The sequence below is a fragment of the Protopterus annectens genome, chromosome 1.part0 (assembly GCF_019279795.1).
Source record: "Protopterus annectens isolate FY-2018-M chromosome 1.part0, PAN1.0, whole genome shotgun sequence".
NCBI lineage: Eukaryota > Metazoa > Chordata > Ceratodontiformes > Protopteridae > Protopterus > Protopterus annectens.
Genome location: NC_056725.1, coordinates 1147766930 through 1148055287, shown reverse-complemented (window position 1 = coordinate 1148055287; position 288358 = coordinate 1147766930).

Sequence of the window (288358 nt, the reverse complement as noted above, 5' to 3'; positions counted from 1 at the left end):
GTCATAGCACCCTTATTATAGCCAATTCTTCAACACATGTAATTCTTGCTGCTGTGGAAAGAGGGAAACCGATGCGTGGACTCTTCACAGACTTTAAAAGAGCTTTCAGATTTGTAGACCACTGTCTGCTCATTCCCAAACTATACATAGTTGCATTTCGTACTAAAAAAATTCACAGGTCAGTCTGGCCACTGGATGTGTGATCTAGGTACCTATCAGGTGATCTATAAGGTTCTATGTTAGGCCTAATCCTTTTCTGTGAGAGAAATATGTATTCACATATATAGTAAAAAGTATTCATATATGTATTAGCATTATGCTTGCTGCATTAGGAGCCTAAACGGGTTAACACATTTATTCTGTTTCAGGCTTGAAAATAATTGCATGTACTTTCTGACTTTGCTTCTTGTCAGCTCAGTGAATGACCTTGTTCATACACTGAGAAACAGATGATTTTGCTAACGTTAGGAAAAGGAACAATACAGTATTCTGAAATGTTACTAGACTTAAGCAAATAACCTTGTTCATACTGCAGCTGTAAATAAGATTATAGGCTGAAATCAGAATATGCTTTATGCTCAAAGCAGGAAAGAATCATTAATTGCAACACTAAAATATGAGTGAATTGTTACAGACCGGCAGTTAGCGAGGCCACGTTGATATCTTAGGAAATTTTCACATGGGAAGTTTATACTTGCTATATCAGCAGAAAAACTTAGTAAACACCTGTCTTAAAACAATGCTAAGAGTTGTATTTTATTATGTCAGCTTAGAGGGCAATAGCTTACAAAACAGTATAATAATGAAGTATTTCCTGTATAATGTCAGACAAACTTCTGAACTGCATTTTTGTCTCCTTGTACAAGAATAAAGGAACCTTAACTGAACCTTGGCTGCATTGATGTTTGATTTTTCCTTTGACAAGTTGGTCCTTCTTTCACCGGAAGCCTCTTGGTTGACCTGGATCAGACAGGCCTAGTGGCTGAAATCCGTACGGAAGAAGTTACCAAAATGGTTCTTCTTATTTGAAAAGACCTCCGACTGAATTGTCGTATAAACAGAGGCTGGCCACTTTCTGATCTGTGGCTGACGAGCAGGTTTCAATCGGACCAGGGTGATCAATTGCTGAGGTTCAGGTAAGGGGATTCTACTTTTTTCTGTTTTAGATCAGGGACTTGATTGTATTTGTTCAGTCAGGATTTTTTATGTAAATCCAGGGACAGAAAAATTGCTATCGTCATAGATCAGGGACTTTTTTCTGTTTTAGATCAGGGACTTGATTGTATTTGTTCAGTCAGGATTTTTTTATGTAAATCCAGGCACAGAAAAATTGCTATCTTGTCATAGATCAGGGAAGCAAAATAAGTAGGCAGGTAGTCTGAAGGGACTATAAAATCTTCATGGTACCACGTTAAAAAACAGGAAGGGTTACGTAACATTCATAAGGTTAGGTCAAAATGGGTAAAAAATGTACAAAACAACCCCAAAATCCGCTGTTAACTGAAGACGCAGAATGCATGCGGTCACAACGTGCCGATAACATTTAATACTACACGAAATGGGTTAATAAATATGAATTTAATGGTAAACTAGAAAAATCCTCAGAAAAAGTTGTCAGACAAATAGTAGATCCAGATTGGCACATGATCAGTGGCAACTGGAATCCCCGTGACGCTGTGCTTAAGCCCCTCCCACATAACAGCGCAGAGTTAGACAACAGAGTAAAGGGTCTAACAGACCGAATTTCTGAAAAATGGAAACCTAGGGCAGACTGGACTTGCATTAATCAATGCATCCAACAAGAATGTGAAACTGTTGATAGGTATTATGCCAGATTAATAGACTGTTTTAATAGCCATTGTGGAATGCAGGCTCCTGAAGACCAGACACAAGATTACCCATATGAGCAGCAGTTAAAGAATGCATTTTTAAAAGGCAGTATTGCACCCATAAGTAGTTTTATTATGAAGCATATGATAGACCATCGTACAAGCAGATTACAGTCACTGCTTGAATATGCTAGGCATGTCAAAAGGCATTTTAATAACAAAAAGAAAAAGAAAGCCCAAGTATTCGCTGTAGATGACAGAGAAGTTTATTTAGTACAGTCCGGAAAGAAGGGCAAAAAAAATGACCAGGGGAAATAAACAATCTGATCAGCAATCAGAGGACTTTGCAGGGGGAAAGAAAAGGGGTGAATGTTTTAAATGCAGTAAAAAGGGACATATGGCAAAGGAGTGCAAGAAAAATAAGAAGGCAGCAATGAAGGATAAGAATAAAGAAGGTGAGGACTGACTATATGGTAGTCAAGAATCACTAGATGGGAATAACAGAGAAAGGACAAAGGAGAATGTGATAGAGAGAGCAGAGAATGTCATAGGAGAAATAGAGGAAGTGCAGGAAGCTACCGATAGTAAAGAAAATGAAATATTAGACTTAGCCTTGTTGAGCTTGGAGCTCTGTTTGGCAGACACGAAACCAGAAGTTACACTCCTGGTAGAGGGTAGGGAAGTCAAGTTTCTGTGCAATTCAGGGGCATCATGAACCCTGGTACACCCCTCCAAACTACCAGAGAAGTCAGAGTCACATGATTACATTTTGGTGAAAGCAGCTAATGGACAGCTGTATCGGGAGCCTCTCTCCCATAATATTGCAATAACAGATCCTGTTTCAGGATTAACCCAGAAAAGCAAAATTGTTGTTTCTGCAAAATGCCCAGTGAACCTTTTGGGCAAAGATCTTATGCAACTATTTGGCATAGCAGTAGTTCCAACCATGCAGGGTATGGAAGCACAACGACAAATAAACACTTTTGCAGTGCAATCGGAGGGTAAAACATTTTATTGGTATAGCCAGGACTTGGTTACGACCGGTCCTGGGGAAATAACTAAAGAGTTAGTGAATGTGGCTATCAGTAAGTTCCCCTCCCTTTGCATTGATGTACAACACCTGTTGCACTGTACTTTGTATTATTGTAATACACCAGGACCTGACAAAGAATATGAGCAAAGATTGTTTAAAAACCATGCAAACAGATTAGTATTGTGTAATCTGTACTAGGACATGAAAGGGAACAGTGTAGTTAGCTGTTCATTGCCCCAGGAGTTCTTTGCACTTTATAAATCAAATCGATTACCACATGTTAGTTTAACTAAAGACAAAGATGTAAAATGGGCAGACCTAAAAAAAAAAAGTCACAAAATGGGAAAAGCAGACAGAATTAAAACTGTCAGAACAAGGAGTACATAGACAAAAATTAAATTGGAGCACACAGACACACCCAGCTGTACACTTGCAGTCAAGTGAGGGCAGCTGAAAAACACTCTTACTAGAAGAGGAAGAAAAAGCTTTATTAGACATACCAGAAACCCTCTGGTCAATAGGGAAATCGGATGTAGGACTTATTCGTACAGCAGGACCAGTTACCATCATGCCAAAATCAGCCTTTAGACCACAGAAAAGGCAATACCCCTTAAGAAAAGATGCAAAAGCAGGTATTAAATCTATCATAGCAGCTTTACTTAAGGAAGGATTACTGGTGGAATCTCCCGATTCACCATGTAACACACCCTTATTTCCAGTTAAAAAAGCAAACGGAAAATGGCGTACAGTCCAGGATTTGTAAGCTGTAAATGATGCAGTAATATCAAGGGCACCTACAGTGCCAGATCCACATACCCTATTAAATGATTTAAAGCCTCAACACAAATATTTGCCTATGGTAGATATTAGCAATGCATTATTTGCAATACCAATGCACACTAACAGCCAGTATTGGTTTGCATTTACATTTCAGGGGAAGCGGTATACATATAAGCGACTACCACAGGGATATTGTAAAAGTCCAACAATATTCTCACAAGAGATGGCAAGTAACTTGGTGGGGTTTACCCCACTAAAAGGTGGTCAGATTTTACTTTATGTTGATAATATCCTGCTGGCAGCCCCTACCCAGCAAGACTGTAAGGAAGACACTATAACATTATTGAAATTCTTAGCCGTTAAAGGACACAAAGTAAGCAAAAACAAATTGCAGCTTTGGAAAAAACAAGTTAAATACCTTGGATATGTAATATCCAAAAAGGGTAGGACATTAGATAAAGACAGAAAAATAGCAATCTTACAAGCACCAAAACCCACAACCAAGAAGAAAATGATGTCCTTTCTTGGTACGACTAATTTTTGTCGGAGCTGGATCCCAAATTATGCTTTGGAATCTGCACTGTTAAACAACCTGATCTTTCAGAAGCCTATGGCTGCACAAAATTTGATATAATGGACACCAGAAGCAAAATTAGTTTTCTGTAAACTGAAACAATTGATAGCATCCTCATTAGTCTTAGGATTACCAAACTATCATAAACGTTTTTTCCAAACTGTAGATTGTAAGCAAGGTTATATGACGTCAGTGTTGACATAACAGCATGGGGACAAGCAACGCCCCATTGCTTACTATTCATCGCAACTGGACCCAGTGGCGCGTTTTTTGCCCCACTGTGTACAAGCAGTAGTTGCTGCCGCAATGGCAGTGCAGGCTTCGGCCTCAGTAGTATTATCTACTGGTAAACCAATTAATCATGCACAGTTTATTTTAGATTTGTTAAAATCAATTCAGTTACCTCAAAAAGTAGCTATTTGTAAATGCATAGCTCATACCAAGCAACAAGATAGGATTTCAAAAGGTAATGCTAGAGCTGACACAGCTGCAAAGTAAGCAGCCTCAGAAGCATTTCTTTTGAACGAGGAATTACAACCTTCTGAGATTTTAAACTTAAAAATGTTAAAAACAATGCAGACACGAGCTGAGAAACAAAAGTGGGAAAGGCAAAAAGCACTCCTCAAGGAAGGACTGCACATCTCCAAAAAGGAAAAACCAATATTGCCATCTAATTTATTTAAATATGCAGCTTTGTTGAGCCATGGGCAATGCCATGTCTCAACAGGGAGGATGGTACAGTTAGTCAACCAGGTATTCACTACATATGGATTTAAAAATTATACTAAAACATCTTTTTGCAGTTTTCTGTTTCAGGTAAAGAGTTGAATCAACCGTTGGAAGCGACAGTAGTCCCAGAAAACTGAATCTGGGTAAAGACTACAAAACGTAAACATTAGAGTTTGCCAAAGTGGGAGGGACCATACCATGTCCTCTTGTCGACACCCACGGCAGTCAAGATTGATGAAAAATCCTCTTGGATCCATTTGATACACTGTAAACTTTGCAAAAACTTTGAGCTAGATAAAAATCTTGCTGTTCCACAAAAAGACTAAACATGACAAAATCTAGAGCAAACAGGAATGCAGAACAACCCCAGAAGTATTGCATGGTTATCCTGTTGATTGTACTGATGACAATAATCTTTTTGCTGTGGCCTATCCATTTTTCGGCCACATCAGCTGAACTGAATAAACATGATGAGCCACCCATAGACTGGCACCCGAACTTTATCAGGCAATTACAAATGTCAGTATCTAAAACCTTGTATCAAAACACTGAAGTTGATAAATTCCTGGAAAATGAAATGCTTTCAGAAGTTTAAACTATATGACTTACCTAACCGCAAATCTCATGTGGAAGAGGTTGGGGGAAGAAATTAACTGTTTATGCTTTTAAAGAGAATAAAAGTGTTAATAGGGGGGAAATGTGAGAGAAATATGTATTCACATATATAGTAAAAAGTATTCATATATGTATTAGCATTATGCTTGCTGCATTAGGAGCCTAAACGGGTTAACACATTTATTCTGCTACAGGATTGAAAATAATTGCATGTACTTTCTGACTTTGCTTCTTGTCAGCTCAGTGAATGACCTTGTTCATACACTGAGAAACAGATGATTTTGCTAACATTAGGAAAAGGAACAATACAGTATTCTGAAATGTTACTAGACTTAAGCAAATAACCTTGTTCATACTGCAGCTGTAAATAAGATTATAGGCTGAAATCAGAATATGCTTTATGCTCAAAGCAGGAAAGAATCACTGATTGCAACACTAAAATATGAGTGAATTGTTACAGACCGGCAGTTAGCGAGGCCACGTTGATATCTTAGGAAATTTTCACATGGAAAGTTTATACTTGCTATATCAGCAGAAAAACTTAGTAAACACCTGTCTTAAAACAATGCTAAGAGTTGTATTTTATTACGTCAGCTTAGAGGGCAATAGCTTACAAAACAGTATAATAATGAAGTATTTCCTGTATAATGTCAGACAAACTTCTGAACTGCATTTTTGTCTCCTTGTACAAAAATAAAGGAACCTTAACTAAACCTTGGCTGCATTGATATTTGATTTTTCCTTTGACATTTTCTCACTTTGTATGAATGATATTACCAACAGTTTCCTATCTTCAACTATTATATTATACGCTGATGACATCTTGATTCTGAGATCTGGACCTACTATGGACAATATAAAGGAGTAGCTGCAAGAGAATGTTAGGTGCCTTTGAGATTATGTAAATAACAAATGTTCTTAAACTCACCTAAGAAGGTATATATATCTTTAACATAAAAAAAAATGAACACCATCAAATTCAGTTATAGTATATGACCATCTGTGAAACAGACTGGAAACTCCACACATTTAAAATTGTGCTTCTTTGGAAGGACCCAGACCTTACATATAGTGAGTACATAGAGCAAATTGCAGACAAAGTAGCTGCACAACTCAAACCATTTTGTATAACCATTTATGCCTAAAATCTATTAAATAAATAACTAGAACTGTACTAATACCTAAACTGAGATATAGATGTAGTGTAAAGTGAATTAGAATGACTATACAAGTAAATATATGAGTGTAAGAGTGCTGCCCCTTTAAAAAATGTATGCCATTGTCCATTTAAATAAAAGTCTGCACCATAATGGACTGTGTGTACTGAGCACTGGGCTGTTGGGTGTGAGATGTTGAAGTGCTGCCATCAGTTAAGCTGTGCTGCCATGATGTTAGTCATAAAATTACCTGTTTACTGAAACCTAAGCAGACTCCTGACATTTTTGAGATGATACTCACAAGAATCAGTCTGTATTTTACAGAACCACCTGACAACAGGCTACCAGTCACTGCACTTAACTGAAATCAAAATACCCAACTTATCTAAATTACAAGAGCAGGTACTGGACTTTAGTTCTACAAGATGAACTCCACTGTCTTACCCTAGAAGTTCAGCAAGTTCCTTGTTCCAGCTTGTACAACCTTCAATTTGTCCACAAACAGATCTACCTCAGAGTGTAAAGTATCCCATATTTGGAAAATATCACATATTACACCACTGCACAAAGGGGGCACCTCTGTAGAACTTAGTAACTATCGACCCATAGCTATACTATCCCCCCATCAAAACTTCTAGAGAATGTTGTCCACATGCAGTTTATGAAGTACCTCTTAGAAAACAAATCACTATCCACTCAGCAACATGGTTTTAGACCCTTCCATAGCACCACCATTGCACTTACATCATTCACTAATACCGTCAATAACCACAGAAACAATGGACTGCTAGTATCTGCAACTCTCTTAGACTTATCTAAAGCCTTTGACAGGGTCAACCATGAAAAACTGCTTCATACACTAACCACCCTAAATCTCAGCTTCTCTACTATTTCTTGGTTTAAGAACTACCTAAATGGTAGGCAACAAGCTGTAAAATGGCAAAATCAGCTTTCTCCCTTACTGCCTGTCTCCCTAGGGATACCCCAAGGCTCCATCCTGGGTCCTCTTCTCTTCACCCTATTTACTAATCAACTACCATCCACCATACCCAAAGCCTCAATAGTCCAATATGCAGATGATACCACCATTATCTGTGCAGCCAACTCCCTTGACTACCTCCTCTCCCTAACACAAGAATGCCTTTCCCTGGCAGAAACATGGATCACTAACCAAAACCTCATTCTAAACCCAGCCAAAACTAAATCACTCCTCTTCAGCCCTCACAGATCTCCACCCTCCTCATCTAACTTTTCAATCTCCTCTCATAACAACACCACCATTACACCCAGCAGTCACGCCAAACTGCTAGGCCTCAAAATTGACAATAGCCTTAAATTTCACATTCATATCTCCCAGACCATAAAAAGAGTCCACAGAAAAATGGGCCTACTCTATTGCAACAATCAGTTTCTCACCAGTCACTCTAAGGTTACCACAGCCAGGACACACCCCCTATCGACCCTACTTTACGCCTCCCCCGTGCTTACCACTCCCCGAAAAACTGAGCTCAACAAACTAGATAGCTGCTACAATAAAATAGCCTGACTTGGCACAGGATCACCTTCTAAAACCCACCATTGTGAAAGTCTAAAAAAACTCAAATGGCTAGAACTCCCCTGACCCTTCAAGTCAACAAATTAGCACTTGCTCACAAAGAACTACATCATCCAGGCAACACACCAGCCCTGCAGCAATTGTTCCAGCCTTACATCACTACCAGATCCCTGAGATCAAGTACTCAACACCTCCTTAAGGTAAAAAACTTTAAAAATGAGGCAGGTAGATCCATTTATAGCCACTTAATTTCTAAAATCTGGAACTCCCTTCCAGCACACATAATAAACAACTCCACCACCCAAAACACACATCCAGAATCACAGATTATGTGCCTATACTACCCCTGGATAGTAACTCATATGTCTCTGTTTCTAGCAACTAGAGTAACAGCTTATCTACTGCTTTTGTAATGTCTGCCTGGGGTAATAGTATCACTGAACACTGTAAAGAAACCTAAAGACATAGTATGTCTCTCATGTGTATAAATGAATTATAAAGTTATCTACTCTATCTTCCTGCTATACTTGCTGTTAAACACCTCTATAACTTGTATATATTAATGTAGCCTGTGAATGTAGGCAAATACTCTCTTTGGTTAACTCACTATCTTGTATGTACTATACTTCTATAAGAAGTATAAAGATTGTGTACTCTATATATTGTTTAATGAACCTTTTGGTTAACATGTCTTTCTCTTGTTAGATTTTACTGCTCTGGAACTTTTCTTCCCGAGCCTCCACTGAAAATGGACATATATCCAGTTGGACTCTCCCGGTTAACAAATGTAAAATAAATAAATAAATAGATAAAATTAACTTCTTCATAATAGATGTTACACCCCCATGAGATATACATTAAATATAAGGATTTCTCCTTATCACCTAAGAATCAGCAGAGAAATATCATTTACTCCTCAAAAGTCATACTTTGTTCTCACCACAAGAAAAAACCTTTAGAAATGTTATACTATCAGGTCTGAATCAGAGATTCAGCTTGATATGTCAAATGCAGGAATGAAGAAATGTGGTGCATGTGCATATTGCTGTTGTCAGGTACGATGTTGGCAACACTGACAACATTGTGTATTTAACTTTAAGGGCAGCGGTGTGTTTTTGTAACCTCAGCTATTATTCTAAAACCTGATTGGATGATTTGAGTAATATGTTTTATTTAAGGCGGATTTATTATTGATTCATTTATCTGATGACATTCCTGACAGAAGGGACGAAAGCTCTTATCATACATTTTAACTTGCATTGATTTTATCCTGATTTTTTTGAAGGGTGTGTTCATGCATTTTAAATTTTGGATTAAACATTTTGGCTTTCACTTTAATTCCTGTGTGTCTCCCAAGCCATATTTTTCATGCTGTCATATTCTAACAGCTAGCAGGAATCAGGTGGATAGACTAAAACTGCCACAGGCAGGAGGATGAAGTCCCTCCCACAAAGTTTTTTTGATATACTACATGCTCCAGAAAGTAGTAAAAGGACTGATGACATCTCACAATTTGAAATTCATTGAGATGTCTTGTAAACATTATCAGCATCTTAACCACAGTACTTCAAGTGAGCTTTCACAAGCAACATCAATGGGTTAGTCTTAGTAGACTCATACTCAATGGGCAAAAACTAAAGAGCTGCTACTTCAGTGTCAAAACCTTAGAGACTGCAAGGCAACTTGTCTTGCCACTCATAACCTGCAGAAGTAGCCACCAGTTGTGAATACCTTGGTTTGGTAGCTTCAAAGAACAGGATACAGCTACAAAGGAGGTAATTGTCACTTGTCTCATGCATTCAAAAGAGACAATGAAGCGATGTATGGGTTCAGGATATTTATTGTACATGAGCATGTCAGGAACTGTAATTAGAACATGTACTTAAGGTAAATGATTCACACATTACTTCAAACACACTCATTTGCATCTCCATTCATGACTGCATTCACTCTGGCTGACTGTACAAAATGGTACTGTTGTCAGTGTGCTCAGTACTTATATGCACGTGCTATCTAGCTACAGTGGCTCAATAGGAACATTACACATAATGATCTACATCCTCTTGCTCTGATTTGTTCAACATGCAAGAGGAGGTTTAAAAGATTAGAGAAAGAGATTTGTTGCATAAGCAATTTGCAAAGAAACAATCGGAGGACATACGTATGGATGCCAAGTATGCAAGAAAGTTTAGCAGGTTTAGGATTTTTTTTTTGGAAGTGTTTGCATAGGTATTTTTATACTCCAAGCTGACACCAAAGAATTTTTAGGTGGCAAATGTTGGAGGTGTGATGGAGAAGAAAGAGATAACCGGGAACATATTTTCTGGGAATGTAATGAGCTGGCATATTTTAAAAAATTCCCTACATAATACTCTGTCAGAAAATATTTTTGTGAACAAATGGGTGTAAGTAAGGAAATGATAATGGGTGTAAGTAAGGAAATGATAATGGGTGTAATTAAGGAAATGATTTTTGAGCTAAAGTACAGGATCTTAATTATCTAGACATAGTAAGGCCTTGTTAAGTTTAATTCTGGTGGCTGCCAAAAAAAAAAAAAAAAGCCGGCGATATTTTACTTGAGGGCCTCACCAGTTCGTTTCGTGCAGAAGTGGGCATGTCACGAATTGATTGACAACCCGGTCTGCATATGTAATTAGCCATCTGGTGAGGCCCTCAAGTAAAATATCGCCGGGTTTTGTTTTTTTTTAATACCAAGATGTGGCTCTTATGTGTCCAGAATCTAGTTGCCGACTGTCCATATTTATGTGTCTCTTCCTCATTTAGTTTCTAGTTTTCTAACAAATCACCAACTTTCGGAAACTTTGCAAGCTTTAGAAAATATATGTTAATGCAAACGTTGTTATTCTGCAAGAGCACTATTTAACATCTGCCCTTGACTTTTGGCATTTGTCCCCTTATTATTGTTGGCTCTGTGGGGTAAATCTAATGGTGCTTTTTCTTGTCAACTGAGTACTTTTTTCTAAGCATTTCTTAGGGATATTGTGGCTTGCTGACTCTAAAATATGTCTACAATTGTCTACCTAATACGTGACAGTTGCAAATGAAGCACATCCTTATCAAGGGAATCTTTATAAATCTGACTACAAAACTGAATTCTGTAACTAAAGTAATGCTTTGGGAAGAGATATTGGTTTGTATCCTGGGTGTACAGTCTGAGCATTATTCTTGATGACATGTTATTACTAAAGTAAACACCAGCTGAAACTACTATAAATCTTAATGTCATCTTCATAATATCATTCAGATTAAACACCTTATTCCATGTTAAGCCATCAAACAGTTGTTCATACACTGATCTCATCACATGCAGATTACTGCGGTAGCCTATATCTGGAAGTCCTAGGGCACTAACCTTGGCTACCTCCACTGTGTTTAGTAGCAAGACTTCTGGCAGGATTGTTTCATTATCATCATATTATGGCAGTGCTCTGGAGTTTGCAAAAACCTGGTTTCACGCATATCCGTGGCTCATTGTACGTTATTTTCTTATGTTATTTGTTATCATGAAAGAAATTATAATATTTTACCTGTCCATACGTTTTTACTTCGTAATTCAACAGATATTACTGTTATTTAGACGTTTGATAAGTTAAGTAGAAAATGTAATATTGTAATATTGGGAATTACTGATGTTGGTAACATTTTACTGTTTTATTTATTGTTATATTACATGTCAGTACGCTTGTTTTCTTTTTTTGACATCCGACAGTACATTCGGAGGGAATGCATATTCATGACTGACATATCACGGGGGTGGGTTTTGGGCGGAGCTTGCTACTGCGCATCTGGTGAGGCCCTCAAGTAAAATATTGCCAAAAAACAATTATAAGAAAATAGAAATCAAAGTCTAAACTAGCGTATCTGAAGTATTGAATATTGTAACAGCAATATTAAGATGTTGCAGCTACAAATGAATTTTTTTGCCACTATTAGGTAAAACATAAGAAATGTATTTTGTCTCAGGACATTTACCATTTTTTGTAGGATACAACTGCTAAAGTAAGGAACAGGTAGTAACCTGAAAAGTGAGGTGTGCAGAGACATACTGTTTTCCAGTAATGTGCCTGCTAGTTTATAAAATACCTTTCTTTTCCTAGACAGCCACTTGTTAAACTCACCACCTATGGCCTATTTGTATGCAAAATCCAAGGGCTGTAACTACTCTGGGAGTGTAAGGCTAGGCTTCTTCAGATCTGCACATATCAATAGCCGAGTAAGTACCTACATACTAAGGAATCTGTCATAAGTCCCCATCGGCCCCAAAAAAAGAGACAAAAACTTTACTTACAAATCTCCTCTTCAGAAACACCTTTTATTATACAAGATGGGTGCTGCATGGAGTTTGGAAAGTGTTGACCCAGACTGCATAGTAATAGAAAAATCTGAATTTAATTAAGCCAGTTATTTTGCCAGCTTCTGATAAGCAATTTCAAAGGATAGAACATTAATTTGATTAGAAATGCCATAATGTTTTCAGTGCCATTCTAGCTTCTGTACTATTCAACTAACTGACATGGAACGTTGCTTGTATTCAAAACAGGCAAAGCATTGTTATGCACATGAAAGCAGAAGCAACTTACTTGGTGTCATATTTCATTGCGAACTGAGTAGTTTGTACATCCATTATTTTTTTATGATGCTAGCCTGTAGTACATCAGAGTGGTCACTTACAATATCATTCCCTGCCACGATTTATATCTGGATACTGCCAGTCTAGTGTTGTATAGTTTCAGAATGATTGTAGTGAACCAACAGAAAGTTAACTGTATTTTAAAAGAAAAGTGCATAGAAAGCAAACTAACTGCACTGGAGCTGTAACAAATAAATAAAATGTGTAAATGCTTGTTTAAAACATAAAAGTGAATCAAGCTGTATTGTACTTGCCTTTTTCAGTGAGATGTAGTATGTAAAGCAAGATGTGGTATACATCTGCATTTGCTATTATAAAAATGTATTGCAAATTATCTTACCCTTCTTTTTAGACTGGACAGATGTGTGTAATATGGTAAAGTCTGTTTGGAAGTTGGTGCACTAGGCCACCTGATGATTTCCTTGTATGGACTGGCATTCAGAATCCCCAACATACAACCTTGAAAACAGGAAAGGCATTCTCTGAATTCAGATTAAAGCCATAGGAAATCCTGTTTGGGCCTGCCCGCTGATTGTGGTCATATAATAATGATTCTTAACAGAATCAAATAAATGCAGTTGCTTCAAAGGCAACATATTCTTGGCACAGAGCTACTACCTGTAAGTACTCTAAACATTCTACCTTTTTTAGCAGTAGCTTCTGTTCTAGATTCAATTAAACATTTTGCTGATAGGGATGACTGCAAGTTGGGGTACAGAGAATAGGCAAGAGGGGGCTGGAATTTACTAGAGAAAACTAAAAAAGAAAGAGAAAGTGGAACAGTAACAAAATGGGATGAGATCAAGAAGACAAAGAAAGAGAAAGTGGAACAGTAATAGAATGGGATGAGATCAAGAAGACAAAGAAAGAGAAAGTGGAACAGTAATAGAATGGGATGAGATCAAGAAGACAAAGAAAGAGAAAGTGGAACAGTAACAGAATGGGATGAGATCAAGAAGACAAAGAAAGAGAAAGTGGAACAGTAATAGAATGGGATGAGATCAAGAAGACAAAGAAAGAGAAAGTGGAACAGTAACAGAATGGGATGAGATCAAGAAGACAAAGAAAGAGAAAGTGGAACAGTAATAGAATGGGATGAGATCAAGAAGACAAAGAAAGAGAAAGTGGAACAGTAATAGAATGGGATGAGATCAAGAAGACATTTGAACTGCAGGCAGGAGACTGTCTTCCCTACCAGGGATTGATATCAAGAGTATAGGCAAAGAGAAAGGGATAGGGGAATCCTAAGTGAAAGACCTGCTCTGGTAGAGTTTTAGTTGAATCTGAAACACCTTAATATGATGTGAAACAACAGAAAAAAATTATAGTCTATAAAAGTGAGTTTTTATTTTGGCAACAAAATGAAGACCACTCATTTGCAGTGAACATAGGTATGATTTGTCCTGCAAAATTATAACCTTCCTTAAAAATGTCCCAATTTTGGGTATCTAAAGAGGTAGCAGTCCTACTCACTTTATGTGATATTATTGAAGTTTAGCTGTAAACTGTTCTTGAATTCATGCATAGCTCCTCAGGCTTTCTTAATTTCATTATTTTCTAAAGTACTTTATAATAAAGTACTATAATAAAAGCTAGTTGGGCTGAGTTGAAAGGTTTAGGTAAAAAATATTCTAAATTGAGTTACATTGCATTACATTTCCTTGATGGTAGAAGGAGACAAAAAAACTAATTTTCTGATTTTTAAGTGCATTCAGCATTGTAAGATCCTTTTTTTTCCCAAATTCTCCCAACTTTTCCTCAAACGTCCCATGTCTATGTGTGTGTGTCCCTCTCACTCTCTCATTCTCTTTCCATCACCTATTCTGGTAATCCACAGGTTCGATACATGTTGTTTTGCAGAACCAAGGAATAGTTTCTGCCTACGGTCTGCTGCATGTACCACCTTCTGTCCTCAATGCCTTTCCTCTTGAGGACAACGTCTTCAAATCTTCCTTGTATGAACTTGTGTATCATCCACATTGCTTCTGGTTTCATGTGAGAAGAGCTTTAGCTCCTCCAGTCTTCTTTCCACTCCATTGCATGTCTCCTTTTCATGGTATTCTTCCGGATGCTATCTAGCAAACTAACATCACTGCCTTTCGCAAGGATAAATCCCAGACCTGACTGCTTCCACTGACTCCTATGCTGGTCTGGTGTTACTGACCACTAGTGATCAAAACTCTTAGATCCTTATCAGGTCACATGGGGTAGAAATGTGAAGCTCTGACTATGGTTCAGGTGACCTGTGTTCTATTAGTGACATTGGTGCTGGAAGGGAACAGATAGAATGGGCTTCAGCAGCCATTGGCTTGCCCCTAGGCTTGTGGTATGGTGATGTCTACCAGTGGGTAGGCAAGATGCCAGAGAAGCTCATGCTTAGGAGGGAAGGATAGCCTGCTGAGCAGGACCTGCCAGCTACCCTTCATCACCACACCACATCACCACACTCTTGCCACTTAGTAAATAGATGGACCATTGGTACATTCCAGGCCACTTACACATCACAGGTAGGAACAAATGGGCCATCAGGCTCATACCCAGTACAGAAATGACAGGCTTTCCTCATCACTGAATGAATGAGTCAATTGTGTGCAGGTAAGGGGGACACCAGGGCTGGGTTTTACAAGGTTAGATAGGGGAGAGAAAAAACTCCTGGATCCTTTTCCTGCTCTATTGTTAGAAGTTGTACTCTACCCAGCTAACACCACACTGGATTTATTCTGCCACAGGTGTCATATTTTGTACTTTTCTGCAATTAACTTCCACTACTACCATTCTGTCTACTTACTAAGTCTTTCTAAATCCCACTTTCGACTCTTGCCCATCCTCCATTACTGCCCTTAAATCTGTATCATCAGTTAAGAGACCGATCTTGTTTACTACCCCCTCAGATGTGTCTAAAATGAACACTGAGCAGTAGGGTATCCAGGACATGCCCCTGCAGAACTTCACTAGTCAATGTCCTTATTGCTTAGATTGTTCCTCTCACCACAATCCTCAGTACTCCATCATTTAACCATGTGGCAATCCAGTTCCATTGTTTTACTTCCACTGCCTATCCCTCCAGCTTTCTTAGTAAACTCCCGTGATGGACAGAGTTAAATGCCATGCTAAAGTCTTGTAAGGCACGTCTACTGGTACTCCCTTGTCTAGTTTTCCTGTAACCCAGTCAAAAAAACAGACCAAGTTTGTTTGACTGCATCTTCTGTGTATTAACCCATGCTGGGTGTTGTCCTGGAAATTGTTGTCCTCTAAGAAAGCCACTAGTCATTCTTTCAGTATTCGTTACATGGTTTCCCTGTAATTGGTGTCTGGCTAAAAAAGTCTGTGGCTTCCTGGATTTTTCTTACTCCCCACATATTAAAGATACCACCCTTTCAAATGTTTCCACCATGGCCAGTGATCTATTGGAAAATGTGGTCAAGGGAAGGGTAAAAATACTGACTAGAGTCTTTAGGTCCCTGGAAGCTATTAAACAAAAGGAAATAAAATGTTGTTGAATGGTTAATTATTTAAAGAAGAGGATGGAAATAAATTAGTTGCTGTGAGCAGTAGGATTGCCAGAATTTAAATACACACTACATAGATGGATTAATGACAAAGTTTAAGGTCCAATCAATATATGAAATCTCCTTGGTACAGGGAAACAGAGGTGTAGCAAGGATGGGGTGAGGGGGCAGCTGCCTCCAATACACGATGCTAGGGGACTTGATTAGCAACACTGGCATTCAGTTTTTAAGTGCTACTTGTGCAGTTGTAGTCAGATCTGAAGAACGTCAGTGTTCCCATTGTAGCATAGTACAGTGCTAGTATTCAGAAATAAATACCAATATTGTATTTGTGAGCAGGGCTGAAGCACTTAGTGTTCTGTGGGCAGTTTTTCACTGTAACAAATGGTTTGATCCAGTTTAAAGAAGAGCCTTTGTGTGTGTGTGTGTGTGTGTGTGTGTGTGTGTGTGTGTGTGTGTGTGTGTGTGTGTGTGTGTGTGTGTGTGTGTGTGTGTGTGTGTGTGTGGTCCACAGCTTACAAAGGGAACTGCACCAAGCACTAGATGAGCTAATCACAGATATGCAGGGACAATTAGATTAACCATGATTATAAAACAATGTCATGGAGATGTTTCCTTGACTTGCTTCTTCAAAGCTTCCCTAAAGTTCTTAAGGTTGTTCATCTGATATCCTACAATAAATTTGCTACAGTTTTCAAGTGCTAACTTAGAGAATGATCTTTCAGCTACTGGTAGTATCTAACTTGGTTTAACAAAGACATTAGCACACCTAAGAATGTCAGCTGAACTTTTATAGTGCAGGAATTGTTTAAGTGTAGAGCAATAATGATCCCTTGGCAGTTTGGAAGTCAGAATATTCGGAAGGAAGAATGTTTTTCCTTCAGCAAGAATCCCATTACATTTGTTTTTTTGTAATACAGTGATGGCCTTTGATGGGTTAAGATGTATAAATCTTAATATTTTATTTTCACTCCTTTGAAAGATATGTATATTATTTATGAAATGTAACGACGCAATTACTGGGATGGAGTATTCTAACCTGGACAGTAGAACACTTACTGCAATATCTTGTCTGAACATCTTTGTTAAAAAGATGGTTACTTTTTTAAGCTGCTTTCAGTTCATACCCTCAAAGACTCTGTGTTTTACATACGTATATGGGTCCCTTTCTCAAACAGACAGTCTGCAGCCCTGTGCTCTTCATCTAGCATGTTAGCAAAACTACTCCAGAATACATTCCATTAATTGAAGGTCACTACCAGAGAAACCAGGCATTCAGGATATCTTAACTTATCATACCAGGAATGGCAGAACCTATGGCTGACACCATTTATTAGACCAGCTTGGCTACTCAGGCTGTGTCCCTGAGAAAAGGCACACCTACGTAGATGTGCATAGTGGTGTCTTACCATGATACGGCATTCCTCTCATTCACAGGCACTCCACAGACATGGCCAGAATTGATTCATAAACAATTATAGCTCCCTTGCCATGACTCAAGAGCTGTGCTTCTTTACATTTTATAACTATAAAGGGATCTAATGCTTGTTCTGAAAGGTATATCCACTTTATAAATGGCATAGGGTTCTGCAATATATTTTTAACGTGTCCCACCTCATGCAATCACATATAGTGCTTATGAGTCCGAGTCGTATTGTATAATTATCAGTGGGCATCCCATGTAATTCAGTGTATGACAGGTATGTCTTTAGAGGCATTGCTTTATTCTTTCCTTCAGCAGAAAACATTACAGGGTAGCGGCCCAAAGGCATCAAAGCCCATACAGTGACAAATGATTATATAGAGTATAGATCCTCGAAAGCAGAACTTCTCCATCTCAGTACGTGGTGGTTCAATAGGAGACCCATCCTTAGTATCCCTTCACTGTCGTGTCACAGCCTTTACTGTGTCACTAATTTTTTAAATCATATCAGTGGCTCTATGTCTGACAAAAAATGTAGCCACTGCCCTGGCCACCAACTGCATTGACATCATTGACCACCTGCCCCCAGACATGATCATGGAAGGGCTTCTCAGCTGAAAGAGGATTTAGGAGCTATGCAGCATGAAGACAGAGGCCCTGGACTATGACCTCATTCTCAGCATCTGAGAATGGATGTTTCTGTGGGCTTGATCAGCCAACTTTTTTTTGGAGCCATAGTCCTGCTGTAATAGAAAAAAATTATATCAGACCAAACAACACACCAGGAGCTGAGAGGTTACATTCTGATTTTTTTCTGGGGAGCAACTGCTCATTATGCAGGCATCATTAATAATCATACCAAACAGTTCTGAATAAATCAGTGCAATCCCTGTAATATCCCTATATGCACATACCCCACAAAAGTATAAAACTTTTGCCTACAGAATTGAACAAGCTGATTTCATATACATAGAAGGACAGTGTTATACAAGTACTATGTAGTTAGAACAGCATAAACACACAATAGCTAATTAATGTAACAGTAACCTACATAAACTGTTACATGTATGAACATCCTAAGAATGCTGCTCAAAACCCATGAAATACAAGTAAAGGATGACTGCAATAATAAATGATTTGTTTGTTAATTTTAAAACACACCTTTGCAAGGTTAGCCAGCAGGCAGAGCAAATAAAAGGATTCAAATATATAAAATTTGAAAGCAGTACTTGTAAAGACCACAACATACCTTCAAATATTTCAGACAGTTCTGCTAAAAGTATCAGAAATCCAACAGTTGTATTCATACCTGTCAACTGTATAGATTTTCACAGAATGTCCAGATTTTTGACTCATATTTTTTATCTCTTTTTCTATAACATTGTGGTTTTCTGGCAAATTAGTGTCAAATTCTTAGAGACTGAAGTTAGAAAATAATGACACACATAGAGTTTCAGACTTCCTGCCCTTCAGAAAATCCACGCTAATGCAAAACCAGTTATTCTATCAACTTTCTAAGTTTGTAAGTTCAATATTTTAAAATTGTTCCTATTTTTGGTCCTTTGTCCCACTTTTATGTATGGGTTTGTCCAGATTTCTTGCTCTAAGAGGTTGAGAGGTATGGTTGTATTGTCAGCAACAGTTTTGTTTGGCAACACTTAGGAAACCAAGTAGTCTTCCCTATTATGATGAAAGTTCCATAGCCCCTAATTCCTGCTTGTTTTATGTAGATTAAAACTCTTGTGTAAACTGAATGTGTTAATTATGTCTCGTCTCATTATAATTCCTGAATAACTCCATCTGCTCAATTTGCTGGGCAGGTAAGCATAGTATTAGTACCTACATGATGACACACCTGAGCAATACAACAGCAAGTACTGGCTAGGTAATACCTTGCAAGTATCTCATTAGCAGTTCTAAATGTTCAATTACTTGTTAATCAGTCCTGCTCATGAGAAGTACACTTACAGAGGATGTGTCAGAGAGAAAAGCCTTACTGAGGAGGTTTAAGTTATATTTCCTGAGTTAAAAGAGAATCTAGATACACACTTTAGTTAACTTTTTGTAAGAAGAATAGATGCCTGTGATGACAAACATGGATGTAACTCATAGAAGATATTAACTTACACAGAAAATTAGAAAAAATGACGCTCATAGCAAAGTGTAATACATTTATGGTACAAAGGTAATACAATAAAGTAATGCACACAAACTGAAATCAGAAACTTTTCTCTTGCAGACAGTTGTTTGTAACCTCCAATTCTTTACCATCCTCACTTCTGAAACGATCACAATCACAGAAGTGTACTGTGACAGGACAAATGACAATTGTGGGCAACACAGGTATAGTGCAGAGTAAATAGAAATGTCAGAAGTACAGTGCTAAGCACATGTGCCTACTCTCTCAAATTTTGTTTGTAAATGTTCATGTGGCAAAGTATGCTCATCATGTTAATGTTTCATTCTAATGCCATTGTTGCAGTGTTTAAATCTGGTGAAGGGACCATCTCTGTAAAAGTGGGGATCCTTACTGCAACCATTTTACTTGTATAAGCCCACAAAGCTGATAAATCATCACACTGATTTATGATTACTTTTTTGGCTTCATCCTTTGCACAGTGGTTGGCATTGTGCATTGGTGCCCCTCAGTGATGCTCTTCGGTTAATGGCAGCTCTTTTCCCATGGAAAAAATGTACAATTTAATTTTGCATGCTCAAAGATTTTGTAGTCAGTTACACAAATGAGACTGTGATATTACAGCTTACTCAGTAGTTTGGACACTATTGAATGCAGAAAATACATGTTATGTAACTTTCATTGTGGCTCAATGTGTTAATGAAGTATATTCTGATTAACAGCACAATCAGTGCAGGGTTTAAATTTACATTAGGGATATTTTACCTTTATGGGCCATAATACGTGTGATCATGTTTTACTGTACTTTAAACTGAACTACACATTCAATTTAACATGTTAATACTGCTATATAATTGTGTACTATGGCTGCTAAACAAGAGAAGCATGATTTGTGTTTCTTGCATTAGTTATACCACTGATTATAGTAAAAGCACACTTCTGTATGTACGCTGTGAAAAAAGTGCCTGTGCAAAACTATGAAGTAACAACATTAGCAAGTTAATGAATTATGAAAAGCTCAGTGAAACATCTTTTAAAATATGTTTGAACATCGTCTGCATGAAAAATAATTTTAATTATCCCAAGTACACATTGTACTGATATAGGCTGTAGAGAACATCACCTCCTGTAAACTGTATGGTCCCTTGCTCAATATATGTTATACCGAAAATACATAATGATATCAAGGAAGTCAGGATTCTAAAATTGTTTCATATTTGAGCAGCAGTTACCATGCAGTACTGTTAGTATGCAGGAATGACTGTAGAGAACTGACGCTTCATGTTCTATGTCAAAAATCAACAAATAAGTATGCATGTGCTAAGATTTTTCCATTGACCGTGCAAATAAGCTTGATTACAGAATGCATCAGTTAGCGCTGAATATATTACAAAAATCAATGCACTGGAAATTTTTCCACAGAAATACATATTTGCCTAAAATTACTTTTCCAGTTAAGGAACACTTCAAAGTGCAAGTCAGAAGGATGTTACAAGTAGGTCTATATCTGGTTCCTCCAAATTGTACAACACAACTTACAAAAAAAAAACTAGTAAACCAGTAAACCACAAGCTAACAAAGTGCAAGCACGTAGCAGTCCCTTTTCACACAACTTACACCACTGCAATTTCATTTCCCCTTTAATGTTAACAGTTAATACACAAAATTCAAAAGTCTGTGTTACTTTTTTGCCATGGGTTCAGTTCCAAGGTGCTATTATTCATAGTTATTAACTTTTTACATGCCACCAAGGCATTGTGTATTACATAAAATTACATAAAGACAACACCAAATGGCAATAACATCATGGACATTTTTATGTCATATTTGATTGTGACAATGTTCTTATTATGAATGCTATCCACCATTGCAGAGTACATGCCCATAGATGGCAATATATCATTTGAAATGTAACTGAGATATCAGTATTAACCAGCAGTTGCTGGAATTACTGTGGATCATTTGTATATACACAAGACTGCACACATGGTCAAGTCTATCTGCCATGTTTGTCATCTAAAGTGGACATTGAAGAAATAATACATACATCATATTCCACTAATTTCTGTACTTTCTGTCAGGCAATTGCAGTTCTCTAGGAAGTCCATCATTCTGCACAGGTTGGTACACCAAGATCTGCATTGGGCACCAATTCCCTGTCATTCTTCCAGAGAGCTTTGAAAAGACATGGCAGGATGTGGTAAGGATAGTGCTCCATTTAGGGTACAGAGGTGCTGTGAGGAAGAGTCTAAGATTTTTGAAGAACCCCTCATTAAATGATACAGCTGAAGACTTCTGTGTGATAACTACATTGATAACTACATTAGTTCATAGAACATGGCTGAGGTTTAACATAACTTAGCCAAGGCTGCCATCAGTGCAACCGGCATCCCATGCATGTATGAACAATAATCAGAAAATAAGTATACATGTGCTAAGATTTTGCCATCAGCCATGCAAATAACCATTATAGTCACTTAAAAATCAAAAGCAGGAGCAGGACCTCCTTCTCTGATGTGAAGAATATTATCAGACTCATAACCCACCTAAACTGTATAAGTATACTGTCCCATAACCAGGCAATACAATAGCATAACTTGTCAACACAAACAGGTGTCAAGTTTTTTGTCTGTTCTGTGTTGCTTTTGCAGAGAATGAAGGAAATAGGAAGGTGCATCAGAACAGACTACACTGACTCAGAAAGGCACGGGGTAAGTATGGCTCAGGGATAACTGATTACCATTTTGCAATGGCAGTGATAAAAATAGACTATTAATTCTCTGGACATCAGTTCATAACTGTTTGATACAGTTATACCAAATACAAATTCCCCATATTTTGAGGAATAGCCCTTGTAACATTGCATTAGTCAATGTTTCAGTAAATGTACACATCTGTGGTTTCAAATCCAAGCAGCAATTACTCCATATAACATAACATTTATTATTATGCAATCAATAACTTAGAATAACATTTTACTCAGCTCTTATATACATTTAATGAATTGCACTGCATAAAGCAGCTGTCCTGTTGTCATAATGTGCAAAATATTGAAGAGATTATGCTTTACTTTCACACACACATATGGCTTCACATTCATATGTAGATGTCACAAATCTAAATATTTATGTGATAATATATGTGGACTGGGATATATTACAATTACATGGCATTTATGATATTTTTCTATGTTGTCTCTTCACCCACGCAATACCGCTTTTATTTTTTTAATTTACTTTTTTTAATTTTCACCAACATGGTGAGCTACACCAGCCACATTGCCTCAGACCACCATCCCTCCACAGGTGGTTGCAGTGGCACTACCACAGGAAGCACAGGCATCCAGCACAGCCTAGGTCATACCCTCACAGCATTATCTCCTCAGTGCCTACACTACCTGTGTCAGGCGGCTCTGCCCTTGATGCTGGTACACTCATACCATACAGAGTAGTGTCAGTGGAGCTGATGACTATTCACCTGACAAGAGCTGACAGGGCTGCTGGAGGAAATCATGGACAGGAGCTTCAGTGTCTACACTGAATGGATGAAAAGAATCTGGAGCAAATTGCCAAATTGCTGCCCCATCCAGCACTGCCTAAGATGTTTGGGGCAGGAGATGATTTTAACAGTTCAGAGGATGAGGACTAAATTCACACTGTATTCATGTTGGACATGGATGCACCTCCAAAGTCCCATACCTATACCCAATCATGATGTCCCCCTACCTCTTGTGTCTATCTCCATCCCTGTCTGTTTTGTATGTCCTGTATGTCTGCACCTGCTACCAAATGTACCATGCTTACCTAACCCTCTTATTCCTAAACTACCTTACACAACATTCCTCTCTCTGCAAAATGAAAAAGGCACCTGTCCCACAAAAAATATGCCCTATACATAGCTCCCCATTTCAAGTGCCTGTGTGTTTGTGACACACTTGATTTGGTCTAGGTGATCACACACTATTAATTTGTTGTCACACACTCTTTATGGTATGTCTATTCAAATTTCTAAAATTATTTGGCTGGTATTCATAGTCTTGGGCTTTGCATTTTCATAGGAGTGATCTGCAAAGAGTGGTACTACACTGATATGCAAATCCTGCACTTTCAACATGAGTACAGAAATGTGGAGTTGTTAAAAACATGCCCCCTATTGCAAAAGCTTAACACGCTTAACCCATAAGTGATATGGGGACAGCTAATATGTTGATAAGAGGCATTCAACATTTGCATAAGTGTAAAATTCATAGACATCAATGTATAAAGAGGTAATCAGCATACTAAGCATGTAAACAGCCATTTTTTTACCATTAAGCTGCAGTATACCAGAAAAATATGGAGATGCAAAGTGAGATCGGTTTAGTAAATGTTTCATTTTGGTGCTTGTGCATACCTGGAGATTTTACCAAAGGGGTTGTATGGGTGAATGTTTCATTTTGGTGCTTGTGACTACCTGGACATATTACTGAAGGGGTCACCTAGGTGAATGTTTCATTTGGTGCTTGTACATAACTGAATATTCTGCTGAAGAAACACTTGGCTGAATGTTTCATTTTACTGCTCCTGCAAACCTGGACTAGTCATAGGTGAGTTTATAGTCAGGCACACTGATGTCCCACTCACCAGGCTAAACAAGGAGAAGGTTACTGTCAGCCTCCTGTCGGGTGCCAGGATCCGCCACATAACCCATGCACTCAGGTCACTCCACAACAAGTACAAATATGGCACTAAATATACAGACCCAACTGATATTACCAACATCCTGGCAGATAGGTTCAGTGCTAACTTTACCCCCCTCTCACCCCCTAAAGGGCCCATCTCTATACTGGAAGAATGCAAAGTTCCTGTAATCACGGCTTCACAGGTAAAAACCACACTCTCCAAGGCCAAGAACACAGCATCCATGGGACCAGACAACATCCCAGGCTGCATTCTACATGAACTACAGAATAAAATGGCACCCCACCTAAGTACCATGTTCAATCATAACATCACCTCAGGCTTTGTGCCCGCTGAATGGTGCACAGTGACAGTTATCCCACTCCACAAGGGGGGAGACACCACGTACCCCGGGAACTACCACCCCATTAGCCTGATGAGCCCAGTCTGCAAGGCCATGGAACATATCATCATGGAACTTATAAACAAAGACATTGGTAATCTCCAAACTCTGGACACCACCCAGATCAGGTTTGTAAAAGGCAGACCATGTCTCCTAAACTTGATAGACTTCTTTGAAGCAGTCACCAAAGTCGTAGACGAGGGTAAGGTGGTTCACACAGCCTATCTAGATCTTGCCAAGGCTTTTGACACCATCCCCCACTTTGGAATTATAGATAAACTCACTAAACTAGGTATAAATCCCTATGTCACAACATGGGTTGCCAACTGGCTCACTGACAGAACCCACACTGTGAAAGTAGCAGACTCCAAATCCGACTTCAGACCAGTGACAAGTGGAGTACCACAGGGTTCAGTCCTGGGTCCTCTCCTGTTTGGTATCTACTTCTCTGAAGTACATACTAACACAGAAGGTCTTTGGCTAACGAAGTTCGCAGATGACTGCAAATTAGGAGCCATAATCGAAACTCATAACGATGTGGACATCCTACAAAAGGGCCTCACTGAGACAGATGCCTGGTGTCAAAGCCATGGCCTCAAGCTCAATGCTAAAAAGTGCACTGTCATCCCCTTTGGTAAAAACTCTGTACCCATGAACTACAACATAGGCGGTAGTATACTTAACACCAAAAGTGTGATAAGAGACCTTGGAACACAGGTGGACAGTAGTTTCTTCTTTGATAATCACATCGCCACAGTGGTCAGGAAATCCTTCTATGTGGCACACCTCATCACAAAAGGTTTCTCATCCAGAAAAAAAGAGGTAATTGTTCCCCTCTACTCATCACTCATTAGACCCATTATACAGTACAATGCCCTTTTTGGTATGTACCTCACAAGACATCTACAACAACTGGAAAGGCCACAGAAATACCTCACAATGAGGATTATCAGCCTCAAACAGATGCACTACACAGACCGTCACAAAAAACTCCAGCTTTACTCCTTCACATATCGCCTACTCAGAGGTGATCTCTGCCTAACATACAAAGCTATGTCAAACCCAGAGCTGTTGGACATGCCCCACTTAAAGAAATTCCAATCCCTCTGAGCTTCACGCTCTAGGGACCTGAACCTTGTCACCACAATAAACAGAACATGCCGGAAGGATAGATTCCTGTCCCAGAGACTTCCCATACTCTGGAATAAACTGCCTATCTATATCAAACAAAGCTCGTCATTAGCACTCTTCAAGAAAAATCTTGATGATTGGATGGGAAATAGGAAATTCACTCTGGGGATCACTTCTGTGGCTCTGCTCGACTGTGGCAAAAGCCAGGATACCTTTTTGGCTGGGCTTGTATAGACCCTAGGGCCGATAGCCTAGTACCTACCTATGAACCTATGAACCTATGGACATATTATCAAAAGGATCACTTGGGTGAATGTTTCATTTTGGTGCTTGTGTATACCTTTAAATATTACTAAAGAGTTAACTTCGATAAATACACTTCATTTTGGTGCTTGTGCGTACCTGAACATTTTATTGAAGGCAGTGCTTGCGTGAATGTTTCATTTTGCCACTTGTGCATATCTCGACATTTTACCAAAGGCATTGCTTGCGTGAATGTTTCATTTTGGTGCTTGTGCAGACCTGGACATATTACTGAAGTAGGTTGCTTAGATAATTGAGGGAGTAGTTGATGATCAGAGAACACCAACAATGTTATAGGCCATTATACTACTGTTGTAATACTCTAGCAATATTTGCAGTTCACTAACAATCCAATGGTGATGCTTCAACTGCCTTTGAGGTGTGCTGTGTATTGTGATCCAGGTATTATGATGTGTTGCACAATGCTGAATTCAGTAGACATTTTCTTTCCAACGTGTTAGTAAATATCCTAAAGAATTGTACTTTGTCATAGTGTGTTAACTCTGCATGTGTGGAAGCAGCAAGTCATACACATATAATACAATGCTTACATAGGTGCACATGCTTTCTACTAAAATCACATAGAATAATTGGAAACAGTACATGCAGCAGTTGTCCTTACATAATAATGACATCAGCCACACTTGTGCTATTGTTACTTTTCCTAGGAGGTAATTTCCATGTGTGGTCTTGCAGTAACACTTTTAATCATGCCCATAGGCATACACTGACATACATACACACACAACACTTGTAAATGAACCAAAACCAGTTGACTTGTGTCTGCCAAGATGTCCATCTTAGCAAATTTTTTCTGACATGTCCCACAGTCCCCATGTACATACATCTCATCTATTATATTTTACAAATCTGTAACAATATTTAGTGCTGCATAATTTTCCATTTATTTTCTGCTCAACATGACAGTTCTGTTTCCAAGGCATATTCTTGTGGATTGCAGTGCATAATGATTTGGATGTGTTCTCTGTCTCATTCCCTGCCCTTCACAACATGTCTGTTACTGCAAAAACTGTTATTGTATTTGCTGTCATTACTTGTATGGGCAGTATGTCCAGGTGTACCTTAATTTTCTCAGTGTATGTGCTTTTCTGTTATTCCTGTATTGGTACTTTGATACATACCATTCATTTAAACTTTTGTTATTTGCACGACTTTTTAAACAGCACATTTTTTTCTTCTGAACATTTACTGACTGTTTTGTCTTTCTTAGTGTACTTGACAATGCCAGTCAAGTTCCCATATGTCCATTACTGTACTCACTGCAATGTACAACTGAATTGACCTTCCTTGTACACTCATTTTGTTAAGCTTCTCCTTACATTTATGAATTGTAATTTGACCTACTTGTTGTTGGCATGGTGCACACTTGATTACAGAACTCGTGTTTGTGTACTCTCCTTTTTTTACATTGTGTGCTCATGTATCTCAGTGTGGCAATGAGCTTGTGTTGTGGGCGTGAGCTGGGGTTGCTTATCATGTAGAAAACCTCTTGCATATTCGATTAGCAATGCTGTCCATCATTCAAACAAGACTGACCATGTTAGTTCCAGAGTGATGTATATGCAACATTACTTAATTCCCAGGATTGTCGCTGATAACAAAACATATCTAAACATAGGGCAAAAAGTAAGAGCTAAAAGTATTTTTGTAGAGTCAAATACACTCTACTAATCAAATAGTCTTACAGGGAGCACTCTACAATCGTGTAATCAAGAAAATAGTCAGTTCCACAAAGCGGGAACATTGCAAAAAAAAGATTATAGCCATATATTTCCCAGATGATCCTGTGGAACCACTATCAGCTATTCAACAGCAGATCAAAGCTCACTAGTGGAAAGTACATTTTTAGGTGTACAGCATCTGTTTATATATATATATATATATATATATATATATATATATATATTTATTTATATGTATATATATATATATATATATATATATATATATATCCATAAAAAAACTGTGGCAAAGTGACCAAGTCTAGTGAAATGAAATAAAGTGAAATAACGGATTTAAGATTTAGTGCTTTCTTCCTAGTTTTATTAGTTATGGAAAAATCTTGGAGCATGCAAAACAAAGTAAAAAAAAAAGTATACCATTATTTTTGCAGGGGAGCAAGCCCCCCCCCCCCTAAAAAGCACCCTGCTATTGATAGATACTGGGTAATGATAAACTGTACCCTGAAGATTTCTTACAAGAATTCACCAAGTTTAATGGATAGATTTTCTAATGTTGAGGTACTGTTGAGTTCGAAAGGAACTTGTAAGGAATTTATTATCTGTAAGTATATATGTATTAGCCCCGATCATGTTCTGACTATGTGAAGGCAGTGGTGTCCTGCCTTAGATGTCCATGCGGTTTATACTACATACGTCAGACTATACAACCTGTTAGGAAACATATATAAAAGTCACAAAAAGTCCTGTTGTCATGCATTTTGAAAACGAGTGAGCCTCTAACAGTGATTTACTAAAGTTTTTATATTATTTAGGTGTAAAAATAGTTTTTACACATTAATACTTCAGAAGTTTTATTGTAGATGGAAGCTTAATTTATATGTAAATGTGAGGCCTTTTCAAAGGGACTTAATAATTAAATCCGGTACCTACGTATTATCGCAACCACATTTTCACGGTTGCAAAATTCATAATGTGTCATAGAAAACAATTTTATTGAGCTGGAAAAGGGTGTAAGCAAGTAAGTACTGCTGTGGCACACACCTTATGAGGCAGGGAGAGGAATAAATGTCAATTTTTCGACTCCTGCTTGGCATGTCTCACTTTCACGGTGAACTCCACTCCGCTGCACCACATGACACATCCTGGCTTGCTGATTACAACCAAAGCAAAGGCAGGTTAATCAGGAATATTCCCTCTGAATGTTCATGGCCAGAGCTTAAGTTTTATTGTATTCATCACTCTTCTTTTAACCGGCTATGTAACTGCTGTTTGGCCCGTATGGGAAACGTGCAAGTTTTAAACTTTTACTTTTCAGAAAGAGTAATTCCTGTTTTCTGCAGTATCGGAATAAAGAATTAGCCACCAATTTTGGTCTCATCTTTGCATTCCTTTGGTCAATCATTAACTGTTCCTGGGTGTGGGTGTGTTGGGGGGATCAACTGACACTTCACATGGTTTACTCTTCAGATTTAAATTTGGGTTAGTAAAGAAATAGTCATCGTTGTGCATATAAGGAATCACATTCTTACTATCAGCAGCAACTGTTAGGAAAGGTTTCGCTACTTGTGTTGAAATTCAAAACGTTTGTAAATATGACAAGAGGCTGCAGTAAATGTCTTTAACTGCATAAAAATAAAATTCACAGTTAAATGAGCATTATTTCATGTGTTTTTGTTAATGTATCTTTCCTAAAAGAAAAGCTTCAAAACAACTTTTGACACTATGCGAAAGTCGCTACCGCGAGAATGTGGTTGCGATAATACGTGAGTACCTTAAATCCTTATGAAGTATTTACTGTGAACCAAGATTCTTCCTTAATTCTGTTGAGGATAGCTGTTTCTGATCAAGCCTTGACTGTATATAAACTGATCTTTACTGATAACGAGCTTTAGAATTAGTAGAAGGCTGACAGCCAAGGCACTAGTGCATTTTGTTTTAATTATTAATGAAAGTTAAGTTTTAAAGCTCCGGCTAACCAAAGGCTGTGCTTAAAAAAGTTTGAGATCAAAAGTTGAGTTGTCTCAGTGGAAAGTGTTTATGAGTATTTACACTGTCAGTCCATTAAGTTGTACTAAAACAGAACAGCTGACACTTGAATGTTGAATACTTTATGTCTCAGTGTCTGTATAATTTTATTGATGAGATTGAAAAAGTGAGTCTACTTTCAAGCTTTTAACTTTTTCTTTCCTTTGGGGAAGGGGAGAGGCAATAACAATTGATATTCAGTATACAGATAACAGTGGTTTACAGACTTACCACAACAATAATATAGACAATAGTGCAATAAATCTGTGTGCATTATAACACTATAAGACCCAGTAATGTGAGGATGTTATGTGCACAGCAATTAAACAGGAATACTACAAGGGAAAGTAAGTAGGCAGTATGACACAAAAGAGTAATATAAGGCATTGACCATATAGAATAGTTTCATAGTTTCATAGTATAGTACTAGGCTATCTGCCCTGGGGCATTTGTAAGCCTAGCCATAGTGATGTGGCATTTGCCACCCCATGAAATGGTACAAAAATGTACAGAATAAATTTAGAATACTGTGTCTAGTAGTGACACAATGAAGGTCCCCTTTTACTGTGCCCCTGTCTAGCAGTGACACAGATGTGACCCCTGGGGTAAACTTATGATCTCCCATCCACTCATCAAGATTTCTCTTGAAGACAGTCAGTGAGGGGCTCTGCCTAATACGAACTGGGATCTTGTTCCAAAGCATGGGAAGCCTCTGGGTTATGAATCTATCCCTCCAGCATGTCCTATTCATACTTGTGCCGAGGTTTAAGTCTTTAGCTCTCATGGTCCTGATGGACTTGTATTATTTGAGGTGGAGCATGTCCATCAGATCCTGATTGGACATGGCCTTGTACGTCAGGCAGAGATCACCTCTGAGCAGGCGGTATGATACTGAATAGAGCTGAAGTTTCTTTAGTCTGGCAGAATAAGACATATGTTGGAGACCCTTGATCCTCTTGGTGAGGTACTTTTGTGGTCTCTCCAGCTGTTGCAAATGCCAGGTGAGGTACATACCAAATGGGGCATTGTACTCAATCATGGGTCTGATGAGGGAGGAATATAGGGGTACAATGACATCCTTGGATCTGGATGTGAATCCCTTCATGATGAGGTGTGCAAGGTAGAATGTTTTTCTAACCACTTTGGCAACGTGGGTATCAAATGAGAGGTCGCTGTCAACTTGGGTCCCTAGGTCTCTGATTACTTTTTCAGTACTCAGTGGGTTGCTGTCTATGTGATAATTTGTGGGTACTTTGTTTTTCCCAAAGGGGATGACTATACATTTTTTGGCATTTAGTTTAAGGCCGTGACTCCGTCACCAGTTGTCCGTTTCTGTGAGGCCTTTTTGTAGGCTGTGTGTGTCTGCTGGTGTATCGACTATGGCACCTAGTTTGCAGTCATCTGCGAACTTTGTCAGCCACAGCCCTCCCGTGTTTGCTTTAACATCTGAGAAATAAATGCCGAACAAGAGGGGTCCCAGGACAGATCCCTGTGGGACACCACTTGTGACTGGCTTTGAGTCTGACATTGCTCCAGTGATTTTAACTTTATGGGTTCTGTCCTTTAGCCAGTTTGCAACCCATCTAGTGACATAAGGGTTTACATTTAAGCTGTTGAGCTTATCTATGATGCCTGAGTGGGGTATTGTGTCGAAGGCCTTAGCCAAGTCCAGGTATGCTGTATGGACTGCTTTGCCCTCGTCAATGGCTCTAGTGACTGTTTCAAAAAAGTCAACCAGGTTTAAAAGGCAGGATCTGCCCTTTACAAAGCCGAACTGGGTGGGGTCAAGTGTCTGTAGGTCCCCTATGTCTCTGTTTATGAGTTCCATAATGATTCTTTCCATAGCTTTGCAGACCAGGCTGGTTAAGCTTATGGGGCGGTAGTTTCCAGGGTCTGTAGAGGCACCCCCCTTGTGGAGTGGGACCACTGTTGCTGTACGCCAGTGTTCAGGTACATATCCCGAAGTAACGCTAAGGTTAAATAGCATTTTTATGTGTGGGTTTAGCTCCTCTTGGAGTTCCCGTAACACGCAACCCGGGATACCGTCAGGTCCCACTGATGCTGTGTTTTTAGCTTTGTTGAGGGCGGTTCTCACTTGGACATCTGAGATGACAGGGAGATTACATTCAGCTGGGATAAGTATTTCTTCTTTTGGGGGTGAAGGAGGGGAGAAATTTGCACTGAACCTGTCAGCCAGGATGTTGGCAATATCTGTGGGTTCAGTGTATTTTTTATTGTTGTGAACCAACTCTGAGCATATCTGAGGGTTTCCGCCCAGGTTTCCAACATAGCTGAAGAAGGCTTTGTGGTTATCTTTAGTGTCCTTAGCGATTTTTCTCTCAAAGTTGGCCTTGGATGTTTTTATGAGAGAACGTAGTTTTCTGCTAATGTTGATCAGAGATGTCTTCCCTTCATGGGATTTTGCTCTGACGTGCAGTAGCTTCCTTCTTTGTTATACAATTTGTTTATGGCTGAGGTCCACCAGACAGGACGCTTACCTTTGGTGGAGAGGGACTTGGATTTGTTTGGGATTGCATGATCCATGCATTCTTGGAGATGTCCATAGAAAGCATTTGTGAAGGATTCGGCATTGTGGGATGTGGTATCCACTGGAACAGTGGGCTTAAAGGATACCATCTCAGTCTTAAGAAGAGTGAAGTCTGCTTTTGAGAAGTTTTTCACTGTGGTCTTTTGTGCTGGGGGTGGAGGTGGGATATGTATATCCAGGGTGATTAGTTTGTGGTCAGATCTCACTAGTGAGGGGTATACTTCCGGTGTGGAGCATTTTGTCCCCATGTTTGTGATGATCAGGTCTAGTATATTATCTCCCCTAGTTGAGAGGTGACTAATTGTTCCAGTGCATTTGAATTTATGAATTCCAGGAACCTTTGGGCTAGGGTATTAGGGCTAGAATAATGTACCCAATCTATGTTTGGGTAGTTGAAGTCTCCCAGTATGATGGTATTTTGTGATACATTCATATCCTCCAATGTCTTCAGGAAGGCTGAGTGGAGTTCTTGAGATTGGGAGGGTGGTCTGTAACATGCTACCAGTTGTATAGCAGTTTTGCCTATGGTTAGTTGCACCTGTATGGTCTCTGATGCTTCATGTGTTGCTACTAACCTGGAGGTGTGGGTGTCCTTGATGAATATGGACACTCCCCCTCCCTTTGTGGTTCGGCCCAGGTTTTGGGGCCGAAAAGCATGATACGAGGTATAGCCTGGTAACACTGGGGTGCTCTCAGGAGCCTTGAACCAGGTTTCAGTTACTGCACAGACGTCGATGTTCTCCATGCTGAGGAGTGCATCAAGTGCCTGCATCTTGAGATTTAGACTTCTGGCGTTGAGCAGCATTACCCTTAGTTTTTTTCCATTATTGTTTTCTAAGGAGGTGGGATTGTCTTTTGAGCCTTGCCTAAAAAAGGCACTATGGGGGTGGCAAGAGCCTTAGCCAATATCCGGAAGCCCAGTGGTGACAGGTGTAAGCCATCCCTTGCGAAGCAGCGTGGCTTGTCCAACATGTCATCCCAGGCAAACAGACATTGGATCCCCTTAGAATGACACCAGTACTTGAGACAATTGTTAAAGCTGATCATCTTGTCTTTGTATTGTGGTATCATTCTTGGTGAGGGCAAGATGCTGCTCAGGGTCAGGGTCATACCAGCCTGGGCTACATAATCGGAGAGCTCCTCTATGTCTCTTTTCATGTAGTCCAGGGAGGTACGTCTCAGGTCATTCACACCAGCATGGACAATGACGGAGTCATATTTGTACTTGCTTTGGAGTGACTTGAGTGTGTATGTTATGTGGCGGATCCTAGCTCCCGATAGACAGCTCACAGTCACCTTCTCCTTGTTCAGCCTGGTCAACGAGACATCAGTGTGTCTGACTATAGAGTCACCTATTACTAGTGTATCAGGCAAGGTGTTTGGCCTTAAGGGCTGTGATTGGTTGACACACTGATTTATTGAAGTATGTGTTGCATGTGTTTTGTTTTGAGGTGGTGGATTTTTGGGTGTCTGCTTTGGGAGCCTCTGTTGTTTTGGTAAGTTTTTTATTAGAGCCTCCGAGTATGTCTTTGTGTTTTTATGTGTTTGTTTTGCAGTTGTGGTAGGTCTATGTGGGACTGGGATTGTTGTGTGTGTGGTTGCCATCTCCTCCTCTCTGGTCATGCCAGCCCTGAGTTGAGAGAGTTCAGCCTCCAGTTTGGCTATATAGTTGCATCTCTCACATGTATTTGTGTTTGTTGGGAGGAGGAGAGGGTTGTCTGTGTACATGAGACAATTGTAGCATTGTCTCAAGATACCCAGATTGACCAGCTGAACTGGAGACGACGCCAGTAATCTACCACTCGACATGCTAGAACAGTATAAGGGAGTGCCGTACCTTTAAGGGAAGTGGATATTCGCAGGGGTGGTAAGTAGATGTAGTGCTTTACTTAGTACGAGAGTGCTTACTTAGTAGAGAAGTATTGAGAACAAGTGCTAGGCTTATAATATAGTATGTAGTCTGGTTATACTAAGAGTAGAGCTTCCTTAAGGGAAAATTTGAAGAGCAGACTTGGCGGAGCCAGAAAAAGTTTAACCTTCTTTAACCAGCGCTGCGCTATGCGCACAACCGTGCAAAGCCATGCAAACGTGGATTTTAAACAGTGAACTACAAAAGAGCTAGAAATGGTCCAAAACAACCAATTACTACAGCTTCTTGTGCTGAGGTCACTTCCTACAGGGACAGGTAGGCTGTTCAAGGCTCCCCACTCCCACTGGTGAGCAAAGAAACTTCCTTCTATCCAAGTAAGGTAATGGACAACACAGGAACTACACCACAGCCCAGAATACAGCAATGCCTGTAAACTGGTCTAAACTAGTCGTGGAAGGCGGGAAAACAAGGATTATTTTTTTGTTTTTTTGAGGGGCAGACATATGTAAGATATGACAGGCTCAGAGAAAGAACAGGGTAAGAGTTAAGTAATGGTAGACCCAAACATCAACTGCATTTGTAGATGTTTAATTCTGATTTGAAGACTTCATTGTTGAAGATATACCTGGGTTTATAGAGGACTTTATTTCAGAGCCTTCCAACAAAACAGCATAGCAAGCCTTGTCAAATTTGACTTTCATAGACTGTACAAGGCAATTCAGCCATGTGGCTATTTACACCTTGACTTAGCCACTATTAAACCTTACTTCCTTTCACATGGAGCAACAGTCATACCAGCTGAATACCCATCCAGTTGTCTAAATCCTTCTTAAAGAAGAGAGTGAGCCACATTGCTTGAACCGGAGAGGAAATTTGTTCCTGAGAAGAGGTAGTCACTGCATGACACATCTGTCTTTCCACCATAATTTGATGATAAAACAGGTTCAGACCTTTGGTTCTAGTGTTCACAGGACTGTTTGATTTGTGAAGAAATAAGAGATCTTGGACTACTGGATTAATAATCACCTGGAAGGCAGGGCACAGATCACCCCTAAGGAGTCTATAGGAAAATGAATACAGGGACAAGGCTTTCAGACTCTCTTGATGGCTCTCATGGCTCAGGTCCTTTAGTCCCATGATATTTTCTGTTAGGAATCTTGGTGGTTTCTCTCTAGCTGCTTGATATGTTTAGTAAGGTACATCCCAAGGGGATCATTATATTCTATGACAGGCCTGATCAGTGCAGAATACAGAGGGGTTAGGACTTCTCTGGAGTAGAGGAAATACCTTTCAGATAGACTATCCTGACCAGTGTTGCAACATGATAATCAAAGGAGAAGGAGTCATTTATCCATGTTCCAAGGTCTCTCACAACATCTTCACTTTGGAGTGGGGTGTTTTCTATATTATATGCTCGGAGGAGTGTTTGCCAAATGCAACTTCATTGCATTTTTTTATTATTTTGTTTTAGCCCATTGTCAGCTCACTGATTATTAACATATGTAATTTTATTTTGCAGCTTCTGCATATCAGAATGAAATTCAAGTATAACACCCATTTTACAATTATCAGCAAACTTGGTTAACCGAAATTCCTGATTTTTGATTTGGAGATCAGAGAAGTATATGCTAAATAACAAAGGTTTTAGCATGGATCCCAGTGGTACCTTGCTGGTTACTTTCATTGTCTCTGAGGCTGCTTCTGCTACCCTCACATTGTGGGTTCTGCTAGCTATCCTTCTAATGACATAGGGATTGATTAGGAGTGCATTTATCTTGTTAATAATGTTGGCATGTGGTATAGCACCAAATGCTTTGGTGTGGTTGAAGTACGCAGTATGAAAAGCATAACCATTAACTGTCTTTATCACAGTACTATGACCCGATGGCATTGAGTTCATGCTGAGCAATTGTCCATGTCATGACATTAGCTATTGCACAGCAATCTGAATAATATAGAAGATTATGGGTAAATTTTAGTTGTAACAGGAGTAAATAGTGATTAAATTTGAGCCAGTGAAGTTAATTTCTAGTTTATAGTTCTGGATTACTAAGAAGAATTTTAAAAAAAGTATTTTGTTTGTGTATTTTTAAATGCAATTATGTGTTCTTCAAGGTAGTTAGGCCACGGTGGTGCAGCGGTTAGCATTATTGCCTCACAGCAAGAGGTTCTCCCGTTCGATTCTCAGCTGGAGCACCTTCTGTGAGGAGTCTGCATGTCCTCCCCGTGGTCATGTGACATAAAAGACATGCAGGTAGGTGCGTGCGTGAATGGGTGTACCTTCCTTGAAGGCTGGGCATCGGGCTGACAACTCGGCACTGTAAAAATCTGCTGACAATCATTAGCGGACTGGAGTTCCGCTGTGGCGACCCCTAACTGTGAAAAGCCAAAAGACATTACTATGTGTTCTTCAAGGCCATTTTCCAGTTCCTTGGCCCTGCATGTTTTTAGGAATCACAAATCACTGATTTAATGAGTTGATTAAGTGCTGACCTATAATCCTTTGATGAAACCTCAATAAGGCTATGGCCCTTTGAAAAGATAAAGTATCATATAAGATCTTAGCCAAAAATCTGTTAGATATCATGAAGACTTGGTTCTAAGACCAGAGCAAACCATCCACATTACAAACCCAAAACAATTTTAGAAACACAGCAAATTCATTACAGGCTGATACAAAAACTCCAGTCTTAACTCACTATGGGACTTAGGGACACACATAGATAGTAATCTAGCCTTTAACCATCACACATCTATAGTAGTAAGGTAATCATTCTATGTTGCACAACTTATAAACAAAGGTATGGTGTCTAACTCTAAGAAAGTCATTCTTCCACTGTATTCAGCATTAATCAGCTGTATTCAGCATTAAGTAGTGGTTCAGGACATTGCATGTGGTAGCTATTTGCTCACTGTGTTTTTTATAATCTTTATAATATATATTTACCATCTCAAAAGTGCTTACTTCTCTCTGTACTCTTCTTTTCTAGACCTAACACCACTCTTAAGTATTCAACTGCGGTACCACCTTTAACATTCCTATAAGAAACGTGCAGTCCGGGTCTGAACTGTCTGCAAACAGCTACAGTTAACTTTGAGTATGTGTCTAACTGTTTGAGCCAATCTTCATTTTCCCCTGGAGAGCACTGTGCTTTGGCTGTAAGCAGCCCCCCACCACCACCACCACACACATCTTCCACTTTCTCTTATTCCCTTCTGTTAGCAAATAGTATCCATAACTTGATCAATACTGTGTGTTTGTTTATTTAAACTATACCACAGTAGCCTACTGATACAAGGTTATCCTGGTTTTCCACCTGAGAAATTAAGACAAGACTTACAGTTTCAGAGCAGTCCTTGGTCAATTGTGATTGTTCTTAACACATACTTGTCTTGCTTTGTGATTGTTTCCAGCCCCTCATACAAGAACCTAACAGGGTCTCTACCCGCTTCGCTCCCCACCCTGCCACCTATTCCCTCCCGCCCCCAGTGGTCCCACCTTTATAGCACTCAAACCCCTCCCATCTTTCCAATAGCCAACCACAGCGCTAACCCAACACTACCTCCTCCATATTCCCTCTACTATCACACCTCCTCAACTGACATGTACAAGCATACCTTTCCTTTGCTCACTGCATGCACTCTCCTTGCATATCTTACATCCTACCAAAGCTCCATCATTCCCCCACTCAACCACTACCACTGTACTACTACTCACACCACCACCCATGTCTCACCCATACTCATCTCCCCCCCACCAGCTCAAGAACCATCCCTATGCACCCCCACATATTCTACCAACTATATTACTCAAACGTAAAGCATCCCTACAACTTAACATAGTAACCCTCCCACCATACCTATTACCCACAGAGAACAATCATAAAATTTCCCTTATAAACAAACACATTCAAAAACTGAGAAAACTAATAATCTCATGCATATCAAAACTATCCCTAAGTGGAGACATCCACCCCAACCCTGGCCCTACCATCTCCAACCCCAATCCTCATAATCAGACTAGAAATCACAACTTCTCCCATATTACAGCCAATAGAAAGCCAAGTGACTTCCTTCTACTAAGCCTAAATATTAGAAGTATATCCAACAAAGTCCATGAACTCCATGCCACCATAGACTTGTACTCCCCAGATATAGTCGTCCTGACAGAAACCTGGCTAAAACCTCACATTACCAGTGAGCAAATACTCCCTACAGGTTACGGCATACTAAGAGTAGACCGCTAAACAAAAAGGAGGTGGTGTAGCTATAATATTTAAACAACATCTAAACATCCAGATCTTAAAATCATCAGCTCCACAAATAGGCAATGAAGAAATAATATATACCAACCTCAAAATTAACCAAAACAAAACCATCAACATAATTGGATGCTACTTCCCACCTGGCCAAAACATCCCTCCACTAGAAAACCTCCTCAGCTGGTCTACCCACCATCTCCCCCAAGAAACTATCATCTTAGGTGATTTCAATATTGACTGGCAATCCTGTTCTGGCAACAATCCAACCCATCATGTACACCTTCATGGCTTCACCCAACTAGTCCAGTCACCAACAAGAATAAATAAAAACTCCAGCAAGCACTCTACCCTGGATTGGATACTAGTCAGTAAGAACCCCCAGTCATATATAACAGGCTGCTTATCAGATAGCCTCAGTGATCACTCCCCAACATTCCTACTCAAAAAATACCTGTACCAAGCTAAACCTGTAATCTATCGTCAAATACGTAAAAATAAACTTTAACCCACTCACATTCATCTCATCCCTCAAAGAATGTAACTGGCATGCTCTGAAGTACCTCAGTCTAGATGACGCAGTTGAATCTTTTAATACTACCTTCCTGAACATCCTTAATTACCATGCCCCCATAAGATTTTCCAGAACCAAAGCACAACCCTCCCCATGGCTACAGAAAACCACTAAGTCAGAAATGAAAAACAGGGATAAAGCCTGGGAGCACTGGCGCAAAACCAAAACCCCCGCAGCTAGACAGAAATTCCTAGAACTATGCAATAGAGTCAAAAAGCTAATAAAATGGGACAAATTCCAATACTACCAGTCTGCCCTAGACTCCTCACAACACAGCCCCAAACAATTGGGGTCCTCCATAAACTCCATCCTCCACCCAGGTAAAGTCAGTACCCCTCCTCCTAACATCCCTCACTCCTCAGAAAATATTGCTACCTCATTCAACACACACTTCACCCAAACCATACTATCACTAGCTAAACAACACAACCCCCCTCCCCTCCAACCCACACCTTCAACTAGTAATCTACCCACTGCCTTCTCTTTTTCTCCTGTACCTACCTCCGACCTAAAAAAACTCTTAACTAAACTTAAACCCACCAAATTAGCAGCAGACAACCTCCCAAGTGAATACCTACAAATCGCAGCTGATGCTCTGGCCTACCCAGTATCCATCTTGATTAACCGATCTCTGTCAGAAAGTTACGTTCCCACATTGTGGAAAGTCTCACATATAATTCCCCTCCACAAAGGCGGACCCTCTGCAGAACTAACCAATTACCGCCCCATAGCTATTCTCTCTCCACTCTCCAAAATACTAGAGAGATGCATACACTCTCAGGTCTCACACTACCTCCTTACTAACAACCTCCTTTCCAGTACTCAGCATGGTTTCCGACCAAACCATAGCACTACCACTGCCTTACTCTCCTTTACAAACACTATCCTTCAGCATAAAAACAATGGCTATCTCTCCTCTGCTACTTTCCTAGACCTATCTAAAGCATTTGACATGGCCCCACACAAACAACTTATCTCTGTCCTCAATAACCTATCCTTCTCACAATCAGTCACCAACTGGTTTCAGAGTTACCTGTCTGACCGCCAACAATCCATTGTATGGCAGAATGACATATCTCCCCAACTACCTGTCTCCATAGGGGTTCCCCAAGGATCCATCCTTGGACCCCTACTTTTCTCTGTTTACACCAATAATCTAGCCTCTGCCACCAAACATGGCACACTCATCCAATACGCAGATAACTCTACCATCATCTGCTCAGCCCAGTCACTACCCAAACTGCAAAAAGTCACACAGGAAGCCTTTTCCTCTGTTGAAACATGGTTATCCGATGCCCAATTAATACTCAACCCAAACAAAACTAAACTACTCATCTTCCAACCCACCAAACATACTCAAAACAACTCTCACTTTAACATCACAGCAAAAGACAACACCACTATATACCCAACTGAACACACCAAATTGCTAGGAGTGGAAATAGACAATAAACTAAAATTTGACATTCACATATCCATGACCATAAAAAAAGTCCTCAAAAAACTATGAGCATTATACAGAAATAAACAATTTCTCACCAAAGCAGCAAAGATTTCAATAGCAAATTCCCACCTTATCTCCACCCTACTTTATGCCTCTCCAGTATATACCAACCTAAAGCAACGTGATCTAAACAAGCTAGAGACCTGCTACAACAAAATCGCAAAATTCGCCACAGGGGCATCCTACCATAGTCACCACTGTCTCTCACTTGCTGAACTGGGCTGGCTTGAACTCCCTCACCTCCTTCAGTGGTATCAACTCTCACTCACCCACAAACTAAACCATCCACTAAATGTCCCATCCCTCCAGAATCTACTCCAACCCTATCGCACCACCAGACCACTAAGATCCAGCAACAAAAATCACTTGCAGATCACTAAAGCCAATAACTCTGCTGGTGAAGCACTATTCTCTTGCACCATAGCCAAATTATGGAACTCACTCCCACCCACAATTACCTCCGTACCATCATGCACCAACTTCAAAACTTTATTAAAAGCGCACCTAAAACATGCTGGCTATGCCCTTGCAACTCCCACTCTAATATCATCCACCCCATCCAACTACTACCTTTCTTTCACCTCCACTAACTACCTTGATGATAGCAAGCTCAGATGCTCATAAGCCTAGTACTTATTATACAGCAGGAACTTCTCATTGTTACATTTGTTAATGCCTGTTATGTACTTCACAGATAAAGATTCTAATTGTCTACTGATGTACTATGTTCTTCATCTGTAAATATGTTGTAAGTAATTTCTATGTTAAATTGTTAATCACTATGTAATCCAATGTAACTACTGTCTGTTTATTTTACTGTGGAGCTTTTCTCCCCGGGCCTCCACTGAAAATGGACCCATGTCCAGTCGGACACTCCCGGTCAACAAATTTAAATAAATAAATAAATAAATAAATAATCAGACCTATCATTGAATACAATGCCCCCTTTGGTATGTACCTAACCAGGCATATCCAACAATTGGAACATCCACAGAGGTTCCTCACTAAAAGAATACAGGGCATAAGTAAAATGTCCTATGCGGACTGCCTCAAGGCCCTACCCCTGTATTCTGTCTCCTACAGGCTTTTGAGAGGAGATCTATGCCTGGGATACGGGACATTGTCAGACCCCACTCTGATGGACCTACTGCATATCCACAAAACAAACAGCACCAGAACTACCCATCCTAAAGGCTTAAACCTTGCCTGTGATATAAATATGGCCTGCTTGAAAGATAGGCATGTATCCCAGAGACTAACCCATCTATGGAACAGGCTCCCCATCCATGTGAAACAGAGTTACTCCCTAACCCAATTCAAGTACAACTTGGACAATTGGATGGAGAACAGGAAATTCATCCCTGGTTTGGCATGTATGTCTCTAGTGGACACAGGTAACCTGAAAATGGTTCATCTCCCAAACCCCTGCTTATGCTTTACAAGGGTATCAGAACTTGTCAGAGATTTGGGATGCATGGCTAGGCTTAAAAAGGGTCTATATTAGATCAGCGAATGCTTAAAAAAGTGAACGCTGATTGATGGAACTTATGTAAGTGAAAGCTTCAAATATCGAAGCAACAGAAACCCAAATTTTTTCTTAGGGAAAGAATTTGGCTGTCCTTTTCTGTTGCTTCGGTATTTTCAGTGCTGTGGTGGAAAGTTACGTGTCAGGTTCAGGTAAGTGTGCGATTGTGTGGATGTGAGTGTTAGGGCGGGTTAGGTGAGTTAGGGTTAGGGCGCGGGTTAGGTATGTGTGCGATTGTGTGGACGTGAGGGTTAGGGTGGGTTAGGTGAGTTAGGGTTAGGGAGAGGGTGAGGTGAGTGTGCGATAGTGACGGACCTTAGGGTTAGGGTTTGGGTTAAGGTAAGTGGATAGTTAGTGGTGTGTGTATAGTTTAATGTAGGGTTAGGTGTCAGCCTAGTAAACACCCATGAGTCTAATACATGTCAACAAACAATGGTCCCCTCAACTGCAACAGATTTCTGTACAAGTTATCTTACCTTCTTCAACTGTTCAATCCTCCCAACTGCTGTCACCATTTTCCTTTACCCCCCCCCCCCCAGTTGTATCTCTCTCCTCTATTTCTGATACATTAAGATAAAAAGTGGTTGAAGATCTTTTACATGAAATCCCACCTGATGCCCCACTGGGACAGCAAATCTACATCCCTGTTTTTTGTCCCTGTATAAGGAGCACCTTTTAGCCCTTGATGTCACATATTCAGTTTAGTCCTAAATCTAAACATCATACTTACAGTCTGGAAAGCTCAAATAATAAAGTGTTACCTAAAACTCAGAGGTCCATATCTTCATCCATCTTCAAGCCCATTTCCTTCTCTTGATCTTAGAACAGTTCCTTGGAAAACTATAATACTCAGAGATGTCCTCCTACATTAAAACAGCCCTCCTCCCATCTAGGCATCAGCATGTATCTGGGCAAGAAGAAGTACAAAGACAGCCATCAAGACTCTTGCTGTTGACATTCTGATCAATATAAACAAAGGTTTTCTCACTAGAGAAGTATTAACTGACCTCACCAACATCTTTCACTTGCACTCTTAGTAGATGGAATCACACAAAGCAATCTAATGATTCAGGAATTTCCTGATCAACATGTCAAATGTACCACTTTATGTATTACATGCCTTATTTAACATGACCTTCTCCAACTTTTCACATGGCTGTACAAAATGGAACTCATACTGGGAAATTATCAACACCACTGATAAAGTCAGATATACAGGAATGAGGTTAGATCCAAAGCTAATCTTTCAATTTCACTTGCAAAAACAGAATTAAAAATAAGTAAACAACTTTTGTTGCCAGAAAATATCCTATTTCCTGTCCCAAAGAACAGTTGTAGGTAAAGGAATTCTATTTGCTCAGCTCAAATGAAGGCTCCATCTCATTGCCATTGCAGCCATACAAAATAAGAGTCATTCTTCCTCACGGTCAACATCCAACCACATCTGCAAGATTTATTGCTCTTGCCTACAGCTCTCAAATGTCCCACATTTTGCAGTACGTCCCTAATTTTACTTTATGTTTTTGCCCTGTAGTTTTTCATATTCATATTCTTCATAACATACATTTTGCTGTAAAACCTGTTGTTTTACTAATTTCTACATTAATTATTAGAGTAATATTCAAAAACTGTCCATGAGTTTGGGCTTTTGTCCCTAACATTTTTTTTTGCTTTTGTCCCTGATTCTTGAGCAAAGAAGTTAAAAGGTATGCTGTCTTTGCAGCAGACCTGGACCATTAACACTGGATGACACCTATACAAGAACTCACACCCCCTCCACTGATATCCATAATCCAACTACAAACACATTCTACTTTCAGCAAGTTATTGAGGCAGGATGTAAATTACTCAAAGGATTGAAACCAAAACAAACCCTAAGATCAGCAGCATTTACCTGGTATTTATAAAACTGGACACAACCCCACCCTTGCTAAGCTGATTGCTGACATTTGTAATCTGTCTCTCACCTTGTGCATCATACTCCCACAATTCAACACTCTGTGATTATCCTTATTCCCAAAAAACATTCTATCAACAGCACAAGTCTCTAGGCCAACATCCATACTCTGTCCGCTAACTTATGCATTTGAAAAGCTAATATATCATCAGATTGTAGAAAACCTCATTAAATATGGCCTACTAACTGATTCACAGCATGGCTTCCACAATGGCCCTATTATGCTTATAGTGACCAGAGTCACATAAAAAAATATTTTCTCCTATGGAAAAAGGGCAGCTAACTGGAGTTATATATTCATAGATCTCAGATGTACCTATGAAATGTTAATTATCACCTATTACTAAATAAAATTCTGAATTTATACTTTGGTCAGAATGCTATGCGAGCCTTTAAAAACTAATTGAATAGTATATCCATTACTTTTCAGCCAAGTGTTGTCATTCTTATAAATAGCTTCTGTTCACTTGGGCCCACTTTATTCTGCCTCTTCATCAATAACATTAACACAATACTTCCCTACAGCAACTTTACCCTCTGCACAGATGCCATAATATTTATCATGATGCGTACATATACAGGACACTTGTGGCCCAACTACAAGATAAAATTCAACGTATTTACTATTGGCTTAATAATAATTTTCTCACTATTAATGTGAATAAAATAGCTGCTATGCTCTTTGGAACTTCTAGAAAATTAGAAAAAACAACCGACACTCATCAAATAATCAAGCCACAAAGCTTGCCCAATAATACAAAAAGCTGTGATTACTACTCAATCTCTTTTTCTCTTGCATTTAAAATTATATAGAAGATATAATCACTAGTGTTAGTATTCTGCAGAAAGCTGACTACATGATTTCTAATCACCTCACCCCCCAAAGATGAAAGAGACACATCAAAAAGATTCTTATACCTGGAGTAGAATACACCCTGCAAATTTCCTGCCTATACTGTATGCCTATCATCCAACACCTACAAACCACTCTTAGCAGAATATGTAAATTCATAAATCTAACCCATGCATAGAACGTCACTGCTTTACTAAGTACCTTTTCATTCCTTATACATCCTTACTCTCCCTTCTTCAATTGCTTTCTTACTGCTATCTAATTCTCTTCCCTGACTTTCTAAATATCACCAAGTAAACCACAGGTACAGCCAGGTAGTTCAAAAATTTAATAGACGAAATTCAAAAATCTACAATGCACGGTAAGTGCTTTCATCCAAATCAGACTTTTGAATTTCATCTATTAAATATTTGAACTACCTGGCGTTACCTGTGGTTTATTTGGTGATTATTCTTGTTCCAGTGAGGTGTGTTTCTATTGATTTTTTAAATATACCATAAGCCTGTTTTACCTCAATTCATATTGCAATTCCTATTTGTATTAAACTAACTACCTTTAATTTTTCTACAAACTGTCGAACATTTCTCTAAATATTAAATGATTGTCATATACCTTGTATTGATTCTTAACTAATGATTTATATTATGCCTAATCTGTTATAATTATTTAAACTGTAGATGTTTTTATTTTATTTTATTTTTGAATATTGTAAAATTATTGTTCTTAAAATGTTTTGTAATAATTTGGAGTTTTTCTCCCCGGGCCTCCACTGAAAATAGGCTTCTACCCAGTTGGACTTTCCTGGTAATCAAATGTCAATAAATAAATAAGTAAAATAAACAACAATACCCCCTTTGGTATGTACCTGACCAGGCATATGCACCAGCTGGAATATGCAATTCATCACCAAAAGGATACAGAGTATACACAACTTATCCTACATGTCTCAAAGCCCTATCCATATACTTACTCAGTCTCCTACAGACTCTTGTGGGATGATCTATTCCTGGCATACAAGGCATCCTTAGATACCATTCCGATAGACCTTCTTCATATCTGCAAAACAAATAGCATCAGAAATACCCAATCTAGGGACTAAAACTTTGCTTGCAACATACATAGGACAGTTTGGAGGGACAGGTATGCATCTCAGAAACTAGCCCTTCTCTGGAACTGGCTTCCCATACCGGTGAATCAGAGTTCTTCCTTGACACAATTCAAGCATAACTTGCATCATTGGCTGGAGAATAAGAAATTCACTTCTGGTCTGGCACCTATGTTCCTTATGGATAGAGGCAGCCTGTAAATGCTTGACCCTTCAAGCCTTAGTCTACATATAGCCCTCAGAATAATATTAAGGTTAAAAAGCTTGTCAGATACATTTGGGATGCATGGCTAGGCTTAAAAAGGCCTCAGTGGTCATTAGCCTAGTATACACCTATGAGCAGAGCCACAGCTGGCTCATCCAGTGCCTGGAGCCATTCCCCAGTCTAAAGCCCTTTAACCTGGTTGAGTAGAAAAAAACATGAAATGCAGGAGCTGATCACTTTGCTTTTCTGAACCTCACCTCTGCCTCTACCCTTCCATAGCTGACAGTAAAAAAAGGAGAAATAAGCTCTTTGCTTTCCTTAAATTGAAGCAAACTGCTTGCTCCATTAATAATTACTTGTTACAGCTTATGCACAAAGAACACATAATGCTAAAGCACTTGAGTTATTGAAAAAAATAGTTTGAACTGGTAGCAAACAGATGATACAGTTTATACTAGGCAAAGAGTGCTACAGATTTGTCTTTAAACTTTTAACTGTAGCAAACTGCTTGCTACATTTGTGGCAAACAATTGCTACAGTTAGATCACACACACAGAGTACTATACCTCAGCTTTGGGGACAGATGCAATGCTGCCATCTAAAAGCCAGTATGCATTATTATTTAAGAGTGATCAGGATTGCCCGATCACACCCTCTAAGAAACCTGGGGTAGCTGCCCCCTTCACCCCACACTAGTTCTGCTAATGCCTATGAGCCTATGAACCTAAAAAAATTGTACTCCAGGGCTGAGTCTGAAAATGACCTATGAAAAACTGTGCTCTACCACTGTCAACATGTTTTAAAGCAATAATAAAAAAAAGAAATAAAAAAGATAAACAGATAAAAAGTTCAAAGACAGGGAATGAGACATCTTCAGCTGCTATTTAGCTGAATGCAGTAAATTGGTTCAATATCTCAGCAGTTAGCCATAAGTCTCCTGCATCCAAACTTTGAATCTTGAACTCTATTTCTCCTTTGCTGTGGAATACTAAAATTTAACTGGGAGCCAGGCTTGTTTATGCAAAACAGTAATGATTGACATAGTTGTATGCAGTCACTAATGTGAGACTGTCATGTTTTTTCCCAGTAGGTCATACTAGCAATGCACCAAAGATCTCCCCTTTTTTTATAATGGAATGGCCTCAGAATTTATATATATATATATATATATATATATATATATATATATATATATATATATATATATATATATATATAAGTACGGGGGGGGGCTACAGATCCCCACACTGTAAGGTGCAACCCTCCCTGCAACTTTCCTGACAAAATGCTGTTTACATTTGCATGCTTTTGCCCATTTGTGATCAAAATTATTTAAAATGAAGGCAAATGTCAACGACTTGTCATGGGGCTCTTCAATTACATGTATATGTCTATATTTATATTAACAATTATTTGCTAGGTTGATTTATCTAACTTTGACATTTTACATTTTTTGTATTTCCTTTGTATTTCCTCTGTTCTCGAGGTGAATTCCTTGACATCCATGTCTCAAACACATAATGAGTTAGTTATGATCAGAAACCTATTCATAATATCATGTTTATGCATAGTTGTGACAGTTTATATGAATATGGTACCACTTTATAGACAATATACAGATTACAACTTTACCTAGTCAGAAATAAACTAAGGCACATGCTTCTTTCTGATGTGGAAACAAGAAAATAATGAGTGCAAAGTGGGTAATACAAAACTAAAGTTACCCTCAAATGATACTGTAGTGGGAATCAGACCTTCTTGACATTATTAGTTTTAAATAACAGATGGTATTATTAAACCACACACACATCAGTCTCACACACACACACATATATTGAATCAATTTCATGCAGCTGTTAATGCTTAAACAATAATTAAGTGACTGCTGTGAGTTACACTTCCTACATACAAATAAGTCACCCTTTCTGTATTGCAGTCTACAAGATCATTAGCTGACTCTGCAGGATGTATGCCAGTAATGTGTCGTCAGACTTCAGTCCCTAAAATCAGAATTAATGCAGTTGTTTTCTCAGGTTACCATATTCTCCTGCAGGCTAGAAAATCCTGCCATGTGTGGGATCTATGCCTTTAGATTTTATTTTTCTACCAAACTCAAATGAACAGTGTTATGAAGGCACATTACTCACCATTCCCTTCCGCAGTAGTGCTGCTAGGTTATTATCTGCTTCTCATGTGTCAGGCTTACCCTGAGTTTAGGCTACAAATATCTTTGATTACATTACTGTGACCTGGGTTACAGAAATCAAGATACAACATCTTAAATTACTGCACTTAACTACAAATATGCCTTAAGGGTACTCAAAGAGAAGGTCTGAAAGAAAGAGGAATGGGTTTTTAAAGCAAAAGAACATTTTTTTTTGCTGTGAATGGCCCTAGGGAAAGGAGTGCTTTCTCCTAAGAGTACTTCGCACATCTTCTGAACACCTTACATTCCTTCCCAGAATAGCTACTGTTTATGTTTGACAACATTAGCATCTTCTTTCCAACCAAATAAACACTGGCTTTTCACTGGTATGCTTATCTTCTGACAATCTAGCAGAATCTGTTTCAGTTCCATTAAACCATGCTGTTTAGGTGATAAATAAAAACAAACAGGCCAGTGGAAACCTCTTTTAGAAGATTACTCCATCAGCATGGGGATAAGCTTACCATGCACTCCTAAAGACATAGCTGGAAGAGGTTAGAAGATTAGTATTGCAGTGTTAACAAGTTGGTGAGGCATTCATTCTTGAAAGGACAGTTATTCAAATTCTTTCAGCCTGAAAGCAGTTGCTCTGACCAGATTTTTTAAAACTCTGATAACATCTGAGAAAGATTCAGTTGCCTGTTTCCAACACACTAGCACAAATCAAGCAACAGCATTACACGGCCTTCTAACATCCCATGTGTTTTTTGTATGTAAAATATGTCAGTGGAAATTCCAGTTTATTAAAAACAAAGTTTCACTTTCATGACTGCCCTTCCTTTGAACTGTAGTTCAGAACGGATGTTCATGAAATTCCCAAGATGAGGATGTAGAATAACATATACAGTTTTCCATGGAGATAGGTGAATGAATAAACAGTACTTTGCATTCTTCCTTATGGGCCTGTCCCATAGTTTAACACAGAGGCATAAGCTTGTTTCCCCATGTCACTTGGGAACACTAATATTAAGTGACTTTCTCAAGGTATACAGAATGTCGATAAATCCTCTAGTAGTCAAGCAATGATTCCAAGAAAACATATTACTCACTGAGCTAACAATTTGTGATAAGCTTGTGTATATGGAAAAAGTACCTATATTAAAATGTGCTTGAAATGTTTTTTTCTAAGAGCCAAAGAGGCAAAAATTTCAGTTGTGCTATTAATGTAAATGTGTCATGCCTGTCAATTGATGTACTGCTGAAATGACTGAGTCACCAATAACCAGATTCCAATCTGCAACCAAGACTAGAATACCATGCCTTCCAATTTCCTTACTATAGTCGCAGCTAAAAGAACCCCAGATACACATACCTCTCAACTGTCCAGATTTTTGCAAAACATCCATATTTTTGCTTTATATTTTAGGTCTGTTCCAAACAAAAAATTGTTTTTCTGGATCTGAGTTTCAGACTTCATACCTTTCAGGAAATTCACGCTTATGCAAAGCTAGTTATTCAATCAACTTTCTACATTTACAAGAGCAATAATTAAAAATTGTCCCTATGCTCATTATTTATGTCTTTGTCCAGATTTCTTGCTCTAAGAGGTTGAGAGGTATGATAGCAGTTCTTTTTGACAACAAACTTTGACTTAATTTTAAGAGGCACCTTTGAAAGATAAAAGTTAAGCAGTATTTTACAGAACAAGTCATTTAGCAGTTAGTGCAGACTCTTCTTACAAGAAACACAGTAGTTCCCAAAAACAAGTCCTTATGGAGGTGCAGCTCTGCCAGTCAGCAGTTAATTAAGCTGAAATCAGGTGAGGCTTTTCACTGCTTTTACACTTGCTTCACTGGTGATACAGTCTGCATAGCAGCTACTTTCTGGTAATGCTTGCCAGTACTTTCTATTACTGCAACTGGACTTTAATTTTACATTAAAGGGGTTTTAAAGACAACTTCCTAAATCACTGCACAGCCTACATTCCCACTCTGCTTTGATAATGTGTGAAGCCCCCAGTGAAGTTAATGAAGCTAGGGAGCCTATGTGCAATGTACCTGGGACCCAGCAAAAGGAACGAAACTTTAGCAATGGAATGCCCAGTAAGGTCATGGTAAAATGATAGGATTGCTTTCCCGGTTTAACTTGGATTGAAATTCAGTGAATGGAATTACTCCAAACCCCAACCTAAAGGTAAAATAAAGTTGTTGATATACACCAACTCTAACAAAATTACCTTAAAAAAATGAATTTTTTCTTGAAGGCAGCCCCCCTCTAAATATACTAAATTTGAGCTCATACAACCGTGCAGGGTAAAGGAAGAAGTTCCCAACCCAAACAACGCTGCAGTCTTGCAACTGATTGCTCATATAATCTTCAAGAGATTGCAGAAAAGGTGACAATAAAACTGAAAGACTGATGCACTGTTTAGTTTCATCATAGTCTAGATTCAAGGACAGCATTGAAAAAAAATATCTTAATACCCAAACTAGAATATGAACTTCAATAAATGCTAGCAACTCCAGTGAAAATAGTCAATTTCTTCAAACAAGTATAAGAAAATGTGTAGAGTCTCTTCATCTGCCATATACAAACCAAGCAGCATTGCCTTAATCAACCATTGCTGGTTGTGCAACCCTTCTTTTATCTACACTAACGTTTAATCTACTACAAAATAGATTTTATTTCCTGCAGATTATAAGGCCATCTTTTTCTTATACTGTACTAAGAAACACAAAAGATTCTGTAAGCTTACAAAATCATAGTTTGTACTAGCTATAGAGGAAAAGAGCTTTAGAGAGGTCATTGCATACACACACACACACACACACACACACACACACACACACACACACACACACACACACACACACACACACACACACACACACACACACACACACACACACACACACACACACACACACACACATCTACAAACATCTACAAAGCACCAAGTACTGACAGCAATTTTTTTTCACCTTGTTTCTTGGACTAGGGCTAAAGTAGCTAGTTATGTATGTCAGATACACAAGTGCAAAAACACGAATTTGAAATATGTTCCCATGTATTTTCTAGGCATGTAGTCCAGGAGACGAGTCCAGATTCCTGTTTGCCCCAAAGTACTGCTTAGTTAAGTTACTTGCTCAAGATCACACAGTAACCAAATAAAGGTGGAAGGATTCAAACTCTCTACCCTTAGAGCAGAGTACAGCTCTTATACAAGTTAGAGCATTAGACCTCTGTGTTAAGTGCCAGACTGTATAGATACAGATCTATGCACGTTCCATGAAACTATGTAAAAATATAAAAAAAAAAACAGCTTATGGTACTGTACACTAAGCACATCTGGTTACCAGTATTTACCTTAATGAAAGAAACTAAATTATTATGATTGGCACGGGCTCCTTATCTCTCCTCTTTCATCAATTACTGAGTCAAAGTTAATTATGCACTGTACTATTAGACCTGCCTTTAATTGTCAGATATGTACATGTATTGGGGTGATCTAGAGTCATAGCTCCTGTGCAGGGTCATATATACCAATACAATATTGTATCAAAGTAATCCTGGAATACCCAGAAGAAAAGCCTGGCCAGATCATATATATGGTAACCTGGAAAGATGCAGGGTATAAAAAATGAAGTAAAATATGTAATAATAATAATCAATCAAACAACTAGTCACCACCTAATGCCTTTTCATATGCATTGGGATGAATGAAAAGCAATGGTATAAACTAAAAGTTAACTATGGTAACACAATTTTTCTGGATTTTTTAATTTTGATAAGTGCACATTTATACTAGATGGATATGAATGCCAAGAATCCCTCTATTTTCTCAAGCAACCACTGAAAAAAACTAAGACTACAGTTTAATATATGTAGTATCAGAGAAATGCCAGTTTCTTATAATGCATCTTTGGCTGCATGGTTGACAGTTGATAGTTGATAGCCCAATCCAAAGTCCAGAAATGCTAGTTTCTTATAATGAGGTTTGGTAACTTGGTCCGTTGTTGATAACCCATTTCATGATGAAAGTAATTAATGAACTAAAACTAAAATCAGAGATATTTATTTCCACGTAGTAATCAAGATTTCTTTCAAATTCAGTTAGACTACTAGCTATTCTTACATAATCAATAGATACCCCTAACTGGTCTTCCCCTCCTGTCACTATAGGGCAAAGCTAGTTTCAGCAACTGGCTTTGCCTGCACATTGCTCAGGATGAGTTTTATCATTTCAGATGATAATTTTCTGACTGTATTGTATTGGAAATTTTATATCCAAAAATTATATAATCTGCCCATACTTCTCAGATGTCCAGAATTTCACAGAATATCCAGATTTTTGCTATACATTTTAGTCTACTCCTCATAAAATTTGAGGTTTTCTTGCAAATTTTTGAGGATTGAAGTTACTAAATAAAAACAGACATTTGTGTTTCAGATTTCATATCCTTCACAAAATACATGCTAATGCAAAATCTGCTATTCTATTAACCTTCTAAGTTTATAAGAGCAATATTTAAAATATATCCCTGATTTGTGGCCTCATTTTGGCTTTGTCCAGACCCTTTTTTAATAAGAAGTTGAAAGGTATGAACCTACTCCCTTTGAATCTATACTTGACAGAGTATATATACAATGGCCTTAAGATGCTTTTGTATTCTAAATCCATTACACTGTAGATTTTCTGGGTAAAATAGCTTTGCACCCACTCTGCCTAAAACAGTATCAGACTAATTTCAAAAGCAAATAATGCTGCTGTATTCAAGTATGGTTTTCTCTAAGGAATTATGTTATAAAACATTTCAGAACTTCTAGACATTATGGTATTAAACATTGTATGAATTACATCATAAACCTTTTGGATAATATAAGATGCATTATTGCTAAAATTGATGTGGCCCTCCATGATATAGCCTAGATCTGTATATTTTATTATTTTACATTTTTTCAATATCTGTTTTTAAAATTAAAAGGCCCATTGACACTAAATAATCTGAAGTGCAAGAATAGTAACTTACTGATATCTGTTGATATTAGATTTGTAGTACAAATCTAATGCTTTATCTGTTGACAAATTATTAGATTTGCACTACATATTCATTTTAGCCAAGGTAATCTAAAAAAGTTCAAAATCTTTCTGGGTTAGTTGTGATAGAACCCAATTTACAGTAATTTACAACTATATATAATAATCACTACCTAATATTTAAATCAAAAAAAGAATATATTAAAAAGGACATAGCCAGTGATTGACCCCTTTGATATAGCATATATAGTCATAGAAGTAGATGACTATCATTTAATTAATTAATTAATTAATTAATTAATTAATTAATTAATTAATTAATTAAACATTTTATCTATAAGCCAGTTATTTAGCCATTTGGACAAATTAAAATGAATATCTAAGAGAAACAGTGCTTTTATAAATAACTTTATAAAAATAATCACAATGCTAATCCAAGATGCAGAGGCCATAAACCATGCAAGCAAAGGACAATGTGAACTAAGCTTTTAAATGAGTTAATAAAAAATCCATTATTAATTATTCAAAATATTTGTTAAAAATATATTTTTTGGCTTATTGGTCAATATTTTGAAAGCAAGATAAACGGCTCCCTATTGAAATGTCTACACTTGAAATGCCGAATGCAGACAAGCTAAGAAAAAGCCCCAAAACATAGGAGAAGAGCGAATTTTGTAAATTGCTCCTTTAAACTTCTTTTCATAGGAGGGTCAAGCCCCCTCCTGCACCCCCCCATGTGGGGACAAGCTCCCACACACCCTGAACTTATATATAGCAACTCTAAAATCACCACACCTCAGAGAAAAGGGAATATTCTGAGAAATGGGATTTCAGACTTAGTATATGTAAATCTAATCTTTCGACCATTCAGTTTCTGTATTTCAGGATTCACTCTAGTGGATCCTTACATTTCAAATGGTTACCAAGATGGACATGTGTCATAGCTATAAGACATGGCTATAGGAGATTCAGCATATTTTGTAATCATTTAGGTCTGAAAAGTGTAATTGAAAGCCTCTGGTATCTCAGAAATTTCTTTATAAATCTGATTGTTATGACATGGGTAATTTATTATACTAGATATCATTTTTTTCTTTTAACATAACTGTAGTTGATCTTACTTTTGCCCTTTATTACTCATATTATTAGTAATTCAAAAATAACTTTATTTATATTGATGGCTGCCTTGAACGAGATGCTACAGAACCTTTCTTGTGTAGCAACACAAGGGTGATTTTTTTTATCATCATCATCATCTTCTTTCAGCTGTTCCCATTAGGGGTCACCACAGCGGATCATCTGTTTCCATTTCTTCCTGTCCTCTGCATCTTGATCTGCCACACCAACCATCTGCATGTCCTCTCTCACCACATCCATAAACCTTATCTTAGGCCTTCATCTTTTCCTGTTACCTAGTAGCTTCATTCTTAGCATCTTTTTCCCAATATACTCAGCATCCCTCCTAAGCACATGTCCAAACCAAAGTAATCTTGCCTCTCTGGCTTTGTCTCCAAACCTTCCAACCTGGGCTGATGCTCTAATATACTTATTCTTAATCCTGTCCACCCTCATCACACCCAGTGCAAATCTTAACATCTTTAACTCTGCCACATCCAGCTCAAAATCCTGCCTTTTTGTCAATGCCACTGTCTCCAACCCATATAACATAGCTGGTCTCACTACCCTCTTGTAGACCTTCCCTTTCACTCTTACTGGTACTCGTCTGTCACAAATCACTCCTGACACTCTTCTCCACCCACTCCATCCTGCCTGTACTCTCTTCTTCACCTGTCTTCCACACTCACCATTACTCTGAACTATTGATCCAAAGTATTTAAACTCATCCACCTTCGCCACCTCTACTCCTTGCATCCTCCCCATTCCTCTATCCTCCCTCTTATTCACACACATATATTCTGTCTTAGTCCTGCTGACCTTCATTCCTCTTCTCTCTAGAGCATATCTCCATCTCTCCAGGGTCTCCTCCACCTGTTCTCTACTCTCACTACAGATCACAATGTCATCTGCAAACATCATAGTCCACGGGGACTCCTGTCTGATCTCGTCTGTCAACCTGGCCATCACCATTGCAAATAAGAAAGGGCTCAGAGCTGATCCTTGATGTAATCTCACCTCCACCTTAAACGAATCCGTCACTCCCACCGCAGACCTCACCGCTGTCACACTACCCTCGTATATATCCTGTACCACTCTTACATACTTCTCTGACACTCCCGACTTCCTCATACAATACCACAACTCCTCTCTAGGCACCCTGTCATATACTTTCTCTAAGTCTACAAAAACACAATGCAACTCCTTCTGACCTTCTCTGTACTTCTCAATCAACAGTCTCAGGGCAAACATTGCATCTGTAGTGCTCTTTCCCAGCATGAAACCATACTGCTGATCACTAATCATCATGTCCCTTCTTAACCTAGCCTCCACTACTCTTTCCCATAATGTCATGCTGTGACTGATCAATTTAATCCCTCTGTAGTTACTACAGCTCTACACATCACCCTTATTCTTAAAAATCGGTACCAAAACACTTTTTCTCCATTCCTCAGGCATCCTCTCGCTTTCCAAGATTTCATTAAACAATCTGGTTAAAAACTCCACTGCCATTTCACCTAAACACCTCCATGCTTCCACAGGTATGTCATCTGGACCAACAGCCTTTCCAGTCTTCATTCTCTTCATAGCTATCCTTACTTCCTCCTTGCTAATCCATTGTACTTTATGATTCACTATCCGCACATCATCCAACCTTGTCTCCCTCTCATTTTTTTCATTCATCAACCCCTCAAAGTACTCTTTTCATCTGCTCAACACACTCTCCTCACTTGTGAGTACGTTTCCCTCATTATCCTTTATCACCTTTATCTGCTGCATGTCTTTCCTAGCTCGGTCCCTCTGTCTAGCCAATCGGTACAGGTCCTTTTCTCCCTCCTTAGTGTCCAACCTTTCATACAACTCTTCATACGCCTTAGCCTTCGCCACCTCTCTCTTTGCCATGCATCTCATCTCCTTATACTCCTGTCTACTTTCTTCATCTCTCTGACAATCCCACTTCTTCTTTGCCAACCTCTTTCTCTGTATACTTTCCTGTACTTCCTCATTCCACCACCAGGTCTCCTTGTCATCCTTCCTCTGTCCAGATGTGATACCAAGCACCTCTCTAGCCGTCTCCCTTACCATCTCTGCTGTAGTTACCCAGCTATTCGGTAATTCTTCACTGCCCCCCAGTGCCTGTTTTAACTCTTCCCTGAACTCCACCTCACAATCACCCCTTTTCAGCTTCCACCGTTTGATCCTTGTCACTGCTCTCACACTTGTCCTCCTCTTCTTGATCACTGTTATCCTACAGACCAACATTCTATGCTGCCTAACTACACTTTCCCCTGTCACCACTTTACAGTCTCCCATCTCCTTCAGACTGGCCCTCCTGCATAGGATATAATCCACCTGTGTGCATCTTCCTCCGCTCTTATATGTCACACTATGCTCCTCCCTCCTCTTAAAATACGTATTCACCACAGCCATCTCCATCCTTTTCGCAAAATCCACTACCATCTGACCTTCTGCATTCCTTTGTTTAACACCATACCTACCCATCACTTCCTCATCCCCTCTGTTTCCTTCACCAACATGCCCATTGAAATCTGCTCCAATCACCACTCTCTCACCATTGTGTACAGTCATCACCACTTCATCCAACTCATTCCAAAATTTTTCTTTCTCGTCCATCACACACCCAACTTGCGGAGCATATGCACTAACAACATTCATCATTACACCATCAATTTCCAGCTTCATAAACATCACTCTATCCGACACTCGTTTCACCTCCAAAACACTCTTAGCATACTGTTCCTTCAGGATAACTGCTATGCCATTTCTCCTCGCATCCACACCATGATAAAACAATTTGAACCCACCTCCGATACACCTAGCCTTACTCCTCTTCCATCTGGTCTCTTGCACACACAAAATACCAACCTTCCTTCTGTCCATCATATCGGATAGCTCTCTCCCTATACCAGTCATACTGCCAACATTCAGAGTTCCGACCCTCACTACCACAGTCCTAGCCTTTCTCCTCCCTTCCTGCCTTCAGCCATGCCTTTCACCTCCTCCCCTGCTTCAGCCAACAGTAGCCCAATTTCTGCCAGCACCCTGTTGGCTAACAGTACTGGTGGCAGTTGTTGTTAACCCAGGCCTCGACTGATCTGGTATGTAAATATTTACTGGTGTCCGCATGAATCATTTGGCCAAGTTTTATGCCGGATGCCCTTCCTGAAGCAACCCTCCCCATTTATCCGGGCTTGGGACCGGCACAAAGAAATGCACTGGCTTGTGCACACACACACACACACACACACATATATATATATATATATATATATATATATATATATATATATATATATATATATATATATATATATATATATATATATATATATATATATATATATATATATATATATATATATATACATATATACACACACACACACACACACACACACACACACACACACACACACACATATAGATATAGATATATAGATATACTTTTTTTCGTATTATAAAATGTATTGCTATTGTTCTACCATTGTGATTTACTGTGTTTCAGAGGCCATTACTTATCCTAACTGTGGATACATGGTAATCAGTAAGATTGTGCATTATGTTATTAAAAATGCTCTGACAGGCCTTAATGAAAAGATCAGTAAGTATATTTTTCCCATTCCAGTTTTATTTTCCCTCTTCAGGAATTATGTTTTGATTTGCACTGCTACATTTTCAGTAGCCACCTAACTAACGTTCCTTACTACTTGTGATACAAACTGGGGATTATGTGCAGTCGAGGTCAGTATTTCTTATCGGTGATAACACAATAATCTACTGCGTATTATTGTCTATATTAGTTCAAAATATATCATATGTGTGTAGTAGGGTCGGAGAAGTAACGTTTTGTTTAAAATTCTTTTTGTTGACAACACATAGCATAAGCATTCATTTAGGTTGCTCCTATAATAGCTCTTTTCATCATTTGATGGGTAAATTAAATCTCTCAACAGTACGATTCCATAGCCTAAGGGTATATTAAGCAGGGTCTCTAGGAATGTTAAGTTTGCTTCATTGTTTTAGAGAAGTGGAACTTGTAAATGTTTGAAGGGAATTTGCCACGTAAGTCCTGCTCTATTCATACTGCATCTAATGGACAGATAGGTAAGGTGTTGCAGAGTTTGAGCTTTTGTTTTTCAACAGAATTATACCTCATACAATGACAGTTTTACAAAAATGCTTTGTGACTTTAAATCTGATAGCCATATCTGGCTTGCTGTTAACAAATTTAAAAGCAGAAATCATCATCATCATCATCATCATCATCGTCATCTTATACAAAGTCATTTATCCTGGTGATAGTCACAGTGGTAGAAATCTAAGGAGGGCAAACCACACTTCCTTCTCTTCATCAACAGATTCCTGCTTCTCTTATGGAATCCTGAGGCAATTGTAGGCAATCTGAGAGATATGATCTCTCCAACAGTATGGGTCTGATCCATGCTCCCTCCCAGGAGTATATGTATGGCACATTTCCCATGGGAAGTTCCCTTGGGGGCATCATCACAAGAAGCCCAAGCCATTTCAACTGACTCCTCTCTAAATAGAGTAGTCACTTTTCCAAAGTCTCAGATTGTTCAAATACTAATTTCATTATAAGTTTGTAAGGGAACTGCATTCCTGCTGTCTGTATCTGAAATTTTATCCTTTTGACCACTAGCCAAAGCTTATAACTATAGGTAAGGGTGGAGACACAAACTGACCACTAAGTTAACAGCTTCATCTTATGACTCAGTTGTCTATTCCTACCACAGTATAGTACGATGCCTGCACTATTGGCCCCACTGCACCAGTCTGCTGGTCAGTCCTCCAGTCCACTGTATGCCCATTCATGAACAAGACCCCAAGACACTAAACTCCACTACATGGAAGAGCTGATACTCCTATACCTGGGGACAGCAATCCACCTTAGTAGAAGATAACCATGACCTGTTATTCGATGCAGCTGGTTCAGACCCACTAGTGAGTTGCTGCAGTACATCTATACCTTGATAATCTCTCATTGAAAACCATATACCCTCCTTTTTTGTGTCTATCTTAACACCTGGAATGCGGATACAACTATAAATCCTCAAATACAAGGAAAATTTGCATGCAGCAGTAACCCTGGTATACTGAAATGTTGTAGCACTTCATATAAATCATTATGGGGTACATAGTCATATGTCTTCTCCAGATCTACAAAACACATGCAGACAGTGGTGCTTAACTTCCATAACCCCCTCGGTGTCCATGCAAAAGAAAAGTATTGATTCACATTTTGCTGGCCAAGGCAGAATACATATTACTGCTCCTGAATCAGAAGCTCAACTTCTAGACAAAGCCTTTTTGCCAGCACCATGACAAATGCCCTTACAGGAAGGTGGAGGACATAGCCGGCCTTAGGCATAGGCCAACTAGGCAGCTGCCTAGGGCACCGCTCTACCAATGGTGCTTTTCCAGTATTTATTTGGTGTAGGTAGATCAGGATGTGGGCACCAGGTGGTGTGGGGGAGACACTGTGGAGCCCTTTTGCCTCGAGTACCAGTTGATCTAAGGCCGGTCCTGGTGGAGGAGTATGATCTTTGAATAATTGAAACATATCCTCCTGTTCCCCTATTTGAAAATCAGATCACTACTCCCATTTAACAATATTGATATTTACTACAACCTTTGACTCAACATTTAAAAGGCATGTTAATCACAACATCACAACAGTGGGTAGCACCTCCAGTATTTCCAGATGAATTTCCTCATCCCCACCAATCTTATCACAGCTGAATTCTGCAACACTGCAGTGATCTCATTTACTAAAATGGATCCACTTTCACCATTTACTTCTGGTAGTCCCTTCTCAAAGAAGACTAGATGATAGCACCCAAGATTCAGGAAATAGTCAATGTTTTCCTTCCACCTCTCAGTAATATCCCAGTTAAGTTAAACACTTCCACTGCCTTGATGGGAACATCCTGGATAATATCCTGCCTCCAGAAAGGCCTGAGTCACTGCATACTTTTCAGAGCCTCTTTGCAGCTACCGTAAAATGATTTCACGTGGCCTCACTAAACATCTTCCACATCCAAGCCTTCACTTTGATGGCTAACTCAGGTGCTGCCTTCCTAAAGTCTCACTACCTATCAGTCAAATCCATTGATCTCCCCTACTATAATTACACAGAAGGCCTCTTTCTTTAACCTAGTAATTTCTTTTACCACAAGTGTCCATCAGCAGGCCATAGAATTATCATTGTGACAATCACCACCCCAACTTTTGACCATAGTTCCTTAATGCTACTGAGGTCCTGAACAGGGTACATAGGTTCATAGGCTCACAGTTACTTACCACACTATTGATCTGTGAGGATCTTAAGAAACCCAGCCTTATATTTCCATGCTAATGTTGTTGGCTGTTTTGTGTTTTGTCTATGAGTAAACCAGAGGTGGACAGAACAAGGGTATGTTGGGACATTTATTTGTTGCATCTATCCATGAGGGACATGGGTTCTAGCCCAAAGGTGATTCTTTGGTTTCCCATTCCTTCCATTCATCCAAATTGCATTTGAACAGAGTAAGAGAAGTAAATTGCTTATGTGGAGTGGAAAACAGTCCCATAGAAACAGTATTCCTTGTGATGCATATCTATTCCTCCAACATATGGATTTATGTTGAAAAAGAGATTGGGATCCCATGAGCTGATGTTCATGCTACCATTGGACTAGTAGATGTGTAATAGGTAAGAAAGGACAAGGTCTATTAAGGCTCTATATGTAAGTCAGAGGTTGATTCTAAGCAGCCTATATGCTAAAGGGGAGAGGGGCAAGGCTTTGAGATGGCCTGCATAGTATTTATAAGTTGCCCTTGATTTTCTTTAGTGAGAATGTACTGCCATCTTTCCCTTTGTGACAAGTGTTTAGACAAGTATGTACAGATAGGGGCATTATATTCGATGATTGCCTAATGAGAGATTAATATGGTGAATTGATTTTTATCCTTTGACCTGGATATCATACCTTTAGATATAAGCTGTGTGATGAAAAAGAACTTCCTTCCTTCCTTACAATAGTGGATACACAGTGACCAAAGGATAGTTTGTTGTCTACCTAGGTTCCCAGATCCCTGACGACAAGATCAACTTTCAGGGGGTGTTGGTGATGTGACACAAGGTAAGTCATGTTTGCTGAAGGATACTGTTATACATTTATTGGCATTTAGTTTTAGCCCATGGTTTTGACATCCACTATTTGTCTGGGAAAGGCCTTCTTGAAGGATCTTGGTATCCTCTGAGAATTTAATAACAGAACCAAGTTTACAGACATCTGCAAATGTGATGAACCATAAACCCTTAGCATCTGCTATGACCTCAGTGAAGTAAATGCCAAAGAAGAGTGACCCAAGGACTGAACCCTGGGGTACACTGCCAGTGACAGGTCTTTTAGAGGATGTTGAACTGCCCACCATAATTTCCTGGGCTCTGTTTGTGAGCCAATTAGCTATCCAATGACTCAATGTGTTACACAGGGATTTACATTTAGCTGGGAGAGTTTATTATAGCCAATTCTGGAACTGTGTCAAATGCCTTCTTAAGCTCTAGCTGTGTGGAGTATACTGATTTATACATTGCTTCAGTAACCTTGTCAAAGTTGACAAGATCTGCCCTTGATGAATCTGAACTGGCTTGTGTCAAGAATTTGTATGTTTGTCCTTATTTATTAATTCCATAATGGTTCTTTCCATAGCCTTACAGATGAGGTTGGTCAGTCTTATGGGTCTATAATTACTTGTGTCCATTGACATGCTGCCTTTGTGCAAGGAGATGACTGTTGCTGTCCTACATTCATCTGGCACAAAGCTTGTTTGGATGCTGACTGGAAGCTTTATCAAACTACCCAGGTATACTGGAGAAGCTCTTCTGGAGGTTGGGGTTAAACCTCACCTCACACAGAAGTTATCTATTAGGCATTCCTAAGACACCTTCACTATACATTTGTGTTTACCAGGTCTGTCCAGTAGTGTCTCCCGGCTGGATACAGCTTATCACCAATGATGATCAGGTGACAGCTTAAAAGTTGTCCCACCATGAGTGTCCAGAATGTATGACCTCAAGGGTGATGACATAACTGTAAAGCTGGTTATTTAACAATAGACCAAGATGCTCTGCAAAATGGTCTGATAAGAGGAAACAAACAGCAATCCAGAAAGCCGCTTATAATATTTCACTTAAAGAATTGGAGAACATTTCTGGAACAGGGATACCAGGACTCAAACCTGGAGTTATACATAGGGTGGTGTTTTCTGGTAGAACATGGTGACCAAGTGAGCCATGCAGGTCAGCCAAGCTCAGTCATGAAACACAATAAAAGGAAACAGCATATGCGTTTACTACCTACAAGGTGAAAGACTGGATCAGCAGGTGCAATGCTAGTCAAGTGGCATTCAGGAGTAGGCTGGATTAAAAAGGACTAAATCCTCACCATGCAAAGTGGACCATGGGATATGAAATGTGGGAGTATGTCAATCTGTCAAAAGTGATTTCAGCAAATGTAAAGAAACCAAAACCAATCTGCCAAAACCACCTTCAACGAAAGTGGAGATTGTTTTTTTTCTCCTCTGTTGTATGACCTTGGAGTTGGTATATCTAATTCTGGGGGTGTGAAGGTGTCCCCCACATGGGGGTGTAGGAGGGCTTGCCCCTTCATAAAAAAATTTGTTTAAATGTTCAGTGAAGGTGGTTTTGATGAACTGGTTTCAGTTTATTCGCACTCGTTGAAACCACCTTCAATGAATTGGCATGAATCCTTGAAAGATCACCTTACTGCTGGCAAATGAGTCAAAACGTGTGGGATGTGAAAGCAAATATCAAAAAGTATGGGCTCTAAAACAGAATTCTGATAAAAATATCAATCTGTGGAATTTTGCACTTGCAGATGTACCTCTCAGCCTCTCAGTGCAAAAAATCTGGACAAGCCAAAAATAATGGGGGGACAAACGCACAAAAATAGGGACATATTTTAAATATTGCTTTTATAAACTTAGGAAGTTGCTAAAATAACGGCTTATGTGTTAGCATGCATTTCCTGAAAGATATGAAGTCTGAAATTCAAATGTCTGTCATTACCTAGTGACTTCAGTTCTTAATGATTTGCGAGAAAATCATAAATTTTATAACGATCAGACCAGAAATGTGAGGCAAAAACCTGGACACTCTACAAAAATCTGGACAGTTTTGAGGTATGTCTGCATATGAGGTCTATGCTGAACCACAGTTGTAGTCCAGAATGGATCACAGCAGAAATATCTGTGAGTTGCTTGGACCTATGCCTTAAATGATGGTCATAGGTAATGGTTCACATATGAGTCGGCATCAAATCATAACTGCATACACAGAGACTGTGCCAGTATGAAAACTTGAAATAGATAGTGAATGCATTAAACCATGTTTGTTACCAGAGACACCTGACATATCAGTAAAAACTGTAGTTGAAGAAATTGTACCTGCATCTCTGGTTAGAGAAGACATATGCTGTCAGAAAACTAATGTTGCTTGCTTGAAGAACCACATGAAATCTTAAAAAGAACAGGAATGAACTCTGGTTACACTAAAAGCCTTGCAGTCTTCCTAGAAATTCTAAGTATAGAAAAGTTACTTGGAAGGCAGAATTATCAGTTAAATTGTCCTATTACATATTAATTAAGTGAATAATTATATTCTAGGAATTTATGTTCTCAGATTTAGGTAGAGTGCTTTGCATAACTAGTTCATGAACGAAAAAAGCCTTCTGGACTGGTCCACCTACCTGCGCATAGAACTATATAAAAACTAAAAGCTAAATATGTAAAGTTTTATGTTTTCAAAGGCTAAGCTATATCTAAATATTCAAGTACTGCAATTATAATTTTCAGGGAGTTTTCAGTATAAGAAATGTGGGGGGTGGGGGTGGTTAGTAAGTGTTACTTGCACACATGACACACACACACACACACACACACACACACACACACACACACACACACACACAAACACACACAGATAAAAACACAGTCATATATATAAATATAGACAGAATAATAGATTTAGCACTACCACCATACCTCTCAACCTCTTAGCACATAAAATCTGGACAAAGTCTCACAGAATGGGGGAACAAAGGCCAAAAAATAGGGACATATTTTAAATATTGCACTTATACACTTAGAAAGTTGCTAGAATAATACAATCTGTCTTAACATGCATTTCTCTGAAGGATATGAAGTCTGAAATACAAATGTGTATCATTATTTAGTGACTTCAGTGTTCAGATCATCCCAGTGATTTGTTAGGAAGGCACAAATTTTATGAGGAACAGATCAAAAATATGAGGCAAAAATCTGGACATTTTGTGAAAATCTGTACAGTTCAGAGGTATTACCTCCAGACAGTATATGTCATACTTCAAACAGATATGATTGCGATTCAGTCTTTTTGGGAACTATTCTGCTCAGGTCTGAATCACATTGTAACATTTATGGGCCATTATGAACCATTAAAGGTATGTAATTTATCATTCCAAGAAATAACACAGGTGTGGCAGTCAACGCTGTTGTCTCGCAACTCCTGGTTTTTAGCTTTGATGTCAAGCTGGGATACCCCTATGTGTAGGTTGCTTGTCCTCCCTTCCTCCGTAAGAATCTTTGTCAAAGTTCTAGTTTCCTCCCACCTCCCAAAAACATGCTGGTGGGTAAACTGCAAATATTCCACATTCCCTATCTGTGTGTGTGTGTGTGTGTGTGTGTGTGTGTGTGTGTGTGTGTGTGTGTGTGTGTGTGTGTGTGTGTGTGTGTGTGTGTGTGTGTGTGATAGGGAGTGTGTATGTGATCTATAATGGGCTGTCACCCCATCTAAAACTGGTTCTACGGGTGGGAGGATGGCATAATGGTTAAGGTGTTTACCTTGGAAATACAAGGTACAGGGTTTGATTCTCACATAGGGTAATTGGCTAGACCTAAAATGGCCCACAAGGGCAGTTAGCCTAGTACTAATCTAGGAATCTATGCCTTATGCCTATTTCTTGCTGGGATAAGGTCTTCCTGTCCTGAATAAGATAAAATGGGAGCATGCACTTAGCAACAAATGAATGAATGCTACAGCAGTAGGCTAACAGTTCCAGATCAGAAAGCTTTGCTTCAGAAAATTTTCCCTCCTGCAACAACTTGTATGTAGGGGCCACCAGAGTTCAGGTTGCTGTAATCATCTGAAAGTGCACTTTGGTGTAGTTATTTCAAAATATGATAAATTGAGGAGACAGAAGTTCATGTAAGAAAGTTTGTGCACTTGAGAACATGTGGGCAGGATAATTTGTGATCTGACAGAGATTTGCATTGTCACTTAGCTCCATCCCAAAGGTCAAGAGCATCAAATGGAAGATTTTACTTTTGAATAATGTGCTATGCTACACTGCTGTTTTCTAATGCTATAGATACAAAACAGTGCTGATACTTCTTCTGGGGGAACAGAATATTTCTGATTCTAGAGTTTCCGGATTAGAGACCAAAGCCTGGATATATGTCATGTATGTGATTTACCAGTGCAAATATCGAATATGCTTTTTGAAGGAAGGAGTGGAGCCTTGTAAAACACCCAAAGAATGATAAGCTCAACTGATAAGCACTGGGATAGAATTATAGCCTGATATTGGCCTGAAGCAGCACTGGTTTATTTTTGTAAAGTTTTTGACAAGAAACACCAGTTCAATTGATATGTCATTTCCTTATTTCTGTATGGCTGGGGTTACCACCTGTCCCACTTTGCGAGGGACAGTCCCTCTTTGGGTGGTTGTGTCTTGACAAAAAATATTAAAAGTGGCAAATGTCCTGAGATTGTAGGGCATAATTATGTCCCATATTTTATGTAATAGTTGCATAAAACAGTTATTCTGTATCTAAAATACCTAACAAGAAATAGAATAAGCAACTAAAATGCTACAAGAAAAAGCTTTTATTTAGGTAAAAAAGTAAGTTCTATCCTTTGTACTGACCGTGGGTATGTGTCTGCCTGCAAAATCTGATGTGTGTCCCAAAAATGTCCCACTTTGGCCATTTGAAAAGATGGCAACCCAATGTGTGGCACAAATGACCTTTGAGAAGAAATAAGTTATCAGCAGACAGGCTCACATGCAATGTTTGATGGTTTCAGTTAAGTAATTTGTTGTTTCTGTGCTTAATTTGAATTGTTTTATAGTACAGGAAACTGAACATATATGTGCATTCCAGGAGTAGTGAATGCAAATGTTCCAGCAATCAAGCAAATGAAAAACATTTTTTGTGTATTTACAATTTTACACTGTAATAACTACTTCCCCTTGTTGGCATTTTTGCCAATTTTCTTATTCTTCTCTTTATGCAAATGATGTCTTCATTCTACTCAGATACCTGTCTTTTCCTGTATCATGCTACTGTCCTCTCCCTTGACATCATCCTTAAGTCTAGATGTTTTCATCCTATATTACCCTATCTTGTTGTCCAACTCATCTATCGACATGGAAGAAATTTGTTTTCCCAGTCTTTTCTTATAATTGTTAAAACTTTTCCACCTTTGCCAAGTTCTTAGAGTCAATCTCACCTTTTACACTTCATAGTCCCATATTACTATTTTTAATGTAGTAACAATCTCACTTTTTTCATTTCATAGACTTGTATTGCTACTTTAATGTAGCCACAATCTCACTTTTTTTATTTTGTAGTCCTGACTTACTATTTTTACTGTAGCCAAGGTATTTGCTCTGTATTCTCCATCTACCTTTCTGTACGCCATTAGATCTGTAAACAAAATGCTAGAAATAACATATGAATTTGTTTGCTTGCCCTTACTTCCATCTGTCTTCCACTCATCTCATATAAACGTACAGTTCACATTTGTTAGCTAGTTCCTTGTGTAATCGCTTCTCGCATTCCTCTACCATATTCCATAACTTGTTAACTCACTTGAAGGTCCAGTGCTTATGTATAATTTCAGTGTACCCCTCACAAGATGTCCAACATTTATTATTCTGTTTTTTCCTTCCCCGTGTAAACTGTTAATTTTATAAAAATGTCTGTGTATTATCCTCCTCTGTTGATTCCATACTTGTGTCAGGGCCTTCAAGAATTCCACCATTTCCAGAGCCTCTTTCCACTACTGTTCATCCCGCTAAACATTTTTTGCCCTCGTGCCCCTCATAGTATGCTTTCCTAAGGCCCACTAACCCCCATTCAATATCTCTATAAGTAACCCTGGCTAAGCCTTCTCCTTTCCAATTCTCCTTTTTCACAGGCCCAATATTTATATTGTCCTTTATGTCCTTTGCTCTACTTTTTCACAATGTCCACTGACTTAAAAAGAATTCCTGCCTACCTACTTTTCCTCTGGTCTCCACAGCTCCTCCCTGTACCACTGACATGTTTATCAGAATGCTCTTGAAACAACATAAATTGAGGATAAGCTCCTAGTCTTTTTGTTTATTTTTGTTTTGTTTTTACATTTGTTAACCAAGTAAGCACACTGTTCACAAATGTCCCTTTTCAGGGCTGACATGGGAGTACTGCCTGGTTAACTGACAATAAAAATCACATGGTAGGCAAACAGAGATGGAAATATTCAAACCCTGTACCCTTGACTACATGATGCTACTCTTTAACACCTCAGAGCTTTAAACCTCTATGCTAACTGCCAGACTTTCCTGAGGTCCTTATTTAGGTGAACTTCTAAATGAATGTGCACAACATGGCATATATCGCACATAACTCTTGTAATCAGTCATTAGCATAGTTAAAGCTATGCATCTGATTTGCTATACTTACATTTTTCTAGTTATAATATATTCCATATTCCAAAACTATAAGATGGCAGTCCTCAAAACTTTTGCTACATCTCTTTCTCATGAGATTTGTTCACTGTTTTTGGTTAGCTCTCTCCACTTGTCAGATTGACCTGGGAGTTAACACACAGGATTAATGCTATGATCTATTAATTATTTTCATCTCAAAGTCTAGCTTTGCCTAATTTTCCTATTTTGTAATACTGTGCAAGTCTCTTGACAATTTTCACAGGTCCCCTCTGAAAAGGAACACTTCTATGCAATGTGTTGATTTATTTAACAAATTCAAAAAAAAAGTATTGCGTGAACACTAGCTTTCTGAATTCCCAGTCATGCACAACTCTTCTCTTATTTTTACACTGCAGACCATTGTCAGATAAAACAACATCAGGTATTCTCTGTCCTGAGAATATATACTTTAATGCACTAATCATACTTTTTGAAATCTGTTAGTTTATTTCAGTGAACTTAAAATAATAATTTACTGATATAAGATACATGTCTTCTTTGAACTGAAGCTAATCTGTACCCACCTAACTCCATGAACGACCCCTTAGTGCATATGTTGCAATTTCTTCCCTTGGAAAGGTTGTTATTGTATGCATTATAGTTAGCATATATCTGCAGTACTTGTTCTTTCTGAATCAACATTCCTAACCAATGTATTTTACCTTTTGCTATTTCTTTGTACTTCACTAAATCCAAATGTTTGTTATGTATCCTCTCAGTCATTTTTCTTCTCAATTGATTGGGAAATGTAATTTTTCAAGTTTGAAATATTATAACTGCACATAGCTTATCACCACCTTGAAAAGAAAATAACAAATGACTTTCCTTACTGTTGATTTTTGCTCAGGAAAGCCTTTCATCCTAGCATTGTTTAGTAACTGCATTTCTAAGTCAGTCGTAGTACACTTCTGGAATTTTTTTCTTTTTTTTTCTTTTAGGTTCATAGGTAGATACTAGGCTATCTGCCCGAGGGCATTTATAAGCCTAGCCAGAGTGTGTCAGCTTTCGTCGCCCCATTGATTAATTAACTGATCCTCTGTCAAGCAGAGCCAATGAAGTGATCCCAGGGGTGTATTTTCTGATTACCCATCCACTCATCAAGGTTTCTCTTGAAGCGTGTTAGTGAGGGGCTCTGCCTGATGTAGTTTGGAATTTTGTTCCAAAGCATGGGGAGTCTCTGTGACAGGAATCTGTCCCTCCAGCGTGTTCTATTTATTGTTGTGGCGAGGTTTAGCTCACAGTGGCTCGCAGTGACTTGGATTTCTTTAGGTGGAGCATGTCCATCAATTCTGAGTTGGACATGGCTTTGTAAGTCAGGCAGAGATCAACTCTGAGTAAGCGATATGCCACTGAGTACAACTGGAGTTTTTTCAGTCGGGCTGCATAAGACATATGTTTGAGGCCAGTAATCCTCTTGGTGAGGTACTTTTGTGGTCTTTCCATCTGTTGGAAGTGTCTTATGAGGTACATCCCAAATGGGGCATTGTACTCTATGATGGGTCTAATGAGTGATGAGTAGAGGGGTACTATAACCTCTTTATTTCTAGAAGTGGACCCTTTAGTAATTAGATGTGCCACATAGAAGGATCTCCTAACTACTTTGGCAATATGATTGTCAAAGGAGAGATACTATCTACCTGAGTCCTCAGATCTCTTATTACCTCTTCTGTATTAAGGGGGCTGCCACCTATGTGGTAATTCATGGGTGTTTTGTTTTTCCCAAACAGGATGACTATGCATTTTTTGGCATTTAGCTTGAGGCCATGACTTTGACACCAGGTGTCCATCTCAGTAAGGCCCTTTTGGAGGATGTCCATGTCAGCTGGAGAGTCAATTATGGCTCCCAGTTTGCAGTCATCAGCGAACTTGGTTAGCCATAGTCCTCCTGTGTTTGCCTGTACTTCTGAGAAGTATATGCTGAACAGTAGGGGTCCCAGGGCCGAGCCTTGCGGGACACCACTTGTGACTGGTTTAGAGTCGGACCTGGAGCCCACTATTCTTACCATGTGAGTTCTGTCTGTAAGCCAGTTGGCAACCCATCTCATGATGTAGGGGTTTATGTTCAGGCTGGTGAGTTTTTCTGTAATACCCGAGTGGGGAATGGTGTCAAAAGCCTTGGCGAGGTCAAGGTAGGCTGTGTGAACCACCTTTCCCTTGTCTATGGCCTTGGTGACTGTCTCGAAGAAGTCAACCAGGTTTAGTGGGCATGATCTGCCCTTAACAAAGCTGAGCTGGGTTTCTGAACTGGCTAGAATTCTCTAACCACCTAGACTACCTCCAACTAACTACAGCTCATAAATTAATATTCTACCCTGAAAAATGCCCAGCCTTAACAAATATCCTTCCTCCATACATCCCAAATAGATCTCTGATATCCAAACATCAAAACTTAGTCTCCATTCACAAACCAAAACGTCCTGCTGGCCAACTACTTCTCTCCTTCTCACTAGGTAAGAAATGGAACTCTCTTCCTCCTTCTCTCAGGACTACACCCAACTCACAATCCTTCAAGACCCAACTATTCCTATATCTATCATCCAAATGGAACTGCTCCTGCTTCCACCCTACATAAATTCTAGTGAATACCCCACCGACTGTTCTACATCGCTTGCATTTCCCTACTATTTTCCTAAAATAGACTTAGCAGTCTTTCTCTGACTATGGAATTTCTTCCTCAATACTATATATTGTAAATACTGTCTATATCTGTACCACCAATGTAAAAAAAAAAAAAAAAAATTTCCCATTGCTACAGACTTTAGTATCATGTTGTTTTGAATTTGGAACTCCTGTAAAAGGTGTTCTCTATTACCTATTAGCTGCATTGTTTGATTTACATCTTATGCATACATTACTGATTGCATGAATTTTATTCTTGTATTTTTCTTTAACATTTTGTAACCTTTAATGAATTTGTATTGCTTACAGAGCTTTTCTCCCCGGGCATCCACTGAAAACGGGCACTTTTAGGCCCAGTGGACTTCCCCGGTAATCAAACTGAAAATAAATAAATAAATAAATAAAATAAATAGGTCAAGTGTTTGGAGGTTCCCAGTGTCTTTGTTAATGAGTTCCATGATGATGCGCTCCATAGCCTTGCAGACCAGGCTAGTCAGGTTTATAGGGCGATAGTTACCAGGGTCAGTTGTGGCCCTTCCTTTGTGGAGAGGAATAACCGTTGCTGTGTACCATTCTATGGGCATGTAGCCTGTGGAGAGGCTGAGGTTGAACAGTGTGTTTAGGTGGGGGGTTAGTTCGTTCTGTAGTTCATGCAAGACGCAGCCTGGGACACCATTTAGTCCCATTGACACTGTGTTTTTTGGCTTTTGAAAGGGCTGTTTTCACCTGTGCGTCTGTGATTTTTGGGACACTACACTTTTCCGGTATTGTTGTGGGCCCTTTTGGAGGTGACGGGGGGCTGAAGTTTGCACTGAATCTATCTGCCAGGATGTTGGCAATATCAGTAGATTCAGTATATTTTGTGCTATTTTGCACTAGTTCAGTGCATATCTGCGAGTTGCCACATAGATTCTTAACATAGCTAAAGAAGGCTCTGTGGTTATCTTTTGAATCCTTGGCTATTTGTCTTTCGAAGTTAGCCTTGGATGATTTCATGAGGGACCTTAGTTTCTTACTGATACTGATCAGGGATGTCTTTCCTTCTTGGGATTTGCTTTTTTTTCTGAACTAGTTTCCTCCTTCTGTTGTATAGCCTGTTTATGGCAGGGGTCCACCAAACTGGTTTCCTTCTCTTAAAGGAGTGAGTTTTGGTTTTGCTATGGATGGCATGATCCATGCATCCTTGTAGGTGCTCATAGAGTGCATTTGTAAAGGCTTCTGCATCTTGGGCAGCATTATTCTTTAGTGTGGGGGCTGTGAAACTTACCACCTCTGTCTTAAGTAAGGTGAAGTTTGCTTTAGAAAAGTTTTTTACTGTGCTTTCCTTAGTTGGGGGTGGTGATGGGGTGTGGACATCCAGAGTGATTAGTTTATGGTTTGATCTAACCGGTGACGGGTTGACCTCCGGTGTGGAACACCTGTCTCCCATGTTGGTGATGACCAGGTCCGATATGTTTTCCCCTCTGGTAGGGGAGTTTATCAGCTGATCCAGGGCATTTGAGTTGATGAATTCCAGGAATCACTGGGCCTGGGAGTTTGTACTTGAGTAGCTTTCCCAATGAATGGTAGGGTAATTGAAATTGCCCAATATCAGGGTATTTGGTAGGACCTTCATGTTTTCCAGTGTCTCCAGAAAGGTGGAGTGGTGGTCCTGGGTCATGGAGGGTGATCTGTAGCAGGCCACAATTTGCATTGCAGATTTGCCTGATGTTAGTTGCACATGGATGATCTCAGAGGTATCGTGCTGTGCCACTAAGCTGGAGGTGTAGGTATCCTTGATGAATATGGATACACCCCCTCCTTTTGTGTTTCGGTCTGTGTTCTGTGGCCGAAATGTGTGGTATGAGTTGTAGCCCGGTAGTGCTGGGGTGCTCTCTGGAGCCTTGAACCAGGTTTCAGTTACTGCACAGATGTCAATGTTCTCCATACTGAGGAGTGCTTCGAGGGCATGCATTTTGAGATTTAAACTCCTGGCACTGAGTAGCATAGCCCTCAGTTTTTTTGCTAATTGGGTTGTTTACGGAGGTGGGTTTGACTTTTGAGCCTTGCCTAAAAAAGGCACTATGGGGGCAGCAAGAGCCTTGGCCAGTATTCGAAAGCCTAGGGGTTACAGGTGCAAGCCGTCTCTTGCAAAGCAATGCGGCTTGTCGAGCATGTCGTCCCAGGCTGACAGACACTGGATCCCCTTTGAATGACACAGAAGCTTAGCCAATTATTGAAATTGATCATTTTTTCTTTATACTGAGGTATCATTCTTGGTGAGGGCAGGATGCTACTCAGGGTCAGGGTCATACCAGCCTGGGCTATGTGATTAGAGAGCTCTTCCATGTCTCTTTTCATGTAGTCCAGGGAGGTACGTCTCAGGTCATTCACACCAACATGAACAATGACTGTGTCATATCTGTACTTGTTCTGGAGTGACCTGAGTGCTTGTGTTATGTGGCAAATTCTGGCTCCCGACAGGCAGCTAACATTAACCTTCTGCTTGTCCAGCCTAGTGAGTGGGACATCAGTGTGCCTGACTATAGAGTCACCTATTACTAGTATGTAAGGTATGTTATTTCGCCTTAAGGGCTGTGATTGTGTGACACACTGATTTTGTGTTTTGTGATTTGTCTGGTTTGTGATGCGAGGTGCAGGTTGTTTGGGACTCTGCTGTGGAGATCTCTGATGCTTTTGCAGGTTTTTATTTAGAGCCTCCGAGTATGATTTTGTGTATTTATGTGTATTTTTTGCCAGTGCTGTTTTAGTAGGTCTGTGTGCAGCTGGAGGTGTACTGCAAGTGTTAACCTTCTCCTCTTGACTGTCTGTTCCAGTCTTGGGTGGAGACAGCTCAGCTTCCAGTTTGGCTGTATAATTGCATGTCTAGCATATGTTAGTGTTTTGTGGTAGGAGGAGAGGGTTGTCTGTGTACATGAGGCAGTTGTAACATTGCCTCAGGATACCTAGATTCACCAGCTGGACTGGAGAGTACACCTGAAATTGCCCTTTGGTCATGCCTGAATTGTAGGGTGAGCTGCTTAGTCACTTGGTTGGTGAGGGGTGAATAAAGAGCCTTGCCCTGCTGGGCAATCAGTGTCAGGGTATATTAGTGCTTGCTATTAGGTCTGAGCAAGTGCTGGGCTGTAGGATGCTTTTTGAGTGCTTAGGTTGAGAGTTAGACTAGTTTCAAGGTAAAAACTGAAGAGGAGGCTTAGTGGTGGTCTTGGTATTAGTAAAATTCACTAAAAATATTTACTTCTTCTTCTAACAGTTTTTCATGCCTCTCCATTTAGCATGTACTACTCAACATATTGGCAATGAGAAGTTTCTTGCCTATTCTGTATATAATTGTATATCATATTACAGAGGGCAAGTTAACAATCCTGCAGTCTCAATGATTCCTGCTGCAAATAGCAAAAAGCCTGGAACCTCCTTCCAAATGAACTCTGCACACTTCCCTCACTATCCTCTTTCAAAAACAAATTGAAAGTATTCCTCAAAACACACTGGTTATGCCCATGCTCTAAACCTGACTAGTCTAAGTGTCTCTATATACTCTACTCTTCCTAACCCATCTACACATTAAAAGCAACTCCTTCCTTTTTTAAACTATGATACTAATTATCTCTTGACTGCCCTGATTGTATTAACATGCCTTTATTATGTCTGTATTCTGCACTGTCAATTTAGATTGTACTTGCATCCTTTGTTATGCCTGTATTCTGCACTGTACATTTTACTGTGATAACCAGTTATACATACTGTTAATAGTTTTTATCTAGCTCATGTATCCTTAGATGTTATTGCGTTAATTTCATTGTCCTAGCTTGGAGCTTAACTCCCAATGGACATGTATCCAGTTGGACTAGCCCGGTAAACAAATGTAAAATAAAAAAATTAAATAAATAAAATAAAAATACTTGATTAACATGCTTTTCAAGGATTTGTGCCCTGTTTCTTCCTGACTTTCCTTTATCAGAGACATATACTTGAACTTTCTCACACCCACACGCTATAGCTAATAATTATGTTTCTGTTTGAGAATAATTCTATTGTGTAATTGTAAATGCTCTTGATCTATAGCCATCTGATAATTATCTTATAGGATCATATACTCAAGACCATTTTGGTTGGTATCCACTTGCAACACAACTGGCTTATTCACATCATGGTATTTTACTGAAGGGGTTCTGTAATTAGATTCTTGAATATTTTGAAGACTTTCTCCTGTTTATTGTTCTGTTCTCATGCTGCATCTTACTCTTAGATAAATGTGGCAAAATACTACATCATTCATACAAACCTCCATATTGCTTGCTTGTACTCAGAATTTAGCATTTGCACAACTGTTATCACATTTTATTTGTCAAGCTACAGTCCCTCATATCGCCCATGTATGTCAGACCAATCACTGCTATTTTATAGTTGCTATTCTTTAATTTGAAATTATGTTATCTAAATCTGTTCAGCAGCTTTATCGGTCTCCTGTCATGTTGTTTTTGTGAATGTCCTCATACTAGTAGTTCATGTATTATATTTACAGATTGCCTTCACATATTCAAATACCTATGCAGCAGCTCCTTGGAATGCATATGGCTCTGATAAAACACTGAAGAGATGACAAGAGAATCTGCACCTTCCTAAGAGTGTATTAACTATGCATAATTTGAAGCAGTATTTATCTGTCTTCATTGGTCAGAGCTCTGGTTTTCATCTAGTACTGAAAAGAATGTACCATCTGAGAGTTTCAAGCCTACTTTTTTCAGCTGTTGGAAATAAATTGTACTCCATCTTTTAAATGCTTTATGTAGATCTTGTGAATTAATATAAATATGAATTTTGTCTTACCTTACAAAACAAACCATATTATTTATCCATTTTGTTGATATGCCTCTGCTTCTAAATGTCACCAAAACTTTCTATTCATTTATCTTGGTCAGGTCTCCTCTCAAAAGCTGCTGGAAACATCAATGGCATAGGATCAGGATGCCTTTGTATATACCATCCTTCTGAAAGATATCCTGAGTCTGTAAATAAATCAGCATAGTCATGCATGATGTCATTGCTCTGTACAGTAATCAAAATGTCTCTGTGACAGTGGTAAATGCTGCCGTATGCATCCAGTCTTTGCTTTCACACTGTACTATCCTAAGTGATATCATTTGAAATTAGGCCTTGTGCTTATTTTTACACTCACATGTCAGTAGCTTACCACCCAATTGCTCCACCTCTTTAGTAAATATTTTAATAATGTAATCACAATTCTTTGCTTGGTGATTTTTTTCTACAGTGTTTCAAAAGTATCTTCATATAAAATATTGTATTTTGTGACTGTGTCTAGTTTAGAATATATACAAGTGCTGACATCACCTTGCTCAATCATCAATTACCAAATCACAAGAACAGAATGCTGATCACTGTTTTGAGAAGGAAAACATTGTCATTAAAAATTCTAGGTATGCAACAACAACTTTCTTTGCTTTGGGAGATTTATGCCGTCCACATTTTGCCATGGAGTTGGTATATATACATTTGGGATGAATGGGTGACTTGCATCCAACATGAGGACTGCAGGGGAGTTGTCCCCTTGCAAAAACATAGTTGGAGTGTTTACTCTTTTGGTCATTTCAGGGATTTGTGTTCAACATTTTGGTTCCTTGGTGTTTTATTAAGTTCAGGTTTCATAGGGGAATCATTTGTCTCAAGTCAACATTTTATCTATAACTTCTCAACATTTTTTGCCAGAGTTTGACTTGCACTCTTGTCTCTGTGCCTCTGATGCAAGTTCAGATTTCACAGCACCAACTCTTCTTTTGGACATATTTACAAAATGGTTACTTCTACTGCAGATTCTACAAAATTAAAGACAAGGCAATGTTTCCTCTCATACTAAATGCAACACTTTTAGATAATGCTTGTATTTCAACCTCCCAGTATACTGTTGTGGTCATCATGGTCCTTTTTCATGTAATATATATGTAAATCTGGTAAAAGAGCTACTACATAAAATCTGCTTTAAGTTCTTACAGTTCCTAAATGAGAAACACGGTGTGTCACCAACAATTCTTCTAATGAAAATATTAAGTTTTAAGCTGATTTCCAACAAAAAAGGAACTTTTCCATGCCATATGTGCACCTGTGGTAAATATATTTTAACTTCAGATGTTTTTTGTACATCCAGTGAATGCAAATAGCATATACTGGATTACTAATAATAATCAGAGATTTTGCTTCTTGTCCCTACAGGCCATTAATGAAAATACAAGAGGATGAGATTTAGTGAATGTTACTGAGACAGCTGAGATGGGCTGGATAGGTAACTTACATGCTGATAAACTACCTGGGCTTAAGGCTGATAAGCTACCTGGGCTTAAAAGCAATCTACCTCTCAAACCAGCCCTAAAGGGTAATAGACTATTGCAATGATTTTGATTTGCTAGTGAAGTTTTTAAATACAGAATAGTTTGCATAGAAGATTTGATCTGATGAAGGATACTGAGTTATCTGAAAGGGCTAATCTTTATGAATGTTTTATTGTATTAAAATTTTAATTCTATGACAGCCGTGGTGGTTGTACTGGTTGCTGCATTTGTTGGATACTTTCTACTACACTGCTTTCCTTTGATAGCCAGCTTCTTGTTGTTTTTTGTTTTATATATACATATATATATATATATATATATATATATATATATATATATTTATATATACACTCACATATAAATATATATATATATATATATATATATATATATATATATATATATACATACATACACACACACACACACACACACACACACACACACATATATATATATATATATATATATATATATATATATATATATATATATATATATATATATATATATATATATATATATGGGTCCCCTTCACATGGTCGACAGTTCATATAATCGACACTCATTTGGTCGACAGTTCATTTGGTCGACAAGCAGATTTGCCCCCTTCCCCTATGTTGTGCAACCCTGGAGTTGATATATATAGTTGGGGGGGTGGGGGGCACATCCCCCCACATTGGGGGGTGTGGGGGGCAAAGCCCCCCACCTAAAATGCTTGTCGATCAAATGAACTGTCGACCAAATAAACTGTCGACCATATGAACTGTCGACCATGTCAGGTAGACCCATATATATATATATATATATATATATATATATATATATATATATATATATATATATATATATATATGACTTTTGGTAAGATCAAATCTCTTTGTCTTAACAGCCTGTCTTTTGCTAAGATCAAATCTCTTTGTCTTAACAGCCTGTCTTTTGTTTCATCATTTATGATACCACATAATATTTTCTTAATGAATCCTATCACTCACCAGCATCACAGGTCTGGTCTCAGTTCTTTAGCTTAGTAATGCAAACACCTGTTGACTATGTAGGACCTTCTGTCCTTGTAAAGAAGAAAAATGAATAAATGGCAACTCTTTCTAAGCTTTCAAAAAATTCTTAATGTCTTATTTATTGTTGATGTATTATCTTTCTCTTCATCAAGAAATCTAAGGGTGTTAAATACCTTCAAGTCTTGTTTTGTAGTGACATAAAGAAATGTAGCATGCAATACCTTTTCAGAATTCTCCACTGTCCTGTTCAGTGAGGTGAAAACTATGAATTTCTTCATCTTCATCTCTCACATTTTCTCTTAAACATCATTATATACAAATAAGTATTAGTAGTTTCAGTTAGAGCATGTTTCTATCATGAATTATATTTCTGTACTTTCAAACACATACATTACTGAGAACAAATAAAATATTCATTTTTACAGACATATTTCCACAATTCTCATGTCACATAACCACTGGATATTTGTGCTTTGTAAGCAAAAGAAATCCTGAGAATAAGCTTCTAGTCACCACTAAGTATTTATCCATAGTGAATGTTTAAAAAGAATGTGTACTATATAACATGCAATACTTATTATCTCATTTAAAGCTGTACACCTCATATGCTACACTATGTCTTCTACCTAGTACCACCATGACTATCAAAAACAATGCTGTTGCCTTTCGGCTTTTCCCAGTTAGGGGTCGCCACAGCGGAACTCCGGTCCACTAATGATTGGCAGTAGATTTTCATGAATGCCTAGGTGCCAGCTCGACATTCAACCTTCAACGAAGGCACGCCCATTTACACATGTTTTTCGAATGCCCTCCCAACCTCAGGGAGGACATGCAGACTCCACACAGAAGGCACTCCCCGCACTCCAGCCGAGAATCGAACAGGAGAACCTCTTGCTGTGAGGCAACAATGCTACCGCTGCACCACCAAAACAATCTAGATGACAAATGGTACCACTATCTGGACCATCTTCAGACTTCTACACTTTCAGGTGGCTTTTCATTTACCATAGTTTAACTTTCATTTTAAAATGCATTGCTTATCTCCATCTTGAAAAAATAGCCTAGCTGCTTAAAATTGTATTTACAATCTTATCTTAATTGAGTCAAAAGCCTTTTCTCAAGCAGCACTTATTTCATTTTATTTCATTCTTCCCCACCCATTCCATAAAACTAATGGCTGCTCCTAGGTTATCTGTAGACAGTGTAACCAAATTTAGCCTTATCTTTGCAGTCCTTGGTAATTCCTTTCCTAATCTGATTACTAGTGTACTTACTAAAATCTTATTATCTGTGTTAATCAATGAAATCAGTGAGAATGATTTAGACTCCATCATCTCTTTCATGTCTTTCAAGAGAACTATTACCCTAGCTTATTTTAAAGATCTTGGAAATTCTGTTCCTTGCACATATACTTATTTGCCAGATTCTCACTTACTTCTTCTCTCACTGTCCTAAATTGTGCACTGTTTTCTGACAGTGCCATCTCAACAGGACTTCTTGTTCCCAACCAATACTGATTAGCTTGTCTTGTGTTTTTTTTTTTTTTGTTTGTTTTTTTTTGTAGTCTTGATCTCTACTGCTATCCATTTATTCATTCATTTTCTAATGACCATTTTTATCTAGGTCAGTTCAGGGATGCATGAGAAATGAAGACATTCCTGACACTCCCTTCTGCAGTGGTTAGAACCACATACAAAAGTCTATCCTTTCTGGTACAATCCTACAGCAGCTGACTGAACCCCATATGGCCCAAGACCTCAGTCAACTCCTACTCCCACTCTGCCTTGGATCTCCTAATCTCCCAATCTGCTCCTGATGGATTGAAATCCTCCATGAGTATCACCATCTTCTTTCTATTTCACTTCTTTTTTCTCCTCCAGTCTCTTTATTTTTTCCCATGCCATTTCTTAGAGACAATGCACTGTATCAGTCCCCCATCTCTTCCTTTCCTTTCCTTTATCTACCTATACTGTCAGGAAACTTGACATAACTTCTAACCCTAGTCACACCCTTGCAGATGTTCTTCCTCCTCCTCTCTGACCATACATCTCATGCTCTGATTCATCTAATTATTACTCTACCCAGTCTGTACTTTCTATGTCATTCTTGAACAACCTATACTCAGACACCTTCATTTTCTATCCTCTGTTATCACTGACCCATACTCTTATGATATCAGCAATGTCTACACCCTTCCTGCATTAAGACTTCCATCTCCCCATTTTCCTACCTAAATGTCTTGGGCTGCAGAATAAGACTACCCCACTATCATTATAGTCACACTTGTTTGTTTTCTCTTATACTCTGCATTTCCTTTTACTTCTTAATAATACCTATACGCTTACCCCCTAATTCTTCTTTCATTCCCCCTTCCATCTCTTCCACTTTAGTTCAAACCCAGCACTAAACATTCTTGTCCTTCTGATTTATGATGAAGCCTGATCTTTGAATAGAGCTGTTCCATTTGCCATGTCTTCCCCTGTCCCCCACCAGTCAAAATCCTTTCTTCCTTGTCCACTGCCACAATCTGTCATTATTCCCCCTAATCCCCTCATTTCTCTGTGTGTTGACTGCAGGTACAGGTAACACTTCTGATCAAACTACCCCCAACCTTATTGCATAGCATTTTTTGCCACCACCTAGGCCCTAAGTGCTACCACCTCAGCTATATTCTCTGACAAATCATTGGGTCCATCTGCCCCATGAATCCTTCTTACTGATCATTCTGGTTACCTTCTCTGACGTATTACTTAGAATAGCACCCAAGCCAGTTTCACTTGAAATCTGTTCTCTCCTTTTCTTGCTTGCATGGGCTACTAGTGTCCTTGTCATTGATTCTTCCATCACAAAAATGTCTCTAGCTTAAGATTAAGTCACCCTCCATTGTTTCCTGTCCTATGTCACTATCCCTCCTATCTGTATTTTATTTCCACCACTCTCAGTCCTTTTCACTACTTATGCTAGTTGCTTCTTCCGCATGGTATGAATGATGTAATCTCTCTTCAACCGTCCTGTCTTCTTACTAGAAGATCTCTCCACTGTTCTGTCTTTCCACTATTCTGTCTCTTCTGCCTTTTGTACTGTCCATCTTGATGAGTGTCCCTCCCTGGCCACTTCCCTCCTGTTCTCCTTCTGACATTGGCTTCACATGGCCATCTTTGGCTCCATCTCCCCATTATCACTTTCCAGTGTTCTTTGCATACATTCTTCCACCCTGGTTTCTGCTTCATTGTCCTCACTTTTGTGGCTGCGTTTCTCACTTTCTCCCTTTACAGTATTCAGTGCCACCCACTTGTCTGTGCTTCTTCAATAACTTCTGCTCATGTCCTCCTCTGTTCTGCCTTTCTCCAATCCCAACATTTTCCACCCCATCCTGTTTGCATGCTTTCTGCTGCATTTTTCTCTTCAATCCCACTATTCTTTTGTACCTGTTTAAACATTTCACTACTACTAGCTTCTATATTCCAATCTAAAGCTATTCTATTCTCTTGCAGACCCCACATCTTCTTCCATCCATAAGCTCTGTGACCCAAACAGCTGTGCTGCATTCAGAATGCCTAACAAGTCCCTCTTCCACTCTTTCTGCCCATCCTGTACTATCCTTTTATGTCATATTCTTGGATTCTCAGCCTTGTTTATTTTACTGTCTTTTTTTCTGCAAATATGTTTTCAGACCTAGATAAGCCTTACAAGTTTTGTCCTTGACCTGATAAGCAAATGCTAGACAAGTGACAAACTTAGAAGTGAAAACTTTAACTTATTTGACCTTATATTTTCTTACTGAGGAATAAAGGATCAGCTATGCCTACCAATATTTTTCTGATAACTTGATTCAAAAGGTCACAGGACTTTCAGATGTAGTCCAACTTTTGGTGTTGGTGATCTCTGCCTGCCTCTGATTTTTGTCTGTGATTTGTCCTAGTTTTGCCTTTTGAACATGTTGCATTTCTTCTCTGATTATTCCATCTTCTCTACTGGCCATGCCACCACTTAAAACATCAGGCTACACTACTAGGAAACCCTCTTCCACTTATTCATTTCTGCTACTATACATACTTGGGTTCTATCCTGTTGTTATCTATGGTGTCCTGTTGGACACAAGCTCTTTCTTCTCAGTGACTAGCTGCTCTATTTTATTCACAAGTGAATTGGTAGAAGACAGTACCTGACTGCCTACCTTCTTCCATGGCATCTGCAATGCATTGCTGCTTCATCTTGCCTACTGGGAGGTAGCCTTCATTTGATGAATCTCAATCTCCAGTCCCCACTAAGGAGCAGCATTTTTGGTTGTCAAACGCATACCACATGGTAATGTAATGAAGGATAGGGGCATTGAAACTGGCATGCCAGGGTGAGGATGGTGAATGTAACTTCATGCGGCTGATATACTCAGAGATGATAGGCGAGTCATGCTGCTTATATGTCATCTGATGCCTGTTTATTTCCTGTCAGCAGATTACTAATGAAACTATCCTACCTGGACCTGGCTAAGGTGTTTGATACAATAACCGACTCAGCTATAGTTGACAACCTTACTGAACTGGGCATAAATCTCTAAATAACTTGGATTTCCAGCTAGCTCACAGGCAGGACTCAGGACATCAAGATTCCTAATATCACCTCCGCTAAGAGACTGGTCACCAGTAGGGTAACTCAGGGCTCCGTGCTGTGACCTTTAAAATTTGGCATCTACTTTTCAGAGGAAAAGGTTAATGTCAAAAGGCTTTGGCTGTCTATGTTCACAAATGGCTGCAGATTGGGAACTATCACAGATTCCCCCATGACACAAACATTTTACAAGAGGTTCTAACACAAAAAAATTAATTGTGTTAAAGTCATGGATTAAAACTCAGTGCCAAGAAATACATTGTAATACCTTAAAATTGTCATCCAAACTAATTACTCCATAGATAAGACACCCTAAGAGGTGACCTGGTTGTAAGGGATATGGGAACATATTTAGACAGCAATCTGGCCTTTGACCAACATGTCGCCAATGTAGTAAGAAAATCATCCTATGTTGTCCAGCTTATAAGTAAGGGCATGTCATCAAGGTCCAAGGAAGTCAAAGTGCCACTTTACTTGTCCCTTATCAGACCCATCATCAAGTATAATGCCCCCCAAGCATGTACCTCACCAGACATATGCAACAGTTGGAATGCCCAGAAAGGTTCCTTACCAGGAGAATCCCGGGTATAAACACATTGTCCTATATGGATCGCCTTAAAGCCCTATCTCTATACTCTATCTCCTACAAGTTACTGGAAGGTGTTCTATGCCTGGCATACAAGGCATCCTTGGATCCAGCTCTGATTGACCTTTTGCACATCTGCCAAATGAACAGCATCAGAATCACTAGAGCCAAGGATTTAAATTTTACTTGTGACATAAATAAGACATGTTGGTGAGACAGATATGTGTTTCAGAGGATCCCTATGTCCTGGAACAGGCTGTCCATCTGTGTGAAGAAGAGTCCATCTCAAACCCTATTTAAGTGTAACCTTGACCAATGGATAGGAAATCAGAAATTCACTCCAGGTCTGACCCTCATGTCCCTGTAGGCAGAGGCAGACAGTAATGCCAAAACTAACATCCCCCCCACACACACACACAAACACACACACACACACACACACACACACACACACACACACACACACACACACACACACACACACACACACACATAACCTCTAGATGCCGCCTAACAAACATACCCCCTCTTAATAAATACCCATGATACATATGGATCCAATTTCATTGGACTGTACAGCTAGGCTTATAAAAGCCCTGGTGGTCATTACCCTAGTATATAATTATGAACCTATGTTGTTTTCTGAAGACATTTTACAATGTGGTATTTTACTTTTTCATCATTATAACATGCAAAGCAAAATGTCACAACTCCACTCAGAAAGGTTTGCTTCACCATATAGTGTGCTTTAATATTGCTGTACAAAATGCTGCTACATTTATTGTCTTTAGAACAAAATGTTAGTTTATATAACTCTGTTCCTTAGAATCTCTGTTATACAAAGTACTCCCATTATCACTATATATGGCACAAACAGTATAAGACAAATAAACACCAAAGCACACCTTTATATTATCCAAGTAATTCAAAGGTCTGGTATCTCAGAATAGTGCTTATTATCTGTTTTCCCCAATCATTATACATTACTAGGCAGAATATCATAGAGGCACTAGAAAGAGTAAATGTCCTACTACTAAGTAACACTGGCAGAGTTTCAAGCCCTCCAAACCCTGAGTACACTGCTGCCTATATGTAATCATTCACACAAACCCTGTATACTCATATTAACAGCTGCATAGAGACAGATGTACCTACCAGGATTAAGCACAGGATCAACTCAAAAAAACAAGCCACCCTGGTGGAATCCCAACATCAAAAGGCGGAAATGTGTGGCAAAAATTAAGAGGTGCAATGCTCAACAAGGTTTAAAATCCCTCATTAACTTAAATAAGTAACTCAGGGGAATAATCAATTCCTCCAAAGACACATCTGAGTTAAAATTAGCCTTGCAGACCAAGAACAATCACAAATCTTTCTAAAGCTATGTCTGTAACCTCAAACATAATACATAGCAATGTACCCAATTAACTGTAAATAGTGCCACCTATACTGAGGAACAAACCTCCTGACCAACAAATTTGGCCCCAGTTTTATCCCCTCTCTCCACCAGATACCCTTCAGGAAATACCCACATCCATAACTCCCCCAAATATCACTAGAGAGCAGGTGCTCAAGAAACCCTCCAAGGCCAAAAGCACTGCATTCCTGGGTCCCAATAATATTCCAGGGTGCCTCCTTAATAGCATGAAACAAGAAGTATCAGTATTAATAGAAACAATATTTAACCACAGCATTTAAACAGACTTTGTGCCAAACAAATGGAGGTCTGAAATGGTTATCCTGACTGACCCATAAGTATGACTAATCTGATATGTAAAGCTGTAGAGAGAGAATGATCATGGATTTCCTAAATGACAACATAGATAACCTACAAGCATTGGACCCAACTCAGTTTGTGTTTGTCAAAGACAGGTCTTGCCTACTCAACCTAGTGAACTCCTTCCAGAAGGTCAACAAAGAAATAGACAAGGGAAAAATACTGCATACTGCCTACCTGTATCCAGACCAAGGCATTTGACAAAACACCCCACACTGATATCTCTCCAAACTAGGTATAAATCCCTATATCACCCACTGTACAGATGGCTGGCTTATAAACAGAACCCAAGAAATTTGAATAGAGAAGTCTTTCTCCATAAAAAGACCAGTTACTATTGGGGTACCTCATGGGTCATGGCTGGGGATTGTTCCTTTTGGCATCTACTTCTCTGAGGTGAGGGATAACACCAAGTGCCTCTGGCTGACCATGTGTCCAGATGATTGCAAATTGGGTGCAGTCATTGAATTCTCTGAAGACACAAATATCCTTCAAGAAGGCCTGACACAGACTAATTACTGGTGCCAGAGTCATGGTCTAAAACTCAGTGCCAAAACGTGAATCATAGTATCTTTCAGAAAGATGGCCACCCCAGCAAACTACTACACTGACAATAAACCATGTAGGAGTACACTCTGTAGTCAAGGATTTGAGGACACATGTAGAAAGAGATTTGGCATTTGATCATCATATCTCTATTGCAGTGAGTAAAGCACTCAAAGTTGCACAACTTCTAAGCAGAGGCATGGTATCTAAACCCAAACATGTTATAATTCCTTTGTACTCTGCTCTCATTAGACCAATCACTGAGCCCCCTTTAGTATGTACCCAACCAGGCATATGCAACAACTTTAGTTTCCTCAGTGATTCCTCAGAAAAATAATACATTGTGTGGAAAACATGTCCTATGCAAATGCCTCCAAACCTTGTCCTTATATTATGTCTCCTACAGACTGCTGAGAGGTGACCTGTGCCTGGACTACAAAACAACTCCCAATCCAGCTTTAATGGACTTACTGCACATATATAAAACCAGTAGCATTAGGAACACACAATCCAGAGACATCATCCTTGCTTACAACATAAATAGGACATGCTGGAGGAACAGGTATGTATCTCAGAGGCTCCCCCTTCTCGGGAACAGGCTTCCCATCTACAAGAAGCAGAGTTCATCCCTGCACTTATTTAAGCAAAACTTGGATCAGTGGATGGAGAACCATAAATATACCCCTGGCTTGGCACCTATGTCTCTATTAGGGAGAAGAAACTTATAAATGCTCAGTCACCATGACCTAATATATGGATTCCAGCGTGTAGCCCGCAGGACAATTCCCTGCGAGCTACATCGCCGAACCCAAATGGCTGCAGCGGCACTTTGCCATAGTGCAATACAGCTGAAAAGCCTAGCCGCTGCAGCTGTAATCTATGTACGGGCAAAGGCAACCGTACCGGATGTGTAACACATTCCTTATTTACATTTAAGGAATGCATTTATCGAAGTATTTATTTATTTTGTTGTTAGTCTGACTAGTCAGGACCTCTAGTCAGGACCCCTTCTGATGATACTTCTAAGAATAAGACTTGTCATGTTTCTAATAATGTTTCCCAATTCTTCTTCTTCTGAACCTGCAACAGTACAATCTCAGTGTTAGACTCTGTAGACATCTTAAAATGCTATACCTTGTTTTGTCACAGCTACACTCCATTAGTTCTATGATGGTAACATTATGTGCCCCGTGTTTAATTAGCATATACTATTTCTTTGGTGCTATCAAGTGCAGTGAAAATGTCACACTTATACTCAAGCTGCAACCAATGTTACAGCTCCAGTCAGTAAAGAATACTAATGCTACTAACAATGTATGTTCAGTTGACAAACTGCAAAACAGAACGTCGTAGCTCCAGTACAAAAATTACTACCATGTTAAATGATGCATTCTGGAATTGTTTTAAATACTGTATGTTTCTTCTACTTTACTATAAAGTGCAAAGCAAAATGTCACAGCTCCTTTCAGAACCCCTCCCTCAACAGGGATTACAAAATACAACTTCCCAGCATACAATAAAACTATCGTGCTAATAATGTGTGTTCAATCTTTTCTTATAATTCAGTGGTGTAGTGTTAAGTGTTGGTCAACACACATATTTTCAAATGTTGCATTTTGCTTTATATCACAGCTCCACTTCAACTGAGCACAATAAAGTATGAATGGCAGTCTCTGCAGACACTCTAAAATGCTGAATCTTGGTATAACCCAGTGGGTGCCCCATGTGTTTATTCAATCCTGTATGCTATTTCTCTTTTCCTGTAAAGTACAGTGCAAAATGGCTCAACATGGGACACCTCCCCAATATCACTGTTTCAGTTAAAGAAGTGCAGTTTGGCTGCTTCAGAATATCACTTGTTACCTCAGAATACTACAGTGTTGTTAACAATAGTGTATTATTTGCTAAAATGCAAAGTAGGATGTCACATCTCCAGCCAGAAAGGTATAGAATGTCTCCCTGTTGTAATGTTGAATATTTGGGTTACTGAGCATCGATGTACAAAAAAAGACCAATAATAGTGGAGAACAACAAATATTGAATGTCATTCCCCCGAATTCACTATCCTTCCATGCAGGACTAGCTTAGTCCTGCATGGAAGCGGACATTTAGGAGCAGAAAGGCAGCACGCCATGCATAGTAATGAAAGTGTGCTGCCTGAGCTGCTAAACGGATGCAGAGTGGGTACGAGTGCAGGGGGCATGTCTGAGAGTAGAGCTCACAGAATATACATGCCCTTGCAATCAAGAACAGCAGCGTAGGAGTAAGAATAAATGAGACCGCTCTTAGGTGTTTGCATACCCCCAGTAACATCCCCCCAAGTGTACAAGAGCAATAGTTACAACATTTAAATATGAAGATTTTTTTATTTTATGAAACAGATCAAATTTAACCGTAGGTGTGTGGGTTTGCCCATCGCTTAGCTACTGTTAATGCAGCTTAAATGGCACAAGAGGATAAAAAGCAAGATATATGCAAATGAAGCAGTACAGCAATAGTGCAGTGGGCAGAGCATTCGCCTTCTGAGCAGTCATTCCCGGTTCGAGTCCCACTCCAGTACAGTCCATTTTCCATGTCAAATCACTATATGATCAATTTATTTTGTTGAATAACCTAAGACATAACATATAATTGTGAGCTGGAGTACTGCATTAAATGCAGATTTGAGGTGTCATTGTCATAATGTTGCAAAGTCCACAGATAATCACAAGTGCCCCATACAGTATATGTACACAGGAATCAGGGATACAAATGGAAGGTAAAATGTGTAATGATCAATAAATCTATAACAGATGCCAAATCCACCACCTGCCCAAGAACCATTAGACATCACTGTCTAAATTAGTGTGGTGGTAAGCGGGTGTAAGCACTAGTAAGCAAGAGTAAGCATAGTTACGCAGCAGTAAGCGAGAGTAAGCATATTTAAGCAGTAGTAAGCAAGTTTAAGCCCGTTTTCAAGAAGGTAAGCAATGTGCACATAGGTTAAGCAATATTGAAGCTAACTCTCTGAAGGCATATTTAACCGGAGGTTAGCATTGCTTACCTTTGCGCAAACCCACTTACAATTGCTTAAAAATGTCTTAAGCACTCTGTATGCATCAGCCACTGTTCTGGCCAGAAACAAAATAAACAGCCTTTGCAGGTCTTGAACCGAGGACTCTGTACACTATAGTCACAGCAGTTAACCACTAAGCCATCACAGCAGTACATAAGATTGAGGTATCACCTAGCAGATCACCATCAGAAATACAAACTGAACATGTGAAAGTAATCTATATACAGTTTTATATTGTATAACCAACTACAGGACATAAATATGTGAACTGAAGTACTGCATTAAGCCCAGATGTGAGGTGTCAATGTAATAAAGTGCTGAAATCCCCTAAAAAACACAAGGACCCCATACAGTGTATGTACATATGAATCATGGATACCAAACACATATATAACATGTAATGAATAATAAATCAATGCCACAATGCAAATATAAATCAACTTAAATATTAAGCAATGCTAAGCATTGCACAGCACAGCTTAGTAGGTATAAGCAATGTGTAGGCCAGCTAACTCAATCTGCCCATTCGTATACCCCTTTAAGCAATGCCAACCTTAGGCAAGCAGGTTTGCCCATAGCTTAGCCTTTTCAAAACTGTCCAATCACTGCAAAATGTGGGAAACCAGCCATATTTAAACCCAGCAGGTGGGAATGCATCTCATAACTGGTTATAGCTTCCCCTTGTAGGCACTATGTCTGGAATGGGAGAGGGTGTGTGCTTTCGGGCACAGCGCTGGGGCATCCAGGAGTCCAGAGTCATGGCAGGACTCCTTGTGAAAGACCATGACATGAGACTGCTGCAGGGGCAGTACCAGGGTTCCCAATACAAAGTGGAAGCCTGGGACCATCTCATCCGTGACTTCACCAGTGCCACTGGCATACCCCAAACTGGTGAGCAGGTCAGGCATCACTATGCTGACCTAAAGCAGCGAAAGGGAGATCTCTTGGATCAGTGGATCCAAGAGGCTAGGAGGACAGGGGAAGTCCCAGCCATGTGTAAGTATCACTGCCATTACCTGTTTAATAATTGCCAGCTCATGTATATTATGGATAGGTATGGCTAAATATTCCTCTTATGTCTTTCACAGTGGCAAGTGAGCGGGCTATGAACCAGGAGGCCCATGAATGTAGATTGGAGCGGTTACAACGAGAGGCAGGTTAGTAATACTCTTGAATGTACTGTCATAGGAAATAAATCTAAAAGTAGTAGTACGTTAATTGCCTGTATAAAACCTGTATTGTTTAAGGCATGTACTGCATACACCAGAGAATATGGCAGGAAGAGTCTCATACAGGTTGTATGTAAATAAAAGCATAATAACCTGACAATTAAGGTCTAACTGCTGGACTGCATGTGTTCACTCTGGTATCATATGGTAATGTAGAGTTGCAATCACTTAATAGTACTGTTGTAGTAAACACTGTTACCCACACTGTGCTACATAGGTAAATTGTGTAGGAATGTTTGTATATGACTGTTGTAATCCCAAGAGGTCAAATAGTACAACTGAGAGAGACAACAAACAACAAAATCCAAATAGCACACTCAACTGCAACGTAAACTGTTGTAGTTTTTGCACACACAGCCATGGTTCAAATCCTGGGAGTGGTAGTAGGCTATATGCAGAATCATACTCTACAAGTGTACAGAAATGTCCAGAATGTCCAGTAAATTGGCCCATAGGTGCTGCCTGTCACTCTGTCCCCCTGGCAAACCAGTGGGATGATCCCAGATGTTTAGGCAGCAAACAAGACATACAACTGATTGTCAGACATCTATAACAACAAACCCGTCACTCTAGCAATGCCCCAAAATGTTATGATAGTAAGTAGCCAAGTATGTCCCATCTCCACCCCCATGTTGTTAAGCTGTGACCAGAGTGTGTACAGTAAAAGTGAGATGTATGTGCATAATACTAATGTGGAAACTGGTAATTTGTGTGGCAACATGTACGTAGTGCTAACAAATATTGCTCTCACAGGTCTGTCAGATACGAACACTGTGCCTATAAATAAAATATTGATATCCTGTACTGGTACTGTTTACTCTGGTATTGTATGGCATTGTTAGTGTTGCAGTTGCTCAGAATAATAAGGTATTACTCATTCCTGTCACCCACACTGTACTACATAATACAACTCCCTGGGAAATCCTGTATAAGACTGTTGTAATTACAAGGTCAGAATGTAAACCCACAGGAGAATTATAAACAGAAATTAGACAAGAGATACACAGCAATACCTATATAGCACATTCAACTGTAATGGACAGTGTCTTAATTTTAGCAGACACAGCCATGGTTTGAATCCTGGGAGTGGTAATAAACTGTATACAGAATCATACCCCACAAGTGTACAGGAATGTACAGAATGTCCAGTTACTTGGCCCATATCTGCTGGCTGTTACCCTGCCCCCTGCCATATCAGTGTACCAATTTCTGACATGTAGGCAGCATGCCATGTCATATAACTGACTGTCAGACCTGTACATATCTGGAAAATGTCAAATAAAACAAACATGTCATTGTACAAGTCACTAAAGGTTTAAGAGGGCAATAGTGGGAATATGCCCCAGTTCACCTGCATGTGGTGAAGACATGCCCAGTGTGTGTGCAAAAAGAGATGGACAGGTACGTGCATAACATCAACCTGGAATCTGGGAGTATGTGTAGAAACAGTGTTAACAAACAATACCTCCACAGGTATACCAGGTAAGAGGTGTATACTGCAGGTAAAACCAGTTCATGTATATAGTTGTTGACAGCCATACCACTGTCCAAACTAAGGCAATAGGGTAGTGTACTAATACTTGTAAGGTACAGATAACAGCACTGACTAGGAAAGTAATGCGAACTACAGGAATATACTAGTTAACCAACATCTTTCTCACCCCCTCGCCACATCTGCAACAATAAACTAAATATACAACTCAATTGGTATGTGCTGACTTAACTCTAATGTTGGGACATATGTCCTATTGTTCGATAATTATCTAAATCTGTTTCTATGTATGTGCTATGTTGAAATACTCCCACATTGGTGGCATGCTGCCATCAATGTACCTGCATGCTGTTGTCATTACCACTGTGCTCCCATATATGCATGTGTTCTGTTTGCTATACAACAGTTCCATATCTGGTGTTTGGGTTAATGGGAATATATATGCATGCTGTTATACCTAATCCTGGAATGTGTTGACTATTACTAATCCACATATGTTGATAAAACCTAAACACCATAGGACATATGGGAATGCGGGTCCCAGCGGACCCACTTGTCCAACCTCAACTGGCCATGGCACTGGGTACCAGCACATCTGGGGCCCAACCTGGGACCTCCTTGTCCGTTGGTCCTGCACCACCTTCGGGTGGAACCACCTCATGGGATGGGGCTTCCCCCCCCCCGGGAGCGGGCATGGACAGGAACCTGTCACCAGGTCCGGGTCGTGGTGCGTAGCAAGCTCCACAGGGAGGTCGGAGATCTGCTATGCCAGCTTGAGGGCCATATGTCGTGACTAGAGGGTTGGCCTGGCTCTCCTACTCAGCCCCCAGCACAGCCACCTTTGGGGCAGTGAAGGTGCAGTGGTGCCTTTCCATGGGTGGGGACCTCAGTCCCACTGTTTCCACTAGGGGGCTCATGGGCTTCCGATTTCCCAACACCCCTCCCCATCAAGGTGTTTGCCCCACACATGTGTCATATACCACCCCTGTATGCATCTTGTCTTGTCTATTAACCTACCCAACCTACCTCCCCAAATATACCTACTATCCCTCCCCAACATTCCACTCTCACCTGAAAAAAAGGGCAATCTGCCCCCCCCAAAAAAATCTCTCCCCATACATAGCTGTCCATTTCGCACACATACCCACTGGACACATGTAATCTGGTCTAATTGACTTAACAACATATTATTGTTGTCCAAATCTATCTCCATATTCAGTGTATATGCACAGCTGTTGCTGTAGAAGAAATGGGCAGCTATGGACCTTCCCTACACCCTTCCTGCACAGCCCTAACTATTTTCCCTACAGTCTTTCCCTCTTTGTGCCCCTTTTTCACCACTTTACTATCAACCATTTTTCATTTCTTTTAAAGAAATTAGCATGGGGGTAAGCGGGAGTAAGCACTTTTAAGCATTAGGAAGTGGGTTTAAGCCTGTTTGCACAGGGGTAAGCAATGCTTACACAGGTTAATTAATTTCGAAGCTAACTGAGTATATGAAACTGTAAGCGTAAGTTAGCAGTGCTTACCTCTGCGCAAACCCGCACAAATCCACTTACAACTGCTTAAACGTGCCTTAATCACTCTGTATCCAACGGCCCTTGTTCTGCCAAGCAGCAAAATAAACAGCCTCTGCAAGGCTCGAACCAAGGACCCTACACACCATAGCCAAAGAGATTTACCATCAAGCCTTGTCAGAAATAAATAACCCTGATGTTTTTACAAACATATCATCCAGCACAGGCATTCAACAGCACAGGAAATGTATTTAAACATGTAGATGTGTGTGTGTGTGTGTGTGTGTGTGTGTGTGTGTGTGTGTGTGTGTGTGTGTGTGTGTGTGTGTGTGTGTGTATATATATATATATATATATATATATATATATATATATATATATACACATATGCATACATCTATAGATATATATGTCTACATATATATATATATATATATATATATATATATATATGTAAGCATATATCTTCTTCTTTCGGCTGCTCCCATCAGAGGATGCCACAGCAGATCAACTGTTTCCATTTCTTCCTGTCCTCTGCATCTTGCCCTGTTGCACCAACCACCTGCATGTCCTCTCTCACCACATCCATAAACCTTATCTTAGGCCTTCCTCTTTTCCTGTTACCTGGGAGCTTCATCCTTAACATCTTTTTCCCAATATACTCTGCATCTCTCCTCAGCACATGTCCAAACCAACGTAATCTTGCCTCTCTGGCTTTGTCTCCAAACCTTCCAACCTGGGCTGACCCTCTAATATACTTATTCCTAATCCTGTCCATCCTCATCACACCCAATGCAAATCTTAACATCTTCAACTCTGCCACATCAAGCTCTGACTCCTGCCTTTTTGTCAATGCCACTGTCTCCAACCCATATAACATAGCTGGTCTCACTACCCTCTTGTAGACCTTCCCTTTCACTCTTACTGGTACTCATCTGTCACAAATCACTCCTAACACTCTTCTCCACCCACTCCATCCTGCCTGTACTCTCTTCTTCACCTCTCTTCCACACTCACCATTACTCTGAACTGTTGATCCCAAGTATTTAACCTCATCCACCTTCACCACCTCTACTCCCTGCATCCTCACCATTCTTCTATCCTCCCTCTCATTCACACACATATATTCTGTCTTAGTCCTGCTGACCTTCATTCCTCTTCTCACTAGAGTATATCTCCACCTCTCCAGGGTCTCCTCCACCTGTTCCCTACTCTCACTGCAGATCACAATGTTATCTGCAAACATCATAGTCCATGGGGACTCCTGTCTGATCTCGTCTGTCAACCTGTCCATCACCATTACAAATAAGAAAGGGCTCAGAGCTGAACCTTGATGTAATCCCACCTCCACCTTAAACGCATCTGTCACTCCCACTGCAGACCTCACCGCTGTCACACTACCCTTGTACATATCCTGTACCACTCTTACATACTTCTCTGACACTCCTGACTTCCTCATACAATACCACAACTCCTCTCTAGGCACCCTGTCATATGCTTTCTCTAAATCCACAAAGACACAATGCAACTCCTTCTGACATTCTCTGTACTTCTCCATCAACACTCTCAAAGCAAACATCGCATCTGTAGTGCTCTTTCCTGGCATGAAACCATACTGCTGATCACTAATCATCACCTCCCTTCTTAACCTAGCTTCCACTACTCTTTGCCATAACTTCATGCTGTGACTGATCAATTTAATCCCTCTGTAGTTACTACAGCTCTGCACATCACCCTTATTCTTAAAAAATTGGTACCAAAACACTTTTTCTCCATTCCTCAGGCATCCTCTCACTTTCCAAGATTTCATTAAACAATCTAGTTAAAAACTCCACTGCCATTTCACCTAAGCACCTCCATGCTTCCACAGGTATGTCATCTGGACCAACAGCCTTTCCATTCTTCATCCTTTTCATAGCTATCCTTACTTTCTCCTTGCTAATCCACTGCACTTCATCTTTCACTATCCGCACATCATCCAACCTTCTCTCCCTCTTCATTCATCAACCTGTCAAAGTACTCTTTCCATCTGCTCAACACACTCTCCTCACCTGTGAGTATGTTTCCCTCATTATCCTTTATCACCTTTACCTGCTCCACATCATTACTAGCTTGGTCCCTCTGTCTAGCCAATCGGTGCAGGTCCTTTTCTCACTCCTTAGTGTCCAACCTTTTATACAACTCATCATATGCCTTATCCTTAGCCTTCACCACCTCTCTCTTTGCCATGCACGTCATCTCCTTATACTCTTGTCTACTTTCTTCATCTCTCTGACAATCCCACTTCTTCTTCACCAACCTCTTTCTCTGTATACTCTCCTGCACTTCTTCATTCCACCACCAGGTCTCCTTGTCCTCCTTCCTCTTTCCAGATGTCACACCAAGCACCTTTCTAGCCATCTCTTTTACTAGCTCTGCTGTAGTTACCCAGCTATTCGGTAACTCTTCACTGCCACCCAGTGCCTGTCTTAACTCTTCCCTGAACATCACCTCACAATTAACATTTTTCAATTTCCACCATTTGATCCTTGGTGCTGCCCTCACACTCATCCTCCTCTTCTTGATCGCCAATGTCATCCTACAAACCACCATCCTATGCTGCCTAGCTACACTTTCCCCTGCCACCACTTTACAGTCTCCAATCTCCTTCAGACTGGCCCTTCTACACAAGATATAATCCACCTGTGTGCATCTTCCTCCACTCTTGTATGTCACCCTATGCTCCTCCCTCTTGTTAAAATACATATTCAACACAGCCATGTCCATCCTTTTCGCAAAATCCACTACCATCTGACCTTCTGCATTCCTTTGCTTAACAACAAACCTACCCATCACTTCCTCATCCCCTCTGTTCCCTTCACCAATATGCCCATTAAAATCTGCTCCAATCACCAGTCTTTCACCCTTGGGTACAGTCATCACCACTTCATCCAACTCACTCCAAAAGTTTTCTTTCTCATCCATCACACACCCAACTTGTGGAGCATAGGCACTGACAACATTCATCATTACACCATCAATTTCCAGCTTCATAAACATCACTCTATCTGACACTCTTTTCACCTCCAAAACACTCTTAGCATACTGTTCCTTCAGGATAATGCCTACGCCATTTCTTCTCCCATCCACACCATGATAAAACAGTTTAAACCCACCTCCGATACACCTAGCCTTGCTCCCCTTCCATCTGGCCTCTTGCACACACAATAGACCAACCTTCCTTTGGTCCATCATATCAGCTAACTCTCTCCCTATACCAGTCTTACTGCCAACATTCAAAGTTATGACCCTCACTATCACAGCCCTAGCCTTTACCTGCCTTTGGCCATGCCTTCCGCCTCTTCTCCTCCTTCGGCCAACAGTAGCCCAATTTCCACCAGCACACTGTTGGCCAACAGTACTGGTGGAGGTCGTTGTTAACCCGGGCCTCAACCGATCCGGTGTGTATATGTGTATTTTTATGCCGGATGCCCTTCCTGATGCAACCCTCCACATTTATCCGGGCTTATATATATATATATATATATATATATATATATATATATATATATATATATATATATGTATATACAGATATATATCTGTAGATATAAAAGAGAACATAACAAATACATATATGACCACAGGCACCGTTAATGGGGGTGAGGGGGCCCAAGCTACATGCGTCTTGTATGTATTGATATTACCCCCCCACAGCCAAACAGGTCTGTCCTGCAATACAATGCCAACTGTTCCAAGTTCCATAACCAGGACCCGACACAACATGGGCACAAGATGTTAACAGTAATCCATCCCACCTGTATGATGTCAGGCTGGTATCAATAACATATCATGCAGAACAGTCTGGCTACCATAAGGAATGTACAATGTGGAAGCAATAAACATTCCTAAGATACATATACGCACACACATATATGCAGATACATATATATATATATATATATATATATATATATATATATATATATATATATATATATATATATATATATATATATATATATATACTGATATATGTAACTACACATACACACAGAGATATGTATAGGAAGATACATATTTAGAGGGTGCACACCATATGGAACAGCCAGTACGACTAGAGTTGCCACCTTACCAACTGCACACTGTACGAGCCACCCATACAAAAGACAATTGTTGCCTGAAACATATACCCACAGAGAGGTCAAAGGATATAACACCACACACAGGTTTGCATACATGAGAAAGATTTATTTGTGTACTATTACAGTTGTATATGGCATGTCATATAGCTGTTTAGACTGAAATACATATAAACAGACTAATGCAACTCTCAAACAGATCAATTAATACAGTATTCTGGAAAGCAAAACATATGTTGCTGTCCAGGCCAAGGCCTTTAAGTAGTACAACAGTAAAGACAGTCTGGGCCACAGGATAACAATCAATCAACAGTAAGTAATGCAGATGTATAGTCCAGCAGCCTCTATCTACACTCTTTACACAATTCCTAAGGGGGTAAAGTCTTCAGCTGACACAATGGGATGTATCTGTTAAATAACAAGGCATAACAGAAACCATCACAATCACACTGACAAACAGAACAGTCTGCATGGCAGGAAGCAGTAGACCTGTACTTAATGCAGCTTACCCCTGATACACCTCACCTGTTGTAAAAGCCTAGGTTAGTTATGGTGAATCTCCCCCATAGCCTGACATACAGGGGCATATACCACTGTTACATACACTGACCTCTGGAGTGCATAAGGGCACACATGTATTGTGCAGATAAAGCCCACACATATATGGACCCAACCCTAAAATATGTGTGGGGGCCACAACAGCAGTGGAATGATGGCAGGAATGGCAAGATGACAAACACACACATATATGCACTACATAACAACCCCTGACAGCATGTCATATGGAGAAAACCTGGTAGGTAGGTGGAGGACAGAGGCTGGAACACAGGCCCATATGTGAAATAGTGTTGTCATACACTAAGCAAGTTGCTGGTGTTACAAGATAGTCTTTAACATACCCTTAGTCAGGAGTATGAAGTTAGAAACACAAATGGATGTAGGCATGTACTGATAGAACTCAACACACACACTGCCAGTGATATATCTGACACAAGACCTGTGTGGTGGACAGGCAAAACATAATAGGCACACCTCTGGCCATCAAGTGGATAGGCACACAGTTGAGAGCTATGCAGACAGAATGCAGTCCATGTTAAACTAATATATACACACAAACCCTGTAACACTGGTGCTATACAATGCATACAACAACACTACTCACACTCTGTAGTTCTGGAACCTCATACAAATATGTATCTGACCTGAGTGTGCAAGATCTCTTGTAAGAGGTATTACTACCTGCTGTCTGTAACACTGCTGCCCACACACAGGAAGGATGTCCACCATACAGGAAAGGTAAAGGAACCACACCCACATGATGTAAGGATTTATAGTAGTGGGTTGCCATGAAAGTGGTAATTAGAAGTACTACACAACATGCTGCATGCAGGTAGCAAGTGGAGGACACTGATTGGTGCAGAGGCCATCACCTGATCATGTGAATCACCTACAAAAGCCATGCTGCAATCTATTCCATGCAGCTCAATCCATTTACTGGAGAGAGAGAGAGAGAGAGAGAGAGAGAGAGAGAGAGAGAGAGAGAGAGAGAGAAACAGAAAACAGATCCAGAACCAAAACCAAAACCAAACCAAAAACAGAAACAAAGGAAGCAGACTAAGGCCATAGCCAAGGAGAAAAAAAACCTCCTACAAGGACACCATCCACAACAGACCTCATTCCCACAACAGGTATGTGAAGTATATATGCGTGTAACTGACTGTAGTACTTGGTCCATAATACTAGGGTAGATGATGAGGAATGATATATATGTGCCACCAGGTGTTGATGTGGTAATGATGTTCAGCTGAACAACTGCTATGGACATTAGAATCTGTCCCTGTGGGTAGTGGGCCATACCTATCACCTGTGCAGAGCAGCACCGACTGACAAGATGTAAGCCAACATAGTGTGTGTTGTGTAATGGAAAGGATGTATATTACTGTGGCCAATAGCTGGTGGTGGAAGTAATGTCATAATGATGGACAGTTGGGTTCCAGAGCCCACCACATGCAGGACACTCAGGTTAACATGCATTCTAGCATGCTGAAATGCCATAGGTGTGTAATAGGCTTACCTGCAACCTGGCCCTATATATACCCTCCTAATATTAGTCTGTGTTCATATGTGGCACCTGTCTGTGTTGTAGCAAGGCAGGACAGTGCAGCTGTGCAGGAAGGAGAGTTAGAGATTGTGGACCTGACATCTGAATATATCATATATATATATCTTCATATATGTCTACAGATATACAGATACCGATATGTCAGACATATATATAAACACATATATACAATATAATATATATCTACACGCACACACACACACACACACACACACACACACACACACACACACATATATATATATATATATATATATATATATATATATATATATATATATATGTATGTATGTCTACATATATACAAACACACACACACACACATATATGAGAATAGCACTCATAGCAATACACATAGATATAGACAGCTGTAAGTGTGTACAACATGGATGGGTATGTCACATGTAAACCCCTTGTTGGGACCATATTGCCCTTGTCTGCGAAGTAGAGAATGGGAATATGGGGAGGGTCTATATTAGAACATTGAAGTTTCAAAACTTCGAATGTTCTAATATCGAACCCTATACAGTGAAAACTGAAAATATCGAAGCAACAGAAAACCAAATTTTTTCCTAGGGAAAGAATTCGGTTGTCTGTTTCTGTTGCTTCGGTATTTTCAGCGCTGTGGTGGAAAGTTATGGGTCAGGTTCAGGTAAGTGTGCGATTGAGTGCGGGTTATGTTTGTTAGGGTGCAGGTTAGGTATGTGTGCGATTGTGTGGATGTAAGGGTTAGGGTGGGTTAGGTTAGTTAGGGTTAGGGCGTGGGTTAGGTATATGTGCGATTGTGTGGATGTGAGGATTAGGGCAGGTTAGGTGAGTTAGGGTTAGGGCGCGGGTCAGGTAAATGTGCGATTGTGTGGACGTGAGGGTTAGGGCAGGGTAGGTGAGTTAGGGCATGGGTGAGGTGAGTGTGCGATAGTGACGGACCTTAGGGTTAGAGTTTGGGTTAAGGTAAGTGGATAGTTAGTGGTGTGTGTATAGTTTAGTGTAGGGTTAGGTTTAAGATTTTAGGTGTCTGTGTGTGGATTGCTGTTTGTTTGGTGTGCTTGTGTTGTGTGTGTATGTGTTTTGGAACAGCAAATTGTTTCCCTAGTAAAAAAAATTTGCTGTTCTGTATGTTCGATGTTTTCAGCTTTCGCTGAATAGGAGTCATATTAGAACATTCAAAGTTTTGAAACTTCGATGTTCTAATATAGACCCTATGGGGAAGGATAGCAGGTATATTTGTGAAGCTGGTTCAGGTTGGTAGATATAGAGGATAGCCTACAGGGGTGGTATATGACACATGTTGTAGGTAAACACCCTGGATGGTGTGTGTGTGGTCTGTGATGTGGAAGCCCATTGGGCCCCCATATGGAAACAATGGGAACAAGGCCCCCACCCATTGCTACTCACAACAGCAGTCAATGGCCCTGAAGGTGCCTGGTCTGGAGGCTGAGCAGGAGGAGCATGTGGACCCAGTGAATGTGTACTGGGTGCCTCAAGGTGCTGTAGCACATCCCACAAGTGTCTGTGGAGCCCCCTATGGAACAGACACTGGACCTGACCTCAGATGACAGGATCATGTCTGTGTGTGCCCCCAGGGAGGGGGACAACATCCCCTGAGGTGGTTTCACCTGAAGGTAGTTCTGGACCAGTAGATGAGGAGGCCCCAGGGTGGGTCCCACATATGATGTGGCCTGGTAACATGGCCAGATGAAGTTGGAGAGGTGGTTCTGCTGGCAACTATTCCCTAAACATGCTATTGTGTCACTGTTATAGAACATATGTGGGTAGCAATAGTCTACACAATCCCAGAACATGTCCAAAAGCATACATAGATATCCACAATAACACAGAATGACAGATGTGCAGCAATCACATAGCAAACATACCTCATGCATATATGAAACCATAGTGGCCCTGACAATGGCATGCAGGTGAAATAGTCCGCAACAGGCCAGAAATTATAGTGTCCACACAGGAAACATGCCTACAAAAACATAGCACAAAGTGTGGTACAATACAATATATGTCCCAACGGTAGGTAAGATGTAGCCATACCTACTGAGTTGTGTGAACAGTTTGTTGTCGCTGATATGGTGGGGGGTTGACAGAGATGTGTATTAAGAACTATGGTAACCTTGCTGTATGAGTTGCTCAGACCTGTTTCCATCTTTATGTGACAAAGTTCGCAGATGACTGCAAACTAGGCGCCATAGTCGATACACCAGCAGACACACACATCCTACAAAAAGGCCTCATTGAAACGGACAACTGGTGCCATAGTCAGGGCCTTAAACTAAATGCCAAAAAATGTATAGTCATCCCTTTTGGAAAAAACAAAGTACCCACAAATTATCACATAGACAGCAACCCACTGAGTACGGAAAAAGTAATCAGAGACCTAGGAACCCAAGTAGACAGCGACCTCTCATTTGACACCCACGTTGCCAAAGTGGTTAGAAAAACATTCTACCTTGCACACCTCATCATGAAGGGATTCACATCCAGATCCAAGGATGTCATTGTACCCCTATATTCCTCCCTCATCAGACCCATGATTGAGTACAATGCCCCATTTGGTATGTACCTCACCCGGCATTTGCAACAGCTGGAGAGACCACAAAAGTACCTCACCAAAAGGATCAAGGGTCTCCAACATATGTCTTATTCTGCCAGACTAAAGAAACTTCAGCTCTATTCAGTAGCATACCGCCTGCTCAGAGGTGATCTCTGCCTGACGTACAAGGCCATGTCCAATCAGGATCTGATGGACATGCTCCACCTCAAAAAATACAAATCCATCAGGACCACGAGAGCTAAAGACTTAAACCTCGGCACAAGTATGAATAGGACATGCTGGAGGATAGATTCATAACCCAGAGGCTTCCCATGCTTTGGAACAGGATCCCAGTTCGTATTAGGCAGAGCCCCTCACTGACTCTCTTCAAGAGAAATCTTGATGAGTGGATGGGAGATCGTAAGTTTACCCCAGGGGTCACATCTGTGTCACTGCTAGACAGGGGCACAGTAAACTAATTCTATTATATAAGGGGACCTTCATTGTGTCACTACTAGACAGAGGCACAGTATTCTAGATTTATTCTGTACATTTTTGTACCATTTCATGGGGTGGCAAAAGCCACATCACTATGGCTAGGCTTACAAATACCCCAGGGCAGATAGCCTAGTACTATACTATGAAACTATGAAACTATGTCTTTCAGGCAAGATGTCTCACGGCCATCTACCCGCGTATTCAGCATCAGAAAATGAGGTTGTGTTGAACCACCTAATACAGCACTATCCTGTTCTGTTCAGCAGGGCCACCCATGGGCAGCAGTAGCGGACCACCCTGTGGAATGATCTAGTCCACAGGGTCAATGATGTCAGCCTGCATAACCCCAGTTATGAGCATCATTGTTCTGACCTGCTTCGCAATGCCCGTCGGCGTGCTGCTGCAGTCCACGGGGATCACCTCACAATGGGGGGGGGTCATGCCATCCATCTCCCCTGACATGTGTTCAGGAGCTCCTCGCCAGCCTTGTGCCCGCCCGCACACCCAACAACTGGCAAAGACCATTGTGGAGGTGAGTGCTACCCATACACCGGTTGAGGAGTGTGCAGGTAAGGCCACAGGGCACATCAGTAGACCACTGTTGCATATGCATCTGCATCTGTACAGGTAGATCATGCATATGTGAGATGTCATATATATAGTTTGTTGCTGCGTAGTAGTAATAAACAGATGTGCATAAGCGGTAGTATTCTGGACTTCTACTGTTGATGCACTGTAATGCTGCACCCACCCTGTAGCAATGTCACAGCTGTGGCCACTGACATTGCATCTCTCACATTCTTATGTAGGTCCCTCTGGCATACCACCAAGGCAGCAGCCTGTAGCTGGTGGGTATGGTTTATGTTGATGCTTGCCAATACACTGGGCATATAATGGCTATGCTTTATTCCATGCACACATCTAACACACCTACCCATAATGCATGCCGTACATGTTCACGTATTGTTGCTGTTAAATGCACTGCATCACAGTGGTGACCATGATGGGGTATCGGAAGGGTATGTCAGACACCTGCAAGATAACTAACATCCTGTCATTGTGAAATGTGTCAACAGGGATGAACATAATGGTGGAACACATGGCCAACAGTAGGGACATGTGTGAAACATCACTCTTATAAAGTGCAGCCACAGTGAATATACCAGTATTACAATGGCAACTGTTACAGATCTACACTATGGCATAACATAATGCTGTGGTTCACATTATTAGCTGGGATTAGGCTGTAACACTTGGCGTTCAGTGTATGGGACACTGCAAACTGACACACATGTGTAGGCTGTACTTGTCAAGCATCTTCAAAAAGGCTGAAGGTGGGGAGGGTGTGTCAGCATGACACACCAGTGCACTGTAGCAGGGATCCTAAGGATGCTAAGAATGGTTGTATCTGCACACAGTCAGGTTCAGGAACTGTGGCAGATGTATCCCTACCCCCACAGCAATAGTGACGGCAGTGTGTGAACATCAAGGAATGTGCACATGACTAGACCTTACAATCATGCAGAGTTGGGGGACATGTGTAGGGCAGACTAACCATACACTGGCAAATGTAGTTGGCCCATGCTAGTATACCCCTGCCAGGAATAGTGACTGCTGTAGTACACATAACAATAGGTGCAACAAACCATCATGACCTTATGGTCATGCACACATATGCACCCACAGAGTCTATGCACTGGGGCCAGCATCTGCACACCTAACACATTTCTTAGACACTGTATGTGAATGTACAGGACATATAGGTTCATAGGTTTATAGGTAGGCACTAGGCTATTGGCCCTAGGGCCTATAAAAGCCTAGCCAAAAAGGTACCCTGGCTTTCGCCACCTAAGAAAATTATTTTCCTGTGTCCCTGTCGAGCAGAGCCACAGAGGTGATCCCCAGGGTGAATTTCCTATTTCCCATCCGATCATCAAGATTTTTCTTGAAGAGTGCTAATGAGGAGCTTTGTTTGATATAGATAGCTAGTTTGTTCCAGAGTATGGGAAGTTTCTGGGACAGGAATGTATCCCTCCAGCATGTTCTGTTTATTGTGTTGACAAGGTTTAGGACCCTACAGCGTGTAGCTCGGAGGGATTGGGGTAGAGCATGTACAGCAGCTCTGGGTTTGCCATAGCTTTGTATGTTAGGCAGAGATCGCCTCTAAGTAGGCGATATACGATGGAGTAAAGCTGGAGTTTTTTTAGACGGTCTGCGTAGGGCATCTGTTTGAGACTGGTAATCCTCTTTGTGAGGTATTTCTGCGGCCTTTCCAGTTGTTGTAGATGTCTTGTGAGGTACATACCAAAAGGGGTGTTGTACTCTATAATGGGTCTAATGAGTGATGAGTAGAGGGGAACAATGACCTATTTTTTCCTAGATGAGAAACCTTTTGTGATGAGGTGTGCCACGTAGAAGGATTTCCTGACTACTGTGGTGATGTGATTATCAAAGGAGTGACTACTGTCCACCTGTGTTCCAAGGTCTCTTATCACACTTTTGGTGTTAAGTAGATTACCACCTATGTGGTAGCTAATGGGTACAGAGTTCTTACCAAAGGGGATGACAATGCACTTTTGGCATTGAGCTTGAGGCCATGGCCTTGACACCAGGCATCTGTCTCAGTGAGGTCCTTTTGTAGGATGTCCACATCACTAGGAGTTTCAGTTATGGCTCCTAGTTTGCAGTCACCTGTGAACTTCGTTAGCCAAAGATCTTCTGTGTTAGCCTGTACTTCAGAAAAGTAGATACCAAACAGGGGAGGACCCAGGACTGAACCCTGTGGTACTCCACTTGTCACTGGTCTGAAGTCGAATTTGGAGTCTGCTACTTTCACAGTGTGGGTTCTGTCAGTGAGCCAGTTGGCAACCCATCTTGTGACATAGGAATTTATACCTAGTTTAGTGAGTTTATCTATAATTTCAGAGTGGGGGATGGTGTCAAAAGCCTTGACGAGATCTAGATAGGCTGTGTGAACCACCTTACCCTCATCTACGACTTTGGTGACTGCTTCAAAGAAGTCAGTCAGGTTTAGGAGACATAATCTGCCTTTTACAAATCCAAACTGGGTGGGGTGCAGAGTTTGGAGATTACCAATGTCTTTGTTTATAAGTTCCATGATGATACGTTCCATGGCCTTGCAGACCAGGCTCATTAGGCTAATGGGGCAGTAGTTCCCAGGGTCAATGTTGGCTCCCCCTTTGTGGAGTGGGATAACTGTCACTGTGCGCCATTCAGTGAGCAAAAAGCCTGAGGTGAGGCTATGATTGAACATGGTGCTTAGGTGGGGTGCCAGTTCATTCTATACTTCATATAGAAAGCAGCCTGGGATGTTTTCAGGTCCCATGGATGCTGTGTTCTTGGATTTGGAGAGTGTGTTTTTTACCTGTGCAGCCATGATTACAGGAACTTTGCATTCTTCTGGTATAGAGATGGGCCCTTTAGGGGGTGAGGGGGGGTAAAGTTAGCACTGAACCTATCTGCCAGAATGCTGGCAATATCAGTTGGTTCTGTATATTTAGTGCCATTGTGCTGTAACTCAGAGCAGATCTGAGTGTTGCCATTGGGATTCTCGACATAGCTATAGAATGCTTTGTGGTTGTCTTTAGAATCAGTGGTGATTTTGTTTTCATAACTAGCTTTGGAGAATTTTATGAGGGATCTCAGCTTCTTACTGAGGCTGACCAGGGAGTTCCTCCAGTTATGGGATTTTACTCTTTTTTGCAACAGTTTCTTTTTTCATAGTTCATAGTTCATAGTTCATAGGTTGATACTAGGCTATCTGCCCTAGGGCATTTATAATCCTAGCCAGAGTGTGTTTGGCTTTCGCCACCCTTTTAGATTAGTTGACTGTGCCTCTGTATAGTAGGTCACAGAAGATAGCCCTTTTCAGGTTAGTTTACTGTGCCTCTGTCTAGTAGGGACACAGAAGAGATCCCAGGGGTAAACCTACGATCTCCCATCCACTTGTCAAGATTTCTCTTGAAGAGGGTCATTGAGGGATTCTGCCTAACATGGATTGGGATTTTGTTCCAGAGTGAGGGGAGCCTCTGGGATATGAATCTGTCCCTCCAGCATGTCCTATTTATTTCTGTGCTGAGGTTTAAGTCCCTGGAGCATGTAGCTCTAAGTGATTTGGATTTCCTGAGGTGGAGCATGTCCATTAATTCTGGGTTGGACATGGCTTTATACGTCAGGCACAGTTCGCCTCTGAGTAGGTGGTAAGCAACTGAGTAGAGCTGGAGTTTCTTTAGCCTAACTGCGTAGGGCATCTGTTTGAGTCCCTTGATCCTCTTGGTGAGGTACTTTTGGGGTCTTTCCAGTTGCTGCAGGTGTCAGGTAAGGTACATCCCAAATGGGGCATTGTATTCAATTATGGGCCTGATGAGTGATGAGTAGAGAGGCACAATGACCTCTCTTGATCTAGATGTGAACCCTTTCATGATAAGGTGGGCTATATAGAAGGTCTTTCTAACCACTTTGGCAATGTGATTGTCAAAGGAGAGATTGCTATCTACTTGGGTCCCTAAATCCCTAATTACTTCTTCCGTACTTAATGGATTACCACCTATGTGGTAATTTGTGGGCACTTTGTTTTTCCCAAAGGGGATGACTATGCACTTTTGGCATTTAGCTTTAGGCCATGGCTCTGGCACCAGTTATCCATCTCTGTGAGACCCTTTTGGAGGATGCTTGTGTCAGTCGGCGAGTCGATTATGGCACCCAGTTTGCAGTCATCTGCGAACTTGGTCAGCCATAGTCCTCCCATGTTAGCCTGTACCTCAGAGAAATATATACCAAACAAGAGAGGTCCCAGGACTGAGCCTTGTGGGATGCCACTTGTAACTGGTTTAGAGTCTGACATGGCACCTGCAATTCTGACCATGTGGGTTCTATCCCTGAGCCAGTTTGCAACCCATCTTATGACACAGGGGTTGATATTTAAGCTGGTGAGCTTATTTATGATGCCCAAGTGGGGTATTGTGTCGAAGGCTTTTGTGAGGTCCATGTAGGCTGTGTGGACTACCTTCCCTTCATCTGTGGCCTTGGTGACTGTTTCAAAGAAGTCAACCAGGTTCAAGAGGCAAGATCTGCCCTTAACAAAGCCAAATTGGGTAGGATCCAGTGTTTGGAGGTTCCCAATGTCTTTATTTATGGGTTTCATGATGATACGCTCCATAGCTTTGCAGACCAGGCTAGTCAGGCTTATAGGGCGATAGTTTCCGGGGTCCGTTGTGGCATCACCTTTGTGGAGTGGGACCACTGTTGCTGTACGCCATTCCTTGGGTGCATATCCTGTAGTAAGGCTGAGATTGAACAGTGACTTTATGTGAGGGTTCAGTTCTTCTTGGAGTTCATGTAAGATGCAGCCCGGGACACCGTCCGGTCCCATTGATGCTGTGTTTTTTGCTTTGGAGAGGGCAGCTCTCACCTGTGCATCTGTGATGTCAGGGAGGCTACACGCTGTTGGGATAGACATTTGCTCTTTTGTGGGGGAAGGGGGAGAGAAGTTTGCACTGAACCTGTCTGCCAGGATGTTGGCAATGTCTGTGGGTTCAGTGTATTTTTTGTCATTTTGAACTAACTCAGAGCATATCTGGGAGTTGCCACCCAGGTTCCTGACATAACTAAAGAAGGCCTTGAGATTATCTTTAGCATCTTGTGCAATTTTTCTTTCGAAGCTGGCCTTAGATGATTTTATGAGGGATCATAGTTTCTTGCTAGTACTGATCAGAGATGCCTTCCCTTTTTTGGGATTTTGCTCTATCATGTAGTAGCTTCCTCCTTCTGTTGTATAGCTTATTTATGGCTGGGGTCCACCAGACAGGTCTCCTGCCTTTGGAGGAATGGGTCTTGGTTTTATTTGGGATAGCACGATCCGTGCATTCCTGTAGGTGTCCATAGAAAGCGTTTGTAAAGGATTCTGCGGTTTGGGCTATATTTTCCACTGGCCTGGGGGCTTTGAAGGATTCCACCTTGGTTTTGAGAAGTGTGAAGTTTGCTTTTGAGAAGTTCTTCACCATGGTTTCCTTGGCTGGAGGTGGGGACGAAATATGGATGTCCAGTGAGATTAATTTATGGTCAGATCTTACCAATGAGGGGTATACCTCTGGTATGGAACATAGAGTCCCCATGTTGGTGATGATCAGGTCCAATAAGTTTTCCCCTCTTGTGGGAGTGGTGACCAGTTGTTCCATAGCATTTGAGTTTATAAATTCTAGGAACCATTGGGCGAGGGTGTTGGGGCTTGAGTAGTGCTCCCAGTCTATGTTTGGGTAGTTGAAGTCACCCAATATAATGGTGTTTTCTGTTGTAGAGTTTGTTTATGGCAGGGGACCACCAGATTGGCTTCCTTTTTTGGAGGATAGCATCTTGATTCTGTTAGGGACAGCACGATCCATGCACTCTTGTAAGTGCTTATAAAGTGCATTTGTGTAGGATTCAGCAGTTGTACCTCTATTGTCCGTCTGCATGGGTTTTGTGAAGTTTGCCACTTCTGTCTTAAGAAGCATGAAGTTGGCTTTGGAGAAATTTTTTACAGTGGTTTCCCTAATGAGGGGGAGTGGAGGCGGGATGTAGATGCCTAGGCTGATTAGCTTGTGGTCGGATCTGACCAACAAGGAATTGACCTATGGTGTGGAACTCTGGTCACCCATGCTGGTAATGACCAGGTCTAGGATATTGCTGCCCCTGGTGGGGGTGTGAATAAGTTGATCCAAGGTGTTGAAATTTATGAATTCCAGAAAAAGTTGAGCAAAAGAGTTGGTACATGAGTAGTTTTTCCAGTTAATGGTAGGGTAGTTGAAATCATCCATTATTAGGGTGTTGGGCTGTACCATAATATTTTCCAGTGTATCAAGAAATGAGGAGTGGGAATCCTGGGGCATGGTGGGGGATCTGTAGCAAGTTACAATTTGGATTTCAGTCTTGCCCAGAGTTAGTTGCACTTAGATAATCTTGGATGCATTATGCTGAGCAACTAGCCTAAAGGTGTGGATATCCTTAATGAATATGGACACGCCTCCACCTTTAATGTTTCGGTCCTAGTTAGGTGGCCTAAAAGGTGTGGTATGAATTATAGCCTGGTAATGCATAGTTGCTCTCTGGAGCCTTGAACCAGGTCTCTGTCACTGCACAGATGTCGATGTTCTCCATTTTAAGGAGTGCCTCGAGTGAATGCATTTTGAGGTTTAGACTTCTAGCATTGAGTAGCATTACCATCAGATTTTGCTTGCTTGTACCTGTTACCCATTCTGGGTGATGGCAGGATGCTACTCAGGGCTATAGTCATATCTGCCTGGGCTACAAAATCGGAGAGAGCTCCTCCGTGTCTCTTTTCATGTAGTCCAGGGAGGTACGCCTCAGGTCTTTCATACCAAAATGGATAATGACAGAGTCATATTTGTACTTGTTGTGGAGTGACCTGAGTGCATGCATTATGTGGCAAATCCTGGCAACTGACAGGCAGCTGACAGTAACTTTCTGCTTGTTTAGCCTGGTGAGTGGAACATCAGTGTGTCTGACTATAGAGTCACCTATGGTTAAAGTGTTGGGTATGTTGTTATGCCTTATGGGCTGTGGTTGAGTGGCACATTGAGTTTGTGGGCTATGTGTCATTTGGGTTGTGTTGGGGGAGTGAGGTTGCATGCCTTTCTGCTTTGGAGGTCTCTGTTGCTTGAGCAGATTTTTATTGAGACCCTCCGCGAATGCAGGTGTGTGTTTTGTGTTGCTATGTGTGTGTTTTGGTGGTGTAGGTCTTGAGGAACTATGTGATGAGTGTGGCGTGATGCAAGTATTGACCTTTTCCTCTTGACTGTCTAGTCCAGTCTTGGGTGAAGACAGCTTTGCTTCCAGTTTGGCTATATAAGTGCATCTCTCACAGGTTGTAGTGTTGGGTGTTAGGAGGAGAGGGTTGTCTTTGTACATGAGGCAATTGCTGCATTGCCCCAAGATGCCCAGATTCACCAGGTAGACAGGAGAAAACACTGGGAGCTGACCCTTAGACATGACTGGATAGGTGCTTATTTATTAAATACTAAAAACTGTTTTCCTCTAGACAAGTGAAGAAAGTTGAGTGCTGTAGTAATTTGTAGCTTATTTAGTGCTTACAACAAATTCTGAATAAGTGCTGTGCTCAAAAAACAGATTTGAGTGCTAAAACTAAAAAAACGGCTAGTTCTAAGGGAAAATTTGAAGAGCAGACTTTATGGTGCCAGGAATAGTTTAACCCTAGCTAAGCAGCGATGCATAAAGTGTATTTTTTTAATATAAAAGTAGCAAATGAGCAAACTGATTTAAACAGATTAACAGATAAAAAGCTAAAAACTGAGCCCCATTCCAGCAGTCTTCGATCAGACCAGTTCTAACTGTACACTCCTGCCACTAGGGTGCAGGGGAACCTTCTCTAAAAATAGATGGTCTGGATTAGTGCTCACGTTATACAAACAAAGCTACATTCAGCAGGTGTGAATTTAGTCTATGCTACAGCAAACAAGGTGTACCAATTTCAGAAAGAAACTGTTCAAATAAGCAGGCACATTAAGCCTTTAACTATAAACTCCCAGCTCAGAAGGGCAGAATCTACCCTCTCCTCCCACAAGAGTGCAGACCACACCTTCTTAATGTAAAATAACTGACCCAAAGCCCAAGTGCTTAAACCAGAACTAATACACTCTTAGAATAACAGACACTGACCTTCAATCAGCAACTCCCAACTTAGAAGGATGCAAACTACCTGTCCTGCCACAACAGTGCAGACCACAAACCTTCTTAATGTAAAACAACTGGTCTGAAGCCCAAGTGCTTCAACCAAAGGCTTAGAATAACAGTTACAATTTAATCAGGCTACTAACAAGCAGTAATAAATGCAGCAGTATAAATGCAATAAAGTAGGAAGAAACACAAATACAATGAAAGCAGATGAATAAAGTGCAATTTTTTATATAACAATAGAAAATGAGCAAACTGATTTAAACAAATTACCCCATTAACCAGTAAAAAAGCTCAAAATTGAGCCCTGGTCCAGCAGTCTTCAATCAGACAAGTTCTAACTGCACACTCCTGCCACTAGGGTGCAGGGGAACCTTCTCCAAAAAAGATGGCCTGGATTAGTGCTCAAGTTATACAAACAAAGCTAAATTCAGCATGCCTGAATCTAGTCTATGCTACAGCAAACAAGGCGCATCAATTTCAGAAAGAAACAGTTCAAATAAGCAGGCACAGTAATCCTTTAACCAGAAATTCCCAGCTCAGAAGGGCAGAATCTAACCCCTCCTCCAACAAGAGTGCAGACCAAAAACCTTCTTAATGTAAAATAACTGGCCTGAAGGCCAAGTGCTTAAACCAGAACTAATACACTTTTAGAATAACAGACACTGAGCCTTCAATCAGCAATTCCCAATTTAGAAGGATGTAAGCTACCTGTCCTGCCACAACACTGCAGACCAGAAACCTTCCTAATGTAAAAAACTGGTCTGAAGCCCAAGTGCTTAAACCAAAAGGCTTAGAATAACAGTTACAATTTAATCAGGCTACTACCAAGCAGTAATAAATGCAGCAGAATAAGTACAATACACAGTAATACACATTCAGCAATGGTTTGTACACCTGTGAGTTTTGGTTCACAGTACATGGCAGGGTGCAGAACAGGTGCACAGCAATACTGTGTACATGGGAGCAGTGTTTTGGCATCACCTACTAACACAGCCCATGCATCACACACATGTATACTGTTGCTAGCATGGATTGACTATAGCTGCACTGCATGCTGAGTACCATATGTTATGTATGTTGACAGATGGGTAATGGGAGGACTGTGTGTACTATCTTTGTGCAACCTAACCTGTGTGTGTGTGTGTGTGTGTGTGTGTGTGTGTGTGTGTGTGTGTGTGTGTGTGTATGTGTGTGTGCGCACACTGGTCATCATGCACACATGTGTGTGTGAGTGTGTGTGTGTGTGTGTGTGGGGGGGGTATTTTGCCTGTAAGTGCAATCTGGTGGAGTGGAGGGAGTTGAGGCATGTAGGATGTGTGTGGGGTGTCCATGTATGCACATGTGTGATTGTGTTGTGTTGTTCATACGTCAGTACTTCCCTTTGGGATCGTGCTGTACATGCACATGGACTGACACATGAGACACCAGGAATACTTGTCTGATATGTAATCACAGGACATCTGATAGCATAATAAGGTCTGTAGCATGGAACATGCATTGGAGGGAAAGTAGATACCAGGTATACCCTTAATATTGCAGTCAGCAGAGAGGTGAACGACAACCCACATATGCAGCACTACAGATGCATTAGGGAATTACTAGACAACACCAGGGAGTGTATCCATATATTACAGTTGTCACATGATAGGTTGATTGAGCAGTAGATCTGGCATGTACTGAGCAATACTTACACATGACACCCCAGTGCGTGACATTATGGAGTGAACATAGTAGACCCTAACATATAGGAGCCATTCCCACGATATCCAGACATACACAGGGTGAACACTGAATGCCAGCAGTGAGGCCATGTAAAACCTACTCCACTCAGGACAAGGAGGTAATGGAGTAACAAATCTTGTGTTGTGATCACTCATCTAGGGATTTAGAGGAATGATACGTTAATGAGTGGTATTGAGTGTATGTTACCAAGTGTGATGCAGGATGGGGAACTTATGTGAATAAATGTGGGACTGTCTGTAAAATCAGAGACAGGTAGGTATTAAGGTGGAATGTGTGTGTGTGTGTGTGTGTGTGTGTGTGTGTGTGTGTGTGTGTGTGTGTGTGTGTGTGTGTGTGTGTGTGTGTGTACTATTATGCAATGCTGTACAGGTCTTAAAGTGCGTTTCTTGTTTTCCCCCACAGGTGGCGAGGTGGGCCAGGGTCCCTCCTGCATGTAATCTGATGTTGGTGTCCATACAGACACCGAAGATGATGATAGTACTGTTGAGGCACAGGCGGGGTTGTCAGGGGCCGAAACTGCTTCATTGTTTGACATCCCCCTCTTAGCCACCCCATCCACGCACACAAATACAGTGACTATACATACCCCATCACCAGTGGCCATAGCAAAGGGACAGTTGGCGGTTGGTGGCAGTGCACAGGAGAGTGTGGTATCTATGCCTACTGTGTCTGGTCACAGCAGGTATAGTCAGATGTCCGGTAGGGCACCACATAGGCAGATGTACCGGGTGCTCGTGGTAGAGCCACTGGTCATCATGCCCCTGGCAGAAGTGCCACAACTGATACCACCAGGTGCATGTTTCAGACTGTCATGGGTGCACAGGCATGTATGGAACTGTACACCAGACAGTGCCTGAGGCTGCAGAGGGTTGCTCTCACATCTGCAACCGACAACTTCCATGAACTGTCTGGTGCCCTCTGTGATTATACCAAGGTCATGGATAAATGGTTGGGTGAGATGGTGGGCCTCATCGACCGTGGTTTGTCCATGCTTGAAAATTTGGTGGTAGTGTGGCGATGGCCGTATGGACATAGGCCAGCAACACCAACAGCTGGCAGTCAACGTGGATGTGCTGGGACACCAAGGCACTCCCATATTGTGAGTACCAGCCCCAGCACTGCAGGGGGGGCGCTGTCCACACCGCACCACAGCAAGCCATGTGCACATGGCCCTAGACAGTACTAGGAGGAACCTGGTTTCAGCGGACATCTGTCATCATCAGGGGAGAGTAACACATCGATGCCTATACCATGGACCCCCTGGCAGGCACAGTCCATGTGTCCATGGCCTGAGGTGGTGAACTGCACACCCTGCCAGGTACGATCTGCAGCTGTCCAAAAAACACCTATATAGGAGAGCCACATGGCAGAACTGTGTGCTTGCATACCCACACACTATACGGACACACCTAGGGCAACCCCATACCTACACACACCACATCACCACGCCCAGTTCAACTAATTACACCCCTCACCCACACACATGGTGTCAAATGTATGGCCCACCCTCAGTCTCTGGCAAACCAACAACACACCCTGTGCATATGATGATACCTGTGCCACATCCCTATCATCCATAACATCGATGCAGGGACAGGCTAATATAGTTCTGATGCACATGGTGACTGTACTACAGTGTACCAATGTACTGCAGTGTAACATGTTGTCAGGAGTAATGCTTAATGCATACATGTCAGGTAGTGTAGCTGTCCAGCAATGATGCATTATAGCTATTAGTAACACTGGTTGATTGTGGTCCCCATAATGTTATCCATTTGTGTCATAGGTGTACATGCCTCAGCAGAAGGATGGTCTGCAGTCATATTACACAAGGGGTGTGGCACTGTGGTGACATCATGGCTGTGACATATCTGGGGTACAGCTGAACACATGTCACAGGTTTGTATAACAGTTATCACCTTTTCCACATGGACAGGTGATCCGCTGGGACATGTATAATCAGCAACCTGATGTAGATCCATCCACATACATGCACACTCTTACTTGGCAACACTGGGACTAGTCCCCTACCTAGATATGTAGGGCTACTGAAGTGTGTGGCTTTCATTGCACACACCACACAGTGTTTAGGGTGAGGTGTGTTCCAGGTTACATGTTACATGCAGAACATCCCCAGACATGTACAGTATGGTAATGGGGGATGTAATGGTTGTCTATGGACAATACATATTGTGACATACCATCATATACACATTAACAGACACATAAAAGGCAGACAGACATCTGAGAGACCTGGGCCTATTGGTGCTAACTAACTTGTCAGTGTGTCCAGTGTGTTACAGGTAGGCTGCACACAGCACATACATAACTGGGCTGGATTGTGGTATCAGTTACCTGTAAGGTTGATGGTGACAGTCGTCACCATAAAGTGGTTCATGGGACATATACCGGGTGTACCATGGTGTAATGAAAGTGTACACAGCACCCACATCCCACAGTGGATATTGTACTCACTGGAACCCATGATGACACTCTGACATACCCACCATCACACATTGCCCACGACTGTGATACAACCCATTGTATATCCCAACATTGATACTACAGGGATATGCATATAATGCACATGCCACAGGCATAGTAAGGTGTTGCATTGTCATGTCTCACCTATTGGCAGCCACAACACTATCCATACTACTGTGTGGCAATCCATATTGTAATAGGAGTATGTGGCCTCGCAATGCTGTACGCTATAGATATACAGACATGCACACATACTCACACTTGCCAGAACTCAATGGGTATCCCATGACTATTGACCCATTTGTACAACACTGTTGTGCTGGTACTGCAAGGCTCATGTAACCATTAGGGGGAGGAGCGTAACGGGGTACATGTAATGTCCAATACAGCAGCAGCCACATCTTACTATGGCAATGGATTTTGCAATGGTTGTGAAGGCCCTCATGGTATTCCCAACTATAGGTGTACTAACACACAGACACTGCTATCCTCAGTAATGCACATGTACACATGTGTCAGTACTGGGGTGCATCGCTGCAGGTGGTCATAGGTGTATACCTGGCTATTGTCCATGGACAGATGGGTAGTGTAGGGGATGAGTGTACAGTGGTATCATGCTGCCTGCCATGTGCCAACAGGCAATCTATCGACAGACACCACTGTGGTGACCCTGAAGGTGAGAGTGACATGCATCAGCCAATCCTCTGGGTGCCTCCTGCAAATGGCCACTGAGGTGATCCAGTTGATATGTATGCAACATGTATTACAACACATAGTTAGTGTCTGTGATGGAGACCTGTACCCAAGCATGTTGTATTGACTGTGGTAGTGTAGTGGAGGTACCCGTGACATGTGGTGCGTACAGAGTGTTGTCTCCTATATGTGCCAGTTATAACACAGCTTGGCAGACATGTCAGTTTCAGTCAAGCATAGGTTGCCTGTACATATCCAAGCTGGATTCCTGCCTTCTGTACATCTGTACAGGGACTGACAGACATCAGCTTAGCAAGTAGCTATGCAGTAGGATGAATGTGTCGACAGAAAGATGTTTGACAACAATATGTATGCCATTACTACATATTGGAAACCCTCACTGACATATGCTGTACAGACAGTAGTCTACAGTTACATTCTACATGTCAGATCATTATTCAGTAGGAGATAGATACTGTGACACAGCTCACACACCAGGAACATGACAGTGACAGTGAGGCCTCAGAGTCCAGCTATGCCTGCAGGTGTGCTTGTTGTCTGTACTACATTTAGCACTCTACTCTTAACTGGGAAAGCACTGTCAACAGTAGTACCGCCATGATACACTACATGCCAGTGTGACAGCATGTAACCTAGGTTACTACCCTTGTATGTAACACATTCACATGGATAACAGTAGTACAGGTCTTATATACCTGTGTGTCCCAGACATGACACTCACACCCCTTGCTATTTTAATGACAGCACATAGACACATGTATTGTACTTAGCATTACATACACTTATTACAGATGTCATTACCCTGCTAAGTTATCAGGCTGGGGTGTGAGCACTGGTTACCAGGGCTGAGCCATACTTAGCAGGTGTCAGCATTGCTGCAGTTTAACAGCTAAGCAGATTTGCACACTGGTAAGCAAAGCCTACACGGTGCAAGCGCCCATACATTTAACCATAGCTTAACACCACTTAGCTCTGTATCCAGCAGCCCTTGTCCTGCAAAACAACAAAATAAACATCCCTTGCAGGTATTGAACCCAGGACCCTGTACACTATAGTCACAACAGTTAACCACTACGTCATGACAGCTGTGAAGGCAGTTGTTTTTCAAATATATCTGTCTCTACACATATTGAATAGTATTGAACAATTGCTTTGACTTCCACAATTGTGTAGTACTTGTTATTGATATTACTGTTGCATCACATATGTTGTTATATCTACATATACACATATCAGATACGTACGGTGAGCTACATCTGGGAAGGTATACACAACCGTGATGTTTACACATGACAGGGATATGGATATATACATATCTTAATATATGTCTACATGCACATACACACACACACACACACACATATATATATATATATATATATATATATATATATATATATATATATATGTATGCACATCCTATGTTTACAGATATACCTATTTATTTTGATATATATGTAAATATCCATAACTATATGTGCATAAGTATCTATATATCTGCAAATGTGTAGACATGCATTGCTGCGTATATGTATATGAGTGTTTATATGTATAAATATATATATATATATATATATATATATATATATATAATATTTGTAGTTATGTATATGTGTATATATCTATATATATATATATATATATATATATATATATATATATATATACACACACGTATATATTTACCATATGTCCAGAACATGGAGTGGAGTCCTACCTCAGCATCTATAGTCCCAACCTCTTAGTGCAAGGGGATGTCATGTATGTATTGCAGGTATATATGTAGACTGTTACTACTGTAACAGGGGTTGTCTTAATAGACATGTTGTGTGTGGGAGGTCACATCTGCTTTTGACATGTGTGCCATTGGCTACTGACAGACATCCTAAGGACATCATAGTACAGTACCACTTCTAGCACAGTAATGATCCTGTGGACTACAGCAGAGATATGACCAATATATGTGGACAGTCTGGCACTCTGTGGTCAGTCCAGAGGTGTACACAAATCCCCTTCATGCGAGACATGTGGACCACGCCTCACAATGTGGATGTAAATAGCCATGTAGATGGGTGTATCACATAAATACTGGACTACATATGCCCACACAGTTTATGCATTCACACATGCCAGTCTGTCCTGGCACATAATGCCTGGTGGTGCAGAGGTCACATGGCCACATGCTATCTAGTAGTTAGTGACATACATCTGTACAGAAGCCTACTACTTTGTCAGAAATGCACATCAGTTATGGTGGCCTGGCAGCAGTATGTCTTGCAAATAACTGAACATAACAGCACACTGGGTAATTACGGGCCTATATCAAAATTCCAAAGAGGGAAAATGCCAAATGTGAAAATGTCGAACCTTAAATATCAAATGGTGAAAATAGCGAAGCCCCGAAGCATCGAAATCTTACTAAGGGCAAGATTTCGGTGGGCCGTTCCGTGGCTTTATTATTTCCTCCACTGTGGTGCGAGAGGTATGGACCTTAGGGTTATGGTGCGGGTTAAGGTAAGTGGATAGTTAGTAATGTATGTATCGTGTAGTGTAGGGTTGTGTTTTGTTAACTGTATGTGTGTGTAATAATTAGTTTGTGTATAAATTCGTAGGGTATGTGTGCGATAGTTATAGACCTTAGGGTTAGGGTGCGGGTTAAGGTAAGTGGATAGTTAGTAATGTATGTGTGGTTTAGTGTGGGGGTGGGTTTTGTTAACTTTATGTGTGTGGTTTATTTATTTTGGTGTGTTTGGGTTGTGTGTATGTTTCTCGGAACAGCAAATTTTTTCCCTGGGAAATATTCGCTATTCTGAGCATTCAATGTTTTCAATATTCGAAATTCCAAGTTGGAACATATGGTGTTCGACATTTTGGAATTTCGAATATATGATCTAGACCCGTAATTACACTAGGCTGCTAGGCATATCACAAAGCACTGTGCAAACTACAGGCAGACTGCCACAACACTGGACTACATTTTGTATGGGGGAATACACATGTACCTGCAATTATAGCAGGCTCTACACACATGTCACAGCACAGAGTAACAGACACCTGTGAGATAGTGCATACCCACAACCAATGTGAACACAGCCACAGCCACATATGGTACGCAAGCTTAATATGACACTATATGGACTGTCTGATACACACCACCTTCATATGTGCCACTCACACACTATCCCTACATACACTGGGTCATGACACAGTGTGGTCCGATGCCTGTCTGTGGTATGGGACATGTGTGTGTCTGGCCCTACAGACATGTGAGCCAATAAGGTACCATACACTGGAGCAGCATGTAACATCAGATATAACAGGACCAAGAACAATGTCATCTACCACAGTCTGTGCACAGCCCAAGGTACGTATGCGCAATACACATACTGTCGACAGTCACCATAAGTACACAGACCCCAGTACTGTACAAACAACCACATAATGCCCAAGTTTTGTCCTCAGAAACAACCCCTACTATACATAACATGTCTACCAGTCTGATATCTGACTGGCTTGTTATCAGGTATGATGTCAATATATAATGGTGTACAGAACATATGCACCTCTTTCTGCATGACACATGTACAAAGGTTGACAGACTTATGGCTGGAGCTACAGACACTGGCCCAATATTGGCATGTTGCTGTGATAACCTCATACATTTACTGTCGTACCAGGGTTTGTTGTGACATATGTCTTATGAAAAATATGAAGTCAGTAACTCTTGTGGCTGTCACCATGTACTGACTGCAATCCTCATACTATGCTTCTGCAGTTCTCAGGTAGATGTTCTGTGAGTAACACAAGAAACAAAAGGCTCCACACACTGCCCAGTCTGCAGATAACCCTACAGATGGGAGCTTCCTCAAACACATAACACTGTCATGACAGGTATTACAGCATGTAGACCAGCCATATCCACACCCACCCTGTTAAACCAACATTACTCAAAATGCTGAAGAGCACATCCCCCTCCTGTCTGTTGGCCTGTTTCCACAGTGTATGTTGTTAGAGGTAAATCCCAATACCATCTGTGATGCTGTTTGCCAAACACCAAATTTAGGTCCTGCTGACAGTGAATGAAAAGGCCCAACACCAACATGATGTTCCTAGATATTGGAGTGTGTTTCCATGCAGTTGGCTATGGGAAGGTTACCACAGCTGTTCCACATGCAATCAGCTAAAAGGGGACTGCAATTCATGCAGAGGCCATCAGCTAATCATGAGTATCACTGACAAAACACAAGCTGCTGCCTAAGCAAAGCAGGTGTACTTCTCCACATCCACCAGAGAGGGAGTGAGAGAGACAAACAGAGACAAAGTAAGTCAGGGAGGGGATAGGAGAGTAAAATCTAAGCATGTTTGTGTCACACACCTATGAGTACGAGGTTTCAAATCCCTGACTGACTTATGTATTGCTATCACATGTCTATGCAGTTGTTGCATGCACCACATAGCTTACATGCTGGGGAGCTGCCCAAAGATAAATCTGATGGTGAATGACATCTGCAACAGTGATATAGTAGGGATAAGGTAGGTGTAGTACACATGCCTGTCCACATGAACAGATGTCAACATCAACACAGCTACACTCTCTCAGGGACTCACACACATTGACTTGACAGGGTCAGGAATAGACTTCCTAACTAGCTAGTTTGCCACAATATATTAATGTGCAGGTATCACATGCACCACAGGGGTTATCCAAATGTTATATGGGAAAAGGGTATGTGAAGGTGTCTGACATCAGACAGCATGTTTCAGTAGGCCAATGGGAGTTGTAGTGAGTGTGAATGTGGTTGAAAGCATCATACTGCACACACACAGACACAGGGTACCAGTACTGACATGCATGGTTGTATTGCTTCATGGGTGTGTAGTGGTTGACTGTGCCAGAAGTCTGTACAAGGCTAGGTGAAGGGTATACTTTGGCATCAGGCCACATGACAATGGTGTGCAGTGTGGCTCAGGGGTGTAGTGTATGGATTGGCCCACACAGGTGGGTATTGTATTCACCATCCAGTCATCTGGGTTACTATTGTGTGTGGCTAGTGCTGTGCAATGCTTGCCATGTATGTGTTCTATAGTCCATGACATGACGGTGTCTGGGATGTGCACACATCCCACATGCATATTCAGTGATATGTGGAACTGTACCTGGGGTGTCTGGCCAATGTTGTGTACACAGATTGTTATCATCAGATGTGCCAGTCCTGGTCTCATGTGGTGGGAACTGGTAATGGACACCAGATTGACCCTGCACCTACATTGATAGCATGATACAGGTATTCCCTGGTGTCAGTGGCATCTATCCATACATGGTATGTGTTTAAGGCATGGTTGTCCTTTGTGGGTCACATTTGATAGCACCACAGTTGTTGCAGGTGTCCAGTGGAGAACATAGTGAAGGCGCGCTGTCTGCAATTATGTGCCTATTGTAGTGATGGGACAGGGTGCCATGCCCTCTGTTGTCCACTGCAATCACACCACGGTTACTATCTGTGGGCAATATGCAGGGTACTACCAACAAAGGGGTTGTTGTCTAGGCAAGTGTGTTTGTGTATGAGACATGGGTTGAGAGTGTTCTCTGGGTAATACAAGGGTTGCTTAATTTGTTTGCCAGGCCATGATGTCACATGTAGGGCTATGGATTGGCTCCCCAGCCTCTCGGCTATTTGACATCTGTTATCCTTGTAAGGTGGACATTGTGACATATAATAGGCCCACCATATAAGAAATTTGCAAAACCCGCTTCACAATGAGTCCAGTTGTCACACACTCACTGCTACCTCCACACATGATACGAATGACAAACACAGATGCACACAGTTACCATGTCTGGGATTAGAACTCCTACCTAAGTAGTTTATCACACTACAGCATTACACAGTTATAGGACGTGCCATAGAGATTACCAGACTACTCCTTCCCCAAAGGTGTATTTAGCTGGGAATGACATCAGCAGGCTTGCCAAAGAAGGGCAATAGAGGATGTAGTGACTTTGAATGGCCTCAAAAGCATTGCTCCCAACACAGACAAACAAACACACACACAAACACATGAACATCCACACTTGCCATGTCTAGGAATAGAACCCCTACTCAACTACTATATCACACTACAGCATTACGCTGTTATAGGATGCACCATGGAGATTACTGGACTACTCCTTCCCCAAAGGTGAATGACCTCAAAAGCATTTATCCAACAGAGACAAACACACAAACATCCACATGTGCAAAGTTTGGGAATAGAACCCTTACCAAACTACTATAGCACACTACAGCATTATGCTGTTATAGGATGCACCACAGAGATTTCTGGACTACTCCTTCCCCAAGGGTGTATTTCACTGAGAATGACATCATCAGGCTTGCCAAAGAAGGGCAATGGAGGATGTAGTGACTGTGAATGGTCTCAAAAGCATTGCTCCCTACACAGACAAACAAACACACACACCAACATCCATACTTTCCATGTCTGGGAATAGAGACCTACCGAACTATTATATCACACTACAGCATTACTCTGTTATAGGATGCACCATGGAGATTACTGGACTCTTCCTTCCCCAAAGATGAATTTCACTGGGAATGACATCAGCAGGCTTGCCAAAAAAGGGCAATGGAGGATGTAGGGACTGTGAATGGCCTCAAAAACATTGTTCCCTACACAGACAAACAAACACAGCCACGCTTGCCATGTCTCAGAATAGAACTCCTACCTAACTAGTTTATTACATTACAGCATTACACAGTTATAGGATGCACCACAGAGATCACTGGTCTACTCCTTCTCCAAAGGTGTATGTCAAAGTGAATGACATCAGCAGGCTTGCCAAAGTATGGCATTTGAATTGTAGTGAGTGTGACTAGCCTAAAAAGCATTGCTCCCTACACAGACAGACACACACACAGATGCTATGTCTGGGATTAGAACTCCTACCCAACTAGTTTATCACACTACAGCATTACACAGTTATACGACACACCACAGAGATTACTGGACTACTTTTTCCCCAAAGGTGTATGTCAAAATGAATGACATCAGCAGGCTTGCCAAATTAGAGCATTTGAATTGTAGTTGGTGTAACTAGCCTAAAAAGCATTGCTTCCTACACAAACACACACAGTTGCTATGTCTGGGATTAGAACTCCTACCTAACTAGTTTATCACACTACAGCATTGCGCAGTTATAGGGTGCGCCACAGAGATTACTGGGCTACGTCTTCCCCAAAGGTGTATTTCAAAGTGAATGACATCAGCAGGCTTGCCTACATAAGGCATTTGAACTGTAATGAGTGTGACTTGCCTAAAAAGCATTGATCCCCTACACAGACACATACACACACACACACACACACACACACACACACACACACACACACACACACACACACACACACACACACACTTGCCACATTTGGGATTAGAACTCCTACCTAATTAGTATATCACATTATAGCATTATGCAGTTATAGGACACACCACAGAGATCACTGGGCTATCCTTTCCCCAAAGGTGTATTTTCACAGTGACTGACATCAGCAGGCTTGCCATAGTAGGGCTATGGGAGGGCAGTGTGTGTGCATGGGCCATAACCCTTTCATCTAGAGGTAGGCACACCACACTCAGGCACACACAGGTTTATATTCTGCAGGTATGTGTATACAACTGCTAGATGACTACTGCCTTGTACAATCATGTTGCACAGTTAGCACTAGCACCACAGAGTCTCTAATGCTGAGGGATACCAGTGGCTAATTTCTACGGTAAGTGACATTTACACATCATGTGGTTGTAGCCATTTGGCTGTATGCTGGGTGGGACAGGCCTCATGATGGAAGGCTCTTTGTCACTGTCACTCTCTTCCACACATCTATGTATGTGTACTTTTGGCATATTATAGTGTGATGTCCTTGGATATAAGTGTGTATTCCTATCCAATGTGTGTGCAAAGCATGACTGCTGCATACTGAGGAGTGTATGCACTAACATCTGTCAGATATGTATGGTCCACTGTTGTTACCAGACATGGGCTTAATTTCTTTAAGTGTGTGAGCATGCCCAGTATGACCTTTCAGTATTTTGTTGTCTGACATTGCCTTCATTTCTCTAAGTGTGGGAGTATGCCCAGTATGCCCTTCTGTATTGAATGTGTGGATCCATTCCAGGTAGATTGTACTCCATTGCAGACTTTTGTGTTCTACACCTACAGCTAACAAACTGTTTCTGCAGGATATCTGTAGATCAGTTGGCAATATGGGGTCAAACTGGGCAAGGGATAGTGGGTACTGCATGTAATTGTGTCTGTGCTGCTTCTGCTACATGGTCCTGGTGTTAACAGAGATATTCAGACATGTGTAGTGTTATACGCTGTGATGTTCTATGTCCTCAAGTACTGTCAGATAGACATTTTTGCTCACAGTGATGTCCTGGGGAACACAAGGTGAATACAGCTGTGTCCAGTATTGTGGTGAAATGCCTACATATTCCTGCAAACTAATACCATGCTGGAGGGGGAGCTGTAAACACTTGCTGCTGGGGTCTGTGTAACTGGTTCAGCACCTTGGTACAGTGGTGGCAGAGGATCCCATACTTGTACATCCATCAACGTGACAGTATGGCCTTATCTTGCTGTGGCAATACCTCACAGCTGTTCAGACTCACACAGGTTACCCAGAGGCAGGGGTCATAAGTCAGGACATTACTCCTATTGTGGTGTATGGGCAGGTTTGCATCTACCCACTTTTGTGTTTGCAGCCAGGGATAGTATGAGCACATGGCTGTGTTTCAGACTTTGCACATTCCATGCTGCCCATGCTCCCAGCCCCCCTATTCTTCTATCCTTTTCCATACATTATGCAAACATTCTCTGATACTTTCCCTATAGTTGTCACAGCAGTGTATTGGTGTTGTGTTGGTCCACAGTTCATGCAGTGGGACATGGTGGACATGTTACTGTGGTTTGTCCACATGGCCTTGCATATGGGTTCTGTGGACTGTGTTATGTTGTTATATGGGAGATTCCATGACATAACATACATTGGCAGTATGAATGAGACACAAGCCTTTGGCAGAGGACTGTAGGCCATTGATTAGTGTTGCAGGCCAGCTGTAGCAGACCATTGCATTATGTCAGTCCTACAGTACCAGACTGTTATACAGTATATTCCTCTGGGGTGACAGGGTAGGTGTGCTAGGTGTTCATACCAATACTTTCTGTCAGTATTGCTCAGGTGGTGTGGATGCTGGCAGAGTGCTGCTTACAGCTAGGGACACACCTGCATGGGACACCTGCACTGCATGCTGCATTCCTTCGCTGTTGCCATACACAGGTGGGGATCATATTGTACCCATCCCCAACAGCAGGGATAAAACCGGAGAGGTACCTGTGGGTAGTGATTGGGTGAGCTGGGTGCATGTGTGCTATGGACACTACTTGCATCTGACTCCCAGATATGCATGGGGCATTCCACTTATGCTGGCTTGTGCAGGGATATCAGCTGTTTCTCAATGCATTATTCCTATGACCTTTGTGATCTGTGAGTGTTTGGACAGATGACATTGGTATTCCCTACTACAAGCCCAGATAATGTGATGCAAACCTGTATGTACAATTCCAAGGGTGTGTCCATTTCATGGTGACACATTATACAGTGTTTGTCTGGGGTACTTTCCCCTGTGTACTGCTTGTATATCTGGCCGAACAGTCATGCCATGTCCATCTTTGAGATGGTGACACATATTACCTCCATACATTTACAATGGCTTACTGCTAGAATGTGTTATACTGGGGAGCATTGTGTTTGGCACTGCAGTTGTGAAAACTTGGCCCTGTCATCAGCAGTACTGGGCAATGGCCACCAGGTCAAACCTCACCATGCATACATACTGACCACTCTCACACAATATGAAACAGACACCAACCTAACACATGCATACATGCATATTGTACAAATGCTACAATCGATCCTGCTACCTTGGCCACCTCAGGTCATCTGTGCTCTGTGCTCCACTGGTATTATACCTGCATATACATGTTACTACACTTCTACATTGGATTGGAGGGGGGCACACCTGACTGTTACTACATTTCTACATAGGACTGGGGAGGGGGCACATCTGACTGTTACAACATGTCTATATTGGATTGGGGGGGGGGCACACCAGACTGTTACTACATTTCTACATGGGATTGGGGGCACACCTGACTGTTTCTACATTTCTACATAGGATTGGGAGAGGGCACACCTGACTGTTTCTACATTTCTACATAGGGTTGGGGGGCACACCTAACTGTTTCTGCATTTCTACATAGGATTGGGGGGCACAGCTGACTGTTTCTACATTTCTACATAGGATTGGGGGGGCACACCTGACTGTTACAACATGTCTACATCGGATTGGGGGGGCACACCAGACTGTTACTACATTTCTACATAGGATTAGGGGGGGGGGCACACCTGACACTTGTACACATTTGCTATGACTGTACTGGTATGTCAGGTACTCCATTTCATTCTGTATTCTAACCTATCATGCTTACTAGCGGTATATCAGTATACTACATGTCATAAGTTTGATTGGCTTACATGTCAGTTTCTGACTTCTTACCCCACTTCCTGACCTGATGTAGTCTGGCTGTGTAGGTCTGGGGGGTGGTTACCCATAGGCATCATTCAGAGGCCTTAGCACAGCCTTTGTTTGTGTTTGTCTACACTTGTCCTGCTGGCTGAGACTGTTGTTGGGTATGTGAACCTCCCTGACTGGCATGTGTGTGTCATATGGACACACATGTGGCCAAGCACATTTTCTGCAGTGGGTTTTGTCACCATGTTTAGTACTGGCTACTGTGGTGACACCAGTATTTGTTACAGAACTCATGCTGCCACTATAGGTGTCTACTATCTGCTGGCATCCCATTCAGCCACCCAATTCCCTTGCATGCACACATCCATACCATAGATGCAAGTAACAACACATACTACTCCATTCAGCAATTGGTAAGGAGAGTGACTTACCTTGTGGGCGTGCCACTATTGAGGATGGTACTGGAGGGCTACCTATGTCAGATGCACATAGTATACTCCCTATACATGGCTGAGCACAAGTAGTGTCATGTTTGACATCCCTTTTACTGTATGTGCGAGTCAGAGAGAGGTGTCATTCTCTGGGTCCCTACTGTGTCAGTGTATGTGCTATGCATTGCCTCTTTGCCAAGGCCAGGGCATACTGGGCATGCCTCCTTCTGCCTACTGGGGTAGGCTCAGGTTGTTCCTCCTCTGAGTCACTCTGTGCCTGTGCAGGCCTTGGCAATGGTGGGGGGCTGTGTGGCCCTGTCCCTTGCTGTTCCTGCTGCAGCTGTTTCCACAGGATCATATTGTGTAGCATGGCACATACGATGACAATTTGAGTAGATGTAGCTGGTGAGTAATGCAAGGGTCCACCGGATGTGTCCAGGCACCAGAACCATGACTTGAGCATCCCAAGCACATGCTCTATTATAATTCTAGTCTGTGTGTGTGCCTCATTATGGAGTTCTTGTTTGGGTGTGTGTACATTTCTGATGGGTGTCATCAGCCACGGCTCCAGCACGTAACCAGCATCCCCCACTAGATGACTGTAAGGGATGTCCCCATTGGCAAATCTCTGGTACAGCTGTGTCAGTTGCCAGATGTGGGAATCGTGATAGCTTCCAGGGCAGCCAACACACACATTCATTATAATGCCCTGGGCATTGCACACAACCTGGCAATTGATGGAGGGAAAGCCCTTGCGGTTGATGTAGACCCTACCCTGCTCACCGGGTGGTGCTTTGATGCATATGTGCGTGCAGTCTATAGCATCCACTACCTCAGGGTATTCTGCTATTTGGTGGAAGAGATGCATATTGCTGTCCAATGCCTCACGGGTGTTGGGGAAATATACATGCTGACCGGCATGTGCTGACATGGCATCCAGGAATTGGTGGAGTACCCTGGATGCTGATGCCTGTGAGATCCCCATGATATCCCCATTTGGCCTTTGGAAGGTACCCATGGCTAGTATTCTTAGGCCTACACATACCTTGATATCCACTGGGATGGGTTCCCCTTTGTTATTTCTGTGTGTCAGGCATGTCCAGCACAGCTCAACAATTTGCTGTAGGAAGTCCCTGTCCACCCTATAGTGCTCCACTATCTCCAGCTCATGTAGCCCCTGGTAGGTTACCCTGGGTCTGTACACTCTTCTCCATCTTCTCACTGTAGGTTGGTCGTCAGCATTCTCATCCTCACCACCCTCAGCCTCTTCAACATGTTGATGTATGATAGCTACTGCAGCCCCTATCATTTTGTTGTTTTTGTTTGTTAAAATTTACCTGCTTGTATACACCGTTGGTGTAGAGTATGTGGGAAAAACCAGAGAGAAAGGTGTTTGCATAGTTTATAGTAGTGTTCTGGGCTGGCTGGTCTGCTGCCTGTGTAATTGGCTGATTCTGATACATTTCACCTGTCAGCTATTCTAGTTCTCCTTGATTACCTTCCCACTGTTCTTTTTCCTTCCCATTGCCTTCCTGTTTAAGCCTGGGGGCACGTCGCATAAACACAGTGCTCACATGTGTGCAGAGCTGCCATTTCCTGGTTTACTTTTTATTTTTTTCCTTTAAAACCCGGTGCAAGGCGCGTACACCTGCTTAGGCAATGTAAAGAGTGCTAGGCAGCCTCAGACGCACCCCCTTGCTTAGCTCTGCTAAGCTAAGGGCAAACCCGAGCCACAGGGCTCCAATCCACTTACAGTATGCCTGACACACACCCCTATGATGTCAGCTAACTCCTAGGCTTGCACCAAGCTATTCCTGCACTTACACTGTTGGGTGCTGACTAGCATTGAGGGGAATTCTGGGATTTGGGTGCTGACTAGCATTGAGGGGAATTCTGGGATTCAGTATCATTCCCCTCATTTGCATAGGATTGCCTGCTGATGCATAGTTACAGGCCCCACACTGAGCCTCCCCCCTTAGCAACCACTATTCACTGCCCATGTTGTCTTCTGCCTGTCATTGAGTATAATGGCAAAATAGTGATTTTTGGTTAGAATGCTTAATTCAGGTTATTTTCTTTTTATTTTTCACCCGATCCCATTTGCACGCCACTGCCCTATGCTTAAACAGCCAAAATCGGCTAAAAAAAATAAAAAGTTTTTTTTTTACTGTTTTCCATGCCAATGGCCATTGGCATGCATTACATGTCATATACACCCTTTATTCAGAGCTGTCATGGCTCCGTTTTGAAGTTTTCAGAAATGTACTCTGTTATTAACCAAGTACATTTCTGCAGATTACACTAGTCCTGCATGGCCGGCTGCCAGCTTCCTGGATCACAAATTCACCTCATTTTCATGGTTTTCACCTGCAAATAGGGTATTTTGCATACAAGAGCTGCGTCCGTGCAGGAATAGTTCAGGAGCACTCGTGCATGTCCCTGCAGCTTATTCCTGGATCGCACGGTGGATATATTGCCTCCTGGAGCTCCTGCACTGTTCCTACACACCGTACAGGGCTTGCTGAATCCGTAAAGCTGAAAACCAAAAATGGCAAAAGTGCATAAGCACAAATTTGAATATCTCGAATCCGCGCTTATGCAGTGCAGCAACGGGAAGTGTTTGGCTGGGATGTGTTACGGAAGTGAAGGTAAGTGAGTGTATGTGAGTGTTTTTGTAAGTTGTGCATGTGGGTTAGGGTAGGGAGGTGAAAGTATGAGTGTGAGTGTTGGATGTGTTTGTGTGATGTGTGTGTGTGTGTGTGTGTGTGTGTGTGTGTGTGTGTGTGTGTGTGTGTGTGTGTGTGTGTGTGGGCAAGGGAGTGTGTAATGTGTGCGTGTGAGTAATCCATTACTTTACTGTTAGTGCGATCTTGGAGTTGGTATATATAAGTAGGGGGGTGTGGGGAGTGCAGCCCCCCACATGGGGGGTGCAGGGGGGCTTGCCCCCCTGCGTATATGTAGTGTAGGATTGTGTAGTTTGTGTGTTGTGGGTTGAGTGGTGTGCGTGTTGTGTGGTGTATGGTTTGTGTATGTTTGGGATTTTATTTTTCGTGATTGTGTGTTTCGGGATTGCGGGCCGTTCGACTTTATAGTTTTGAGATACTGAAGTTCGAGTTTATAAAGGGGAACCATATATATATATATATATATATATATATATATATATATATATATATATATATACATACACACACACACACACACACACACACATATATATGTATATATATATATATATATATATATATATATATATATATATATACCAACTTCAAGATACCTCAGAGAAAAGGAATATTCCAAGAAATGGTAATCTTGGACTTATGTAAGTCTGGATTTTCAGTCATTTGTGCACCACATTATGGAACTTAAGATTGCTGAATGTTCATTTCTGAAATTATTTAAAAATGCTGTATACCACTTTTGTGTTACTATGAAGTTCAGTGCAAATTGTTGTATTTCCAGTGCTAAATTTTGTTCATCACGCATTTGATAATACTATACTTTGCTTTGTTTTTGCAGCTGTATGCCGACAGCACTATGTCACTAATTATGTATGCCTGGCAGTTTTGTTTTTTCTTAATACTGTATGTTACTTCTATGTTGTCATAAAGAGCTATTAAAAATTATTTATTTATTTATTGCATTTGATTGCTGTGAAAGTCCAACTGAGTAGCATAGCCCCTTTTCAGCTAGTGGGGAAAAGCTCTTTTAAAGAAATAGTACTGTACTAACAAATATAGGACAGTATGTGTAGTATATATTCATATTACATAGAAACACAGAAGGACAAATTTTATACATACATAGTAGCTTTGAAGCTTCAATGATAAGATTATTCTAATACATTAGGTAATGACAATTAGGTTCACCACAGAGTTATTTCTAGTTATTTCTAGTTATAATGCTGATAAACAGTGATGAATACAGACCTGAAAATGTGATTTTCAGCATGTTTCGAGACATTTTATACCTTGAACTATGAAAATGAGAATTTTTAGTAGATGAGAATTAAAGTTGTATTGTGAAATGGGAGAGCAGAAGAGAAAGAAAATTCAGAGGTAGATTGTGGATTAATTAAGACAAAAAGTGAAGCAGAGTTACCTCCCAGTTTTTTGGAGTATGTTGTATTAGCCTGGAGATGGCCTGGGGATGGCATAATCAAGATCATTTTATGCAACTATAGTATCTACCACAACACAGTTTCCAGTCAAAGCAGTATTGCATATTCACATCAGAACACTCTCTACTATTACTGACTAATGCTAAATTGCTAGATTTCCAACAAGCCAACATGTGGCATTGACAAATGCTTGTTGTTTTTGTGGTTACAGTCAGTAACACTCAGCAAGATTGCCATGCTTGCTTACATTTGTATTTTATTCCTCCATTGCTTCCTGACATTGCTGGGACATGATTGGAAGCCTCATGTGCTCCTTAATGAATATTCTGGATTATAGTGGACAGAAATGTGTTCATGATCCTGCATATTGTAGCCTGAGACACTCCAAGTGTGTCTTTTCTGGGTCCACTTCACATGACTGAATCTCAAAATACTGAATTCCATTTGACTGAGACCACAATACCTAATTTTCAAAATACTGAAAACTCATTTGACTGAATCTCATTATACTGAAATCTTACAATCCTGAATTTCAAAATACAGTAGATAATCGCTTATCTGAACTAATTAGGACCAAGGGTAGTTCAGATAACCAAACTGTTTGGATCATCAAACATACATTGAACCGGATAAAAAACATCTAAAGTCTTGTTTTTTCTGCACTCAGGGAATACACTTTTCAACCATTCAGGAAGTGTAGTGGACAATAAAGACTATTTTTCACACACAAGCAGGCTACAAGTTCAAAACAACATGCACAAGCTAATACGTATAACGTTTACATTTTCAGACTTTATGATTTTTCCTACCCAAAAACTTTGGAAGACTGGGTTCGGATAATTGACATTTCTGATAATCAACGTTCAGATAATCGACTTGCTACTGTACTGAATTTTAAGCCATAGATGTATTGTGTGTTTCCCTTCACCTGTGACTTGCTTCTGATAAAAAACATTATTGTAACTTAAAGTGCTGACTGTCAGAATACCGATAGTAGTGTAGAAAATAGTGTTGTAATGTTTCTCAATGTGGGTATGTCTCTTTACATTTTTATAGAAAGTATCTAAAGTAATATGGTGGATGTTTCGTGTGCTCCCGGCAGTAGTGGCAGTGTGCACACTACTGTAAGGTAAGTAAAAGGTATATGCCCTTTTCCCCACTGTAGTGCAATCCTGGAGTTAGTATATATGTAGTTGGGGGGTGGGGTACAGCCCCCCACATTGGGGGGGGTGGGGCTATAATTTGGTTTTATATCATCCAGTTTCTGTTAAGAGGGTAAATCAGTAGTTTTTAAGTTTTGGAAAGAGTTAGTCATCAGTGTTGTAAGTGTGCATGTCTATGGCTTAAAATTCAGTATTTTGAAATTCAGGATTGTAAGCTTTCAGTATAATGAGATTCAGTCAAATGAGTTTTCAGTATTTTGACAATTAGGTATTATGGTCTCAGACAAATGAAAATCAGTATTTTGAGATTCAGTCATGTGAAGTGGACTCGTCTTTTGTGCATCTTTGAGTATCTTACTGCCTACAGCTGACAGGCCTATGATATTGCAGACAAGCCACATGCTCCTTTTGGTGATACACACCTCACATGTCACATATAGTGATCAGAATATTCCCATCTACCCTGTATCAGTCCAATATTTCCTTGTCAGTTAATGTACAGAGGATTTGCCTGAGCCATAAATATCAGGATTATCAGTGCTAACATCCAGTGAGTGTACATTTTAATACGGTAACAACAAACCTCTTCATTTCTATTTTTCTATAATTGTGTGCTCTAATATTTCATAAAGGGTTTTGCATGGTCAGAGGTCAATCACAGACTAATTGTTTTTCACAGGATTATGGATCACAAAATGCATGGTAACAGTCTCATTATCATTTCACTAAACTTGTTCAGTAACAGTAAATTAGCTTTCCTTAAACTGGCAGATTTTTTTTATTATATGAAAACTCAGTGCATAGTCATACTACAACTAAAGAAATCTGATGCTTATCATCTGGTATTTTAGTGATTCCTCCTCTGTCTAAGCAAACAAGCATTAAGCAAGTTAGATAAAATTGAATTCTGTAGTGTACTAATTTAAATAATGATATTACTATATGTAAAATCTATTCAATGATTTACATATATTTGATTTCAAGACAGTATCTCCTGTTAAATTCTAAAATGTACTAATTAATTAGGTCTCAGATAGTTTAAAATTTTCTTTCAGTTGTTCACTTCTTAAAATGTGCATATTTACAGATTAATGCTGAAAATAACTTTGTCATTTTTGTGGACTGAAACACAAGACATAATATCAGAAACCTTTACAGTTTATCACTGCTTCAAAATATATCATGATTAAATGATTATTTATGATTTTATGTATCAGAGGCTCTAGTAACAATTCTCTGCAGTCTTTAGAAATACTACTATTCAGTAACAGAAGATTTACCAACATAGATCCTTGGGTAAAATGAGACAGCTTCTTTCATGTTTCATATTGTCAGTATAGGCATTGTCATGAGTCATGCCCTGATTCATGTATGTCCTCGCAGAGAGTAGGATGCAGGTCTGCTTTCTCACAGTGACTGGTGTCAAACTACATTCCAGGGGACACTTTCTCTATGCAGCAGGACTGGAAGCTGAGCTCCAGTCAAATGAAACCACCACTGATCTCTTGTTTTGACAGAGTCCTTCGTGTGTAAGCATAGCTATAAGATCTTTTCTGAATCTCTCTTGGTGCCTCATGAAGCCTTTTACGAACATTGAAATAATTTGAGCAGCCCTGCCTAGACAATTAAAGTAGTTGTTATGCCATTCCAGCATGATTCACATGTTCAAAAGAAAGCTGCAAGCAGCCATGTCACTGAAGAATGGTCTGTCTATGCAGGGAAAGTTATGACTTATCTTAGGAATGCATGAGCGTGTTACTTTACAAGGGAATCACAATCTTCGAAACATCAGGGACATAAATCTATACACTGATCTTCAATCATGTTAACACAGAATGGAGAACATTTTAAATGCAAATTGTGCTGCAAATGTGCATCACATTAACATTTGTCAAATGAAAGTTTTAGGCCTTGCACTAAACAAAAAAAAATGCTTCTTCACAGGGTTACAAACCACCTCTTTGTTTTGTTGATATCTATTTGTAATACTAAATGTGTGTTTTTTATTAGGCTTTGTTTAGATGTTAAAGTGCATTCACTGTTCTGAAACTTAAATGTGTTTATGTAATCTGCTTGTTTTTATAAGTTTTAAAGATCCCCAGTTACCTTTAAAGCTAAAATAAATAATGTGTTTTTTTCAGTTTTATAGATGATCTAACAAGTATCTGAATCCCCAGCTTTCCATCTGTTGCCAAATCTATATGCCATCTGTTATAAATCCAGCCAGTCAACCTCAGTTCAGCTTAAAAACTTTACATCTACATCTCAGTTTTATATACCATAAATGAAGGAGCCTGGCTACAGAACATGTGATACAATACATTTGTTCACAAAGTCTGAACCATAAAACACTACAGAAATGAGAAGTTCCACAATACTTTCAAAACAACAGCATTACCTTTCTTTCATTAGCTGATATGTTTTAAAATATTTAGTGCTTGAAGGCCTGTATTGCATTATGGTAGGAACTGTACAAAAAGCACGATATCAGTGATACAAAGAGAGAGGGAGAGAGAGAGAGAGAGAGAGAGAGATGTTCATCATTGTGACAACTGCTAAATGATATGCACATACTGTGTGTGTGTGTGTGTGTGTGTGTGTGTGTGTGTGTGTGTGTGTGTGTGTGTGTGTGTGTGTGCGCGCATGCTTGTGTGTGTGGGTGCATGTGCACGCGTGTGTGCGCATGAGTGTGTGTATGCAAGTGTGCATGTGCGCATGTGTGTGTGCCTACTGATTATTGATAAAATGAGAAAATATTTATACATAAGTCAAAGTAAAGCATAGATTATAAAAATAACATACACTAGCCGCAATCTTCTCAACAAGTAAAAACATCAAGAAACACTAAATTGCCAATTTTTTTTGACAATTTAGTGATTTTTTGGACATTTTATTTACCTGTTAAGAAAATTACAGCTGTGTTTGTTATTTTTGTAAGTTAGTCTTGATGTTCTGACCATCTTTGGCCTACTGTTGTCTTTTGTTAATGTTAATATGATATCAAAACTACTGACATTTTTTCATAAGATATCATGTCGTGATGTCACAGATAGAACCTGTTATAAGATACACAGCCCAGACTCAGTACTGAAAGGAGCTATTTATTTGCAAGAAATATTCCCACTTTCACAAAATAATATGTTTGAAAATCTGGCAAAAATAAAGGGTTGAATGATTTGTGGACAGTATGCATAACTGGGTGATTCAAGTACAGTGGAACAGTTATAACTGTTCCTATAGGATGTATTTCACGTACTCCATGTCTTCTAAACTCACAAAATGTAACAAAAAGCCAAAATTAAAATGAAGAAAAATGCACAGTGTGCAATGATCAGTGATCAATATTGTACTTCACTAAATGAGCAATTAAAATGAGGGGATATATAATGTAACTAAAAAACGATTAAGCAAAGCTACCAAAAAACAGAAGCCACCTTGAAAGGCAACTGAAAATAAATAGAGTTCAATCAAGTTTTCCAGCTATACATGCCACAAATGTGGGTTAATAAAGTAAATTATAAAGGGGAAATATCACTTTTACTTCACATAATGAGATAGAAAAGATTAGCAGTAGATAATACTTTCAGATAGATATTCATTAGGAAAGACAGAAGGAGTGCCATAGTCTAACTCTTATTAAAATTCAAAGAAGAATGCTAGATATGAAAGTTAATATGGCATGATCACATGCTGGCTAACATACTAGACTGGTTATCCAAGACTATGTTATCGAGCAGTAGTACCCCCAGAACCATTTAAGTAAAGTATTTTATGTCGGGCAACCCCCACTTGCAAGGATAACCCCTTGCACAGTTCTCTAATGTTGCTGTCTCAAAGTTTGCAAAAATTCTAAAAAAATGAGAATCCATTGCCAATGAAGCCTTATTCATTCTGCCACTCTCTACCAAATGGGCTTCAGCAGAACTCTTTGAAAAATTCAGCAAAATGCATGAAAAGTACATTTTTATTTTTAAGCAGAATTTCAGAACTACTTAATAATATGTGGTTGAGTTCAGGAACTGGACAGTACCTTTATGACTAAGAATAGTTGTTATGGAGCAGATTGTCTATGGAATAAAATTGGAATGCAGTGCAGCATAAGGGGGTTCTGTACTCCTGAGTGTACGAGCCATCAGATGAGATGTTAAACTACGGCTCCATATGATTGAGTTGGTTTTAGATCAGATGGCACAAATCAAAAAGAATAGTGGAAGTTCCACAATGCCCTGCACAAATTTCTCCTAGTTGGTATGAAAGCAACCTCACGTCTTCCTGAAAAGAGACCATTAGCCTAGTGGAACTAACCCAGACAAAAAAGTGTAAACAAATAAATTGCTTAAAAATGCTTAGTCCAAGGTATGAAATTGTGTGTACTTTCTAAGAAGTAACTTCTACAGCAAAGCCTTGTTAATGTTAATGAAATCTATAAAACCTAAATCACTTTACAAAAATGTTTATTATGATAGACTAAATCACTTTACAAAAATGTGTAATCACACAGTTCAATAAAAGAACAAATACATAATTTTTGTAATACTAAAAATATGTAGATGGGGAAAACCAACAAGTTTGTGTTTATTATAGTTCTAAAGGATTCTGATGGCATTATTAAAATGCATGGTTAAGGGAAAACAGCTGAGCTTAAATTGAACTCTCAGGCACAAGCGAATACAATGCATTTTAGCATATTTGGATGCTTGCAGGAAAAATGGAATTGCAAGGCTCTGACATTTAAATATATGTGCAGGACAACGTGTACAAGTTTAGAACAATGTAAACTCTCTAAAATGCAAAGTGATAAAATACCAATCTTATGTATGTGTGTATGAAGATAACAAGCAGGAAGATTATCTAATCATTATCTGTGAAAGATAAACATGATGTTCAAGTATTCAAGAGGAGACTGTAGCAAAGTATGGGTACAGATTTCTTGAAATTTGAGGTATAAGACTACTTTCTAATGGTAGAGTTATATTAAAAGTGTATGAATATGCATTGCTGTCAGAATTCTGTGAGGGACATTTTACATCTGAAATCAATATTTCCATGTCATGGCATCACACAATGGCAATTTTGAAATAATGGTCCCCCAGCTGTTATCTACAAAATGTCCAAAATCTTCAGGAAATAGACTTTTGAATTTGTGGCATTTAACAGAAGATGCTGCAATCAAATGGCATAGTGGGAAGGAGAGGGGAGGAGAAGAATTCTTACAAGATCCTGTTGGACTTGAGAAATATACAAACGAATGAGTGTCTCCAGTATGACCACTGATGAGAAGATTCAATACAAAATTAGCATCGATGCCCAAATTACAAACACCAAAGGTAGCACAAAAATGTATATTAAGAACTGATCGACTGACAAGAGCAGCAGAGGCAGTAAGAGAAAACTGAATGAGAAGAACTAAAAATGCTATCAGTTATGCAACAGGATCAGATGTGGATTTCAGAGATGGTCAACAGAAGCACAGATCAACTCATATCATATGTAGACATAGCTAAAGATGGAGAGAGGTGCTGTAGAAACAACAGATCACTTAAAAAGCAGTTGAGGTAGATGAGCAGCAGAGTTCTACTGTGACAATCCAGATGATTATCCAAAGCTGAAAAGAACAAAGAAAAAGAATGGCACAAGGAAAGCGTCAAAAAAAGTCACTACACAGACTGCCATTTGTGAAAATAATTCAAACAATGCAATATGTGACACCTTACAGGTAAGTATAACTCAAACAGTCAGAGCTATCAGAAGATCTTCAGACACAATGACACTAAATATTGAACTGAAAAGTTTGTAATTGTTCAGCCTGTTTATTCTAGTTAACAATGCTGGTTAAGGGGTCTAGGCATAATGTATTATAAGCCAAAGGGCTTAACTAAGTAAAGAGAGATTTCAGGGTATTATATTATTGAAAAACATGAGCACATTAACGTTAATACTACATTCTAAGCAGAAAAATACTCATGCTGTAAACCATTACCAACACCAAGCACAGTGATGCAAACAATAGTCATATACTAACAGCCTGAGTCCCTCAAAGCTACACTACAGCTTTACCAAAGAACTGCAACAAATAACAGCTTATACATTTTGTATACCAGTGATTCATTTTACTATTTAAACCACTAGCTAAAAACTTCTGTTGAGAACAGATACAACAAAGGAAAATATAAATTCATTTTATTATTACATTCTTTTAATGATTATATAAGGTCTGCAAGGTGAACTGCTTTTAAGGTCAACACTGGCATATTGGTCGTAGGAGTCCAACCATTTCAGATATCCAAAATGGGAGCTTTTCCTACACTTTTTAATAAGTGCCAAGGAGTCTTTTGCATCCACCTGAGCTACCACCAATTCATGCAGATGGGTCTCAGTTTAATATCTCATCTGAAAGACCTTGTAAGGCAAAACATACTCTCATCCAATGCAATACATCATTTTCACATTATTATTAAGAGTTATAATATTGGGGGCGGCCACGGTGGTGCAGTGGTTAACACTGCCACCTCACAGCAAGAGGTTCTCCAGTTCAATCCTCAGCTGGGGTGCCTTCTGTGCAGAGTCTGCATGTCCTCCCTGTGGTTGCGTGAGTTTCCTCTGGTTGCTCTGGTTTCCTCTAACATCCCAAAGACATGCTGTAGGTGGATTGGACACTCTAAATTGGCCCTAGGCATGAGTGTGTACCTTCTGTGGAAGGTTGGGTGTTGGGCTGGCAACTCAACACTGTAAAACTCCACTGCCAATTATGAGTGGATGGGTGATCCGCTGTGGCAACCCCTAACCAGGAAAACCTGAAAGAAGAAGATTAAGAGTTATAATATTGTTATATTTCTTGTTAAGAAGTTTTGGTCATACTGTCATAGCGTTCTGCATTACTTTGGGGAAGTCAGAAAATATATTTTTCATCTGTAATATCAGCACATTTGTTATTTTTCATTTTCAGGCAAAACATTCCAAAGCAGAATGATATTATAAAGTTACAACAGGAAGTAGCCTTTAAAGCCATGCTGCTTTGAGGAAATGGAAGCTACCAAAATGAAAGGCAGGTCTGCAGAATGGGAGCAGAACACCTCATGATTTTCTTGCTCATCAGTAGAAGTAATTTATTGAAATTTGATCTGTTTTTCAAAACTGGGGAAACTTTGGCATTATATTTAGCAAACGGTGGGGTAAAGTGCATCAACTGGAGTGCAGGGAGGCACAGTACCCCTGCAAAACATTTAATTTTACAACTTTGGAAGGCAATGCTGTTTTTGAAGTGTGAGGGTACAGCAAAATCTCTTAAGTATCATAGGATCATAAGAAGTTACTAGGCTATTGGCCCTCTGACCTTTACAAGCCTAGCCAAGAATTTAACCCATGTTCCAACAAGTCAGCACACTATGCCACTGTCCAGCAGGGACACAGTTGGAATCCCAAGGGTTTATTTTCTGTTCACCATCCAGTTATCCAGGTTGTGCTTAAAAAGGGTTAATGAGATAGTCTGCTTGACTTGGAGGGGGAGTTTATTTCACAAAAGGGGGAGTCTCTGGGACACAAATCTGTCCTGCCAACAAGTCCTATTGATGCCACAGACCAGGTTGAGGTTGCTTGAGCAGGTTACTCGAGTGGAGCTTGACTTGCGGATATGCATTAGTCCCATCAGGGCGGAGTCTGAGATTGCTTTTTATGCCAGACAGAGGTCACCTCTGAGGAGTCTGTAGGAGTCTGATTAGAGGAACAGGGCCTTTAGCCTATCTGTGTAGGGTAGATGTTTGAGGCCCTGGATTCTCCTGGTGAGGAACCTCTGTGGTCTCTCCAGCTGCTGCATGTGCTTTGTGAGGTACATGGCGTAAGGGGTATTGTACTCAACAATGGGTCTTATAAGGGAAGATTACAGGGAGGTTATGACCAACTTGTCCCTGGATGAGATGCCCTTACTAATGAGATGGGCGATGTAGAACGCTTTCCATAGAGTGGAGGCAATATAGTGGTCAAAAGTCAGTTTGCTATCACCCTGGGTGCCCAAGTCTCTCATGACTGATTGCATGCTTAGGACCTTATTATCAATGTGATAATTTGTGGGGACATCACTCTTCCCAAAGGGGATGATGATGCATTTTTTGGAATTCAGTTTGAGGCCATGTTTCAGGCACCAATCATTTGTTTGGGTGAGACCCTCTTGAAGGATGTCCACATCACTAAGGGAACTGATGACAGCACCTAGCTTCCAGTCATCTGCAAACTTGGTCAGCCATATCCCACTGGTTTTGACCTGCACCTCAGAAATGTATATCCCAAACAGCTCAGGCCCCAAGACCAATCCCTGGGGTACACCACTCTTTACGGGTCTACTGCTTGAGGTGGCTTCCCCTATTTTGACTAGTTGGATTCTGTCAGTGAGTCAGTTTGCAACACATCTGGTAACATATGGATTGATGTCTAGTTGAGAAAGTTTATGTATTTCAACTGAATGGGTAATAGTATCAAAGGCTCTGGCCAGGTCAAGGTAGGCAGTGTGCACCATCTTCCCCTTGTCCATGGCCTTGCGGACCATCCAAAAGAAGTCGGCCAAATTTAACAGGCATGACCACCCCTTGACGAAACCAAATTGTGTGGAATCGAGTTTCTGGAGGTTGCCAGTGTCCTTGTTAATGAGGTCCATGATAATCTGCTCCATGGCCTTGCAGATCAGGCTAGTTAGGCTGATGGGTCTATAATTTCCTGGATCTGTGGATGCTATACCCAAAATTCCAAAGACATGCATCTGGAGCATTTCTCCCCGGGCCTCAGCTGAAAACAGGCTCTGTGGAACCTAGTCAGACATTCCCGTCAACAAATGTTAAATAAATAAATAAATAAATAAATATACCTTTGTGCAAAGGGATGATAGTGGCTGTCCTTCACTCAGCTGGGATGAAGCTGGTATTCAGGCTTTGGTTGAATAGGGTGCCTAATGGTGCTGCAAGTTCCTGCCTCATTTCATGTAGGATGCAGCCTGGGATGATATCGGGTCCCATGCAGACTGTATTTTTTGGATTTTAGAGGGCAGTGATGACTTGCTCCCTAGAGATAAGAGGAGAGGGGCAGGTACTAGGGATGTCCTGTTTTACTGATGAGGGGGACAGAGGGGTGAAGTTTTCGCTGAACCTGTCTGCCAGCAGGTTGGCTATATCTTCAGCATTTGTGTATGTAGTGACCTTGACCACCATTTCTGAGCAGATGTGGGTGCTTCCCTTGAGATTGCGGACATATGTGAAAAAGACCTTATGATTGTCTTTAGTAGATGTGGTCAGTTTGGACTCAAAATTTGTTTTGGAGGATTTCACTAGTGCTCTTATTTGCTTGTTCAGGCTAAGGAGAGATTGCTTACAGTTAGGCACCTGCTCCTTCTTGGTCCTGGACAGCATTTTTATCCTTTTATTATAGAGTTTATTTATTGCAGATGTCCACCTGTCCTGTCAAGTATTCCTGATACCATGCAGCTATATAAATGCTCATATAGTACTTTGGTGTAGGTTTGGACATATGTGCCAGTTCCTATGGAGGGGGAGGGGGCTGTAAAGCAGTTTATACCTTCCCTAAGGAAGTTGTAATCAGCTTTGGAGAATTATTTTTTTACCCTAGCTGGGGGGGGTCGGGGGGGGAGATGGTGACTTTGAAAGTGACCACTTTTTGGACTGCTTTTACCAGGTATGATGACACTGTAGGGATGCTGCAGTGGCTACACATGTTGGTTAATACCAAGTCTAAGATATTTTCACCTCTTGTGGGGGTGTCGACCAACTGGTCCAAGACATTTGCATTGACAAAATCAAGGAATCTCTGGGCATTTGTGTTTTGGCATGAGCATTTCTTCCAATCTATGGTTGGATAGCTAAAGTTGCCCAGGATGAGTGTGAAGGGTTGAATCGTGATAGATTCAAAGAGGTCCAGATAGGTGGAGTGGGCATCTTGAGTCAAAGTTGGAGGCCTATAACTAGCTATGATTTGAATAGGATCTTGTCAGTTGTTAACTGCACCTGGAATTTTCCTTGTGCATTATACTGTTGACCAGCTTGGAGGTGTGTATGTCTTTTATATATATTAAAACCCCACCTCCTTTTGCTTTGCTGCCCATGGTTTGGGGTCTGACTGTAAGGATGAGTAACCTGGTATGGCTGGGTTGCTCTCTGCAGCTTTGAACTATGTTTCTGTGACTGCACAATTGTCAGCATCTTCCAGGGTTAAGAATGCTTGCAATGAGTACAGTTTCATGTTTAGACTCCTAGCGTTTAGTAGCATGACCTTTAGTTTAAATTTTGATGAAATTTTCATGTTGGTAGTTTTCACCTCATGGCATTTCCTAAAAAAGGCACTACTGGGGAGGCAAGAGCCTTTGCCAGGAGCCTGAAGCCCAAGGAAGACAGATGCAGGCCATCTCTGGCAAAGCATTGTGGTTTGTCAACCATGTCATCCCAGGCTGTCAGGTACTGGATCCCCTTTGAATGACACTAGAAACTAACTCAATTGTTAAAGTCAATCATATTCTGTTTGTATTGAGGACTCATTCTGGGTGATGGTAGAATGCTGCTTAAGGCTAGGAACATACCTGTCTGGCACCCGACAAACAACTAACCATGACTTTCTTCTTATCCAACCTGGTGAGGGGTTCATCTGTCTATCTCAAAACGGACTCTTCTATGACTAATATGTCTGGTTTATGTTTAGGCCTTAGTGGTTGTGAGACACAGATGTGTGGACTATGTGTGGTGTATGGTGTGGTGGGCAGTGGATTTCATGTGTGTTTTTGCCTCAGAGGTCTCTTCTGTTTGGGTATGTTTTTGTTGAGGATCTCTGCATATGTAGGGGTGTGTTGTGTAGGTGTGGGTGGTGTTTGAGGTGTGATGTTCATGTTGACAGCCTTCTTAATGTGAGATATACTGACTTGTGGGGGAGAGAGCAATGACACTAGGTACTTGATGTAATTGCATCTCTCACAATTTGTGTTCCTAGGTTGTAGTAGTAGAGGGTTGTCCATGTACATGAGACAGTTGCTACACTGTCTCAGGATGCCCATGTCAATCAGACCGGCCAGAGAAAATGTAGGAAATTGTCCATCCATACTTGTCAGAAACTGAGGGCAAAAGTTAAAGGGTGGAAGGTCTAAGAGTAGTACTACTAGGTGATCACACAAGTACTACTAAGGGAAAATTTGTAACTGGAATACCTCACAAAGGGATAAAAGCAGTGCAGCTACAGATCTGGATGCAGTAAACCTGTATCAGACTATGCTACTCAATTTAAGGGTTAAGAAAACAGTAAAAAACTCAAAGAAGCACAGATTAACCACTTACAGTCAAAAGAACAGAACTCACTGTATGAAAAAATACAGCTAAACAGTAACAAAATGCAATAAAATGCAGTTAAACAGCAATGAATTGCAGTAGATAGCAATTAAATATAGTTAGTTAATCAGTAAATTGCTTTAAAACAGTAGCTCACAATCACAACAGTAAAAGACAACTCAAATAAAGCAACAATTGAGTAGAATACTGACATCAGTTTAATAAGGCTACTGACAAGCAGTAATAAATGCAGCAAACTAAATGCAGTTGAACTCCTAAGCACTAGCAGCAAAATAAAGTAGGAAGAGGCACAGTTTTTTTTAGTAGAAAGTGAATAGACAAAAGATAATTCAAGGTTGAGAAGCTAAAGGGGTGGGCCTTCACAACGTATCTCACTCTCCACAGTAGAATGAGCTGATGTAATGGGACTGGGGGGGTGTCCAATATCAAATTTATACTAGAAGTGGGCAACTCAAAGCCACCAAGATTTAATACCACAACAGCACCTGGGTGGCTGGGTCATATACACAATATCAGAACAGAGGTAAGGACTGAATTCACTAAGTCTAAAAAACAGTTGCACAGTTTAAACAGATATGCAGCAAATGTTTTTAGTAAAACAGAAGTGCAGAAAACAGTTGAAAATAAGCAATTATCTTTTTCCAATCTCACAGCAAAGCAATGGCAGAAGGCCTATCTCACTGCAGCTTTGAGCAAACAAGTACAAACTCGTTTAACACTGGCTATTTAAGGCAGAGAAACTGAAACCAGCCAAATTATCCAATCAAAAAAAAAACACTGCCTTGCAGTAATGCCTCTAGCTAAACCAGACCAGACTGACTTCCCCCTCCCACAAAGAAACAGCTAGGCCTCTCTAGACAAAAGATTTCACTACAAGCTCCAAAGGTCACAAACAGCTCTATGCTGGTGTTTTTCAAGTACAGCAAAAGTAAAAAGAACAGATAAACAAAAAGGAGACGAAGATCAGAACAGAGGTAAAAACTGAATTCATTAAGTCTAAAAAAACAGTTGCAATGTTTAAACAGATATGCAGCAAATGTCTTTAGTAAAAAACATGCTCCCCAAGGTATCTCATTAGCAGCTAATAACATAACCCGTAAATTGTAGTGCAGCGAGTAACAGATGACTAGTTTTACTCACATCACCAGCATTGACTTATTTTGTATTTTATGTAGTTAATGCTGCTTCGTTCGGCTTTTCCTGGTTAGGGATCGCCACAGCGGAACGCCGGTCCGCTAATGATTGGTAGTTGATTTTTACGTGCCGAGTTACCAGCCCTGACGCACAACCTTCAATGAAGGTACGCCCATTTACGCATGTCTCCATGCAGAAGACGCTCTAACTGAGAATCGAACCGGACAGTGTCTTACTGTGAGGCGACAATGCTACCGCAGCACACTGATTGTATAAAAATTCCCCTGTTCCTGCCCTATTACCTTCTATATGTAGTAACTATAAATGAGAGTTGTGATTGAATTTAATGATCTTTTTTTATAAGTCCAGGAAAGTATCTAGTATTGTTCAGCAGGCATCATATTCTAGGACTTCTTTTTCATGCAGTTAGGCAATTTATAATCTTCTGAACTACAAGCTAATGACTGTTATACACCATGTCTAAAAAATAGTACTTAAATCAGTTTATTGGATTGGCTAAATGGAGTCCTTTTTAGTGGTGGAAAACTACAATTACTCAGCAAAAAGACGTATTCAGGTGATAACTGAAACTGTTCTAACCTGCTGCTTACATTTAGATGTCAAGCAAGGCTGTCAAAACAAATTTAAGAAAAAAAAAACATCTCCAGTTCCAGACTGAAAACAGCTTTCATGTAAAAGCATGATATGTTATTATTATTTAGAAAAATGAAGCCGCATCACTTAGTGGTATAACAATATCAGAAGCACGAACTACAAATCTGCCCTTTTAACTGTGATTGGATTTGTATACAAAGAACTGTGCACATGTTCATTATGTAGAGACAACATCATGGAAAAAGAGGACCATTATGCAATGGTATTATTTAATAAAAGTGTGAACTATCTTTTCTAAATGACAAGGATCATAGGAGGTCACTATTCTATTGGCCCTAAGGCCTCTACAAGCCTAGCCATGTTATTCCCTTGTTCCCTTATGGATCAAGATATATAGTCTATGTTTGCACATGACTCTAAGATCAGCACTGGCTGCCCCTGACTAAGAAGGACATAGGTGAAACATCTCAACCTCTTAGAGCAAGAAATCTGGACATAGCCATAAATAAAAGTGGGACAAAGGCCCAAAAATAGGGACAATTTTTAAATACTGCTCTTGCAAACTTAGAAAGTTGATAGAATAACAGGTTTTGTATTAGCATGAATTTTATGAAGGGTATGAAGTCTGAAACTCAAATGCCTATCATTATTTTCTAACTTCAATCTTTAATGATTTGCAACTAATTTGCCAGAAAATCACAATTTTATGAAAAATGGACCAAAACTATGAACCAAAAATCTGGACATTCTGCAAAAATCTGTACAGTTGAGAGGTATGCCTGGTGTAAATTTATGGTTTCCCATCAAATTGTCCAGGTTACGCTTAAATAGGTTAATTGAGGAGCTCTGTTTTACATGAACTGGCAGTTTGTTCCAGAGGAGTGACAGCCTCTGGGAGACATATCTGTCTCTCCAGCATGTCCTGTTAATATCGCAGGCCAGATTAAGATACTTAGAGTGAATGAATCTTGTCCTATTGGATTTGCGGATGTGCAGCAGCTTCATCAAGGCAGAGTCTGAGACTGCTCTGCAGGCCAGGCACAAGTCACCTCTAAGCACCCTATATGATACTGAGTAAAGTGATAATGCCTTCAATCTGTCCGTGTAGGTCATGTGTTGTAGGTTCTGAATTTTCTTGGTGAGAAACCTCTGAGGTCTCTCCAGTTGCTGCAGCTGTCTGGTGAGGTACATAGAGTAGTGTGCATTGCACTATATTACTGGTCTGATGAGAGCCTGGTACAGCGGAGTTATAACCTCCATAGCTTTGGATGTTATATCCTTGCTTATTGGGTGGGCAACATATAAGGCCTTTCTTACTACTGTGGACACCTAATGATCAAACTTAAGGCTGCTATCAACGTGTATTCCTAAATCTCTCACCACTGGGTTTGAACTTAGGGGGATATCATTAATGTTGTAATTAGCAGGAGGTTCTCCTTTGCCAAAGGTAATGACAATGCATTTTTTTTGTGTTTCGTTTAAGTCCATGGCTTTGACACCAATCATTTGTCTGTGTAAGCCCATTTTGTAGTATGTTGACATATTTGGGGGATTCCATGATTGCACCCAGTATGCAGAGTAAACTTGGTAAGCCATAGGCCATCTATTTTCGCCTGGACTTCTAAAAAATAGATACCAAACAGTAGGGGTAAAGCACAGATCCCTGTAAAACACCACTGGTAACAGGTCTGCTAGTAAAGTTAGCATCCCCCAATTTTGGCTCTATGTGTTCTGTTTGTGAGCCAGTTGGCAGCTCATCTAGTGATGTAAGAGTTAATCTCCATTTTTTTTTTTAATTTCTCCAAATCTTTTGGCTTTCTAATACCATGACAGGAATGGACCCCATTCCTAAGTCAAAGTACAATTAAAGTTCATGAAATTAGTATTATTTCAATCTTTGATGTCAGCCAAAAGTGCATTTCTCAGCACCCGCAATGTGCCCAGTAATGACTCCTTCTGCAATACATATGGGGTTACATGGATTGGTAGCATATCTAAATACAATTGCAGATTCTTTTTTATAAGACCCGTTACACCTACTACTATTGCAACTGTCTGGGTCTCTTCCTTCCACCTTGCTCTCATTTCTGCCTGCAAATCCTGATATTTTATGACTTTCTTTCTCTCTGTATGCAAGGCACTGTAGTCACTGGGTGTGGAGATTTCAATGAACAATACTACTCTTGTCTTCTTTTCTTGGACCACTATATCTGGTTTTCTAGCATCTGTCTTTTGAACTGTTGGTAATAGGTGATCCCATGTGATATAGACTTCTTCATTTTCTATGATGCTTTGTGGCTCATGTTTTCAGTGTTTTTCAGCCACTTCAGTACCATAATGTTTGCACAATCCCCATTGCAACAGTCTTGCTACATTATTATGGCTTTCAGTATACAGTCCTTCTGCCATTAGTATGTTGCAACCAGCAACGAGGTGTGCGACTGTTTGCAATTCGGTTTTACAAAACCTACATTTGTCTGTTTCTCCCCATGTTCAATGGAGTTTGACTTTGTAAACCAACATGTGCGCAGTCCACTATCTTGGGCTGCCAATATTAACCTTTCAACTTTTGGTTTGAATTCACCTCTCCTTAACAATTCCTGCATTCATTCCTGATGAACATGAAGGTCTTCCAGAAGTTTCCAGTACTTGCAACTATATTTATGCTTTTTCAATATTTCTTGCCTTCTCATCTGGTCCTTCACCTTATATTCTTTCTTTTGTTTTTTGGCACATTCAGTTGCTGCCTGATTTTTATCTACTTTTGGTTTGATTTCCATTCCTGCTTAATTATCTGCTAAATTAAGCAGAGAAGTCATCTTAGATTTATTCTCCTCATGTTTCAAAACTTTCACTACATTTGGGTCTTGTGAGGTCAGCAGATATGTGTGGAGTCCCACAATTGCAGAGCTATACATGTAATCAATTTCAAGGAGGCCCATCCCTCCTTTGGAATGAGGAGTATATAATCTTGGTATACACTGATTTTTATAAATCATTTGGTGAGCATGAAGCATTTTTCTTATTTTCCTATTTAATTTATCCAACATGTTTTGGGGCCAGTCAATCACTCCAAAACTGTAAGTTAAAACAGGAAGAGCAAACTGGTCTATAGCTTGGTTTTTGCTACTAGATGTCACCGCTGTTTTAAGACTTCATTTAAGTCTTCTAAAGTATTTCTTGCTAAGTTTTATTCACATTTGTTCATATTTTATGGTTGATCCTTCATCTCCCAAATATTTATATACTCCCTCTTGCTCAAGTTCTTTTATATCACATCCTTGTCCCAAACTAATGTTTTCCTGGTGGTGCAGTTTTCCTGCTTTAAAGGTTGCTTTTGCACACTTATCAAGACCAAATGGCATTCTTATATCATCTCAAAAAGTGTTGACAATCTGCAACTGTGCTTTCAGATCTCATCTGTTGAGTTATACAGTTTTAAATCATCAACAAAGAGAAGATGAGAACTCTTTACACTTTTTTTTTTGTTTTTAGAAGCCAAACTGTAGCCATGGCCCAAGCTGTTAAGTAAACAACTTAATGGGTTAATGGCAAGGCAGAATAGCAACGGTAGCAGAGAGGCACCCTGGAATATGCCCCTTGGAATTTTTATCCCTGGCATAATAATCCTTTATCATGGCTTAATTGCAAAATGATCTCTCACTGTTTCATTGTCACTGTAATGTAGTCAATCAGTGTAGGGTGTATCTTATACATTTTTAAGCACTCTTTTATCCATGAATGTGGGATACTATCAAATGCTTTTTTATAGTCAATCCATACCATACTTAAATTCTTCCCCCTTTTACAGTTCTCCAGTATGACTTTATTTAACAACAAATGATTCTTTGTTCCATATGACTCTCTTTTATTGCCCTTTTGTTCTACTGGCATACTTGAGTTTTCTACTAAATGATTATAAACCCTGTTAGCATCAATTTGTGTGTATAGTTTATACATTGTCGGAAGGCAAATTTTTGGTCTATAATTTTTAGGGTAGTTTGCAGTTCACTCTTAAGTAGGAGCATTGTTTTGCCTGTTGTTAGCCGGGTTGGTGTCTGTTCAGGGTGCGCATATAAATAGTTCTTACTCATGGCTAAATCCTAGTGCAAAGATGTTAATACTTTTAATCAAAAGTTAGGTGCTGCATTTGGGCCTGGGATTTTCCAATTAGAGGCTTTTCTTAACTTTGTTTCAATCTCTCTGGCTGTTACGTCATCCCATTTCATTTCCTGCACCATTAAACTTCTTATTCTTTTTTTTACTTCTTCTATCCATTTAGCATCTTTGTTATGTTCCACAGGATCTTCATAGATACTTCTCCAAAATTTATCTACTTCCTCTTTTTTTGGTGGTCTTTCAATTCCTTTTACTTTATTTCACAATTCTCTGTAAAACATTTTTGGGTCATCAATAAATTGCTTATTTTGTACTTTTCCTTTATATTTATCTGTGTATCTTCTAAGTTTTTCCACCTGTGCTGAAATTTTTAGTTTGTTATTTACGATAGTTCATAAATGATCCTGGTCTGTTCTAATAGCTTAAATTGCTTTTATCATGTCTATCTTTCTAAGTATTGTTGTTGATCTATTTCCTCTTCTATAGTCTTCTAAGAGTGATACTTCTTGTCTTAATTGCTTTATAGTTTTCTTTATTCGATACTTCCATGATGGTATTCAATTTCTCCCCTTCCTTTCCCTCACTATCCTGTGTTCTTGTGGTAGAACTTTATCAGTTATTAATTTAGCTGCACAGTAATATATCCTGTTTAATTTTGTTATATCACATGGATCCCTATGGACAGTCCTAATTACTGCATTCCTTGTTTTATCAGACTTCTGACTTTTTGGGTTTTACTGACCTTCTGCAGTCTATTTCTATCATTGATCTTAATATATATCTATCCATGTTTATTAAATCAAGCAACTTTTCTCTTAGCTCATTTTCTTCCAAACTGAGGGCACATCCCTTTTTTCCATTTCCTGTGGGCATTGTATAGAAAGTTCTATAGCATCTTCCTGTGACACCTTCTCTTCAATTTCATCCTGTGCCATCTGTTGCTCTGTGATATGGGAACTCACTGGCCTATCACTCCTCAACATTGACTGCATCGGACTTTCCACAGTTTCCTGTTCCTTTCCTTGCTGTCTAGCTTCAGGTGAATGTTTGTACTGGTTTCCTGCGGAAGGCTCCAAAATATCATGATATGGCACCTGACCAATTGCTTCCTGTTCCACTGGTTTCCCCTTAATTTGGATATCCACTGCTCTATCTTGTTGTGGTGCTTTCTGCATTCGATTTTTTACACTGAATCCTTCACTTTGGAGGTACTCCATAACCTCAGTTTCTATTTCTTAAACTTCTCCATTACTAATTTCCTTTTCTACTTTTCCTCTGTGTCTTCTTATTTTTTGTATTGTAAAGTTTTCCATTCTGGATTCCTTTGCCTGTATTTCTCTTCGAATGTCTTTGACACTGCTCTTTTTGTATTGGTTAGTTTTGTTTTCTCCTTTGCATAAATATTACACCATATTAAATCTTTTTCTTTCCCACGTCCATATTTCTTCTTCAGATGTTTCCTGATCTTACTGTTTCTCCTTACGCTGGGGGCTGACTCCATCATACTGTGATGTAACCTGTACTAGACTTTCTACACCAAATCCTTCACTTCACAGGCACTCGATAACTTCAGCTACTATTTTTTTAACTTCTACTTTATTAATCTTTTCTATATTCCATCAACCACCTGCTGGGTGAGTTTCTCGTTGTTGCAGATAAGGCTGGTTAGGCTTATGGGTCTATAGTTCCCGGAGTTAGTTGAGGGACCCGCTTTGTGCAAGAACATTTCGGTTGCTGTTTTTTACTCAGCTGAGGCAAAGCCAGTGCTTAGAATGAGATTGAAGACCATGCTCAGTGGTTCCACTAACTTCTGTTTTAGACCATTTAATAGGCAGCCTGTGATGTTGGCCGGTCCCATAGAGGCTTTGTTTTTGGCCTTGGATAGTGCAGCTATGACCTGATCTCTGAACATACTAGCAGAGGACTGGTGACAGGTATGTTATGAGGTATGACTGGTGGGGACAGGGGGATGAAGTTTTCACCAAACCTGTCAGCTACCAGATTGGTGATTTCCTCAAGTTTATTATAAGTGGTACCATCCACAGCTAGTTCGGCACAAAGCTGGGCCTTCTCTTTTAGATTTTGGATGTAGCTAAAGAATGCTTGGTGATTTACCTTAGATATGGATATTAATTTAGTTTCGTAATTAACTTTAGAGGACCTTACAAGATGTCTAACCTGCTTGTTTATGGATTGGAGGGAGTTCTTCCTTTGCTGGGACCGTTCCCTCTTGTTTTTTAATAGCAGTTTCTTTCTCTTATTGTATAACCTATTTATGCTGGAAGTCCACAAGAATCGCTTATTTTTTTGTGAGGATCTTGATTTGATCCATTCCAGTAAGTCTGAGTCTATACATTTATATACAGTAGAGAGTCAATTATCCAAACTAATTGGGACATATGGTAGTTCTGATAATGAAACTGTTCAGATAATCAAACATATAATTGAACTGAATAAAAACAATCTAAAAATGTTTTTAATTAACATTAAACAAGAAAAATAAAACAAATATACTGTAAGTGCAAAATAGTATGGTATATTACTGTAGTACAAGCTCAAAAAGCAGTCACAAGTGAATACGTATAACATTTACATATTCAAACTTTATGATTATTCCTACCTGAAAATGTTGGAAGGCTGCGTTCAGATAATTGACATTTCGGATAATCGACTCTCTATTGTAGGGGCCTATACAGGACATTTGTGTACACCTCAGTATAGGGGTCATTGCTGTCAGTGTTGGCATCAGGTCTGAAACTATTGTTGCCATCATTCAATAGGCTATAGTTTGCTCTGAAAAAAATTTTTAACCTTTTTGCTCCTGAAGGTGAGTCAGGTATGATCGTTATTTTGAACTGATTCATGGCTTTACCAGATTGGGCCCCACACATGGGGTGGTGCAGTGATCCCCCATATAGCTGAGCTGAGCACTATGTCAAGGATGTTAGAGGCCCTTGTGGGGGTGCTTACTATCTGCTCTGAAGCATTTATATTAAAAAAGTCCAGGAACTTTTGGGCGAGGGCATTTGTGTTCATATATGGCACTCAATTGATGGAAGGATAGTTAACGTCACCCATGACCAGGGTATTTGGCTGTACTGAGAGTGACTGAAGAAGGTCCAAGTAGGCTGTGTGGCTTTCTTGGTTAATGGTGGGGGACCTATAGCTAACAATGATGTGGAGGGATGTCTTTCCTACAGTTTGCTAGACTTTGAGTAACTCTAAGGAATCATATTGTTTAACCATTCGAGAGGTGTACATGCCTTTAATGAACATGGATACACCTCCTCCCTTGTTTTTTTTCAAGTTCATTGTGTGGTCTAAATGTGTGGAAGGCATTGTAGCCCTGGATGCCTGAGGCCTTGAACCATGTCTCTGTGACTGCACAGACATCAGCATTTTCCAGGGTGAGAAGTGCTTCAAGTGAGTGCAGTTTTTGATTTAGACACCTAGCATTAAGCAGCATAACCATAAGTTTGTTTCTGGAGAATATTTTTACATTGGGAATTTTGTTCTTGTGACATTGCCTAAAAAAGGCACTATGGGGGAGGCAAGCACCTTTGCTAGCATCCCAAAGCCTAGAGGTAAGAGGTGAAGGCCATCTCTGGAAAAGCAGCGTGGTCTGCCTTTTTTGTTTGTATTGTAGCATCATCCTGGGTGAAGGAAGAATGCTGTTTAGGGCTAGGGACATACCTCCATGGGACACATAATCTGAAAGCTCCATCATATCTCTCTTTATATAGTCCACTGAGGTACATCTCAAGTCATTCAATCCAACATGGTCTATAACAGAGTCATAACAGTACTTGTTGTTGAGAGATTTGAGTGCATTTGTGGTTTGGTGGATCCTGGCTTGAGACAGGCAGCTGACTATGACCTTCTCCTTGTCCAGCCTAGTGAGTGGGACATCTGTGTGTCTCACTATGGAATCGCCTATGACCAAGACCTTTGGTTTAGATATGTTTTGCCTTAGGGGCTTATTGGGTGAGACACTGATGCGTGTGTTATTATTTGTAGTGGGTGCTGTTAAGACTGTATTATGAGCAAAAGGTTTGTGTTTGGGAGGTCTTTCCTCTTTTGGTATATTTCTAGTGAGTACCTCCATGTATGTGGATTTATGCGTTGTATGCTTGGTATGTTGGGGGGTGGAGTGTGGATGCTGACAACCTGCTTGGTATTTGGTTTGTTGTTACATGAGAGAGAGAGAGAGAGAGAGAGAGACCATTGATTCCAGATTCATAGAATAGATAGATATCTCACATATTGTATTTGCATGTTTTAGAAGTAGTAGGTTGTATACATGAGGCAGTTGCTACATTGCCTCAGGATGCCCATGTCAATCAGACTGACTAGAGAAATGGTGCGAAACTGACTTTCCATTATGCTGGGTGTATTCTGTAATATGTAGTGGAGGGTGGGTTAGATGGACTAGGCTCTTGTAGAGCTAGTAAAATCAGCTAATTTATGGGAGGTTTAGGGGTTTAAACCTGCACCGGCGCCTCAAAAAGTGCAGCTGGGTTGTTCTCTGGCCTGCAGTGCACAACTAAGTTGTGTGCCAACAAGCAAAGAAGCTTAGGAGAGTTCCTTAGCAGTTATCTAGGGGAAATTTGATTTTTTAAGCATTTGCATCTATACACAGCAGTGCTAACCCTTGTTGCATGATGCACAGCTATGCCACAAGGGTGCAGGAGGGCCTTCTTAATGTAAGATTGCTAGCTTTAGTACTCAAAAATGCCAAACAGTCTAGCTTCAGCAAGTCTGAATCTAGCCTTTGCAATAAATTGCTCAAGTACTGTAAACAGGCAGTGTTGAAAACACATTCACACACAATAAAAACAGTTTAAAGAAGGCGGCAAAACAGTTGCCAACAATTTAAAAGTGTAAACACGGTTATAATAATACTTATTTTTCAGTAGAATTCACAGGATGCCTTGGATTTCATTTAAAACTGACTTTACATCTCTGGCTAAAGAGGCCAAACTCTAAGCAGCTCTGGTAAATTGAGCACATACCTCAGTAGATGCTGTGTTTAAATATCACCTAAGTAAAACAGTTTTCAAACAATCCAACCAATAGGAAAGCCCAAGACTGAGCCTTCTGCCACAAGGGTACGGGAGGACCCTATTAATGTAAGATGGCTGGCTTTAGTGCTCAGGAAATGCTAAACAGTCTAGATTCAGCAAGTCTGAATCTAGCCTGTGCACAGTGGAGTGCACTGCTAATAATCAGTACCCTACAATGGGTGATGCAGTATTTAACAACTCTCAGTGAAAGTTCCAGACTAGAGTATTGCCCTCATGGGTAAACCACACTGGTCTTGAATAAATCCTACTTCATCCACAGATGTGTAATTACTAGTAGCAAATCAAATTTGCTGTCAGCACAGAATTAAGCTTACAAAAAACTTAGAGGACAATTAAAATGTACTGAATCCAAATTTGAGCTAAATTTGGCCTCCTAGGCCAAGGACAACTATGAGGCATTCTTTATGTCTGCAACCTGAAAGGCAATACACAATTGTGTGCAGAGCTCATTGTTAATGGAGCCAAAGTAACAGCTATAAATAAATGCATTCTGAGGGTCATGCTGCTCAATGCTAGATTTCTAAATATCAAGATGCACTCACTCGAAACACTCCTCAAAATGGAGAACATCGACATTTGTGCTGTAACAGAGACCTGGTTTAAAGGGGAAGAAAGCACCACTGTGCTACAAAGCTATAACTCATTTCTCACTTTTCAGCCCCGAAACATGGACCGAAGTTCTAAAGGTGGTGGTGTCTCCATACTCATAAAGGATATGCACACCTCGAGAACAGTAGCCCAGCATAATGCATCTGAGATACTTCAGGTACAACTAACACTGGGTAAGACTGCGATCCAGGTCATAGCCTGCTATAGGTCCCCATCCATATCCCTAGACTCTCAATCCACATTCCTAAGCACCCTGGAATCTATCAAGATCCAACCCAACACTTTCATACTAGGAGACTTCAACTACCCCTCATCAACTGGGAAAACTACTCAAGCACCAATGCACTGGCCCAATGCTTCCTGGAATTCATCAATTCCAATGCCTTGGACCAGCTCATTCTTACCCCCACTAGAGGAAACAATATCCTTAACCTGGTTATTACTACCATGGGCAACCATTTCTCTATACCAATAGTCAATTCCTCCCTGGTTAGATCTGACCACAAACTAATCACCATAGAAATCCACATCTCACTCACACCCCCCGCAAAGGTATCCACCATGAAAAACATCTCCAAAGCTGACTTTGGATTCCTAACAACACTGGTGGCTAACTTCACAGCACCCATGCCAATGGAAAATAGATGCATGACTGCCAAATCATACACCAATGCACTGTACAAACATGTACATAAATGCATGGAACTAGCCATACCCAACAGAACCAAGACACGCTCCTCCAAAAAAGGAAGCCAGTCTGGTGTTCCACTGCCATTAATAAACTCTGCAACAGAAGGAAGAAACTGTTGCAGAAAAAGGTGAAGTCTCATGACTGGAAAAACTCCCTTATTAGCCTCAACAAAAAGTTGAGATCCCTCATCAAAACCTCCAAAGCCAGCTATGAAGGCAGAATTGTGGCACACACTAAAAACAACCACAAAGCCTTCTTTAGTTATACCAGGAATCTCCATGGAAATACCCAGATTTACTCTGAGTTACTGCACAATGGTACGTCCTATACTGAGCCAACAGATATTGCCAACATACTGGCTGACAGATTCAGTGCTAACTTTACCCCCCCGAAAGGACCAATCTCAATACCTGAAAAATGCCAGGCAGCCTGCATTACTGCAGAACAGGTTAAAGCTGCATTGTCTAAGGCCAGGAATACAGCTTCCATGGGACTTGACAATATCCCTGGCTGTGTTCTACATGAATTACAAAGTGAACTGGCACCACATCTGTGTGCTCTGTTCACTCACAACCTTACCTCAGGCTTTGTCCCTACCAAATGGATCACTGCTACAGTCATCCCTCTCCATAAAGGAGGAGCAACTACAGACCCTGGAAATTATTGCCCAATTAGCCTGATGAGTCTGATATGTAAGGCTATGGAGTGCATCATCATGGACTTAATTAACAAGGATATAAGGAATCTCCAAACTCTAGATCCCATGCAATTTGGTTTTATGAAAGGTAGATCATGCCTGCTCAACCTGGTTGACTTCTTTGAGTCAGTCACCAGAGCGGTGGATGAAGGTAAGGCAGTTCATGCAGTCTACCTCAATCTGGCCAAGGCTTTTGATACCATTCCTCACTCAGGAATTATTGCTAAACTCACCAAACTAGGCATCAACCGCTATATCCTTAGGTGGGTTGCAAATTGGCTCACAGACAGAGCACACAGTATGAAAGTAGTGGACTCCAAGTCAGACTGCTGACTAGTCACGAGTGGAGTCTCACAGGGATTGGTCCTGGGTCCTCTCTTGTTTGGCATCTATTTCTCAGAAGTCCAGGCCAACATGGAGGGACTCTGGCTAACCAAATTCACAGATGACTGCAAGCTGTGAACCATTATTAACTCCCCAATGGATGCAGACATCCTACAGAAAGGCCTCACTGTGACCAATGACTGCTGTTGAAACCATGGCCTTAAGTTTAATGCCAAAAAAATGCATCATCATCCCCTTTGGAAAAAACTCAGTTCCCACTAATTACTACACTGATGGGAGCCCACTGAACACTGAAGCATTATAAGAGATCTGGGGACACAGGTTGACAGCAACCTCTCCTTTGACCACCACATTGCCACTGTGATCAGAAAGTCCTTCTATGTGGCACATCTCATTAGCAAGGGTTTTGCATCCAGGAAGAAAGAGGTCATAATTTCTCTCTACTCTTCCCTCATTAGACCAGTCATAGAGTATAATGCCCCATTTGACATGTACCTCACTAGACATCTGCAACAGCTGGAGAGGCCACTAAAGTACCTCACGAAGAGGATCCTAGGCCTTAAACACATGTTCTACACAGACAGACTCAAAAAACTCTAACTATTCTCTGTCTCATATCATCTACTAAGAAGCGATGTCTGCTTGACTTACACAGCCATGTCTGACCCAGCTCTATTAGAAACTCTACATCTAAAGAAATCCCAATCCCTCCACACCACACACTCCAGAGACTTCAAACAGATTACCACAATCAACACAACATACTGGAGGGACAGGTTCATAACCCAGAGACTGCCCATGCTCTGGAATAGACTTCCCATACATGTCAAGCACAGCACCTCACTAGCCCTCTTCAAGAGAAATCTTGATGAGTGGATAGGAAATAGAAAGTTCACCCTGGGGATCACTCCAGTGGTTCTACTTGATAGAGGCACTGGGAACTAATGATGGGTGGCACAATGCCAGGGCACTTCTATGGGCTAGGCTTGTAAAGGCCACAAAGCTATTAGCCTAGTGCACACCTATGAACCTAGGAACCTATACTGAGCCAGAAGCTATAGCAAACCTACTGGCCAACAAATTTATCTCCAGCTTTATCCCTCTTTCCCCCCAATCTCCTCTCAGGAAATACCATCAGATACAACCCCCCCCTACTGTCACTAGGGATGAGATCCTCAATACTCTGTCTAAGGCCAAGAACACAGCATTGATGGGGCCGTACAATATCCCAGGATGCCTTCTAAACAGCATGAAACAAGACCTATCAGGATTTGTGGAATTGCTTTTTAACCATAACCTCCGAACAGGCTTCACACCTCACAAACAGAGAACAGCAACAGTTATCCATTTGCACAAAGGTGGGTGAGCTACAGACCCTTAAGTCTGTCTAGTCTTATATGCAAAGTCACAGAAATAATTATCATGGAAATTATCAATGATGACATAGGAATCCCTACACAATTTGGTTTAATCAAGGGCAGGACATGGCTACTCAACCTGGTGGACTTCTTAGAGAAGCTCACCAAAGCAATAGATGAGGCCAAATTAGTTCACACCATCTGCTTAGACCTTGCCAAGCAATTTGACATAATATCCAACTTGGGCATTGTTGATATACTTGCGGGGTTAGTTATAAACCCTTATGTAACCCAATGGATAGCCAGCTGTTTCCAAATCAACATAGACTACTGGCTAGGATAAGAAGAATGATCCATTTCCTTTCACAAAGGAATGGTCTAGAATGAATTTGAGAAACTCAAGACAGATCAGACAATTGGATCTGCTGAAGTAAACCCTCAACTTCAATACTTCATTAAGAATTCACAGAACTGTTCTTGCCACTGACTTTAAAACAACTTACTGAAGGAAGGTAAGGTTCTTTATGACTGTAGGAAGGCAGATGTGATTCCCTTTACAACAGTAGGAATAAAACAAATACTGATTGTGGAGAAATTAGACACTGACATATATGCTAGCATGTCTGGCTGAGTTTTTGTACATAATTTCAGATTAACCTGTGTGGTATATGCCAGCATGATTAACTATTATGTTGTAAATAGGTTCTTACATTTTGATTTATGATCTCTTTGTACAGAATGTTTTAAAGACTTGAACAGTGTCCTTTTATATTTCTAACTGCACATGTTTGTGAAGAAAGATTCTAAAGGCAAACTGTCTCAGATTCAGCTGATCTGCAAATTATATCATCAGAATTTTGACAGTTGCTATGCGTTACTGTCAAGCCAAAAGGCAGGAAGGAACTTTAGTGAACAGCTGTTGGTTGATTTTCAAAATATGAATTGAAAATTAGAACTGGAACAGTTATGACAATTAGGCTAGTTTATAAAAGAGCCTGCCAAAGACAGTTGATAAAAGAGCCTGCCAAAGACAGTTGTCAGTTGTCAGTTACAGTTGAAATCGTCACTTAGCCAGTTGTGAGTTATTCACAGATGTGCTGTGCAGTGGATACCCAAAAGGACTCACCAAGAACTGTAAGCCTGCCTTTGCTCTGTTGTAGTAGTTTAGTTTAGTTTAATTTAGTTTAGTTTAGTTTAGTTTAGTTTAGTTTAGTTTAGTTTAGTTTAGATCAGGGACGGTGCTCTTTAGTCAGATAGGAAAATTATAATTAATCAGTTAGAGTTTTCCTGAATGTTGGATTTCTGTCATTCAGTATTGATTTTATTTTTCTGGGGATTGAGTTCTGTTTGTTTATTGGCAATTACTGTTTTATACTTTTCATCATTTTGTTCATTATTAAATATTTTCTATTAACTTACATTGTGGCTGGTCAGTCAGTGTTTTCTTTAGTGATTTGAAAGTCCTTATACCTGCCTTGATAACTTTCCGGTCCACTCTGAAATCCTGGCTGCTTAGGTCATTTGCTATCATTTGTTTTAATATCTAATTTTAACAATTGGACACGCCTTTAAAAGGGCATGAAGACACTCTGGTTGGTGGCAGCATTACCAATTTATTTTGGGGAAGGAACACAGCTGGAAATTTGTGTCAGGCTTTCCCAGAAATGTTTGGATGTGTGAGATTTAATTTATTTAAGTGTGAATGTATCAGAGGTCTTAAACTGGGGTAGACACATTGCTCTGAATTGTGTAATAATGAGTTATATTAGGGGTGGGCAGAAGTATACAGTCCAGTCCCGGGTTATAGAGCATGTTCCTGTTGTGCTCTTAGGAGAAAATTGTGGAATATTACTCCTGTTTAAGTGACAGTCTCACATTGTTGTCAGTAGTGAGGATTGAAGCTCTTTAGTTACTGACCCAGGAAAGTGAGAGACCTCACATTATTTGGTGATAGTTCAGTAGGATATTGTGTGGATGTCACGCTGATATTTACTGCCTTTCACTGTTATCCTCAATTTCAAAAGAAAAGGAGAAATATGCATGACTCACGTTCCACATATGTCTGACCAATTATGCCTAAATAATTGCAGTTAGCCATCAGTCATGAGTACTTGCTGCAAAACTGGTTAAATTTCCCTAAACTCTTCTTCCCATTGGCTAGGAAGGTCATAGTGGTGCCTCTTCAGGTCATTACCTCCTTGGCAAGGCAGTGCCATGCATACAGTTTGTACTGGAGGACCCTTGAAAGAGTTCTCCAGCAGGTGCTCCTAGTGGTCCCTATGGAGGAAGTACAGAAAGATCGTTGTTTCTTTCTTGCACCATCCAGCAGCCCTTCCACAATCAGTGGCCTCAGAATTCACCGCACTTCAAAGGTTGCAGTCTTAAGGGAAATGGTAGCAAAATCTCATATACATTGACAGGCAGCAGGGTAAATTAACAGTGCCCAGCACTAGTAATAAACATGCATACATGCATAGTGTAGTAAAATAGACAGAGTATGGCAGTACAAAACTTATAACACCAAAAAGCTGCCTCAGTTATCCAATGAATGAAAGCATATAGTTTTAAATAAAGTGATTTCTTTTGGATGACTAAGGCTTTTTGTGGTGTTAAATGCATAGTGTGACAGAGTGGTGTTTGAGATGTGAAAACCTGTTGGTTTACTTATATGAACTCTGTATAATCCATTTCCCTGTCCAAAGTAACACAATAACACCCACAGGGGACACAAAGCTGATTGTATTAATACAGACACAGCCCCACCAGAGTCATTGACCTGACAACTTTGTGGTCAATTATGCATGTTCACAGTCAGGTTAAGTTTCATTTAACAGTTTTGATTTATTATGCACTGTATAAAAATGTGAATTTCACAGATAATTAACCTCAATTGCCTTATTAGCATAATTTACTTGCTACAATCTCCAACTCTGCATAATAATAAAACAGCTGTTGCTATTGTAGCAATTATTAAGCAATAAGATAATAGACTGACTGGGAGATTTCTCTGAAATATAGAAGAGGTTGCAACACCTGTGGTAGTGAGTTATATGGCAGTAATTGTGTCTGTCATGTATTGCATATATCCACACTTGCCATGTTGTGGGGGCATGTTTTAAGAATACTAAACTGGAATAGTAATGTGTGATGCAACTCAGGTGTTGTACCTAACATATTCAGGAATGGTTTGCTGTGCACAATGGCCATGGTGTTAGTGTAAATGCATTGAGTTTGAGCTTTATTGGGAGGCAAAACATAGCAACATGCTGCCAAGTATGTCGGTGTCACATGTTGTGTAGCAATGCCTAAGGGAGTTAGACAGGGTACAGGTGCAGACAGCAGTAGCCATCTACATGCATGCTGGAGGCCATTCATTGTGACAAATGATAAAGCAAAGGAAATGGATCAGGTGTAGCATAGTTTGTGCTCACTTCGGACATAGAAGTGGAAGACCATAACATTTATTTATTTATTTATTTGTTTGCAGTTTGTTAACTGGGAAAGTTTATTGAGCCGAGATGAGACCTTTTCAATGGAGGCCCAGGGAGAAAAGCTCCATGTACAAACATAAAAAGCAAAAATCAACAGAATTTAATACAATAGTAAATGCCAAAATCAAGCAGAAGTAATACAAAAATTAATACAATATTAAATACCAAAATCATGCAGAAGTAGTACAAAAATTAACAAATCAAAAAAAATCATCAGAAGTTGATACAAGGTGTTATACAATTCAAAAGTAACAGAGATGTATCAGTTTAATAATGCCAGTAGAATGTGTATTTGTGTAATTAGTAATATTAGTGGCTTCTGAACCAATTTGGGGGATGAGCAATTTGAATGAATATGGGATAAAAAAAAATGTCTACATATATGGATGCTGCAGAGATCAGAGGTCAGTCGCTAACCATAACTGTATGTTGCCATTAACAAATCTGGAGAAGTTCTTCCAGACAGAGCATTTCATCTTCCAGCAGCCTATCTGTATACATGGTCGGCAAATTCTCTAGAATGACAAAATCAGTTGGGCCTTCCATGGTCATGTAGAGCAGGATGTTGTTGTCTTGAATGCCAGGGCATTTGGTGGTCAAAATAGATCTGCACTACAAGTGCACCATAGGGTGCATGACTGAGGGATAGCCACAGTTGGGGGATTCAGACCACCCTAACAGACATAGAGGAGTTCCTGGCATCTTTGTCTGGGTAAAAGACCATTCTCTCATACCCAATGGAGGATGGGCCATTGGTACAGAACTTCACCCCCTACCACCACAGGTGTCTGTGGGTAATGTCTCAGGTGGGTATGCCCATATATACATATAATGTAGAGCAATATGCTACAACCTTGCACTTTCATATGTTGAATGCAGTCATATCATCCTTAAAGGCACTTCAAGGCTCCATTGGCCATGACATTCTGCACAGGTAATGTAGGGATACATTCTTTACATGCCACACTATTGGGCAGCTGTTGCAGCACTGGGGACCCGGATTGTCAGCAAGTAGCATTGATACACAAGAGTGCATATGTCTGCTTTCACAGGTGATTCAGTGTATGAGTCCTCCACCATGGGTATGGACATGTTTGATGTCAGGGAATCATCTGAACCTGACAATGATTGGAGCCAAAATGCAGCCAAAGTGCCACTGTCAGCCACTGGTAATGCTGTGGCCACATTACCTACCCCCCCCCCTTCCACAGACACAGCTCCACTGTATGTGCAATCCACCCAAGAGTCCTAGGTATCAAAAGAAGGGCAGGAATTTGTCAATAAAGCAGCACAAGGTGCACCCACATGCTCTGTCATGGGATAATAGAAGGGGGCAGCATGTTGATAATTGACAACATGGATCCCCACCTCAAATCTGAGTTGAGCGTCTCAAGGGCTGGTCAGTTAAGAATGTGCAAGGCAGTCATCCAGGCACAGACTGATTCCACTGCATCCTCAGCAGAGCTGACTGGTGTAGAGCATGGGCTGAGAGACAACCTCAGAGAGGATATGGCACACATAAGCAACATGTTTTGTGTGATAGTTTTTTTTTTTTTTTTGCTTGACATGAAGCTAGTAATAATGTCAGTATGAGTACTGAAGAGCAAGATGGAGTCTAGCAGTGTTCCTAGACATTTCTGTGCATATACTTGAAAAAGCAGGTTGTCATGTTGGTCATACAGTAGAGGTTGAGCATTACACAGTCTTTGTGGGTTCCAAAGACAATGGTTTTCGTTTTAAAGCAGTTAGCTATCAAGTGTTGGCTGAGAACCAGTCACAAATAAGGAGAAAGTCTTGTTGTTAAGTGTTTGTAGGATATATATGTTATCTCAGGAATATAAAAGAAAGAGGCCATATGCATAACATAATATGCTTATTAAGTGAAGGCCAGAAAAGAACAGTCAAGTACAGATCCCTGGGGAACAGCAGGTAAAAAAGATCTTTAGGATCAGAGGGTTTCACTGAGCTTTACTTGGATGTTCCATTATATATGTTTGCATATATATATATATATATACACACACACACACACACACACACACATATATATATATATATATATATATATATATATATATATATATATATATATATATATATATATATATATATATATATATATTTATATATATAGACAACTTGAGAACAACACTGGAAACTTACTCAATAACTGACCATTTTTGACTGTTAGGCTTATTATTTACTCAGTAACTGACCATCTCTAGGTTTGAGCATTATTATTATTTATTCAGTAACTGACCATGTTTGGGTGAGAGCCTTAATATTTCTTTTCTCAGTGAAAGACAGGGATGATGGACTGGGTCAGCATACTTAAGTAACACATTATCTACATAAATGAAAGTATGCAAATGATATGTATACATTTAAATTACTGTTAATATATAGTTATGGGTAATTTTTTGCAGGGAACATGCCTCTAACACCTGTCATGTAGTGGTTATACCATCACAGCCCCCTTTCTAACACGTTCTAACTCCAAAGGTCCCACATCTATAAAAAACAAGAGAAAAATAATATGGCTTTTTAAACCACAACCCACAAACTTCTGTTTTTTTCCTGCTGCTTCAAACTCATTGTCATAGTATGTAGCTAGCACCGTAACAAGGAGGTCCAAGTAAACCAAGAGTAACCAACAGTCTTCAGCCACAATTGCTTGCTCCACCACACTGGCAAAAAAACAATAAGGCGATAATCCAAAACCACTTTATTGGAAAACAACAGATGACCCAGGTTTCGTTCTATGACGAACTTCATCAGATAACCAACATCCAACATCTCATTCCTTAAATACATTTAACCCACCCACTAATTACATCAATTAACTAAAATTATTCAATAATATAATTATTCCGTTTAAAAACACAGTATACCATTGTATGCATATAAAATAAATAACTTGAATACAAAATACTAAAAACACATCCTATAACTTATAAATATATATAGTATATATGATATAATATAAACTGTACAGTTGAACAAGGAATAATATAATCACATTTCATATTACCATAGGTAAAAAATATATTAAATCTAACATATAATGAAGTTGCATAGTATTGTATAAAGTAATACAATATGATGTTGTTAGTGAAAACACATAATATTAGCATAAACATAAATTTGAATCATGAATATGTATGTATATACTGCTATATAAATTATGTATAGAGATATATATAAAACAAACCTTATATGTATATATATGTGTGTACATATATCTATACACAAAAATTTATATTATAAAGGTTGTACATATAAAATAGAAACATTAAATATATGAAATGTATATGTGTATAAGTTGAAATTATAAGTGTATATTATGTATGTTGTGTGCACAATAATTTCACCAAAATAATATTTCCATAACTATAAACTGTATTGTGCATAATAAACTCATTATGTGGCCACAATTTACCTGCCTTTGACCATGATACTTTTCAAAATGGGCTTTATGGTACAACACTCGTTAAGCCCTGGAATGTTACATGCATCTAAAGCTAACTGCCATTTTAATTCACATATGTCCAAATCTAAAGGAATAACCCTACCTTGTACATCAAAACTAACATTTCGTATAATACAGAACTTAAATTTGTGTCCGGCATTGCCCATTATATGCCTAGCAAGTGCATTAGTTGTTTTAAGATTTCGAATATCAGATAAATGCTCTCTTACTCTATCCCTAAAATGTCGGGAAGTCTTACCGACGTAAAATGAGTCACAATCCTGGCACAAAGCCAGGTATACAACATTAGATGTATAGCAATTATAATGTCCCTTTAAATTAATACTATAACCATTGACAACAATATTTTCTCCAGTACAATAGATGTGTGAACATATACTGCATCGTCCACACTTAAAATTTCCTATCTGTCTACATGTAGTTATATTTTTGGAACCATCACCTCTCTCAAAACTATTTTTAAATGATGCATCCTTCTTATAAACAAATTTAACATCGCCCTTAAACAAGTGTCCTACTTTTTTATCCTTACTGATTATGTCCCAATTCCTCAGAATAATATCCCTAATAATCTGAAAACAATCATTGTATACTGATATATATAAGGGAATACTACTCATCTTGCCTTCTTCACAATGAAGATTGGTATTAATCAGATCCAGACCTATAGATGTTAATATAGCCTGATAAAATCCTACTCTTCTCTTGTAAGACACCTCATTTAGTATTTTGGCGCATAATTGTTCAGGATACCCTCTATTCTGAAACATATTGGACATAAACTTTAATTTATCCACAAAATCATCATCATTGCTAACCATTCTGGCAGCCCTGACCATCTGCCCTTTAACAATTGCTTTTTTCTGATGGTCAGGGTGCCAGCTGGTGTAATGCAAATAAGCATTTGAAAAAGTTGATTTCCTATGAATATTAGATGTAACTTTACCACAATTCTTATCAAAGGTTAACCTCACATCCAAATATGTTATTTCTTTCTCACTTATTTCATGGGTAAACTTCAAAAACCTCACCGTATTGTTAATATACCCAATAAATGATTCCAACATATCCTTTCTCTCATCCCATACAATAAATATGTCGTCAAGGTATCTTGTATATAGTTTAATATGCTCAAAATACTCAGTTTTAAAGATGTACTGAACTTCCCAGTAACTCATAATCAAGTTAGCGTAAATGGGGGCACAAGATGCCCCCATTGCCACTCCATTTATCTGCTGATAATAATTGCCCTCATAATGTATATAATTATTCATTAATACTAATTCCATAAGGTTCACCAACATGTTTATCTTGTCCTGATCAAATAACTTAGTTTCATATAGTTGCTCCTCCAGCCAAATGAGGCCGATATCTTGGGGAATTGTGGTAAACAAATTACATACATCGACTGTGATGAATGAATCTCCCTCCTTCATATTTAACTCCTTGATTTTTACCAAAAAATCCCAAGAGTCTTTACTAATGTAGGGAAACTTAGTCAAACATTTCTTGAGGTGGTAATCTAAAAACTGACCAACAAAACACGTCTTATTTCTCTTACCATCGACTATAGGACGAAATTGCAAGTTATCCAGGCCTTTATGAATTTTAGGTATGCCAAATATACCGCTAATTACTGGATATTCATTATTCATATAATTATATTCATCTTCTGTTATCTCTCCTTTATGTAGCATATTTTTGAGTGTTAAGTCTATCTTGGCATACGCTATGTTTATTTCATTAAGACTTACTTCCTTATAAGAGTCTCCTTGCAACATGCTGATCATGTAAGAAATATAATCCTGTGTACTGGTCACAACCACCCCATTACCCTTGTCGGGTTTCATAATCCTAATGCTTGACTCATTACTTATACTATTAAATATCTCGTATTCCTCTTTGGACATATTATAATGCATTAAATTTTTATAAGTCCTATAAAATTTCCTCATTTCATTCTCACTTAGTCTTTCAAAAATAGCTATTTGGTCATTCATTGGTGGATTGAATGCACTTGCTCTTTTCGGTGCCCTGTCTTTCTGTCTATATAAGTTTTCGTCATCAGGACACATGTTGAACCAAGTTTTTAAATTTATGTAGCTAACCATAATGTAGGTGTCACATGCCACATTTATGAATAGCAGGAGGAGTTCCCCAGTGTTTCCCCACTTGATGAGTTCTTTATGGGAGGAATGCTGATTTGAAACTGGTAAATTTGGCAATTCAGCATTTCAAAATATACTGTTCAGCAACCAAAACTGATTCAACCACATTTAGGGTCAAGTATTGTACACCTACATTTATAACACTATCAGTCTGATAGTATGTGATGTTCAGCCCTCTCCAACATATTTATTGTATGTGGTGTCCAATCCTCCCCAACATATTAATCATATTTGATGTCCAGCCCTCCCCCAACATATTTATTGTATATGGTGTCTAGCCCTCTCCAACATATTTATTGAATGTGGTATCCAGCCCTCCCCATCATATTTATTGTATGTGGTGTCCAACCCTCCCCAACATATTTATTGTATGTGGTGTCCAGCCCTCCCCAACATATTTATTGTATGTGGTGTCCAGTCCTCCCCAACCTATTTATTGTATGTGGTGTCCAGCCCTCTCCAACCCTCCCCAACATATTTATTATATGTGGTGTCCAGCCTTCCCCAACATATTTATTGTATGTGGTCTACCCCAACATATTTATTGTATGTGGTGGCCAGCCCTCCCAAACATATTTATTGTATGTGGTGTCCAACCCTCCCCAACATATTTATTGCATGTGGTGTCCAGCCGTCTCCAACATAGTTATTGTATGTGGTGTCCAGCCCTCCCAAACATATTTATTGTATGTGGTGTCCAACCCTCCCCAACATATTTATTGTATGTGGTGTCCAGTCCTCCCCAACATATTTATTGTATGTGGTATCCAGCACTCCCCAACATATTTATTGTGTGCAGTGTCCAGCCTTCCTCAACATATTTATTGTATGTGGCCTTCCCCAACATATTTATTGTATGCTGTGTCCAGCCCTCTCCAACATATTTACTGTATGTGGTATCCAACCCTCCCCAACCTATTTATTGTATGTGGTGTCCAGCCCTCTCCATCCCTCCCCAACATATTTATTATATGTGGTGTCCAGCCTTCCCCAACATATTTATTGTATGTGGTCTACCCCAACATATTTATTGTATGTGGTGTCCAGCCCTCCCAAACATATTTATTGTATGTGGTGTCCAGCCCTCCCCAACATATTTATTGTATGCAGTGTCCAGCCCTCTCCAACATATTTACTGTATGTGGTATCCAACCCTCCCCAACATATTTATTGTATGTGGTATCCAGCCCTCCCCAACCTATTTATTGTATGTGGTGTCCAGCCCTCCCCATCATATTTATTGCATGTGGTGTCCAACCCTCCCCAACATATTTATTGTATGTGGTGTCGAGCCCTTCCCAACATATTTATTGCATGTGGTGTCCAACCCTCCCCAGCATATTCATTGTATGTGGTGTCCAGCCCTCCCCAACATATTTATTGTAAGTGGTGTCCAGCCCTCCCCAACATATTTATTGTATATGGTGTCCAGTCCCCCCATCATATTTATTGTATGTGGTGTCCAACCCTCCCCAACATATTTATTGTATGTGGTGTCCAGCCCTCCCCAACATATTTATTGTATGTGGTATCCAGCACTCCTCAACATATATATTTTGTGCGGTGTCCAGCCTTCCCCAACATATTTATTTCTATGTGGTCTTCCCCAACATATTTATTGTATGTGGTGTCCAGCCCTCCCAAACATATTTATTGTATGTGGTGTCCAGCCCTCCCCAACATATTTATTGTATGCGGTGTCCAGCCCTCTCCAACATATTTACTGCATGTGGTATCCAACCCTCCCCAACATATTTATTGTATGTGGTGTCAAGCCTTCCCCAACATATTTATTGTATGTGGTCTTCCCCAACATATTTATTGTATGTGGTGTCCAGCCCTCCCAAACATATTTATTGCATGTGGTGTCCAGCCCTTCCCAACATATTTATTGTATGCGGTGTCCAGCCCTCTCCAACATATTTACTGTATGCGGTATCCAACCCTCCCCAACATATTTATTGTATGTGGTATCCAGCCTGCCCCAACCTATTTATTGTATGTGGTGTCCAGCCCTCCCCATCATATTTATTGTATGTGGTGTCCAACCCTCCCCAATATATTTATTGCATGTGGTGTCCAGCCCTCCCCAACATATTTTTTGCATGTGGTGTCCAACCCTCCCCAGCATATTTATTGTATGTGGTGTCCAGCCCTCCCTAACATATTTATTGTATGTGGTGTCCAGCCCTCCCCAACATATTTATTGTATGTGGTGTCCAGCCCTCCCCAACATATTTATTGTATGTGGTGTCCAGCCTTCCCCAACACATTTATTGTATGTGGTGTCCAGCCCTCTCCAACATATTTAATGTATGTGATGTCCAGCCTTCCCCAACATATTTATTGCTACCTATATGGCTGCCTGACTTTGAGTGCTCTTGTCCGTTTTCGCAAACTAATAACAGAGTGCACCCAGTATTACTAAGCAATAAGATGTCTCTGGAGTACTGAACCTTGACAAAATGCCTGACACTAGTTATTCATGCACCAGATGTAAACATCATGGACACTCCAATGATGTTTTCAATAATTTTCATGACTATTCCTTCAACGCTTTGTACAAGATGAATCTACTGAATCCACTAAACATTTAATAACATGAAAATAGATGACAGGCAACAAACTGAGAAATAATATCCAAATCAAAAAGCAGGATGGTTTGAAGCAAAACCATAGTACTGATAGAAAAACTGTTAGCAAATATACACATGCAAACTGGTTTTGGTCACTGGCGTTATCAGTGCAGTACAAAGACCTGCAACCTATCTGACTCTATCACAGCTAATTAAAGTCATAGTACCTATTAAACATAGTGTTAAAATAGTGTAAAAGAGTTAAAAAAACACAAAATATCAAACAATAACAACAAACTTAATAGTATAAATGAATCCTGAAACCACATGAAAGATTTCTTATGGGCAGTGTCAAAAAATAATATTAGTGATAAAACCAAATGTTTAAAGCTAACACATTATAGAAACTCGGAGGAATAAATCTATAACCATGATAATTACATCAAATAGCCTACCACTATTCATTTAATCCAGGTTTGTACATTGCCCCTAAATTAATAATCCAGAGTCTCTCTTTCTTATCCAATATTCTGTGTTTAGATATCTTAGGCAAATTAGCACCCATTACAGTATCAGTGTCAACAAAAATAAAATGTTCAAGGTGGTACTTATATAAAGCACTTCTAGAATGTTTGCAATTGATGTCACTGAAATGAACCACAATGCTGTGTTTAAAAGGTATAGAAGTTTGACTTACATAGAATGCCCCACATTGGCACACTGCCATATATATAATCCACTCAGTGGTTCATGTAATAGGATATCTAATACCAAAAACTTTAGACATGTTGATAGAAGTGAAAGACTTACTACTAGAAACTACTGTACAATAAGCACAGTTGCTACCATGTGTACTACCATGTGGCAACTTAGTTCTAAACTTAAAGCTGTCCATAATGCCTTTCTTAAAACCAGATAGATATTGACCTATACTTTTCTATAACCAAAATTGCAACAATTGTCCAAACACTGCTCAAAAAAGAGGTGAGTTGTGAGAAGGTGCCAGTGTTTATTAATAACTTGACATTTTAAACTAATTGGTGCCATTAGTCTTTCTTAATCTTGGTATGGGCGGATAGGAGGTAGAGCTATAATTTCTAATACATGGATGTAATAATTCATCTCTTGATGTATTTGAAGCTATAGTTTGTGCATTTTTGTAAACTAATAGAGTGAAATAATATCCCTTCCTGATTTTATATATATATATATATATATATATATATATATATATATATATATATATATATATATATATATATATATTGTTCCCATTCAGAAGCCTGAAACATCATAAGCCTGAAAATCAAAATCCTGAAACCAAAAGCCTGAAAATTCAGAATCCTGAAAACTCAAAATCCTGAAAGCCCAAAATCCTGAAAGACCAAAATCCTGAAACTCAAAATCCTGAAAACACAAATAATGCTAATATGTCACTATAAAGACACTAATATCTACCAACTGACCCTGACCCTAACCCTAACCCTAAGGTCCGTCACTATCGCACACTCACCTGACCCGCGCTCTAAACCTAACTCACTTAAACCGCCCCTAACCCCAATATTTGTCACTATTGCATACATGCCTAACCTGCGCCCTAACCCTAAGTCACTTAACCACCCCTAACCCTAAAATAAAACCAACCGCACACTTACCTGACCCCAACGCATGACCTAACACCACAGGGCTAACAATAGCAAAGCCACAATGACATCAGTATGTCTATTTTGTGTTTTCAGGATTTTGAGTTTCAGGATTTTGGTCTTTCAGGATTTTGGGCTTTCAGGATTTTGAGTTTTCAGGATTCTGAATTTTCAGGCTTTTGGTTTCAGGATTTTGATTTTTCAGGCTTATGATGTTTCAGGCTTCTGAATGGGAACCATATATATATATATATATATATATATAAATTCTGTATGATCTCACTGTGATTGTGTTGCCCAGATAGATTAAGTCTATAATGTATGGCACCACCTACAGATCTGCAGACCTATGGAAAGTCCACACAGTGGTATAATATTCTTAGGGGTACCATGAATATTGTGAACTCTCCCATGCGCTGCAACATGCAGGTGAGGTCTGTATCCAGTATTCTAGAGTAAGTGAATCAGATCTGCCTGCAGCATTGCCACAAAAATGCTGAAATGTCTCTGTTATTAGGATACTGTATATCCAGTAAGATGGGCCACTGTGCTGCTGGGAAGGGTTATGTCTTGCATAGAGGGAGCTACTCCACTCTGTAGTGATTAAGCAGTCTCTGACCATGTAAACTGACAAATGTCTGTCTTGCTCAGAAGAACATCATGTTCTGTGGACTGGGAAGGCTTAAAGCTCTAGTAACTACCACATAATTTCTCTACAGCACTAATAATCAAGTCATATTAAATATTGCATGATTCGCAATCCTACATTTTCCCATGCACTAATTAAAATTAGTACAAACTATATGTTCCAGGATTTGTATATTTAGAATATCTGTAAATGGGGACCGTGCTTATGATATTGCATTTCATAATGTCCGCCTTTCATTTACATTCTTCAAGTACATCACTTTGCAATCCATTAATCAATAATAAGTCCTTTGCATGCCATACATCTCCTGTTCCTGAAGCATGGTTTCTGCAATATTACACCAGAACGTCTTTGCAAGTCCAAGTAAGGGTACATAAAAAAACTTAGTAAGTGTCAATACCACAAGGAATGTAATTTGAACAGAAAATTCCTCTATGCAAAATCATCAGGATGTCTTCTATCTGGAAATTAAAAGATCAAGGGATTTGTGCTAAATTTTACCCAATATGGGCATCACATTTGTGTGCAGTAGTACAACATCCTTGTTAAGTTCTTGTCACTTCTACATGGAATATTAAAGCCATCGGAAGAAACAGCACCCTTCAAATTCCAAAAAGGTTGCTATATTCTCTAATGCATATTCACATCCCGTGTTCATGTGCAGTTATATTATCTTGTATAGCGGTGTCATTTTGCCATTTTTCACTTTCATTATTTTGTAACTTTGCTTTCATTTCTTTATTTTTTCAAAGACACAGGTTTGCCTATCTTTGTTTGCAAACTAGAATAATGGCTTTATTAGACACAGCACCTAAAATATAGGATTTTTAATTTATCTTAACATACTTGGGAGTTTATGAAAGGTTTCTATATAATGAAATTACTTCTCTCCAAAATATGTATATTAACTATCATTTTTTTCCATAAAAAAAGGAAATGACAACACTGGCCAAGGGAAATAAAATGTAAGGCAAAGGAAGCCAAAGTGAAAAAATGAAGACTGTGTCATAATAACAAACATGCTTGTTCTCTGTGTTATAAACTACAACAATGAAAGTTTGTTGTCAGGTCTCTTTATCTTTCTTCCATTGCTTTAAGTAGCCTTTAAACAATGTTCTTTTTGAGCTGAAGAATTTGAAATGAAGATTTTTTTTTTATCGATGACACTGATGCCCTTTGAGCAAGGTTAGGTGAAGGTAGGCTACAAAGGACACTGGGATCTTTGTGATGACAATAGGGAAAGGCTAAGGTTTAAAGAAAGAAAAGTGCTGAAGGATTGATGCCAGGCAGTAGATAGAAAGCTTGAAAGAGGTGTGGCGAGTACTAAGGAAGATGAAGGAGTCCTGAAAATCATTGTTATTTCAAGAGATGACACTGATAGACTTAAAGCAGTGGGCAGAACATGGCCATTGGCCTTTGACCCTGTGTTGCAGTGGTGTTAAGTTTCAAAAGCAGTCTTAAAGTATCTAAGTCTCTCATCAAAAAGTTAATTTCCAGTGCTAAATCTGTCAGATAGATAATCACAAACTAGAAGTCACAGCTGAAAAATGCTGAAAATTCTGAGCGACTTCATAACAAAGAGTTTATATTTATTATTATAGACAGCATATGTCAACATTGTGGGGTCATCCTGTGTCCCAGAACTGAAAGACAAACTGTTATCTGCATTCTTCTCTTCCTAATAGTTTTCTTCATTACAGTCATTAACTTAAAAGTAGAACATGTGCATTGTATTTCATTCATGTTCAAATGGACAAATGTCACTGCATGCATTTACGAACAAAGCTTCTTCTATGGTCCACACCAGCAGGTCTTACATGGCTAAAACAGATAGGTGGCAAGTGACCATGCCCTTTGCAAATGCGGATAGTTAATTTGTTCAAAGGGAACTGAATATATCAAGTTTCATTTTGCAAAGAATCATTTAAATGCAACCACAGTAATCTATGCCAAGGGATGTATCAGTGTGACAAGCTCACCTAAATCTCAAAGAGAAGAGAAGAGCTCTCCACCTCAGGGGGTCTCAGAAGGCACTTTCTTATGTCAGTTGTGTCTCGTCATTAATGTTCTCATAGAAAATGCCTTTTTAAGAAGTAGGTATATTTGTCTTGCAAAATCTGTCAGTGGTATAAGTCCTTTCTTCCAGTGAGACTCTATAAAAATGCATTCCTTTTCAGTTTCAGTAAGTAATGTACTCCTACAAAAAATGTTTTTTAACTGCCGCAGCTTTAACTTCCTACGTTCCACTCATTCATCTGTAGTCTAGTGACATAATACCTGCATTGCTCTTAAACTTAAGGTTTGACTCCCTCAGCCAAATTGTGTGATTCTGAACAAGTCACTTAATCAGACACCAGTCCCAGGCTGAATCTGAAAAAGGTCCATGGAGATCAGTGCTCTACCCTAGAAAATAAGTACAAATAAAGCAAAAATAAAATAGATTAACTTGAGCATTTCTCTGGATTTCTTTGTACAAACATGGATGCTGCTAAACCAGCAGCCCAGTATCACAAAATCATAAAGGAAAACTAGTTCTCTCCTGTCAGCCTCTACTGACCTACTGGCTAAGATGCTTTTCAATCACCATTGCTTTTCCTCAGCCCTCTCTACTGCTACATTCCCTCCTGCAGTCCTGAATATCAGCCTTCAGTAAATGGGTCCCCTAAATTGTTGTGTGTAAAAGTCTTCATGCTGGCTGTCATCATGAGCCTGGTAGAAAGGTGGAGTGTGTTGAGGTGCACATCTGCAGAACGTCATCTTTGCTAGCTGTAAACCATAGGACTGAGAAGGTATATTCTTATGCCAACAGTGTATGACCATCAATGCCCTCAGAGGTCAACTCCTTATTACAATGATGAACATGTTTTCATACCAGCTATGCACTGATTTATTGGACAAAATCCAATTTGTAGTCTAAGATATTAGCATATGTCAGAATGTCGTTTCATTGTACCCTGGGTCCTGCACACACTTCAGAACATTCTGTAAAATCACTTCCTTCCTCCTAAGCTCTTACATTATGCCATTTTTTTCTTGTTGGAAGCAGTCCAACCTTCATTCCAATAATGGATACTAAGGCACAATCTTCCTCTGTTCATCACTCCTTCAACCAAGCCTGACCTGTCACTGATCTTAGTTCAAAGGTGCAAACAGATGTTTTGCATCCATGTCAGGCGGTCACCATCTAACTGTTTCATCTGCTTTAGTTGTTGCTTACATAAGCAAGTAGAGTTACTTAGTATCTTGCTAACTTTCTTATTTGAAACTAGACAATGTGTTTTTAATGATACAGAAAAGCAGAAGTCATGCTCAGGGATAACCCAATGGGATCCAGAGAGATAACCGAGGTTTTCTGAATCTTAATGTTCCAACCATATCTGAAGGCTTTCACTGGCAGACATAACTAAATATTCACACAGGACATTCCATGGTCCTGATTCCCTTTGAATGAAAGTTAAAAGAACCCTGTGTCTCCTGCCATAGTTAACGTAACAGTTTACCCTTACTAAATATATATTTTTCACCAAATGCAAGGAAAGGAGATTTTTGTCACCCACTCATGATGGCGTAGTGAGCTAGTTTAGTTGTATTCTCCCATATATGAGATCCTGTGGTGAGTATAGGTCCAGGGATTGGAGTCTGTGTAGACAGTAAACTGGACATCCACCACTCTGTCATCATTATAACATGGTGCTGGGCACTGCTCTAAAACATGTTGTCATTTTTCACGCTTCTGTGCCAGAAATGGATACAGTAGTCAACATGAGGGTAAACCAAAAACTCATACATACACAAAAAGACTTCCTCTTTTCTGATCTATAACACATTTGTAAATATAAGTCATAGCTGCCATAGTGGCAGCCTGGCACTAATCATAGTCAGTAAGACTCTCAGAGGATACACTTCTCATGCTGGTGATAGTGACTAAAAATGGATGTGGCTGCACTGACCTAGAGGAGAGGCACTGCATTTGTGAGAATACCTCTCAACTGTCCAGAATTTTGCAGAGTGTCCAGATTTTTGCCTCATATTTTTGGTCTGCCTCTCATAAAAATATAGTTTTCTACTGAGAACTAAGCATCCCATTTTAGATCAGTGTTCATTTGTTGTGTTGCTAATGTTTGCTGGTGTGGGACTAAGCAAATGATTTACAGGACCATGGACCCAATGCTAGTTGGTATGGCAAGCTCCCAAGTAAGATGAGCCTCTCCATTGTGTCATTTACTTTAGTTCACTGTGAGAACCAGAAATTATAGACACCAGTGAAAACCATCATCCATCTTCACACATTAGCACTGTTTTCCTGAATTCAAAATAAGCATGTATATGGCTCTGTACTGAATAATACACAAATATTAATTATACTAGTTTTTGTAAATCCCTTCTCACTTTTCGTTCCTCCACAGGTCTACTGCTATCATCTTGATTGTAGGGTGTGCAATGCCTGTATTACATACCTCAGTGAAGAAACACACATACACACACACACACACGCACACACACACACACGAACACATACATACATACGCGAACATGGGCACACACATGCACAACTGCACACATATACACATAAACACACACACGCACATGCACACGCACACACACACACACACACACACACACACACACACACACACACACACACACACACACACACACACACACACACACACACATACACACACACACACTCTCTCTCTCTCTCTCTCTCTCTCTCTCTCTCTATTAAACATGGCACTTGTAGTACCAAATTTCTGACTACAGAACTGAGTCCTCAGTTCCAAGACACACTCTGGTGTCTAATGTAAAATTCTCCATTACCTAAAATAAAAAATATAATTTTCCCCTTGATGTCAAAAATAATCATAATGCCAGTCAACTCTGTGGTATAGAGAAATAAGGTCCTGACTGTGCTGCAGGCAACCTGAGTTCAAAGACTCAGGTGCCTGCAGAATCAGGCCAGGTTTCTGGTTTGCCAATTCTGAGGGGAAGGAGGTCATTCTGGTTCATCATATCAGTGCCACCTAACATTAGCATAAGGTTTTCATCCAGTGGAGTTCTGAAATGGCTGTCCTTGTGCTACCATTCTGTATTTTGCTAAGTAGCCAAGAGGAAACTAACATGCAGAGGCAATATTCCTCTCAGGAGGTGGTAAATGTGGACTCAGAGGAACTTCTTTTAGTGTTGATCCCATGTGGAGAGACTAGGCCTGCCCCTAGAACCAGCAAGCTGCCCCCCCCCCACCACATATTCTTGCCACTGAATAGAGGACTGTTGGGTGTTCCTAGGCAGAAACAAATGGGCCATAAGGCTCTCACCTATCCTAAGAATACCCAGATCCCATTCTGTTAGAACAAATGGGCCAAATGGGCAAAGGTAGAGGAATATCTTCAGTCTTTATTTTAACAACAATAAAACAAGATCTACCATTATATAACAAAAAAAGATAATACCAGTTTAATACAAAAGTACAATCTTATAAGGGAGTCACAATAATTATAATACATAGGATTGATTTCTAAAAAAGCTGTAATGAAATAAGAGATACATTTTGTATTAATATATTCAAAAAGCTAAGTAATTTAATTGAGAAATGGAATAACCAGTTATATACTTTTAAGAGAGATTGCAATGTTAAAGCATTACAGTAAGGTTCTCTGGAATTTTTATGGTATCATAGAAAACCTAGGATATCTTATGAAAGTAAAGTAATGGTGTTTGGTACCTCCCCTAAATGGCAGAAAGACTGCCAATCACTTCTTATCCATGACCATCTTGGCAACCCCATAGATCAGGTCATCTCCTTCAAATACCTTTGTATGTGGCTTCATCTCACATGCACTTTCACCTTCACCTAGAATAAATATGGACGGAAATTAATCCCCTCCTATTTTGGTCCTATAAAATTTCCCTGTTTTTTCTCTAGACAAACCAGGAATGCCAATGGCAAATGCATTCTACTAGCCCATTTTGAATATGTATTTCCACTCATTACAGCAGCATCTAAGAAAAACTCTTCCACCAACCAAACTATAAACCACTCTCTATGCTGTTTCATTACCCCCTCTAAAAATAAGCATCATTATATCACACTTCTCTACCTGTCCAACAATGTGCCAACCTGCTTCTTAGATCCCAACTGTACAAGCTCCTCAAAGAACAATCCTGTTCCTCCCTTGCCTGCAACCTCTTCAGATGATCCAAAGTTACAATTTAAGAGGTCTTAACCACTCTGATCCACTTCTTTAATGTTTCAGAACTGGACATCATTGCACTAACCATGCCTTCTCTATCCTACACCCCAGAATCTGCGAATACTTCCCTACTAATCATACAGACCTCACATTGTACCCATCATTTTATGCTCAGCTTAAAGATAATCAAAAATCTGAGTAAATTTGCAAATGCTTTCCCTCTAATCACATCATCTAATCCCCGACTCTCCCCTTCACTAGTCAGGCACCTTTATCTTTCTCACATTATTTACCTACACTAATATTTGACATCAGGTCCACACTGTATATATTGTATACAGTTAACTTCTGTGTGAGTTTACTTTTGCTATCTTTTACACTTTGTGTTTCATCTCTTTACTATTTACCTCTCTTCTTCTTCTCCTTCTTCTTCTTCTCTCCTTACTCTAACCATCCCTTTGTATTGACCTATGTACTGTGGACTTTTATTATTATTATTGTTATTGTTATTGATTCACTTCTATCTTCACACAACATTTTGTTTGTATTTATAATACTTCTTGTTAGCTTGCTTGTCCACTGTCATTTATATTTGTCGGGTCTGAGACTGAAATAGGTCCATTTGGATTAGTGCTCTACCCTGGTCACTGAATTTAATAAATAAATATTAGAACATGGGATAAGGGCTCAATTAAACTGCCTGATCTAGAAACATATGTACATGCTACTGTTATTAAAGTAACAGTTCATTAGCTAGATGATTACATAGCAAACTGTAAGGACCTACAGTTGTCACTTATTAATCTAAACAGAATGAAGATCAGCCCTTCTGTAATGGTAATCTCTGAAACTAAAATGTGACTGATAATATGCAATAACTTTCAATACAATGTATATGTACTGTAAAATACACATTACATAAATGTAATAATAATACAAAATATTTGTATATAGTCGTATTGAACTTAAGAATTGGTAACATTTTCTTATACCCATTTGCAAAATTAAACATTTTTAATAAGCTCAAAAATAAAAAGATTAATGGAATGGAATGGAACAAAATAATTTTATACGATGGCAGAATTTATTTTCAGGGCACAACCCTAAAATATCTGAAGAATGTCTTACTTATTACAAAAGAACAAAATATGTTTAGCAGAGATGAAATTATATTGTTAGAAAGTTTACCCAAACTAATAGAATATATGCTTCAAGTTACATATATGAAAAAAAAATCAAGCTATACTCTGAGAAATATAGATTATCATACCTTATAAGAGAGAAATTAAATGATAAACCCTAGAAGTATATATTTCAGCGTGGGTATAAAAACACGTCAGTGAATAATAGATTTTTAATGTTAAAATCTGTAAGGAAATATTCAATATCTCAGTACTGGAAGATTTGCACATGGAAATGCTTATAAAGGACAAATCACACCCCTAAAAAATTGCAAAAATTAATGGAGACCACAAAATTGAGTGTTGGAGATCAAAACTAGAGATTAAAGTTGATTGGGAAGCATGTCACATATGAATGAATGAATGTGACTTCTTAAGGAATATTGCGGAAAGATTATCAAAAGATGTACTATGGTCAGACAAATTTGCAAGCTGACCAAAATCATGTACTATCACAAGGAAGATCATTACAAGAAAGTGGAAAGTAAATCATTCTCCTCAATTTACTGATTTCCTGCAACTGTTAGAACTAATTATAGTCAAAGAACTGACATATTTGGAAAATAAGAATATCAACAAAACAATAAATTCCGAGATATGGTTTAAAATACAATGTTTAATAGAGAAAGTGGACTTAAACAGCAATTCATAGTCTTTAATAAGAAGATAATCATTTGCAACTTTGTTAGACTATCAAAAGAAAAACTATATTGTACACATATATAAACAACAGACAGTAGTTGAAAATATAATATATACTTTATAAAAATCATTATTTTAGAAATTTTAGAAAACAAATGTTCAATAAAATATAAAAGATTTATAAAATATTTAAAAACTGAAATGGATATTAATGAAATGTGTTGCATTTGTATGAAAATTAAATGGAAAAATCATTTGAAATGTAATTTCCATTAAAATTGCTCACTCCATGCACATTCTGAAGTTCCTTGTTGCATTTATATTTATTCATATTTACTTGAGCTCTTTCTACAGAAAAAAAAACATTAGACACTCCTCTATCTGCTAAAATTGTTTCCTCATTTATAACTTAAGATATACTGTGTATTCACCAGGTCACTTTCTGTTATTGCACAGTATAATAAACAGTGTATTATTTCTACATAAAAAGTTTTGCTACCTTCTCCTTGTACAAAAATACTATGAATTTTGCATATCTTTAGTTGTGTACAACTTCTTCTTCTTTTTCTTTCGGCTGTTCCCATTATGGGTCCCCACAGTGGATCATCTGTTTCCATTTCTTCATGTCCTCTGCATCTTTTTCTATCACACCAACCACCTGCATGTCTTCTTTCACTACATCCATAAACTTTAACTTAGGCCTTCCTCTTTTCCTCTTACCTGGCAGCTTCATCCTCAGCATCCTTTTCCCAATATATCGAGCATCCCTCCTCAGCACATGTCCAACCAATGTAATCTCACCTCTCTGGCTTTGTCTCCAAACCGTCCAACCTGGGCTGACCCTCTAATATACTTATTCCTAATCCTGTCCATCCTTGTCACACCCAGTGCAAATCTTAACATCTTTAACTCTGCCACATCCAGCTCTGACTCCTGTCTTTTTGTCAGTGCCACCGTCTCCAACCCATACAACATAGCTGGTCTCACTACTCTCTTGTAGACCTTTCCTTTCACTCTTACTGGTACCCGTCTGTCACAAATCACTTCTGACACTCTTCTCCGCCCATTCCACCCTGCCTGTACTCTCTTCTTCACCTCTCTTCCACACTCACCATTACTCTGAACTGCTGATCCCAAGTACTTAAACTCATCCACCTTCGCCAACTCTACTCCCTGCATCCTCACCGTTCCTCTATCCTCCCTCTCATTCACACACATATATTCTGTCTTAGCCCTGCTGACCTTCATTCCTCTCCTCTCTAGTGCATATCTCCACCTCTCCAGGGTCTCTTCAACCTGCTCCCTACTCTCACAATGTCATCTGCAAACATCATAGTCTAAGGGGACTACGGTCTAATCTCGTCTGTCAACCTGTCTATCATCATTGCAAATAAGAAACTATTCTTATTAATTTATTCAACAATTACTAACCTTGCATGCAACCTATTGCTTAGGTGTATTTACCAAAATATTTTCATTTAAGTATGAAATTACTATACTGCTGAATGTAACATTCATAACTGCCCATCCTTTATGCCTATCAACAAAACATTTATTTCTGCTGATTTTAAACAATTAACTTACAAACCATGAGAAAACAGTTTAAACTTTTGGTTTCTGATTGGTTTAGGTACTGAAATACTTTGCCCATGCATGACAGTATTGGTTTGTTGGTTTGTTGGTCTTTCGGCTTTTCCCAGTTAGGGGTCGCCACAGCTGAACTGTGGTCCGCTAATGATTGGCAGTAGATTTTCATGAACACCGAGGTGCCAGCTCAATGTTCAACCTTCAACAGAAGCATGCCCATTTACGCACATCTTTCGAATGCCCATCCAACCACGGGGAGGACATGCAGACTCCACACAAAAGGCACTCCCCGCACTCCAGCTGAGAATCGAACGGGATAACCTCTTGCTGTGAGGCAACAATGCTACCGCTGCACCACAGTATTGGTAAAAGTACAAATATGTATATAAGATGCATTTTTTTAGAATACACAAGAGTATTAATGATTTTTTAGATTATTCAAGAGCATGGATGAGTATATATTTCAGGTATATAAAATATAGCAGATTCTTGAAAATGTGGTTAAATTACATACTTTATGTGATAACTGCTAAAAACATAGTTAAAGAACAATGAATGGAAACCAGTTCTGTCAGGGTATACATTTTCTACTGGAACAGACATTCCAAAAACAAATCAGTCGGAGGTGTTATGATAGGGATTAAAGATTGTTATGAAACCAGTGATTATTACATGTTCAATGATAACACCAATACTATAGATTGTTTAACTGTGACAATAAATGTAACCCTGGAACATATAACAATTGTTAGACTGTATAGACCTCTAAAGCCAAGTTCTGATGACCTAGAGCAATTCATATACATTTGCATGAAACACAGGAGAGAAGAATAATAGTGGCTGGGTCTTAAATTTACCAGAAACAGACTAGAATAGCATTGATTCAACAGCATTATTAACAACATTATTTACAACATATGTTCAGGTTCAACAATTGCTTCAGATTATAAAAAGGCCTACCAGGGAACAGAACATACTAGACATTGTTTGTGTTTGTAAAGAAATTATTGTTATATCATGTAAAGGTTTACCACCATTGATATGCAGTGATCATTGAGTTATAAAGGTTAATTTGTCACTAAAAACTAAAATCTAAACCAATGCACAGAATATTAATAACAAATTATATGGAAGCAGTATAGTCACTATGTAAAACTAATTGGAGAAATGCATTCACTAAAAAAATTGCAGAAGGAGTGTGAAAAGTTTTGAAAGAGAAATTGAATGAAAAATAAAAAAAAATGCTTAACATCAGGTTCTAGGTGCACACAATTTCAGAAGGCTGTATTTCTATAAGAACAAGATACTTGATTAAGGTGGGAGACACAAAATATAAGAAATGGAAAACTGGCCAAACTACAACTTTGAAACTGAAATAAACAAGCTGAACAGACAAATTAAACATTGTGTGAGACAAGATCAAGAAAATTTTGAAGAGCATTTATATAACGATATTGAGCATGATAGGAAACCATTTTATAGAAACAAAAGATGTGGTAGAACTTAAAGACATACAAATTGATAAACTGTGTGTAAATTCTAAAATTTATTCTCAGACACAAAAGATTATAGATGTGTTTACAAAATCTTATGAAAAGCAGTTTGGCTCCACAAAGGGGATAATAAATTGTCCTAGTGATAGTCAGATAACCTCAGATACTGAAATCAAATTAGATAATATTGAAAAGAAATACACAAACTGGATGCAACCAAAGCACAGTTGAGATAAAAATAGTAACTATGTCCTAAGAACACTTCAGCATGTTATTTACTAGGTTGTATAAATATGAGAAGATTCCTCAAGATTGGAGACGTGTATTTGCTAACCCTGCCTTTAAGGTAAAGGTGAGCAGGACAAATCTAGATCATACAGACCCATAACTTTACTTTCATGTTGTGGAAAAATAATGGAGATAGTTATATTTGATAAATTATTGTCAGAATTGGAAAGGTTAGGTCTTGAAGCCATATATCAGCATGCATATGTTGAAAATAGATCTATTACCACCTTTAACATAATGCGCTGTCGGTAACAATATAATAACAGCTATGAATGAAAAAATTGTGCTGTGATGTAAGTTATATAGATTTAACTTCAGCATTTGATAGGAAGTGATCAATAAATTAGAACAGCTAGGTATTGATGTACTCTTGATAAGATGGATAGCTGAATGGCTTACAAATAAGACATGGCAAGTATCATACAAGAATTTACATGTGAAATTCAAGGTTAAAGTTAGGGTGTCCCACCGGGCTCTGTCCTAGCCCATACATGTTTATATTGTATCTTTCAGATCTAGCTTTTTCATCAGAGGTGTTCTACAGTCTGTATGCAGAATACTTGAAAATGAGTAAACTGATTACATGTGTTACAGCTAGAGCATTCCTGCAAGACAACCTGACCAAATTGACCATTTGGACAAAGGAGAATATTATACTGATAAATACATAAAAAACTAAACATATAAGGTTTAGGAGACATAAACTGAAAGGTGAATATTTAATACAGCACATAGTGATTGAAAATGTACTTCATTTAAGGACCTGGGTATATGGGTAGATCTATCTTTGAGTTTTTCTAATCACATTAACCAGCTGGTTAATGACAGTTATAGAACAATAGGTTCAATAAAAAGATTTACAAAGTCTAGGAAATCAGAAATGATCAGAAATGATGAAATCGTTGTTTGTTAGTTGCATTAAACCCAAACTACAGCATGGAATAACAATATGGAGACCTTATAAGAAAACGAGCATGAGTGAACTGGAAAGAGTACAGCGAAATATACAAAGGACATCAATGAATGTAAAAATTTAAGTTATTATGAAAGAATAAAATATTTGAACTTGTCCAGTGTCTCATACAGATATTTAAAAGGAATGCTTATTCATGTATATAGGGCATTTAGAGACAACTACCTCTCAGAATGTTTGGGGTTATCAAAAAGTAGTAGAGAATTGTCAGACAATCTATGCAGAACATTCTATAGGAATAAGTCATGTGCTAAGTAGTTTTTGAGAGAGTAGCTGATGCATGCAACAGACTACCAAATTACATTAAAACAAGCAATAGTTTAGATATTTTTAAAAACAGCCTGGACACTTATTATGGGAACAACTATTTTTGGATACTGGCCGGCTGGAAGGGCATTATTGCCCATGTTTGAAATATTTCTATGTATGTATGTAAATACCAACCTGTTTAGCTAAGAATTAATGAACTCTAGTAGTCTGACAAAAATATATTTATGTGACACAAACACATAAATGCTACATGCTACAACACATGCAATCATTTTGTCTTCTCTTTTTTTGCATGTAGATTTCGTCCTTTATTTTTTCTGTGAGACATATAGTTCTTACCTAAGTCACTATGATGGATAACATAGAAATTCAGATATTTTGCTTATAGATTCCTTCTTGCCTATAATTAAAAGCAATAGAGTCAGTAATCTACTCTGTCTAAAGATGTTTACAAAGGAGTTGAAGCTGAAGGTTTGAAAGTGTGGAGGTGACATTTGCAATGGACAGCAATATCCGCTATTCTGGACTATCTGGACTATCTGGACTGGAGGAGTGTTATTAGCAGTCAGCAAGTCCTATAATCCCTCTGGATCATCTCTCTCAACCTCTTAGTGCAAGAAATCTGGGCAAGCTTAAAATGATGTGGGGGTACAAAGGTAAAAATTAGGGACGGATTTTAAATGTTGTTCTTATAAACTTAGAAAGTTGCTAGAATAATGGGAATTCTGTTAGCATGCATATTCTGAAGAATATGAAGTCTAAAACTCAGATGCATGTCTTTATTTAGTGATTTTAATCTACAGTAATTTGCTAGAAAGCCACAGATTTTATGACAAGCAGCCCAAAAATATGAGGCAAAAATCTGGACATTTTTCAAAAACTAGACAGTTGAGAGGTATGCTGGAGTGTGACCATAATCACTTGCTCTTGCCGTTTTATCCAAGTATTTTAAGATGCCAACCACAAGACAAACACAGGCTAAGAGGGCTTATGGCTTGATAGTCACATTAAGGATATGGGAGAAAAAAGTCAGACTTTCGATGCTATATTAGAAAGTACAATATTCTGAGTCAGCTTAAGAAAGCATAAAAATATACTGATTCTGATAATAAAGAGAAAGAACTGTGTAAACTAATATACAACAAACAAGCCCAAAATTAAGTAAGGTATCAGTTATAACATGCCTGTTTTATAAAAGGTTAATCCACTTGCCTTTTCTAACTGTGATTACCATGTTCAGAAGTTACTTCAAAGGGCAGATGTGCAGCCCTGTAATGCTGATATAGAAACAAATGCATTTCAGTTCCTTTTATGACTCATAATGTCTTTGCCAAGACATTTACAAGTAATGAGCCGTCAGGACCACCCTTCCTCATCTGAGTAATTTATTCCAGAGACCTTCATCATTCTGTGTCTCCCAAGCAAACAGGGCTAAAATTCCCACCTTAGAATTAATAGGGTGTACTGGTGCCATGTGCTGTATGGAGAATGCATCATCTTAGACTAGCCACCTTCCCGGGAGCTGTAGTAATGCAGTTATTCCAATGGTGAGTAGTACCAGCAATCATACCTTAGTTTGCTGTGACATCAATCTTGCTTACAAGGAAAGACAGTGGAATAGGTAAGATATTTCTACACAAGACATTTACTTATGTAAAACAAAAGGAGGAAACGTAAATCAAGAACAAGACAGCGTTAAGATGTTTTCAGCAAATACTGAGCAAAGAAAAGTCTTGAAAGCTTTGGATGGGATTACTGATTTGCTTTTTAACATTTTCTGCTATCAATGAGAATGACATAGATATTTTGAATAAAGGTTTTTGTTTTGTGCCACTTTTTATGTATTATCTCAATTAGCTAATGATTAAAAAAAATTTCCAGACAACTTCATTTGAAATAACATTTCCACAAAAGAACATTTTACACCCTAATATTGACGTTTCTAGTTTTAAGTTTAGAAAAAATGCTTTCTTGAAGATAGTGCTAAAGCAACCTCCGAGATGGCTGCACACTGATTAACAACTTAACTTCAGCTCTTCCAGTATGAAAACAGAAACTGAGGAAAAGGAAAGCCATTGAAACTGTTTTGGGAGAGTAAAATTCTGTTACTGGCTAGTAAGTACATTGCCTGTATGACAAAAAAGATTCAGAAAACCTGAACGAAATCAACCAAAAAAATGTGAAGAGAAAATACTGTCTACGAAGGATTCTGCAGCTATCCAGCAAAATGCAGTTCAAGCTTTACATTTCAAAAGATGATATTAAGTAATTTAGAGGAAAAAAAATAAATCAAATGTACTCATAGGTAATAAATATGAATGAAACACTGAAGGAATATATCAAGTCAAATAACAAAAGGCTGGAGAAAATGGAAGAAGTTTTAACTAGCTGTTCAGATGAACTGATAAAACTGCAAGAATTGGAGAATGAAATGAAGAAAAAGCTGCCCAAGTATGAAGCTTCACACAAAGAACTATTTCAAATAATCCTGTTCGGAGCTTTTCTCCCCAGGCCTCTACTGAAAATGGACATATATCCAGATAGACTAGCCCGGTCAACAAATGTAAAAGAAAATAAAATGTAAAAATAAATGAAAAATAGTAAAGTAGGAAGACAGAGCACACAAAGAAAACCTGAGATGTTCTGCTGTACCAAAGAAAGTAGAAGGAATAGACTGTATTCATTTTATGAAAGCACAAACAATTGATTTGTTAATTGAAAGCAGTTAAGACCAATATTATTAAAGATGTAATCATGCCAGCAGAAAAAGTTCATCTTTAGAAAACTGTGGAAGAAGAGAAAAGTATTAAAAATTGGAGACAGCAGAGTGTTTGTGGAAAAGATCATAGGTTTGTTGAAGGTTACCAGGCTAATAACCATAGAGCCCTTACAAGCCTAGTTATATTTACCCAAACTTGTCCCAGTTGTCAGTGGTTAGGTGAGTGAAGTTCTCGGAGCTAAGGGTCTATGGTAGATCATACCGACTTCCTCTGTCCAGGAGGGACATGGGCACCAAGAGTGAATTTGGAGTCACCCATCAATTGATCTAGGTTGCATTTTAAGAGAGTCAGGAAGGGGCTCTGTTTCATGTGAATCTGAAGCCTGTTCCATAGAGGTGACAGTCTCTGGGAGATGTATCTATATCTCCAACATGACCTGTTCAAGTCAGAGGCTAGGTTAAGATCTCTGGAGTGAGTGACCCTCCTGCAGTTTGATTTACAAATGTGCAACATTTCCATTAGGACTGGGTCAGAGACTGCTCTGTAAGCCAGGCACATGTCACCCCTTAGCAACCTGTATGAGACAGAATACAGTGACAGTGCTTTCAGTCTTTCCACATAAGACTTGTTTTGTGCACCCTGTAATTTCTTGGTGAGAAACCTTTGTGGTCTCTACAATGTCTGCAGTTGTCTGGTGAGGTACATGCAAAAGGGAGTGTTATACTCAGTTATTGGTCTGGTGAGGGCTGAGTATAATGGAATTATAGCATCCTTAGATCTAGATGTGATTCCTTTACTTATAAGATGTGCCACACAGAAGGCATTCCTTACTACAGTGGATACAAGGTGGTCAAAGTTCAGATTGCTATCAACCTGAGTACCCAGATCATGTACCAGTAGTTCGACACTTAGGGCGGGGGGGTGCTGCCTTTAATGTAATTAGCAGAGATGTCAGCTTTTCCAAAGGAAATACTAATGGAGTTTTTGTATTTGGCTTTAATCCATGACTTTGGCACCAATCATTTGTCTGTATTAATTATGTCTGCAGTATATTAGCATCATTGGTGGGACTGAATGATTGCTCCCAATTTGCAATCATCTGCGAACTTGGTCAGCCACAGGCTATCTAAGTTTGCTTGGACTTCTGAGAAATAAATTGGAAACAGTAAGGGGCCCAGCACAGAGCCCTGTGGTACACCACTGGCCACTGGTCTTGTGCTAGAGGTGAAGTCACCCACTTCTACAGTATGTGTCCTGTTGGTGTGCCAGTTGGCTACCCATCTGGTAATGTAGAGGTTAATTCCCAATTGGGAGAGTTTCTCTATAATACCTGAGTGGGGGATTGTGTCAAATGCCTTGGCTATGTCAAGATAGGTGGTATCCAATGCCATTCCCTCATCCGGGGCCTGGGTGACTTTCTTGAAGACGTCAACCATGTTTAACAACCATGATCCATGTTTAACAAATCTGAATTGGGATGGGTCCAGAGTTTGGAGATTACCTATTTTCTTGTTAATAAGGTCCATAATGATATGTTTTTCCATGGCCTTGCAGATGAGGCTAGTCAAGCTTATGGGCCTATAATTCCCAGAGTTGGTTGATGGTCCCCCTTTGTGCAGAGGGATTACTGTTGCTGTCCGCCATTCCACCAGAACACAGCCAGTTTTCAGACTGCAGTTAAACAAGGACCCAAGTGGGTCTAATAGATGATGTTTCAAGTTGTTCGAAAGGCAACCTGGTATGTTGTATGGTCCTTTTGAAGCTGTGTTCTTGGCCTTGGAGAGCACCGAGATGACCTGCTCTCTTGAAATAATAGGCTGAGGAATGGTGGCTGATATACTTTGAGGATGGCTGGAGCAGATGGGAGATGAAATTTGCACCAAATTTGTCAGCTAGTAGTTTGGCTATTACCTTAGGTTGCGTATGGGTGGTGCCATCCATAACCAATTCAAAGCATAGATTTCAGATGTAGTTAAAGAATGCCTTATGATTATCTTTAGGTAGGGAGGCTATTCTTGCTTCATAATTAGCTTTGGAAAACTTGACAAGCTCTCCAGTTTGAGCTATTTAATGTTTGAATGAAATAATTGAGTAGATCATAAGTCATGTATAATGTTTGCAACTGAGAGTGTGTCAGTATGGTTTGTGATATAACATGCTTACAACTAGGATTGTGTCAGTGTTTTCGTTTATATAAATGTATGACTGCATATGTCGTAAGTGATGGTTTAATACAGATGTTTCTTGTTTAAAAAAAGGGGCAGGGATTGAATAATTTATGCAATGGTGCTTAGTTTATATGATATATAGCAATATATGTCAAGTATAATGTTTGTTAATGTAAATTTGTTAATACAGTTTGATTACTTTTGTATAAATGTAAGTTTGCCTGTGTCACAAGTGATAATTCAATAAACGTGTTTAAAAAAAAAGATCTCCAATTTGTTTGTTTAAGCTAGAGAGGGATTTCTTCCTCTGCTGAGCCAGTTCCCTCTTGTTCTTAGACATTAGTTTCTTTCTCTTGTTGCATAGCCTGCTTATATTAGGGGTCCACCAGGGTGGCTTGTTTTTACAGCAAGACCTGGTTTTAATCCATTCAGGTACAGCTGAATCTATAACTGCTTAAATGGTTATACAGGGCATTGGTGCACACCTCTGCATAGGAGTCCATGTTATCTGCATTCAAGGTGGCTTTGGAACTTCTTATACAATCATTTAGTAGGAGGCAATTTGTCTTATAAAAATTTTTATGCATTTTTTAGCTTGATGAGGTATCTGGTCTTACAATTACATTGAATGAGACGGATTTACTAGAGAGGACATCACATGGGGGAGGGTGCAATGCTCTCCCATGTTAGTGAGGACATTTCAGCCTCTTGTGGGTGTGCTGATTAGCTGTTCCAGAGCATTTGCATTGACAAAGTCCAAAAACCTCTGAGCCAGCATGTTTATGGTCATGTATGTTTCCCTGTCAATGGTAAGATAATTAAAATCACCCAGGTGTTGGGCTGCATAGCAAGTAACTCCAGTAAGTCCAGGTATGCGTTATGCTTTTCCTGTTTTATGGTGGGGGACCTATAGCTAGCTATGATGTGGTAGGGGGATTTGCCTGTAGTTAATCGGACATGGAGTAGCTCAAAAAAGTCATATGGTTTGACCAGTCTCGAGGTGTACTTATCCTTAATGAAGATAGATACACCTCCTCCATTGGTTCTTTCATGCTCAGCGTGTGGTCTGAATGTATGGAAGGCTCTGTAGCCCTGCATGGCTGGGGTGCTTTCTGTGTCTTTGAACCATGTCTCAGTGACTGCATAGATTTCAACATCTTCCAAAGTGAGGAGTGCTTCCAGAGAGTGCAGTTTCTTGTTTAGACTCCTAACTTTTTGCAGCAGTACTTTGAGTTTATCTATAAAATATTTTGTTATATTGGGAGGTTGGTTATTTAGACACTGCCTAAAAAAGGCACAATAGGGGTGGCTAATGTCTTTGCCAGTATCTGATAGCCTAAAGGAGACAAGCGCAGACCACCTCTGGCAAAGCAGTGTGGCCTGTAGAACATGTCTTCCCATGCTGACAGATATTGAATCCCCTTGGACTGTCACCAGAAGTTAAGCCAATTGTTAAAGTCAGTCATTTTTTGTTTGTATTATGGCATCATCCTTGGAGAAGGTAGAATGCGGCTTAAGGCTGAGAGCTCAGTCATGTCTCTCTTCATATAGTCCAATAAGGTACATCTCAAGTTATTCACCTTGACATAGACTGTGATGGAGTCATACCGATACTTGTGGTTGAGTGACTTGAGTGCTTGAGTGACTTGATGGATCCTGCCACCTGACATGCAGCTAAGTGTAACTCACTCCTTATCCAGCCCAGTGAGAGGAATATCTGTGTGTCTCATAATGGAGTCACCTGTGACCAGTACATTAGATTTTGTGGTGTTACTCCTTATGGGTTTATTTGTCAAGACACAGGTGTATGTGTTATTATGTGTTGTGGTTGCTTTTTGCATTGTTATGTATGTAAGTGGCTTCCATTTGGGACTGAGGCATCTGATCTTTTAGTAAGTTACTAGTGAGTACTTCTGCATATGTGGGTTTATGTGTCGTGTCCTTATTTAGTGTTGGAAGTGTGTTTGTGCTGACACACTGTTTTGCATTCAATTGGCCATTATGTGAGAGTCTTGCCTCCAATTTCATAGTGTAACTGCATCTCTCACATAAAGTATTTGTTTATTTCAGGAGTAAGTGGTTGTCAGTATACATGAAACAGTTGCTACATTGCCTCAGGATGCCCATGTCTATCAGGCTGGCCAGAGAGATGATGGGAAACTGCCCGTCCATGATAGCAAACACTTGCTGTATGTTTTATTAGGGAAGGGAATGGGTTAATATGACAGGAATATGCTGGTAATGCTGAGACTACAAGAGGGACCTATACTTCGTGTAGGCTAAGATTGGTTAATAAAGCAACACTGCTCAGTGTGCAATTGAGTTGCTCCTAGAACAGCAGAAAAGATTGGGTTTCACTGACAGCTGTTTAAGGAAACTGAGCTTCTAGGCACTGCACAAAGAGCAGCACCATGCAAATGCAAGGCTTAAATATGAGCAAAGAAAATCAAGTTTTAAGCTAACTACCAATCAGGAAAGAACACAATATGCCTTCCACCAGCAAACCCCAACTCAGACAAGTTAGATCAGCACACTTTTGCCACATATAGAAAATACCTTCTTAATGTAGAACAGCTGATTTGGAGCCTAAGTGTACGAAGACCACACAAACAGCCCTACAAATAACAGATACAATGTAATACAGTGCAATTAACTACTTAAAACAGCAGCAGGCAAAACATTTTTTATCCCAGCAGTCAGGGAATATTGAAAAACAGGTGTGAGATGCAAGCTGCTGTATCCAGCTCTCTTCAGATTATTTTTCCTGGGGGAATCAAATACATCACCTCCACTCCTTCGATACCCCAAAGATCACTTGGTATACAAAAACAAGAACACAATCACTGATACGTTTGATGGAACTCTTTTAATTCTGGTACCTCGGCCTTCGCCTTCTCCTGGAATACATTTTACAAAGTCAAACACCACCCCTTTTATATTATATCTAATTACATTGTTAGTGCACCAACCTTTATTCAATAATTTAATTAACTTGAATTGTTAACCCAACCATATAATTGCATCTAAGAAAAATTTTTTTGACCATTAGGAAACAAGGTTTTATAATTAAGAATAAACCTAGATTCCATTTGTAACAATCTTTCACGAAATACAGTTTCATTTCCAAATACATTAGGCCTACCCAACACACAAAATACAAATCCCTCTGGGACCCCCTTATGTTCTTCACAAAAATGTTTCGCTACAGGGCTTTCCATTCTTTTATGTTTTATATCACCTAAATGTTCAAGAATCCTAAGCTTCACCTTTCTTGTTGTTTGACCTATGTACCACTTCTGTTTCACACATCCACATCCTATGATATATACCACCCCTGTGGAGTTGCAGTCATAATATTCAAGGGCCCTATACATGACATCATTGATTTTAATACCATCCAAACTTTTGACCCGACTACAAATCTTGCAACTTCCACATCTAAATGTTCCCTTTCTAATATTCTTTCTAAATGTACTGATGTTTCTGAAATTCAATATTTCCTTTAAATTTGGATACCTACTATATGAAAAGGTAACTCTTGATGGAAAAAGTTTTCCTATTTTGTCATCTCCACTGATAATGGGCCAAAATCTCGTCACTGCCTCCCTTATTATGTCAGAAAATTGTGAGTATCTGGTGACAAAAAACATATTATCATCAGACCTCACTTCCCCTGGATCTGCGAAACAAGAATCCAAATTTTCATTCATTTCATTCTGAAACTTTCTCCTTGTTTCAGATGACTTCCCAAGGCCTAGCTCACCTTCTACCCTGCCTCTGGCCAATCTAATATTTTCTTCAGAATATCCCCTTCCTTTGAGTCTTTCTTCAACCTTATTAAATTCACCAAAAATCCTTTTGCTATCTGAAGTGTTTATTCCAATACGTTTAAATTCACCAAATGGTAAGGCCTTAAGCAGATAATCACTATGCATACTAGATGCATGTAAAAAATTCTCAGCTGCTGTCTTCTTCTGAAATGGTTTATATTGTATTTTATTGTCTAAACTCAAATAAATCTCCACATCCAAGTACTGGATGCTTTTTCCCCCAATAGTGTAGGTGAAATCTAACCCCCAAGGATTTTCTTTGATCCCTGAGACAAATTTCCCAAAATCTTCTGGATTACCCCTACATAAGAACAACAAATCATCAATAAATCTCACATATTTTACTACCTTGTTCTTATAAAATTCTGAGGGATAAATGAAACAATTCTCGAAATGGGCCATAAACAAAATCGCATATGAGGGCGCAAATGCTGCCCCCATAGCTGTGCCCTCCTTTTGCAAAAAATGTCTCCCTTCAAATTCAAAACAATTATGAGTTAGACAAAAATCCAACAAACTGAGAATAAAATAAGTTTTGGGTCCATCCCCCAACATTTTTTCCACTGCTTTTAAACCTTGATGTCTATTAATGCTAGTGTATAGAGATTTTACATCCACACTAGTCCAATAAAAGTCATGTTCCCATTTGATGTCTCTTACTTTCATACACACTTCATTAGTATTTTTTACATGTGACTGTACCCTTTCCAAATAACACTTTAACAAGGAATCCAAGAATATTCCAACATTTTGCAAATAGCCTCCTTTGCCCGAAACAATGGGACATCCCGGTGGGTTCCTAATGTCCTTATGTGTTTTGGGAATAATGAAAAATCTAGCAATCTTGGGATTTTTTACATACAATTTTCTAACATCAGCAGATGACAGGAAACCTAGCCTCTCTCCTCTTTCCAGTAGTTCCAATAATTGTGAATTATATTCCTTAAGCAAATTGGAAGACAATTCTATATATGTGTTTGTATCCATCAATAAATCCAAGGCTATAGAGTTGTATTTGTCCCACGATAGAATCACCCAGTTCCCTCCCTTATCAGCCTGGGTGAACACATACTGATTATTTGCATTCTTTAAATCTAATAAAGCCTTCCACTCATTCCTACTTAAATTATATTTTTTCTTCCTTCTACAAAATTTTTTATGTTCCTCTTCCACGGTTTTTAACAGTGTTTTTTCAAACACATTAATAACCATACTTCTCTTGGGTGGCATGAATTCACTTTTATATGGTACTTTAGGAACTATCAGTCTTCCATAACCAGTGTTAAATGCAAAACTCACTACATTTTCACACACTTCTTCTTGTGCATAAATGTCTACCAATTCATTTTCATGTAATGTCATATTCAATAGAGAATTGTCTAAACAATCTAAATTTTCAGGATCATTGTCATTCTCTTCCATATTAACAACATTATAAATGCTATCATTGTTAGAAAAAAACTCTCTTAAATGTAACTTCCTGCAAAACTCCCTAATTTCTAAAGAAACATCAGCCAAAGAAGGGAAACATACTGGTACAAATTTTGTGCCTTTAAACAACACTTGTTTTGCGCACTCGGAAATATTAAAATCCGAGATATTCAAAATGTTATAACTCTCACCTTCACAAATGTCTGTATAAGAAATTATATTGGGTCCACAATCGGGCTGCAACTTGCCCACATTCACACAGTCTGGGTTTGAAACGCTTCTTTCACACTCAATTGCTCTTGCCAAGTTGTCATCTTCTTCTCCCCTTGTTTTGAAAGCGGCGCCCTCTTCCCTTCTGCTGTACCGACGACTGATCCGAACTGCCCACTGCTCCATTTGCTTCTGCTGGTATCTCCTGTTCTGCATTCAAACTCTCAAACAAAATGCTTTTCCTGCTGCTGGATTCATCTGCTGAGGACGCTGAAGTATCTCCGATACCAGATCTCGACCCACTTCTGACGTCACGAAAAGCGCCTCGCTTCCTCTTAAAGCTATACTGCCAAGAAAACAGCTTGCCTGTATCATAGTCTCTAACATCACGGAGGTATTTCCTTTTTTTATGTGAAATTACATCCGCTTCAATTTTAGAGACCCTGTTTTTGATTTCAATAAGATTTTTGTTGAATACAGCCACAGTACTCTCATCAATAAGTCTTTCTTGTAAATGGAGAATGGAGGCACGAGCTTTCTGCAAAGTTCTTTCATTTCTTTTTGCCAGCACACTTAACCAACCTAGTGTGCATTTTAAAGATATGTCTTTCCATTCTGAGGACAAATCGGCCTCGTCCTCAGAGAATACAAAAGCAGGCAACCGCTCAACTCTCAAACCCCTAGGCGTAATGTTGGAGCTAATGTATTTTTCAAGCAACTTTAAGTCATAAAAAGTTGTAACTTCCTTTACCATGGCTCTCTCAAGTTCCACATACTTCTCCAAAAAATCAATGGCAACACTTTCCCATGGATCATTGGTTGCCATCTTTTCTTCCCTTTCTTTCCACATAGATGCCAAATTAACCGGTTGAGTTGACTGTACACCCAGCGAGGTGACAGTAATGGTGTTCACAGACATGTCAACTCTGAATACAACACCTCCACTCCTTTGATACCCCAAAGATCACTTGGTATACAAAAACAAGAACACAATCACTGGTACGTTTGATGGAACTCTTTTAATTCTGGTACCTCGGCCTTCGCCTTCTCCTGGAATACATTTTACAAAGTCAAACACCACCCCTTTTATATTATATCTAATTACATTGTTAGTGCACCAACCTTTATTCAATAATTTAATTAACTTGAATTGTTAACCCAACCATATAATTGCATCTAAGAAAAATTTTTTTGACTTCACTTGCTTTCCTGATTTCTGACTTCATTAAATATCAAATATATATGAACATTTTTATACAAATGTGTTTACATTCTTGTACATAGCCTTTTATGTTTTTAAATAAATACTTTTGTATGAATAATATTAATAAATCATTACATTTACAGATGTTGTTATTTTGTTATTAAAACAAATATTATTATTACAAAATTCACACTACATATATTTAGCACTAAATTCTTTCTGTAACATTCATTATTTCTGAGAGATATATGGAAACATTAGATTTAAATTTCCATGTTCATTCCATTAGGAAACAAGGTTTTATAATTAAGAATAAACCTAGATTCCATTTGTAACAATCTTTCACGAAATACAGTTTCATTTCCAAATACATTAGGCCTACCCAACACACAAAATACAAATCCCTCTGGGACCCCCTTATGTTCTTCACAAAAATGTTTCGCTACAGGGCTTTCCATTCTTTTATGTTTTATATCACCTAAATGTTCAAGAATCCTAAGCTTCACCTTTCTTGTTGTTTGACCTATGTACCACTTCTGTTTCACACATCCACATCCTATGATATATACCACCCCTGTGGAGTTGCAGTCATAATATTCAAGGGCCCTATACATGACATCATTGATTTTAATACCATCCAAACTTTTGACCCGACTACAAATCTTGCAACTTCCACATCTAAATGTTCCCTTTCTAATATTCTTTCTAAATGTACTGATGTTTCTGAAATTCAATATTTCCTTTAAATTTGGATACCTACTATATGAAAAGGTAACTCTTGATGGAAAAAGTTTTCCTATTTTGTCATCTCCACTGATAATGGGCCAAAATCTCGTCACTGCCTCCCTTATTATGTCAGAAAATTGTGAGTATCTGGTGACAAAAAACATATTATCACCAGACCTAACTTCCCCTGGATCTGCGAAACAAGAATCCAAATTTTCATTCATTTCATTCTGAAACTTTCTCCTTGTTTCAGATGACAATGACGTTAAACGTATTGGAATAAACACTTCAGATAGCAAAAGGATTTTTGGTGAATTTAATAAGGTTGAAGAAAGACTCAAAGGAAGGGGATATTCTGAAGAAAATATTAGATTGGCCAGAGGCAGGGTAGAAGGTGAGCTAGGCCTTGGGAAGTCATCTGAAACAAGGAGAAAGTTTCAGAATGAAATGAATGAAAATTTGGATTCTTGTTTCGCAGATCCAGGGGAAGTGAGGTCTGGTGATAATATGTTTTTTGTCACCAGATACTCACAATTTTCTGACATAATAAGGGAGGCAGTGACGAGATTTTGGCCCATTATCAGTGGGGATGACAAAATAGGAAAACTTTTTCCATCAAGAGTTACCTTTTCATATAGTAGGTATCCAAATTTAAAGGAAATATTGAATTTCAGAAACATCAGTACATTTAGAAAGAATATTAGAAAGGGAACATTTAGATGTGGTGATTTGTAGTCGGGTCAAAAGTTTGGATGGTATTAAAATCAATGATGTCATGTATAGGGCCCTTGAATATTATGACTGCAACTCCACAGGGGTGGTATATATCATAGGATGTGGATGTGTGAAACAGAAGTGGTACATAGGTCAAACAACAAGAAAGGTGAAGCTTAGGATTCTTGAACATTTAGGTGATATAAAACATAAAAGAATGGAAAGCCCTGTAGCGAAACATTTTTGTGAAGAACATAAGGGGGTCCCAGAGGGATTTGTATTTTGTGTGTTGGGTAGGCCTAATGTATTTGGAAATGAAACTGTCTTTCGTGAAAGATTGTTACAAATGGAATCTAGGTTTATTCTTAATTATAAAACCTTGTTTCCTAATGGAATGAACATGGAAATTTAAATCTAATGTTTCCATATATCTCTCAGAAATAATGAATGTTACAGAAAGAATTTAGTGCTAAATATATGTAGTGTGAATTTTGTAATAATAATATTTGTTTTAATAACAAAATAACAACATCTATAAATGTAATGATTTATTAATATTATTCATACTAAAGTATTTATTTAAAAACATAAAAGGCTATGTACAAGAATGTAAACACATTTGTATAAAAATGTTCATATATATTTGATATTTAATGAAGTCAGAAATCAGGAAAGCAAGTGAAGTCAAAAAAATTTTACTTAGATGCAATTATATGGTTGGGTTAACAATTCAAGTTAATTAAATTATTGAATAAAGGTTGGTGCACTAACAATGTAATTAGATATAATATAAAAGGGGTGGTGTTTGACTTTGTAAAATGTATTCCAGGAGAAGGCGAAGGCCGAGGTACCAGAATTAAAAGAGTTCCATCAAACGTATCAGTGATTGTGTTCTTGTTTTTGTATACCAAGGAATCAAATACATCTCTGATGGAAAACAGGATAAGGAGTAAACAAAATGTTTATCCAACTAAAAGTAAGCCAGCAAGCAGAAAGGAACTCTGTTTTTCATTCTTCTGACAGTAAAGATCAAGGAGAGACTTTGCAAGTAAACCCCTTTTACAATATTCCAAAGGAAAATGCTTGAGAGACAAACAAAAAAGCACAGGATTTGACTAGAAGAGGCAGAAGCACCTTGGACCTGAGCCAGACTAGTGTTGGGAGATGGAGATGAACAGGGAGAAGACTGTCAGCACTGAAATTTATTGAATACCTGGAAGAGTATAAAGCATTAAAAACATTTGTGAAATATAGTTTTGCAGGAAAAAGTGTCTAAAAAAGACTGCACTTTTGTTTACTTTGTTAACCTTGTGGGTGGACTGTAAAACATACCCTGCTTTGTCTTCAATGTTTAAAGGGCAATATAAGGGGAAAAGGAATTGTAAGTAAAACATTTTTGTTCTAATTAGTATTTGTATAAAACATTTCATGATTTGCACAGCATGTTGTATACAGTAAAGCAGTTTTGTGTAGTGTGTAGTCAGGGTATGTTAAATGTGTGGGAGTCTTTTCAGTGACTGCTGTATGGCTTAAAGATATTAAAGTAAACAAGAACTTTTTCAGTTGTAAGAACACAGGCTGTTCCATTATAACAATAGAAGAAAGGCTGGACAAAATAAAGTTTAATGTTAATATGCTGTGATCTTGGGCTGCTGGGGTGGGAGTGAGGTGTAAAATTGTACGGATTATATTATATGTAGAATTAAAATATTTACTGTGATTTTTTACAAGTGTGAATGCTAGTTTAATGCCTTTGGCTTAAGCTATAAATAAGTGCCTTTCTTAAGAAAGTAGCCTTTAAAAATAAGACAGAATTATGAAAGCCATAAAAACGCCAAGTTTCTTATATGTGTAAAAATATTAGCTTTTTTTTCCATTAGCAAATGTTCAGTGGGAGTCGAGAAGTCTGCAGCTAAAGGCAGTTGTACATTCTGTTCTGAGTGAAAATGACAAAGATGCATTGCTGATTACTTTTCAATGGAGATAAACTGACTGCAGGTGCAAGCAATTAAGCCTGAGTGTTATGAGTATTTTTTCCCAATGGAAATCCAAAAAATAAAGATACAATGGCAAGCAGTTCAGTGAAAAGTAAAGTTTCAAATTATGGGAAGATAATAAGAGATAGCAGTGTCCCTAGCAGCCTTAATACTTTAATGCATTTAATAGAACAGTGTGTCATTTAGTTTTATTTGAAGATAGACTTTGGACTTTTTCTTAGGGCTGAAGAGCAATATTTTCTAAAGGCCTACAAGAAATTTTTCACCTGGGAGGGAAATACAGATAAGAAAAGAACAGACAGCAATCAGTGTAAGTGAAAACACAGGCTGTAGGATCCTTTTTAGCATGGGCAACTTTAATTTTAGGTTAGGTAATACCTGTGGGTGCACTGTCAATTTGGGGCAATTGTTTCTATCTGGAGAGTTAAATTTAATTGTTTGAAGATGTACATAGTTTTGTGTGCTTGCTGTAAGTTAACAGAGGATGGGGTGTTTTGAAAATGTATTTTTTTTTTGTTTGAGGGAAGTATTAAAACAAAAAGACTTGAAAATATGACATAAGTACAAATGGGAAGAAACAACTATATAGACTATCAGTCTGCAGAACATTAGTGTGCACATGTAACACAAAAGTTGGAAATACACATTCAGAAATAAAACTGTCATGTATAATAGGTGCAAACAATATATTTTTATCATGATGGATATTCTATCCATATTATCTTGGAACATAAACGGTCTTACAGGTATAGACAAAAAGGGAAGAACATTGAATTATACTAAGAAGTGCAAATGGCAATGCTGAAGGAGACACGTTAGGAAAGAAATCAGCATCTGAATTTAAAAAAGAAAGGATTCCAGGATAGATATTCAGCTAAATATCAGAGACAAAGGAAAATGGGAGTAATTATACTAATTGATAGATGTATTCCAATAGTGATAGAAGAGGGGAAATAGACAATAATGGTAGATTTGTAGTAGTAAGGGACTATTGACAAGGAGGAGGATTATGCTGGCTTGCATTTATATTTCACCAAAAACTGCTATTATGCAGCTTATGAAACTTTTGTGAGAAACAATCTTTCCTCTATAAGCTTTCTACTTATAGGTGGGGACTTCAACAGGATTTGCAATAGCAAGGATGTATCAGGACACCTGGAAGGGAAACTATAACAAGAGAGAGTAGGTTTTTGAAGAAATGTATGAAAATGTTTGGTATATGGAAGATGTGAATTCAGTAGTATGAATGTGTACAGAATTTATATATTGTTCCCCAGGTTACAATAGCTGGACTAGACTAGACAGAAATTATATTTCACAGGAACATTTGCATATAATTGAAAGTTTCAACACACATCCAATAACTATTTCAGATCTCGCGGCAATTAAAACTAATATAAAGATACAGGGCAATTAAGTAAAAATGAGTCACTGGTGCTTTCCCACCTACCTCTTAAAAAGAGAGAAATTTAAAGAATAGGTAGTGGAAATTATTTGATATTTATTAGGGAAGATAGAAATATATTCAGAAGTTATATCTAGTGAGATGGATAAAAAGAAAATGGAGTTTAAAAACAGAGTAGGAATAAAAGAGAAGGAAATATTGTTAAGAAGTAATAGAAATTACTCAGAGGGCCTGTCAAAGGTTGAAGCATTGCAGAATAAGTGAAATCTCACAGAACAAGAAGATACAGATACATATTGCTAAAGAGAAAATAAGGCAGTATCTGGATAATATGCATGTGTTTAGAAAATGTGGGAATAAGCAAGTAGTTTAATAACTCCAGAGCACAAAACTTTTAGCACAGGAATTTAGGCAGCAGAGAGTAGAAACAGTTACAGTTATTGCCAAACATAGGGAGCCTATAACAAGAAATATAACCAGAGATCCTGTAGAGGTTTTAGAGATATTTCAGAAAGTTTATGAAAATTGTATACAACAGAGAAATGTGGAAATTAAAAAGGAGCACAAATTGAAATATTTATGGAAGGCTTAATTATGCCAAGGTTAGATCTAGATGAGACTCAACAATTAACTGTTAATATAGGATGGGATGAGATAAAAATGGTGATGTATAATCACTTATCTGGAAAGTCTCCAGGAATAGATCATACCCCTGAAGAACATTTGAAGTTAGGTGGGAAGAAAGTGATAAAGATTTGGAAGATTTTGTTTAACAGTATTTTAAAAGGAGGGGATACACTAACATCTTTGAAGAAAGCTGTGGTGGCTATATTACCTAAGGATGGTAAAAACCCATAAGACCAAGCTTCATAAGGACCCATTTCAATACTAAACCATAATTATAAAGTGTTTTAGTCTATGCTACCTAAAAGAATAGCAACACTGTTGCCTAAATTGATAGACATGGATGAATCTGGTATTGTAGAGAGGAGGCAAGTGTTTGACAAAATTGACAGAATAATGATGATCCAGAAGGAAGCAGAATGTTACAAAATACTGCTGTTGTATGTGGGACTTTGTTGCATAAAAAGCATTCCAAAGAGTTATCTGGAATTTTATGTGTGCGGCAATGCAAGTATTTACATTCCCTGATGTAAGGTTAATTAGGGGGGTATATGAAGGCTCAGAAGCAAGAATTTAAGTTGGAAAGTTCCTGTCTGATGAGTTGTTTTTGGTTAACCAGGCAGGGGTGCCTTTTTACCTTTGTTATTTGCTTTATATTTACAGATTTTGGCAAAGGAAATAAGGGATTCAGAAATGCAAGAATATAATTGATATGGTATCAAGAAAATCTGGCTTTATTTGCAGAAGATATTATTTTTTGCCTAATAAATCCAGAAACATACATCTCAGTATTGTGGAGCATTTTGAGACAGTTTCATGTCTTTTCTGGATATAAAAATAACGATAATAAAACAAACGCTATAGCCATAAATTATATGTCCATATATTGAATTGATTCTGCAATACCCTTGTTTATGGGGAAACTATGAGATGGATTACTTAGGAGCATGGGTTAAAAGGTTATAGCATCTAAGGCTATGTGGGATAATAAAAGATAATACAAATACTGAAAAATTGGAAGCTCTTGCTTATGGATATGGATAGTAAGATACAATCAGTGAAATGTTTTAGTCCTTTAATTTTATATATGGGTTAGGTATATTTTTATAAACCAGAGGAGAAGATTTGGACAATAGCTACTAAAGAGTTGAAGGAATTTGTCCTTGAGTGGAAAAGGACAAGAGTTAAGTGGGATATGTTGATCCTTCCAATAGAACAAGGTGGTTTAGGTTTATCTGATTTGAAGGAATATTTTATAGCTACACCGTTAAGGCTCTTATACATAACACAAGCAGGAAGCTACAATTTAAAGTGGAAAAGGGAGGATGATGAGGTGGGGAAAGTTTAGGAAATAAAGAGATAGTGGGATTTTGGATGCAGATCCTTAAGGAAAATAATAACCATACAGAATGTTATATTCGTAAAGTAACAGAAAGTATTCTAAGAATTAAGCCAACCTGAGAATGGAGAAAGGAAATTTTGCCAATAGGGATGATTGTAGGTAAGGATACAGAAAACAGGCAAGAGAGGGATGGAATTTACTGGAGAAACCTGACAAATGAACCAAGATACTGGGAACAAAAAAACAGAGAGGGAAAGGTAAAAGAGTGGGATAAGGCCAAGAAGATGTTTGGACTGCAAACTAGAGAATGTCTTCCATACCAGAAATTGATATCAGAATATAGGCAAAGAGAAAGGGATTGGGAAATATTAAGTGAAAGACCTGTTCTAGTGGGGGTTTTACTCGAATCTAGGACATAAGCTGCTGTTAAAAAAAGGGATAATAAGTAGGGCATATAAAATATTGCATGATAACTATAAGAATCAATCACAGGAGGTTAGGGAAGATTGGGAAGAGAAACTGGAAATGCAGTTTGCATGAGAACAATGGGAAGATGTATGTGTGGCTCCCAAGTATGCAACAAAGTCCAGAATGTTTAGGATCTTTGATTGGAAGTATTTTCATAGGTATTTTTATACCCAAAGCAGACTTCAAAGAATTTTTCCTCAGGAAGATAGCAAATGTTGGAGTTGTAATGGGAAGAAAGAGGTAACTGGGAACATGTGTTTTGGGAGTGTAATCAGATGGCAGATTTTAAATATTCCCTACATAGTACTCTGTCAGAAATATTGTGTGAGCAAATGTAACTAAGGACATTATTTTTTAAGCTGGGACACAAGAACTGAATTCCCTAGACATAGTAAAGCCTTATTAAGTTTAATTCTGATGGCAACCAAAAAAGCAATTAGTATGAAAATGGAAATCAAAGTCTAAACTGTATTTGAAGTACTCAGTTTATTTATTTATTGTATTTATTTGAAGTTTGTTTACCAGGATGGTCCATTGGGCCGAATGAGCCCATTTTCAATGGAGTCCTGGGGAGAAAAGCTCCATAGATACAATATATAAAATATATAAAATAACAGTTTGTTAAAGTACAAGAAGAATACATATAAGCCAAAGTAAATGTTAATACAATTAGAAGACAAAGCACAACAATGTGTAACAATTCATAGGAGTTTATCATTTTTATAGTTTCATAGTTTCATAGTTTAGTACTAGGCTATCTGCCCTGGGGCATTTATAAGCCTAGCCATAGTGATGTGGCTTTTGCCACCCCATGTAATGGTACAAAAGTGTACAGAATAGATTTAGAATACTGTGCCTCTGTCTAGTAGTGACACAGTGAAGACCCCCTTACATAATAGAATTAGTTTACTGTGCCTCTGTCTAGTAGTGACACAGAGATGACCCCCGGGGTAAACCTACGATCTCCCATCCACTCGTCAAGATTTCTCTTGAAGAGAGTCAGTGAGGGGCTTTGCCTAACATGAACTGGGATTTTGTTCCAGAGTATGGGAAGCCTCTGAGTTATGAATATGTCCCTCCAGCATGTCCTATTCATATTTGTGCTGAGGTTTAAATCTTTAGCTCTCGTGGTTCTGATGGATTTGGATTTTTTGAGGTGGAGCATGTCCATCAATTCCTGATTGGAAATGGCCTTGTACGTCAGGCACAGATCACCTCTGAGTAGGCGGTATGCTACTGAATAGAGCGGGAGTTTCTTTAGTCTGGCAGCATATGACATATGTTGGAGACCCTTGATCCTCTTGGTGATACTTTTGGGGTCTCTCCAGCTGTTGCAAGTGCCGGGTGAGGTACATACCAAATGGGGCATTGTACTCAATCATGGGCCTGATAAGGGAGGAGAATAGGGGTACAATGACCTTCTTTGATCTGGATGTGAATCCCTTCATGATAAGGTGGGCAAGGTAGAAAGTCTTTCTAACTACTTTGGCAACGTGGGTGTCAAATGAGAGGTCACTATCGACTTGGGTCCCCAGGTCTCTGATTACTTTTTCCATACTCAGTGGGTCACTATAGCAATAACCCACGCCTGGGTGTGGGTAATGCGGGATTTAACCACGGTTGGCGTGGTTTGGTCCCGAGGGCTTCGCCCTCGGGACCAAACAAAGACAACCGTGGTTAAATCCCACATTACCCACACCCAGAAGTGGGTTATTGCTATTATACAATGACATTATTTAAGAAAATAAATAATTACTTTTCTTAAATAATGGCATTGTATAATGCCTCTTTGCTGCCCTTCCGCAGCTGTCTGGTATTCCGCAGCAGTTCTGATGTACTGCGCATGCCTACGCAGTACATCAGCGCTGTGGGCAAAAGCAACGGAGAACGCAAGATCTCCGTTGCTTTTTACTGTTTCGCTATGTTAAATGGGTTTAACATAGCGAGACAGCTTTAAAATAAGCAACAGAGATCTCCGTTACTTATTTTAAAGATGTCTCGCTATGTTAAACCCATTTAATATAGCGAGACAGGTTTAAAGCAACGGAGATCGCAAGATCTCCGTTGCTTTTTACACACTGTGTCACTATGCTAAAGGAGTTTAACATAGCGAGACAGCTTTAAAAAAAGCAACGGAGATATGCATTGCTTTTTTTAAACCTGTGTCGCTATGTTAAACTCTTTTAACATAGCGAGACAGTGTTTTATACTAACGGAAAAAGTCCGGGCGACTGGACCTTTTTCCGTTAGTATATTGAGGGATTTACAATGGGCACGCTGGTTGGGCTGGCCAATCAGCGTGCACGTTTTAGAGGAAGAATTGTATAATGTCTATGTGATAATTTGTGGGTACTTTGTTTTTCCCAAAGGGGATGACTATACATTTTTTGGCATTTAGTTTAAGGCCATGACTCCGACACCAGTTGTCTGTTTCAGTGAGGCCTTTCTGTAGGATGTATGTGTCAGCCGGTGTATCGACTATGGCGCCTAGTTTGCAGTCATCTGCGAACTTTGTCAGCCACAACCCTCCCATGTTTGCTTTCACATCTGAGAAATAAATGCTGAACAAGAGGGGTCCCAGGACAGAGCCCTGTGGGACACCATTTGTGACTGGCTTTGAGTCTGACATGGCTCCAGCGATTTTGACTTTATGTGTTCTATCCTTTAGCCAGTTTGCAACCCATCTTGTGACATATGGATTTACATTTAAGCTGTTGTGCTTGTCTATGATGCCTGAGTGGGGTATTGTGTCGAAAGCTTTAACCAAGTCCAGGTAGGCTGTATGGACTGCGTTGCCCGCGTCAATGGCTCTAGTGACTGTTTCGAAAAAGTCAACCAGGTTCAAAAGGCAGGATCTGCCCTTTACAAAGCCGAACTGGGTGGGATCAAGTGTCTGTAGGTCCCCAATGTCTCTGTTTATGAGTTCCATAATGATTCTTTCCAAGGTTTTGCAGACCAGGCTGGTTAAGCTTATGGGGCGGTAGTTACCAGGGTCTGTAGAGATGCCTCCTTTGTGGAGTGGGACCACTGTTGCTGTACGCCAGTGTTCAGGTACATATCCTGTAGTAAGGCTAAGGTTAAATAGCATTTTTATGTGCGGGTTTAGCTCCTCTTGGAGTTCACGTAGCACGCAACCCGGGATACCGTCAGGTCCCATTGATGCTGTGTTTTTAGCTTTGCTGAGGGCGGTTCTCACCTGGACATCTGAGATGACAGGGAGGTTACATTCAGCTGGGATAAGTATTTCTTCTTTTGGGGGTGAGGGAGAGGAGAAATTTGCACTGAACCTGTCTGCCAGAATGTTGGCAATATCTGTGGGTTTAGTGTATTTTTTGTCATTGTGAACTAACTCTGAGCATATCTGAGGGTTTCCGCCCAGGTTTCTAACATAGCAGAAGAAGACATTAGTGTCCATAGCGATTTTTCTCTCAAAGTTGGCCTTGGATGTTTTTATGAGAGAACGTAGCTTTCTACTAGTGCTGATCAGAGATGCCTTCTCTTTATGGGATTTTGCTCTGTCGTGCAGTAGCTTCCTTCTTTTGTTATACAATTTGTTTATGGCTGGGGTCCACCAGACAGGACGCCTGCCCTTGGTGGAGAGGGTCTTGGTTTTATTTGGGATTGCATGATCCATGCATTCTTGGAGATGTCCGTAGAAAGCATTTGTGAAGGATTCAGCATTGTGGGATGTGGTTTCCACTGGCCCAGTGGGTTTAAAGGATACCATCTCAGTCTTAAGAAGTGTAAAGTTGGCTTTTGAGAAGTTTTTCACTGTAGTCTTTTGTGTTGGGGGTGGAGGTGGGATATGTATATCCAGGGTGATTATTTTGTGGTCAGATCTCACTAGTGAGGGGTATACTTCCGGTGTGGAGCACTTTGTCCCCATGTTTGTGATGATCAGGTCTAGTATATTATCTCCCCTTGTGGGAGAGGTGACTAGCTGTTCCATTGCATTTGAATTTATGAATTAAAGGAACCTTTGGGCTAGGGTGTTAGGGCTAGAATAATGCACCCAGTCTGTGTTAGGGTAGTTGAAGTCTCCCAATATGATGGTGTTTGGTGAGACATTCATATCCTCTAATGTCTTTAGGAAGGCTGAATGGGGTTCCTGAGATTGGGAGGGTGGTCTGTAACATGCTACCAGCTGTATAGCAGTTTTGCCTACGGTTAGTTGCACCTGGATGGTCTCTGATGCTTCATGTGTTGCCACTAACCTGGAGGTGTGGGTGTCCTTGATGAATATGGACACTCCCCCTCCCTTTTTGGTTTAGCCCGAGTTTTGGGGCCGAAAAGCATGATACGAGGTATAGCCTGGTAGCGCTGGGGTGCTCTCAGGAGCATTGAACCAGGTTTCAGTTACTGCACAGACATCAATGTTCTCCATACTGAGGAGTGCTTCGAGAGCCTGCATCTTGAGATTTAGACTTCTGGCGTTGAGCAGCATTACCCTTAATTTTTTTCCGTTTTTGTTTTCTAAGGAGGTGGGTTTGTCTTTTGAGCCTTGCCTAAAAAAGGCACTATGGGGGTGGCAAGAGCCTTAGCCAATATCCGGAAGCCCAGTGGTGACAGATGCAAGCCGTCCCTTGCGAAGCAGTGTGGCTTGTCCAGCATGTCATCCCAAGCAGATAGACATTGGATCCCCCTAGAATGACACCAGTAATTGAGCCAATTATTAAAGCTGATCATCTTGTCTTTGTATTGTGGCATCATTCTTATTGAGGGCAAGATGCTGCTCAGGGTCAGGGTCATACCAGCCTGGGCTACATAATCAGAGAGCTCCTCTATGTCTCTTTTCATGTAGTCCAGGGAGGTATGTCTCAGGTCATTCACGCCGGCATGGACAATGACGGAGTCATATTTGTACTTGCTTTGGAGTGACCTGAGTGCATGTGTTATATGGTGGATCCTAGCTCCCGATAGGCAGCTCACCGTTACCCTCTCCTTGTTCAGCCTGGTAAGCGGAACGTCAGTGTGTCTGACTATAGAGTCACCTATTACTAGTGTATCAGGCATGGTGTTTGGCCTTAAGGGCTGTGATTGTTTGACACACTGATTTATTGAAGTATGAGTTGCATGTGTTATGTTTTGAGGTGGTGGATTTTGGGGTGTCTGCTTTGAGAGCCTCTGTTGTTTTGGTAAGTTTTTTGTTAGAGCCTCCGAGTATGTCTTTGTGTTATTATGTGTTTGGTTTGCAGTTGTGGTAGGTTTATGTGGGACTGGGTTTGCTGTGTGTGTGGTTACCTTCTCCTCCTGTCTGGTCTTGCCAGTCCTGAGTTGAGAGAGTTCAGCCTCCAGTTTGGCTATATAGTTGCATCTCTCACATGTATTTGTGTTTGTTGGGAGGTGGAGAGGGTTGTCTGTGTACATGAGACAATTGTAGCATTGTCTCAGGATTCCCAGATTAACCAGCTGAACCGGAGAGGATGCTAGTAATCTACCACTCGACATGCTAGAATATTATAAGGGAGTGCTGTGCCTTTAAGGGAAGTGGGTACTCACAGAGGTGGTAGGTGGATGTAGTGCTTACTTTAGTTTGAGAGTGCTTACTTAGAAGAGAGGTTTTGAGAACAAGTGCTAGGCTTATAATAAAGCGAGTAGACTGATTATTATAAGAGTAGAGCTTTCTTAAAGGAAAATTTGAAGAGCAGACTTGGCGGAGCCAGAAAAAGTTTAACCTTGTTTAACCAGCGCTGCGCTATGCTGTCAGCATAAAGCAGCAAACACGGATTTTAAACAGGGAACTTCAAAAGAGCTAGAAATGGTCCAAAACAACTAATTACTACAAGCTCTTGTGCTGAGGTCACTCCTTCAGGGACAGATAGGCTGCTCAAGGCTCCCCACTCCCACTGGTGAGCAAAGAAACTTTCTTCTATCCAAGTAAGGCAATGGACAACACAGGAACTACACCACAGCCCAGAATACAGCAAAGCCTGTATACTGGTCTAAACTAGTCGAGGAGAGGTGGGAAAACAAGGATATTTTTTGTGTTTTTTTTGTTTTTGAGATAGAAAGCACACAGAAATGCAGTAAACAGTAATACATCAGTTACACAGGCTAGCACACTTTAGTGGGCAGCCTCAACAGTTAAATTTAACAAACAAACAAACTTTCGACCAATTTTCGACCAAATGTAACTTTAAGTGCAGATAATATATAATGCAACAAACAGCTAAAAAAACAGTTTAAACTAGTTCAAAGTAAGCAAGAGAATGTATTTTAGGTAAAAAGCAGCAAAAAATACTTAAATCAGGAAAGTAGTCGCTTTTCTCAGTTCTCTTCTGCTAGGACCACTCTGCAGGACCACGAGGAGCTGTTTCTGAGTAGTATAGTGAGAAAAAAACGCTCAGAGGAGGATTTTAAACAGGGAACTTCAAAAGAGCTAGAAATGGTCCAAAACAACCAATTACTACAAGCTCTTGTGCTGAGGTCACTCCTTCAGGGACAGATAGGCTGCTCAAGGCTCCCCACTCCCACTGGTGAGCAAAGAAACTTCCTTCTATCCAAGTAAGGCAATAAACAACACAGGAACTACACCACAGCCCAGAATACAGCAAAGCCTGCATTCTGGTCTAAACTAGTCGAGGAGAGGCGGGAAAACAAGGATATTTTTTTTGTTGTTTTTGAGATAGAAAGCACACAGAAATGCAGTAAACAGTAATAAATCAGTTACACAGGCTAGCACACTTTAGTGGGCAGCCTCAACAGTTAAATTTAACAAACAAACAAACAAACTTTCGACCAATTTTCGACCAAATGTAACTTTAAGTGCAGATAATATATAATGCAACAAACAGCTAAAAAAAACAGTTTAAGCTTGTTCAAAGTAAGCAAGAGAAGGTATTTTAGGTAAAAAACAGCAAAAAATACTTAAATCAGGAAAGTAGTCGCTTTTCTCAGTTCTCTGCTGCTAGGACCACTCTGCAGGACCACGAGGAGCTTAGTCTCTATAATCGCTAAAATAGATGTTAAATCAAAGACAATAGTGAGTAGGTATATACAAATGAATTAAACATAAGCAGTTATTTACAATATGTATGTTCCCATAGGGGAGATGTGATTGTAGGCTAAGGGGGTAAGGTAGTAGTTGGGGATGTTATGCAGGATGGGAACATGAGCATTCCCAGAGAGATGTTAAGTGTGAGTGGAGGAGAGTTTTAAAGGTGGGGAGGCTGCAGGTGCTGCGAATATGAGGTGGGAGGGAGTTCCTGGCGTGGGCTAGGGAAAAAGAGAGGAAGAGTTTGCCTGCTGGACGGGCAGGTTTGTGGAGTTCAATCAGGTTTTGAGTGTTGGTTCTTAGGGGTCTGCTAGGTAGGTGCATAGTGAAGGTTGAGGCAAGGGAGGAGCAGAGGGAGGGCTTGAAAATGAGCTTATGAGCATAGGTTAGCTGAGTGTAGATAAGGTAGTTGGGAAGCTCTAGCTAATTTAGTTTGTGGAGGGCGATACAGTGATGGGAAGAGGATCTGTGCCCAGTGGTGAATTTGGCAATTTTATTATAGCAGGAGGAGAGTTTTGTTTAAATAGAGGATTGTAGATTGGTTAGGAGTGGGGCACCATAAAGGAGAGAAGGGATGAGGTATGTGGTAGAGAGGAGGAATCTAGTGGATGGGGTGAGGAAGCGAATATGTCGATAGAACATACCAAGTTTCTGGTGTGTTTTTTTAATGTTTGTTTGTATATGGGTATCATATTTAAGCTGATTATCGATGAGAGCTCCTAACAGTTTAGCACTGGAAACAATTTCAAAGGAAGTGTTGTTGTGACTGGTTATGAAGAATGAATTTATGTCGATAGTTATGCTTTTGGATGGGGTGAATATCATGAGTTTGGTTTTTGATGGACTGAGAGCTAGATGGTTATCTAGCATCCATTGTTTGGTGGTTGAGAAGGCATCTTGGGTTAGTTTTATAAGGGCGGGAATGGAGTTAGCAGCACAGATAATTGTTGAATCATCTGCATTTTGGATGATTTTAGCATTAGGGATAGTGTTGTGGAAGTCATTAATGAAAATGTTGAAAAGTAAGGGACCTAATATAGAACCCTGGGGTACACCAGTGACAGTGTTGAGGAATGAGGAAGTGGATTTCTTCCATTTGACAGATTGCTGCCTGTTGGAAAGGTAACTGGTAAATCAGTTGATAGAAGTGGGTGAAAGGTGTAGATTAGAGAGTTTGGTCAGAAGGAGGGAGCGGGAGATGGTATTGAAAGCCTTAGAAAGGTCTAGGAGGAGGGTGGAAACAATACAGCTGGAGTCTCGGGCTTTATTCACTGTTTTAAGGAAGGAGAGTAGTGCTGTAGTAGTGCTGTGACCAGATCTGAATCCATGTTGTGTTGGGGTTAGTAGGTGACTGTCGATGAGGTAGGGTAATAATTGTATGTGGATACATTTTTCAAGTAGTTTAGAGATGAGAGATAAGATGGCGATAGGTCTAAAGTTGGAGATGTTATTATTGTTTCAACCTTTGTGGATGGGAATAATGTAGGCTTTTTTCTAAATTTGGGGTACATAGCCTTCTTGGATTGACCAGTTTATAAGAATACAGATGGGGAAGGCAATGGCTTCAGCAGCTGTCTTTAGGAAGAAGGAAGGGATATTATCAGGGGCATTAGAGCATGGTTTTAATTTTAGAAGGAGTTTTTTTATAGTTGATACAGGTATGGGTTTGAGAGAGAAGAGAGGAAGGTGGGAGGTGGAAGTACCTGAGGAGGGGGGGATAGTGGGAATTGTAGCTGGATGAGTGGAGTTATTTGTGAAGGATGATGTTAATTTGGATATGGAGTCGATGAAAAAGTCGTTAAATTGGGAGGCTAGGTCGGTATCAGAAGCATTATGTTCAGGGTGTGGATATTCCTTTCTGCCGGGGTTGAAGATGGAGGAGATACTATCCCAGAATTTTTTTGGGTTAGTCTTGTGATTGTTTTGGAGGGTGATATAGTAAAATTTGCGGTCGGAAGTGATGAGTTTTTTTTAACTCTGTTAGGGAGTATTTTGTATTCATTTAGGGTGGCTGGGGTTTTGTTTTTATAGTGGTTCTTCAAGGCTTTATCACGGAGGCGCATGACAGCTAAGGTATCTTTGGTTAGCCAGGGGATGGTTTTGCTCCTAATTCTTTTAGTTCTCAGGGGGGCCAAGGTGTCTAATCAGTTTAGAAATGTTGTATTAAAATAAGTGACAGCTTCATCTAGAGGAAGAGGATTCAGAGGACTCCAGTTGAATTGTTTAAGTAAGTCAGAGAAGGTGTTGGGGTTGAAGTTTTTTAAGGAGCGTATAGAGATGGTGGTATGTGGCAGCTGTAGGGAGGGAGAGTGACGGTGAGCGAAAGTAGGAAAGTGGTCATTGAAAGAGTCAGGGAGGGTACCACTAGTGGAGATAAGGTGTGGGTGTGATACTAGAATCCAGTCTACGGTGCTTCCAGAGGAATAGTCCTTTGATGGCCTGGTTATAGAGTTGATGAGCTGATGGAAGTTGTAGAGGTTTATATTTAGGGGGTTTGTGGGGCATTGGACAGGGGACCAGTTAATATTAACGTCGCCTAGGATAAAAGTCTCATTTGTAATATTGGTGGAGAGCCAAGAGAGTATGTCTTCAAGAGTAGGTATATTGTCACCAGGAGGGATGTAGAGGGAGGCTAAGCATATGGTTTTATGCTTGTTTAGGTGGAGTAGGGCTAGAAGTAATTCAGCACTGGCAAATTGGGAAATAGGCTTAGAATATGAAGTAACTGAAAGGGAAGTGGAATAGAGTAGAGCAACTTCGCCTCCTTTTTTATGGGTTTTGTCTTTCCTGATGATATTATAGTTGAGGGGAGTTATTTCAGAATCTTTTATGGAGGGTTTTAGCCATGTTTCAGAGATTGACAATATGCCAGGATGGTTATGGAAAAGCCAGACATGAAGGTTGGGGATTTTGTTACATATACTTTGAGCATTTAATGCTGAGAAGGAGGGTTTTTTTACAGATGAAGGGTTGGAAGAGGGGTTGGTTGATGAGTTGATGGGAGACGGAACAGGGTTGGGGTGTATGTCACCAGAGGGAAGGGTGATGATAAGTTGGTGAAGATGAAAATAGGGGTGATTGGAATGTTTTGTGTATAGTTTGAGGGTGTATGTTTTGTATAAGTAGTGCTAGGTAGGGTTAGAGTAGTAAACTTGTCGGTGGGAAATACTTTGAAGGGGAAGAGTAGGGAGAGGTTGCAGAAGTATAGATGAGGGCTTATGAAGGTAGAAGAGTGTTGGTGTTGATTAGGGATTGAACTGGTTGTATGAAAGTGGGGGGAGTGAATAGTGTTAAAGGGTTTGGTGGTGTAGGTTAGATAGGATAAACTAAGTAGTAGTAGTAGATGGGTTACAAGTGAGGATGGTTTTGTCAGCATTGCTGTAGTTTAGGGTTTTAGTTGGGATGAGTGATTGATGTGAATGGAGTATGGTATGGCTGTGAAAGGGTTAGGCTAGATGTTATGAGGTGGTAGGGGGTGGAGCTGAGGAGTAAGGGGTGGGGAAAGATTGAAGCTAATTGGATTGGGTGTGGTTAGTGGGGCTTAAATGTAGAAGTAGTGTGGGCAAGTGGAAAGTGGGGGCAGGGTAGGGGAGCGGAGTGAGCCCGCAGGCCAAGAAAGGAAGACCAAAGACGTGGGCTATGAAAAACAATCAGTAAGGGTAGGAGTAGAAACACAAGGTAACTAGCCACAGGTGATACGGGCAAGGCAGTGAGTCAATGGTGTAATGAAAACATAGAATTCCCAGGGTTGAAGAGGTAGCATAGGCAGCTGGAGGTTTAATTAAAAAGTACTGAGCTTAATGAAGATTGAAGTAGAAGTCAGTTAATGGATGGATGCTGCCACCTGCTGAAAAAGTGGCTAATTACAGATATTTGGAGCAGCACTGGGAGGAAAGGAAGGGATGAGTCTATGGATCCAAGAGAGGCTGGGTCGGTGCTGGGCTGCTGGCTAGCGCACGCCGCGTCAAAAACATCAACCAGTGGCACAAAATGACTATGCAGTATGGTACATACACTTGTTTGATTTTTTGGTTCTTGTGGGGAGGCAGGACAGTTTTCCAATGCACCGCCTGATCCCTGTGATGGTTCTTACAGGTAGGGAACCAGGGTACTATGTAGCACAAGTAGGATGTCTAGGGTAGCTTGAACGTATTAATAGCAAGCTGTAAAAGGAAAAGAAAGGTATTATTACTACTATGATGGCAGAGAAAACAGCCATTGAGAGGGAAAGGACTGCAATGGGGTAGTATAGTTTATGCAGTATGGGGTAGCCTAGGGGTGGTATGTAGTGAGGGTGTGAGTTTGTAGGAAGTGTAGAGTATGGGAAGACTGGGGGGGATAAGGATAATTACATTAAATTAATTAGGAACAGAAGGAACTTCAGTACCGCAGTACATTACACTTGGACTATAAACAGTGTTTTGCATTAAACAAAATAAAGCAGTACTGAGTAATACATAAATACCAAATGATTGCATTTAAATACAGAGTAGGGCAGCATTCATACTTCAGTAAAATATGTACATTGCACTATACAGGTTAACCAACAGTTTAGGACATAAACTCTGCGTGAGGAAGCAGTTACAGTTGTAATAAACACAGTCTGTCAGATATAGGCAAAAATAGAACAAACAAACTGCTCATAAATCCTATCCTCTCACTTAATAATTATAGCACTCTGAGTTTATGCATTGACATACCACAGCATGAAAAGTTCAAACTAGTGGGGCACGTTAATTCATATCTAAGCAGGTTGAGCATTTCAAGAGAAAAGCAGCTGTGACACTTACAAATGAGGCAGGAATATGTGGTAACAATTTAAAAAAATGTCCAATCTCAGTATAACGTATAGGACCTTAAACTAGTCTATTTGCTTGCAATAGAATGGGTTCAGTGCATACATTATAATGGGCAGACAACCTTTTGTATCAGGGAAATACCTCAGATATAGCAGAACAAGTAAAATAGCCACTTTGAGGCTTCAACTTATCTAAAACTGGTAAGCTTTGTCGCCAAAATGCTGGTTGAGCATTTCCAGTTTAGTGTTTCATATAGAAAGCAGTTGCATTGCTCCAAGTGAGGCGGGGAATGTGGCACAACAATTAAAAAGAAAAATAAAGGAGGCTACTAAAATGATATTATGCAGGCTGATCTTGGGAACGCTTTGATAATTGTTGAAGAGATGTGGTTCAGGGCTAAGTAAAGAACGCCGACAAACAGTCAGTGTATGCAGCAGTTCTACACAGCTGTAGCTAAGCGGCATACATATTAGGGGCTAAACACATTACAATGACTGAATGCAGCTAACTAAATATAGAGATACACATTGGGAACGTTCAGCAAACTGCTGATGGGATATGTGTCAGGGCTGAGTTAAAAAGGCCAGACAAACAGACAAATATATACAATAGCTCTACAAAGCTGTAGCTGAGCAGCAAACATACATAGGGCATAAACACAGTACAATAACGAGATACAGTCAAAAAACACTCACCCACGAATGGAGCCAGCAACTGAAGACACTACCTGTACTGGAAGGGGCCAGAGGATGATTTAATAATGGCGCCTAGCTCTACTGGCGTCACTATATAGTTTCAAGGGTGGGAAGAAGACAAGAAGAAGGGAAGAGGGACAAGGCAAGGGAGACAGAGGGGAGAAAGTTGAGTGGGGGGAGGGGACAGGTACAATCAAGTTAGACCAGAAAGAGCCAATAAAGGAAGACCAAAGACATGGGCTATGAAAAACAATCAGTAAGGGTAGGAGTAGAAACACAAGGTAAGTAGCCACAGGGGATAGAGGCAGGGCATTGAGTCAAGGGTGGAATGAAAACATAGAATTCACAGAGGTGAAGAGGTAGAATAGGCAGTTGGTATTTTTATTATAAAAGAAATAAAATATTATAAAATAAATAAAAGAACTGTTAGAGGGATCTTTACAAAAGGGAAGGAGCAAATTAATTAGAAGTAAATGAAAATTGTGGGAACAATACATGCATAATAACGTTCAGGAAGAGGAGGAGTGAAGTTGAAGGAAGGTAGGAATTTGGCAATGTATGTAATGTTAGTGTGATGATAATTACAAAGAAAAAAGATATGTGATGTGTAATGTATGTAAATGGGAAAATGTTAATATGCTTTGTTTTCTTTTCTGTTAATTTATGTTACCTGTGTCTTAAGTGATAATTTAATAAGGGTGTTAAAAAAAAGAAAAAGTACTTTCTCCCCACCTTAGCACCCCATAGTAAAATGTTTGAAATTCAGGTGTTTGAAAAGGTAGTTAATTAACACCACACTATATTTAAAAATTTTCATAATATTTTTTTATGAACAGCATAAAGTACTAAACACCATCAGCATAAATTCTAGTATTAGTTTGAGTACTGCACATAAAAGGGGAGAAACAGTGATTTCAGACCATAATATCTATGAGAGGGAGGTCTTAACACAACTTTCTGATGTTTATTTTTATTCTGTGTTCCCTTATGATCCTACAAGTGGTTTTAAGACACAGATGTTGCTCGTCCTATGTTATGAATCAAGACGAACAGATGGGGTACTTTGTTTATATGCTTTATTATATAGAAACACATCAGGATGGATAGCAGCAACATAAAATATAAACAAACTGATTAACTGACAGACCATTACATATATGCACACTTACATCTCTACAGCTCTCTACAAAATGGCAGTCTGGCTCGCATGTGCTCAGTATTTATAAACATGTACAAGCCCATGGAAAGCTTCTTAAAGGTATACATACATGCTGATCTACATCCTCCCTCTTTAGTGATTTGACCACAATAAAATGACATCTGAAAAGGACATGCAATTATACAGACACTGAGAAATAAACACAACGTTCATGTCCACGTTACCGTGTATCTGGAACATGGTCTGGAAATGTGACCTGATCTAATGATATAGCAATTAGGATTGGGTTTAGCAACAGGAACAGTCATTGGTGAACAATCTGTTTCAGGAGTTTCAAGAATCTTCTCAGGAACTGGGATATTTGCTGGAATGCCCTCTAGAACTGGAACACTGGATAACTCCCTCTGAGATCTTGAGTCTTTTTCACCGACAAGGTGCTACAATACAGGCTCGGACACCAGTACTAAATGTTTCTGATTCCACTAAAATTCAACTCCTTGTGATTCCACAATGCACTATCTCGGCTCTGGGCATACACTTTTCACAACTCCAATCTGATCAAAACTTTTGGATGTCTGTATCCTCACTATCTCCCCTTCTTGTAATGGATTGAGAAGTTTGCCGGACTTATCATAATAGAACTTCTGGGACAAACACCTTTTCATAAGTTGAGCACTCACTGCTTTGTTGTTCTTAGCACAGAGAACCAACAGATTGCTACTAACTGGTAGTGTGGTTCTGGTTTGTCTCGACAAAAGCCTTTGTGCAGGTGAACCAAGATGTTTACCACAAGGAATATTTCTGAGATTCAGCAGATTCAGAAAAACATTGCTATTGTCTCATATTGACTTCTCCAATACCTGTTTCACACTTTGAACTGCACGTTCTGCCAAGCCATTTGACTGTGAGTACTCAGGGCTACTCATAACATGAATAAAGTCCCACTCGTCAGCAAATCTCTTGAACTGCTGGCTTGTAAACTATGTACCATTGTCAGAAATTACTTTGTGCAGACTACCATGAACTGCAAAATGATGCTTCAACTTAGTAATGACAGTACTGGATGCTAGATCAGGAAGTAGGCCAGTCTTGATCCAATTTGATTAAGAGTCTACTAACACCAAGTAATTTTGACCATTCCACTCGAAGATATCAGTGGCTACTGTCGACCAAGGTAGTTCAGGAATCTGGTTTAGCTGAAGTGCTTCTTTTTGTTGATGTGGCTTAGTACTATTACATACAGAACAAGATGAAAGTACTCTCTCAATGTCCTTTGACATAAAAGGCCACAATACTAGTCCTCTGGCCCTTCTTTTGGTAGAATCAGTCCCTGGGTGGCCATGACTTCAAAATCAAGTTTTTCATTTTCATGCTGTGCTGTGGTATTTCTGGGCGATCTGGATAGAGTATCAACACGATAAAGAAGTTTGCCTTTTGTGTAGGCAAGATTGAAATTGTACTTTTGCAATTTTAACATCATACACTGCAATCTGGCAGGAGCTGTATGCATAAACTTTCTCAAAATAGTGACCAGAAGTTGGTGATTAATTTCAGTTTGAATTGGGTAGCCATAAGTATAATCATGGAACTTCGAACATGCAAACACAGTTGCCAAGAGCTCTTTCTCAATCTGCGCATACTGCATCTTGGTCTGGGTTAGAGTTCTGGATTCTATCCTCTTGAAGAATGACTGCACCAAGATCAAACTTCAAAGCATCACAAGAAAGAGTAACTGGTTTGTGAGCATCATAGTATCTCAGAGTTGGTGGACTGGCAGTTCTCTGTTTCAGGACATCAAATGCTCTTTGGTGTTGTTCTGGCCAGGACTAGGATACTTTTTTGGGTGTCAACTCACTCAGCAGTGCTAAAAGTTGCCTCAGGTTTTGAATGATCTTGCCTAGATAGTTAACCATGCCAAGAAAATGTTGTGAGGCTTGAACATTGTCTGGAGCTGGCATCTCAAGAATAGCAGTTTGCTTGAAAGGATCTGGTCATAAGCCTGAACTGGAAAACAAGTCACCAAAATAAATAACTTCTCACAGCCTGAGCTTGCACTTATGAGGATTCAGCCGAAGATTCACTTCACATGTTCTTTCCAGAACTTTCTTGAGGTTTCTATCATGCTCAGCTTCACCATTACATCCTACCTAACATCTACTACAATAACACATGGATAGCCAGAAAAAAATTGTTCCATTGCACACTGGAAGACTTCAATGGCAGAATGTATCCCAAATGCCATTCTCAAAAATCTGTACCTGCCAAAAGGAGTACTGAAAGTGGTCAGCAATGAGGATTTTCAGTCAAGCAAAATTTGCCAAAATGAACTCTGCATCCAAAACAGAAAAAAAAGGTGGCATTTGGCATAAGAACAGTGACTTGATTGACTGTACGCATTGGAATGTGAGGTCTTTTCAGTGTTTTGTTCAAATCTCTTGGAAGAATACATATTCTGATATCACCTGAGCTTATCTTATGAGCCACCACCATGGAAGATACCCATTCTGTTGGTTTGTCAACTGGACAAATCACACCTTGCTGCACCATTTTGTCTAGCTCAGCCTTGACTCTGTTCTGCATAGCTACTGGAACTTTCTGGGCTGGTCTGACAACTGGGCTGACTTCAGGGTGTAACTTCATGGAGTACATAACTGGGAGTTTGCCTAGTTTGTGTTTGAAAAGATCGGCATAGGTAGAGAAAATAGACTGGGCAAAATTAGAACAGTGGTCTTTTAAGCTTACATGGTGACTTCCTTATTAAATGAAAGCAGTCCCATTTTCAGACCATCTATGAGGCCAAATAATGACTGTATGTGTCTTTTGACTACATAAAATTGCAAGTCATAGCTCTTCCCAGCAGTGTAACATGAAAGCACTACTGAACCTTCAGTGTGAATTCCTTCACCACTACAAGCAACAAGCTTCACACATTTGCCAAATCAAGCGTCTCACCAGCACATACTCTATCAAATGTTTCTGCTGACATAACATTGCACTTTCAACCTGTGTCACCTTTGAGCTCTATGGGTCTTCCATTTATTCTAACAGTACACAATACTTCATTCTTTGCCCATAAATCTACTGCACTGAGTGTTTCATTAAGCACAGACATACCATCAACATAAAAAGGAGGGTCATAGCTTTCATCAACTTGTCTCTTTGAATGTTTTCCTTCAATAAAAGAATGAACCTCTTTTGATTTACAAAATATTTGGAAATGATTCCACTTTTTACATCTGTGGCATTGTTGACTGAAAGCTAAGCACTTTTCTCTTGTAGACACATGATTACCACCGCAATTATGACAGTTGACTATAAGACTAGGTGAGGGTGCATGCTTTGAGTTTGCTGACTCACCCTTGTGCTTCACTGAGACTGTGCATGCTCTGGAATTTATTTTATTTTATTTTATTTTACATTTGTTGACCGGGCTAGTCTAACTGGATACATGTCCATTTTCAGTAGAGGCCCGGGGAGAAAAGCTCCATAGAGGGTAGTTATGACAAAAAACAACAGGAGATCAGAATACAAAGTATTACATTCAAAGTCAAATGAGAATTTGCTAGAAAGCTGTGGGGTTTACTAGGGAGCTGCTGCAGATCCTGCAACACTCACATGTGCTTGGGCCTGTTTCTTTTAACCATGTGCTGCATACTATCAACGTTAGCACTAGAAGATACTGGAAGCATGCATTTCTCATTTGTAAGCATATTTGTGTGCTTTTCTGTGTGCCCATATATCTGACAAATCTCAATGGCCTTATTCAAAGTTAAATCACTGTCACAAAGCAAAATCTTTCTCACAGCATCATTTTTAATTTTAATTTTATTTTTATTTTCATTTTACATTTGTTTACCGGGAAAGTCCGACTGGACACAGGTCCATTTTCAGCAGAGGCCTGGGGAGAAAAGCTACAATAAAGTACATTACAGTGGTATCAGATTAACAAGCTATAATTACAAAATACACAAATTTTCTATTAACTAGTATTGACATTATAAATATAGCAGAAGTTCATTTTACAGTGTTTAATACAGTGAGTATCAAAACATGATACGTGTAGAAAAACATTGGTTAATGAAAACATGCTTCAATCTTTTGAGTTATCACTTTGGAGAGATATTTGTTCTAACCTGGGGGGGGGGGTAACATGGACATAGCCAGTCTTTTGTGTAGTGGGCTTTGAGGAGTTTTTTGAACTGGTGAGTAGAGGTTATTTGATCTGGGAGGGACTTCCAGCTTTTGGCTATGGAGCAGGCAAAGAGGGATTTGCCAGTCTCATTTTTGTGTTTAGTGATGCTTATTTGGTTACGGTGTGCAGATCTAAGTTTTCTAGCTGGGGTGTAAGGCAGAATCAGTTGTCTGAGGGCAGGAGTTTTCTCAGGCAGATAGTAGAGTTTATGTGCAACTATAAGTTGGTTTAGTAGGAGTAGTTGAGGGAACTCTGGCCAGTTGAGTTGTTTGAGGGCTATACAGTGATGATACCTGTTTTTGGCTTCAGTGGCAAACTTTAATACCACACACAAGCCTGTTTTTTATCAACTCATCCCTTAAATCACCATATCTGCAGGTTTTAGCTTTGTTTCTCAAGTTAGTTATATATGCTGCAAAAGTTTCACCAGGCTTTTGATCCCTTGTGTAAAATAAGTGCCTTTCCATTGTAATATTCATTTGGGGTTACAAATTTCTCTAAATTTAAATTTTAAGCACTCAAGGTCTTCCCTTGCTTCAGCCGGTACCACTATATGATGGTTCTCCCCCTCTCCTGCAAACACAGTGGGTCCATACACAAATGAATGCTGTCTTTCTATGGCTTCTGAACCAGCTAAATTAAGCACAATAAATGCCTTTGTACGGTCATCTTTGTCAGAAAATGCAGCTTGTATGAAAACATCATACTCTTGCTCAAACACTCTCCAGTTCTCTGCAATATTATTATCAAATACATGTTGAGATGGTCTGTGAAAGCCTTCTGTCATGCCAACAAATTATAGTAAAACACAGTGCAATCCTGGCCCATTTTCCAGGCCTGCAAAGCTAGAATTCATGGTTTTGGAGAGGGTATTTATGATCTGTTTAGAGCTAGTTGCAAGTTCCAAACCCATAGAGCTAGTACTTTTTTTTCTTTTTAATGAGGAGAGAGAGGGAGAGTATTTAAGACCTATTCAGAGGTACTTGCAGGAGTGGCAGAGATGGAGCAGTAAGGGTGACAAGTAGGGAATGGATTTATCTGTGAGTATATTGATAATGTACTAAGAGCTGGAACAGGTGGTACCATTTGAGTTCAGTCCCATGCACTGACTGCTACTTCTGAGACTTCTAACATTGTTAAAGAAGGCTTTATGAACACCTCAGAAAGCAATATTCAATTTGAAACTAGCCTTGCAAGTTTTGATCCTGTGCCAGAGTTGTTCAAGACTTTTTTGAGTTCATTTGTACAATGGGATATGAGTTTATTTCTTAGTGCCGTATGTTTTTTCTTCAATTGATTGCTGTTATATTTGTCATCATGCTTGTGGTGGATGAGAAAAGATATTTAAATGAAGGAATCAAAGTGGAAATAAAAGTCAGTGGGATATGTTACAGGGGGTGGGGGACATTTTAAAGAGTGCTAGCAGGTTTACATTGATATAATCCTTGTATGTACACTTGTAATAAGGTCTTAGGTATAAATATTGGCATGATGGTCAGAAAAATGGAGCAGACTGGTATTATTACTGATGACAACAAGGTCAAGCAGACCGAATCTTCTGGCAGCAGAGGATACTAGGGTGCTCAACAGAGTTGGCCTTTATAAAGTTAAAGAATGGCTGTGCATCTGTGTTGTTTGCAGTGTATCTTACCAGATGATGGGCAGGTAATTTAAAATCATGAGAATGATTACATTAGGTTCTACAGTTAAAGACTCTAATTTGTTAACTAGGTGCCGTGGGCAGTGGGCAGTGGGAAAAGGGATGGGGCTCTATAGTTAGCAGTGATGTGGTAACTGGACATATTTACTTACACTAGACTATCCAGGAGTTCAATATAATGTCTTGTGTGTATTGTGGATAGGTATGAGTATGTTGCTGAAGTCTGTGCCAACTGGGGCATTGCCTAGGTAGCTTAAGAAGGGAATTTTGTAGTATCTCAGCACATGTGGGTATAGTGTTTGTGTCAGATTGCAGTGATGTGGGAGTATTCTGCTTGCTGACCACCACAGTGAGTGACATAAGGGCATCCAGTTTGGTTGTGTACTTATACCTCTCAAGTGGATTCCGGATCATACGGCAATAAGGGATTGTCAATGACCACAAGGAGGTTTCTACATTGCTTCAAGTTGTCTAGTGATACCATTATGGCAACAGATGAAGTAAGGACAGACTGTGGTCCCATGGTGACAGAGGTTCAGAATGTAAACAATAACAGCAGAATACAACAGTAATATTAAAGATAAGAAAGTGCTTTACCATAGGTAAACAGCAATCAGTATACAAATGCAGATGTTTAGACAACAACTAGTAAAGCAGTACAGGATAAAGCCACTATACAGAGTCAGTATATATCATCAGCATACAGTGTTATAGTGCAGCATATAGCAAACAGCTAAAACTAGCTTGCTATCAGCTACAGCAATTGGCTAAAGCAGTCTGCTATCAATTTCACAAGGTATTAATAAAAGTAATCTCCTTGCACAGGCACTCTTTGTAGATGGATGAAACTAGTCTGGTATCATTTTGGCAAGGTAAAAGAGAGCCCCCAGAGATGGGCAGTCTATGTAGTAGTAAGGGAGTAAAACAAAAGTGGTAAGCCAAACATGCAAATGACTAACGTTTAATTCCAGTGATGGGAACTGAAGTGTAGTTGGCAAAGTAAAGACAAAAAATAAAATAAAAATAAAAATCAGTCCCTCGAACAGGCACTCAGTGTATTTAAACTGGAAGAGAACAACAGTGTTTATTTCAGTGATAAAAATTATCAAATGTACATTCAACAGAAGAGCAGTGCAGATTTCAGTGACACACACAACTGAAGTACAGACAATTGCAGTGCAGTCAGCAAAAGACCAGTGCTAATTTCAGTGACGTAAACAAAGTGCAGACAATAAATTAATAAACAGACAATAATGTTCACAATATGTAGGAGGGCAATAGTATGAACCTCTGTGGAGCTAGGTTATTAAAGTGCAACAATCAGGTGAACAATCAGCAGATAACAATTTCCACTATATATAAATAAGACAACAGTACTAAATTTGTATGGAACAAGCTTTTTAAATGTAACTAATCAGATTAAGTAGCATGACAAGTCACACTCTCTGTGATTTTAACTTATTTGTTTGTAATCAGTCATAAAAACAGCAGTAGACTATGGGTTTCACCAGAATAGAGCATGCCATCAAATACAGACTTGTGATGTAAGCATAGAATTTCGACTGTAAATATTAAATAGAGCTTAGTAATTCAGGATGTAAGTTAAATGAAGTGGTGCATAGCTCACCTATGTTTGCAGAATCACAGAAAAGGGTTACTGGAGTGGAAAAGATGTGCAATTGCAGACAGTAGCACTGTAAGTGGCACAGCTAGGTTGATATACGATGAAAAGGCACTAGGCCAACGTCTTCTTCTGTGAGCCCAAGGTGATATAGCAGTATGCACCTCAGCCAAAAATGTCTCCAAGTCATGCTAAACAGCTCATGTCAGTGTAAAGCTAAGCAAGGTAGCTCATTGTACAGCAAAACCAGTCAGTCGCAGAAACCACAGGAAACCTTCGTCTAGTAAAACAACAGCCAGCAACTATATTCACCATCCCTCCAGGGCAAAGTCACAACAAAGATCTAAGGAGTTTCACTCCAAGGTGCAAATTAAAAGCTAGTTTGATTCCAGATAAAAAAAACAGTAAGTTGGCTTTATTTCTTAGGTTCAAGATGATGTAGCAATGTGCACTTCAGCCAGAAATGAGTGAGTGTTACACCTCTGGTATTTTATCATGCATCCAATAGCTAATGGCAATTAAATAACCTGCTCATATTGCATTTAATAGCTGTACTGAAGTTCAGGAGAACAACTGTGCCATGTCTGCATGGTGGTTTGCAGACATGTGTCTGGAGAGAATAGGGCATTGATAATGTTCTGCCTTCTCAAGAATGTTGACATCCACCTGTGTGGACCACTGAGGGGTTAAGCTCATTGTATCAGTGTGTCTGAGGATCTGCCTACTGAGGTTCTCTGGCTAATAGATGAATGTGACTCATGATTTTGTGGCCTGAGTCAGAGATGGCCAGATGACCTGTTTTGTTGTGGAAGAAGGTAGCAGCAGAGTTACCGCTTGGGTTCAGGAAGTCTAATGGTCCTAACAGTGCTGCACAGTTATACGTTCACAAGTTCATAGGTGTGTACTAGGCTAATGATCACTGGGGCCTTTTTAAGCCTGGCCATGCATCCCAAATCTCTGACAAGTTCTAGAATTCTTGATAAGTGTAAGCAGGGGCTTTGGAGATGACAAAGTTACAAGCAGGGACCTGAGAGACGAAACCTTTACAGGCTGCCCATGTTCATTAGAGACACTGGTGCAAAACCAGATATGAATTTCTTTTCCTTTTCCCATACAATTTTCCAAGTTATACCTGAAGTGGGTTAAGGAGGAACTCTGCTTCTCATGAATGGAGAGCCTTTTCTAGAGATGGGGTAGTCTCTGGGATACATAACTCTCTCTCTCCAGCAGATCCTATTGATATCACAAGCAAGGTTTAAGCCTTTAGAATGGGTAATTCTACTGTTGTTTGTTTTGAGGATATGCAGGAGTTCCATCAAAGTGGAGTCTGACAATGCTGTCTAGGCCAGGTATAGCTCTCCCCTCAACAGCCTGTGAGATACAGAATACAGGGGGGATAAGGCCTTGAAGTGGTCTGTAAAGGGCATGATACTTATGCCCTGCATTATTTTAGTGAGAAACCTCTATGGACATTCTAATTGTTGGATGTGCATGGTTAGGGAGGTATTGTACTCAATGATATGTCTGATGAATGCCAAATACATTGGAACAATGACCTCCTTGGGCCAAGATAACATACCTTTGTTTATAAGATGCACAGCATAGAATGATTTCCTTATAGCTGTAGACACATGATGATCAAAGGCTAGATTACTGTCTATGTGTGTCCTCAAGTCCCTGACTACTGGGTCGACTCTTAGAGGTGTGTTGTCAATATGATAGCTATCAGGGATGGATAACTCCGCAAAGGATGCTGTTAGGCATTTCTTGGCATTTAGTTTTAGTCCATGGCTCTGACATGTCAACCCTTCCTGGTAAAAATTAGTGATGGTGAGGGATTCTATGACTGCTCCCAATTTGCAACCATCTGCAAATTTGGTTAGCCAGAGGCCCTAGACATTGGCCTTGATTTCAGAGAAGTAGATGCCAAAAAGGAATGGTCCCAGAACTGATCCCTGATGGAGTCCTCCTGTGACTGGGCTCTTTGCAGCCTAATTGCCCTGTATAATTATTTGGTACCCTTTCCTATTTACTCTCACCTCCCTAGGTCTGCAATCTCAGTTTGCATAAGCACCTATGTTTCTCTGATACTGCTTTTTGTATATGCTCACTTCACTATAGATTTAGAGGTTTTGGATGTTTTATGTGTACTGCATATGGCAGGTAGTGCTACAGACCTGTATGTGTCATATACTTCATTTATTTTGTTTTTCTTTGCATGCACATGTTGATGTACACAGTTTCATTGCCCTTATTTTAGATGCCCACTTAGCTTTGTTTTACCTGGATCTACACATGTGGACATTTTCAAATATATGTTCTTTGTGCTCTACAAATAGATAGATCTGTGGAGGACACACAAAAAAAAAAAATATATATATATATATATGGGTCTACTTTAGATCAATGAATTTACCTTTCACCGAAACTCAAAAATGTGAGACGACTTCAACAAAAGTTCATTTCAGAGAAGCCTTGGATCACTGATACAGTGTTACTAGGTAAAGAACCACTGGTCATCAGGGTCAACTTTGACCTTTTCCCCAGTGTAGTGTGATCTCAGAGTTGGTATATTTAGCTAGGGAGGGTGTGGGGGCAATGCCCACCACTTGCATGGGTTTAAAATTGCTCCCTTTAGTTCTTTTCTCATGGTGGTCTCCTTGATGTACACAGGGCACAGCTTCATTGTCCTTATTTTAGATGCCCACTCAGCTTTGTTTTACCTGGTTCTACATGTGTTGACATTTTCAAATATATGTTCATTGCGCTCTACAAATAGCTAGATCTGTGTTGGGGCTACAAAGTTATACAGTGAGGAGGATGCAAAAAAAAAAAATAAATATATATATATATATATATATATATATATATATATATATATATATATATATTTATATGGTTTACTATCATATGTCCAAGTGTAAATTAGTTGGAAGATGATGTGGCTGACGCGTTTGCACGGAACACAGATGACTGAACAATAAAATTGTCGAATGGTGTTTTTTATGGACATCGAATCGACATTTTCGAACAGCCATAGTCAAAACAGGAAAGACCGAGTAGTATGTCTTCAAATCTGCTCAACATTCTACAACAGTTTTTGCAGGGGGGGCAAAACCCTCTGCACCCCCATACCTCCCACATATATATACAAACTCTGAGATCGCACTACACTGAGGAAAGGGTACATTTCCAGATCCCCACTATAGTGCGATCTGCACTACATTGTCGAACCTTGCTATAGTGAATGTTTGCTATTGTAAGGTTCGACAATGCAATAATCGCAATTCCGATTCTGCTACCCGAGTTTCGCACATTGGTTGATCGCACATAGTGCGATCGACAATGTGATAGTAAACCTATATATATATGTATATATATATATATATATATATATATATATATATGGTTTACCTTCAAAATGTTGAATGCTAAATGGTTGAAAATGACTTGGTTAAATGCACTATACTGAATGATCAAAATGTTGAAATAAAATTAATCTAAACTCAAAATGTCGAACTTATCAAATTTGCCCATTTCTGTACTGTACTGCGATATCGGAGTTGGTATATTTAAGTAGGGGGGGTGTGGGGGCACAAACCCCCCACATGGGGGGTGCAGGGTGGTGTAGTCCCCCTGCAAAATAGTAGAGGTGATCTCATTGCTTTTTCAATTAAATGATTTTAGACATTTTGATCATTCAATGTTTTGGGTTTAGATGTTATTTTTCAACCAAATGAACATTAGACATTATGGCATTCGACATTTTGAAGGTAAACCTATATATATATATATATATATATATATATATATATATATATATATATATATATATATATATATATATATATATATATACATATATATATATATATATATATATATATATATATATATATATATATATGGGTCCACTTTAGTTCAAAGAATTTACCTTTCACCGAAACTCAAAACTGCGAGATGACTTCAACAAAAGTCCATTTCTACGAAGCCTTGGATCACTGAGACAGTGTTACAGGGTAAAAAAAAAAACACTTGGCCACCAGGGTCAACTTTGTCCTTTTCCCCAGTGTAGTGCAATCTCAGAGTTGATATATTTAGTTAGGGGGATGGGGGCAAAGACCCCCACTTGCATGGATTTAAATTCTTTCCCTGTAGTTCTTTTCACCTGATGACCAAGTGTCAGTAATCTGAGGCTTCTTAGAAATGGACTTTCGTTGAAGTCGTCTCGCAGTTTTGAGTTTCTGTGAAAGGTAAATTTGTTGAGCTAAAGTAGACCCATATATATATATATATAGAGAGAGAGAGAGAGAGAGAGAGAGTACAGAAATGAGAAGAGTTTTTGCCCAGACTGGACAAATGGTCAAACATGGCAGCTTAAATTCGGTATAAAAAAGGGCAGAGTAGCACCAGTAAAAGAAGGGTAACGGAATGTGGGCTTACTCATCACTGTACTGGACTTTCTGATTCATCTCAGGTATGTGGCATTATAAAATGCAGACTGCTGACTTCAGGTACGTTAGTGATGCATGCAAATCAGCATAAAAGAAAAGGAAGTGCCACAAGAGAAGCAGCAGAGACAGTAATACCACATAATGAAAACTGCAGAAGGCAAACAGTATGCAAGTTATTGACAAAAAATACAAAAGCCACAGAAAAGCCCACTGCCTGAAGCTGAAATAGCTGGTGAAGCAGATGAATCAAGGTCCTACATAGTTTGTAGGGAAGATTGTAAGTTGTGCAGAAGCCATAGGCATCTGTACAAGGCAAGTACACTGAAGTCAAAGTTCCATGAAGAATAGTAACCAGAGTGATCATAAGTAACCTCTTGTGAGGAAACAGAGAAAGTCATAGCTGTAATAGCGGACAGTGCAGAGAGAGAGAGAGAGAGAGAGACTCTTATGTTCTGCTCCACATGAAACAGTAGCGCAGCAATAACTGTCTTAAAAGAAAGACTAGATGTCCAATATAGATAGACCTGTGAAAGCTTCGGATTATGACTACACTATACTAACCTTTCTAGAATTGAAGAGTAGGTTGATGCAATGGTTAAGGTGCTTACCTCATAGACACAAGGTACAGGGTTTAATTCTTAGCTTTGAAATCATAATTGACTAGGCTTAAAATGGCTAATACAGGCAGCTAGCCATATACTTACCTGTAAACTGAAAATTTGCATTGTTAAAATGTGTCATTTTTTGTAAATATTCCATGACATGTTTATTGTAACACAAAGGTTGTTTAAAGTGATCAATGTTTATAGATATATAGATCCTTTAAAAAAGGAGTATGAGTATATAGCTTTCATGTTAATAAGCTAACTAAAGTAATTTGCATGTCATGTGATACACTGGTGTTTTTAGTTAAATTGTGTGGAATATAGACTTCATGGAGGGTAAGCAACAACGCCTTTGTGTACTATTTATTAAGCCTTCTGACATTGCAATCCCATTAAAAAAAAGGAAGTCCCTCTTTGTTTGGGACCTCCACCTACGGGCACTGCTGCTTCTATTAGAGCTCTTACTCCTGCCAGATCTTTTGTTGAATGTTTCAGAACTCATTTAAATTGCAAGAAATCACTGTATTCACTGCGCTTATTTTTTAAATGGAAGAGATTCTTCATTAACATAGAAAGTAGCACTTTATACCTCAATCATTTCACTTGAAGCACCTGTACAACTTTAGTCTCAGTTATTTCGTTGTCAAGGTGTCTGTTATGCCATAAAAGTACATCACCCTTATGTGGAGGACAGACATGTGACCTAGCACCAGTTTTTCAAGCATTTCCATAAAGGAGTTCAGCAGCTTCACTCACACCCAAAAGCATTTTTCTCTTTCTTTCATTCTGATGGTCATGATTCACATACATTAATCTCTTAGAAGCTTTTTTTGTAACTATTACATTTGCTCATAGGATGGGCAGCCACGGTGGTGCAGTGGTTAGTGTTGCCACCTCACAGCAAGAGGTTCTCCAGTTCAATCCTCGGCTGGGATGCCTTCTGTGCAGAGTCTGCATGTCCTCCCTGTGGTCACGTGGGTGTGCTCCGGTTTCCTCCCAAATACATGCTGTAGGTGGATTGGACACTCTAAATTGACCCTAGGTGTGAGTGGCTGTGTGTGTGTGCCCTCTGTGGAAAGTTGGGTGCTGGGCTGGCAACTCAACACCATAAAACTCCACTCCCAATCATGAGCGGACAGGTGATCTGCTGTGGCGACCCCTAACCGGGAAAAGCCGAAAGAAGAAGACTTTTGCTCATAGGATTTCTGAGCTTTGTTTGGAGAATTATTTGGTCTTTCACAAAGGTCAGATGTTCCTTAGGAATAACTTACTTTTCTTCCCAAAACTGTCTCAAATATGTCCTGAAATTGATCAGTTTAACTCCTTGTTCTGTATAATGAGGGGGCCATAGGTTAAGGAAGATGGACCATTTATTTGCCTCCTTTGCCTCCTGGAATAGAATACTTTGCATGTCTGAGTGACCCTATCCAATTACTGTATGGCTGACCATCCACTGGGAAATGAACCTTTCCAATGCACTCCACCAGTGAGTCTGCTTCCATTGCTTGTTTAAAGAGACAGTGTCTATTTTTGTCATCTGGACAGCAGCCATTTTGTCACTGGTACATACTTTTTCCAAGCCTTATTGTTTGGACCATAATTCCAGCAGTCATGCATCTCAATGCTTCAGGAATCAGCTTTCCCCTAGAATCATAAGAATCATTGGACTCATGGAAAGTTCAAGGCTACTGAGTCTTGTGACACCTTACCAGCTCCTATCCTAGACACCTTACCAGCTCCTATCCTAGTCTGTACTTCTCCTCACATGGAAGTCTAGGCCAGTGAACCCCAAGATGAATTTATGAATACCCATCCAATTATCCATGTCCTGTTTGAAGGAACACAGTGCATCACACCTATTTATCTTCTGGGGAAGTCTATTTCAAAGGTGAGGGAGATGCTGAGTAACAAAGCTTTCTCTCCACCTTGTTTTATTGATCCTGAGATAGTATAAAACCACTTTCCATTCAGATGAAGAACTTGGCCTTTAGACTTTAAAATTGAGGGCATTAGCTCTTTAATTCATCTGACCTTACCTATACTTACCTTTAAACCTTCTGCCACTGGCCTCCAAGGGAGGTTTAATTTACACTGTTTTGGACTCTTGCTAACAATCACCCTTTGCACTGAGCTTTCATCAGATGATGTTGGAGAAGGCTGTCTACAATGGCTGCTTATTTGCCTCCATATTCTCCACTGGGTTAAGATGGCTTCTTCTTCCAGCATTTGTTGACATATTTTCCTGTGAGTTATACGAGTACATAATTGCAAGTTGTTGCTTTAGTCCTGTCTTTACATTGTGCTCACTTAGTGTATGAGGTTGAGCTACGTACAGGGATAGATACACCCTCCTAGCCTCCCACATGATACCACAATGTGTGCCAACAGAAGGTGTGCATGTGCCCCCTAAGCACAAACACTACAAATTTGTTTAGAATTGTGCTGACCTGGAGAAATCAGAAAGATAAACTCTCACTGTGTAACAGCTGTTATACTGAGTGAATATGCACTATTTTTGTTTAGTTTATCTGTTGAATTACCAAAATATAATCAAGGTCTAAAACACCATTCAGGCACATGATTAAAGTGTACTGTTGTGATGCCTATTAGGCAACAAAATGTATCTTTATATATATCATAACAGAGTGGAAGTTGTAGAACATGGATTTTTTGTTTGTTTGTTTTGTTCCTGTGTGCTCCTGTAACCTTCATAGTTCTTGCCCAGTGTGCCGCTTCCTTTCCTTCTGTCAAAATTTCTTCCAGGTAATGTGCCAAAATATTTGAAAATACATGCACTTGTGGAAGCTGAGAGAAATACCCTCCTGAGTAACCAAGGTCAAAGTTGAGATACCTTTACAAACACTTTCTTTTCTAGATGCTGAAGGAAGCTACTTCAGAGCAGACCAGAGAGTTATGATGGAAATACACTGAAAGAACAATAAAGTCTGCTAATAGTCCCAACAAGTCATAGCAGACTGGTCAAAATGTCTACTAAATGCTTCTAAGCTGCAGCTTCCAACAAATTATTCATTTTAGTAATATTCTAACAATATTCTTTCATAAAAAAATGGGATACTGCAGTTCTTGTGGATCTTGTATGTCATTATAAATAGAATATGCAGCTTGGAGTTTTATATTCTGATCAGCAGACAAAAGCTGAACTATCATCAAGTGTAGTCTAACAAAAGTTATATTGTTCAGTAGGTTCAAGTAAGATACAAGATGTTAACATTTTCCTGGATTTTTATAGAACAGAAACAATTGTCTTGTTTGTTCCAGAGAAAAGTATTTATTGAAATACAGTGAGGGTGTCAAGATGTTTAAGACAAAAAAGGCAGTATTAAGGAAAACAATCTGTTTGTTTTTTTTTTTCCAAATCTTTGACACGTCTGATCATCCTTTCACAGGAATTGTTTACCAAGGCAATGCAGAAGGATGTGGCCTTTCAGTAACCCTCATTTTGTGACAGTATGACAACATAACGGATTCTGATGCTAAAATAACCCTTTAGGACAGGTAAAAAAGGAAACTGCTATGGCTCTCACAGCTCATTAGCCAGGATACCCATAACTAATCAAAGCTGCTTACAAAGATAATGTGAAGTGAACTGAGACAAGTCTATTTAGGTGTAACATTTCTCCTTGTGGTGACTGTTCCACATACAGCAACAACAGCACAAAGATGGATGGTGGTAGAATTACTGCGTATAACACTGTTAGTAAAGCTTTTGTGGCAACACAGGCCAGAGGCAGAAGAAAACTGATACGATGTGTTTTATACACATAAACACGCCCAAACTTAAAAACAAATCTGAATACACATACACACCCTGATGCTAGCTTAACCGACAATGTTTTGTTTTTATTTTGAAGAACTAAAGATCCTGAGTTTTTCTAGTGAGACCACCTGGTTAACAAAAGCAGAAGAAACATAAATCAGCATAGCCCATTAATCCAAGTAATGGCTTGCTGACAGAGTTAGCACCCTTAATGCAGTCGACTGCCTACTAATTTTCTCCTTGTTACAGCAACCCAGTACCAGGTATCCACACTTGACTCTACCGTTTCATGACACAGATATAAGCAGTCATCCCCACTCATTTATGTGGTATAGTTTTGTAACCAATGCTATCATCCTCAGATGTGTCCAGTTTATTGACCATCCAAAATACAGTAATTTAGTCATTTTGTCGATTTACGTTTTGTTGACTGAGCTATGTCCGTTAGGCTTATAGCCTGTTTTCAGGGGTGACCCAAGGTGGCTCACGTACAGACTGGGGGGAATTTTGGCATGACAGTGGGGAAACGCTCTTATTCATTTTACTAAGTGTTATGACCAGCTATAACCTCAGTTTAATACCTCATCTGAAGGCCAGAAGCTCAAGAGTATTGCATTGCCGAGCAATGCAGTATAATCAGATGAATGGTCTAGTCCAAGTGATCATTTTCAGCCCCATCAAAGGCTAAAATTACGAAATGTAAAATGCAAGTATATAGTAGTACTGTCTACAGTATTGTTACATAAGATTATCTTATTAATACTTCAAACAGGTAGAAATCAGGATTTATACACATTAAAGAGTATATATTTGACTGAAAAAATAAGCAGTTAGCATTGTAATATATCCTACATAAAATACACAGTAATCACTGTTCTGATATATACCTAAAACATGCAGGATACAAATTATAATGCTTAGTACATTTTAAACTGTGAAGAGAAAACCTTACTAATGAAAAGCAGAAACTCATCTATTTCTCTGTCCTTGGAGGAAGTCTGTCAGGTAAGCATGTCATTTATTCTTCCTGTGACATTTTGCAACTTTTGAATATAAAATTCACTTCATTGTTCTTCAGGATAGATAAAATGAAACAAATTAAACAATTATAGTTTACATAGCTAAGAAACCAATTTTAGTTTTGCAAGGATTGGATCTGTTATTCTTTTAATAGCAGGTTTACACACTGTTACTTATGACCTTTGGTTTAATTATCTGAAAACTCAGCTCATATGCCTGTTTTCCTGTTTGAAAAGCACTGAAAGTGTGTTTACTTTCTAAAATCCTCCGGTAGGGAATAAATCGCAAGGACAGTGTGATAAGCACAAATCCTCACCCATGTCATAAATTTAATACATGGACACATCTTGCAACTGTGAAGCCCCCAGGTAGAAAGTTAAATCTCTTCATTGGGTAATCAGATTGGTGTGGTCAGTAGTTAATGGATAACACATAGCATACAAAATTAGAGAAGTCAAACCTTCATAATTCTAAGTCACCTAGGCAACTGAGTACACAAAATATGTGTACACTGTTTTAATGACATGAGTTATAGTGTTTGAGTATTTTATTTATTTATTCATTAACTGGTCAAGATTGCTGATCCCAAAGGGCCCTTTACAGCTATGACCTACGTGAAAGCAGAAGACTAATTCTATTTTCGAGCAGAAAACAAATGCTACTAAGGCTACAGTACATGCATGCATACAAAGTGTGGCCACTATAGTAAGAGTGTTTATGTAGTGATTAAAACACTTAAGCATAGGAACTAGAAGAAGTGAGTTAAGTCCTGAAATACTGTGAAGTAAACTTTCCTTCTAGATACATTTTTAGATGGTTAGTGAAAAACTGTTGGCCAGTAACAGTTCATTCTATTGTCTCAGACCCTGTACACAGAAGCATTTGCTACTTAGTCTGGAGTTGAGAAGAAGGAATACACAGTGGGTATGGGATACAGGCAGGTAAAGAGATCTTGTAGAATGAACGAAAAAAGGTACCAGGTCCTCAGCGAAAGTCCACCAAAAGTTTAATGAGCAGCAGGTTAACACAGTAGCGAAAACAAGGCAACACAGTGACAGAAAACAGTAACAGCAATATGTAACTAATGCAACCTTTGCTGAGGAACTGTGTTTACCTGCTGCTCATTAAACTTTTGGTGGACCTTCGCTGAGGACCTGGTACCTTTTTTTGTTTATTTGTATTGTTTGGTACCTGCCTTGGATTTTGATCTTGTAGAATGAATCATGTAAAAGTTGCAAAAAAAAAAACTACGCATCTACACATGAGAAAGGCAGGGAAACTAGGAAAAAAGTCTGCTAGTTTTCAGGGTACCACAAGGTGTAGAATGCAGTAAACTGGTAGATGAAGGTCCACATTGGGAGCACATGCTTGTTATACCTCAGACCACTAGCAGTTGCAGGTAGTTAGTAACTTGTCAGCACTTCAGATGTGGTCCATTGGACAGTATACTTTACAGGCCCTGAAAACAAAAAGATAAATCTTTTCCCATTACAAATACGCCTGTTAGTATGCATCCACAGATGTATGGTACTATACATTATGTTGGATATTGTCTACAACATGTGCAGGAGCAGTCCATCTCTTACCAGGGCTGAAACCGAACATGTTCTACTACATGGCTTTGGACACGCCTGGTGACTGAAACATCAAACATTCACTTCCGCCCATGTTCTGCCCGTGAAATGTCACCACATTGCATGGGATGTATATGTAATATCTTTGCCTCTTGTTAAACAAATAATCTATCTGTATATTATCTTGCCTATCTGTCCAGCCATTCATAATAAAAAACTTTGTTGGTAACATAGTGGCAAAGCACAGCAATAAGCATCCTGCGCTACCATAATCTGCCTTCAGCTGCATTCCTGAGGGAGGGACATCGTCTGTGTTACATCCCTTTTCCCTTTTGTGTAACATCTTTGAACTTCCTGAAGTAGTAGACTCGAGGAACAAGTATTCTCAGCTTCTTTTTACCTTCTGCATAATTCTGATTTCCTGCAGACATTCAGCACAGTAGAGGGTAGTTATGCATACACATGAACCTGCCCATCACCTAGTTGACTACTACCAAAATGGCCAAGTATGGAAGATGTTCATGAACTCTCATGTAGTTCATGCAATGGCCACTTGACCATGGTGTGTGTACTCCATGGTGAGAAATACCACAGGAAAACATAATGCAACCAAGGCAGAATGTGAGAAACAAGAGTTTCAAAATAGTGGAATGGGTAATGTGCATAGAGTGGAACTCAGTGACAAGCATTTTGTTTATAAATATATGCAGAGAAGCTTTTGGGATGCTGAGAGATATATGAACCCTTATAGTGTGAAAACAAGAAAGAGGCAGGAGTGAAGAGTATGTATTCAGCCTCTGGGACAAATGCTTCCTTACCTAAGGAGGTAAAAGAGGGACTGAACCTGAACAGACAGGATTTATTGGAGAGATTATTGTCATTTCTAGAGAATTCAAGAGGGGAATAATATAAAGTATTAGGTCTGGCCAGATTCCCACGTTTAAATTTTGCAAGGGAGAACACAGAACTGCCAGTCTGAGGTGTTCATTTTCAGTTTCTGCACTGTTTTAAGAATCACAGCTTTTAAATAATGCTGTCTTTCAGCTAAGAAAAGACAAAGGGTAAATCAGAATTCAGTTGGAGTCAGTGAGATCTGACAGACTCGTTTGATCTGACACAGCATAATGAACAGCATGACGTTTGTAGTTTAGTGTTGTCTAAAGACAGAAAATTCTGGAAACCAATTATTATGACAGGATCAGGGATTTAGGCTCAGGTGCACCACAATGCTGTGATTCAAGAAAGGATAAGAAGTGTGATGTCAGGGCTTAGAAGATGTAATTGGAAAAATGGTTAAGAAACAGAAAAGAGTGTCTTTCTGGAGACCACACTTTGGTAGGACAAAAAAGGACAATAATGGAAATAAGGTCAAGGACTTTCTAGAATTCAAATGACACAACAACTGTCTGTCCTACAGAAAATATGGCAGGCGAATGACAGAGCTGCAGTGCTTGTGCTCAATGTTTATCTGTAATCACGTGTTGGAAAGAGCAGCACTAATTTGTGTGATACTGCAGTTGAGTCAAAACTGTGAATTCCAGCAATTCAACCTGTAGAGGAGTTAGAAAGGTTAGAAGTTAGTAATATATATTTTTGCTTGCCACCAATAAAGAAGGATATGACAATTGTTTCACAGAAATCTGTCATAATTCCACTGGAAAGGGGCTGTTTAAATTCACATGCCCAATTATTACATTATCATATCTGTAGGTTTTACTGAAACATGATTGAAGTTCATCTTCTCCAAACCAGATATGGATATGAAGTTTGAATATTAGTTTATCAGGTTAAGTAGGTGTAGAAAATGGCGCTTTTAGATAAGTGAGATGGGAAAGGTGCCATGGCAGGTATAGAGATGAGTGACGTATTAGGGGAAAAAATAAATCACTAAAAAGATTACTTAAGTGCAGGGGGCTTCTAAAAATCAGTGTATGTGTATTTACAGGTGTTGCTGCTCTCTCAGCAGAAAAATATGGCTGGTTTCAGACTATGCCTTTTTTCAGTAATGAGTATCACCTCTAAAGATCTATGTAATACCACTGGGCCTAGCATCAATTACGTCTTAATTCCTGATGAAAAGCTCAGATTAGTCAAAAAACTCAGGTAGCTGTACAGTAAAAATCTATGCTAGTCTAATAACAAACACATCACATTTGTGTTAAAGCATCTTACACACCTCTCAACCTCTTAGAGCAAGAAATCTGGAAAAAGCTCAAAATAATGAGGGGGGGGGGACAAAGGCCAGATTTTAAATATTGCTCTTACAAACTTAAAAAAAATATGAGAATAACAGGATTTGTGTTGGCATGTATTTTTTTGCAGTATATGAAGTCTGAAACTCAAATGTATGTTATTATTTAGTGACTGCAATCCTCAGTGATTTGCCAGAAAAAAACACAAATTTTACAATGAACATACAAGAAATATGAGGGAAAATCTGGACAGTTGAGAGGAATGGTGTTTTATCACTGGTTCACCACGACAATTTTTTTTATTAACTGCTTCCTGTTACTATGAAATAAAAGAGATGTGAAGAAATAATCTATACAATGGGGTTTCATTGGGCTTCAACTAATCTATTCATTATACTGCACTGCCATCTAGTGACTGATATAGCACTGAATTTTGAAAAATGCTTTTATTCTGAAATTTCATGTTGTGTTTCTAAATCTCACTTAATCTTCACCCACTAAAATGGGTTATAATAATCTGCTTCATCAAGGTTTAATTTTAATATAGGTGTTAGTGTTTTCCGTATTATGAAGTGAATGGTTATATGGCTTAAGAAACCTTTGTGCTTCAGTTAATGCAAAGAGCATGCTCCGAATTCCTGTCCTGAAAAATAATAACATAAACCAAGAAGCGTAATATCTTTCAGAGGGGCTTTCAAGTCGAGATCCTATGGTACCCATTTCCAAGAAGTGCTCTCATAGAATGTTCTTCCCAGAAAGAAAGCTTCAGTTACACATAATAAAACTCCTGGCAAGCCTGTCATCATATTTTCAAGGTGCCTTCTGTTCTGCAAACTATTAGGATTTATTTCTTTATTTTAGAAGCTGCGATATTTTCCAGGATCTATTAAAAAAAATGCACCATATGTGCCAGTTGAAACCATCTGTTTATGTAAGATGACAGATATATGTATAAACAAAAATTTATATTAAAATATCTATACTTGCTATTTATTAACTGACAGTCCCAGTTGTGAGGGGGCAGCTTACAAGTACAGACCTACCAGAAATCCTACAGACTTAAGATTTACTGACAAAAAGTACACAGTAAATACAATTTCCACAAACATGGAAATGCACAGGGAGTATTATGAGACTGAAGAAAGCTCCATGCCAATAGCAAGTAAGGAACAGATGAACAAATTCATGTGTACAATGTTTATACACTGTCAGCTCTACTTTAATCTTTGGCCCACGATAGAGTAAAAACAAGTGTAACAGTACAGTGTCCATAGTTTTTCAGTGAATATAGATGTGGGCTCGAGAGACTGGTGTATACAATGAATATAAAATATATCACCAACAAACTTCATGTTATATTTGATAAATGCAAGAAAATTCCAAATATACAAAGCATATCCAAAAAAAAAACCCTAGAAGAGATATCAGAGTATCAGAGAAGTGTTACAAATTATATATAGTTAGCTATTAAAAGAGGTTTAGTGTATTAAACATAAAGCAGAAGAAAGTACAGTCAAGTAAGGTATGTGCCATAACAGAAGGTCATTGATGATGGCCATTGAAACAGTAAATAATAATATTTGGGTTTACCACTTTCTCTGTCCCAGTTTCCAGTTGAGGACATGGAATTTAGAGCCAAACTGAGAAAGTTAATCTAGCCATGGATTATGTCCTGTCATTTTAAAACTCTCTTTCCCTGCTACCAGTCAATAACCTATAGAATTGTAATAAAGCCATTATTCCTGGGCAAAGGGCCCACATATATATGCACACACACACACACACACACACACACACACACACACACACACACACACACACACACACACACACACATGCACATATTGGAAGACTGTGAAGATTTAGTGGTCAAATTTGGGACTGAAAAAAGTTGACAATAAAAAAGTAAATAAATACCATTTATAAATTATGTACCAATACATGGTGTGGTTCAGCAATACCCATATTTATGGAGATATGATAAAATTAAGTATAAAGGAATATGGGTTAAAAAGGATTCTGTTATGGCAGCTAAGGATTTGTGAGAAGAGACTAAATAAAAGGTAATACAAAAACTGAGAACCTGAAAGCTCTTGATTATGGACAAGCTACAGTACAATCAGTGGAAATGTAGTCTCTTTAGTTTTATATATGAGTCAGGTATATTTTTATCAACCAGATGAGAAGCGGTGGGCAATTGTTAATAAACAGGTGAAGGAATTTATCTGGGAGAGGAAGAGGGCATGAGTTAAGTGGGTTAATTTGATCATTCCAATAGAACAAGGTGATTTAGGATTACCTGATTTGAAGGGATATTTCAGAGATACACAGTTAAGGCTCAAATACATAACAGAAGCAGAAAGCTATCATTTGAAGTGGAAAAGGGATGATGATGAAATTGGGGAGGGTTCAAGAAATAAGGAGAAAGTGAGATTTTGGATACAGATGCTTAAGGCGAATAATAACAACCATGCAGAATGTTATATTCATAAAGTGGTAGAACGTATTCTAAGAGGCAAAGTAACACAAGAATGGAGAAAGGAGATTTTGCCAGTAGGGATGAATGCAAGTAGGGGTACAGATAATAGGCAAAAGGGGGCTGTAATTTACTGGAGAAAACTGGGAAAGGACCCAAGTTATTGAGAGCAAATAACTAGAGGTAAAGTTAATACTGGAGAATGAAGCCAAGAAGATGTTTGGACTGCAGGCTAGAGACTGTTTTCCTTACCAGGGTTTGTTATCAGAATAGAGGCAAAGAGAAAAGGTTAGGGGAATCTTAAGTGAAAGACCAGCACTGGTAGAATATTTAGTAGAATCTAGAGCAGAAGCTGCTGTTAAAAAGGGGATAATTAGTTGGGCATATAAAATATTGCATGATAACTATAAAAATCAATAAGAGGACTTAGAAAACATTGAGAAGAGAGACTGAAAAAAAGAATTGACAAGGTGACAATGGGAAGACATATGTATGGCTCCCAAGTATGCAACAAAGTACAGAAGGTTTAGGATCTTTGCTTGGAAGTGTTTGTATAGGTATTTTTATATCTCAAACAAACTTCAAAAACATTTTCCTTAGGTAAATAGCAAATGTTGAGGGTGTGATGGGGAAGAAAGAGGCAACTGAGAGCATATGTTTTGGGAGTCTAATTAGCTGTCAGATTTTAAAAATTCCCTTAAAAAATTGCACTTTATTCATCTGCTCTTACTGTATTTGTGTTTCTTCCTACTTTATTACATTCATTTGTTTTTGCCTCTTCTTGAAAGTACTAAATTGCCCTTATTCTGCTGCATTTATTACTACTTGGTAGCAGCCTGATTAAACTGTAACTGTTATTCTAAGCCTTTTGGTTTAAGCACCTGGGCTTCACACCAGTTATTTTACATTAAGAAGGTTTGTGGTCTGCAGTGTTGTGGCAGGACAGGTAGCTTACATCCTTCTAAGTTGGGAATTGCTGATTGAAGGATCAGTGTTTGTTATTCTAAAAGTGTATTAGTTCTGGTTTAAGCACTTGGGCTTCAGCCAGTTATTTTATATTAAGAAGGTTTGTAGTCAGCACTCTTGTGGGAGGAGAGGCTATATTCTGCCCTTATGAGCTGGGAATTTCTGGTTAAAGGCTTATTGTGCCTTCTTATTGGAACCATTTCTTTCTGAAATTGGTGTGCCTTATTTGCTGTAGCATAGACTAGATTCAGGCCTGCTGAATCTAGCTTTGTTTGTATAACTTGAGCACTGATCCAGGCCATCTTTTTTGGAGAAGGTTCCCCTGCACCCTAGTGGCAAGAGTGTGCAGTTAGAACATGTCTGATTAAAGACTGCAGGAACAGGGCTCAGTTTTCAGCTTTTTACTGGTTAAGTGGGTAATTTGTTTAAATCAGTTTGCTCATTTTCTATTGTTATATAAAAATAGATAAATAAATAAATATTGCCCTTTATTCATCTGCTTTTACTGTATTTGTGTTTCTTCCTACTTTATTACTTTATTTTGCTTTTGCTGCCTGTTCTTAAAAGTACTTAATTCCATTTATTCTGGTGCATTTATTACTGCTTGTTAGTAGCCTGATTAAATTGGAACTGTTATTCTAAGCCTTTGGTTTACGCACTTGGGCCTCAGACCAATTGTTTTGCATTAAGAAGGTGTGGTCTGCACTCTTGTGGGAGGACAGGGTAGATTCTGCCCTTCTGAGCTGGGAGATTCTGGTTAGTGGCTTATTGTGCCTGGTTATTTGAACTGTTTCTTTCTGAAATTGGTACACCTTGTTTGCTGTAGCATAGATTAGATTTAGACCTGCTGAATCTAGCTTTGTTTGTATAACTTGAGCACTAATTCAGGCCATCTTTTTTTGGAGAAGATTCCCCTGCACCCTAGTGGCAGGAGTGTGCAGTTAGAACTTGTCTGATCAAAGACTGCTGGAACGGGGCTCAGTTTTTAGCTCTTATTGGTCAATTGGTTAATTTGTTTAAATCAGTTTGCTCAGTTGCTACTGTTAAAAAAAAAATACACTTTATGCATCGCCGCTTAGTTAGGGTTAAACTATTCCTGGTGCCATACAATCTGCTCTTCAAATTTTCCCTTAGAACTAGTCAGTTTTTTAGTTTTAGCACTCAAATCTGTTTCTTTGAGCTCAACACTTGTTCAGAACTCATAAGCACTAAATAAGCTACTAATTACTACAGCACTCAACTTCCTCACTTATCTAGAAGAAAAGACTTTTTAGTACGTAACAAATAAGCACCTATCCAGGCATGTCTAACCGTCAGTTCCCAGTGTTTTCTCCTGTCTACCTGATGAATCTGGGCATCTTGGGGCAATACAGCAATTGCCTCATGCACACAGACAACCCTCTCCTCCTACCACCCAACACTACAACCTGTGAGAGATGCACTTATAGAGCCAAACTGGAAGCATAGCTGTCTTCAGCCAAGACTGGACCAGACAGTCAAGAGGAGAAGGTAAACACTTGCACCACACCACACTCATCACATAGTCCCTCAAACCTACTCCACCAAAATCCACACATAGAAACACAAAAACATTTGCAGAGGCTCTCAATAATAATTTCCTCAAGTAACAGAGACTTCCAAAGCAGAAACGCAAGCAATCTCCACCCCCCAACACAACCCAAATGACACATAGCCCACAGACTCAATGTGCCAATCAACCACAGCCCATAAGGCAAAACAACATACCCAACACACTAGTAATAGGTGACTCTATAGTCAGGCACACTGATGCCCCACTCACTAGGCTAAACAAGGAGAAGGTTACTGTCAGCTGCCTGTCGGTTGCCAGGATCCGTCACATAACCCACACACTCAGGTCACTCCACAACAAGTACAAATATGAATTGTCCATGTTGGTGTGAATGACCTGAGACTACATGAAAAGAAACATGGAAGAGCTCTCCAATCTTGTAGCCCAGACAGGTATGACCTTAGCCCTGAGTAGCATCCTGCCATCGCCCAGAATGATACCACAGTACAAGGACAACATGATTGACTTCAACAATTGGCTAAGCTTCTGGTGTCATTCTAAGGGGATCCAATATCTGTCTGCCTGGGATGACATGATCGACAGACCATGATGCTTAGCCAGAGATGGCCTGCACCTGCCGCCCTTGGGAATCCGGATACTGGCTAAGGCTCTTGCCACCCCTATAGTGCCTTTTTTAGGCAAACTTCAAAGGACAAAACCACCATCGTAACAGATACAAGCATGCAAAATCTGAAGGTAATGCTACTCAATGCTAGAAGTCTAAACCTCAAAATGCACTCACTAGAGGCACTCCTTAAAATGGAGAATATCATCATCTGTGTAGTGTCAGAGACCTGGTTCAAGGCTCCAGAGAACACTCCTGCATTACCATACTATAATTCATACCACACCTTTCGGCCACCTAACCTGTTGTGAAACACTAAAGGTGGAGGCATGTCCATATTCATTAAGGAAAACAACATCTCCAGGCCAGTTGCTCCGCATAATGCATCCGAAATTATCCAAGTGCAGCTAACTCTGGGCAAGACTGCAATCCAGATTGTAGCTTGCTACAGATCCCCTACCATGCCCCATGATTCACACTACTCATTTCTTGATACACTGGAAAATATTAGGCCACAACCCAACACCCTAATAATGGGTGATTTCAACTACCCCACCATTAACTGGGAAAACTACTCATGTACCAACGCTTTTGCTTAATGTTTTCTAGAATTCGTAAATTCCAATACCTTGGATCAACTTATCCACACCCCCACCAGCGGCAGCAATATCCTAGACCTGGTCTTTACCAACATGGGTGACCAGTGTTCCATACCAAAGGTCAATTCCTTGTTGGTCAAATCCAACCACAAGCTAATCACCCTAGACATCCACATCCCACCCCCACCCCCCATTAGGGAAACTACCGTAAAAAATTCTCCAAAACCAACTTCATGCTTCTTAAGACAGAAATGGCAAACTTCACGACACCCATGCAATGGACAATAGAGGTATGACTGCTGAATTCTACACAATTGCACTTTATAAGCACTTACACAAGTGGATCGTGCTATCCTTAACAGAACCAAGATGCCATCCTCCAAAAAAATGAAGCCAATCTGGTGGTCCCCTGCCATAAACAAACTCTACAACAGAAGAAAGAAACTGTCGCAAAAAAGACAAAAATCCCATAATTGGAGGAACTCCCTGGTCAGCCTCAGTAAGAAGCTGAGATCCCTCATAAAATCCTCCAAAGCTAGTTATGAAAACAAAATCACCACTGATTCTAAAGACAACCACAAAGCATTCTATAGCTATGTCAAGAATTTGAATGGCAACACTCAGATCTGCTCTGAGTTACAGCACAATGGCACTAAATATACAAAACCAACTGATATTGCCAACATCCTGGCAGATAGATTCAGTGCTAACTTTGCCCCCCTCTCACCCCCTAAAAGGCCCATTTCTATACCTGAAGTATGCAAAATTCCTGTAATCACGGCTGCACATGTAAAAACCCCACTCTCCAAAGCCAAGGACACAGCATCCATGGGACCTGACAACATCCTAGGCTACGTTCTACATGGACTACAGAACGAACTGGCACCCCACCTACGTACCATGTTCAATCATAGCCTCAGCTCAGGCTTTGAGCCCACTGAATGGTGCACAGCAACAGTTATCCCACTCCACAAAGGGGGATCCACCACAGACCCCAGGAACTACTGCCCCCTGTGCCTGACGAGCCTGGTCTGCAAGGCCATGGAATGTATCATCATGGAACTTATAAACAAAGACATTGGTAATCTCCAAACTCTGAACCCCACCCAGTTCGGATTTGTAAAAGACATATCATGTCTCCTAAATCTGATAAACTTCGTTGAAGCAGTCACCAAAGCCGTAGACGAGGGTAACGTGGTTCACACAGCCTATATAGATCTCGCCAAGGCTTTCAACACCATCCCCCACTCTAGAAGTATAGATAAACTCACTAAACTAGGTATAAATCCCTATGTCACAAGATGGGTCGTCAACTGGCTCACTGACAGAATCCACACTGTGAAAGTAGCAGACTCCAAATCTGACTTCAGACCAGTGACAAGTGGAGTACCACAAGGTTCAGTCCTGGGTCCTCTCCTGTTTGGCATCTACTTCTCTGAAGTACAGGCTAACACAGAAGGTCTTTGGCCAATAAAGTTCATAGATGACTGCAAACTAGGAGCCATAATCAAAACTCCTAATGATGTGGAGATCCTACAAAAGGGCTTCACTGAGACAGATGCCTGGTGTCAAAGCCATGGCCTCAAGCTCAATGCCAAAAAGTGCATTGTCATCCCCTTTGGTAAAAACTCTGTACCCATGAACTACCACATAGGTGGTAGTAAACTTAACACCAAAAGTGTGGTAAGAGACCTTGGGACACAGGTGGACAGTAGTCTCGCCTTTGATAATCACATTGCCACAGTAGTCAGAAAATCCTTCTACGTGCCACACCTTATCACAAAAGGTTTCTCATATAGGAAAAAAGAGGTCATTGTTCCCCTGTACTTGTCACTCATTAGAGCCATTATAGAGTACAACGCCCCTTTTGGTATGTACCTCACAAGATATCTACAACAACTGGAAAGGCCGCAGAAATACCTCACAAAGAGGATTACCGGCCTCAAACAGATGCATATGCAGACCATCTCAAAAATCTCCAGCTTTACACCGTCACATATCGCCTACTCAGAGGCGATCTCTGCCTAACATACAAAGCTATGTCAAACCCAGAGCTGTTGGACATGCTCCACTTAAAGAAATCCCAACCCCTCCGAGCTACACGCTCTAGGGACCTAAACCGTGTCACCACAATAAAAAGAACATGCCTAGAGGGATAGATTCCTGTCACAGAGACTTCCCATACTCTGGAAAAAACTACCTATCTATATCAAACAAAGCTCCTCATTAGCACTCTTCAAGAAAAATCTTGATGATTGGATGGGAAATAGGAAATTTACCCCGGGGATCACCTCTGTGGCTCTGCTCAACAGGGACACAGGAAAATCATTTTCTTGGGTGGCGAAAGCCAGGGTACCTTTTTGGCTGGGCTTGTATAGGCCCTAGGGCCAATAGCCTAGTACCTACCTATGAAATATTGGGTGAGCAAATGGTTGTAATTAAAGACATTTTTTTTTGTTTTTAGCTGGGAGACGGGATCTGAATTGCCTAGACATAAGGCCTTATTAATTTAAATTTTGATGACTGCCAAAAAAAAAAAAGAAATGACTAAAAAAATGAATTGATAATTTAATAAAGGTGTTTAAAAAAACTTTCCTAGTTCAGCTTTAATGTCTTCAGGGGTGCAAATTGCTTTTTTTACTATGACCACACACCCCTTCTTCCTATGAAAATGCTGTAGACACATTCTGCGTTTTATACTGTGAGGCACTGCTGTCCTTTAAACATTTACTGGTGTAATGAGTTTCCAAAATTTCTGAGTAATCTTTCTTAGTATCTCTACATGTTCTGTCTAAAGTGTCCTGTTTCCAGATGTTGGCCTTAACATATTGTCTACTTTTGTTAGTAAATTTACTACACTGTGTTCAGAAAAAAAAAACTGCTGATGGTGAAATTATTTTTACCGTGTCTATTATAAGTACTTTTTAGTACACTCACTACACTTTGGGGTTTGAATTACAGACTTTGAAACACATATTTCTTGCTGCCTATTAAAAGTTTTCATTTTGATACAAGGATTATAGCATTTAATCCTGGCATTCACTTGTTTGACCCCACATATGCTGCGCTGCACAACTGATGGATCCAAGTGTCTAAAACCTCTAGACCATTCAGGTCAATCTGTTTTTCTCAAATCTGTTGCTCTATCCAAAGTACAGTGTGAATGTTTGTGTCTTTTTCATTACTAGACTTCTTGTTACTTACAGTTTTTATTTCTGTCCACTGCATAATACCAAACTATTACTCACGTTGAATTCTTCTGTCTTCTGATCCTCGACTCTGTCATTCTGATTCTGAGTTGCTGCTCTGGGGAATATGTTAGCCTGACTATATAGGTATATGCCTTTTCTGTAGTTTGGTCAATACATGTAAGCCTATTTAGAACCCTGCAGGGCTCTTTCACTGCAGGCTTGCTTACACTATGCACCAAGTCACTTTGTAAATCAAAGTACGGGCAATAAGTAGGAAGCTACTGTTCAGTTTCTTTCACTACAGCTTCAGCCATGTTTTCCCTTGAATTATTTTCCCACTCGGCCTTGACATGATTTCACCAGCTTACATCAAGGTCAACTATGCCTGGAGTTTCCTTAAGGTCAGCCAGTCAAGTAGCCTAGGGCACTTTCTCCCCACCTACTAATACAGGTATGAGGGTCTCAGTGTCTAACTCTTTCCCTAGAAAAGGCAACAAATACCACTATCCCTTAGTGTTAGTTGCTGTCTCTACCCATTTCTTTTTTATTCCCTTTCTTTATGAGCTTGATGCACAGAGCCTCTTCTTTTTGCTTAGAGCTGCCAAAATTTCTATCAACAGGAATATCATTAGGGTCTGTTCCAGGTTATCTTGACTTTCCATGTGCACTACCTTCTACTTTTCCTCTTCTTTATGTGGTTCGCATTCTGTCTCAAAAGTGACTGCACAGATTCCTTTTGCTTCTCTGGAGTGCTCTCTCCTTGTTACAGTATGACTGAGAACCACCCGCTAAACTTCTTTCCTTCTCCAGGTTGTTTTTCTTTTGTAAAGGGTACCTCAGAATACAATTCACCTTCATTTTTACTTTTCATCAATTAAAAGTGCACCATACCTGACCTGGCAGTAGATCTTTTCTCTTCTCTTCTCTTCTCTTCTCTTCTCTTCTCTTCTCTTCTCTTGTCTTCTTTTCCAGCCATCCTTTCAGTAGCACATTTTAAAGATTTGTAGTTCAAAGTCACATTCATTATAATAAATAAAGTCATAAAGTTTGTCAACTCCAGTAAATAAGTCAGTATATTGACTAAAATATTAAATAACACATGAAAAACAAGTTTCCCTACTTTTTTCAACTTCTATATTTGAAAATGCTTTGGCTGTCCCCATTTGCTGCATTCCATACTAAGTGCTGGACATGGCTTCTTATCATGCTAAACGCCATACTTTGGACTAAATGGTAAATCCTGAACTGCACACTTTTCATTTTTAACTATGACAGCAGATGCATGCATAATGGTAATCTTCTTTCTGCCATCCTGTTGAAGCATTTCTCCCACTGCTCATTATGTAACCAAGGAGCCTCAGTCCTCACTACTAGCACCAGTCGGGGACATACATTGGGAGGATGAAAAGTACACACATCTTATTTCCAGATGCAGCTGTCTGCATCAAATGCAATATCCCTTAAGTGCACACAGAGAGCACAGTCAGTCTGGGGCTGGTTTCTCCTTCTTTCTCCAGATCCCAGTAAGACTCCCCACTGGCACAGCTATAGAGCTGAGTTCTGAGCTGAGTGGCCAAGCAAAGACCTCCAGCACCCTCTCTGTCCAACCAGTACTTTGTGCCCTGCCCAAGTAGCTGACATACACACACTTTGGAGTTTGATTTATACACACACACACATACACACACACACACACACACACACACACACACACACACACACACACACACACACACGCACACACACACACACCTAGGAATGGCTGGAACAAGTTACTAGCTATGCCCCCTTCTGCCCAGACTGCAAGGTAGTTATCAGTGCCAACAGCCAACTTGTTATCAGCTACTTTAAGGCCTTTAGCAAAGGGTGTCCAATCTTACTGTGTAATGTTACTGTTAAAACAAAGATAGTTTAACCAAGAGCAAGGCTATTAGGAGTGGCCTATACAGTGTCACCAAATAAATATGCAAGTACTCTCAGAACTTAAATATGTCTCACAAAGATCAGTCACAATGAAATGTTTAAATATATTTAATAATAAATAATAAAAGAACAAGACAGTACTAAATATATATATGTACAGTGATGTTGTTGTTATCTTTTCGGCTTTTCCCGGTTAGGGGTCGCCACAGCGGAACTCCAGTCCGCTAATTATTGGCAGTAGATTTTGATGAACGCCGAGGTGCCAGCTCGACGTTCAACCTTCAATGAAGGCACGCCCATTTACGCATGTCTTTCGAATGCCCACCCAACCATGGGGAGGACATGCAATCTCCACACAGAAAGCACTCCCCGCACTCCAGCTGAGAATTGAACGGGAGAACCTCTTGCTGTTAGGGTGATGTCAGAGTTCAAAATCACAGGAAATATTTAAAAGTGCATTGCAGGACAGTTTCAAAAAAATAAAAGTATATATCTAAGCTAAGCTTTGCTATATTCCTGACTATATCTAAAAGAATGAAACTGTACTCTAGTACACATACTTCAGAGAATACAAGGCAGATGTGGTGAGTGGGTCTTAATGCTGTCAGATCAAAGACAAAATATAGAATACTCAGTCTCTCTCTCAGAGCTTTCTTGAATTAATATCTCAAATATTATTGCTGGGATAGCTTGCAGGATGACATCACTTCTTGTCATCTGTCTCTATCCCAGGTAAAACCCCCACTGATACAGCTGGTAGCATTTAGCATCTACCTGTGAAAATACATAGGCAAGGCTTTTTTTAGATCTAAGGCAGATCCAGGAAGTCATAAAACAATAAAAAACGCCCAAGACAATACAGTGAACCTCTAGTTCTAGACATTGTGTCTGTTACTGCACTGAAACTGAAAGATAACATCCTTTTATTACGTGGCTAGAAAGTAATTTAATTTCAGCTATTTTTTTAAGTTAACATCTTGTGTTCCAATTTCCATTGTTAAAATATATATATCTAAACAGTTACAATAGTGCAGGTACATTTCTGTTCTAATCCAGCAGGGCACACTGTGGTTATATTTTTAAGCTCAGTAAAATGCCTCTTCAGCACACATGTCTGTACAAACCATCTTATATGACATATAGATCTAATACATTTGTAACACAAGTATATGAATCATGTTGATATTCACAATGACATAGAATTATTTACAAAATTCCAAATAGCTGGGCTGGCAGTGTTTCCTTTCATAATAGACTCTAACAAAAAATTGCTTCTAACATAATCATTTTAATGCTGCTTTAAAAAGTATTTCTCAGCACTGAATCACACAGATCAGTTAATTTGCAGTATTTAGTTCTCTGACTTAATTCAGTTGCATATGTGTCCACAATTTCCAGTGAACCCTGGTTTATAATGAAAAATAAATGTCAAATACATGGCAAGTTTTTTTTAGGCTCACAGTACTGCTGTAAAGTGCCTTTAATGACAATCAATCAGACTGCACTTGTTTAGTAAATATGTTAACTACATTGGGTCTATGTTCAGCTACTGAAAACAATAACATTGCAGTGAGTTGTGGAGTCATTTCTATTCAAGAGTAGCAGGACAGGGCCTGATCTGGAGTGATGTGATGCACATTTCCACCCATATTTTGCTGTAGCATTATGTTATTCATGGCTGAATCCATTTAATGCAGTGAGTTGTAGAGTAACAACCACCTGGTTAACTGGCTAGCATTTTAGATACCTGGGTATTAGTAATAATGAACTCTTCCTTTCAAAAGCAATGTGGGTACAGCCAATGTATATCTTTGATTTTCATGCAGGGTACAATGACAAATATAAACGGAAAATAACAAAACAAAAAAGCAGCAAACAAGGACATTATTGAAAAGAAATGCATTGAAAGGCCATAGTCAGCCAATATCACAAACAAAACCAACCAAGGTGGGGGGAGCTGCGCCTCTCCCCCTAACTATATATATGAAACCTGAGATCACACTACAATGGGGAATAGGGCAGATTTAAAAGGTTTCCCTTCATTATCTTCCTGTTTCTCTCTCCCACCTATTTCATACTTCTAACTCATTCCTTTTTCTCTTGCTTTGTACCTGTATATCCATACTCCTTTGCTTCTAGCCCCACACTACTATATTTCTATACTCTTGCTCTTAACCCACATACTTCTGCATCCTTCTTTCCTGCTCACAACTGACTTCTATTTACTTTGCCATATCTACTGTCACATCATCACACTTTATCTCTTCTACTATCACTTTCTTCCATGTGATATTGTTCATCCTATGTATTACCTTTTCTCTCTAGCAGACTAAGACCTTTGTTGTTAGTTAACGTGCTTATAGTTAATGTAAATTATCTCTGTTACATTTATGCTTTTTACACTTACTTTGTAAGCAAATTTTCTATGTATTAACATTGTTTCATTTGTATTTAATTGTTCTCTTGTATGTAATATTGTGGAGCTTTTCTCCCTGGGCCTCCACTGAAAATGGGCTCTTCATAGGCTCAGTGGACCTTCCCGGTCAACAAATGCAATAAATAAAATAAATAAATAATTCTTACCATATGTATCATGTTACTTCCTGGTTATTGGCCAACTATGGCCATTCGATGAATTTATTTTGATTGCTGTCCTTGTTTGCTGTTTTTTGTTTCACTCTTTTCAGTTCAAGTTTTAGCTTTTCACATTTTATTGTTTTCAGAGGCCAAACATGGACCCAACTGCATTATCCTCAGCCAGGTGAAGAGAAGTTGCAACTTACTCTTCCTTAATCTTTTTGGGTAACCTTCAAGCAGTGCTGTAATGGTCAAATTTCTGAACTTATTTCTTCCAACCTGCAATGTGGGTGGAATGAGGGGTAAGACAAATATGATGAGAACTCATTCAGCTGTACTTAAATGAAATTGGTGGATACTGTTAGAAGTCCGGGATTTTCAGATGCATGTGAAAGAGCTGGGACTACTTCATCTGAATTATGCTCATTCTTGCTTCATTGTTTGAGCTGTGGCTTTGTTTCATAAAAATAGTTTTTGTTTTGCTTTTTAATTAAATTTTCTCATTTTTTATTTGATAATGATATGCAATAACACCAACATGTGCCATTTCCATTTGTAGATTTAATTTCATTAATTTGAATACTTATTATGTTCGAAGATACAATTACTTGTAATAAAACTGCTACCAGTGGTCGAGTGATCATTTTCAAGTTTTTGTTGCATTTTAGTATCTATATTCTGCTAGAACTAGCAACACATTTCTTTATGATTTTTTTCCCAATGCATTTCACTCTTTCAACTTAATCATGTCCAGTATTCAGTAGGGATTGCAGGAAGTGGTGACAACTTAACTGTTTTTCTGAAGTATGCAAGTCAAGAAAAAGAAGGAAAATGTTTGCCTGGTGTTTGATGAAAATAAACAAATCCTTGTGTAGTTACTGACTTCAATACTTTCCTGAAGAGGAAGAGGGTAATGTCACCTTCCAGTCCATACAGCCACCAACTGTCAGTGTCATTAAGTGTTGAATTCTGCAAGGAATATTACAGTCCCATTTCCAACATCAAGTACTCCTCAGCTTCACAGCTTCATGGATTAACGTAATGGCAACGTTATAATCCAAGATGGGCCATCTCCTTTACTATCATTTCAGCTATTGAACAAGCAATACAGAATCATGAGACACAATGTGCTATATATCACACTTATAAGAAATCTGATTTCCTGGAGTAACACACCTCTCCTTCTTATTATATAATTTTTTCCCATAAAATTACTATGCTAAATTTTTACAAATTGTTACAACTACTGGTATTAGATCTTTTAGAAGAAATGGAAAAGAACTGGGCAGCCACGGTAGAGATATTCAATATCATGAACAGATGTCTGTGTCAAGGCCTCTTCTTATGAAATCAGTAAAGAATGAATTTCACCTCACTACAGAATAAACACAGCTTTAAGATTGCAAGCTTAAGAAAGAACCTTTTGCTTTAGACACTGAGACTGTAAACAGAAACATCTGGTTGCTAATCTTAAGATATACATTCAAACATCGAATCATGTATTAACTTATTGATTCTAATAAGGCAGAACATTCAGTGTTCCATTATTCAGTAAAGTCAGAATTACATAACAACACAGGAATTATGCAGTGATTTTTATATGGATGAGTTCACTGGGTCCAGTGCCGTACAGGGCGAAATAAAGAAGTGCTACAAAATAATGTATAAAAAGAAAAGTTCACAAACCAGCTCATTCCACAATCTCTTTCATATCATGCGTGTTCCTAAAATTTGATCAATATTCTCCCCTCAAAATATTACAACTCATTCATTTCAGATATCACACTTAACACAAACTAGATCATGAACTAGAATTACTTTATTATTGTCACCATTACATAATTTAACAACTCTCTTGTAACAAAAAAAATAGAATTCTTCTTTAGGATTTTATACAACTCACAGTAAATTGTGGTGACATACATTGAAACCCAAGCTCACTTATAGCCAGTATCAGGCTAACATTCCTTGCATCCTCTCCATGGATCAACAGCAGCTGCATGCCTCGACTCAGAGTCACATATCTGGCATCCTAGTTTTGGCAGAACTGGGGCTTAAACCTAATATCACTGAGGAAGTAATGATGCATTCCTGTTGTAATATATTTAGTTATGACAGATGTCTTAGAGGTGCAGGTAGGGTAGCTATTCTCTGTGAAGGTTTGTCACCTGTTCCTTAGACTCAGCACAAACGCTATTGATAAGTAATAAAGAAGCACCAATAGCACTAAGAACAAACGTTAGAAATGAGTATATAAAACTAGGATGCCTATGTATATCATCAAAAGTTGCCACATGCAACTGTTGAAGCATGGCACAGTGGCTTTCCAACAGCACCAAGACAGTAGATGTAAACCTGAACCAGATGAACAAACCAGATCTATTCTCACACCCCAGAACAAACATTTACGGTCAAGTATAACTTTTAACATTAACAGTAGAATAAATAAACTGGCTGGCAGACATCTCTAGTTAACTAGATTTTAATATCTTTACCAAGGAGTATAAAACCAAAACGTACCATGTCAGATACCATTAGCAAATATATACTTACATACATTAGTTAGACATCAAGTAAAATGCATCACATTTCAACCACCAATGAAATGAGAAACTGCAGGCATTTCTGACTAGACATCTATGAATATCTCTTACAAACAGCAAACTGGTTATCACTGTCAAATAGCACTTTTATAAGTGAAGCACATATGCACTTCAGTGACAACATCCCAACATTTATTGAAACAATAGCATCATTAAGAGCATTTTACATTAAAAATCATACCTAATCATGAGGTAAGAAAAGTTATGACTAGCAGGGACTTGCTATAGAAATCTTATAGTCAGAATCTCTTGCATCTTTTCAGCTACACACAGCAGTACAAAATCACTAAAAAATCACCTCTATAATTGCAGACAGAATCTTTCAACAACATTTAACAAAAGTCTTCTTCAAGCCACACATCATTCGGGGCAGGCCTAAAACATCTCTTAAACAAAACCCCATATCCATTCCTCACATACCTGATCATCTGCCAGCTGAAGAATTCTCAGACTATTCCAAGAACATAATCATTCATAATAACTAATATCCTGACAAGTGGATTGGGGTCATTCAGTCCATACAGCGTATATGCATCTAGTCAAGGCCTTTGACACTGTACCCCACACTGGCATTATAAATAAGCTAAAAAATCTCGAGTTTAATCATTACGTGGTTAGATGTCTTGCACACTGGCTGTAAGGTAAAACTCACATAATTAAATTGGCAGGTGCCACTTCAGAAAGTAAGAAGGCAACTAGAGGAATACCCCAAGGCTCAGTTCTGGGACCCTTCCTTTTCTTGTCTCCATACTGTAAACCTGGGCCCATGGCTAACTAAAAAAAATGACAGTAAAGAGGTGTTGTCATTTATTTCCCCTCCGGATATAAAACTGTATACATGGATAACAGGTTTAAACTGAATGCAAAAAAGGTGCAGTGTTGTCACATTTGTTAGACACCCTATATGTACAATTTACAGTATAGCCTGCATCTCACTACAAACAGGCATGGTAGTCAGAAACCTGGGCACCTGGTTCAACAACTCCCTCTCCCTTGGCCAACATTTAGCAATAGCAGTCAGGAAATCCTTCTGCCCTACCCAACCAATTTCTAAAGGCATCTCATCCAAGTCAAAAGAAGTTATTATCCCTCTGTCCTCAGCTCTAACTGACCAGTTATACAATATTATGCTCCTTTAAGCTTGTACTTAGCAAGATATATTGTAGAACTAGAAAGGTTCCAAAGGTTCCTAACTAAAAATAAAAAAAATATTGCTTTCAAAATCTTTAGCACCCAAGTCAGACTTGAAGCTCTATCCCTACACTCTGTCTTTTACAGACTCTGAGGAGATGTATATCTTGCATTCTGTGACGTCAAATACCTATGAAAATGCATTTAATATGCATGGCTGAGGTGACAGAGTCAAGTGGAAGGCTTGTAACTGCACACCACATGGGACACTTCAGTCCCATTACAATATCCAACAAATTTGCCTGAAAATACCTAAATACCTACCAAAAGTGGATGTACATGTGAATAATGGATACGCCAGCAAGCCACCAGAAATACAGCCAGCCATCAACAGTAAATATGTACTATGAGTGTGCATGGAGCTTTGCCTTTGGGATCTCTCTGTGACAGATGTCCCACGTATGACCTTAAAACTAAATATAATACTATCCAGGTCTCATGACATCCAGAACATGGGCAAAATACATTAGTGTCAGTTGATTGTTTTTCAAACCTCTTCCCTTCACCTCAGATGATCCATACGTTTCCTTAAAAAAGACTTTCAGCACAGGCACTGCCTCTACTTTTTCAAATTATATAACTGCAAGAATTATGCTGACATGGTAAATTGAGAGAGAGAGAATGGCTATTTCGTTTAGTACTTTCTAACTGTAAGCTTTAATAGTGGGTATTAAAGGGAAGTCACCAAAAGGCCATAAGAAAACTTCATGATGTTGTCTGCAGAAAACGTATCAACCTGCAGTACCTGCACCATGAAGGCACAGATATGTTATAAGCAGTGACATATCATAATGGGTGAACTTCCATCTCAGATCCTGAGTCAGCGACAAGGAGTATTGAGCTTGGATAACCAGGTTCAGACTGCTGCAACTCACTGCATTGCAATTAGTCATTGTGCCAGTGATTTTATCTTGGAGGTTTAAACAGTCAAGTACAGAAACTGCCAGACAGAAGGAAATTAGATTTTTTATCTGGACCAGTATTGCACATACTTTAAAAAGTACCATGTTATTGGTTAATATTCACTAAAACTAAACTGTCAGAACTAATATTCTAATTGTTGTTCACTACCTGGTTAACTGGCTAGCATTTTAGATACCTGGTTATTAGTAATAATTAACTCTTCTCTTTCAAAAGCAATATGGGTGCAGCCAATGTATCTCTTCTAAACAATTCTTTGATTTTCATGTAGGGTACAATGTACCAATATAAAGGCTTGTGCAGTTACCGCAAATTCTTTTTTCTACCAAACATATTTTAGGATATCATGGCCATTGTCCCTCTGCACCTAAAGTTATGAACACTTGAGAAATGGTATACAACATGCCCAGAAGTAATACATTACTGAATAGTATGATACAACTGTGCATTAGTTACCTGTCCAGAGTATAAATTAGGACAGCAGTGGATACTTTAGGAAGCCGGGAGATGACCCTCCATGGGTATCATAATATACATTTCTCAGATGTGTCACTTCTTTAAAGAGGAAGACAAAAACAAGAGTAATGGTTTTATCATGGTTTAATGAAAATTTGTTTTAAAAATTGAATTTACCAAATCTATTTCTTTGAAAATATTTTCTCTAACAGCAGTGCATGACAGTAAGCTGTATTATTTCTTCAGGGAAGCACTTATCACAGTGCTAGCCAGGACTGATTGCAAGCAGCTCTGAGAGTGCCAAATCGTATGGCAGAACATTTATTTCTATTTGTAGGTATTCACACATTAAAAGAGTTTATTTCTGAGATAAAGCTCATTATGTAAACTAAGTCTGGTAAATGTCATATTTTTTATAGTTTTAAGTAAGACAGCTTATTTCTAGGAGTGTTAAACACTTTCATTCATAGATGAAGGATGGGTAATATTAACCAGCTAGTCCACTGCTGTCAATCTGTTTGCTCAAATTCAGGCAGCCTTTCAAAGCCCCAACCCAAGTATTAGTGTCCCTCCTGAGTGACAATGTTCTTTTTTCCGTACTTGCAACACTGCAGCCAGTAACAACTCAGCATCACCCACAAAGTACAGTTTACACAACAGCCGGTATTATTAAGGAATACTTGTGAAACATATATTTTGTACATGTTGATCCCTTTTTTTGGATTGTTCTGGCTTCACCATAGTCCTTAACAGGATAAAGATGGTGTTAGAAGCTACATTTTTGATTGCCATGATGAAAGTTTGACCTTTCAGGGTGTTTGCCCTTTTTCCATGATTAAATTACTATGAAGCTAGTTTATTTAACTAAGAGGGGGCAGGTTGACGTCAGGGTGGTCTTCCCTCTTCAAAAACACTTTACAAAGATTGTTGATTTTTTTTAATTTATTTTATTGTTTTAATTCCTGCAAGATAATTTTTGATTGTTTTGTTTTCTGGATTTCTATTTTATCTGTGCATAGTTAGGGATTCATCACTTGTAGTTTCTTGGTTTTGATACAATACATATTTGGTTTTGATATAATACACATCTCAAGGACTTTATCTGATCTTCCCATCTTAAGCAAACACAAATAAAAGTGCAAATATCCAAAAAACATTACCAGCTGGAGTACAAAGAAGAAAGATAATTAGTTTATTTCTCCCTAGCACATCAGCAAAAGCCTTTAAAGGCAGTAAACCAAAGAACCATCACATACACTTCATTTACATCCATTTTAACCAATGAAATTCATTATTCTAAACTCAATTAAATAAATTCTGAAAGGAAGACAAAATATATTCAATAATAAAAACATCAAAATTCAACCTCAATTAAATATTTTCGTAATAAACTTAACCAATCAGCATTCAAATGTAATCTATTTGGTTGCAATGCATTATACTTCAAGATTAACTGTGTTTCGGGTCAATTTAATAAACTATACTTTTTGCCATTCTAGGTGTTTTTATCTGTCCTAATACCACAAAATGGACACTTTCCACTCGGCCCTCATAGGTTCATAGGTTCATACTAGGCTATCTGCCCTAGGGCATTTATAAGTCTAGACAGAATGTGTTTGGCTTTCGCCACCCATTTTAAATTTATTTTGCCATGCCCTTTTTTGAGGTTAGTATACTGTGCCTCTGTCTAACAGTGACACAGAAGTGATACCCGGGGTAAACCTACGATCTCCCATCCACTCATCAAGATTCCACTTGAAGAGAGTCAATGAGGGACTCTGCCTAACCTGGACTGGGATTTTATTTCAGAGTGAAGGGAGCCTCTGGGTTATGAATCTGTCCCTCCAGCATGTCCTATTTATTTTAGTGCTGATGTTCAAGTCTCTCGAGCGCATAGCTCGATGGGATTTGGATTTTCTGAGGTGCAGCATGTCCATTAATTCCAGGTTGGACATGGCTTTATACGTCAGGCACAGATCGCCTCTGAACAGGTGGTATGCCACTGAGTAGAGCTGGAGTTTCTTTAACTGGGCAGCATATTGCCTCTGTTTGAGCCCTTTGATCCTCTTGGTGAGGTACTTTTGGGGTCTTTCCAGTTGCTGCAGGTGTCTGGTAAGGTACATCCCAAAAGGGGCATTGTACTCAATTATGGGCCTGATGAGGGATGAGTAAAGAGGCACGATGACCTCCCCTGATCTAGATGTGAATCCCTTCATGATTAGGTGGGCTATATAAAATGTTTTTCTAACCACTTTGGCCACTGGGTTGTCAAATGAGAGATTGCTGTCAACTTGGGTCCCCAGGTCCCTAATTACTTCTTCTGTACTTAATGGATTACCACCTATGTGGTAATTTGTGGGCACTTTGTTTTTGCCAAAGGGGATGACTATACACTTTTTGGCATTTAGCTTGAGGTCATGGCTCTGGCACCAGTTGTCTGTTTCTATGAGGCCCTTTTGGAGGATGCTTGTATCGGCTGGAGAGTCGATTATGGCACCCAGTTTGCAGTCATCTGTGAACTTGGTCAGCCACAGTCCTGTGTTGGCCTGTACCTCCGAGAAATATATACCGAACAAGAGAGGTCCCAGGACTGAGCCTTGTGGGACACCACTTGTAACTGGTTTGGAGTCTGACATGGCTGCAGCAATTCTAACCATGTGGGTTCTGTCCTTGAGCCAGTTTGCAATCCATCTAGTGACATAGGGGTTTATATTTAAGCTGGTGAGCTTATCTATAATGCCTGAGTGGGGTATTGTATCAAAGGCTTTTGCGAGGTCCAGGTAGGCTGTGTGGACCACCTTCCCCTCGTCAATGGCCTTGGTGACTGTTTCAAAGAAATCAACCAGGTTTAAGAGGTAGGATCTGCCCTTAACAAAGCCAAACTGGGTAGGATCCAGTGTCTGTAGGTCCCCAATATCTTTATTTATGAGGTCCATGATTATCCTTTCCATAGCTTTGCAGACCAAGCTAGTCAGGCTTATGGGGTGATAGTTTCCAGGATCCATTGAGGAACCACCTTTGTGGAAAGGGACCACTGTTGCTGTACACCACTCTCTGGGTGCATATCCTGTAGTAAGGCTGAGATTGAACAGTAGTTTTATGTTTGGGTTTAGCTCTTCTTGGAGTTCATGTAGGAAGCAGCCCGGGACACCATCTGGTCCCATTGATGCTGTGTTTTTTGCTTTGGAGAGGGCGGCTCTTACCTGAGCATCTGAGATGTCAGGGGGGCAGCACTCTGCTGGGATAGATATTTGCCCTTTTGGTGGGGAGGGGGGGGGGAGTTTGCGCTGAACCTGTCAGCTAAGATGTTGGCAATGTCTGTGGGTTTGGTGTATTTTTTGCCATTTTGGACTAATTCTGAGCATATCTGGGAATTACCACCCAGGTTCCTAACATATCCTTAGTGTCCTGTGCAATTTTTCTCTCGAAGCTGGCCTTAGACAATTTTATGAGTGCCAGTAGTTTTTTGCTAATACTGATCAGTGATGCCTTCCCGTTTTAGGATTTTGCTCTATCATTTAGTAGCTTCCTCCTTTTGTTTATGGCTGGGGTCCACCATGTACTTCATATACATGAAGAACTACACTGTTAACTGGATGATCTCCTTTACCATCTTTTATATGCTCTTAGATCCAAAACTTAATTGTTCATCTAAATTGCCCAACATGCCCACTTTGCAGAAGCACAATCACATCTAATTCTATAAACAACCATAGTACTTAGAGTCCAAAGAATAAAGCCACCAAATCCAAAGACAAATGGATTGCACAGCAAAAACGTAAAGAAACTTCCAAACACAAGTGTAATCCAACAGACTGCCAGGGTGATAAAATACCATTTTACAATTAAACCAGTTTTTTATCGCCATTTTACAATTAAACCAGTTTTTATCACCCTGGTCGTGTGTTGGATTGCACTTGTGTTTGAAACCGTAGTACTTAAACAAGCAAATGTCTGACAAAAAACTAAGTTCCTGCCAACTAATTTTTACCATTTTTTGTTTTAAAACCTAACCTACATACACTGCATTTCCACAGGGAAACATTCCTGATATAAAGGAAAACATTTTTAGCCTACTTGCAGTCATTTTAAATAGCCTTTCATTAACATTAAGAAGCCTTCTCTATGAAAATGTTGGGAAAATAGGCAAATGTTCTGTCAAAAAGGGTCAGAAAAAAGAATTTTTCAATGTTCTTAATTATTTTAAAATTATATTAAAACCTGCTATCTAAGGCACAGCATGGCTTTAGACCCTCCCATAGCACCACCACTGCACTACTGTCTTTCACTAATACTGTCAACCACTAAAGAAACACGGGTCTTTTCATATCTTCCATAGTCTTAGAACTATCTAAAGCTTTTGACATGGTTAACCATGATATGCTTCTCAAAAGTCTATCAACCCTAAACATCAGCCCCTCTTCTATCTCCTGGTTCAGCAGCTACTTATCAGACCAACAGCAAGCTGTCCTATGGCAAAACCAATTGCCCCTTCTGTTACCAGTATCCTTAGGTGTCCTTCAAGGTTCCATCCTTGGCCATTTGCTTTTCTCTCTTTTTACCAAACAGTTCCATACTCTCTGCCTCAGTAGTACAATATGCTGATGACACCACCCTTATATGTGCCGCTCACACAATAAAAGAACTGCATACCATAACCCAAATAACTTTACTTTAGCTGAAACATGGTATACTAACACCAAACTCATTCTTAATCCCAGAAAAGCAAAACTTATTCTGTTCAGCCCAGGTATGCCCCCCCCCCCCCTCCAGACAACAACTTTTGCATCACTTACAAAGATAATATCCAGATCAGTCCAAGCTCACACACTAAACTGCTAGGTGTAGAAATTGACAACAACCTTAGATTTGACATCCACATAGCTCAAACCATCAAAATAAATAAAAAGCTTGGCCTCCTATACAGGAACAAACATTTTATCTCTAGACATACCAATGTCACAATAGCAAGGACTCATCTTTGGTCCATTCTCCTCTATGCCTCCCCAGTCCTGACTAACCTCTGCCAGGCCGATTTAAACAAAATGGAATCTTGCTACAACAAGATTGCCAAGTTTGCTACTGAAGCTTCATACAGATCCCATCACTGTCTGTCTTTAAAGCAGCTTAACTGGCTTGAGCTCCCACAACTTTTGCTACTCAGTCAATTGTCAGTAGCACACAAGTTATACTATCTTCCTGACAAAATCCCTGCTCTCCAGGATCTGCTTCAACCCTATACTACTGCTAGACCCTTAAGATCTACTAACCAGAACCTCGTAAATGTCAACAAATATAAGAATTATGATGGTAAGTCTTTCTTTGGTTGCACTATTGCAAGAGCCTGGAACGCACTACCTAGCCAGATAACTTCTAATAACTCTACTATACAGTTTAAAAAGCTCCTGAAAACCCACCATTCTAACAACTGGCTATGCTCCTGTTACTTCCCAGGGTAAGACATAAACAATGTATAAAAGGATAAAAATTAGAGTACTGGTAACTTATTCCAGCTCTCTGGTAAAACTGATATTTAGATCATTCCTTAAAATATGTCATCACTGTAGAAATTTTAGTATAGGCCAAGGACCTATTCATCAGATAGTCAACAAACACTATATGTGGTCAGTAGCAATTACCAATGCATGTTTTTATCCCAAAATTATAATGTTTAATGTTTGCCTCTACTGCACTGAACTTTTTATTGTTACCTTCATTATTTTTTTGAATTTGTTTATTTTATTGTGTATGTAATTTTTTATTTTGTGTTTAATTTATCTTATGTAATGTAACTTGGAACGTTTCTCCCCGGTCCTCCGCTGAAAGGGGACCTGTGTCCAGTCGTACTTTGCCGATTAACAAATGTAAAATAAATAAATAAATAAAATAAATATTAATAAAATATCTTGAAAAAATAGCAAATTTAGCAAAATAATAAAATGTATTTACTGTCTGATTTTGTTGTGTAAGATTATACACTATCCCATCTTCTGAACCAGATCTTTTTCAGGATACTGTTGGTGGAACCTTCAAATAGTTATTCTTTCGCACTTTGCAAAAGAGACTAACTATAACCTATTTATCTCAATCTCCTAATTCCTGAAATGCTATCCATCTGCCTCCTTCTCTTAGTATTCTACATACTCTGGTATATTCACAAACATGAAAGACTGGGTTAGATGAAAAGGATGGACACTCTTTGTATGTAAAAAACTATTGGCTGCTCTAGGTTTTCTACATTGCTTTGTAGCTATACCTTGACAATTTTGCTCTACAATAAAAATATCCAAAAAAAAACTTAATTTTTGCATATAGCATGGGTGAACATTATCCCCCAATCATTTAAAGATACTACCTGCACAATATTCACAGCTGAATGTTGTTCACCCTGACATAAGAAAAGCAAATAATCTATATAGCATTAATTTAAAATAACATTTGACTGGAAAACCTCTTGCATACAGTCATAAATATATTTGCATATGAAGGGGCAAAAGAAGCCCTCATAGCTGTGCCTCGCAGTTGCTAAAACAAATCTCTAGCAAAAAAAAAACACATTTTGCATCAGGCAGAAATGTAAAAAAAAGACAAAACAAATGAAGAATACATACCTTCACCTAAATAACTTTGTACTGCCTTTGCATTTATGTGGGCATATACTTGTACATAAATCTTTTACATCCATAATTAACTAAAACTAATGTTCTTTCCATTCTATACTTTTAACCTGTTCCACTACCTTTGCTTTATACAGTAATCAGACATATATTCATACTTTTGCAATACTCTAATTGCGAACTTGCATTATCTAAATGATCTCCAAGCCCTGATATGTATATGTATATTTCATTCAGGCAGTAAGTGCTGTTGCACAATCGTTAATGCCTGTGATAGCTTCAGAGATGTGTCTCTTCAGCATATCATTAGCTTGCCATTGTCCATTAGTTTCTTCACGTCACCTGTGGATATATTCCTTATTAATCCCCCCTCCTAAAACAAGGATCTTTTCCCATATCTTCACTTTCAACCACCCCGTATTTTTTTTCTTATCACGGTCAATAATTATGGAGAACTTCACCTCTTCCCAGCTCTCATCTTCCCTAAACTCCTGTGGTATGTTCAACAAACAATAGCATAGCTTTAGGGTGTGACACAGACTATTACTGCCACAATATTCCTCACTAACACCTTACAATTCACTATATAGATAACAGCAAAGTAGCAAGAGATAGTTAGTTAGTTAGTTAGTTAGTTAGTTAGTTAGTTAGTTAGTTAGTTAGTTAGTTAGTTAGTTAGTTAGTTAGTCAGTCAGTCAGTCAGTCAGTCAGTCAGTTAGTTAGTTAGTTAGTTAGTTAGTTTATGAACTGTGCAGGATCAACCTAATGGCTCCCCATCCTGCATCCAAATAACACATTCATTTCTCCATGGGGATGAAAGCCCACCAGCCTATTGATTTCTCATTGAAGGTGAGATTTGAGTGTTAGGGGTGGGCCAGTTTACATTTCCTGAAGATTGTCTTACTCCTTCCTCTGTGGCAGCCATGTAGGAACCCCAATAGCTGCTGCAAGGGGTACAAGCGTGCTTCCTCACATGTACAACATCCTAGCCAAGTGGCTCACTTCTTGCAGATGAGTTCACTGGTTTACTGTATACTACAGGTGTCATCACTGCACTCAGATAAGCTGCCTCCCTTCCACCAGGATGGGTGGACCAGCATTTGCTGCTCATTCATATTTTCTCTACTCCCCCATCTGATCCATCCAGAGCCTTTGCTAATAGTCAAACACAGGTCATCTGGCATGCAGTCAGGCCTTTATCCCCTCAGCACCATGAAGTCAGGTCAGAGTTGTTTTTGTTAATCTGTGAAAAGCCTTTGACTCAGCACAGTACCTCAGAGTGTTATTGGAACTGTCTTGCTATGGTCATTCTTCGATCTCATTTAAATGGAAAAGGGCTAAGTGTTTGGTCAGTGTCACTGGGCCTGAATAAAAACTTCTGTCAGATAGACAAGTGCACCTGACATTTCACCAAGATTGTGTCACATGACCACTTTTATAGGTTTATTCTAGTTTTAATTTCTCCAAGTCTTTTGGGTTTCTAATACCATGACTGGAATGGATGTCATTCCTAAGTCAAAGTATAATTAAAGTTCATGAAATTAGTATTGTTTTCACAGCACCAGCAATGTGCTCAGAACTGACTCCTTCTGCAATTCATGTATTGGTAGCAAATCTAAATACAAATTCAATTTTTTTTATGAGACCCATTGCTCTTGCTACTATTGAAAGTGGCTGGATATCCTTCATTCACATTGCCCTCGTTTCTACCTGCAAATCCTTATATTTTATGACTTTGTGTCTACCTGTACACAAGACTCTGTAATCACTGGGTGTAGCAATTTTAATGACTATGTTTGTCTTCTTTTAATGCACTATTACATCTGGTTTTCCCGCATCTATTTTTTGAACTGTTGGTAAAAGCTGATCCCATATGATATAAACATCATAATTCTCTACAGTGCCTTGTGGCTCATGTTTCCAATGCTTCTCAGCTACTTCAGTATGGTAATATTTGCACAATGCCCAACGCAACAGTCTTACCACATTATTATGCCTTTCAGTATGCAGGCCCTCTGCCATTAGTGTATCACACCCAGCAACAATACGTATGACTGTTTCTAGTCCTGTTTTACAGAACCTGCTTTTTTCTGTTTCTCCCACATGTTCAAAGGACTTTGGAAACCAACTTGAATGTAGTCCACAGTCCTGGGCTGCCAATGTTATCCTTTCATCTTTTGGTTTAAATTCACCTTTCCTTAACCATTCCTGGGTCAAATTCTGATCAACATGAGCTTGTTCCAGGAGTTTTCTGTACTTGCAACTATATTTATGCCTTTTCCAACTTTTCGTACCTTCTCATCTGATCCTTCACCTTATATTCTTTTTTTAGTTTTTTGGCACATTCAGTTGCTGCCTGTTTTTTTGTACTTCAATTTTGATTTCTCTTCCTGCTTGACATCGATATGCTTCTGCTAAACTAAGCGAGGAAGTCACTTTAGACTTGTTCTCCTCTTGTTTTAAAACTTTCACTATGTTTGGATCTGGTGAAGTCAGCAGATATGTATGTATGTAGTCCTGTGACTGCAGCTCTATGCATGTAATTACTTCTGAGGAGCCCATACCTCCTTCAGAACGAGGAATATATAATCTTAGGTATACACTTATTTTTATTAAACATTTGATAACAGGAAGCATTTTTCTTGTTTTCCTGTCCAATTGATCCAATACCTTTTAGGGCCAGTCAATCACACCAAAACTGTAAGCTAGAACAGGAAGAGCAAATATTTTTTTTTACTTCTTTTTGTTTCTTTTACTTCTTCTTTTATCCATTCAGCATCTTTGTTATGCTCCACAGGGTCTTCATAGATATTTCTCCAAAATATGTCTATTTCTTCTGCTTTTTGGTGGTGTTTCTATTCTTTTGTTTTGTTTCCAATTCTCTGTAGAACATTTTTGGGTCATCAATGAATTGCTTATTTTGTACTTTTCCTTTATATTTATCTCCATATATCCTAAGTTTTTCTGCCTGTGCTGATATCTTTAGTTTATTATTTGAAATAGTGTATGATAGATCTTGATCTGTTCTGATACTGAAAGTTGCTTTCATCACGTCTATCTTTCTAAGCATTTTCTCTGATCTGTTCCCTCTTCTATACTCTTCAAACAGTGATACTTCTTGTCTTAAATGCTTTATTGTTTTCTCTGTTCGATATTTCCATGACGGCATTTGATTTCTCCCCTGCTTTGACCTTAGTATCCTATGTTTATCTGTTATTAATTTAGCTGCACAGTAATATACCCTATTTACTTCTGTTATATCACATGAATTTCTGTGAACAGTCTTGATTACTGTGTTCATTTGTGTAATCAGACTTCAAACATTTGGGGTATTACTGACTTTCTGTAGTGCCTTCTGTGTGGAGTCTGCATGTCCTCCCTGCGGTTGGGTGGGCGTTCAAAAGACATGTGTAAATGGGCGTGCCTTCATTGAAGGTTGAACGTCGAGCTGGCACCTCGGCGTTCGTGAAAATCTACTGCCAATCATTAGCGGACCGGAGTTCCGCTGTGGCGACCCCTAACTAGGAAAAGCCGAAAGACAACAACTGACTTTCTGTAATCTATTTCTTTCATCAGGCTTAATATATGTATCCTTCTCTATTAAATCGACTCTTCCCTTACATCATTTTCTTCTAAACTGAGGGCACAGTTTTTGTTCTCTGTTTCCTGCCATTCTACAGAAAGTTCCAGAACATCTTGCTACAGCTGCATCCTCCTTCATCCATTGTTCTTTCATATAGGAACTCACTGGCCTATCACTCCACAACATTGACTGCTTTAGAGTTGCCAGTGTTTCTTGCTCCTTCCATTGCTGTGCAACTCCAACTGAACTTTTGTATTGGTTTCCTACTGAAGGCTCCAGAGTATATTCATGTGGTAAGTGATCACATGCATCCTGCTCCACCTGTTTTTCCTTAATTTGAGGACTCACTGTTCCAGTATGCTGTGACATTACCAGATTTGGATATTCTACACTAAATCCTTCACTTCACAGGTATTTCATAACATCAGTTTCTATTAATTTAACTTCTCCATTACTAATTTTCTTTTCTACTTTCCCCTTTGTTTTCTTATTTTTTTGTATTGTGAAATTTTCCATATCCAGATGTATTTGCCCATATTTCTCTTCAAATATCTTTGGTGCTGCTTTTTTTGTACTGATTAGCTTTTCTTTCTTCTTTGCATAAATATTGCACCATATTAAATCTCTTTTATCCCGATGTCCATATTTCTTCTTCAGATGTCTCCCACTCCATCAGTCTCTGCTTCCTCATGGGAGTCACTGTTCCAGCATGCTGTGACATAACCTGTGTTTCTACTCTAAATCTTTCACTTTGCAGGTATTCCATAACTTTAGCTTCTATTTGTTTAATTTCTACTTTACAAATCTTCTGTTCTACATTCCCCCGTAGTGATCTTATGTTTGTATTGCAAAATGTTCTATATCTGGGTTTCTTTGCCTGCATTTTTTTCAAATATCTTTGGAGCTGCTTTTTTATATTGACTAATTTGGCTTTCTTCTTTTCATAAATATTGCACTATATTAGATATCTCTTTCTTTCCCATGTCCATGTTTCTTTTTTATACCTTCAAAAATCTCTAGTTTTTTTTTTTATATATTTTTGCCCTTTCTCAGTCACTTCTTTTTCCAAACTGCCCAAGGTTTCTTTGACTATTTAATGTTTTTTTCATGAATCTGATCTATTAATGAGCACACATTTGCATTTGACAGTTTTTCTTGTGCAAGTATTTTTCTTTCCTCTAATTTCTCTCTTAATCTTTTTGAATATCTTCTATCTGGAACTTCTGGGCTTCTTGCATGATAGCAACAATATATAATGTCTTTCTTATTTTCCATAGTCCACTCTATCATCTTTATGCTTTTGGCATGTCCATTTTTGTGGACCACTACTTCCTTCTACAATGGGGGGGGGCATCCTCCCCTGAGCCTGGTCTTGCCACATTGTAAGAATGTTTCCGTGCTTTGAGGATTCTACGCTGTCAATTTTTCAGTCCTGGCACCAATATGCATACCAGAATCGGGTACCTTTTTTATCCTGGGACTTGTGTACCCAGCTACCTTTTTATTTTTTTCACCTACTTCTGTCCATGATATATGCTGTATACAATACAGTCGATATATCAGTGTCATCTCGGTGAGATTTTGTAAAAACAGAGTCCACCTCATGAAGATACTTACCATGACCTCAAGATGAATAAAATTTTAGTAATACTACTCTCCTTTGCTTACTGATTTTATATTATCTCCATTTGGACCCCTCTCCCCATTCAGACCTTTATAATTTTATAAATTTTGTCGGAATTTCTTTAACTAGCATTTCAGCATTTCATCTACTTTTTGAACTAACAATAAGGTCATCTGGTCTTCTTAAAGTTCCCTCTCCAATATTATTAACACACTATCCAATAATCTTGACAAGAGTGATGCTTAGTTCAATATATGTGGCTTCTACCCAAGCTGTCTTTGAAGCTCACCCTTACTCTGTATATTCCTGTGGGCCTGTGTGCAGCAGCTGCTGCAGTTGTATACATGCATAAGCCTTCCTCTACCACTAGTCTGGGGTATCACTGGAGTACCCCACTATACAGAGAATAGCATATCACTGGCATCGATTCTATTCCATTCCCTTCACAAACCTATCATATTGAGTATACTTATGGCAACCCACTGTTTGTAACTAGTAACTTATTGTTCCCAGTAGTCACAGTCTGCAGCTTAGTCTGTTATTGCCATAAGTGTCACCATATCCTGAAAATGAGCAGATGGCAGAGGTTGAACAACTTCAGCACTCAAGGCCCAACGTGTCCGCCATTTGTCTCTGGAAGGTCCTGTAGCTATTATAGCAAATGCTTCACATACCTTGGGGTCGACCAGTATAGCAAATCTATTTGTGGATAATGCTTGTCAGCCAATGCCCATAATATGTCTCTGTCCACTCAAACATGGTCTGCCATCCGCTCACCAGTTAGCTGCTAGCAGCTGATATGCTGCCAGTATTATTTTTATTTTTATTTCCGCCACATCCGCCCACGTCATGCTACTCGGTGAGATGCAGCGGTGCTTATAGACAATAGATGCTGCTGCAGGAGCACTGCTGCTGCTGTTCCTGGCATCTTTGCTTGTTTCATCTCTGCAAAATCACATGTGTTTTTGCTCTTACACTGATGAACGACTTGCTGCATACCTGCTGCTCCCCACATCGATGACCTGTGACCTGTCTTCAGAGGGCCTCATTTGCATCTCATTATGCACTAGACTGCACAACTCCATTTGTATGTCATTATAAGGTCATTTGCACATGCCTGTTCCCTGTGTTGTCTTCCTCACTGCAAAGTAACACTACTGAGTACTGTTTATCACAAAATGCCTGTGCATAGCCACTAGCCACACACCAACTTCCTGCACACCACCATTCACCCAATGAGCACTGTCTACAGTTTTACAAATCATTACTTAGTAAACAATACCAAATGTAAGTTAAGTTGCCATTTTAACAGAAGCAGAGCAGGAAGAGTATGCTATTTTAACAGAGGCAGACTACGATGAACATGCCATTTTAAGAGACACAGAGTAGGAAGAGCATGCCATTTTAAAAGACACAGATTAGGAAGAGCATGCCATTTTAACAGATGCCAATTAGGAAGAGCATGTCATTTTAGCAGACACAGAATAGGAAGAACATGCCATTTTAACAGAAGCAGAGTAGGAAGAGTATGCCATTTTAACAGATGCTGATTAGGAAGAGCATGCCATTTTAACAGACACAGAGTAGGAAGAGCATGCCATTTTAAAAGACACAGAGTAGGAAGAGCATGCCATTTTAGGAGACACAGAGTAGGAAGAGCATGCCATTTTAACTGACACAGCGTAGGAAGAACACGTCATTATAACAGACACAAAGAAGGAAGTACATGCCATTTTAGCAGATACATAGTAAAAAGACCATGCCATTTTAACAGAAGCAGAGTAGGAAGAGTATGCCATTTTAACATACACAGATTAGGAAGAGCATGCCATTTTAACAGATGCCGATTAGAAAGAGCATGCCATTTTAGCAGATACAGAGTAGGAAGAGCATGCCATTTTAACAGACACAGAGTAGGAAGAGCATGCCAGTTTAACAGACACAAATTAGGAAGAGTATGCCATTTTAACAGACAAAGAATAGGAAGACCATGCCATTTTAACAGAAGCAGAGTAGGAGGAGCATGCCATTTTAAAAGACACAGAGTAGGAAGAGCATGCCATTTTAAAAGACACAGAGTAGAAATAGCATGGAATTTTAACAGAAGCAGAGTAGAAAAAGTATGGTATTTTGAAAGACACAGAATAGGAAGAGCATGGCATTTTAACAGACACAGATTTGGAAGAGTATGCCATTTTAAAAGACACAGAGTAGGAAGAGCATGGCATTTTAACAGACAGATTTGGAAGAGCATGCCATTTTAATAGACACAGATTAGGATGAGCATGTCATTTTAACTGAGGCAAATTAGGAAGAGTATGCCATTTCAACAGAAGCAGAGTAGGAAAAGTATGCTACTTTAACAGACAGAATAGGAAGAGCATGCCATTTTAAAAGGCACAGAGTAGGAAGAGCATGCCATTTTAACAGACACAGAGTAAGAAGACCATGCCATTTTAATAGAAACAGAGTAGGAAGAGCATGCCATTTTAACAAATGCAGATTAAGAAGAGTATGACATTTTAACAGATGCCGATTAGGAAGAGTATGCCATTTTAGCAGACACAGAGTAGGAAGAGCATGCCATTTTAACAGACACAGAGTAGGAAGAGGATGCCATTTTAACAGACACAGAGTTGGAAGAGCATGCCATTTTAAGAGACATGGAGTAGAAAGAGCATGCCATTTTAACAGAAGTGGAGCAGGATGAGTATGCCATTTTAAGAGACAGAGAGTAGGAAGAGCATGCCATTTTAAAAGACACAGAGTAGAAATAGCATGGAATTTTAACAGAAGCAGAGTAGAAAAAGTATGGTATTTTGAAAGACACAGAATAGGAAGAGCATGGCATTTTAACAGACACAGAGTTGGAAGAGCATGCCATTTTGAAAGACACAGAGTAGGAAGAGCATGGCATTTTAACAGACAGATTTGGAAGAGCATGCCATTTTAATAGACACAGATTAGGATGAGCATGTCATTTTAACTGAGGCAAATTAGGAAGAGTATGCCATTTCAACAGAAGCAGAGTAGGAAAAGTATGCTACTTTAACAGACAGAATAGGAAGAGCATGCCATTTTAAAAGGCACAGAGTAGGAAGAGCATGCCATTTTAACAGACACAGAGCTGGAAGAGCATGCCATTTTAAGAGACACAGAGTAGGAAGAGCATGCCATTTTAAATGACACTGAGTAGGAAGAGCATGTAATTTTAAAAAACAAAGAGTATGAAGAGCATGACATTTTAGCAAAAGCCGACTATGAAGAGTATTCTATTTTAACAGACACAGAGTATGAAGAGCATGCCATTTTAGCAGACACAGAGTAGGAAGAGCATGCCATTTTAACAGATGCAGAGTAGGAAGAGTATGCTATTTTAACAGACACAGAGTAGGAAGAGCATGCCATTTTAACAGACACAGAGTAGGAAGAGCATGCCATTTTAACAGACGCAGAGTAGGAAGAGTATGCTATTTTAACAGACACAGAGTAGGAACAACACACCATTTTAAAAGACAGAGTAGGAAGAGCATGCCAGTTTAACAGATGCAATTTAGGAAGAGTATACCATGTTAACAGAGGCAGAGTACAATGAGCATGCCATTTTAAGAGACACAGAGTAGGAAGAGCGTGCCATTTTAACAGACACAGATTAGGAAGAGCATGCGATTTTAACAGACACAGATTAGAAAGAGCATGCCCTTTTAACAGATGCAGATTAGGAAGGGCATGCCATTTTAGCAGACACAAGCAAAGGAAGAGCATGTCATTTTAACAGAGGCAAATTAGAAAAAATATGCCATTTCAGCAGTAGCAGAGTAGGAAGAGTATGCCATTTTAAGAGACACAGAGTAGGTAGAGCATGCCATTTTCAAAGACATAGTAGGAAGAGCATGCCATTTTAACAGACAAAGATTAGGAAGAGCATGTCATTTTAACAGATACCGATTAGGAAGAGCATGCCATTTTAACAGAAGCAGAGTAGGAAGGTCATGCTATTTTAACAGACACAGAGTAGGAAGAGCATGCCATTATAACAGACACAGAGAAGGAAGAACATGCTATGTTAAGAAACACAGAGTAGGAAGTGTGTGCCATTTTAAAAAACACAGAGTAGGAAGACCATGCATTTTAACAGAAGAGGAGGAGTAAGAGCATGCCATTTTAAGAGACACAGAGTAGAAAGAACATGCCATTTTGATGCAGATTAGGAAGAGTATGCCATTTTAACAGATGCTGATTAGGAAGGCCATGCCATTTTAACAGATATGGAGTAGGAAGAGCATGCCATTTTAAAAGACACAGATTAGGAAGAGCATGCCATTTTAGGAGACACAGAGTAGGAAGAGCATACCATTTTAAAAGGCACAGAGTAGGAAGAGTATGCCAGTTTAACAGACACAAATTAGGAAGAGCATGCCATTTTAACAGACACAGAGTAGGAAGAGCATGCCAGTTTAACAGACACAAATTAGGAAGAGCATGCCATTTTAACAGACACAGAGTAGGAAGAGTATGCCAGTTTAACAGATGCAAATTAGGAAGAGCATGCCATTTTAGCAGACATAGATTATGAAGAGCATGCCATTCTAACAGACACAGAGTAGGAAGAGCAAGACATTTTAAGAGACCATGAAGAGCATGCAATTTTAACAGACACAGAGTAAAAAGACCATGCCATTTTAATAGACACAGATTAGGATGAGCATGTCATTTTAACAGAGGTAAATTAGGAAGAGTATGCCATTTCAACAGAAGCAGAGTAGGAAAAGTATGCTACTTTAACAGACAGAGTAGGAAGAGCATGCCATTTTAACAGACACAGAGTAGGAAGAGCATGCCATTTTAACAGACACAGAGTAGGAAGAGCATGCCATTTTAACAGACACAGAGTTGGAAGAGCATGCCATTTTAAAAGACACTGAGTAGGAAGAGCATGTAATTTTAACAAACAAAGAGCAAGAACAGCATGCCATTTTAGCAAAAGCAGAGTATGAAGAGTATGCTATTGTAACAGACACAGAGTAGGAAGACCATGCCATTTTAACAGACAGAGTAGGAAGAACATGCCAATTTAGCAGACACAGAATAGGAAGAACATGCTATTTTAACAGACACAGAGTAGGAAGAGCATGCCATTTTAAAAGACACAGAGTAGGAAGAGCATGCCAGTTTAACAGATGCAAAATAGGAAGAGTATGCTATTTTAAGAGAGGCAGAGTACGAGGCACATGCCATTTTAAGAGACACAGAGTAGGAAGAGCATGCCATTTTAACAGACACAGAGTAGGAAGAGCATGCCATTTTAACAGACACAGATTAGGAAGAGCATGCCATTTTAACAGATGCCAATTAGGAAGAGCATGCCATTTTAGCAGACACAAGCAAAGGAAGAGCATGTCATTTTAACAGAGGCAAATTAGGAAGAATATGCCATTTCAGCAGTAGCAGAGTAGAAAGAGTATGCCATTTTAAGAGACACAGTGTAGGAAGAGTATGCCATTTCAACAGAAGCAGAGTAGAAAGAGAATGCCATTTTAAGAGACACAGTGTAGGAAGAGTATGCCATTTTAAAAGACACATAGTAGGAAGAGCATGCCATTTTAACAGATGCAGATTAGGAAGAGCATGCCATTTTAATAGGTACCAATTAGGAGGAGCATGCCATTTTAGCAGAGACAGAGTAGGAAGGGCATGTAATTCTAACAGAGGCGGATTAGGAAGAGTATTCTATTTTAACAGACACAGAGTAGAAAGAGCATGCCATTTTAACAGACACAGAGTAGGAAGAGCATGCCATTTTAACAGACACAGAATAGGAGGAGCATGTCATTTTAATAGATGCTAATTAGGAAGACTATGCTATTTCAACAGAAGCAGAGTAGGAAGAGTATGCTATTTTAACAGAGTAGGAAGAGCATGCCATTTTAACAGAATCAGACTTGGAAGAGCATGCCATTTTAAAAGACACAGAGTAGGAAGAACATGCCATTTTAACAGACACAAAGTAGGAAGAGCATGCCATTTTAACAGACAGAGTAGGAAGAGCATATCATTGTAACAGACAGAGATTAGGAAGGGCATGTCATTTTAATAGAGGAAGATTATGAAGAGCATGCCATTTTAACAGAAGCAGAGTAAGAAGAGTATGCTATTTTAACAGACACAGAGTAGGAAGAGCATGCCATTTTAACAGAAGCAGAGAAGGAAGAGTATACAATTTTAATAGATACAGAGTACAAAGAGTATGCCATTTTAACAGAAGTGAAGTAGGAAGAGCATGCCATTTTAATAGCTGCTGATTAGGAAGAACATGCCATTTTAAGAGAAGCAGAGTATAGAGAGTATGCTATTTTAACAGACACAGAGTAGGAATAGAACGCCATTTTAACAGTGTAGGAAGAGCATGCCATTTTAAGAGACACAGAGTAGGAAAAGCATGCCATTTTAAAAGACACAGAGTAGGAATAGCATGCCATTTTAAGAGACACAGAGTAGGAAGAGCATGTCATTTTTTTAAAAGACACACAGAGGGAAGAACATGCAATTTTAACAGACACATAGTAAAAAGTTCATGAAAAAAGAGAGAAGAGAGCCAGCAAACTGTGTCCTGAATAAATTTATTTAAAAAAACAACAAAAAATAGACAAACAGACCAGTTTCGGCTGGGAAAAATAACACAGCCTTCTTCAGTGTAAATTCAAGAATATCCACATTGTTGTTTAAATATCCTTAGAAGATATCTGATTGGTTAAGCCTAGAATTGTTCATTGAGACCTGGTGGGAATAAACTCCCTAATTTAACAATCCATTTCTTTTCCTTTGAATTCAAAAGAGAGTGCCAACCAGTTTTATTCTGTTTATTACCCTTTATGATGTCAATAATCATAAAATAAAGTTTTGCAGTTGGATGTGTTACATGATGTTTATATAGAGCATTGTGGACCTTATGATTCTTAATATTACTGATATGTTCTGAGATTCTAAATCTTAGAGGACGTGATGTCTGCCCTACATAGAAAGACCCACATGTACAAGCAGCCAAATAAATGACCCAGTCAGAACTACAGTTAGCAAAAAAATTAATATCAAAAACCGTGGCTGTGTTCCTGCTTGAAAATTGTTTGCTTTTGACTATTCTATTGCAATTACTACAATGGCCACAAGGGAAACAGCCAATCAAAGGTTCCCCTGTTAATGTAGTTTGTATATATTGAAATTTGCCATCAGCATGTGCATGTTTATAATGGTTGAAACAGCCACCTAAATTTTTTCCTTTCCTAAATGAGAAAAGGCATCTATCTGGTATAAAAACTAGATACCTCTGGATCATACTGTAGGATATTCCAATGTCTATGTACACTTTGTATTAAACTATTCGAATTCCTACCGAAAGTTGTAGTAAACCTGATTGGTTGTGAGACCTTATTATTGCATTCTTGGTAACATAAAAGATCATCCCGTTTAAGTTTATTAACATGGTTGCTTGCATGCAGAACATGTCCCATTTTATAACCCCTCGATGTGAATCTATCTGTAAGATCTTTCCTATGTTCTTGGAAAGAGGAATCAGTGGAGCATATACGTTTCATTCTAATAAATTGTGATTTTGGAATGTTTTTGGCAATATGTGGTGGATGGAAACTGGATGCATGAAGAATAGTGTTGTATTCAGGATGTTTTCTGAAAACCTTGGTATCTAAGGTATGGTCAGGTAATCTGTTGATTAAAACATCCAAAAAAGTGATGGTATTAGTATCATGATGTACAGTAAAATGAAGACCCCATTTGTTGTTATTGAGGTATATCAAAAAATTTAATAATTAATTAGTACCACCTTTTCATACCATCCAACAATCGTCCAAGTAGCGTCTCCAAATATCCAGATGGTTCAAATAGATGTTATTACAATTATTGTAGATCAGATCCCTTTCAACATAAGCCATAAAAAGGTCAGCATAAATCGGGGCAAAAGATGACCCCATAGCCGTACCCTTTGTTTGCCAATAAACGGAATAAAACTAGTTGGCACTCTCTTATGAATTCAAAGGAAAAGAAATGGATTGTTAAATTAGGGAGTTTATTCCCACTAGGTCTTAATGAACAATTCTAGGCTTAACCAATCAGATATCTTCTAAGGATATTTAAACAACAATATGGATATTCTTGAATTTACACTGAAGAAGGCTGTGTTATTTTTACCAGCCGAAACTGGTCTGTTTGTCTATTTTTTGTTGTTTTTTAAATAAATTTATTCAGGACACAGTTTGCTGGCTCTCTTCTCTCTTTTTTCATGAATTGTTTGCTTTGGAGCCGTGCAATTGTGCCCGTGCAGGGGGTATTTTTTTGATGTTGCACATAGTAAAAAGACCATGCCATTTTAACAGAAGCAGAGTAGGAAGAGTATGCTATTTTAACAGACACAGAGTAAGAAGACCATGCCATTTTAACAGACACAGAGTAGGAAGAGCATGCCATTTTAACAGACACAGATTAGGAAGAGCATGCCATTTTAACAGATGCCTATTAGGAAGATCATGCCATTTTAGCAGACACAGAGTAGGAAGAACATGCCATTTTAGGAGACACAGAGTAGGAAGAGCATACCATTTTAAAAGGCACAGAGTAGGAATAGCATGCCATTTTAAGAGACACAGAGTAAGAAGACCATGCCATTTTAACCGACACAGTGTAGGAAGAGCATGCCATTTTAAAAGACACAGATTAGGAAGAGCATGCCATTTTAACAGATGCCAATTAGGAAGAACATGCTATTTTAACAGACGCAGAGTTGAAAGAGCATGCCATTTTAACACAGATTAGGAAGAGCATGCCATTTTAACAGATGCTGATTGGAAGAGCATGCCATTTTAGCAGAAGCAGAGTAGGAGGAGCATGCCATTTAAAAAGACACAGAGTAGGAAGAGGATGCCATTTTAACAGCACAGTAGGAAGAGCAAGCCACTTTAAGAGACACAGAGTAGGAAGAGCATGCCACTTTAACAGAAGCAGGGTAGGAAAAGTATGGTATTTTGATAGACAAAGAATAGGAAGAGCATAGCATTTTAACAGACACAGAGTTGGAAGACCATGCCATTTTAGGAGACACAGAGTAGGAAGAGCAAGACATTTTAAGAGACACAGACCATGAAGAGCATGCAATTTTAACAGACACAGAGTTGGAAGACCATGCCATTTTAACAGATGCAGATTAGGAAGACTATGCAATTTAAACAGACACAGAGTAAGAAGACCATGCCATTTTAACAGAAACAGAGTAGGAAGAGCATGCCATTTTAACATACACAGATTAGGAAGAGCATGCCATTTTAACAGATGCAGATTAGGAAGAGTATGTGATTTTAACACACACTGATTAGGAAGAGCATGCCATTTTAGCAGACACAGAGTAGGAAGAGCATGCCATTTTTAGTAGGAACAGCATGCGAGTTTAACAGACAGAGTAAGAAGAGCATGCCAGTTTAACAGATGCAAAATAGGAAGAGTATGCCATTTAAAGAGAGGCAGACTATGATGAGCATGCCAGTTTAAGAGACACAGAGTAGGAAGAGCATGCCATTTTAAAAGACACAGAGTAGAAAGAGCATGCCATTTTAACAGACACAGAGTAGGAAGAGCATGCCATTTTAACAGAAGCAGAGTAGGAAGAGTATGCCATTTTAACAGATGCTGATTAGGAAGAGCATGCCATTTTAACAGACACAGAGTAGGAAGAGCATGCCATTTTAACAGATGCTGATTAGGAAGAGCATGTAATTTCAACAGAGGAAGAGTAGGAGGAGTATGCCATTTTAACAGACACAGAGTAGGAAGAGCATGCCATTTTAACAGATGCTGATTGGAAGAGCATGCCATTTTAACAGACACAGAGTAGGAAGAGCATGCCATTTTAACAGATGCTGATTAGGAAGAGCATGTCATTTCAACAGAAGAAGAGTAGGAGGAGTATGCCATTTTAAAAGACACAGAGTAGGAAGAGCATGCTATTTTAAAAGACAGAGTAAGAAGAGCATGTCAGTTTAACAGATGCAGAAAAGGAAGAGTATGCCATTTTAAGAGAGATAGAGTACAATGAGCATGCCATTTTAACAGACACAGAATAGGAAGAGGATGCCTTTTTAACAGATGCTGATTAGGAAGAGCATGCCATTTTAGTAGATAAAAGCAAAGGAAAAGTATGTCATTTTAACAGAGGCAAATTACGAAGAGTATGCCACTTCAACAGAAGCAGAGTAGGAAGAGCATGCCATTTTAAAAGACACAGAGTAGGAAGAGCATGACATATTAACAGACAGAGTAGGAAGAGTATGTTATTTTAACACTCACAGATTAGGAAGAGTATGCCATTTTAACAGATGCTAATTAGGAAGAGCATGCTATTTTAGAAGACACAGAGTAGGGAGAGCATGCCATTTTAAAGGACATAGTAGGAAGAGCATGCCATTTTAACAGACGCAGAATAGGAAGAGCATGCCATTTTAACAGATACCGATAAGGAAGAGCATGCTACTTTAGCAGACACAGAGTAGGAAGAGCATGTCATTTTAACAGAGGCAGATTAGGAAGAGAATGCCATTTTAACAGAAGCAGAGTAGGAAGAGCATGCCATTTTAGCAGAAGCAAACTAGGAAGAGAATGCCATTTTAAAAGACAGAGTAGGAAGAGGATGCCATTTTAACAGACACAAAGTAGGAAGAGCATGCCATTTTAAGAGACACAGAGTAGGAAGAGCATGCCATTTTAAGAGACACAGAGTAGAAAGAGCATGCCATTTTAAAAGACACAGAGTAGGAAGAGCATGGCATTATAACAGACACAGAGAAGGAAGTACATGCCACTTCAAGGGACACAGTAGGAGGATCGTGCCATTTTAAAAGACACAGAGTAGGAAGAGCATGCCAGTTTAACAGACACAGAATAGGAAGAGGATGCCATTTTAACAGAGGCAGATTAGGAAGAGAATGCCATTTTAACAGAAGCAGAGTAGGAAGAGCATGCCATTTTAGCAGAAGCAAACTAGAAAGAAAATGCCATTTTAAAAGACAGAGTAGGAAGAGTATGCTATTTTAACAGACACAGATTAGGAAGAGCATGCCACTTTAGCAGACACAGAGTAGGAAGAGCATGTCATTTTAGCAGAGGCAGATTAGGAAGAGTATGCTATTTTAACAGACACAGAATAGGAAGAGCATGCCATTTTAAAAGACACAGAGTAGGAAGAGGATGCCATTTTAACAGACACAGAGTAGGAAGAGCATGTCATTTTAAGAGACACTGAGTAGAAAGAGCATGCCGTTTTAACAGAAGCAGAGTAGGAAGAGCATGCCATTTTAAGAGACACAGATTAGGAAGAGTATGCCATTTTAACAGATGCTAATTAGGAAGAGCATGCTATTTTAGAAGACACAGAGTAGGGAGAGCATGCCATTTTAAAGGACATAGTAGGAAGAGCATGCCATTTTAACAGACGCAGAATAGGAAGAGCATGCCATTTTAACAGATACCGATAAGGAAGAGCATGCTACTTTAGCAGACACAGAGTAGGAAGAGCATGTCATTTTAACAGAGGCAGATTAGGAAGAGAATGCCATTTTAACAGAAGCAGAGTAGGAAGAGCATGCCATTTTAACAGAAGCAGAGTAGGAAGAGTATGCTATTTTAACAGACACAGAGTAGGAAGACCATGCCATTTTAACAGACACAGAGTAGGAAGAGCATGCCATTTTAACAGACACAGAGTAAGAAGACCATGCCATTTTAACAGACACAGAGTAGGAAGAGCATGCCATTTTAACAGACACAGATTAGGAAGAGGATGCCATTTTAACAGACACAGAGTAGGAAGAGCATGTCATTTTAGCAGAGGCAGATTAGGAAGAGTATGCTATTTTAACAGACACAGAATAGGAAGAGCATGCCATTTTAAAAGACACAGAGTAGGAAGAGGATGCCATTTTAACAGACACAGAGTAGGAAGAGCATGTCATTTTAAGAGACACTGAGTAGAAAGAGCATGCCATTTTAACAGAAGCAGAGTAGGAAGAGCATGCCATTTTAAGAGACACAGATTAGGAAGAGTATGCCATTTTAACAGATGCTAATTAGGAAGAGCATGCTATTTTAGAAGACACAGAGTAGGGAGAGCATGCCATTTTAAAGGACATAGTAGGAAGAGCATGCCATTTTAGCAGAAGCAAACTAGGAAGACCATGCCATTTTAACAGAAGCAGAGTAGGAGGAGCATGCCATTTAAAAAGACAGAGTAGGAAGAGGATGCCATTTTAACAGACACAGAGTAGGAAGAGCATGCCATTTTAACAGACACAGAGTAGGAAGAGCATGTCATTTTAAGAGACACTGAGTAGAAAGAGCATGCCATTTTAACAGAAGCAGAGTAGGAAGAGCATGCCATTTTAAAAGACACAGAGTAGGAAGAACACGTCATTATAACAGACACAAAGAAGGAAGTACATGCCATTTTAAGAGACAAAGTAGGAAGAGCGTGCCATTTTAACAGAAGCAGAGCAGGAGAAGCATGCCACTTTAAAAGACACAGAGTAAAAATAGCATGGAATTTTAACAAAAGCAGGGTAGGAAAAGTATGGTATTTTGATAGACAAAGAATAGGAAGAGCATAGCATTTTAACAGACACAGAGTTGGAAGAGCATGCCATTTTTGGGGACACAAAGTAGGAAGAGCATGCCATTTTGAAAGACACAGAGTAGGAAGAGTATGCCATTTTAACAGACACAGACCCTAAAGAGCATGCAATTTTAACAGACACAGAGTAAACAGATCATGCCATTCTAACAGAAGCAGAGTAGGAAGAGTATGCGATTTAACAGACACAGAGTAAGAAGACCATGCCATTTTAACAGACACAGAGTAGGAAGAGCATGCCATTTTAAAAGACACAGATTAGGAAGAGCATGCCATTTTACAGACACAGAGTAGGAAGAGCATGCCATTTTAACAGAAGCAGAGTAGGAAGAGCATGCCATTTTAAGAGACACAGAGTAGGAAGGGCATGCCATTTTAACAGACACAGATTAGGAAGAGCATGCCATTTTAGCAGACACAAGCAAAGGAAGAGCATGTCATTTTAACAGAGGCAAATTAGGAAGAATATGCCATTTCAGCAGTAGCAGAGTAGGAAGAGTATGCCATTTTAACAGACTGAGTAGGAAGAGCATGCCATTTTAAAAGAGACAGACTAGGAAGAGCATTCCATTTTAACAGACACAGAGTAGGAAGAGCATGACATTTTAACAGACATCAAGTAGGAAGAGTATGCTATTTTAACAGACACAGAGTAGGAAGAGCATGCCATTTTAACAAAAGCCGAGTATGAAGAGTATGCTATTTTAACAAACACTGAGTAGGAAGACCATGCCATTTTAACAGACACAGAGTAGGAAGAGCATGCCATTTTAACAGATGCTGATTAGGAAGAGCATGCCATTTTACCAGACACAGAATAGGAAGAACATGCCATTTTAACAGAAGCAGAGTAGGAAGAGTATGCTATTTTAACACACAGAGTAGGAAGAGCATGTCATTTTAATAGAGTAGAAGGAGCATGCCATTTTAACAGAGTAGGAAGAGCATGCCAATTTAACAGACACAGAGTAAGAAGAGCATCCCATTTTAAGAGACACAGAGTAGGAAGAGCAGAGCTGTAGTAACTACAGAAGGATAAAACTGATCAGGCACAGTTTTAAGTTATGGGAAAGAGTAGTGGAAGCAAGGTTAAGAAGGGAGGTGATGATTAGTGATCAGCAGTATGGTTTCATGCTGGGAAAAAGCACTACAGATGTGATGTTTGCTTTGACAGTGTTGAGGGAGAAATATAGAGAAGGTCAGAAGGGGTTGCATTGTGTTTTTGTAGACTTAGAGAAAGCATATGATAGGGTGCCTAGAGAGGAGTTGTGGTATTGTATGAGGAAGTCGGGAGTGGCAGAGAAGTATGTAAGAGTGGTACAGGATATGTACGATTGTAGTGTGACAGTGGTGAAGTCTGCAGTGGGAGTGACAGAGGTGGGATTACATCAAGGATCATCTCTGAGCCTTTTCTTATTTGCAATGGTGATGGACAGGTTGACAGATGAGATCAGACAAGAGGCCCCAATGGACTATAATGTTTGCAGATGACATTATGATCTGTAGTGAGAGTAGAGACCAGGTAAAGGAGACCTTGGAGAGGTGGAGGTATGCTCAAGAGAGGAGAGGAATGAAGGTCAGCAGGACTAAAACAGAATTTATGTGTGTGAATGAGAGGGACAATAGAGGAATGGTGAGGATGCAGGGAGTAGCGCTGGCAAAGGTGGATGAGTTCAAGTACTTGGGATCAACAGTTGAGAGTAATCGTGAGTGTGGAAGTGAGGTGAAGAAGAGAGTACAGGCAGGGTGGAATGGGTGGAGAAGAGTTTCAGGAGTGATTTATGACAGATGGGTACCAGTAAGAGTGAAATGGAAGGTCTACAAGAGGGTAGTGAGACCAGCTATGTTGTATGGGTTAGAGATGGTGGCATTGACAAAAAGGCAGGGGTCAGAGCAGGAAGTGGCAGAGTTAAAGATGTTAAGATTTGCACTCAGTGTGACAAGGATGGACAGAATTATGAATCAGTATATTAGATGGTCAGCTCAGGTTGGACAGTTTGGAGACAAAGTCAGAGAGGCGAGATTGCGTTGGTTTGGACAAGTGCTGAGGAAGTAAGCTGGGTATATTGGGAAAAAGATGTTAAGGATGGAGCTGCCAGGTAAGAGGAAAAAGAGGAAGGCCTAAGATAAGGTTTATGGATGTGGTGAGAGAGGACATGCAGGAGGTTGGTATGACAGAGCAAGATGCAAAGGACAGGAAGAAATGGAAACAGATGATCTGATGTGGCAACCCCTAACGGGAACAGCTGAAAGAGAAGAAGAAGAGTAGGAAGAGCATGTCATGTTAACAGACGCAGATTAGAAAGAGCATTCCATTATAACAGATGCCAATTAGGAGGAGTATGCCATTTTAACAGACAGAGAAGGAAGAGCATGCCATTTTACCAGACACAGAATAGGAAGAACATGCTATTGCCATTTTAACAGAAGCAGAGTAGGAAGGGTATGCTATTTTAACACACAGAGTAGGAAGAGCATTCCATTTTAACACATGCTGATTAGGAAGAGCATGCCATTTTAACAGACAGAGAAGGAAGAGCATGCCATTTTACCAGACACAAAGTAGGAAGAGCTTTGCCATTTTAACAGAATCAGAGTAGGAAGAGGATGCCATTTTAAGAGACACAGAGTAGGAAGAGCATGCCATTTTAACACACACAGAGTAGAAAGAGCATGCCATTTTAACAAAAGCAAAGTAGGAAGAGCATCCCATTTTAGCAGACACAGAATAGGAAGAGCATGCCAGTTTAACAGATGCAGAATACGAAGAGCATGTCATTTTAAGAGACAAGGATTAGGAAGAGCATCCCATTTTAACAGACAAGAATTAGGAAGAGCATGTCATTTTAACAGATACCAATTAGGAAGAGCATGCCATTTTAGCAGACACAAGAGTACGAAGAGAATGTCATTTTAACAATGGCAAATTAGGAATAGTCTGCCATTTTAACAGAAGCAGAGTAGGAAGACTATGGTATTTTAACAGAAGCAGAGTAGGAAGAACATTCCATTTTAAAAGACACAGAGTAGGAAGAGCATGCCATTTTAAGAGACACAGAGTAGGAAGAGCATGCCATTTTAAAAGACACAGAGTAGGAAGAGCATGCAATTTTAACAGACAAAACGCAGGAACAGCATGCCATTTTAGAAAAAGCCGAGTATGAAGAGTATGCTATTTTAACAAACACTGAATAGGAAGACCATGCCATTTTAACAGACACAGAGTAGGAAGAGCATGCCATTTTAAAAGACACAGAGTAGGAAGAGCATGCCATTTTAGCAGGCACAGAGTAGGAAAAGCATGCCATTTTAAGAGACACAGTGTAGGAAGAGCAAGCAATTTTAAAAGACACGTAGTAGGAAAAGCATGCCATTTTAACAGGCACAGATTAGGAAGAGCATGTAATTTTAACAGACAAAAAGCAGGAGCAGCATGCCATTTTAGAAAAAGCAGAGTATGAAGAGTATGCTATTTTAACAGACACAGAGTAGGAAGATCATGCCATTTTAAAAGACATGTAGAAGGAAGAGCATGCCATTTTAACAGACACAAATTAGGAAGAGCATGTCATTTTAACAGATACCAATTAGGAAGAGCATGCCATTTTAAAAGACACAGAGTAGGAAGAGCATGCCAGTTTAACAGATGCAAAATAGGAAGAGTATGCCATTTAAAGAGAGGCAGACTATGATGAGCATGCCAGTTTAAGAGACACAGAGTAGGAAGAGCATGCCATTTTAACAGACAAGAATTAGGAAGACCATGCCATTTTAGAAGACACAAGCAAAGGAAGAGAATGTCATTTTAACAATGGCAAATTAAGAAGAGTATGCCACTTCAACAGAAGCAGAGTAGGAAGAGTATGCCATTTTAACAGACAGAGTAGGAAGAGCATGCCATTTTAAAAGACACAGAGTAGGAAGAGCATGCCATTTTAACAGACACAGAGTAGGAAGAGTATGCCATTTTAAAAGACACAGAGTAGGAAGAGCATGCCATTTTAAGAGACACAGAGTAGGAAGAGCATGCCATTTTAAAAGACACAGAGTAGGAAGAGCATGCCATTTTAAGAGACACAGAGTAGGAAGAGCATGTCATTTTAACAGACACAGAGTAGGAAGAGTATGTCATTTTAAAAGACACAGAGTAGGAAGAGCATGTAATTTTAACAGACAAAACGCAGGAACAGCATGCCATTTTAGAAAAAGCAGAGTATGAAGAGCATGCCATTTTAACAGAGTAGGAAGAGCATGCCATTTTAAAAGACACAGATTAGGAAGAGCATGCCATTTTAACAGACACAGAGTAGGAAGAGTATGTCATTTTAAGAGACAAGGATTAGGAAGAGCATCCCATTTTAACAGACACAGATTAGGAAGAGCATGCCATTTTAGCAGACACACAGTAGGATGAGCATGTCATTCTAATAGAGGCAGATTAGGAAGAGCATGCCATTTTAACAGACACAGAGTAGGAAGAGCATGCCATTTTAACAGACACAGCGTAGGAAGAACACGTCATTATAACAGACACAAAGAAGGAAGTACATGCCATTTTAAGAGACAAAGTAGGAAGAGCGTGCCATTTTAAAAGACACAGAGTAGGAAGAGCATGCATTTTAACAGACACAGAGTAGGAAGAGCATGCCATTTTAACAGAAGCAGAGTAGGAAGAGTATGTTTTTTTAACAGACAAAGAGTAGGAATACCATGTCATTTTAACAGACACAGAGTAAGAAGACCATGCCATTTTAACAGACACAGAGTAGGAAGAGCATGCAATTTTAACAGACACAGAGTAAAAAGACCATGCCATTTTAACAGAAGCAGAGTAGGAAGAGTATGCTATTTTAACAGATACAGAGTAAGACGACCATGCCATTTTAACAGAAACAGAGTAGGAAGAGCATGCCATTTTAACATACACAGATTAGGAAGAGCATGCCATTTTAACAGATGCCGATTAGGAAGAGCATGCCATTTTAGCAGACAGAGTAGGAAGAGCATGCCATTTAACAGACACAGATGAGGACGACCATGCCATTTGAAAAGACAGAGTAGGAAGAGCATGCCATTTTAACAGATGCTCATTCAGAAGAGCATGCTATTTCAACAGAAGCAGAGTAAGAAGAGTATGCCATTTTAACAGACACAGAGTAGGAAGAGCATGCCATTTTAACAGACAGAGTAGAAACAGCATGCCATTTTAGGTTCACAGGTTCATAGGTTCATACTAGGCTATCTGCCCTAGGGCATTTCTAAGCCTAGCCAGAGTGTGTTTGGCTTTCGCCACCCATTTTAAATTAATTTTGCTATGCCCTTTTTCGAGGTTAGTATACTGTGCCTCTGTCTAGCAGTGACACAGAAGTGATACCCAGAGTAAACCTATGATCTCCCATCCACTAATCAAGATTCCTCTTGAAGAGAGTCAATGAGGGACTCTGCCTAATTTGGACTGGGATTTTATTCCAGAGTGAAGGGAGCCTCTGGGTTATGAATCTGTCCCTCCAGCATGTCCTATTTATTTCAGTGCTGAGGTTCAAGTCTCTCGAGCGCGTAGCTCGATGGGATTTGGATTTTCTGAGGTGCAGCATGTCCATTAACTCCGAGTTGGACATGGCTTTATACGTCAGGCACAGATCGCCTCTGAGCAGGCGATATGCCACTGAGTAGAGCTGGAGTTTCTTTAACCAGGCAGCATATTGCCTCTGTTTGAGCCCTTTGATCTTCTTGGTGAGGTACTTTTGGGGTCTTTCCAGTTGCTTCAGGTGTCTGGTAAGGTACATCCCAAAAG